We start from the raw sequence: 260,677 nt of genomic DNA, 5'->3' as shown, positions 1-260,677 counted from the left end.
AAAATGTTGACACCATCTGCAGGACAGGAACTGAAGATAAAATGACATAAAACTGTATAAAATCTTACATGCTTTATGCAACCTAGGGTGCAATCAAATTTGCACACGGTGTAGTGTTTTGGAATACAGTGTGCTGTACCTAAAAAAATGGTATTATGGAATTCAAAAGTTTCTTGGGCTTATAGTGCATCTTACAATGCATTTTGTGGTTTCATAGAATCATAGAATAGTAGAGTTGGAAGGGGCCTAAAAGGCCATCTAGTCCAACCCCCTGCTCAATGCAGGAATCCACCCTAAAGCATCCCTGACAGATGGTTGTCCAGCTGCCTCTTGAAGGCCTCTTGTGTGGGAGAGCCCACAACCTCCCTAGGTCACTGATTCCATTGTCATACTGCTCTAACAGTCAGGAAGTTTTCCTGATGTCCAGCCGGAATCTGGCTTCCTTTATCTTGAGCCTGTTATTCCGTGTCCTGCGCTCTGGGAGGATCAAGAAGAGATCCTGGCCCTCCTCTGTGTGACAACCTTTTAAGCATTTAAAGAGTGCTATCATGTCTCCCCTCAATCTTCTCTTCTCCAGGCTAAACATGCCCAGTTCTTTCAGTCTCTCTTCATAGGGCTTTGTTTCCAGACCCCTGATCATCCCTGCTTGCTCCCTGGATCCTCTGTGTGTCATGTTGTGGACACACAGGGACGATCTAGAGACGATCCCAGGGGAAAGGCATAGTGTAGACATCCCCTGAGTTTTGCAATGAATCCTATCCACTATAGAAGAGCTGCAGCACAGACACATTCTGCAACTTTGACCATCTCAACAGGCAGATTTCGGGGGCGGGGGAAGCCGTGACCTGGCGTTGGCTACATTGGCTACCAAGAAAGAACTGCCATCGGTGGGCTGCCTTTGTTCACAGGTCTTAAGATGCTTGTCATGGGCCTTAAAGGTACGGCAGAAAGACCTAATGTTCCTATCATACATTGTGTCACTTTTCAAAAGGAACCTGGCCATGTAATAGGCAGGCTGGATGGGGCCTCAGTCTAGATGTTGCTCCACACAAATCTTCACCCAAAGGAAACATACAACCAGCCGTTTGACAGGGCAGGTACCAGATAATGGAGAGAATCCCATGAAATTGACAGGTATTTCAAGCACCGTAGAGAGTGAAGTTACAGCAACTCAGTCACCACACAATCACTTGCCTCTCAAGCAGCGTTGTAAGGGGAGGCGTGTCGAAAATATCTGCCTCTGAAAAATGTGGATGGGTTGCAGAGGTGACCCCGCTAATGAGGACGTCTCCTGGCTTGTGGTAGCTCAGTGGGCCAAATCCGCGCCTTTCTGAAGTCATGGGGCATTTGGCCTTGAACATCCCACATGTGGTCTGAGCGAGCAGCAGCAGCAAGAGCAGAATTATAGGTGTCATGCCTGGTGCAGCCTCCTCCTTGCGCCTCTCAATGAAATAGAGGAATAATGAGAAGAAGCCAACGGCCCCTTGCAAGACCGAGGTTTCTGTAATACAGACGGAGCCCAGCCAGCCGAGGCTTCACAGCTGCAAGAGAACATAAAAGCAAACTTCACACACTCCAGCTGCCCGGAACCTCTCAGGGGCGGAGGAAGCATTTATAGGCCTGTCTTTTCATGCTCACCTGCAAGACATCACCTCATGTTGCTCCTGATTCAGATGTTTATGTCAAAGGCAGTCTTAGGAGCAATCCCTTGAGGTTTGGTGAGAAGAAGAAGTAGAAGAAATCACCATGATCTTGATAATTATAAAGAGAAGGGAAGTCACCTCTGCTACATCCTGAACTCTCAATGTGGCTTCGTGCACAGCTGGAGAAAACTTGTGGCAAGAATCCCAGGTGTATCTCCCTCCTCTAACATGAATTGTGGAGGGGCAGTTGAGGCTGACTAACCAGTCATGGAAAAGTGCATTCACCAGAGAGTCAGGATACCATTTGAGGATGTCCAGTGCCATGACTTGGAAGGGTCTGGACGCAAGAGGGCTAATGGGGCCAGAAGGAGTGCAAATTTATTTATTTATTTTATTGCATTTATATACTGCCGAAGCTCTCTGGGCTGTTTACAAAAGTTAAAAGCAGTGAATAGTAAAACGAATATACAAAATTTAAAACATAAAAAGCATAAAAACACAGTATTCCTACAAAAACAGCTATTCTGGGGTCAATTAAAAACAAACAAACTCAGCATATGTCGTTAAATGCTGTTAAATGCCTGGGAGAAGAAAAGGGTCTTAACCTGGCGCCGAAAAGATAACAATATTGGCGCCAGGCGAGCCTCGTCGGGGAGATCATTCTATAATTGAGGGGCCACCACCGAGAAGGCCCTCTCCCTGGTTGCCATCCTCCGCACTTCCTTCGGAGTAGGCACTCGGAGGAAGACCTTAGATGTAGAGCGCAGTGAATGGGTAGGTTCACATCAGGAGAGGCCTTCCGTCAAGTATGGTGGTCCCAAGCCGTGTCCCTTAATGTCCCTTAATACCTCAGAAAGGGAAGCCGTCCCCAACCTGGCCCTCGTCTATATGACTTCGATAATTCTGCACTCGGTGGCATGAGCCAGGGCGCAGCTGCGTTGACCCTCCTTCCCAGCGTTCACATGGGAAGGAGTGCAGTTGAGAGTTTCCAGGGGCTGCTGGCACCGCGCCCGCCCACCCAAGCGCTCCGTGCTGGTTAGTGGGGGGTTTATGGGGAAATGGGGAAATGGGGCTGACGTGGGTGGTTTTTTTTGGAGGGGTTAGCTGTAAATGTGAAGGATCACTTTTCCAGCTAACTGGTGGGGAACAACAGGGGAAGGAATGGGGTGCTCCCTTCCTGGTGGGATTTCGAACCCACCCTTTAAATTTTATTTATTTTTCCTTAACAAGGCTCCGCAGAGGTGTGGAGCCTTGCTCCAATCTAAAAAAGTTGGAGTAAATCCCTGACTTTGTTTTAGTGCAGAGCTTCGGGGCTTTGCCCCTGGATTGATTCGGAGTGGCGGTTGTGTCATATCCATGACGTGCCTCCACTCCGAATCAATCCATGGGCGAAGCGCCAGTGTGGACAAGTCCCTGATGTTTTCCAGACATGTTGGACTGCTATTCCCATAATGCTGCTCTATCGTGCTAGCTAGCTGGGGTTGATGGGAGTTGCAGTGGATGACACCATAGAATCATAGAATCATAGAATAGCAGAGTTGGAAGGGGCCTACAAGGCCATCGAGTCCAACTCCCTGCTCAATGCAGGAATCCACCCTACAGCATCCCTGACAGATGGTTGTCCAGCTGCATCTTGAAGGCCTCTAGTGTGGGAGAGCCCACAACCTCCCTAGGTCACTGATTCCATTGTCGTACTGCTGTAACAGTCAGGAAGTTTTTCCTGATGTCCAGCCGGAATCTGGCTTCCTTTAACTTGAGCCCCTTATTCCGTGTCCTGCACTCTGGGAGGATCGAGAAGAGATCCTGGCCCTCCTCTGTGTGACAACCTTTTAAGTATTTGAAGAGTGCTCTCATGTCTCCCTTCAATCTTCTCTTCTCCAGGCTAAACCTGCCCAGTTCTTTCAGTCTCTCTTCATAGGGCTTTGTTTCCAGACCCCTGATTATTCTGGTTGCCCTCCTCTGAACACACTCCAGCTTGTCTGCATCCTTCTTGAATTGTGGAGCCCAGAACTGGACGCAATACTCTAGATGAGGCCTAAGCAGGGCTGAATAACCAGTTCCTCACGTGATTTGGAAGCTATACTTCTATTAATGCAGCCCAAAATAGCATTTGTCTTTCTTGCAGCCATTTCGCACTGTTAGCTCATATTCAGCTTGCGATCTACAACAATTCCAAGATCCCTCTCCTTTGTAGTATTGCTGAGCCAAGTACCCCCCATCATGTAACTGCATTTGGTTTCTATTCCCTAAATGTAGAACTTGGCATTTATCCCTATTAAATTTCATTCTGTTGTTTTCAGCCCAGCACTCCAGCCTATCAAGATCCCTTTGAAGTTTGTTTCTGTCTTCCAGGGTATTAGCTATCCCACCCAATTTTGTGTCATCTGCAAATTTGATCAGCGTTCCCTGCACCTCCTCGTCCAAATCATTAATAAAAATGTTGAAGAGCCCTGGGCCCAGGACGGAGCCCTGCGGCACCCCACTCGTTGCCTCTCCCCAGTTTGAGAAGGTTCCATTGATAAGTACTCTTTGAGTCCGATTCTGGTTCAATGAATTACACCCTATAACTACCACATGGCATTGCCTACATGGGGAGAAAACCCAAGTTCCCACTTCTTTGCTCAAATATATATATATATATATATATATATATATATATATATATATATATTATTATTATTATTACAATTATTTCAGCCAAGTCACTAGCAGCCAAGTTTTTAGCAAAACTGCCAGTACTGCCCTTTTACAAATGTATTGTGCAACCACACTTAGAATACTATGTACAGTTCTGGTCACCACACCTACAAAAATATATTATGGAGCTGGAAAAAGTGCAGAAAAGAGCAACTAAAATGATGAAGGGGCTGGAGCATCTCCCCTTTGAGGGAAGATTACATCAACTGGGATTGTTTGGCTTGGAAAAAGGAGGCTCAGGGGAGACATGATAGAGGTGTACATAATCATGCCTGGTGTGGAGAATGTGGAGAGGGGGACATTTTTCTCCCTCTCTCAAAATACTAGAACCCAATGGGGTCATCCCAGGAAGCTGATTAGCAGGAGATTCAGGACAGTTAAAAGGAAGTGCTACTTCACACAGTGCAGACTTAAACTATGGAATTCACTACTGCAAGATGCAGTGATGGCCACCAGTAGGGGTTGGATAAATTCCTGGAAGAGAATGCTATCAATGGCTACTTGCCCTGATGGCTATATGCTACAGTTGTGTTTCTCAGAAACCTCCTGCCTTCTTGGAGACAATGACGAGGCCTGCTAAGTAATCCATAAAGCTTTATTTTAGCAATGAACATCTCTCCCCACCTGAAGAGAGTCTAATTTCTTGGAACTTTCCCCTAGAGAAAACTATGCAAACTAAGCGAGACAATTGTCCCTTCAAGGGGAACAGAAAGCCCTTTCCCAAAACACATTAGCTTCAGAGAGGCTAGTTCTGAGGCGGCTTCTGACGCGATGCGAGCCGGGCAGACTTTCACTGGCCTTTCTTTTGCTCCGCCTGTTTTAGCCTGCGGCGTACTCTAGGATTGGCTAACCTGTCCATGCTCTCTCCTTTGGAAGAATGTTGGCTTCCTACTGACTGTGTATGATTTGCCCTTGACGAGATAAACTCTGGAGAGGGTTTGCCACCAGCTGGTGAAGAGCCCATGAGAGGTATCTCCCCCACTGGTACAGGCTGGCCTATTTCTGGCACCGACTCCTCTACTTAAGAGTCTGATTCTGATTGGTTACAGATTGTAAGCCTATGCGGCAGAGTCTTGCTATTTACTGTTTTACTCTGTACAGCACCATGTACATTGATGGTGCTATATAAATAATAATAATAATAATAATAATAATAATAATAATAATAATAATAATAAACACCTTCTTCCAACCCAGAGGGAGCAGGGCTAGACATGACAGCTACTGAAAGTATCTGAGGCAGTAAGCTGGGGAACATGGGTGGGAGGGTACTGTTGCACCATGTCCTGCTTGTGGGTCCCTGGTCAACAGCTGGTTGGCCACTGTGTGAACAGAGTGCTGGACAAGATGGACCCTTGGTCTGATCCAGTATGGCTGTTCTTATGTTCCTAAACATGGTTTTGGCTAAATTCCTGCAGGGATAAATTCCTTTAATGAGGTTGGCAGTTGGGATGTCAGAGGAATCCATCCAGAGGGAGGGGCTCACAGAGCTTTCAGCAGCTCCTCCTGTCCCAACTTCAGCCCATTTCCCAACTACCTGCCCATCACAATCTGCTGCGAGTCGAATCAGCTTGCAGATTTCCTAGTTTTGTTTTATTTTTTTGTAAATAAAAAGTTGAACAGATTGCAGGTCCAATTTGCATAACAGTTCAAATATCAGTTGTAATTTATACAAGCTGCACACTCTTTCTGTTCATGCTTGGGACTAAGTAGCCAGAGATAACTTTGACTGAAGAAGAATCATATATGATCTGAAGAAAACCATTTAGGAGTGGGGGCAAACGGTTGCTAAAACAATGCCCCTGATAAACAGTTCCATACGAATCAGATGCCATCTTACGTTTTTGTCGTAAGATGCTCCTTAGTATTCAGATCGGGCCTCAATATAATGATGTAGCACTTGGGAAGGAAGATGCAGCCCAGCAGCCCAGCACTGGAGGCCAAGATGGAGAAGACCTGCACGGCCACCATGTATTTCCCCTTGGTGCTCAGGTAGGTGGGCACAAAGGAGACCCAGACACTGCAGAAGACCAGCATGCTAAAGGTGATCAGCTTGGCTTCGTTGAAGGACCCAGGCAGCTTCCTGGCTAGGAAGGCCACCGTGAAGCAGATGGCAGCCAGGAAGCCCATGAAGCCAAGGGCAGTATAGAACATTGAGACAGATCCTTCATTGCATTGCAGGATGATTTGTCCTGATTGGGAGTGCATGTCAGAGTCTGGGAATGGAGGATAGGTACCCAGCCAGATGATGGAGATAGCAACTTGGACACTGGAACAGGAAAGGACAATGGAGTTGGCCAACCTCTTCCCTAGCCATCTTCTCATCTGGTTCCCTGGCTTTGTGGCCAAAAAGGCCAGCACCACAGTGATCGTTTTGGCCAAGAGAGAAGAGACAGAAACCGAGAAGATGATGCTGAAAGATGTTTGTCGGAGGAGGCAGGTGGCTTTCCTTGGCCGGCCGATGAAGAGAAAGGAGGACAAAAAGGAAAACAGGAGGGAGATGAGGAGAATGTAGGAGAGGTCCCGGTTGTTGGCTTTGACTATTGGGGTTTCTAAGAATTTAATGAAGATTCCTAAGACCAAGCTTGTGGTTAAGGAGAAGAATAGGACAAAGGAAACCAGGATGATCCCTAAAGACTCTTCATAGGACAGGAACGTGATATCCTTGGGGATACATTGATCTCTGTCCTTGTTTGGATGTTGATCTTCTGGACACTTGCCGCAATGCTCTGCATCTGCAATAACGAGAGGAACTTCTACTTTATACATCCATTAACATTCTCTGTTGTTGTTTACATTCCTTTAAAGACATGTTTTCAGAGTGAGAGCTTGTACCCAAGAGCCAGAAGAGCCAAGTGGTGATTGGGTTAGGGAGAATCATAGAATCATAGAATCATAGAGGAGTAGAGTTGGAAGGGGCTTACAAGACCATCGAGTCCAACCCCCTGCTCAAATCAGGAATCCACCCTAAAGTATCCCTGACAGGTGGGAACAGGCCATTTGTAGTAGGTGTGTGTATGTGTGTGTGTGTGTGTGTGTGTGTGTGTGTGTGTGAGAGAGAGAGAGAGAGAGAGAGAGAGAGAGAGAGAGAGAGAGAGAGAGAGAGAGAGAGAGAGAGAGAGAGAGAGAGAGATGTTCATTGGTAGAGGACATAGAATCATAGAATCATAGAATAGCAGAGTTGGAGGGCTCCTCTTAAGGCCATTTAGTCCAACCCCCTGCTCAATGCAGGAATCCACCCTAAAGCATCCCTGACAGATGGCTGTCCAGCTACCTCTTGAAGGCCTCTAGTGTGGGACAGCCCACAGCCTCCCTAGGTAACTGGTTCCATTGTCGTACTGCTCTAACAGTCAGGAAGTTTTTCTTGATGTCCAGCCGGAATCTGGCTTCCTGCAACTTGAGCCCGTTATTCCGTGTCCTGCACTCTGGGAGGATCGAGAAGAGATCCTGGCCCTCCTCTGTGTGACAACCTTTTAAGTATTTGAAGAGTGCTCTCATGTCTCCCCTCCATCTTCTCTTCTCCAGGCTAAACATGCCCAGTTCTTTCAGTCTCTCTTCATAGGGCTTTGTTTCCAGACCCCAGATCATCCTGGTTGCCTTACTTGTAAGATTGATTATATGTATTATTCAAACCGATAAGTTAAACCTACATTGTTTAAAATATCAAAGTTCAGAAACAGTATTTTTGTTAAACTTAAATCCTCCACTTCCTCTGCAGGGCACCATCTTGTCCCCAATGTTATTTAATATCTACTGTATATGAAGCTGTTAGGAGTGGTAGTCAGGAGATTTGGAGCAAGATGTCACCACCAGTATCATTATGACACCCAGCTCTGTTTCTCTGTGTCATCAGGAGAGGCTGTGCACGTTCTGAACTGGTGCCTGGATGCAGTTATGGCTTGGATGAGAGCCCATAAATATAAACTAAATCCCAATAAGACAGAGACCCTATGAGGAGAGACTGAAAGAACTGGGCAGGTTTAGCCCAGAGAAGAGAACATTGAGGGGAGACATGATAGCACTCTTCAAGTACTTAAAAGGTTGTCACACAGAGGAGGGCCAGGATCTTTTCTCGATCCTCCCAGAGGACATTTGCCTTCTTGCAGCCATAACGCACTGTTGGCTCATATTCAGCTTGCGATCTACAACAATTCCAAGATCCTTCGCGTTTGTAGTATTACTGAGCAAAGTATCCCCCCATCTTGTAACTGTGCATTTGGTTTCTATTTCCTAGATGTAGAACTTGGCATTTATCCCTATTAAATTTCATTCTGTTGTTTTCAGCCCAGCACTCCAGAATGCAGAACGCAGCACCTAGTGTGCTCACGCTCACATAACCCCTGAGTTGAAAGAAATGCACTGCCTGCCTGTTAGGTACCAAAGCATATGCAGGAAAACTTTGCAGATCACCACTGCTGAATCACCTCTGTCCATTTTCTCTTCCTTGCGCATCCTCCCTCTAAGGCTATGGCTAGACCTGCCAATATCCCGGGGATCACCCTGGGATCATCCCTGTCTATTCACATGATGCACAGTGGATCCCGGGAGCAAGGAGGGATGATCCGTCCCTTGCCCCGGGATATCGGCATAGCCTATTAGCCCGCTTTTTCCACAGTCTAGGGATGATCCTGAGACAGCGGAATGTAACGCCGGACATTGCAGTTTGTCCTGGCTCCTTGTGAGTAACCCATTTGGGGGTTACACCCACCCATTGGGGGTGGGGTGGGGTGGAGGGAGTGGGGAATTTTTTTTTAATAAAAAAATGAAAAACTTACCCTTTTCTGCACAAGCGCTCGTGCGCTCCGTCCCCTTTAAAAAAAAAAAGGCAGACGTAACGTCCTGTTCCTCCTAGGATGTTGCGCGCCATGTGTAGACAGGGGGGAGATCTCGCAATAACCACATCGTGAGATCCTCAATCCTCTGTCACACTAGACTTGGTAGGTCTAGCCATGGTCTAAGTTATCAGTGCTCTTACCCTTCCTCCTTTTTATTTCCTTAGCTGTTCCTTTGGAGGGATCTTCTAAACAGACACTGTCCACATACCTTATATGGACATTTTCTAAGGACCTCCTCCCTGCCCTTTCCCCAGACTCGCCCACCTTCCTGGGTGGAGATGGTCCCTTCCGCACATGGAGTGCAGTCATAGCAGCAACTCGGCTTTCCTTCCTGAACCACCTTGAAGAATCCGGGGCGACAGCTGTCCACACACCTGGAACGAGGCAGGGGCTAGGCACAAAGTTAAGAAGCATCAAGAAAAATGGACAGGTCACCGGACTAATATATCTATGGAAAGGAGACACAGAATTGGAAAAGACAAGAGTCCTCCTGGCCATAGGTTTTACTTAAGACCTGTTTGCTCCTGGGGCCTCAATGGCCTCATCTACACCAAGCAGGATATTGCGCTATGAAAGTGGTATGAAAGCGGCCTATAAAAGGCAGGAGCCACACGACTGCTTGATGGCGGTATTGAAGTGCACTGACAACTGTTGGAGCCCATTGACACATACTGTCTACCACTTCGATACTGCTATATCCTGGTTGGTGTGACTCCTGCCTTTGACATACCGCAATATTCTGCTTGGTGCAGATGAGGCCAATGTCTTCTGTTTCCCCCCTTTTGTCTAATTTTAGCCCACCGTAGGGTAGGGCTCTGTCCTCTTGCTTTAAGTGAAGTTCCATGCTGGTATTGGATACTCAAGCATGCTCATCAAGACAGATCAAAGACAGAATGTTTGCATTCATTACATTATGAGCTGGTTAAAATTTCCAAGTGTTCTTCAAAGACAGTCCTATGTAGTACACATTCCCATTTTGATAGCTTTGAAGATGGCCAATACCATGAGATAAAACAAGGATTTCTCTGACCTTGTCCAGCCGTTGGGGCCACATGATGGCATCCTGGTCAATGGTGAATGTCAGGTCTGTGGACCCCCGTCTTCCTAGACTCCCAAATGTCTCTCTGAGGAAGGTTCGATTGGGAAAGACCACCCAGTTCACGATATCAAAGTCAGCGGCCAGGTCTCCATTTTCATCCCAATACATTCCATCCATGATTGTAATATTATAATACTGGGTGTTCCTCAGGAAAGGGTCAAGCTAGAATGGCAGAGGAATTGTTGTTGTTATTTGTATATCCCATCTTGAATATCCAGGACAGATTAGGGATTCTACTCGTGTACTGCCCATCACACTACAACTTCAAGCTCCCTGCCTAAGCTGATGGAGGTGGTCTCAGATAAAGTGTTGAGGACCCCTAGGATCTCAACTTCCATGAGGAGGAGGCTGTCTCCAGAGCAGTTTAGGGCTGTCTTAACTCTTCAAATACTTAAAAGGTTGTTACACAGAGGAGGGCCAGGATCTCTTCTTGATCCTCACAGAGAGCAGGACATGGAATAATGGGATCAAGTTAAAGGAAGCCAGATTCCAGCTGGACATCAGGAAAAACTTCCTGACGGTTAGAGCAGTACAACAACGGAATCAATTACCTAGGAAGGCTGTGGGCTTCCAACTCTGCTATTCTATGATTCTATGAGAGCCGACCACCTCCCTAGGTAACTGTTTCCATTGTCGTACTGCTCTAACCGTTTTTCCTGATGTACAGCCAGAATGGTTATCATTATTTTCCCAGGCTTATGGTTCTGTAGTTTCAAATCTGTTATTTCATTTTAAATCTCTGTATTGCTGTGAGGTTGTACTCTAGTTTTACTTTTATACTGTAGTTTGAAATGATTAAAGTTTTATCATGTATCTTATTTTCTATTTCCTGGCTTCTGAATTGCCCAAAGAGCTTCTGCTGTCACGTGGTATAGAAATGTAATAAATGAACCAATGAAGGCCAAACAAAAGGTACAAAGACAGACGTTTCACAACTCAGTCTTCCTAAAAAACACTCGACATTTTAGCTCATAGCTGCATTGGACATTTTCTTAGACTCTAATTCCCACACAACTATGCGGAATGGTACCCTTGATAATCGTTTACAAGAGGGATATTCTGGATGGGAAAAGGAATACCTGCCATGGCTGTAGTCTTCGGGCGTCCATCTGGCCTCCACCTTCCACCACCCTCCTCCTGGATCTAGATGAATAAGCGGCATGTAAGGCCCGGGCCACAGCCTGGACGGTGTTGTAAATAATGTAATCATCTTGAGACAGGTTTCTCTCCATGTCCTCTTGAGGCAGGGCCTCCAGGTTTTCATTCTGGGTGAATCTTGTCCAACCTTTCACAGACAAGGCATGCTTGGAATAAAATTCCTTAAACAATTTGATCAGAAAATGTTTGATATCAATGGAAAAATTTAGCAAATCCTCATAGTTGGGCCTTTTATTTGCCTGGACCAAGAAGGAAAAAATAGCATGGATGTGTTCAGAAACGTCAAAATTGCATTCCAGTTCCATGGTGATGTCAAACAACACTGTTATGATCCAGACTTTCCCTGGAATGGGTTCGAAATCAAAGTCAATGTAACGTTGTATGATGGATAATCCAGCTGAGAAGAACCTGGTCTCTGCAGAATAGACATAGACATTAACGAGTGTCCACTTGCGGTATGATGCAAGAAGGAAGTCCATGAGGTTCGTACTCAGTTGTGTGATGGTTTGTGCGAAAACAACACAAACACCATTCTTGTGGAGCAAAGGCATCAAGGTCCTTATGAACCTCTCTCCGTTGTCAGTGTCTGGAGCAAAGAGACCGGTCCACGTCCATCTAAAATACAGGAGCAGTTTGACAATTCCCTGGTACTGGGTTAGGTCTTTCGGGACCATTGGATAGAAAAGTGGAAACTGAACTTGATTGCCCAGAACACGAGAAATTAAAGAATAACTGACCTGTCAAGGAAAGGAACATAAGAACATCAGAAGAGCCCTGCTGGATCAAACTAAGGGTCCATCTAGTCCAGCACTCTGTTCACACCAGCCAGCCATCGGCCAGGGACCAACAAAGCAGGACATGGTGTAACAGCACCCTCCCAGCCATGTTCCCCAGCTATATATGCTTATTGGCTCAGATACTGGAAGTAACACATAGTCATCATGACTGTAGTAACCATTGACAGCCTTCTCCTCCAGGAATTTATCCAATGCTCTTTTAAAGCCATCCAAATTGGTGGCCGTCACCACATCTTGTGGTAGTGAATTCCATAGTTTACTTACACACTGTGTAAGGAAGTACTTCCTTTTATGTGTCCTGAAGAAAAATGCCTCGCTATCCACACTCTCCACATCATGCATATTTTTGTACACCTCTATCATGTCTCCCCCTAGCCTCTTTTTTTCCAAGCTGAGCAATCCCAGTCGATGTAACCTTCCCTCATAGGGGAGATGCTCCAGCCCCTTCATAATTTCAGTTGCCATTTTCTGCACTTTTTCCAGCTCCATAATTTCCTTTTTTAGGTGTGGTGACCAGAACTATACTCAGTGTTCTAAGTGTGATCGCACCATAGATTTGTATAAAGGCAGTATGATACTGGCCGTTTTATTCTCATTTCCTTTTCTTATAATGCCTAACGTGGAGTTTGCCTTCTTTACAGCGGCCGCCCACTGGGTGGACCTTTTCATGGAGCTGTCCACCACAACCCCAAGATTTCTTTCTTGTTCAATCACTGCCAGCTCAGATCCCTTCTGGTTATACTTGAAGTTGGGTTCCCCCCGCCCCAACATGCATCACCTTACACTTGCTTACATTAAACCACATCAGCCATTTGGACGTTCACTCTCCCAGCTTGGAGAGATCCTTTTGGAGCTCTTCACAATCCCTTTGTGTTTTAACAACCCTAAATAATTTTTTGCCTTAGGCAAACTTGGCCACTTCACTGCTTACTCCTAATTCCAGATCATTTATGAACAAGTTGAAAAGGATTGGTCCCAATACTGATCCCTGTGGGACCCCACTCAACCATTCTTTATCTGATGGTCTTTGCTTTATGATGAAAATCATTTTGAGAGCTCATTATGACAGAACACCGAAAAACTAAGATGTTCCTAATTATTCCTCTCTACTTTCTGTGCTATAAGCACATGGCTGCCATTCATTCCTTTTTTTAAAAAAAAAATTTTTTATTTTAAAACACAAAATAAACATCTTACAAAAAAGAAACAACAACACAACATACTACATACATTGAATAAATGTTGAGTACATATATATTGAGTAAATATTAACTATAAGCTATCCTATCATTACAAATATAATCTTTCTTAACATATAAGTGCACCCTCCACCTCGGGATCTATTCCTGCTTCCAAAATCTCATACTTTCTTCCCCTGGCAGTTTCCCACTTCCCTTAGAAAACACAAATATTAGGAACTGTTTCCAAATTCCTTCAAACTCATTTATTTTCGTTATACCTTTCCTCCACTTAATATCACAAGTCAATTTATCATTAATAGCTATATCCCAAACTTCTTTATACCATTCTTCAATATTCCCCCTGAATCTTCCAGTTCCTAGCTACCATCAATCGTGCTGCAGTCAGCAAACTCGATATCAATTCTTTAATTTCTTTTCCACATTTTAAATCTTCAAATAGTGACAGTAATGCAATTTTTGGTGTTTGTTCTATTTTCATTCCCACTATTTCTTCAATTTCAAAAAACACCTTCTTCCATAATCTTTGTACATATTTGCATTCCCACCACATATGTAAATACGTTCCTTTTTCCCCACAACCTCTCCAACAATTTGCTGAATGCTGATTATTTATCTTATTCAATCTAATCGGGGTTAGGTACCACCGCCACAAAATTTTAAAGTAATTCTCTTTTATTCTCACTGACATACTTCTCAACACTCTTTGTTTCCACAGTCCCTCCCAGCTCTGTCGCCCTATTTGTACCTTCAAATCTGTCTCCCATACCGTTTTTCCTGAGCTATCCATTAGCCCCTTTTCTAACAATATTTTATATATTTCGCTCATTAACCCTTTTAAGACTATGCTTCCTCCTTTACCTTTTTCCTTATTTACTATTAACTCCTCAAACTTCGTCATTTCTCTACAAACTCTATTTTCTTTAATCCACTTTTTATTCCATTGTTCTAATTGCCTAAACTCTAACCAAGATAATTTTTTCTCCTTTAACAGCTCTTCCATATCTTCTCTTGTATTTATATCTCTTAACCAATCCTTTAATTTCATTTTATTTTTCTCTTTTAATATTTTACTTAATCTACCCTTCAGTTCCTCTGGGAAATTCTTTAACATTATTACCGGTGACAAGGGAGAGTTGCTCGGAAGCAGCTTCCCTTTAAATTTACTCCAAATTTCCCATTGAAATCTTAGGAGTGGATTATCTATACTTTCAACCCACTTTCTCCCTCCTTCCTTAAAAAAAAACATTTTCCAAACTCATCTCTACATTACATGTAGTTTTATCCTCCATCCAATCTAAATCTCCTACTCCTATAATTGCTTCTACAATATGTCTTAACATATTTGCTGCATAGTATAATTTTATATTTGGGAGACCCAATCCTCCCTTTTTTTGGCTTAAATACCATTTATTCTTATTTACCCTCGCTTTCTTATCTCCGTTACAATATTTATTAATAATATTTTGCCAACTTTTTATCTCAGCTTCTGAAATTTTTATTGGTAACATCCTAAACACAAAATTTATCTTTGCTAAAATCTTCATTTTTATTAATGCTATTCTTCCAAACCAAGATAGATTTAATCTTTTATATTTTTCCAATTTTTCTAATACCTCTTTTTTTAACCTCATTAAATTCTCATTTTCTAAATTATCTAAGTTTTTTGTAATTTTAATTCCCAACTATCTAATCTGTTCCTTAACTGCCATTCATTCCTATGGCAGTGGAGTCAACTGGATGTGCTGCTCATGGACGCACAAATACTTCTTCACAACCCTTTTTTTACTTTTAAATAAAATGTAAGGAAGTTGTCTAACACTGAAATCCTAAACAAAGTAGTCAGTTCTATTGAAGTCAATATGAAAACCTACGTATTTATTTATTTATTACATTTATATACCACCCCATAGCCGAAGCTCTCTGGGCTGTTTACACTGTACAGGAATACACTGTACAGATTATCTAAGGATTGCGATGGGGGTCGGTGTTCAAGAGAGTTGTGGTTGTTTTAAACTGCAAGTGAAAACTCTGTTGAATCATTTGCAACTCTTTAAAGCTAGGGTGACCCTATGGAAAGGAGGACTGGGCTCCTGTATCTTTAACAGTTGTATTGAAAAGGGAATTTCAGCAGGTGTCACTTGTATATATGGGGAACCTGGTGAAATTCCCTCTTCATCACAACAGTTAAAGTTGCAGGTGCCCTGCCCTCTTTTAACTCTGGTCACTCTAGTATATCTCCTGCAGCTTTAACTGCTGTGATGAAGACTGTATTTCATTAGGTTCTCCATATATACAAATGACACCTGTTGAAATTTCCTTTTCTATGCAACTGTTAAAGATACAGGAGCCCGGTCCTCCTTTCCACAGGGTCACCCTATTAAAACAAACGATGGTCATGGCTAGACCAGGCCTATATCCCGGGATCATCCTGGGATCATCCCTGTGCATCCAAATGGTACAGGGATCCCGGGAGCAGGCAGGGAAGACCCCTCCATTTGCCTGGGGTAATCTTTAGGTCTAGCTAAGGCCTCGGTCTCCAGTCCCTCTTCCCACTTTTTCAGTCCTCTGAATAATTTGCAGACTGGAATTAGACTCAGCCTGCAATGGTCCACCCATATCCATTCTCACCTGTGGGACTTTGTAGATGCCCAACATGGTTGAGATCTGTGTGGAGAAGTCAGAAGCAGATTCTTCAAGAACAGCCAATGTGTGACCCTGTTTTCCACAGCTGTAGTTGGGAATGTTTGCCTGCCCAGGAGAGAGCAGGTCTAATAAGGCACCAGATGTCATTCTGGCATCAAAATAGCTGTCATAGATGTTGTAGCCCAGGGTGATATTGGGTAAGAGTCTGGGATTCTGGTTGATCTCTTGAACGGCCAGAGCAAAGGACAGGATAGTCCAATCCATTAGATCTGTTTTCCTGCAAATAATAATGGAAATAAGATATTACAGTCACACAGAAGAGGGCCAGGATCTCTTCTCGATCCTCCCAGAGTGCAGGACACGGAATAACGGGCTCATGTTAAAGGAAGCCAGATTCCAGCTGGCCATCAGGAAAAACTTCCTGACTGTTAGAGCAGTGCGACAATGGAACCAGTTACCTAGGGAGGTTGTGGGCTCTCCCACACTAAAGGCCTTCAAGAGGCAGCTGGACAACCATCTGTCGGGGATGCTTTAGGGTGGATTCCTGCATTAAGCAGGGGGTTCGACTCGATGGCCTTGTAAGCCCCTTCCAACTCTGCTATTCTATGATTCTATGATTCTTCATTGAACCCGCAAGCATTTCCAAAAACTAGGTTTAGAAAAGTTAGTTTGAACGGCTAAGATGTCATATATATGTGACCAGTGGCCTAACCACAAGCTAAAATTTGTGACTGTGCTGGGTTGATTGTGTGTGATTGGCTGGATGAATAGAACGTGTGAACTTCTGAATGGTCTATGGTATCTTTTAGGTGTGAGCAGGTGCTGAAGGTGTGTGGGGAGTTTTGGTGGGGTAAGGATGTGCTTGGTACCCACGTAGGTGGTACTCTATTCCAGGAACTTGGGTCAGAAGAGGATATGGCAGGAGAGGGTCAGGACATCAGAGTAGAATGTGGTGCAGTTGTTTCTACAGGGTCTGGACTGCAGCCAGGAAATCAGAAGATGTTGACTTTTTGGGTTGAGAGCAATGACAAAGCTTGATAAAATAGTTAAGAGCAGAGACACCACACTGACAACAAAGGTCCGCAGAGTTAAAGCAATGGTATTCCCCGTAGTAACCTATGGCTGCGAGAGCTGGACCATAAGGAAGGCTGAGCGAAGGAAGAGAGATGCTTTTGAACTGTGGTGTTGGAGGGAAATTCTGAGAGTGCCTTGGACTGCAAGAAGATCAAACCAGTCCCTACTCCAGGAAATAAAGCCAGACTGCTCACTTGAGGGAATGATAGTTAAGGCAAAACTGAAGTACTTTGGCCACATAATGAGAAGACAGGACACCCTGGAGAAGAGGCTGATGCTAGGGAGAATGAAAGGCAAAAGGAAGAGGGGCCGACCAAGGGCAAGATGGATGGAGGATATTCTGGAGGTGACAGACTTGACCTTGGGGGAGCTAGGGGTGGCGACGGCCGACAGAAAGCTCTGGCGTGGGGTGGTCCATGAAATGAAGAGTCAGAAGTGACTGAACAAATAAACAACAACATGGGATCAAAACAGCCTTGGTCACCCTGATGGGTGACTTTTATCATGAGAGAGACAAGAGGAGTACAACAATGTTAATTCTGCTCAATATTTCATCAGATTTTGATACCATGGACCATGGTATCCTCTTGAATTGACTCAATGGGCTTTGCATTAACAAAATCACTGCCTTCTTATTGACACCAACTTTGACATTTCTGACCAAGACCAGGTTTAGCCCCACATCCTAGAATTTCTGGGACAGTTAAAAAGAAAACTTAATTACATGGGCTCTCAGAGGTGGGAGGAGGGGTCAGATTGAATTTAACAGCAGCTCTGGTTATCGATATTATTATTATTATTATTATTATTATTATTATTATTATTATTATTTTCTGAGATTGTCCAACAGCTGAGGACGTGGGCTTGAGATAAAATGAAGCATAATGCCATTATCCAACCCCATGTTGCCTGGGGAAAAGTGATGGTTTAAAGCAGAAACAGAATCACTAATCAATCAATTAATATTTATTTACTTAGAACCAAAGGTCATTGCAAAACAGGAGAGAACAAGGGTTCAGTGAGATCAACTCATCCACTAATAAATATATATATTTCATGCCATTCTGGTTGTTTTTTAGAGCAGGCATTGCAAAAAATGAAACTTTACATGTAGCATCTTTGTTCTGTTCAACCAAAAGCAGGCACATTTCCTTCAAAATCTCACATCTCAGGACCAGAAAGAGCACTGGGTTCATTTCTTTTCTCTTGGGGCACAAGAGATGTTTCAATGCAAGCACAGTAGAGAGTGAAGTTACAGTAACTCAGTCACCACACAATCACTTGCCTCTCAAGCAGCGTTGTAAGGGGAGGAGTGTCGAAAACGTCTGCCTCTGAAAAACTCGGATGCGTTGCAGAGGTGACCCCGCTAATGAGGACGTCTCCTGGCTTGTGATAGCTCAGTGGGCCAAATCCGCGCCTTTCCAAAACCATGGGGCATTTGGCTTTGAACTTCCTGCAGGTTGCCTCAGGGAGCAGCAGGAGCAAAAGTAGAATCATCGGTGTCATGCCTGGTTCAGCCTCCTCCTTACACCTCTGAGCTAATTAAAAGAGGAATAATTAAAAGAAGCCAAAGCCCACTTGCAAGACTGTGGCTTCTGTAACACAGATGGAGCCCAGTCAGCCAAAGCTTCGAACTGGATGATAGCAAGCAAACGTCACACCTCTCACCTGCCCGGAACCTCACCTGAACCTCTCAGGGGCAGAGGAGGCATTTATAGGCCCGTCTTTTCAAGCTCACTTGCAAAACATCACCTCATGTTGCTCCTGATTCTGATGTTTATGTCAAAGGCAGTCTTAAGAGCAATCCCTTGAGGTTTGGTGAGAAGAAGAAGTAGAAGAAATCACCATGATCTTGATAATTATAAAGAGAAGGGAAGTCACCCCTGCTACATCCTGAACTCTCAATGTGGCTTCGTGCACAGCTGGAGAAAACATGTTTGCAAAGAATCCCCAAAAGTGGTTTCTTCCTCTTAGATGGATTATGGAGGAGGCAGATGAGTTGAGGGAACCAGTCATGCAACAAGTGCATTCACAAGAGGATTGAGCTATATTTTTAGGGTGTATAGTGGTATGAGTTGGAGGGGTTTGGACAGGACAGGGTTAATTAGGCCAGAGCCATTATAAAGGTGCTTTAATACACAAGATAAAGCAGCCTTGCCCAACCTGGTGCCCTCCAGTTGGCTGGGACTGTTGGGAGTTGCGGTGCACTACAACTGGGGTGAATCATAGAATCATAGAATAGTAGAGTTGGAAGGGGCCTATAAGGCCATCGAGTCCAACCCCCTGCTCAATGACAAAGTGCCCCAGGAGATTTGGCAAGACAGAGACAACTCTTCTCTTGATGTACCACCCAACCCACTGCCCAACCATCTACCTGGTGGAGCTGCTAGAGGATGACTTGGAGATGGGTTCCCCTAAACCCACTGTCTGGGCCTTGAATAACATCCATGATCTTGGATGGAGATTATAAAGTCTGGATATAAAAGACATCCATTTCATAAAAACATAGAATCGCAGAGTTGGAAGGGACCTATAAGGCCATCGAGTCCAACCCCCTGCTCAATGCAGGAATCCACCCTAAAGCAACCCTGACAGATGCTGTCCAGCTGCCTCTTGAAGGCCTCTAGTGTGGGAGAGCCCACCACCTCCCTAGGTCATGGGTTCCATTGTCATACTGCTCTAACACTCAGGAAGTTTTTCCTGATGTCCAGCTGGAATCTGGCTTCCTGCAACTTGAGCCCGTTATTCCGTGTCCTGCACTCTGGGAGGATCGAGAAGAGCCAACAGTGAGAAGAGAAGAGCCAACAGCATATTTGAAGCATGCCATCATGTCTCCCCTCAATCTTCTCTTCTCCAGGCTAAACAGGTCCGTTTCTTTCAGTCTCTCCCCATAGGGCTTTGTTTCCAGACCCCTGATCATCCTGGTTGCCCTCCTCTGAACCTCCTCCAGCGTGTGATGCTTTATCATAAGGAGAGCCAGGATGGTGTAGTTGTTAAAGTGTAGGAGACCAGGGTTCTCTTCCTCACTCAGCCATGAAGCTTACTGGGTGACATTGGGCCAGACACTGACCCTCAGCCTAACTTAACCTCACCGGGTTGTGAGAGCAGGATGTAACAAATAAATAAATAATTTTTGTTGTTGTTTTTAAAAAAGAGCCATCAAACATTAGCTCCACCTCAGCTTTAGGGAGTCAAGGTTTATTTTTAGCTGGGCTTGAAAGTTAAAATAGAGATTAATAGGAAGCCAAGGAGCTGTCAAAGGCTGCCCCCCACCCTGCCCTGCCAGATAACGTTGTTATCTTTTCGGCGCCAGGTCAACACTTTTCTCTTCTCCCAGGCATTTTAACAGCATTTAACAACGTTAAGTTTGTTTTTTAACAGACCCCAGAACTGTTGTTTTTAAGTGGATATTGTTGTTTTTATACTATTTTCTTATGCTTTTGATGGTTTTTAAATTTTGTATACTTTTAATGTTTACTATTTTAAATTGTTGTAAACCGCCCAGAGAGCTTCATCTGTGGGGCGGTATATAAATGTAATTAAATAAACAAACAAATAAATAAATAAATATCACAGCAAGGGGGAGGCTAACCTAGCCCTATACGTCAGCTAGAGAAGGAACACTTCCCAGCCAGAAAGAACATCTATATGAATGTTGAAACTAAGAACTGTGTGTGTGTTCTACTTTTGTGTTGTATCTTTTAAACTTTAAACTTGAATGAAGGGCCTATCACCTTATTAATCTTTATTAATTATTAGACTTTGTTTGGCTGAAGAACAGTGTAAAAATATGTAAATAAACAAACAGTCTCCAACACAATTACAATTGCTCTAGCCTGCTCCCAGAATTAAGAACATTATTAGTGCCCTGATGCTGGATCAGACCCAGGGACCATCTAGTCCAGGACTCTGATCACACAGGGGCCAACCAGCCATCGTCCAGGGATGAACAAGCAGGACATGGTGCAACAGCACCCTCCTACCCATGTTCCCCAGCAACTGGTGCGCACAGGCTTATTGCCTCGAATACTGGAGGTAGCACACAACCAAAACTTGGTTTCCTTGGGAAGGAGAAGAGCACAGATTTACTGGCACATTTTAATGTTTGCCATTTTGTAATATACATTACAAAATTGGAAAGGCCATGCTGGATCACACCAAAGGTCCAACAGCTCCAGCATCCTTTTCACACACCCACAAGTACAACATGGGTGCAATAGAACCCTCTCACCCATGTTCCCCAGCTACTGGTGCACACAGACTTACTGCCTCGAATACTGGAGTTAGCACACAACCATCAGGGCTAGTAGCCATGGATTGTCTTTTTCTCCTCCAGGAATGTATCCAACCCCCTTTTAAAGCCATCCAAATTGGTGGCCGTCACTACATCTTGTGGCAGTGAGTTCCATAATTTAACTATTTATAATTATAATCTGTTTATAATTATAATCTATAATTATAATTAAACTATTTCCTTAATTATAATCCCTTAGGGCTGGGGACAGTCCATACTAGGTTTTTTTAAAGAAAGAAAAGCCTTTCCTACGGAGTCTGCCCCAGACAGGCACTTTCTGGGCCCCCACAATGGGAGCATGCAAAAGCGGGTGAGGGGGTGCTTCTCCGGGACTCTGGAAAAGTGCCCCTGCCCACCTAGCATGCCCCCATCGCAAAGCCTCAGAAAGGGCCTGTTTGGGATGGATTCCATAGGAAGGCTATCTCCCTTCCCCTGACATGGTGGCTGTCATAAGGGTGGAAGGAATAAAGCCTTCCCTATGGAGTCGGCTATAAATGGGCCTTTTCTTTTCTTTTTCTTTTCTTTTAAATTTTATTTTATTTAATTATTTTGCATTGTACAACAAGCTTATAATCAACAAATATAGTCAACAAATACAATAATAGTCAACTGTCCAAAGCAAAATTATAAAAAGAAACTGTTCCCATTCTCATTTTAAATTCATAAACATTAGAATGTTCTTACAGCACCGCTCATTTAATTAGATCCCTCCAGAATGAAGTTCGTGAAGTTGGAAGTGATATAAATAATAGTTAACTAACAGTTAACTGTACTCTATCAGAGGACAAACAGTAAGGCAAACATGCAGCCTAAGCGAAGAGACCACGTATACAGTTGCGGTCAAGAGGTAAGCACGTTATCGGGAAAGACCCAGTTTGCTCTGTCAACAAACAATACACAATGGGTTTCTGCTAAGGGCAGCAGCTCCAATGCTGGTAGCTTCTTGTGGAAATTTAACCAAGTATGCCACTGTATAACCTAATATGTAACTTGTTTTGCGGACTGTATAAAATCTCCGAGTAGTCGAACACTCGGGACTGCTTCTGTATTTGAAACAGTCTTTTTGCTGTGGAAATAAAGCCAAGGCTTTGATCTTACCCCGTGTCTATTTGTTATTTGGTTCCGGCAGCTAGACACGATCCTAGAGAGAGCGCTCAATTTGAGGGCTCTTACCACAATTTGGCGAGCCAGCCAGGAGCCGTCTAGCCTATTGTTCACCGCGCCCCGCTCGGTTCCGAACTGACCCAGCCGGCACTAGGTGAGTTAACCTATTGGGTTCTTCTACTCCGGGCAGGACGGGTGAGCTTCAACCAAGGCCACTCCAATAAAGTAGGGTAAGATCATAAATTCAGTTAAGACACACCCTGGAATGAGCGATTGAGCAAAATGTTGAAAGGTACACATAAGCCACGCTCTCAGGTTATTAATAGTCCATCTTGGTGTGAGTGATTAGGCCATAAAAATGTTGAAAGGTATACATGGGCCACGCTCTCAGGTTCTAAGCGGGACGAAAGGGGGGGAGGTTAAAGCATCCCAACGGGGTCCCCTTGATGTAATGAGTAAAAAAATGGGATGTGGGGCACTTGCCTGGAACAGCAGAATTGAAGGAAAAAGTGCTTGGTTTTGTTATGTGTTGTTATGTGTTGAAAACTTGGCCACTTATTGGTTTATCTGATTAAAATGTTTTAAGAGATCTCAGATTGGTTTTAGGAGGAAAAAAAGAAAGGGAAAAATCCTTTGTTTAAATTTTTGCAACAGAATCCCATAGGAGTTGCTCCAAGCCCTGTTTTGAATGTTTATCCAGACCCTGCACCAGCATTTAACCCACAAGAGCCAGTTCGTTTAACTATCATTATAGATTATTAAAACAGGGTCTTACAAGTTCTAAAACGTATGGGTCAAAAGATTGTTAAATTGGTCCAGAGTCAAGAATGTGGTTCAAAAACAAACAAAAAACAGAATTATCAGCCAATTTTATGGCAAGGCTTTCCCTCAGTCTTACAATGTATGGTGGAATTGAACCAGAGGAAGACGCAATTAGAGTGTTGGTTGACCTAAGTTTTTCAGAAATTGTAAAACCATGGTTAGAGAAAAAAACTAAAGTATCTGCCCCAGAAGAAATTGTATGGACAAAACTTGATTCCCAAGTCTGGGAGCAAGTTAAAAACCTCCTGGCATCAGCCCCAGCATTGGGCCTTCCTGATTATACAAAACCATTTTTTTATTATTGTTTGTACATAAAAAGAAAAGTGTGACTTCTAGAGTCTTGTGCCAATATTTAGGTCCACAACGGTGACCAATTTGATACTATTCTGGACAGTTGGACAGTGTGGCACAAGGCTATGCCTCCTGCCTCCAGACCGTAGCCGCGGCAGTACTGATAATGGAGAAAGTACAGGACATTGTGTTGGGTTATCCTCTTCAATTATGAATACCCCATGCAGTTGCGGATTTACTCACTCAGAAGAACACTCAACATTTTATAAATGCCAGATGTATCAAGTATGAAATTATGTTAATGCAAAGACCAAAATTGACTATTTTGAGATGTGTTAAACCTTATTACCTTGTTATCAGAACAGGATGATGAACTGCCCCATGATTGTGAATCTCTTATCAGAAAAGTTCAAATACCTCGAGATGACTTGAGAGACATTCCTTCACCTGATTCCGGATTCACCTGGTTTGTGGATAAGTTCTCTAAGATGGTTGAGGGAACCCGGAAGCAGGGCCGGTGCTACTATAGAGGCCACTCAGGTGGCCGCCTAGAGCGCCAAGCTAAGAGGGGCGCCGGGCACAGTGCAGTACTCACGCGCATTGGCTGTGAGCCAGCCCAGCCCAAGGATTCAGCTGGGCCTGGGCGGGCGAGATGGCGCCCCACCCTGCGCCCACACAGCCAAAGCAAAGCCAGGGATGCTGGGGTGAGGGGGCGGCTCCACATTCAGACTTCCGCCTGGAAGCCACCCAGAAGCCGCCCTACCAGAGCAGCGCTTCAGCGGTTGCGGGGCGCCATCTCACCCACCGAAGCGAAGCCAGGGACGCTGGGGTGGGGGTAGGTGGCTTCACGTTTGGACTTTCGGAATGTGAATGGGGTGCATGGGGTCTTTGAGTGAATGCATGTATTCACGCGTGTGTGAGTTGGGGGGATGATTTGGAGGTGATATTCCTATTAAATAATGCATTTTAGACCCATAGACGTTCCTTTCCAATTTGTTTGCTATAATCGGCAGGACGTATTTCTTGCACTTTAAAATAAATTTAGCAGTTTCAAGTTTTGGGCGTCTTATTTTTTCCAGGAAACATCCGTTCTTAAAAATCAAAGTTGGCATTTTTTGGGGTGGGTGGGGGTGAAAGTAGCTCACCTTGCCTAGGGTGCAAAATAGTCCGGCACCGGCCCTGCCTGGAAGACTGGTTTTGCTGTTGTTTCATTAACTAGAGTTATTGTTTCAGAGTTATTAAGCTGGTTGCTCTCACTCAAGTTTATCTCCATGCCAAAGACAGGGCCCTCACAGCAGACATGCCTCTTGGAGGGTGTTACCATACAAGAGCACTTTGGATAGAGAATGGCTTAATCACAGCTGCTAGAAAACTGATTTTTGATGTTGCCTCTTAAATGGTCTATTGACTGCAATAAACTGTTTGTTGTTGTTGTTGTTGATGATGATGATGCCTCTGAGCCAACTAAACTCCAGTCGTGGTGGGACTTGGACCCTCCAGCGAAGAGAAAGATATGAAAGCAAGCTGGTATATTGACAAAAGTAGGCGATGCCGGATGAGAGATTGATGCTGCCTAAGAATCGTTGTGCAACAACATCCTTTACAGGTTATGTGGGGGCTATGGGGCGGGCATGAACAATTGCAAGGAAGTGGTTTTTCCCAAGTGTTCACCAGATCGTTCAACACATTGTACAGTTGTGTGAAGATTAATTAAGATTTGTAAGTCAACCAACCTGAGTTGGCCTACTGCCTGGCTTTTAGTCCTCCTATCTATTAGGACAACTCCCAGGCAGCCTTTAAGCCCATCTCCTTATGAAATTTTGTTTGGTAGCCCCCCTCCAGTAAGAAGAGAATATGCAAGGCCCTATGTGGCTCTGATGGGGGTGGGGGATGAAGATCTAACAGCTTATGTTATCAAGTTCCAGACGCAATACCAGAAAATCCAGAGGTACGTCGGAGACGCTCAAGCTTTACTCCTTGATGTTACTGCGCATACTTTTCAACCCAGAGATGACGTTTATGTAAAGAATTCCACTGCTGAGAAACCCCAAGACCAGTGGATCAGACCTCATCTGGTGCTGCTGACCACCCACACCGCCCTGAAAGTAGAAGGAAAATCAGCTTGGATACACTATACCCAGTGTTCCGGGGGGGGGGGGGGGAAGAAGGTCTTTCTGACCCTACAGCAGTAGGGGGGGATGAAACTGAGGACTTCTCGCCACCAAGGAACAGCACTGCTAGCCCTACCACGGACCCCACGGACGAAGCAGGGCCAGAAAAAGAAACAGAGGAGGAACAGGTTCTTCCCCGCAACTGTAACCAAGACTTAAGCGATTTCTCAAAATTGCATAATTTGTCTGAATGGTGGAATAAGGTCAACAATCCGAACTGTGCTGATGAAGCCTTTAATAGTTGGCCAGACTTCATGAAAGTGGTTTATTACAAACTAGCTCCAGAGTGGGAGGTGGGATATGTCCATCACATTGATCCACTAAAGTTGAAATTTAAGAAGAAAAGTAATTGTAGATGAAATACTTGCTAACTTGTCTTTGTATCTTTCAGACTATCCTGATAATGTGGGCACGTCCAATTCTAGGGAAATGGTGGGGAAATTCCCAAAAGGAACTTACTATTCCAGAAATCCTTGTACTGTGAATTAGCAACTTTTTGGAAGCCCCAGATTTTAAGAAGTCATGAAAAAGTTCCAGGGCATATTTGTGGCTGGCATTTACCTGCTAGCGATATGCCTGTGTCTAACTGCCCCTATTAGATGGCCTGCAGCTTTCAAAGCAATGAAAAATGAATGATTCATGGCGTGTTCCAGTGTTCCCTGTAAAGGGAGGTCTCTATGTTATGCAAAAAGAAAAGAAGGAAAGCAGTATAAATGTAAGATCTTCTGTTTGCCATGAAATCTGGAGCACACAAGTTATAGTAGGCATGTGCTCCGCTCCGATTAGGAGCGGAGAAGCAGTAGCGAATTGGCCTGCTCCGCCTTACCCAGAGGCGGAGTAGAAGCGGACCGCGGACCCCTAGAAGCAAGGCGAAGAGAAGCGGCCATTTTTCGGAGCTCCTAGTTCAGGCGGAGCGCTCCGATCGCCATCTTGAAAACATTTCGCCATAGGATTGCATTGCGGGAAATAATCGCGTATAACTGGGTTGTTTTTGAAGCTATTGTTCTGAAAATTCTTGTGCTCAGAGAGTCATGGATGGGGGTCATTTTGAGACTACTCTCATCTCTCTGCGTCGTGCGGGTCGCGTGCTAGAATTTTTTAAAAATCAGGTAAACAAATGGACAGCATGGGTCAAACGGCGGTTTTCGCCCATAGGATTGCATTGAGGAAAAGAATTGGGGATACTGGGTTGTTTTTTAAGCTATCGTTCTGAAAATTCTTGTGCTCAGAGAGTCATGGATGGGGGTCATTTTGAGACTACTCTCAACTTTCTGTGTCCTGTGGTTCACGTGCAATATTTTTTAAAAAAATCGGGTACATTTACATACAAATGATAGGGTAAACCGGCTGCGGCGCGGCGGGGATTATTGAAGCGATGACAGGCACATTCAACTCCCAGTCCTGATGAGAATTGATCACCTCATGAAGCATCATCCTCCAATCCCAGCGTTTGAGGCGGGGATTAAGCCAGAGTCACCCTCACAGTCAGAGAGCTCTCAGCCTATTGTGGGTTTAGCGTTTGTTGGGAGAGGGTCTACTTAGTGAGCTGCTGCTGTGTACTTTGGAGATAGATTAGGATTTTAGCTTGGCACGTGTGTTTGTTTGCTTCTTTCTGACTTTTAGCTTAGTTTGCTCTGTGTTTTTCCCTTACTTTGATTTAATATAAACTTTATTTTTAAATTTTGGAGTGTGTGTTTGGTGGGTTGGGTTGGTTGCCCCCCCCCCCCCGACTGTTCTGCTTTTGTGAAAGCTTTCTTTTGAAAGCATACACACACTTCTTGTCCCATTTCCCTACATTTATTAGTAATATTCTTAAACATATCATTATATTCTTTTACATATTCTTAGTAGTATATATATTAGTATATTCTCATACATATTATTAGTAGTATTAATATTTTATTCTTCTTATACATATTAGTAGTAGTGTTTGGTTGGTTCTTCCCCACCTCCCATCTCTTAAATCCTGATTGTGTTTCCTTCTATCTATATACAAAAAAATACCAAAAAAATATTATTCTCTTTTTCTTCTCTGTGTAACTTGGACGGTGAGTGTGCTGTGTGTGCACTGCTTTTGGGAAGTGCAACAGCCACAGATTGAGCATTTTGGGGAATGCATACACACACTTCTTGTCCCATTTCCCTACATTTAAACATATTATTATATTCCTATACATATTCTTAGTAGTATATAGTATATTCTTATACATATTATTAGTAGTATTAATATTTTATTCTTCTTATACATATTAGTAGTAGTATTAATATTTTATTAGTCATCATGAGAAGAGGCATGTTGGGATTTCCTTTGAACTGGCCCCATTGAGCTGTCTGCATTGCAACTTTAAATCCCTGACATACTGGAGTGTCCGAATTTCAAAACTTCCCCTAACATCAGGGGATGATGGGATTGTCTTGAAACTTGGTGTCCATGGGGACACATGGGTAAGCTGTCATGGGACCAAAGGATAGGTTTCTAACATGCAAATTGACGTAGTTGTAGAATGGGACTTGATTTGGGGTGAGTTAAAAAGTTTAAGCCGCGCCAAAAATCAGGGGATGATGGGATTGCCTTGAGTCTGGGCGTCCATGTGGACACATGGATAAGCTATCATGGTGCCGAGTTTGAGGTTTCTAACATGCAAATTGACAGAGCTATCCCAAGGGGTCTGAATGGGGTGCCCGATATTCATAAATTCTCCAAAAATCAGAGGATGATGGGATTGCCTTGAAACTTGGTGTCCATGTGGACACGTGGATAAGCTATCATGGTGCCAAGTTTGAGGTTTCTAACGTGCAAATTGACGTAGTTGTAGAATGGGACAATTAGGGGTGAGTTAAGCCACGCCAAAAATCAGGGGATGATGGGATTGCCTTGAGTCTGGGCATCCATGTGGACACATGGATAAGCTATCATGGTGGTGAGTTTGAGGTTTCTAACATGCAAACTGACGGAGCTATCCCAAGGGGTCTGAATGGGGTGCCCGATTTTCAAAAATTCCCCAAAAATCAGGGGATGATGGGATTGCCTTGAAACTTGGCATCCATGTGGACACGTGGATAAGCTATCATGGTGCCGAGTTTGAGGTTTCTAACGTGCAAATTGATGGAGCTATCGAAAGGGGTGTGACTTAGGGTTATGGGTGGTGCGTTAGAGGTTAGAGCCGCGCCAAAAATCAGGGGATGATGGGACTGCCTTGAGTCTGGGCATGCGTGTGTGTCCCTGGATAAGCTCTCATGGTGGCGAGTTTGAGATTTTTAGCGTGCAAATTGACGGAGCTATGGAAAGGGGTCTGAATGGGGTGCCCGATTTTCAAAAATTCCCCCAAAATCAGGGGATGATGGGATTCCCTTGAAACTTGGCGTGCATGTGTATACCCCCATGAGGTGTCATGGTGCCAAATGTGAGGTTTCTAACTTGAACCAAAAAAAAGTTGTTTACTTTTTTAGCTTTCAATGCAAGCCTATGGGGGAGGAAACGGAGCTCTGATCCGGATCCGGAGCTCCGAGCGGAGCGGAGAGGAAATGGGCAGAGCAGGGGGGGGCGAAGCAGCCCGATCCAAAAATCGCAGATCTGGAAGTGAAGCGGAGCGGGGGGTCCGTGCACACCCCTAAGTTATAGCACCCCAAGAAGGAACTTAGAATTGTGAGAATTACACTGCTGTACCTTAGGATGGACGCATTACCAGCAAAACCTTAGTACCTGGGGAAAAGAATAGAATAAATCTGAAAAGCAGTCTGAGCAGTATCATTTTAGTTACAATGATTGCTCAGCTTCATAGAACCCAGGATTTTTATGGTGGGTATGTAGGCAATATGCTTATAAAGTTTTGCCAGCGAATTGGACTGGTTGTTGTTATCTAAGTACTTTACTTCCACTGATGTAGGTGATGTCTTTGCCCTCCAAATGTGTCAAAAGAAGCATTGATACATCTTTAGAAGTTATTGCACAAGGTCAGGACAATCTTGGCTTCCCAATTTGACTGAACTAAAAAGAGCTTTTATGATGTTTGTGATTGTTATTATGCTTGTGCTTTGTTGCTTTGCACCATGTATAGTACCTATGGTTCAGAAACTAATTTCCAGTGCTGTTATATCTCATGCTTATATGATGGTCTCCACATCAGAAAATGACAAATAAGCAAAATTAAGAGAATGGCCTGAAAGAGGCCAAGCCTGTGTGGAAACCTCGCAATAAGTGACCCTATCAGTAAGGAATTACTGACGGATCAAAAGGGAGGATTGATATAAATAATAGTTAACTAACAGCTAACTGTTCTCTATCAGAGGGCAAGCAGTAAGGCAAACATGCAGCCTAAGCTAAGAGACCACGTATACAGTTGGGGCCAAGAGGTAAGCACGTTATCTGGAAAGACCCAGTTTGCTCAGTCAACAAACAATACACAGTGGGCTTCTGCTAAGGGCAGTGGCTGCAATGTTAGTCTATGGACTTCTTGTGGAAATATACCCAAGCATGCCACTGTATAACTAAATATGATGTAACTTGTTTGCCACACAGTATAAAAGTCCTGGATTTGAAGCATTCAGGACTGCTGTTCCTAAATTTGAGGAATGCAGTCTTTTCGCTGCGGAAATAAAGCCAAGGCTTTGATCTTACCCCGTGTCTTTGTTATTTGGTTCCGGCGGCTAGACACGTTCCTAGAGAGAGAGAGAGAGAGACCAATTTGGGGGCTCTTACCACAAATAGCAGAGTTGGAAGGGGCCTACAAGGCCATCGAGTCCAACCCCCTGATCAATGCAGGAATCCACCCTAAAGCATCCCTGAAAGATGTCTTGTCCAGCTGCCCTTGAAGGCCTCTAGTGTGGGAGAGCCCACAACCTCCCTAGGTCACTGGTTCCATTGTCGTTCTGCTCTAACAGTCAGGAAGTTTTTCCTGATGTCCAGCTGGAATCTGGCTTCCTTTAACTTCATTATTTTGTTTTTCATTCTTTTGGTTGATTTTGTGTTTGGAAAATAATAAAAGATTTTTTTAAAAAAAAAGAACTGGAAAATCTGTACTTCATTGCAGCAACGCAGAGCAAACAAGATAACAGATAACAGGTGTTGTTGGTTTTTAAGCTTCAAATGTCACATTTGTTCTCATTTACAGCAGCTCAGGACTCTTTGCAAGTCTCTTCCATCAGGAGTGAAAAAACAAGCAACGTTCTGCTTCTGATCTGAATATTAAATAGGAGGTAAGGTTATGGGAGTGGTTTTAAATACTGTATGTTGAGTCATTCATTTTCCCATCTCCTACTCTGTCAGGGATACTCGTAGCAGATTCTCAGAAATATTCTTTTGTTTTGTTCCTGATAGTTGCGTTGTGATTTTCTGTCCATATCATAAACAAACAAAACAAAAGAAAAAAGTTTGACAAGATGAATTATAAAAGCAATGTTAATTTCTAATAACAGTTGTGTACAAAATTATGCCAGGTGTGGAGTACGTGGACAGGTAGACATTTTTACTAGATGATACATAATACTAGAACACAACATCACCCCATAATACATCTATGGAATTGGCTACCACAAATTGGTGTGATGACCAGCAATCCCTTTTCAGCAACTGAGAAACATTAATCATTTCTTTAAAAACTAATAATAACAGCAAACAATTGACTGAAATTAAATTATATTCCATGAGAATTTTTTTTAAAAAAAAAAAGTGAAAAAATGACAGTTTAGAAACAAATCAGTTTATCAATGGATTCAGCACATAGAAAAAAGTATTATAAAATTGTGATATCACTGTCTTTTCCCCTTTCCCTTCATTTTTCTCAAAGAACAAACCCTGAACATTTTCCTGTTCATGCACTTATTGTAGACATGATTAATAAACTCTATTTGTTAAAAAAGTTTTGATCCTTGTGGTGTTCAGAAATATTCTAAGGCACACACTCACTTAATGCCAGGTCCCAACATTCTCCTGAGTGAACAAAGAACATCTCGTTATTCATGTGCTGAAACATAAGTCTACTAAATAGTTGTATTAAACGCAGAGGATAATGAGTGTTTCTAAGGTCAGGTGGTGTTGATCCTTGCTCCATTCATTATCTGTCGCCATCCTTCAAGGTTATTTATTGAAACTCATTTTGTGACATACATTACGATATTGCAAGAAAGGAACCAAGATCAATACTTTCAAATACTTAAAAGGTTGTTCAAATCCTTAAAAGGTTGTCACACAGAGGAGGGCCAGGATCTCATCTCGATCCTCCCAGAGTGCAGGACACGGAATAACGGGCTCAAGTTAAAGGAAGCCAGACTCCAGCTGGACATCAGGAAAAGCTTCCTGACTATTCTATGATTCTATGATCAGAAATGTCTTTTTAAAAACTTTCACTGAAAATCTCTCGCTGGGCCTCCTCCTCATGGGCTGCCCTTTCCCCAGACTCACCCACCTTCCTGGGTGGAGATGGTCCCTTCCTCACAGGGAGAACAGGCGTAGCAGCAAACGGGCCTTCCTTCCTGAGCCACCTTCCTGAATCCTGGGCGACAGCTTTCCACGCACCTGGATTGGGGCAGGGGCTTAGCAAGCATAGAGATAAGGAACATCAAGGAAGATGTGTAGGACTAATTGTGTTGGAATCTTCTGTCATAAATAATGGTTTCTCTAAGACATTGGCTCAACTACGTTTAACCTTGATGGAAGTCAGGAAAAGCTGGATCCATGAAATCAAAAATAGTGTTAAAACAGAAAAGGGCAGTTTAAAAGATCAAGGTACTGGAGCAAGACCCCCAGTGAGGAAATGTTGCATGTTCAGGGCTGTTTATCTTTGAAAAAAGGTCCGTAAAAGGAGACATCATAGAGGTGTTGAAAATAATTCATGGTTTCAGGAAAGTGGACAGGGGGACTTCCTCTGGGATCTCCAGACAAGGTAGGAACAGCATGTGACTGAAAATCCTGGACAGTCAATGTTTGTTTATTTATTTATTTATTTATTTATTTATTTATTTATTTATTACATTTATTACATTTCTATACGTCCCAATAGCCGGAGCTCTCTGGGCGGTTCACAAAAAATGTTGACAGAATTAGTCTAGTTGGATCCAAGGTCAGTATCTGGGAGCAGCCCAAGATGGAACAAGGGTCTGTAGGAGGCACCTTCCTGGGTTTCTATGAATGTACCAAGCTCACTTCAAAGCTGTTCCCATGCAGAGCACATGACAGCTAGCTGGGGGGGGGGGTCAATGTAATGAGACAAAATAAATGGTTTCCCCCACCTGGTTGAGCCATGTGGGCCACACAGTGGCAGCCTGGTCAATGGTGAACTTGATGTCAGCAGATGCCCGTCTTTGCATACTCCCAAATTTGAGTCTAAGCACTGACTTATTTGGAAGCACCATCCAGTTGACCATGTCAAAGTTGACCACCAGCTCTCCATTCTTGTCCAAATATATTCCATCTATGATGGAAGTATTGTAAAACTGGGGGTTTCTCAGGAAAGGGTGAACCTAGGATGACAGAGGAAACACCGGCATTTCGTGAATAGGAACACACATTAGACATCTCATTGCATCCCATTTCAGACTCGAATCTCCATTCATCCAGGACTCAAATGTCTATGTGTGCCTTACTGGCATTCACAAGGTACCTGCTTAACTTCCTGAATCATCTCTCTCTCTCTCTCTCTCTCTCTCTCTCTCTCTGATTTATGAATTGGAGAAGCTAAAACTCAGCCTCTATTTTTCCTCTTGTATTAAGCATAAACATTAGACACAAACTTCTCTTTGCATCCTAGGGAGAAATCTGATAGCTGGGGTGGGAAAAGTCACACAGCCCACTTCCTAGGGTACATTTGGGGCACCATTAGAAGGCAACATATAGGCAGTTATACACTACATGGGGCAATTCTATACATGGGGCAATTCTATACATGGCTTCTCAGAATTAAGCTCCATTAAAATCAATGAGAGTTCTTCCAAAGCAAGTGACTATGCACACTTAACCAGGAGTAAGTTCCATTGGATTTAATGGAGTGTCTGAAGGTTGTGATGAAAAAAACTCCCTGACTGTTAGAGCAGTATGACAATGGAACCAATTATCTAGGGAGGTCGTGGGTTCTTCCACACTAGAGGCCTTCAAGAGCTGGACAGCCATCTGCCAGGTACGCTTTAAGGTGGATTTCTGCATTGAGGTCTTGATGGCCTTATAGGCTTCTTCTAACTCTACAATTCTATACATGGGGCAATTCTATACATGGCTTCTCAGAATTAAGCTCCATTAAAATCAATGAGAGTTCTTCCAAAGCAAGTGACTATGCACACTTAACCAGGAGTAAGTTCCATTGGATTTAATGGAGTGTCTGAAGGTTGTGATGAAAAAAACTCCCTGACTGTTAGAGCAGTATGACAATGGAACCAATTATCTAGGGAGGTCGTGGGTTCTTCCACACTAGAGGCCTTCAAGAGCTGGACAGCCATCTGCCAGGTACGCTTTAAGGTGGATTCCTGCATTGAGGTCTTGATGGCCTTATAGGCTTCTTCTAACTCTACTATTCTATGATTCTTCTTAGAAGCTCACCCTCATGCCAGTGTATTTGTTGAATAGCCTTTTTAGCCCTGAGTTGGAAACCTGCTACTTGAAATCTGTCCTTTTTAAGGAGTTTAGACTAGAAGTCTAAGAAATATTATTTCTTTTGAAGCTATTAAAATCTAAGGATCTTTAACAATGCTCTTTTACAGAAATGTTTTATGTTATTCTATACACAATATAACTTGTTATGGTGTTATAAATATACTTGTAATAAAAATGATAAATGGATTTCCCCCCTGTACTAATTCTTGTTAATATAAAACTTTAGATTTGTGAACCGCCCAGGGAGCTTTGGCTATTGGACGGTATAAACATGCAATAAATAAATAAACCCACAGAACAATCCCAGGCATGCGCTTTTTTATATGTATTTAATCTCCTATAGGTGGTACTGATCTATAGACAGATAGCTTAAAAATAGTCCCTCATCAGTAAACGAATATAAGAAGAGCCGTGATGCTGGATCAGACCAAGGGTCCATCCAGTCCAGCACTCAGTTCACACTGTGGCTAACCAGCCATCATCCAGGGATGAACAAGCAGGCCATAGTGCAACAGCACCCTCCCACCCATGTTCCCCAGCAACTGGTGCACACAGGCTTTAGCCTCAAATACTGGAGATAGCACACAAGCATCAGGGCTCATAGCCATGGATAGCCTTTGCATCCAGGAACTTATCCAACCCCCTTTTAAAGCCATCCAGATTGGGGGCCGTCACCACATCCTGTGGTAATGAGTTCTATAATTTAAGTATGCACTATGTGAAGTACTTCCTTTCATTTATCCTGGATCTCCCATCAATAAGTTTCATGGGATGACTCCAGGTCCTAAGATTATGGGAAAGGGAAAAAAGTCTCTTTCTTCATCTAGAAACACCATGCATAATTTTGTACACCTCTATCATGTCTCCCCTCAGCCTCCTTTTTTCCAAGTTGAATAATCCCATTTGTTGCAACCTTCCCTCGTAGGGGAGATGCTCCAAGCACTTGAATATTTTAATTGCCCTTTTTTGCACTTTTTCCAGCTCTATAATTTCCTTTTTTAGGTGTGGTGACCAGAACTGTATACAGTATCCTAAGTGTGGTCACATCATCGATTTGTATAAGGGCAGTACGACACTGGCCGTTTTATTCTCAATTCCTTTTCTTAGAATGCCTAACATGGAGTTTGCCTTCTTTACAGCGGCCGCACACCGGGTGGACCTTTTCATGGAGCTGTCCACCACAACCCCAAGATCTCTTTCTTATTGGGTCACCGCCAGCTCAGATCTCATCAGGTTATACTTGAAGTTGTGTTTTTTTGCCCCAACTTGCATCACGTTACACTTGCTTACGTTGAACCAAATTTGACATTTGGACGCCCACTCTCCCAGCTTAGAGAGATGTTGATGGAATTCCTCACAATCCCCTTCTGTTTTAACATCCTTAAATAATTTGGTGTCATCAGCAAACTTCGCCACTTCACTGCTCACTCTTAATTCCAGATCCTTTATGAACAACTTGAAAAGAATTGGTCGCAATATTAATCCCTGTGGGACCCCACTATTTATTTCCAACTATCGGGAGAATTGACCATTTATTCCTACTCTCAGCTTTCTGTTCTTTAACCAGTTACTGATCCATAAGAGGACCTCTCCTCTTATACTACTACTACTACTATTACTACTACTACTACTACTACTACAAATAATAATAATAATAATAATAATAATAATAATAATAATAATAATTTTATTTGTTACCCTCCTCTCCATCCGGATCGAGGCGGGGTACAACACAAATGCAAATGCCATAAAATACATATAATTAAAACATTCAAAACTAATACATCATTAAAAGCAGCACATTATTAAAAGGCATCTTAACATTCAACTGGGTAGGCCAGCTGGTAGAAATCAGTCTTTATAGCTTTCTTAAATCCAGAAGACTGATAAGTTGACGAATCTCTCTCGGCAGGTCATTCCATAATCTGAGAGCGGCAGAGGAAAAGGTCTGCTAAGTTTGATCAAGAGGCAATAAGGCTCAAACAAAATAGAGGGCCAATGAAGACAGAGAGGAGCTGAGCCAGTGCTGGTGGCTATGAAATTATGGTCTGTGAACTACGAGTGTTCAGAGAAGGGCAACCAGGATGATCAGGGGTCTGGAAACAAAGCCCTATGAAGAGAGACTGAAAGAACTGGGCATGTTTAGCCTGGAGAAGAGAAGATTGAGGGGAGACATGACAGTACTCTTCAAATGCTTAAAAGGTTTTCACACAGAGGAGGGCCAGGATCTCTTCTCGATCCTCCCAGAGTGCAGGACACGGAATAATGGGCTCAAGTTAAAGGAAGTCAGATTCCAGCTGGACATCAGGAAAAACTTCCTGACTGTTAGAGCAGTATGACAATGGAACCAGTTACCTAGGGAGGTTGTGGGCTCTCCCACACTAGAGGCCTTCAAGAGGCAGCTGGACAACCACCTGTCAGGGATGCTTTAGGGTGGATTCCTGCATTAAGCAGGGGGTTGGACTCGATGGCCTTGTAGATCCCTTCCAACTCTATTATTCTATGATTCTATGATTCTGAGTCCAATATATGGGGGCAATGTAAGAGGCAAAACCAGGGATTAAGACACAAAGTTTCTCCACTGGGTTTGCTCCATTAATATTCAACATTTTACCTCACTACTACATTACACATTTTTTCACAGTCTAATTCTATGACAGCTGTTTTGGAACTGTACGATTGGATTGTCTTGTTCAGCAGGGATATCTGTGATGGGAAAGGGAATACCTGCCATGGCTGTAGCCTCTGAAGGTCCAGCCTGTCTCCATGCTCCACCACCCTCCTCTTGGACCTGGATGAAAGAGCGGCATCTAAGGCATGGGCCACAGCCTGGATGGAGTTGTAGATGTTATAGCTGTCTAGAGACAGGATTCCCTCCACGTCCTCCTGGGAGAGATCCTCCAACTTCTCTTTCTCTGTGCATCTTGTCCTACCTTTCACAGACCAGGCATCCTTTGAATAGGAACATTTAAATGCGTTCTCCCCAAAGTGCTGGGCAGAAGAAGAAGAGAGAAAAATATCACCATGTTTTGTCCACTTTTTTGGTGGTATAAGGAAAGAAAATATGCCATGAATGGGAGGGGAATGTATTCTGCCATGTGTGAACATTATGGTGATGTCCCACACAGCTGTTATGATCCAGACATTCCCTGCAATGTGTTTTATACGGAAATGAATGTATTGTTGTATCAACCTTATTCCCATGAAGTTGGAATTATACTCAACATCAGAAACAAAAACGTTGACAAGTCCCATCTTAAGAAACAAAGTTGGATGGATCTGTGTTCCAGGTGAAAAATGTTTGGGGACCATTTCCCTAAAAACAACACAAACACCATTCCTGATGAGCTCAAGGGTCAAGGTCCTCATGAATCTTTCTCCATTGTCGGTGTCTGAAGCAACAAGACCAACCAACGTCCATCTGAAATGCAGGAGCAGTCGGGCAATCCCTTGGTATTGGGTCTTTTCTTCGGGGAACATCGGATACAAAAAGGGGAACTGAGCTTTGTTGTTCAGATCGAGAGAAATAAACGCGTAACTGACCTGGGAAGGAATGGAAGAGATGAATGTTCTATTGTTTCAAATCAAAGATCAAATATTTGATAACCCAAAATTATTACTAATAATTGGAGAGATATTGGTCATGGTGATGGAGGAAGGTCTCCCATCTGTTGCAAGGAGGATTTTTTGCTTGGGACAATGCTTCCCTTCTCCTCCTACTCATGCATGGCACCTCCTCTGCTCCATTATGGCAGCCATTCAGTAGCCACTGATACAAAGGGGGTTCAGATTAGGGTAGTGCTCCATGGACACTCACCAATGCCTAATCATAGAATGATAGAATCATAGAATAGAGTTGGAAGGGGCCTAAAAGGCCATCGAGTCCAACCCCCTGCTCAATGCAGGAATCCACCCTAAAGCATCCCTGACAGAAGCTTGTCCAGCAGCCTCTTGAAGGCTTCTAGTGTGGGAGAGACCACAACCTCCCTAGGTCACTGGTTCCATTGTTGTACTGCTCTAACAGTCAGGAAGTTTTTCCTGATGTCCAGCTGGAATCTGGCTTCCTTTAACTTGAGACCGTTATTCCATGTCCTGCACTCTGGGAGGATCGAGAAGAGATCCTGGCCCTCCTCTGTGTGACAACCTTTGAAGTATTTGAAGAGTGCTATCATGTCTCCCCTCAATCTTCTCTTCTCCAGGCTAAACATGCCCAGTTCTTTCAGTCTCTCTTCATAGGGCTTTGTTTCCAGACCCCTGATCATCCTGGTTGCCCTCCTCTGAAGAGTGTCTTAAGATTTCGTTAAGACCTGTAGTCATCATTTATCCAATAGCAACTGCATGTTTAAGAAAGCAACTGTCTAAGATTTACTGTTGTTTGTTAAATATAGCAACTGCATGTTGTCCTCATCATACTTATTACAAATTAAAAATTAGCAACTGCTTGCTATCAATTGGAAATATATATTATTTAGCCATTATTATGTCTTAAGATTCTATTAAGGCCTGTAGAGTAAGCAACTGTCTATTAATGATCTACTATTGTTTATTAAATATAGCAACTGCATGTTAAACTTTATTTTATTATATTATAACTTTATTACATCATGAATGCAATAGCAGCCTCCAACTCGTATTCCCCAGGAACTGGTATTAAAAGTTATACTGCCTCTGATATTGGAGGTAAGATACTGCCATCATGACTAATCACCATTTATCCTACCTGAATGTCTAACCCCCTCTCAAAGCCGTCCAAGTTGATAAGCGTGTTTTCAGAACGAGTTTCAGAATTTACCAATAGTTGGATTACTGCAGTATGTTGTTCACGGGGCTGCCATTGAAAACAGCTCAGAAACTTCAGTTAGTTCAAAAAAGTGCTCCAAAGTTACTAAGTCGACCAGTCGATACATTCCTATGGCACCAGTCTGCCATCAGCTGCAATTCAAAGTACTGGTGTCGACCTTTAAAGCCTTAAATGGAGTGGGATCAGAGAATCTAAAAGAAGACCTCCTCCTATGTATACCTTGGGTTGATATACCAGCTGCGCCCCTTCCTAGAGTCGGAAGACCTAAAAATGGTCATGCACTTGCTGGTAACTTCAAGGCTCGACTTCTGCAATACGCTCTACATAGGGCTACCTTTGTGCCTAGTCCGGAAACTTCAACTACCCTATTTCTTCGATTCCAAAACACACTTTTCCCCCATATAAACATCTCTAAAAATGGGGTGCGTCTTAGAATCGCCCGTGTGTCTTAGGGTTTTTTTTTTCCTGTTGGTGGTACTGAAATTAGTGTACATCTTACAATCGATGGCGTCTTACAATCGAAGAAATATGGTAGTTCAAAATAGGGCAGCCAGGCTGGTCACTGGTACACCTAGGGGTGACTACATTATACCAGTTTTAAAATCTCTTCACTGGCTGCCAATTAGTTTCCGGGTGAAGTATAAAGTCTTGGTTATTACCTTTAAAGCCCTACATGGTTTGGGTCCATGTGGGGCTACCTGTGGGATCACCTTCTCCTGCACACTCAGGTCCTCCGGGAAGAAGCTACTTCAGTCAGTCAAAGTTAGGCTGATGGGTATTACCTAGAGGACCTTCTCTTCTGCTGCTCCCAGACTGTGGAACGGCCTGCCAGAGGAGACTCGTCAACGTGACAGTGTATTAGCATTCAAGAAAGCTATAAAGACTAATCTCTTCCGGCAGGCCTGTCCAGGGGAATTTTAGGATGTTTTTGGGATGCTTTTAGGATGTTTTAACCATGTATATTATGTTTTATTTCAGTTTTATGTACTTTATATTTTAAAGTTGTCCCCCGCCTCAATCAAAATGGAGAGTCGGGTCAGAATTATTATTATTATTATTATTATTATTATTATTATTATTATTATTATTATTATTCTCTCCTCAGCAGCCTCCCAGTGAAGGACCCTAGATGGGTGGCTAGGAGACGGTGTCTTCTTAGTTGTGGCATCCCGCTTATGGAACACCCTTCCCAAAGAGGTTCACCTGTTCCCTACACTGGTACACTTTTTGGGCCTGCAAAGACCTTCTTTTGTCCCAGGCATTTTGGAGTCCTACTTCTCTATTTGTATGGCTGTAGTATTATTCCTGGCCATTGTTTTTCTTTGCATTGCACAGTATTCTTTAAAATATTTGCATTGAATTTTATATTTCCATCTGTTTATACTGCATTTCAGTCTCTTATCTCTTCGTAATCCACCCAGAGAACAATGGTGATTGGGCAGGTTAAAAGTATGTTCATTAATTAAATACATAAGAACCTCCATGTCCTGCTTTGTGGGTCCCTGGCCGACGGCTGGTTGGCCCCTGTGTGAGCAGAGTGCTGGACTGGATGGACCCTGGGTCTGATCCAGCATCAGGGCTCTTCTTAGGTACCATGTCCTGCTTGTTCTTACGTACTCCACTGCTTATTTGCCCTGTAAACTTCCCTGTCCATCCCTGCAATCTGAAACAACTCACTAAGAAGTAACTCCTATTGAATGATAGAACTTGCTTCTGAGAAAACCTTCCCAGGATTACCCAGCACAGGTTATCTACGGTCACAACAGGGGATGACCCGTTAATCCTCAAATAGCACCTCACACAAATCACTTTGCAACACTCTGAAAACTAGGGTGACCCTATGAAAAGGAGGACAGGGCTCCTGTATCTTTAATAGTTGCATAGAAAAGGGAATTTCAGCAGGTGTCATCCTATACATGGAAAACCTGATGAAATTCCGTCTTCATCACAGCAGTTAAAGCTGTAGGAGCTATACTAGAGTGACCACATTTAAAAGAGGAAAGGGCACATGCAGCTTTAACTGTGTGATGAAGAGGAAATTTCCCCAGATTCCCCATATATACAAAGGAGACCTGCTGAAATTCCCTTTTCAATACAACTGTTAAAGATACAGGAGCCCTGTCCTCCTTTTCATATGGTCACCCTATGAAAACCCATGCCTCAACATCCATTGTCTATATTTACAGGTCTCTAGAAGCATTGCAAATGGGAAATGACCCACCCCACCTCTAGGTCTACCTGCGGGATTTTGTAGAGGCCCAACATGGTTGAAATTTGGATGGAGATGTCAGTGTCAGACCCTTCAAGTACAGCCAACGGGTGATTCTGTCTTCCGCAGTAGTAGTTGGGAACATTCGCCTGTCCAGTAGAGAGCAGGCTGAATAAGGCATCTAAAGTCATTGTCGCATCGAAATAGGTGTCATGGATGTTGTAGCCCAGGGAGATGTTGGGTAAGAGCCTGGGATTCTGGTTGATCTCCTGAATGGCGAACAGGAAGGACAGGATGTTCCAATACTTTTTGGTTATTTCACTGTAAAAATGCATATTATAGAAATTATACTAATTTCCCTGCAAAAATATGCATCAGTTTCAATCAAGTTTTATTTATGCTCGTAGCCCTCCTTGCATGCTGTTATTCTTGGTAGATAGGCAGGTAACAAGTCATATCATGTAGATAAATAAATATATAAACTGAGATGTTTGTTCTGTATATTACCGTATTTCTTCGATTGTAAGACGCCATCGAATCTAAGGCGCACACTAATATCAGTGCCACCAACAGGGAAAAAAAGCTTTGATTCGAAGAAAAAATAAATTTCTTAGAATATCTTAGAATTTCTTAGAAAGAGCTGGGTTTTGGGGCCACTAGGCTGGGAGAGGCTTAGGGGTAAGCCAAAAACAGGCGCTTACCCTCCCAGCTCCTCCTCCCGGCTCGCGGCTGCTGCAGGAACTTCCTCTTTTGGCTGCCTGGCTGCACGTGGAGGAGAGAGACGAATGGAGCTGGAGCTGCCGCGTGAGAGCAGCTTCGGTGAAGCAGAACAGGTTTTTCCGTGGGCGTGAGGGGTTCCAGGCGGGACGCGCGCTTCCCAGCGCGGCGGCTGGAGGGGGGACCCGGTGCTTGGGGGGGGTGAGCCTCCTGACTCTTGGAGCCTCTTGTGTCGTCCCGGCGCGGCTGACGAGGGCCGGAGCTGCACGGGGCGCTCTGTAGGCTCCAATCAGCCAGCAAAGCAATTTTACCGTATTTCTTTGATTCTAAGGCGCCATCGAATCTAAGGCACACCCAATTTTTAGAGCTGTTACTTTAGGGAAAAAAGTGTGTCTTAGAATCGAAGAAATACGGTAAAATCTAATTGTCTTATAATAAAATCTTATAATAAAATCGAATTGTCTTACAATAACTGAGTTGACTTAACTGCGGCACGTGAAATTTCAAGGATTTGTGATGGGTCTTATCACGTGGAGCCAATCCTACCACCACTGAAGGAGGCAGGGAGGGAAGGTGGAATTATGGATTCTCCCCTATCCCTATTCTTTCTCAGTATAGCAGCCCTCCAGCATCAGCAAGGAAGGGTCACTTAGAATCATAGAATCATAGAATAGCAGTGTTGGAACAGGCCTCTAAGGCCATCGAGTCCAACCCCCTGCTCAATGTAGGAATCCACACTAAAGCATCCCTGACAGATGGTTGTCCAGCGGACTCTTGAAGGCCTCTAGTGTGGGAGAGCCCACAACCTCCCTAGGTCACTGGTTCCATTGTCGTACTGCTCTAACAGTCAGGACGTTTTTCCTGATGTCCAGCTGGAATCTGGCTTCCTTTAACTTGAGCCCATTATTGTATCATATGCTACTCCACTCTCAAAAGGAACCTGGTCAACTGTGGAACATGAAATAGCAGGCTGTGCACAGGATGGGGCTTTACTCTCAATGCAACCCCAAAGTCTGCCCCCAACGACGTCACACAAAAATGCTATTTGCCTTAAACAGGTGCCAGATAATGGGAAATGTCCCTGGTCAATAAATGATAATCTGAAATAGAAAGAGAATGAATTAAAAGTGATGTCCTTCAAAACATAAGGACTTTACCTGAAAAGAAGGCTCATAGGTGGAGGACTCAAGAAAAGTGTTCGAGATGAAAAAAATGGAGTTGTTGCAGAGATGACTCCACTAATGAGGTGGTCTCCTGGCTTGTAAAAATTATATGGTTCAATTTTATGCCTTTTCAAATTCAAGGGGCATTTGGCCTTCAGCAGCATCCCACAGGTTGCCTGAGGGAGTAGCAGCAGCAAGAGCAGAACCACTTTGGCTACTCCTGGTCCAGCCTCCATCCTAGAGATGGCTGCTCATTCCAACTCCCTGTCCAACTAATCAGAAGACGCCAAAGCCCACTTACAATGCTGAGGCTTCCGTGGCTTTCCCGACACAGATGGAGCCCAGCCAGCCACAGCTTCACATCTGAAGAGGACGATAGCATGTAAACCTCACACTTGCACCGTCCTCCTCACCTGCCCTAACCCCCTCCCCAAACTCTCAGTGTCACAGGAGGCATTTATACACCAGTGTTTTTGCACCTGGGTGCAAGACATGACCTCGTGCTGCCCTTGAATCTGTTGTTTATCTCAAAAACAATGTTCACAGCGGAGGGAGATCTCTTGAGGTTCCACAAGAATAATAACAGTAAACTACATGATGGTGATAATGATAAGGGGGAGGAAAATCACCTCTGCAATATCCTGAATTCTCTTTGTGACTTCATGCATGGTTGGGGGAAATGAATGTGGAAATCCCCACGTGTGGCTCCTGACCCTGACATGGATTACTGATGAGGCCATTGAGCTTGGCTTGACTTTCATGAAAACCCATATTCACAAGGGCCATGATCAGGATGCAAGGGGGTTGGACTCGATGGCCTTGTAGGTCCCTTCCAACTCTGCTATTCTATGAGTCTATGATTCTATGATATCGTTTTAGGAGATAAATTTGTGGGCTTGAGGGGTCTGGATAGGGGAGCATTAACATGGCCAGAATGTCTGAAAATGTCTCTTAATCCACAAGTTGGGGGAATAGCAGAGTTGGAAGGGTCCTCTTAAGCCCATCGAGTCCAAACCCCTGCTCAATGCAGGAATCCACCCTAAAGCATCCCTGACAGATCGTTGTCCATCTGCCTCTTGAAGGCCTCTAGTGTCGGAGAGCCCACAACCTCCCTAGGTCACTGGTTCCATTGTCATACTGCTCTAACAGTCAGGAAGTTTTTCCTGATGTCCAGCTGGAATCTGGCTTCCTTTAACTTGAGCCCATTATTCCATGTCCTGCACTCTGGGAGGGTCGAGAAGAGATCCTGGCCCTCCTCTGTGGCACAAGCTTTTAAGTATTTGAAGAGTGCCATCATGTCTCCCCTCAGTCTTCTCTTCTCCAGGCTAAACATGCCCAGTTCTTTCAGTCTCTTTTCATAAGGCTTTGTTTCCAGACCCCTGATCATCCTGATTGCCCTCCTCTGAACACACTCCACCGTGTTCAGTTGGACTGCAACTTCCATAATCCTGAGGTAGTATGTGGCCAATGGCTGAAGTAGGGGATCGGTCTGTTTACCACCCACACTACTGCTCAACCAGCTTTCTGCTTGCGCTGGTGGCCTTAGAGGTGGTGTTGGCTTCCCCCAAATGGACTCTCTTGGGGGACTTCAACATTCACGCTGAGGACTCCTTCCTTGTGCAATTCAGGATTTCATGGCTTCCAGGGCCATCATGGGCCTGTCCCAGTTAATATCTAGTCCTACACATTTAGCGGGGCAAAGACCTGACTGGGTTTTTGCTGTGGTCAGCATGAGTTGAGTTCAGAAGAACATGGATTCTTAATAGGGTTGAGATTGGCATGTCGTATATCCTCTACTGGAGTGGGGAGATATTCAATTTGTCCACCCTCAGATCCTGAAAAATTCCAGAATGCTCTGAGGGATATTCTCTGAGGAACAGAGCTGATGGTCTTGTTGAAGCCCTGTTGATCTCTGGAATGGGCAAGTGACATGATCGCTCCTAATTATCCTCTGTAGGGATGCAAATATGGGCTCCTTGGTTTTCCAAGGAGTTTAAGGCAGTGAAGTGTCAGGGCATAAGACTAGGGGCTGTCTATAAGTTTTAAAGACTCCATGGCGGCACTGCATCAGTTAAATGACACAGCAGCTCACTTGCAGCCAGTGTGGGCTTTCCCACGAAGATATGTATTTAAAAAGTCAGGGACTTACCCCGCTGTTTTACTCTGGAGCGAGGACAACATGACCCTTCCGCCATCTGACCTCACTGTGGCATCGAAATGGTGGCCAGTTAAAATGAGGAAATAGTAACTCAGTGGACAGGAATTACAGAAAAGTGGAATCTAGGAAAATAAAAGAGCTAAACAGTTGCTATAACTTCTTTGCAAGGTTGTGTCATGTTGTGGTTAAGAATACTTACAATTGCAACCCCTGCTGGAATTTAGGTTTGGTCCAGCTGCTTTTACAGCCTCAGAGCCATTCTGAAGCTCTCTGGGCAGTTTACAAAAGTTTTAAACAGAAAACATTAAAACAAAATTCAAATGCATAAAAAACACACTATTTTTATAGAAACAGCCACTCTGGGGTCCATTAAAAACAAACTCAGCATATGTTGTTAAATGCTGTTAAATGCCTGGGAGAAGAGAAAGGTCTTGACCTGGCGCCGAAAAGATAACAATGTTGGCGCCAGGCAAGCCTCGTTGGGGAGAACATTCCGTAATTGAGGGGCCACCACTGAAAAGGCCCTCTCCCTTGTTGCCACCCTCCGAGCGTCTCTTGTTGTAGGTTTTCAGAGGAGGATCTTAGATGTTGAGCGCAGCATATGGGTAGGTTCATGTAGGGAGAGGCGTTCCATTTCTTTTTCATGATGTATTTTCTGTTCTGTTTTCATAGAATCATAGAATCATAGAATAGCAGAGTTGGAAGGGGCCTACAAGGCCATCGAGTCCAACCCCCGCTCAATGCAGGAATCCACCTTAAAGCAACCCCGACAGATGGTTCTCCAGCTGCCTCTTGAAGGCCTCTAGTGTGGGAGAGCCCACAACCTCCCGAGGTAACTGATTCCACCGTCGCACTGCTCTAGGGTGACCATATGAAAAGGAGGACAGGGCTCCTGTATCTTTAACAGTTGTATTGAAAAGGGAATTTCAGCAGGTGCAATTTCTATATATGGAGAACCTGGTGAAATTTCCTCTTCATCACAACAGTTAAAGCTGCAGGTGCCCTGTCCTCTTTTAAATCTGGTCACTCTAGTATAGCTCCTGCAGCTTTTACTGTTGTGATGAAGAGGGAATTTCACCAGGTTCTCCATATATACAACTGACACCTGCTGAAATTCCCTTTGCTACGCAACTGTTAAAGATAGAGGAGCCCTGTCCTCCTTTTCATATGGTCACCCTACACTGCTCTAACAGTCAGGAAGTTTTTCCTGATGTCCATCTGGAATCTGGCTTCCTTTAACTTGAGCCCGTTATTCCGTGTCCTGCACTCTGGGAGGATCGAGAAGAGATCCTGGCCCTCCTCTGTGTGACAGCCTTTGAAGTATTTGAAGAGTGCTATCATGTCTCCCCTCAATCTTCTCTTCTTCAGGCTAAACATGCCCAGTTCTTTCAGTCTCTCTTCATAGGGCTTTGTCTCCAAAACCCAGATCATCCTGGTTGCCCTCCTCTGAACACGCTCCAGCTTGTCTGCGTCCTTCTTGAATTGTGGAGCCCGGAATTGGACGCAATATTCTAGATGAGGCCTAACCAGGGCCGAATAAAGAGGAACCAGGACCTCACATGATTTGGAAGCTATACTACTATTAATGCAGCCCAAAATAGCATTTGCCTTTCTTGCAGCCATATTGCACTGTTGGCTCCTATTCAGTTTGCGATCTACAACAATTCCAAGATCCTTCTCGTTTGTAGTATTGCTGAGCCAAGTATCCCCCATCTTGTAACTGTGCCTTTGGTTTCTATTTCCTAAATGTAGAACTTGGCATGTATCCCTTATCCCATTTATGTGATAGTCACATTTTTTTTTTTAAAAAAAAAATGGAAAATGTAAATATAGGATGCAATTCCCATATTGTTGTTTTCCCAGGAAACACTGGCCACTAGAAGAAACCACTAATCCATTGACATGAAGGGGGAATATGGATAAAAATGAAGAGGTGGGATTAAAAGAGTATAATAACCAATCATGTTCAAGTGTCAAACCATCAAAGTAAATGGAAGCGACCTCGTGTTTTTGCTCCCAAATAGGGGACTGCCCAGAGAGCTTCGGCCATGGGGCAGCATATAAATGTAAATAATAATAATAATAATAATAATAATAATAATAATAATAATAATAATGGCAGCCTCTGATAGCATGCATGGGCTTGTTACATTCCCCCCCCCTTGTTTTAAACTTTGTCCACAAGTCCCACAGTGAAGGCTAAAGTTTTTATTAAACAGAAGTGAATTAACAGAGCAATTGAGGCAGATGAAGGCAGGACACAATGATCCAGAAATCTACATCAAAGCAAGGTCACAAGCTGTTGTGTTTCTCAGAAAACTCTTGCTTCCGTTGGGAGGCAAATGACGAGGCTTGCTAAGTAATCTACAAAGCTTTTATTAAGCAACAAATGTCTCTTCTCCCTGAATAGAGTCTAACCTCTTGGAAATGTCCCCCTAGGCAAAACTATGCAAACTAAGCAAGACGATTGTCCGCTCAAGAAGAATAGGAAGCCACTTCCCAAACGCCCGTAACCTCAGAGAGCCTGGTGCGGAGGCAGGTTCTGGCGTAACCGAACTGACTTTCTCACACCTTCCTTCCGCCCCATGCATTTGAGCTTCTGGTGGACCCTAGCATCAGCTAGCTTGTTGGGATGCTCTTCTCCGGAAGAAAGCTCACTTCCCACTGAGTGTGGAGGATTTGGCCTTGAGGAGATAAGCTCTGGAGAGGGCTGACTCCCAGCTGGGAAATCGCCTGTGAGAGCTTCCTCCCCCACTGGTCCAGGCTGGCTGGTGTCTGGCGCTGCGTCTTCTATTTCGGAATCTGATCCTGATTGATTACCTGAAACATCTCCTCCCCAAACAGGGGCAGTAGAGTTAGACATGACACCACTGGGAACCGCTTCGGAATCAGTGGCGGACATGACTCTGGTAACACAGCACTTTCCAGCTTGGCCTGCACTGAGGAGTTTCTCAGGGATTCACATATACTGTGATGCTCATAGTGCACCCTCCTTCCTTTTGAAGTTCTAATCCACTGACGTCAAAAACGTTTGGCAGTAACCCACCATCAATACCTCCCATCCCAGGTACTCTGGTAACAATAATCTTGGCATCTTTCCAGAGACTGAGCTACTATCCTCTCAGTTCTTCAGTCTCGAACAGAGAGTTGTCCCTAGAAACTAAAAAGAAGAAGAATCATAACAGGCCCAAATAGAAGTCTCGACACAAGTAGGAGCCATTTGTTGTGCACCACTGAACTCCTTGAAATGACCATTGTTTTCCACGTCTTCTATGTCTCCCCTATGCATGTGTCCCTGTACCCTACTTGGGTACAATGACAGAATAAAGCTAGTCCATTATGCCAGACATTCAGTGACCCAGGCAACTGTAATAAAGGAGATTCTAATCCCTGTATGCACAGAGTCACTGATCGCTCAGAAACGCCTGTCCGACACTAAGGAAAGTAGTTAGAGTATCATCCATGTGAACCCCACCCACCCCAGCACACACACAGGTAGGACATGAGTGCAATAGCTCCTACTTATCTTCCCCAGAATGAAGGCAGCTGAGAAGCAAAGTTGAACCATGGGTCCAAAAAGGCTGGAGTCCCCTGCATTCAGGGCTAGCAAATGATGGCATAAATGACATCAGAAGAGGAGTAGGTATATAAACCCCTGACGTTGTGGATGTTAGCAGAGAAGACATGGGGACAGAAGGCAGTTACCAATGCTGCCCATGTGTGGGTGGTCTGTGCCCACCAGCAACAGACATGCACATGGCCCCTACCATGGTTCCTTCCAGAAATGAGCATTTCCACTCATTTCGTCACTTGCCCCTGGAGGTGCTACATCATGGCTACCAGTGGTATAGGTAGCCACCAGCCAGTTTGACTATGGCCGTAGCTAGACCTAAGGTTTATCCCAGGATCATCCTGGGTTCGTCCCTGCCTGAGCGCTGGATGCCCTGTGTGGCACTTAGATGAACAGGTTTGACCCCAGGACAATCCTGGGATAAACCTCTGGTCTAGCTACAGCCCAAATCAGTGCCTTCAATGCAAGGTCACCACTGGATCCAATTCAGAGTTGGTATCTAGTTGTGCCACAGGAACTGGTTCCTGCATCAGTATTTCTGTTACATGGTCTCTCATTGCCTGCTGTTTGTAAGCAGGTACAGGCCCACTATCAAAGGTGATGAGAGGGAGGTATTTCCCAGGATGGGGTGTATCATGGACAGTGTTTCAGTGGTGTTCTGGACCACCCATTTGTAAGGTGGGGGGAGACAGATGCTTGATATACGAAACCTCTAAAAAATACATAGTTCTATAAAAATCACATGACAGCTTTTGTTTTTGATGTTAGATGCTCCTTTGTATTCAGGTCAGGCCTCAGAATAATGATGTAGCACTTGGGAAGGAAGATGCAGCCCAGCAGCCCAGCACTGGAGGCCAAGATGGAGAAGACCTGCACGGCCACCATGTATTTCCCCTTGGTGCTCAGGTAGGTGGGCACAAAGGAGACCCAGACGCTGCAGAAGACCAGCATGCTGAAGGTGATCAGCTTGGCTTCGTTGAAGGCCCCAGGAAGCTTCCTAGCCAGGAAGGCCACCGTGAAGCAGATGGCAGCCAGGAGGCCCATGTAGGCAAGGACAGCATAGAACATGGAGGCAGACCCTTCATTGCATTTCAGGATGATCTGTCCAGGCTGGGAGTGCATGTCGGAATCTGGGAATGGTGGGGAGATGCTCAGCCAGATGGTGCAGATGACAATTTGAACACTGGAACAGGAAATGACAATGGAGTTGGCCAAGCTCTTCCCCAGCCATCTCTTCACCCTGTTTCCTGGCTTTGTGGCCAAGAAGGCCAGCACCACAGTGACCGTCTTGGCCAAGAGAGAAGAAACCGCGACTGAGAAGATGATGCTGAAGGCCGTTTGTTGGAAGAGGCAGGTGGCTTTCCTTGGCTGGCCCATGAAGAGGAAGGAGGACAAGAAGGAAAGCAGGAGGGAGATGAGGAGGACGTAGGAGAGGTCCCGGTTGTTGGCTTTGACTATTGGGGTTTCTAGGAATTTAATGAAGGTTCCTAACACAAAGCCTGTGGTGAAGGACAAGAATAGGGCAAAGGAAGCCAAGATGTTGCCCAAATATTCTCCATAAGAGAGGAAGGTTATAACCTTTAGGATACATTGAATCTGACCCTTGTTTGGATGCTGATCATCTGGACACTTGGCGCAACGTTCTGCATCTGCAAGGAACAACAGTAGCATCAATCACATCCTTGGTTCTTTTACATGCCATCAAATACATTCCTCAGCTTTTCTCCGAGAGCCAGAACAGTCAAGGGGTGGTGGTGGTATGGGGGAAAGTCAGTAACTGAGAACATGTAGGAGGGTGAGGGTGGACATGTTTGGCTTGCAGGAAACCCCCAATTCACCTCTGGACACCTTCATACCCAAGACATGGACCTAATCTACATGAAGCAGGATATACCACTATGAAAGCAATATATAAAAGGCAGGAGCCACACTACTGCTTTATAGCGGTATTGAAGTGCACAGACAACTGTTGGGGCCCATTGACACATACCATATACCGCTTTCATACAGCTATATCCTGCTTGGTGTGGCTCCTGCCTTTTATATAATGCTTTCATAGTGCAATATCCTGTTTTGTGTAGCTTAGGCCATGGATGAGCCATGGCTAGACCAGGCCTATATCCCAGGATGGTCCCGGGATCATCCCTGTGCATCCAAATGACACACAGGGGATCCCGGGAGCAGGCAGGGACGACTCCTCTATTTGCCTGGGATAATCCTTAGGTCTAGCTAATTCCTTCGACATTGCTGGGCTGGCCCAACTATGGGTGTGATCCCAAATACTGCATCTTTTACTTGTTGTCCAACCTGAAATTGTTTAGGGGGACAAATGTCAGAAAGAATATTTTCTAAAATTAAATTTCACCTTTACAGTTCCTCCCAGATGCTCTGAGTGGATGGTAAACCTGTGGCAGTCCGATTTTATCTTGTGGGGTTGGTTAGAGCGAGAAATATGGACCACCCTAAAAGAGCATGGGGGGATCTACACTACTGCTTTTAAAGCGCTTTGAAAACGCTTTGAAACCTGTATATGCAGTGTTTCCTGGGCCCCAACAGTTGTCAAAACTGTTATAAAGCGCTTTAAAGCGCTTTAAAGCAGTAGTGTAGATCCCCCCCCCCATGTGTGGGATTTGAAATGCAGAAGGGCTGATCTCTGCCCCATCCACTTCCTGTCCCCATTACAGTCCACCCTCCAACGTTATTTCTTGCACCATCTCAGAAATCTCTTTTAAAATCTCTCCCAGAAAATGTCTATGTGGATATTTGCCCTCGTCCCATGGGGTGGCATTCCCCACCCCCACCCCCCACCCCGGAGTCACCCACCTTCCTGGGTGGAGATGGTTCCGTCCACACAGGGAACACAGTCAAAGCAGCAGCCTGGCTTTCCTTCCTGGGCCACTTTCATGAATCCAGGGCGACAGCTTTCCACACACCTGGATTTAGGCAGGGGCTAAGCATAAAAAATAGGGAATGTCATCAGAAATGTGTAGAATTAATTCATCTGTGGAAAGCGGACACGGAATTGGAAAGGACCCAAGGAGACCTCTAGCCCCAGGTTTAACGAGGTTTAACTTCAAGCCTGCATCACACCTGAGATCTTTCAGCTGAAACAACTGCATATTGGTCTGCTATTTAATCCTGGGTGTTCCATTTCCTCTCCATGTTTTCTTCACGTCCTGTTTTAGACTGTAATCTCCTTGCGGCTAGGGCTTCTCATGTTGTAGTAAGTCAAGGGCCACGCACAATTGTGGTGCTGTATAAAATAATAAACAATTGAACTATGGTTACCCTATGAAAAGGAGGACAGGGCTCAAGTATCTTTAAGCGTTGCAGAGAAAAAGGAATTTCAGCAGGTGTCATTTGTATATATGGAGAACCTGGTGAAATTCCCTCTTTGTTACAACAGTTGAAGGTGCAAGAGCTATACTAGAGTGAGCAGATTTAAAAGAGGGCAGGGCTCCTGCAGCTTTAACTGTTGTGATGAAGAGGGAATTTCACCAGGCTCCCCATATATACAAATGACACCTGCTGAAATCCCCTTTTCTGTGCCACTGTTAAAGTTGCAGGAGCCCTGTCCTCCTTTTCATAGGGTCACCCTAATTGAACTACCAAGTGTGTGACATGCAGCTGGTTAGCTGAGCTGGTGAGGGGATGTGTCCTGACCTTGAAGGAGGGCTCCTAGTTGGATGTGAGTGACAGCCCTGGCCTAGATGGAGCAAAGGCCTCATTCGGTTAGGATAAAGAAGCTTTTCGAAATGATTATCGCTCCCGAGTGCTGGAAGTGGAAAAAGACTCTCTTGCGTGTCCTGCTGGTTTTGTTCTTACAGCCCATAAAAATCATAGAATCATAGAATCTTAGAATAGCAGAGTTGGAAGGGGCCTACAAGGCCATCGAGTCCAACCCCCTGCTCAATGCAGGAATCCACCCTAAAGCATCCCTGACAGATGGTTGTCCAGCTGCCTCTTGAAGGCCTCTAGTGTGGGAGAGCCCACAACCTCCCTAGGTAACTGATTCCATTGTCGTACTGCTCTAACAGTCAGGAAGTTTTTCCTGATGTCCAGCTGGAATCTGGCTTCCTTTAACTTGAGCCCGTTATTCCGTGTCCTGCACTGTGGGAGGATCGAGAAGAGATCCTGGCCCTCCTCTGTGTGACAACCTTTGAAGTATTTGAAGAGTGCCATCATGTCTCCCTTCAATCTTCTCTTCTCCAGGCTAAACATGCCCAGTTCTTTCAGTCTCTCTTCATAGGGCTTTATATGTCATACTAAATCACATTATGCCAGAGTATGTCTGGTGCTTTCCTATATTTGGTGAGCAAACACACCCCGCAACTGAGGGGGGAAAAATCCCACCTGAAACACAGGCCAGTGCAAGGAAGAAGGTGGCCTTTTAAGAAACTTAGTCCAAAGTCCTTCAGAACTTGATATACATCATAACCAGGACTGTGATTAATTGTGCTTGGAAATAGACAGTGAAGCGAGGGTGACCATATTTGGGAAACCAATGAAGAGGACACACAATGTGGAGGCAGCAGCAGGAAACCGCCCAGAGAGCTTCGGCTATGGGGCGGTATATAAATGTAATAAATAAAGCACGCTTTCTGGGGCCTCCTCAAAGGGCATTAACTAAAATGATGAAGGGGCTGGAGCATCTCCCCTACGAGGGAAGGTTACATCAACTGGGATTGTTTAGCTTGGAAAAAGCAGACGAAGGAGAGACATGATAGAGGGGTACAAAATTATTTATTTATTTATTTATTATTGCATTTGTATACCGCCCCATAGTGGAAGCTCTCTGGGCGGTTCACAAATTATGCATGGTGTGTTGAATCTGGATAAGGAGACATTTTTCTCCCTCTCTCAAAGTACTAGAACCCTGTAAGGTCATATCCCATGGAGCTGATGGGTGGGAGATGCAGGACAAGTAAAAGGAAGTGCTTCTTCACACAGCGTATAGTTAAATGAGGGAACTCACTACCGCAAGATGTAGTGATGGCCACCCATTTGGATGGCTTCAAAAGGGGGTTGGATAAATTCCTGGAGGAGAAGGCTATCCATGGCTACTAGCCCTGATGGTTGTGTGCTATCTCCAGTATCAGAGGCAGTAAGCCTGTGTACACCAGTTGCTGGGGAGCAGGGGTGGGAGGGTGCTGTTGCACCATATCCTGTTCATGGGTCCCTGATTGACAGCTGGTTGGCCACTGTGTGAACAGAGTGCTGGGCTAGATGGAGCCCTAAACTGTTCAACGTGGCAGTCTCATTGCTGGCCTTGGGCAATAGTTTGGCTGCATAATTCATTTATAGAGCACCTGTTTTGTGGGCAGAAGGTCTCAGGTTCTGTTCCCGGAATCTCCAGGTTGGGCCTCATCCTTGAAACCTACTAATACTCCTCCTTGAAACCCTGGAAAGCTGCAGCCAATAATTGTTTATTTATTTAAAATATTTGCATCCTGCCCTATATCATTAAGATCCCAAGGCGGCGTTACAGATAAAAGCAGACAGTATAAAACAATAAATATACGCAGCTAAAAACAAATTAAACCATGAACCATGTAAATAATTTAAAAGCAATTAAAACCGTTAAAACAGTGTGCCATCTTAGTGAATTTTACCTACATTAAAGGCTTTGTTAAGTATTAACAAAACCAAGTTTTGATGGATCAAGTTTAGGGCAGTTTCTCATGTACCACCTGAAATTTCCAAGCACTCTTCAGTGTAGAGCATTTTAAAGTTACTCGAGTCTAGCAGATGAGATAAAACAAATGATTTCCCCCACCTTGTTGAGCTGTTTGGGCCACACAATGGCATCCTGGTCAATGGTGAACTTGAGGCCTGTGGATTCCTGCCTTTCAATGCTCCCAAATTTCTCTCTAACAACAGACAGATTGGGAAACACCACCCAGTTCATGATGTCAAAGTTGGCTGTCAGGTCTCCATTCACATCAAAATATACACCGTCCATGATGGAATTGTTGTACAACTGGGGGTTTCTCAGGAAAGGGTCGAGCTAGAATGGCAGAGGGAAGACCAACATTTAGTAAAGATGAAACAACATTTGATATATATCTCAGTTCTGCCCATTTCGTGCTTAAATCTGCAATTACTCAGGACTAGTTAGACTCAAGTAGATGTTTTATTCTCGATGCAGCCCTCTGTCTTTTTTTACCAGCTTGAGAAACTAAAGCTAAACTTCTACTTTCTATTCAATTAGAGATGAACATTAGAGGAAAACTAAGTAGATTTCTGGAAACCCAGGTGATGTGTTTTTTCGGCTGATACGTAAGCTGCACCCCTTCCTAGAGTTGGAAGACCTAAAGACGGTATTTCATGTGCTGATAACTTCGAGTCTCGAGTTCTGCAATGTGTTCTACATAGGGCTACCTTTGTGCCTAGTCCAGAAACCCTAACTAGCTCAAAATAGGGCAGCCAGGCTGGTCACTGGTACACCTAGGGGTGACTACATTACACCAGTTTTAAAATCTCTTCACTGGCTGCCAATGAGTTTCCGGGCGAAGTATAAAGTGTTGGTTATCACGTTTAAAGCCCTACATGGTTTGGGTCCAGGCTACCTGCGGTATCGCCTTCTCCCATACAACCTGCCAGGCACACTCAGGTCCTCTGGGAAGAATCTACTTCACTCAGTCAAAGTTAGGCTCCAGCCAACAAAAACAAGGTTAACAACTATTCCCCTGAGGACCTTTTCTTCTGCCACTCCCAGATTGTGGAATAGCTTGCCAGGAGAGATTCGTCAACTTACCAGTCTTCCCGAATTTAAGAGAGCCATAAAGACTGATCTCTTCCGGCAGGCCTGCCCAGTTGAATTTTAAGATGCCTTTTTAATAATGTTCTGCTTTTGATAATGTATTAGTTATATGTATTTTATGGTGTTTGCATTTGTGTCATACCCCGCCTCGATCCAGAGGGAGAGGCAGGTAACAAATTATCATTATTATTATTATTATTATTCCAGAAAATGTTCCATTTATTTATTTATTTATTTATTTATTAAATTTATATACAGCCTCACAGCCGAAACTCTCTGGGCGGTTCACAAAAGCTAAAAACAGTAAACATTAAAAGTATACAAAATTTAAAAACTATCAGAGACATCAAAACAACATTATAAACACAGCAGCATCCATTTAAAACCAACAGTTCTGGGGTCCATTAAAAAACAAACTTAGCGTTGTTCAATGCCGTTAAAGTCTTGACCTGGCACCTGAAAGGTACCGTATTTCTTCAATTCTAAGACGCACTTTCCCCCCCATATAAACATCTCTAAAAATGGGGTGCATCTTAGAATCGCGGGTGTGTCTTAGGTGTTTTTTTTCTGTTGGTGGTACTGAAATTAGTGTGTATCTTACAATCGATGGTGTCTTACAATCGAAGAAATACGGTAAGATTTTGGCGCCAGGGAAAGCTCATCGGGGAGATAATTCCGTAATTGGGGGGCCACCACCGAAAAGGCCTTCTCCCTTGTTGCCATCCTCCAAGCTTCCCTCGGAGTAGGCACTCGGAGGAGGACCTTAGATGTTGAGCGCAGTGTATGGGTAGGTTCATGTCAGGATTATATTAGGCTAATTTCCATAGGGCTGTTTGCACTGGAAAATTTTCAGTTTGAATGGGAAATTACTAAAAAGTGTCTTAATATAGCACTAAAAATAAATAAAATAAACTGCAAAGCAAAAAATAAAATAAAATAAAACTAAGTTAATGCTTTTGTCCAAAGAATCCATATCTATTTGACCTGAAATATTTGTCGGGGTGGTGGGTGGAATTATGTAGGCATTTTTATTGGAGCTGGTTTCCCTTTCCCCATGCCAATGAGGCTAATAAAGACCCAATTAACACAAGGGTAAAACTTTACCCTTGTGTTGAAGGAAGGAAAGGAACCTCTTGTGCAAGCACTGAGTCATTACTGGCTCTTGGAGGGACGCCAGCTTTCGTTGACGTTTTCTTGGCAGGCTTTATAGTGGGGTGGTTTGCTGTTGCCTTCCCTGACTGTTATTACTTCCCCCCCCCCGCTAAGTGGGTACTCATTTTACCGACCTCGGGAGGATGGAAGGCTGAGTCAACCTGAGCTGGCTGCCTGAAACCAGCTTCCGCTGGCATCGAACTCAGGCCGTGGGGAGAGTTTCAGCTACAGAAACTGCTGCTTTACCGCTCTGCGCCACACGAGGCTCTTTACCCTTGTGTTAACCGGACCTTTACAGTCCCCATTAGAGCCGGGGGAGCATAATTTTCACAGCCTCCGGAAACTACCTGTTTCACGTTTCCATACTAATGGTGGCAGGTTGCATCAGAAGACATATTGTTTCAAAAGTATGTAAAGATATTATATTATATTATATTATATTTATTTATTTATTTATATTGTGCCATTTCCCCAGTCCTGGGCCTCTACTCTGCTCTTGTCAGAAATCACCTCAAATGTTGTGTCCAGTTCTAGACACCACAATTGCGCAATTTTTGCAGTGGGGGGGGCACAATTTCTGGAGGCTCTGGACATTGCACACTTAGACCCTCTCCAACTGCATCAATGGTAGCCGTAAAGGCTCCATTAAGACAAGGATAATCGTGGCCACCGTTAACGCAGGTGGGACACTTAGGCTGATGTACCAACTGCCCCCTTATCTGGACGGAGATAGCCTAGCTACAGTGACCCATGCTCTGATAACCTCTCGTTTGGATTACTGCAATGCGTTATACGTGGGGCTGCCTTTGAAAACGGTCTGGAAGCTTCAGCTGGTACAAAACAGGGCAGGCCGTTTACTAACAGGGACTGGCCGAAGAGACCACGTCAAGCAAGTACTTTTCCAGCTTCATTGGCTGCCAGTCCAGGTCCGGGCCCGATTCAAAGTGCTGGTATTAACATTTAAAGCCCTAAACCGTTTGGGGCCAGGCTATCTGAAGGAACTCCTCCTCCCATATGTACCTGCCCGGACCCTAAGGTCATCCTCAGGGGTCCTTTTATTATTATTATTATTATTTATTTATATAGCACCATCAATGTCCCTGCCAAAGGAAGTGAGGCAGGGGGCTACCAGGAGGAGGGCCTTCTCTGCTGTGGCACCCCAGCTGTGGAATGAGCTCCCTAAGGAGGTTCGCTTGGCACCTACATTATATGCTTTTAGACGCCACGTGAAGACCTTTTTATTCTCCCAGCATTTTAACAGACTATAAATAAATTTTAACTTGGTGTTTTAAATTTGTAATTTTGCATTGCTGCTGTTTTTATGTGGTTGAGCTTTAATATTGTATCTTATATCTTGGTTTTATACTGTTGTTTTATGCTTTGAATGGTTTTAATTTTTCTGAACCGCCCGGAGAGCTCCGGCTATTGGGTGGTATAGAAATGCAATAAATAAACGCACAATTTCAGCAGACAGGGCTCGACTTGCCTGGTGAGCAGGGGCAGATGGTGGTAGGGATGGAGCCTGCATCTGCCGAGGCAGGCGAGGGGGAGTTCTCTCACCCCTAGCCCCAGTGACCCCCCCTCTTGCCTCTGCCTCTGGTTCCTCTTCCCTCCACTTCATCCGACTCAGTGGGCAGCAGCCACCACAATACTTTAGATACAGCCAGCAAGAGAGTGGTGAAGCATTGGGTGTAGACACAGGGCTTGTCGACACCATGCCTTATCCTGGGGATCACCCTGGGATTCATTCCTGTGTATCCACGTGATGCACAGTGGATCCTGGGAGCACGGAGGAATGATCCCTCCATTTCCTACAGATAACCGGGATGGCTTTTCGCCCGATTTTTCTGACAGTCTCAGAATCATCCTGAGACTGCGGGAGGTGTGGGCAGCCGTCCTGGTTTCGTCCTGGCTCCTCACAAGTCACACAGAGGAGGGCCAGGACCTCTTCTCGATCCTCCCAGAGTGCAGGACATGGAATAACGAGCTCAAGATACAGGAAGCCAGATTCCTGCTGGACATCAGGAAAACTTCCTGATTGTTAGAGCAGTACGACAATGGAATCAGTTACCTAGGGAGGTGGTGGGCTCTCCCACACTAGAGGCCTTCAAGAGGCAGCTGGAGAACCACCTGTCAGGGATGCTTTAGGGTGGATTCCTGCCTTGAGCAGGGGGTTGGACTTGATGACCTTGTAGGCCCCTTCCAACTCTGCTGTTCTATGATTCTATGAAACTCCCCCCTTCCCCCCCCCCCCAGTGTAGACATGCCCACAGAGGAGTTTCACCATGACCCATTGGTGGGCCCAGTGTAAAGAAGCATAAAGAGGGACCAGCACAGGGAGTGTCTCAATTGGATTTGCCCCATAAATAGACATTTTACCTGACTTCTGCAATGGGTGTTTTTTCCTAGACTATTTCCAAGACAAGTATTTTGTGACTGTACAATGGATTGTCATATTCAGCAAGGTTACAGACGATGGGAAAGAGAGTACCTGCCATGGTTGTACCCTTTGAACACTCAGCCTGTCTCCATCTTCATTAGATCTTGATGAATAAGCAGCTTCTAAGGCCCCAGCCACAACCTGGACAGTGTTGTGAACAATGTAGTTGTCTAAATAGAAAATTCTTTCCAAAATATTCTGGGGCAGGGTTTTCAGGTTCTCGTGTTGTGTACATGTTTCCCACCCTTTCACTGACAATGCGTGCTTTGAGTAAGAGCACTTGAATGCTTTCTCCCCAAAGTTGTCCATAAAAGAGGAGAAGTGATGAAATTCATCAAATATTATGCCTTGCTTTGGTTGGATTAGGAAGGAAAATATGCCATTAATGTGCGGGCAAGGTACGTAAGAAATCAACTCTAAGGTGAAGTCCCATACAGCTGTTACGATCCAAACTTTCCCTCCAACAGATTTTTTAAAGTAATCACTGTAGATTTGAGTTATGTACATTCCATCTAAGAAGAAGTTAGTTTCAGCATAATAAATAAAGACATTGACTTCTCCCAATTTGAGAAATAAAGCATGATTAAGGTACACGTCATTTGTATGTACGTCTGAGATGGTTTGTGTGAAATCAACACAAACACCATTCCTGATCAGCTCAGTCGTTAGGGTCCTCATGAACTTCTCCCCATTGTCAGTGTCCTGAGCAACAAGACCCACCAACGTCCATCTGAAATGCAGCAGCAATTTGATGATCCTTCCATACTGGGCTTTGTCATTGGGGAGCACAGGATAGAAAAAGGGGAACTGAGCTTTATCGCTGAGAAGATGAGTGATAAAATGATAACTGACCTGGCAAGGAAAGGAAGAGATGGATGTTTTATTTTGCTTCCGATCAAAGGTCAAATATTTGTCATCCCAAAAGAATTAACTATTTATTTATTTATTTATTTATTTATTTATTTATTAGATTTCTATACCGCCCAATAGCCGGAGCTCTCTGGGCGGTTCACAAAAATTAAAACCATTCAAAGTATAAAACAACAGTATAAAACCATAATATAAAATACAGTATAAAAGCTCAACCAGATAAAAACAGCAGCAATGCAAAATTACAAATTTAAAACCATGTTATTTAAAATTTATAGATTGTTAAAATGTTGGGAGAATAAAAAGGTCTTCACCTGGCGTCTAAAAGCATATAATGTAGGTGCCAAGCGAACCTCCTTAGGGAGCTCGTTCCACAGCTGGGGTGCCACAGCAGAGAAGGCCCTGCTCCTGGTAGCCACCTGCCTCACTTCCTTTGGCAGGGGCTCACGGAGAAGGACCCCTGAGGATGACCTTGGGGTCCGGGCAGGTACATATGGGAGGAGGCGTTCCTTCAGATAACCTGGCCCCAAACAGTTTAGGGCTTTAAATGTTAATACCAGCACTTTGAATCGGGCCCGGACCTGGACTGGCAGCCAATGAAGCTGGAAAAGGACTGGCGTAATGTGGTCTCATCGGCCAGTCCCTGTTAGTAAGCGTGCTGCCCTGTTTTGCACCAGTTGAAGTTTCCGGACCGTTTTCAAAGGCAGCCCCACGTATAACGCATTGCAGTAATCCAAACGAGAGGTTATCAGAGCATGGGTCACTGTAGCTAGGCTATCTCTGTCCAGATAAGGGCTCTGTCCAGAGAGCTTCGGCTATTGGGCGGTATAAAAATGTAATAAATAAATAAGTAAATAAATAAGGGCGCAGCTGGTATATCAGCCTGAGCTGATAAAAGGTGCTCTTTGCCACTGAGTTCACCTGTGCCTCAAGTGACAGTTCTGGATCCAAGAGCACCCCCAAACTACAGACCCAATCCTTTAGGGAATGATGGAAGGGATGCCATCCACCCTCTTTGTGAGCTGCTGCCATTTTGTGCAAAACGGCATGGTGACTAGGGCTGTGCTCCACCTCAGACCGAGGCCCTGAATCTGGCAGCTTCCGCTGCCACCAATGCATAAGCCCGGAAGGAGGCCGTGTGGCCTACTTCTGGTCTTATGCGCCGGTGGCAGTGGAAGCCACCGGACACAAGGATGGCGGCAGCAGTACGTGGTGGAGGCACCAGGTAAGTGGGGAAAGGGAGACTTTTCTGAGTCACTTCGGAGGACCCAAATTTCACCTCAGCTTCGGCGCTGAGGCGGGTCAGGCAACCCCCGAAACACCCTCGAGCCGAACCACGGCTGCTTCAGGGGCTCCAAACCAGCCTCCGAGGCGGATAGGGGGATGCGTGAACAGCCCTAATGGTGACGTCTTCCAGGAGGGGAATATTGTGTAAAGGAGCAAAGGATGAATGTTTGGTGCACAGCACTGAGGAATCACAGAATAATAGAATCATAGAGTAGCAGAGTTGGAAGGGGCCTACAAGGCCATCGAGTCCAACCCCCTGCTCAATGCAGGAATCCACCCTACAGCATCCCTGACAGGTGGTTGTCCAGCTGCCTCTTGAAGGCCTCTCGTGTGGGAGAGCCCACAACCTCCCTAGGTAACTGGTTCCATTGTCGTACTGCTCTAACAGTCAGGAATTTTTTCCTGATGTCCAGCCGGAATCTGGCTTCCTTTAACTTGAGCCCGTTATTCCGTGTCCTGCGCTCTGGGAGGATCGAGAAGAGATCCTGGCCCTCCTCTGTGTGACAACCTTTTAAGTGTTTGAAGAGTGCTCTCATGTCTCTCCTCCACCTTCTCTTCTCCAGGCTAAACAGGCCCAGTTCTTTCAGTCTCTCTTCATAGGGCGGAGTTCTCAAGAAATTGACGGCTGATGGGGGTGACAATGACGGCAAATTGTTCCCAGGCTAGGGGACTGGTCTGTCATTGTCCTCTGGGCTGCCAGATCCTATGGGTGCTCACAACATCCCTGAATGGAGGGATTTAACCCCCCTGTTTTATACTTATTGTTGATCTCCGCCTCGATACAAACAGAGAGGCAAGTAAGAAAATTATTATTATTATTATTATTATTATTATTATTATTATTATTATTATTATTAGGCCTCTTTGTAGAGCCACCTCTACAAAGAAGGTTCTAATCCCCTTATGGAGAGAGAGAGAGAGAGAGAGAGAGAGAGAGAGAGAGAGAGAGAGAGAGAGAGAGAGCATAGGTTCACCTTTTTGATATGAATGGAAGGATGGGCCGGTATTACGATATAGCACTTTGCAATCCAGGTGACTCCTTCCCACCCTACACACACACACACACACACACACACACACTTTTGCTAGAAACAGAAAAAGCTTCCTACTGGATAAGACCAAAGGCCCATGTAGTCTAGCATTCTGTCCCAACGGTGCCTAAAGAGGTACCCAGATAGAAGTCCAGAGGGCATATTGCCTCCGGTATGATCTGAGCTAAAAGAAAGCCACCATGTCTAGTTGTTATTCATAGCTTTGTCCTCCATGAATTTCTCTCATCCCCTTTGAAACTCGTCCATGGTAGTGGCCGTCACTACACCTTGTGTCAGTGAGTTCCACAGTTCAACTATGTTGTGTGAAGATGCTTCCTTGGAGACACAGCTCTGGTACTTATTGATCCAAACAGACCCATCACCCACCTTTTTTAAAAAACTAAAAGGAAAGGCTGCAATCCTAAAGCACACTTGGGCCAGACCTATACCCGGCAGGATATAGCACTATGAACGCGATATGAAAGCAGTAGATAAGAGGCAGGAGTCACACGACTGCTTTATAGCGGTATTGAAGTGCACTGACAGATGTTGGGGCCCACGACAGATAACATATACTGCTTTCATACTGCTTTCATAGTGCTATATCCTGCCATGTGTAGATCTTCAAATACTTGAAAGGTTGTCACACAGAGGAGGGCCAGGATCTCTTCTCGATCCTCCCAGAGTGCAGGACACGGAATAACGGGCTCAAGTTAAAGGAAGTCAGATTCCGGCTGGACATCAGGAAAAACTTCATGTCTGTTAGAGCAGTACGACAATGGAATCAGTTACCTAAGGAGGTTGTGTGCTCTCTCACACTAGAGGCCTTCAAGAGGTAGGTGGACAACCATCTGTCAGGGATGCTTTAGGGTGGATTCCTGCATTGAGCAGGGGGTTGGACTCGATGGCCTTGTAGGCCTCTTCCAACTCTACTATTCTATGATTCTATCATTCTATGATTAGGCATTGGTGAATGTCCATGGCTCACATTTTCACTTCGCCAGAGAGGTTTGGAGTTAGAGTCAGCCAAACACATGTCTCACCCTGCTACATCTTCACCTGTGGGATTTTGTAGATGCCCAACATGGTTGAAATCTGGATGGAAATGTGGGAATTGGATCCTTCCAGAACAGCCAATGGGTGACTCCGTCTTCCACAGTTGTAGTTGGGAATATTGGCCTGCCCAGGAGAGAGCAGGTCTAATAAAGCTTCAGAAGTCATTCTTGCATCAAAATAGTTCTCATAGATGCTGTAGCCCAGGGTGATGTTGGGTAAGAGACTGGGATTCTGGTTGATCTTCTGAATGGCAAACACGAAAGGCAGGATCTTCCAGTAATCTGTTTTCGGCTTCCTGCAAAATCAACAGAGATGCTTCTTCAATGCCACAAGCTTTCCCAGGCAATATAAAGCTCTGGATTCAGTTTGTGCAACTTCACTCATGCTAACAGTGACAGAAGATGCTCCTGTTGACACTTTGTACAAACTTGCACACATTATCAGAGACTTAGGCCACAGCTAGACCTAAGATTTATCCTGGGATCATCCAGGGTTCGCCCCTGCCTGAGCACTGGATCTGCTGTGTGTCACCTGGATGAACAGGTTTGACCCCTGGAAGATCCAGGGAGAAACCTTAGGTCTAGCTGTGGCCTTATCTTTAGAAAAAGCAGGATAGAGTAAAACACACACACACAAGCTTCTGAGCATTTCAGACCTTAAATTGGCTTGCTTGCTTATTTATTTATTTATTTATTTATTTATTTATTTATTTATTACATTTATATACCGCCCCATAGCCAAAGCTCTCTGGGCAGTTTACAAAAGTTAAAAACAGTGAACATTACAAACAAATATACAAATATTTAAAAGCATAGAAACAGCAATAACATTTTAAACAACTATTCTGGGGTCAGTTAAAAAAACTCAGCATATGTTCTTAACTGCCTGGGAGAAGAGAAAAGTCATAATCTGGCACTGAAAAGATAAGAATGTGTGCAAGTTTTTGTGAACCGCCCAGAGAGCTTCGGCTATTGGGCGGTATAAAAATGTAATAAATAAATAAATAAATAAATAAATAAGAATGTTGGCACCAGGTGAGCCTCATCGGGGAGATCACTCCACAGTCGGGGGGGCACCACCGAAAAGGCCCTCTCCCTTGTTGCCATCCTCCAAGCTTCCCTCGGAGTAGGCACTCGGAGGAGGACCTTAGCATCTCTGACAGATGGTTGTTCAGCTGCCTCTTGAAGGCCTCCAGTGTGGAAGAGCCCACCACCTCCCTAGGTCACTGGTCACTGGTTCCAAAGATAAAAGTTTTTAGCTGAGATTTTAGAACAGTAATTGAACTAGCAATCTGGAAGAGAATTCTGGGAATTGGGAGCAGCAAGAAAGAATGGATGGAATCAAAAAAAGGAAGTAGAAACCCTTGGATGGGTAAGAAGTATAACATTGAGGGAGCAAAGAACATGACCAGGGCGATATTGTTAAATAAAGCATGAAAGATAAGGAGGAGATAAACCATGGGTGACTTTAAAAGTCATAAGAAGAAGCTGATATTGAATCCTAGAATAAATCAGGTGCCAGAGAAGAGATTTCAGAAATGGAGTAACATGGGCTGTGAACCGCCCAGAGAGCTTCGGCTATTGGGTGGTATAAAAATGTAATACATAAATAAATAAATAAATAAATAAATAAATAAATAAATAAATGGGCTGAGCAATGGGCCAAGGAAATGACCAATCAACTTCATGGGAAGACCCCATTGGGTTCTAGTTAAAAAAAAACCTCAGCATATGTTGTTAACTGCCTGGGAGAAGAGAAAAGTCTTAATCTGGCACTGAAAGGATAACAATGTTGGCACCAGGCGAGCCTTGTCAGGGAGATCATTCCATAATTGGGGGGCCACCACTGAAAAGGCCCTCTCCCTTGTTGCCATCCTCTGAGCTTCCCTCGGCGTAGACACTCGGAGGAGGACCTTAGATGTTGAACATAGTGTACAGGTAGGTTCTTGTTGGGAGAGGCGTTCCATCAGTTATTACCGTCCCAGGCCAAGGAAATGACTAATCAACTTCATGGGATGATCCCACTGGGTTCTAGTATTTTGAGAGAGGGAGAAAAATGTCTCCCTATCCACATTCTCCACACCAGGTGTAATTTTGTACACCTCCATCATGTCTCCCCTTAGCCTCCATTTTTCCAAGCTAAACAATCCCAGATGTTGTAACCTTCCCTCGTAGGGGAGTTGCTCCAGCCCCTGGATCATTTGAGTCACCCTCTTCTGCATTTTTCCCAACTCTATGATTCCAATTTGCCTTTGACCCATTAGAAAGTTCTACTGATTATATCCCAGCTACACAAGATAATTCTTTCCAGGGATGGTGTCACACAGAACAGATGGGGCAATTTTCCAAAGAATTATCATCTTCATAAGTAGTTATTGTGGGACAGTAGTGGGGACAGTGGTTTGGCCTTTTAGAAAACTAAGAAAGGAGAACCATCTTTTCCGCAGGCCTTATGAGAAATGTAGATGTTTCTTAGGCCTTTTTTTGAAAAACAAGCAATGCACGGAAGTGGAAGAAGACAACCGAATAGGAAGGACAAGAGACCTCTTCCAGAAAATTAGAAACATCGGAGGTAGATTCAAGCAAAAATGGGTATGATCAAAAACAAAGATGGCAAGGACCTAACAGAAACAGAAGAGATCAAGAAAAGGTGGCAAGAATATACGGAAGATCTGTATAGGAAAGATAATAATATCGGGGATAGCTCAGACGGTGTGGTCAGTGAGTTAGAGCCAGACATCCTGAAGAGTGAGGTTGAATGGGCCTTAAGAAGCATTGCTAATAACAAGGCAGCAGGAGATGACGGTATCCCAGCCGAACTGTTTAAAATATTGCAAGATGAAGCTGTGAAGGTGATGCATGCCATATGCCAGCAAATTTGGAAAACACAAGAATGGCCATCAGACTGGAAAAGATCAACTTATATCCCCATACCAAAAAAGGGAAACACTAAAGAATGTTCAAACTATTGGATAGTGGCACTTATTTCACATGCCAGTAAGGTAATGCTCAAGATCCTGCAAGGTAGACTCCAGCAATTCATAGAGCGAGAATTTTCAGATGTACAAGCTGGGTTTAGAAAAGGCACAGGAACTAGAGACCAAATTGCCAATATCCGCTGGATAATGGAGAAAGCCAGGGAGTTCCAGAAAAACATCTATTTCTGTTTTATTGACTATTCTAAAGCCTTTGACTGTGTGGATCATAACAAACTGTGGCAAGTTCTTGGTGGTATGGGGATACCAAGTCATCTGGTCTGCCTCCTGAGGAATCTGTATAACGAACAAGTAGCAACAGTAAGAACAGACCACGGAACAACGGACTGGTTTAAGATTGGGAAAGGAGTATGGCAGGGTTGTATACTCTCACCTTACCTATTCAACTTGTATGCAGAACACATCATGCGACGTGCTGGCGAATCCAAGGCTGGAGTTAAAATCGCAGGAAGAAACATTAACAATCTCAGATATGCAGATGACACCACTTTGATGGCTGAAAGCGAGGAGGAGCTGAGGAGCCTTATGACAAAGGTGAAAGAAGAAAGTGCAAAAGCTGGGTTGCAGTTAAACCTCAAAAAAACGTGGAGACAGTGACAGACTTTGTATTTCTGGGCGCAAAGATTACTGCAGACGCTGACTGCAGCCAGGAAATCAGAAGACGTTGACTTCTTGGGAGGAGAGCAATGACAAATCTTGATAAAATAGTTAAGAGCAGAGACACCACACTGACAACAAAGGTCTGCATAGTTAAAGCAATGGTATTCCCCGTAGTAACCTATGGCTGCGAGAGCTGGACCATAAGGAAGGCTGAGCGAAGGAAGATAGACGCTTTTGAACTGTGGTGTTGGAGGAAAATTCTGAGAGTGCCTTGGACTGCAAGAAGATCAAACCAGTCCATACTCCAGGAAATAAAGCCAGACGGCTCACTTGAGGGAATGGTATTAAAGGCAAAACTGAAGTACTTTGGCCACATAATGAGAAGACAGGACACCCTGGAGAAGAGGCTGATGCTAGGGAAAGTGGAAGGCAAAAGGAAGAGGGGCCGACCAAGGGCAAGATGGATGGATGATATTCTGGAGGTGACAGACTTGACCTTGGGGAAGCTAGGGGTGGCGATGGCCGACAGAAAGCTCTGGCGTGGGCTGGTCCATGAAGTCATGAAGAGGCGGAAACGACTGAACGAATAAACAACAACAACAGCTAGACCTAAGGTTTATCCCGGGATCGTCCCGGAGTCATCCCTGTTCATGTAAATGACACACAGGGGATCCTTTGAGCAGGCAGGGACGACCCCGGGATGATCCTGGGATAAACCTTAGGTCTAGCCAAGGCCCAAATTACATGAAAATCAGTGCAGAACAATCTCATTGTCCCGTAATGCAATGCTGTTTCTTTGTTTAATTTCTACCCCTCTTTTCCACCAAAGAAAAAAAGTGGCTAACAAGTATAAGACTCATTTCTTAAAAAACAAAAACTTATTTAAAACGCTAACACACACACACACCAGAACAATAAAAGAAAGAAAAACAGCAAATGACTGACAAGAGACCACCTTGCTTGAAGAAAAATATATTTGATGGTGACGAAAGGTTATTATTATTATTAATAATAATATTAATACTTATTTATATAGAGCCATCATTGCCCATGGTGCTGTACGGAACAACAACAACAACAAAAAAAGAATACAAAACTCCCTGCCACATGGCTTACATTCTAAATGTAAGGTCCACAGAGAGGGAGGAAACCCAGCCTCTCCAACCTAGGAGCAACCACTGAGAAGGCCCTCTTCGGCATCTCCACCAAACATGCCTGAAATGGACTAAAAGAAGGGCCTCCCGCAAAGGATCTTAATATCTGGGAGGACAGAGATGGCAGAAGGTGAGCTGACTCCCCTTTTCAAAAATACCCCAGCCAGGTGCAGTGCATTTTATTTTTATTTTATTTATTATTGCATTTATATCCTGCCTTTTTTCCTCCAAGGAACCCAAGGCAGTGTACATAATCCACCTCCTCTCCATTTTTTCCTCACAACAACAACCTTGTGAGGTGGGTTGGGCTGAGAGTCTGGCCCAAAGTCACCCAGTGGGTTTCCATGGCTGAGAGGGGATTAGAACCCGGATGTCCCAACTTCCAGTCCAGTACTAGGGCTCTCAGTGCGTGGAATGGAAGACAGCACACTGGAAAGGACCTCACTGTTGCACCCCTGAAAACTTCCCACAAGGGGGACATTGGACAAGCTCTTCGCTTGGGGCAGGTGCCAGATAGTGGGGGGGAGTCCCTGGCCATTCAGAGAACATGGCAGCTGATGAAAGCAGCAGAGAGTGAACAGGACACAACCTCCATCACCACACCATTACTTGCCAGTGCAGAAGACTGCTGGCAGGAGGCTTGTCGAAAACGTCTGCTTTGGAAAAAAATGGTCTTGTTGCAGATATGAGTCCGCTGATGAGGTAGTCTCCTGGCCTGTAATGACTCAGTGGGTCTACTCTACCCCTCTTCAAAGTCAAGGGGCATTTGGCCGGGAGCATCCCACAGGCACCTTGAGGCAGCACAAGAAGCAACAGCAAAATCATTCTAGATGTTCCTGGAGCAACCTCCACTCTGCTCCTCTCAATGAATTAGAAGGAGAAGGAGAAGACGCCAAGGCCCGCTTGCAAGACAAAGTATTTAAGGTCTTTCTGGATACAGATCGAGGCCAGCCAGCGACAGCTTTACAGGAAGTAAACCTGAAACTCACAAAGCTCCATCTGACCCTGGACACTCATGGAGTTTGCTCAGGTCCCTCACATGACATCGTCTTCCTCCCAGGTGCCTTCCTTGTGCGACAAAAAAAACACCTCATTAAGTCCGATGTTTTTTTGAACTCAGAATCGCTGCTCTCTTCTCCTGTTGCGTGCCGAAGAAGCAGTGCCATTAGCACAGCAATGGGCCCGGTGCTCGATGGGTACGTCTTCTTCTTCTTGAAAAGAGGAAGTAACTGAGGAACGAAAACACGGGCGGAGAAGCGAAGGTAGGGAGCGTGTTAGTTAGGTCTCAGTGGCATGGGTGGCTTTTATGTGGTAGTCCTTACAGGCTGACACACATGATGTCACCTCATGTTGCTCTCGATTCAGATGTTTATGTGAGAAACAAAATTTGGAGAAATCCTCCGGAGCTTCGGCGAGAACAAGGAGAATGAAGTACCATAATTTCTGATAATTATAAGGAGAAGCAGCATCACCTCTGCTACATCCTGAACTCTCCATGCAGCTTCGTACACAGCTGGATAAAACATGTTTATGGAAATTCCAAAGCATGCCCCCACCCCGGTCCCAGCTTTGACAGGATTATTCTATGATTCTTACAAGTCAGAAAAACTCTACTGGACAGCATTGCGCTGACACAAGGGTGACAGCCAAGTATAATTTCACAACAATTGGGTAGGACTTCAAATAAGCTTTAGCCAGTGTTTAGCTGAATTTCCTCCATCTGAATAACAGCCATTGTCCAAACTATTTCATCACCTCAAGGTCCCTGGAAAGAGCCCCATCACACCACGTACCCCCCACCCGGTTGTCCCTGCACTATCTGCTTCTGTTTCAACAGTATATCAAGTAGGCATGTGCTCCGCTCCGCTTAGAACCGGAGAATCAGAAGTGAATTGGCCTGCTCCACCTTGCCCAGAGGCAGAGTAGAAGCAGACCGCGGACCCCTAGAAGCAAGGCGAAGAGAAGCGCCCATTTTCGGAGTGATCCTCTTTCCGCTGACCGATCTGATCGCCGTTTTGAAACATTTCGCCCATAGGATTGCATTGCGGAAAAGAAAAGGGGATAACTGTGTTGTTTTTGAAACTATCTTTCTGAAACTTCTTGTGCTTAGAGAGTCATGGCTGGGGATCATTTTGAGCCTACTCTCAGCTCTCTGCGTGGTGCGGTTCGCTTGATAGAATTTTTTTAAAAATAGGGTAAAAGCGGGGGGAAATTACCTTTTCGATTGCTGAGGGGCAGAGTCAACTCCTGGTCATGATCACATGATCCCAAAGTTGGAGGAGAGGATAGGCAAAATGGGTAACTTGGGATTCTGGGAAACTTCTCTTTCTACTCTGAACGGAGTTTTCCCAGTGTTTTTTTAAAACAGTAGCTCCACCAAATGCACAAACACAACCTGAAATCATATACTAACAGATAGGAAACACACAGCAGTGCTACCCACCCTAACTTTGGGGAACAACTGAATACATGTGGTGCAAGGGGATGAGCTCCCCTAGGGCATGTGGACGTGCCCTCACTCTCCTGTACTTGGAGGGCCATCAGAGCCCTCCAAAGAGTAACCCAGTGGAGCAATGCCTATCATGAGTTGAAGTGAGAGTTTGCTTCTTAAAAGACTGGTACCTAGACAGGACCAGTCAAATTGGCTGATGCTTCCCCCTTTGGGCACGTCCACTCCCCCCCCCCCATTACTGGTAAAAGACAGATATAGCCTTTTTAAAAAAGTTCTTCTTGTTGTTTATTCAGCAACACTGCTGCTTTTAATTCCACCCCTCCTTTATTTGTTTATTTATTTATTTATTTATTTATTCCATATGCATTACTGGCTTATCCTTGGCTCACTTCCTTATGCCCCCAGAAATGTCTGCTGCCTGCCTGCCTTCCCTCCCTCCTCCCCTGCCCGCCTCGCAGGGATGGTTTGTGTCTGGCTTTGACTCAGGGGAGAAGTCCTTCCTGCGCTCAATTAGACTTTTGGAATTTCCAAATCCATTTTTCAAGTGTGGAAGAAGATTCATATTTAGGTTGATCTCTACTCCCCAATTCATGGCATCTTGGGATTTCCTTTGAAATGGCCCCATTGAGCTGTCTGCAGGTTTAAGCTCCGCCAGAAATCAGGGGATGATGGGATTGCCTTGTACCTTGGCATGATTGTGGGTCTAGATGGCATCTGTGAGTGTGCCCATTTCCCTTTTTTTATCTGTACAAATGTCAGAGAACAGTCCACGTCTGCAAATGGGGTGCCCGATTTCATAAATTCCCCAAAAATCAGGGGATGATGGGACTGCCTTGAGTCTTGGTGTGCATGTGTATCCCTGGATAAGCTATCATGGTGGCGAGTTTGAGGTTTCTAACATGCAAATTCACGGAGCTATCGAAAGGGGTGTGAATGGGGTGCCCAATTTTCATAAATTCCCCAAAAATCAGGGGATGATGGGATTGCCTTGAGTCTTAGCGTGCGTGTGTATACATCCCTGAGGTGTCATGGTGCCAAACTTGAGGTTTCTAACTTTAACAGAAAAAAAGTTGTATACTTTTTTAGCTTAATGCAAGCGTATGGGGGTGGAAACGGAGCTCCGATCCGGATCTGAAGCTCCGCAGCGGAGTGGAGCGGACATAGGCGGAGCGGGGGCGGAGCAAAGCGGCCCGATCCACAAATCGCAGATCTGGAAGAGAAGCGGAGCGGGGGGTCCGTGCACACCCCTAGTATCAAGCACTATTTCAGCACTATTTCAGCTCATGCATCCTTCCACCTGTGAAGGCTCGCAGTGCTAACATACCGCCCTGTCCCTTCTCTTCCCCTTGCAGTTCATTGGTTGCTGTGGCTGGGAGGGACTTTGAGATAGATGTGGAACGTGGGTTCCTTCCCCTGCCCTAATTCTAATTTTCCATGGTTTTTTATTATTATTATTTATAATACCAGGATGATCAGAGGTCTGGAAACAAAGCCCTACGAAGAGAGACGGAAAGAACCGGGCATGTTTTTCCTGGAGAAGAGAAGATGGAGGGGAGACATGATAGCACTCTTCAAATACTTGAAAGGTTGTCCCACAGAGGAAGGCCAGGATCTCTTTTTGATCCTTCCAGAGTGCAGGACATGGAATAATGGGCTCAAGTTAAAGGAAGCCAGATTCCAGCTGGACATCTTGAAAAACTTCCTGACTGTTACAGCAGTACAACAATGGAATCAGTTACCTAGGGAGGTTGTGGGCTGTCCCACACTGGAGGCCTTCAAGAGGCAGCTGGACAACCATCAAGACCATCCCATCTGTCAGGGATGCTTTAGGGTGGATTCCTGTGTTGAGGGGGGCGGTTTGGACTCGATGGCCTTATAGGCCCCTTCCAACCCTACTGTTCTATGATTTTATAAGAAAGGTGTCAATGTGTTACTGTCCTTGGTTGGGCAATAAAAAGTTGAAATGGAGTTAGGAATGATGGAATTTTCTGCAAATTCCATCTTAAGGGTGTGGTGGAACCCGAAACCACGGGTTCCTGTGGTTCGCTGAGGGGTGGTCAGAGACTCTCAAGACACAATTTCTCTCTCCTTAGAAGGTTTATTACGAGCAGCGCTGCAAGGTGGCAGTCTGAGGAAACTGCCCAATAATTTCAGGAAATGTCAACATATTTATAGGGTCAGTTCCCCTTAGATACCATTGCAGAACTTTCCTACCAATCATAATACAGTTCTGAAAATGCAACAACCAATGAGAAGCTAAGCATTTAGGCATGTACAGAGTTTGAGTGCTTCTCTGACTAGAAGATACTACATTGCAGAAGTTACAGGAAAACAACATCTCTATCTGTTATTTTCTTGGTTATCTTGCTTTGCAGACATCTTCCACCCTCTGACTGCCGGCGTGGACAACGCCTGTTTTGTCACACAGTTTCGGCATCAACTTAATTCTAAAAGCAATTGCAACATTAAAAATATGTTTTTAAAGAACAGGAAGCCATGAACTTTATGAACTATAGCTAAGGATGATAGGCCATTTTCCTATACCTAGGGGCATAGTAAAAGAACCAGGTAAATTTCCTCGACAGTCTCCCTCCTGATGGTCATTGCTTTGCCCATTGCCATAAAACTATTCTCTATCAAAGCTCTAATCTTCACTCTCTTGTTCTGCAGCTTGTTCTAAAGATTTCTTATAACATAATGTCATAATGTTTAGTACACAGCAAAAACATAATGCAATTACAATTATTATTGTTAAAAAAATATGATTCTTTTCATAAATTCTCTTAACCATCCATTATTATTATTATTATTATTATTATTATTTATTTATTTATATATATAGCACCATCAATGTACATGGTGCTGTACAGAGTAAAACAGTAAATAGCAAGACCCTGCCGCATAGGCTTACATTCTAATCCTTTCACATCAGGGAGCTAATTCTATGAGTTTTCTCAAATGTGGATGTACAGGGTTACTGTATTCTAGGGCTTCACAGATTGTTGACGTGGTGACTTGTCATGCTGACCTAATTAAGTCATGGGATGCTTTTGAGACTCTTTTTTGGATTGCAATGCAAGGGCTTGTACAATAAAAAATAACACACACTCAAATTTCATTTTCATAATTCAGAGAACTATAGAGGTTAAAAACACACAAAGTAGTTGTAATGGCGTTGGGTTAATGTCTTCTCTTCACTGAATGTCGCTTGGCACATTCAGACTTCGTTGGAGGATTATTATGCCTCTTTAACTCAGAAACTCTTGACTTGAGATTATAAGGACAGCTGTTTTGGCTGACTAGATGTCGTTCCGTGAAGGGGAGCTCCTGCTCTTCCAGCTTCCACTCGCTCTCTCCACTGGACATCCATCTTTTAGCGCATGCAGGGGGCAGCTTGCTTCGTCCTCTAACGTCTCAATCAGGTCTGAGTAACTCTCACCCGTTAGTGCAATAGGATCTAATATAATCTCTGGGTCACTCTTCTGGCATCTTGGATTTAGCTTTTTCACATGTGCTGCATGTATCCAGCTGTGTGTGGTCAGCAACACAATATAAGGCCCGTCCTAAGTAGGAGCCAACGAATTGGGCATCTTATGGACTTTTATGAACACTGCATCTCTTACTGGAAATGATGACATGGAACTTCAGCTGGAAGCAGTTGCTTGTCTCTCACTTTTCTTTGGAGTTGAACTAATAGTCTGTGTAAGTGTAGAACATAACAGATTATTTCCTCACTGCTCTCAGAGAGGGGAAGATGGTATTGGCGGAGACAGTCCAACAGCTACAGGCCTCTCAAATACAATCTCATGTTGTGTGAGTCCATGTTTTCTGTTGGGGTTGTTTCTCAAGTTCATTAACACCAAAGGAATTTCACTTCAATTCTTAGTATAGTCTGAATCCACCCTTAAAGGGACGCTAAATTTGGGCACCACTTCTCTTAGTAAGTATTTAACTGTGTTTTCTGCTGTTGCATATTATACAGGAAAACATTCTACCTATCTATTGAAAATGCACACAACAGTCAAACAGTATTTAAATCCTCTTACAGCATTATTAAATTCAATAAAGTCAATCCGCAACATTGAAATGGACCATAAACTCAAGGGTGTGTGCAGATAGTTTAGGACTTTGAAAACTTCAGGCAAGTTACATAATTTTGGCACACTCTTTTAGCTTCTAGGTATATTCTTGGGGCACACCATTGTTTAAGTATGCTAGTGTCTTAACTAAATCTCAAGGTGCAATTGGTTTGTCATCATAAAATACCCATACGTTATTTTTCTCAATTTTTTTATTATTATTATTTTCTTCTTAAGATTCTTTTCCTTAAGTTGCAAGATTCCTTTTCCCAAGTTAGAGCAGTATCCTGGGAAAAGAGTGTTCCCTAGAGGAGGGAGGGGGATTTACTTTGCCCTGCTGCCGCCTGTGCGGCGACAGCGGCAGAGCCAGGTAAGGGGGCAAGGGGGAGGAGGGTCTTACCTGCATCCATTGTGGCCCATCCCAGCTTCACTAGAGCCCGCGGCTCAACCTGGAAGTGTAGGCTGCAATCGGGCCCTACAGTTCCTGGTTGAGCCACAGGCTCCGCTCTAGTGAAGCTGGGATGGGCCGCGACAGACACAGGTAAGGGGGAGGAGGGAGGGGGGACCTTACCTGGTGCCACTCCCCGCCACTGCGGACCTCCGATTCAGAGCCAGAGCTGTGGAGCGGAGCAGCCCCTAGGCTGATCGAGGTGGGGCGGAGTGGACCCGATCCACAATTTGTGGATCGGGCGCGAAGAGGATTGGGGTGTGTGGGTTGTGGCCTTCAAGAGGCAGCTGGACAACCATCTGTCAGGGATGCTTTAGGGTGGATTCCTGCATTGAGCAGGGGATTGGACTCGATGGCCTTGTAGGCACCTTCCAACTCTGCTATTCTATGATTCTATATCTTATTGACATAATTCAGAGAAACGATGTCTCAATGACTGATGGATTTAATATGTATTGTATTACTTTTCTTGTATGGTGGGGGGAAAGTTTCAGGATGGTTTTCCTAGTAGAACAACAGCCTAATTAAAAATGGGGGGGGTAACAAAAGGCACCTCTTTCTTTTTCTTTCACCCTTTCCCTTCCATTCCCTTGTGTGCCTTCTCATTTTAATTTGTCAGCTTCATGGCTGGAGCTGGCGCTCTCCTTTTTTTTAATGACGTCAGCCACTTTGTGAGACAATAATTGACTGAAAAGTGGGAATACAATGCAGTAAATTATGCAAGGAAGTTGCAATGGTTCCTACTAAGTGCACACCCACCCACCCACCCCCCCACACACACATATATTTGTTCTTAAAAGTTTGCCGAGCCTGATCAGAATCCGGAGCAATTTCAATCATGAGTTTTTGCACAAAGGTGAGACACGCCGAGTTCAGGACGTTGCAGAGATGCTGCAGCTTCTCCCTACAATTATCATAATTATAATGATTTGTTCCTATTCTTGCCAGACCTCAAGGGACACCCTCTACACAGGTTGCCAGGGAGACCATAAGGAAGAGCTTCAGACACAGAAGAAGCATAAGGCCACATCTTGGAGAGCCTTGAATAACTCCCTCCTTTTTACATTTTTTTACAAACAAATAACCCCTTTGTGACTGAGAGCCTTGACTTAAACTTAGGGAAGCTTAGAGCGTGTGTGTGTGTGTGTGTGTGTGTGTGTGTGTGTGTGTGTGTGTGTCAAGGTAGCTAAGTTTCTCTTGTTAGAGAGAAGACAGCTGGAAGGTTTTAGTGTGCGGAGAGACAGCCAAAGACAGCGAAGATAACAAGAAACCACAGAACACTTGAGTTCTTCAATAACGTTTACTGAGGCTTAACTTAGTTTGATAAAAATATATTTACAGCATACATGGCACATAACACAATACTCACAGCGTAACAGCATAAACACAGGAGAGAAGTAAAATACATTCATGCACTAGGCACATATATACAACACTTTATCTGTACAACCAATTAAGCCAATAATTGGCAATCAAGTCACCCCACTAGAAAATGCCCTGCCAAAGTCCAGGTGGCTGACCTTGACAATTAACAGCCTTCTGCAGAATCTTCTTCTGTGGGCAAACCTAAAACTGTGGATAATGGAAATCCTATACCGGACAGTGTGTGCAGAGAGAGACTCTACCAGAGTGTGGTTTACTATAATTCCCTGATCTTCAGGGCTTCAGTGACACGCAGCAATAACATTAAAGAGCAAGAGGACATAAAACAACATTCGATGTGTAATAGAACAAAAGTGCTACCTCCAGTGCTACCTCCTTCCAGTACCCAAGGCAGTAAGCCTGTGTGCACCAGTTGCAGGGGATCATGGGTGAGAGGGTGCTGTTGCACCATGTCCTGCTTGTTCATCCCTGGCCGATGGCTGGTTGGCCCCTGTGTGAACAGAGTGCTGGACTAGATGGACCCTTGGTCTGATCCAGCATCAGGGCACTAATAATGTTCTTATCTTTACTGGCTAACAAAATGATAAGTAGGGGTGTGCACGGACCCCCCCGCTCCGCTTCACTTGCAGATCCGCCATTTTCAGAGCGGGCCGCTTCGCCCCGCCCCTGCTCCGCCCACTTCCGCTCCGCTCCGCTCAGAGCTCCGGATCCGGGTCGGAGCCCCGTTTCCCCCCCCCATAGGGTTGCATTGAAAGCTAAAAAATTATACAACTTTTTTTCTGTTCAAGTTAGAAACCTCATGTTTGGCACCATGACACCTCATGGATGTATACACACGAACGCCAAGTTTCAAGGCAATCCCATCATCCCCTGATTTTGGGGGAATTTTTGAAAATCGGGCACCCCATTCAGACCCCTTGGGATAGCTCCGTCAATTTGCATGTTATAAACCTCAAACTCGGCACCATGAAAGCTTATCCATGTGTCCACATGGACGCCCAGACTCAAGGCAATCCCATCATCCCCTGATTTTTGGTGCGGCTCTAACCTCTAACGCATCACCCATAACCCCCCTTTCGATAGCTCCGTCAATTTGCATGTTAGAAACCTCAAACTCGGCACCATGAAAGTTTATCCATGTGTCCACATGGACGCCCAGACTCAAGAATAACTTTTTAAAAAAGGCTATATCTGTCTTTTACCAGTAATAGGGGGACGTGCCCGGGGGAGAGGGAAGCAGCTGCCAGTTCAGCTCAAGAAAGCCATTGCTTCACCAACAGCTCTGAGAAGTAAACACTCACTTCAACTCATAATAGGCATTGCTCCACCACTAAGAGAAGTAGAACGCTCACTTCGACTCATGATAGGCATTGCTCCACCGGGTTACTCTCTTTGGAAGGCTCTGATGGCCTTCCAGTACAGGAGAGAGTGGGGGCACGTCCACAATGAGATGCCCTAGGGGAGCTCATCCCCTTGCACCACATCTTTTCAGTTGTTCCCCAAAGTTAGGGTGGGTAGCAGTGCTGTGTTTCTATCTCTTATTATTGGCTTACTATATGATTTCAGGTTGTGTTTGTGCACTTGGTGGGGCTACTGTGTTAAAAAACACTGGGAAAAGTCCGTTCAGATTAAGAAAGAGAAGTTTCCCAGAATCCCAAGTTACCCATTTTGCCTATCCCCTCCTCCAACTTTGGGATCATGTGATCATGACCAGGAGCTGACTCTGCCCCTCAGCCCTTTGAAAAAGGTATTTTCCCCGCTGATTTTTTAAAAAATTCTAGCGCGCGACCCGCACCACGCAGAGAGGTGAGAGTAGTCTCAAAATGACCCCCACCCATGACTCTCTGTGCACAAGAATTTTCAGAATGATAGCTTAAAAAACAACCCAGTTATCCCCAATTCTTTTCCTCAATGCAATCCTATGGGCGAAAACCGCCGTTTGACCCGCACTGTCCGTTTGTTTACCCAATTTTTAAAAAATTCTAGTACGCAACCCGCATGACGCAGAGAGCTGAGAGTAGTCTCAAAATGACCCCCATCCACGACTCTCTGAGCACAAGAATTTTCAGAACGATAGCTTCAAAAACAACCCAGTTATCCGCGATTATTTCCCGCAATGCAATCCTATGGGCGAAATGTTTTCAAGATGGCGATCGGAGTGCTCCGCCTGAAATAGGAGCTCTGAAAAATGGCCGCTTCTCTTCGCCTTGCTTCTAGGGGTCCGCGGTCCGCTTCTACTCTGCCTCTGGGTAAGGCGGAGCAGGCCAATTCGCTACTGCTTCTCCGCTCCTAATCGGAGCGGAGCACATGCCTAATGATAAGCCAACCTCACCATCGACAATCAGGGTGCTGATACTGAAAAGGCTCTGTCCCAAGAATCATAGAATCATAGAATAGCAGAGTTGGAAGGGGCCTCTAAGGCCATCGAGTCCAACCCCCTGCTCAATGCAGGAATCCACCCTAAAGCATCCCTGACAGAGGGTTGTCCAGCTGCCTCTTGAAGGCCTCTAGTGTGGGAGAGTCCACAACCTCCCTAGGTTACTGATTCCATTGTCGTACTGCTCTAACAGTCAGGAAGTTTTTCCTGATGTCCAGCTGGAATTTGGCTCCCTTTAACTTGAGCCCGTTATTCCGTGTCCTGCCCTAGTTGTGGCACTGTGTGGGCTTCTTGGCAGCTCAGGGAGTGGCCGACGAGACCGCGGGGAACTGTTCGCCATCTCCCACATGAGAGGCCTTCAAGAGGCAGCTGGACAAGCATCTGTCAGGGATGCTTTAGGGTGGATTCCTGCATTGAGCAGGGGGTTGGACTCGATGGCCTTGTAGGCCCCTTCTAACTCTGCTATTCTATAATTCTATGATTCTGTGATCCTTGCAAGTCACTTGGGTGGCCACTTCTGGGAAGAGACAGTTGAGTAAAGGCGCCCTTTATGCAACATTGCCTTACTGGAAGAGGCCAAGCTGCCAATGGTGGGCCGGTCGAGTTCTCTCTGGTGCCAAATGCTCAAACTCTCCTTCTTGAAAGGTGGAAAGGGCAATCATTAGGCAAGTGGCAGGGACGACTCCTGGCCACACTAGCTGTGAAGGCCTCATGGTTTCCATCTGCATAAGGAAGGAGATTGCGAGGGCTTGACCAGTGGGGGAGGCAGTGGCGGTGGGCTCCTCCTGGGTGCTCACTGAGCTCAGGGGTTATGAGTTCAGGTCCATCAGCACCTTGCTTGCCAACTTGGTCTGGGGTGTGTGTGTGGGAAGGTAAGTCCGCCACACTCCCAGGCCCTATCGGGTGACCACCACTAGTGATGGTGCGAGTGTCTGCTTGGATCTACAAGGGCAGCGGACTCTCTGCATGAGCTCAAGTGACAAGAAGCACGGTTCCAGCTGGACATCAGGAAAACTTCCTGACTGTTAGAGCAGTACGGCAATGGAATCAGCTACCTAGGGAGGTTGTGGGCTCTCCCACACTAGAGGCCTTCAAGAGGCAGCTGGACCACCATCTGTCTAGGATGCTTTAGGGTGGATTCCTGCATGGAGCAGGGAGTTGGACTCGATGGCCTTGTAGGCCCCTTCCAACTCTGCTATTCTATGATTCTAGGTCCCTTCCAGTTGCATTGGACTGGAATTCCTATCACCCACAGCCATTATGGCCATTGATCACCCAGTTGGGAAATTCTGCCCTTTCTTATGTCTTCAGGGACTTTTGCAGTCATTCTGGCCCCATTAACCCTCTCCTTCCCAGACCTTTCAAACACACAGCAAACCCTCTCTCCTGCGGTTCGCAAGACAGAAAATGTCATTGTGAAGACCCACCGCCAAAATGGCTGAGCTAAGCGCTCCATCTCTCCCACAACAACACCCGGGATGTTATCAGCCTGGCCAAGGTGTTGACTCATTTCAGCTGTGGGAACAACGGCCTGGTGCAGGGGGGGGGCATCCACAAGGGAGAGGGCACCAGCAGCCTGAGTGGGGCTTGGGATTAGCTGAGATGTGTCACGACCCAACAGACCCAAAAAGGGATAAAAGAGTGGGTAGCCAGGGGCTGGCCATCTTCCCTGAGGCTACACACATGTGGAATGGAGGGTCATTGTCAGGCTGGGTGACAGCCCGCCTAGTCTTAGAGACGATTTTTATGTTTTAGAGTGTCTGGATGTTCCAGGGGAGACCAGCCACCTTTGTGGTGTGGTGGGTTCATTTTAAGCATGTTTGCTGTTCTTCCTTCCTAATCCTATATCCCCCCTCCCCCTTTTTCTCCTCTCTCCTCTCTACCCCTTTTGCTTGAGCAGTGACGTGTTAGTTTCAGTGTGTACGTAAATAAACTGTGTGTGTATAAATAAAGTGTGTCTGTGTGGTTATTCTCTGGAAGGCTGGCTAATACTGTCTTGGGACGGAGTTAGGGAGGTGGCTGCCTGGGAAATTGGACGTTTGGTCCAGGGCCTACCTTGCAGGAACGCTGGGTGGACCCCAGCCTTCCTTCACAGTAATACCTTTTAAAATAGGGGTGTGCTCCGCTCCACTACAGATCCCCGAATTCAAAGCAGAGTGGGCTGATCCAGACCAACTAAGCCCAGTTCTGGAGCAGATCAGGGGAGGTCTGTACCAACCTGAAGCGGTTCGGACCGTTCCGAAGCTTCGGAGCCAGGTAAGTGGGGGAGGGGGGCTTACCTGGCTCTATTGGCCACCATAGTCCGTGTGGTGGCTTGGAATTTGGATGGCAGTCGAAACCGCTGCACAGAACCCGGCGGCAGTGGATGACGGAACCAGGTAAGTGGTGGTGGGGGAAATGGCGTCCGAATAGTGATCCAGACTTCCGGATCTTGCTCCGGATTGATCCAAAGCCGTTCGGGGAGGACGTGCACAGCCCTACTTTTAAATGCCTCCTGAAAACATCTTTCTTTAGACAAGCTTTCCCTGGTCTGTAACTTATCCTGGTTTCATGTGTTTCTAAAGTTCTAAACTGGATTGTCATATCATGCTTTTAGTTGTAAACTGCCCAGAGATCCTAGGCTGTTGGGCAGGATAAATATGTAATAAAAAAATAAATGAAATTTCCTAAAATGAAACTTTGATTCTGGTGCTTGTGAGTGTGCTTTTTCATGAAAGCTTAGCCAAGCTCAACTGCACAGTGAATCATAGAATAGCAGAGCTGGAAGGGTCCTCTTAAGCCCATCGAGTCCAACCCCCTGCTCAATGCAGGAATCCACCCTAAAGCATCCCTGACAGATCGTTGTCCAGCTGCCTCTTGAAGGCCTCTAGTGTGGGACTGCCCACAACCTCCCGAGGTCACTGATTTCATTGTCGCACTGCTCTAACAGTCAAGAAGTTTTTCCTGATGACCAGCTGGAATCTGGCTTCCTTTAACTTGAGCCTGTTATTCCGTGTCCTGCACTCTGGGAGGATTGAGAAGAGATCCTGGCCCTCCTCTGTGTGACAACCTTTTAAGTATTTGAAGAGTGTTCTCATGTCTCCCCTCAATCTTCTCTTCTCCAGGCTAAACATGCCCAGTTCTTCCAGTCTCTCTTCATAGGGCTTTGTTTCCAGACCTCTGATCATCCTGGTATTATAAATAATAATAAAAACACCATGGAAAATTAGAATTAGGGCAGGGGAAGGAACCCACGTTCCACATCTATCTCAAAGTCCCTCCCAGCCACAGCAACCAATGAACTGCAAGGGGAAGAGAAGGGACAGGGCGGTATGTTAGCACTGCGAGCCTTCACAGGTGGAAGGATGAATGAGCTGAAATAGTGCTGAAATAGCGCTTGATACAATGTTGAAACAGAGGCGGATAGTGCAGGGACAACTGGGGGGGACGGACGTGGTGTGATGGAGCTCTTTCCAGGGAGCTTGACGTGATTAAATAGTTTGGACAAGGACTGTTATTCAGATGGAGGAAATTCAGCTAAACACTGGCTAAAGCCTGTTTGAAGTCCTACCCAATTGTTGCGAAATTATACTTGGCTATCACCATTGTGCCAGCGCAATGCTGTCCAGTAGAGTTTTTCTGACTTGTAAGAATCATAGAATAATCCTGTCAAAGCTGGGACCGGGGGGGGGGGGGCATGCTTGGGAATTTCCATAAACATGTTTTATCCAGCTGTGTACGAAGCTGCATGGAGAGTTCAGGATGTAGCAGAGGCGATGCTGCTTCTCCTTATAATTATCAGAAATTATGGTACTTCATTCTCCTTGTTCTTGCCGAAGCTCCGGAGGATTTCTCCAAATTTTGTTTCTCACATAAACATCTGAATCGAAAGCAACATGAGGTGACATCATGTGTGTCAGCCTGTAAGGACTACCACATAAAAGCCACCCATGCCACTGAGACCTTTGGATGAGGAGGACACGGTACGCTCCGTCACACCGGGGGTTAACACGCACGCTACCTTCACTTCTCCGCCCATGTTTTCGTTCCTCAGTTACTTCCTCTTTTCAAGAAGAAGAAGAAGACGTACCCAACGAGCACCGGGCCCATTGCTGTGCTAATGGCACTGCTGCTTCTGCACGCAACAGGAGAAGAGAGCAGCGATTCTGAGTTTAAAAAAATGTCGGAATTAATGAGGTGGTTTTTTTGTCACACAAGGAAGGCACCTAGGAGGAAGACGATGTCATGTGAGGGACTCCATGAGTGCCCAGGGACGAGCGTGCAATAAAACACTCATCGGATGTAGCTTTGTGAGTTTCAGGTTTACTTCCTGTAAAGCTGTCGCTGGCTGGCCTCGATGTGTATCCAGAAAGACCTTAAATACTTTGTCTTGCAAGCGGGCCTTGGCGTCTTCTCCTTCTCCTTCTAATTCATTGAGAGGAGCGGAGTGGAGGTTGCTCCAGGAACATCTAGAATGATTTTGCTGTTGCTTCTTGTGCTGCCTCAAGGTGCCTGTGGGATGCTCCCGGCCAAATGCCCCTTGACTTTGAAGAGGGGTAGAGTAGACCCACTGAGTCATTACAGGCCAGGAGACTACCTCATCAGCGGACTCATATCTGCAACAAGACCATTTTTTTCCAAAGCAGACGTTTTCGACAAGCCTCCTGCCAGCAGTCTTCTGCACTGGCAAGTAATGGTGTGGTGATGGAGGCGGTGTCCTGTTCACTCTCTGCGGCTTTCATCAGCTGCCATGTTCTCTGAATGGCCAGGGACTCCCCCCCACTATCTGGCACCTGCCCCAAGCGAAGAGCTTGTCCAATGTCCCCCTTGTGGGAAGTTTTCAGGGGTGCAACAGTGAGGTCCTTTCCAGTGTGCCGTCTTCCATTCCACGCACTGAGAGCCCAAGTACTGGACTGGAAGTTGGTCTATGATTCTATAAGAAAGTAACCAAAGTGGTCTGAGGAAATAGCCAACGGTGCCCTCCACACAACAGAACAGTGGTTCTAATAGCCAATTCTGCATAGCATTGGTCCTTTGTGTTGGTGATTTTGGCCAAATCATAGAATCACAGAATCACAGAATAGCAGAGTTGGAAGGGGCCTACGAGGCCATCCAGTCCAACCCCCTGCTCAATGCCGGAATCCACCCTAAAGCATCCCTGACAGATGGTTGTTCAGCTGCCCCTTGAAGGCCTCCAGTGTGGGAGAGCCCACCACCTCCTTAGGTCACTGGTTCCATTGTCGCACTGCTCTAACAGTCAGGAAGTTTTTCCTGATGTCCAGCTGGAATCTGGCTTCCTTTAACTTGAGCCCATTATTCTGTGTCCTGCACCATTGTTTAAAAAACTCCCTTCACACAACATGATAACCCAGGGTGGGTTATATCAACCATCCACTATTTAAACCACTGTTGGTTATTGTGTTATCTGAACCCAGTCACTGAATGTGTTTGTCTTTTGTTTTGCAACACCAGACCTTTATTTCCTTTCTGAAGAGCATTAAGGACATTGACTTCGTTATTCCACACCTCTTCAATCATTGCGCAAAATGCAGCGGCCAGATTGATAACCGGAACCAGAAAGTTTGCACATATAAGACCCACTCTGGCCCGCTTGCATTGGCTGCCTATACGTTTCCAAGCCCAATTCAAGGTGCTGGTTTAACCTATAAAGCCTTACATTAGCTTAATTTTAGAATTTCTGTAAACCGCCCAGAGAGCCCCGGCTATGGGAGTGGAATATATAAGTGCAATAAATAAATAAATGACAAAATAAATGGCTTGGGACCACAATTCCTGACGGAATGCCTCTTCCAACATGAACCTACCCGTACACTGCACTCAACATCTAAGGTCCTCCTCCGAGTGCCTACTCCGAGGAAAGCTTGGAGGATGGTAACAAGGGAGAGGGCCTTTTCAGTGGTGGCCCCCGACTGTGGAATGTTCTCCCCAACGAGGCTCGCCTGGCGCCAACATTGTTATCTTTTCGGCGCCAGGTCAAGACTTTTCTCTTCTCCCAGGCAGTTAACAACATATGCTGAGTTTTTTTAACTGACCCCAGAATAGTTGTTTAAAATGTTATTGCTGTTTCTATGCTTTTAAATATTTGTATATTTGTTTGTAATGTTCACTGTTTTTAACTTTTGTAAACCGCCCAGAGAGCTTCGGCTATGGGGCGGTACATAAATGTAATAAATAAATAAATAAATAAGCAAGCAAGCCAATTTAAGGTCTGGAATGCTCAGAAGCTTGTATGTGTGTGTGTGTGTGTTACTCTATCCTGCTTTTTCTAAAGATAAGGCCACAGCTAGACCTAAGGTTTATCCCTGGATCTTCCAGGGGTCAAACCTGTTCATCCAGGTGACACACAGCGGATCCAGTGCTCAGGCAGGGGCGAACCCTGGATGATCCCAGGATAAACCTTAGGTCTAGCTGTGGCCTAAGTCTCTGATAATGTGTGCAAGTTTGTACAAAGTGTCAACAGGTGCATCTTCTGTCACTGTTAGCATGAGTGAAGTTGCACAAACTGAATCCAGAGCTTTATATTGCCTGGGAAAGCTTGTGGCATTGAAGAAGCATCTCTGTTGATTTTGCAGGAAGCCGAAAACAGATTACTGGAAGATCCTGCCTTTCGTGTTTGCCATTCAGAAGATCAACCAGAATCCCAGTCTCTTACCCAACATCACCCTGGGCTACAGCATCTATGAGAACTATTTTGATGCAAGAATGACTTCTGAAGCTTTATTAGACCTGCTCTCTCCTGGGCAGGCCAATATTCCCAACTACAACTGTGGAAGACGGAGTCACCCATTGGCTGTTCTGGAAGGATCCAATTCCCACATTTCCATCCAGATTTCAACCATGTTGGGCATCTACAAAATCCCACAGGTGAAGATGTAGCAGGGTGGGACATGTGTTTGGCTGACTCTAACTCCAAACCTCTCTGGCGAAGTGAAAATGTGAGCCATGGACATTCACCAATGCCTAATCATAGAATGATAGAATCATAGAATAGTAGAGTTGGAAGGGGCCTAAAAGGCCATCGAGTCCAACCCCCTGCTCAATGCAGGAATCCACCCTAAAGCATCCCTGACAGATGGTTGTCCACCTACCTCTTGAAGGCCTCTAGTGTGAGAGAGCCCACAACCTCCCTAGGTCACTGGTTCCATTGTCGTACTGCTCTAACAGTCAGGAAGCTTTTCCTGATGTCCAGCCGGAATCTGGCTTCCTGTCACTTGAGCCCGTTATTCCGTGTCCTGCACTCTGGGAGGATCGAGAAGAGATCCTGGCCCTCCTCTGTGTGACAACCTTTCAAGTATTTGAAGATCTACACCCGGCAGGATATAGCACTATGAAAGCAGTATATGTTATCTGTCGTGGGCCCCAACATCTGTCAGTGCACTTCAATACCTCTATAAAGCAGTCGTGTGACTCCTGCCTCTTATCTACTGCTTTCATATCGCGTTCATAGTGCTATATCCTGCCGGGTATAGGTCTGGCCCAAGTGTGCTTTAGGATTGCAGCCTTTCCTTTTAGTTTTTTAAAAAAGGTGGGTGATGGGTCTGTTTGGATCAATAAGTACCAGAGCTGTGTCTCCAAGGAAGCATCTTCACACAACATAGTTGAACTGTGGAACTCACTGACACAAGGTGTAGTGACGGCCACTACCATGGACAAGTTTCAAAGGGGATGAGAGAAATTCATGGAGGACAAAGCTATGAATATCAACTAGACATGGTGGCTTTCTTTTAGCTCAGATCATACCGGAGGCAATATGCCCTCTGGACTTCTATCTGGGTACCTCTTTAGGCACCGTTGGGACAGAATGCTAGACTACATGGGCCTTTGGTCTTATCCAGTAGGAAGCTTTTTCCATTTCTAGCAAAAATGTGTGTGTGTGTGTGTTTGTGTGTGTGTGTGTAGGGTGGGAAGGAGTCACCTGGATTGCAAAGTGCTATATTGTAATACCGGCCCATCCTTCCATTCATATCAAAAAGGTGATTCTATTCTCTCTCTCTCTCTCTCTCTCTCTCTCTCTCTCTCTCTCTCTCTCTCTCTTTGTGTGTGTGTGTGTGTGTGTGTATGTGTGTGTGCATAAGGGGATTAGAACCTCCTTTGTAGAGGTGTCTCCACAAAGAAGCCTAATAGTAATAATAATAATAATAATAATAATAATAATAATAATAATAATTTTCTTACTTGCCTCTCTGTTTGTATCGAGGCAGAGAACAACAATAAGTATAAAACAGGGGGGTTAAATCCCTCCATTCAGGGATGTTGAGAGCACCCATAGGATCTGGCAGCCCAGAGGACAATGACGGACCAGTCCCCTAGCCTGGGAGCACTGTGCCCTCATTGTCGCCCCCATCAGCCGTCAATTTCTTACGAACTCCGCCCTATGAAGAGAGACTGAAAGAACTGGGCATGTTTAGCCTGGAGAAGAGAAGATGGAGGAGAGACATGAGAGCACTCTTCAAACACTTAAAAGGTTGTCACACAGAGGAGGGCCAGGATCTCTTCTCGATCCTCCCAGAGTGCAGGAAACGGAATAACGGGCTCAAGTTAAAGGAAGCCAGATTCCGGCTGGACATCAGGAAAAACGTCCTAACTGTTAGAGCAGTACGACAATGGAATCAGTTACCTAGGGAGGTTGTGGGCTCTCCCACACGAGAGGCCTTCAAGAGGCAGCAGGACAACCATCTGCCAGGGATGCTTTAGGGTGGATTCCTGCATTGAGCAGGGGGCTGGACTCGATGGCCTTGTAGGCCCCTTCCAACTCTGCTATTCTATGATTCTATGATTCGGTGATTCCTCAGCGCTGTGCACCAAACATTCATCCTTTGCTCCTTTACACAATATTCCCCTCCTGGAAGACGTCACCATTAGGGCTGTTCACGCATCTCCTATCCTCCTCAGAGGCTGGTTTGGAGCCCCTGAAGCAGCCGTGGTTCGGCTTGAGGGTGTTTCGGGGTTTCCCTGACCCGCCTTGGCACCGAAACTGAGGTGAAATATTGGTCCTCCGAAGTTAATCAGAAAAGTCTCCCTTTCCCCACTTGCCTCCATCACGTACTGCTGCCGCCATCCTTGTGTCCGGTGGCTTCCACTGCCACGACACATAAGACCAGAAGTAGGCCACACGGCCTCTTTCCGGGCTTATGCATTGGTGGCAGCGGAAGCCGCCAGATTCTGGGCCTTGGTCTGAGGTGGAACACAGCCCTAGTCACCATGCCATTTTGCACAAAATGGCAGCAGCTCACAAAGAGGGTGGATGTGTGTGGATGTGTGTAACAATCTTCCATCATTGTTAATACTTTTGGGATGACAAATGCCCTAAACTGTTTGGGGCCGGGTTATCTGAAGGAACGCCTCCTCCCATATGTACCTGCCCGGACCCTAAGGTCATCCTCAGGGGTCCTTCTCCGTGAGCCCCTGCCAAAGGACGTGAGGCAGGTGGCTACCAGGAGCAGGGCCTTCTCTGCTGTGGCACCCCAGCTGTGGAACGAGCTCCCTAAGGAGGTTCACTTGGCACCTACATTATATGCTTTTAGACGCCAGGTGAAGACCTTTTTATTCTCCCAACATTTTAACAATCTATAAATTTTAAATAACATGGTTTTAAATTTGTAATTTTGCATTGCTGCTGTTTTTATCTGGTTGAGCTTTTATATTGTATTTTATATTATGGTTTTATACTGTTGTTTTATACTTTGAATGGTTTTAATTTTTGTGAACCGCCCAGAGAGCTCCGGCTATTGGGCGGTATAGAAATCTAATAAATAAATAAATAAATAGTTAATTCTTTTGGGATGACAAATATTTGACCTTTGATCGGAAGCAAAATAAAACATCCATCTCTTCCTTTCCTTGCCAGGTCAGTTATCATTTTATCACTCATCTTCTCAGCGATAAAGCTCAGTTCCCCTTTTTCTATCCTGTGCTCCCCAATGACAAAGCCCAGTATGGAAGGATCATCAAATTGCTGCTGCATTTCAGATGGACGTTGGTGGGTCTTGTTGCTCAGGACACTGACAATGGGGAGAAGTTCATGAGGACCCTAACGACTGAGCTGATCAGGAATGGCGTTTGTGTTGCGTTCACACAAACCATCTCAGGAGTACATACAAATGGAGTGTACCTCAATCATGCTTTATTTCTCAAATTGGGAGAAGTTAATATCTTTATTTATTGTGCTGAAACTAACTTCTTCTTAGATGGAATGTACATAACTCAAATGGACAGCGATTACTTTGAAAAATCTGTTGGAGGGAAAGTTTGGATCGTAACAGCTGTATGGGACTTCACCTTAGAGTTGATTTCTTACGTACCTTGCCCGCACATTCATGGCATATTTTCCTTCCTAATCCAACCAAAGCAAGGCATAATATTTGATGAATTTCGTAACTTCTTCTCTTTTATGGACAACTTTGGGGAGAAAGCATTCAAGTGCTCTTACTCAAAGCACGCATTGTCAGTGAAAGGGTGGGAAACATGTACACAACATGAGAACCTGAAAACCCTGCCCCAGAATATTTTGGAAAGAATTTTCTATTTAGACAACTACATTGTTCACAACACTGTCCAGGTTGTGGCCCGGGCCTTAGAAGCTGCTTATTCATCAAGATCTAATGAAGATGGAAGCAGGCTGAGTGTTCAAAGGGTACAACCATGGCAGGTACTCTCTTTCCCATCGTCTGTAACCTTGCTGAATATGACAATCCATTGTACAGTCACAAAATACTTGTCTTGGAAATAGTCTAGGAGAAAACACCCATTGCAGAAGTCAGGTAAAATGTCTATTTATGGGGCAAATCCAATTGAGACACTCCCTGTGCTGGTCCCTCTTTATGCTTCTTTACACTGGGCCCACCAATGGGTCATGGTGAAACTCCTCTGTGGGCATGTCTACACTGGGGGGGGGAGGGGGGAGTTTCATAGAATCATAGAATAGCAGTGTTGGAAGGAGCCTACAAGGCCATCGAGTCCAACCTCAAGGCAGGAATCCACCCTAAAGCATCCCTGACAGATGGTCCAGCTGCCTCTTGAAGGCCTCTAGTGTGGGAGAGACCACAACCTCCCTAGTAGCTGATTCCATTGTCGTACTGCTCTAACAATCAGGAAGTTTTCCTGATGTCCAGCAGGAATCTGGCTTCCTGTATCTTGAGCTCGTTATTCCATGCCCTGCACTCTGGGAGGATCGAGAAGAGATCCTGGCCCTCCTCTGTGTGACTTGTGAGGAGCCAGGACGAAACCAGGATGGCTGCCCACACCTCCCGCAGTCTCAGGATGATTCTGAGACTGTCAGAAAAATCGGGCGAAAAGCCATCCCGGTTATCTGAAGGAAATGGAGGGATCATTCCTCCGTGCTCCCAGGATCCACTGTGCATCACGTGGATACACAGGAATGAATCCCAGGGTGATCCCCAGGATAAGGCATGGTGTCGACAAGCCCTGTGTCTACACCCAATGCTTCACCACTCTCTTGCTGGCTGTATCTAAAGTATTGTGGTGGCTGCTGCCCACTGAGTCGGATGAAGTGGAGGGAAGAGGAACCAGAGGCAGAGGCAAGAGGGGGGGGGTCACTGGGGCTAGGGGTGAGAGAACTCCCCCTCGCCTGCCTCGGCAGATGCAGGCTCCATCCCTACCACCATCTGCCCCTGCTCACCAGGCAAGTCGAGCCCTGGCTGCTGAAATTGTGCGTTTATTTATTGCATTTCTATACCACCCAATAGCCGGAGCTCTCCGGGCGCTTCAGAAAAATTAAAACCATTCAAAGTATAAAACAACAGTATAAAACCATGATATAAGATACAATATTAAAGCTCAACCACATAAAAACAGCAGCAATGCAAAATTACAAATTTAAAACCATGTTATTTAAAATTTATAGATTGTTAAAATGCTGGGAGAATAAAAAGGTCTTCACCTGGCGTCTAAAAGCATATAATGTAGGTGCCAAGCAAACCTCCTTAGGGAGCTCATTCCACAGCCGGGGTGCCACAGCAGAGAAGGCCCTCCTTCTGGTAGCCACCTGCCTCACTTCCTTTGGCAGGGGCTCGCGGAGAAGGACCCCTGAGGATGATCTTAGGGTCCGGGCAGGTACATACGGGAGGAGGCGTTTCTTCAGATAGCTTGGCCCCAAGTCGCTTAGGGCTTTAAATGTTAATACCAGCACTTTGAATCGGGCCCGGACCTGGACTGGCAGCCAATGAAGCTGGAAAAGTACTTGCATGACGTGGTCTCGTCAGCCAGTCCCTGTTAGTAAGCATGCTGCCCTGTTTTGAACCAGTTGATGCTTCCAGACCGTTTTCAAAGGCAGCCCCACGTATAACGCATTGCAGTAATCCAAACGAGAGGTTATCAGAGCATGGATCACTGTAGCTAGGCTATCTCCATCCATATAAGGGGGCAGTTGATACATCAGCCTAAGTGTCCCACCTGCGTTAACGGTGGCCACGATTATCCTTGTCTTAATGGAGCCTTTACGGCTACCATTGATGCAGTTGGAGAGGGTCTAAGTGTGCAATGTCCAGAGCCTCCAGAAATTGTGCCCCCCCACTGCAAAAATTGCACAATTGTGGTGTCTAGAACTGGACACAACATTTGAGGCGATTTTTGACAAGAGCAGAGTAGAGGCCCAGGACTGGGGAAATGGCGCAATATAAATAAATAAATAAATATAATATAATAACTTTACATACTTTTGAAACGATATGTCTTCTGATGCAACCTGCCACCATTAGTATGGAAACATGAAACAGGCAGTTTCCAGAGGCTGTGGAAATTATGCTCCCCTGGCTCTAATGGGGACTGTAAAGGTCCGGTTAACACAAGGGTAAAGAGCCTCGTGTGGCGCAGAGCGGTAAAGCAGCAGTTTCTGTAGCTGAAACTCTCCCCACGGCCTGAGTTCGATCCCAGCAGAAGCTGGTTTCAGGCAGCCGGCTCAGGTCGACTCAGCCTTCCATCCTCCCGAGGTCAGTAAAATGAGTACCCACTTAGCTGGGGGAAAGGTAATCACGGCCGGGGAAGGCAACGGCAAACCACCCCACTATAAAGCCTGCCAAGAAAACGTCAGCGAAAGCTGGCGTCCCTCCAAGAGTCAGTAATGACTCAGTGCTTGCACAAGAGATTCCTTTTCTTCCTTCAACACAAGGGTAAAGTTTTACTAGGCAGAAGGGTAGCCCTATGTAGAGCGCATTGCAGAACTCGAGCCTCGAAGTTATCAGCACATGAAATACCATCTTTAGGTCTTCCAACTCTAGGAAGAGGCGCAGCTTACGTATCAGCCGAAAAAACACATCACCTGGGTTTCCAGAAATCTACTTAGTTTTCCTCTAATGTTCATCTCTACTTGAATAGAAAGTAGAAGTTTAGCTTTAGTTTCTCAAGCTGGTAAAAAAGAGAGAGGGCTGCATCAAGAATGAAACATCTACTTGAGTCTGGAACTAGTCCTGAGTAATTGGAGATTTAAGCACGAAATGGGCAGAACTGAGATATATATCAAATGTTGTTTCATCTTTACTAAATGTTGGTCTTCCCTCTGCCATTGTAGCTCGACCCTTTCCTGAGAAACCCCCAGTTGTACAACAATTCCATCATGGACGGAGTATATTTTGATGTGAATGGAGACCTGACAGCCAACTTTGACATCATGAACTGGGTGGTGTTTCCCAATATGTCTGTTGTTAGAGAGAAATTTGGGAGCATTGAAAGGCAGGGATCCCCAGGCCTCAAGTTCACCATTGACCAGGATGCCATTGTGTGGCCCAAGCAGCTCAACAAGGTGGGGGAAATCATTTGTTTTATCTCATCTGCTAGACTCGAGTAACTTTAAAATGCTCTACACTGAAGAGTGCTTGGAAATTTCAGGTGGTACATGAGAAACTGCCCTAAACTTGATCCATCAAAACTTGGTTTTGTTAATACTTAACAAAGCCTTTAATGTAGGTTAAATTCACTAAGATGGCACACTGTTTTAACGGTTTTAATTGCTTTTAAATTATTTACTTGGTTCATGGTTCAATTTGTTTTGAGCTGTGTATATTTATTGTTTTATACTGTCTGCTTTTATCTGTAACGCCGCCTTGAGATCTTAATGATATAGGGCAGGATGCAAATATTTTAAATAAATAAACAATTATTGGCTGCAGCTTTCCAGGGTTTCAAGGAGGAGTATTAGTAGGTTTTAAGGACGAGGCCCTACCTGGAGATTCCGGGAACAGAACCTGAGACCTTCTTCACACAAAACAGGCGCTCTATAAATGAATTATGCAGCCAAACTATTGCCCAAGGCCAGCAATGAGACTGCCACGTTGAACAGCTTAGGGTGACCAACTATCAGGACTTCTCTGCATTTGTCCAGGTTTTTGTTCTATCCTGGGTGTCAGGGGGGATTTGCTGTCATTTTCTATAATGTCTGAGAATAATACACATTTCCCATTTAAGGCCACCGTTAGCATGGCAGAGTCAGGTGGGGTAACATAAGAACATGAGAAGAGCCCTGGTGCTGGATCAGGCCAAGGCTCCATCTAGTCCAGCACTCTGTTCACACAGGGGCCAACCAGCTGTCAATCAGAGACCCATGAACAGGACATGGTGCAACAGAACTCCCCACCCATGTTCCCCAGCAACTGGTGCACACAGGCTTAATGCCTCAAATACTGGAGGTAGCACACAACCATCAGGGCTAGTAGCCATGGATCGCCTTCTCCTCCAGTAATTTATCCAACCCCCTTTTGAAGCCATCCAAATGGGTGGCCATCACTACATCTTGCGGTAGTGAGTTCCCTCATTTAACTATACGCTGTGTGAAGAAGCCCTTCCTTTTACTTGTCCTGCATCTCCCACCCATCAGCTCCATGGGATATGACCCCACAGGGTTCTAGTATTTTGGGAGAGCTTCGGCTATTGGGCGGTATAAAAATATAATAAATAAATAAATAAATAAATAAATAAATAAAAATGTCTCCTTATCCACATTCTCCACACCATGCATAATTTGTGAACCGTCCAGAGAGCTTTGGCTATGGGGCGGTATACAAATGCAATAATAAATAAATAAATAATTTTGTACCCCTCTATCATGTCTCTCCTTAGTCTCCTTTTTCCAAGCTATACAATCCCAGTTGATGTAACCTTCCCTCGTAGGGGAGATGCTCCAGCCCCTTCATCATTTTAGTTAATGCCCTTTGAGGAGGCCCCAGAAAGCGTGCTTTATTTATTACATTTATATACCGCCCCATAGCCGAAGCTCTCTGGGCGGTTTCCTGCTGCTGCCTCCACATTGGTTGTCCTCTTCGTTGGTTTCCCAAATATGGTCACCCTCGCTTCACCGTCTATTTCCAAGCACAATTAATCACAGTCCTGGTTATGATGTATATCAAGCTCTGAAGGACTTTGGACTAAGTTTTTTAAAAGGCCACCTTCTTCCTTGCACTGGCCTGTGTTTCAGGCAGGATTCCCCCCCCCCCTCAGTTGCAGGGTGTGTTTGCTCACCAAATATAGGAAAGCACTGGACATACTCTGGCATAATGTGATTTAGTATGACATATAAAGCCCTATGGAGAGAGACTGAAAGAACTGGGCATGTTTAGCCTGGAGAAGAGAAGATTGAAGGGAGACATGATAGCACTCTTCAAATACTTCAAAGGTTGTCACACAGAGGAGGGCCAGGATCTCTTCTTGATCCACTTGATTTCCACTTGTTCCCGTGATCCGATTCCTTCTCGCGTCTTTATTAATCTTATTCCTGCTATCCTCCCTTCCTTGCTACATATTATTAATCTTTCTCTGTCCTCTGGTTCATTTCCTTCTGCTTTTAAACATGCTACAGTCTCTCCCATTCTCAAGAAACCTACTCTTGATAGGCTATCTCTGTCTAACTACCGACCTGTCTCTTTGTTGCCGTTTGTTTCAAAGATCCTGGAGCGTGCGGTCTACTCTCGCTGTCTTGACTTTCTTTCTAGTAACTCTGCTTTGGATCCATTTCAATCTGGATTCCGTCCTCTGCATTCCACCGAAACAGCCCTTACTAAGATCACCAATGATCTCCTTACTGCCAAGTCTAAAGGCCATTATTCCGTTCTTATTCTCCTTGATCTAACTGCAGCCTTTGACACAGTTGATCATGATCTTCTCTTAGATTCCCTTCATGACCTTGGATTTTGTGGCTCTGTCTATAACTGGTTTGCCTCCTATCTAGCGGGTCGCTCTTTCAGCGTGTTGACTAATGGCAGCTCGTCTTCCTCCTTTCCCCTTTCAGTAGGGGTTCCGCAAGGCTCGGTGCTTGGCCCGTTGTTGTTTTCCTTATACATGTTGCCCTTGGGCAAGCTTATTCAATCTCATCTGTACGCCGATGATACACAACTATATCTGTCATCTCCGGAACTTTCTCCTGATGTTCACGATCGTATCTCGCCATGTCTTTCAGATATCTCAGCTTGGCTGCTTCATCGTCGCTTGAAGCTTAACATGGCAAAGACTGAATTGCTTGTTTTTCCTCCTAAACCTTCTCCTCATCTCTCATTCTCTCTTACTGTCAATGATGTCACGCTTACTCCGGTCAAGGAAGCTCGTAGCCTTGGCTTTATCTTCGACACCTCGCTCTCCTTTATTCCTCATATTGAGGCAGTAGCTAAATCTTGTCGATTTTTCCTGTATAATATTGCCAGGATTCGATCATTTTTGTCTGTCTCTTCTGCCAAGACGCTTGTTCATGCACTGGTTATTTCACGGTTGGACTACTGCAACCTTCTTCTCTCTGGCCTTCCTTCTTCTCACATCAGTCCGTTGGTTTCTGTTCACCACTCTGCCGCAAAGAACATCTTCTTAGCTCGCCGCTCCGACCATGTTACTCCGCTTCTGAAATCTCTTCATTGGCTTCCAATTCACTTCAGAATCCAATATAAACTTCTCCTGTTAACCTTCAAAGCTTTTCACGGTCTAGCTCCTTCCTATCTCTCCTCTCTCATCTCACACTATTGCCCCGCTCGTGCTCTTCGCTCCTCTGATGCCATGTTTCTCGCCTGCCCAAGGGCCTCTACTTCCCTTGCTCGGCTTCGTCCATTTTCGTCTGCTGCCCCTTACGCCTGGAACGCTCTTCCAGAACATTTGAGAACTACAAGTTCAACCACAGCTTTTAAAGCTCAACTAAAAACTTTTCTTTTTCCTAAAGCTTTTAAAACTTGATGTTGTGCAGACTTCTACTGTTACTTTCTACTGTTAGTTTTTCCCTACCCTGTGCCTGCTTACCCTACCCTGTACCTGTTTGCATTCTCTTCCCCTCCTTATTGTTTTACTATGATTTTATTAGATTGTAAGCCTATGCGGCAGGGTCTTGCTATTTACTGTTTTACTCTGTACAGCACCATGTACATTGATGGTGCTATATAAATAATAATAATAATAATAATAATAATAATAATAATAATAATAATAATAATCCTCCCAGACTGCAGGACACGGAATAACGGGCTCAAGTTAAAGGAAGCCAGATTCCAGCTGGACATCAGGAAAAACTTCCTGACTGTTAGAGCAGTACGACAATGGAACCAGTGACCTAGGGAGGTTGTGGGCTCTTCTCCCACCATAGAGGCCTTCAAGAGGCAGCTGGACAACCATCTGTCACGGATGCTTTAGGGTGGATTCCTGCATTGAGCAGGGGGTTGGACTCGATGGCCTTGTAGGCCCCTTCCAACTCTGCTGTTCTATGATTCTATGATATTTATGGGCTGTAAGAACAAAACCAGCAGGACACGCAAGAGAGTCTTTTTCCACTTCCAGCACTCGGGAGCGATAATCATTTCGAAAAGCTTCTTTATCCTAGCCGAATGAGGCCTTTGCTCCATCTAGGCCAGGGCTGTCACTCACATCCAACTAGGAGCCCTCCTTCAAGGTCAGGACACATCCCCTCACCAGCTCAGCTAACCAGCTACACTTCTGAAATCTCTTCATTGGCTTCCAATTCACTTCAGAATCCAATATAATCTTCTCCTGTTGACCTTCAAAGCTTTTCACGGTCTAGCTCCTTCCTATCTCTCCTCTCTCATCTCACACTATTGCCCCGCTCGTGCTCTTCGCTCCTCTGATGCCATGTTTCTCGCCTGCCCAAGGGCCTCTACTTCCCTTGCTCGGCTTCATCCATTTTCGTCTGCTGCCCCTTACGCCTGGAACGCTCTTCCAGAACATCTGAGATCCACAAGTTCAATCGCAGCTTTTAAAGCTCAGCTAAAAACCTTTCTTTTTCCTAAAGCTTTTAAAACTTGATTTTGTTCTGACTTTATACTGTTAGTTTTACCCTACCCTGTGCCTGTTTGGTGCATTCTCTTCCCCTCCCTATTGTTTCAATATGATTTTATCAGAATGTAAGCCTATGCAGCAGGGTCTTCCTATTTACTGTTGTACTCCGTACAGCACCAATGTACATTGATGGTGCTATATAAATTAATAATAATAATAATAATAATAATAATAATAATAATAATGATGTCACACACTTGGTAATTCAATTAGGGTGACCCTATGAAAAGGAGGACAGTGCTCCTGCATCTTTAACAGTGGCATAGAAAAGTGGATTTCAGAAGATGTCATTTGTATATATGGGGAGCCTGGTGAAATTTCCAATTCATCACAACAGTTAAAGCTGCAGGTGCCCTGCCCTCTTCTAAATCTGGTCACTCTAGTATAGCTCTTGCACCTTTAACCATTGTAACAAAGAGGGAATTTCACCAGGTTCTCCATATATACAAATGACACCTGCTGAAATTCCTTTTTCTCTGCAACGCTTAAAGATACAGGAGCCCTGTCCTCCTTTTCATAGGGTAACCATAGTTCAATCGTTTATTATTTTATACAGCACCACAATTGTGCGCGGCCCTTGACTTAGTGCAACATGAGAAGCCCTAGCCGTAAGGAGATTACAGTCTAAAACAGGACGTGAAGAAAACATGGAGAGGAAATGGAACACCCAGGATTAAATAGCAGACCAATATGCAGTTGTTTCAGCTGAAAGGTCTCAGGTGTGATGCAGGCTTGAAGTTAAACCTCGTTAAACCTGGGGCTAGAGGTCTCCTTGGGTCCTTTCCAATTCCGTGTCCGCTTTCCACAGATGAATTAATTCTACACATTTCTGATGACATTCCCTATCTTATGCTTAGCCCCTGCCTGAATCCAGGTGTGTAGAAAGCTGTCGCCCTGGATTCATGAAAGTGGCCCAGGAAGGAAGGCCTGCTTGCTGCTATGACTGTGTTCCCTGTGTGGACGGAACCATCTCCACCCAGGAAGGTGGGTGACTCCGGAAGAGTGGGGTGGGTGGGGAATGCCACCCCATGGGACGAGGGCAAATATCCACATAGACATTTTCTGGGAGAGATTTTAAAAGAGATTTCTGAAGATGGTGCAAGAAATAATGTTGGAGGGTGGACTGTAACGGGGACAGGAAGTGGATGGGGCAGAGATCAGCCCTTCTGCATTTCAAATCACCCACATGCTCTCTTAGGGTAGTCCATATTTCTCACTCTAACCAACCCCACTGGGTAAAATCGGACTGCCACAGGTTTACCATCCACTCAGAGCATCTGGGAGGAACTGGAAGGGTGAAATTTAATTTTAGAAAATATTCTTTCTGACATTTGTCCCCCTAAACAATTTCAGGTTGGACGACAGGTAAAAAATGCAGTATTTGGGATCACACCCATAGTTGGGCCAGCCCAGCAATGTCGAAGGAATTAGCTAGACCTAAGGATGATCCCAGGCAAATAGAGGAGTCGTCCCTGCCTGCTCCCGGGATCCCCTGTGTGTCGTTTGGATGCACAGGGATGATCCCGGGACAATCCTGGGATATAGGCCTGGTCTAGCCATGGCTCATCATGGCCTAAGCTACACAAAACAGGATGTTGCACTATGAAAGCATTATATAAAAGGCAGGAGCCACACCAAGCAGGATATAGCTGTATGAAAGCAGTATATGGTATGTGTCAATGGGCCCCAACAGTTGTCTGTGCACTTCAATACCACTAGAAAGCAGTCGTGTGGCTCCTGCCTTTTATATACCACTTGCATAGTGCCATATCCTGCTTCATGTAGATTAGGCACATGTCTTAGGTATGAAGGTGTCCAGAGGTGAATTTCCCCCATACCACCACCACCCCTTGACTGTTCTGGCTCTCGGAGAAAAGCTGAGAAATGTCCTTGATGGCATGTAAATAAACAGAGGACATGATTGATGTTACTGTTGTTCCTTGCAGATGCAGAACACTGCACCAAGTGTCCAGATGATCAGCATCCAAACAAGGGTCAGATTCAATGTATCCCAAAGGTTATAACCTTCCTCTCTTATGGAGAATATTTGGGCAACATCTTGGCTTCCTTTGCCCTATTCTTGTCCTTCACCACAGGCTTCGTGTTAGGAACCTTCATTAAATTCCGAGAAACCCCAATAGTCAAAGCCAACAACCGGGACCTCTCCTACGTTCTCCTTGTCTCCCTCCTGCTTTCCTTCTTGTCCTCCTTCCTCTTCATGGGCCAGCCAAGGAAGGCCACCTGCCTCCTCCAACAAATGGCCTTCAGCAGCATCTTCTCAGTCGCGGTTTCTTCTCTCTTGGCCAAGACGGTCACTGTGGTGCTGGCCTTCTTGGCCACAAAGCCAGGAAACAGGGTGAAGAGATGGCTGGGGAAGAGCTTGGCCAACTCTGTGGTCATTTCCTGTTCCAGTGTTCAAATTGTCATCTGCACCATCTGGCTGAGCATCTCCCCACCATTCCCTGACTCAGACCTGCACTCCAATCCTGGACAGATCATCCTGCAATGCAACCAAGGTTCTGTCGCCATGTTCTATGCTGCCCTTGGCTACATGGGCTTCCTGGCTGCCATCTGCTTCACGGTGGCCTTCCTAGCCAGGAAGCTGCCTGGGGCCTTCAATGAAGCCAAGCTGATCACCTTCAGCATGCTGGTCTTCTGCAGTGTTTGGGTGTCCTTTGTGCCCACCTACCTGAGCACCAAGGGGAAATACATGGTGGCCGTGCAGGTCTTCTCCATTTTGGCCTCCAGTGCTGGGCTGCTGGGCTGCATCTTCCTTCCCAAGTGCTACATCATTATTCTGAGGCCTGACCTGAATACAAAGGAGCATCTAACATCAAAAACAAAAGCTGTCATGTGATTCTTATAGAACTACATATTTTTTAGAGGTTTCGTTTATCAAGCATCTGTCTCCCCCCACCTTACAAATGGGTGGTCCAGATCACCACTGAAACACTGTCCATTATCTACACCCAATCCTGGGCAATACCTCTCTCTCATCACCTTGGTTAAATTATTGGCAATTAGAACAGTGGACCAAAAAGTGGGTAAGAGAAAATGGAGATTGTAGAGAATTGACAAAGTTTGAGGAATTAATAGTTTAAAAGAGAAAATGATAAGGGGAAAAAAACAGCGTCAAAAGGGTTAATGAGTGAAATATATAGAATATTGTTGGAGAAAGGGTCGATGGATAGTTCAGGAAAAATGATTTGGGAGACAGATTTGAACGTACAAATAGGACAACAGAGCTGGGAGGGACTATGGAAACAAAGAGCGTTGAGAAATATGTCAGTGAGAATAAGAGAATTATTTTAAAATTATATGGAGGTGGTACCTAACCCTGGTTAGATTAAATAAGATCATAGAATCATAGAATCATAGAATAGCAGAGTTGGAAGGGGCCTACAAGGCCATCGAGTCCAACCCCCTGCTCAATGCAGGAATCCACCCTAAAGCATCCCTGACAGATGGTTGTCCAGCTGCCTCTTGAAGGCCTCTAGTGTGGGAGAGCCCACAACCTCCCTAGGTAGCTGATTCCACCGTCGCACTGCTCTAACAGTCAGGAAGTTTTTCCTGATGTCCAGCTGGAATCTGGCTTCCTTTAACTTGAGCCCGTTATTCCGTGTCCTGCACTCTGGGAGGATCGAGAAGAGATCCTGGCCCTCCTCTGTGTGACAACCTTTTAAGTATTTGAAGAGTGCTATCATGTCTCCCCTCAATCTTCTCTTCTCCAGGCTAAACATGCCCAGTTCTTTCAGTCTCTCTTCATAGGGCTTTGTTTCTAGACCTCTGATCATCCTGGTTGCCCTCTTCTGAACACGCTCCAGCTTGTCTGCGTCCTTCTTGAATTGTGGAGCCCAGAACTGGACGCAATACTCTAGATGAGGCCTAACCAGGGCCGAATAGAGAGGAGCCAGTACCTCATGTGATTTGGAAGCTACACTTCTATTAATGCAGCCCAAAATAGCATTTGCCTTTCTTGCAGCCATATCGGACTGTTGGCTCATATTCAGCTTGTGATCTACAACAATTCCAAGATCTTTCTCGTTTGTAGTATTGCTGAGCCAAGTGTCCCCCATCTTGTAACTGTGCATTTGGTTTCTATTCCCTAAATGTAGAACTTGGCATTTATCCCTATTAAATTTCATTCTGTTGTTTTCAGCCCAGCACTCCAGCCTATCAAGATCACTTTGAAGGTTGTTTCTGTCTTCCAGGGTAAATAAATAATCAGCATTCAGCAAATTGTTGGAGAGGATGTGGGGGGAAAGGAACATATTTACATATGTGGTGGGAATGCAAATATGTATAAAAATTGTGGAAGATGGTGTTTTTGGAGATTGAAGAAATTGTGGGAATGAAGATAGAATGAACACCAAAAGTTGCATTACTGTCACTATTTGAAGATTTAAAATGTAAAAAAGAAATTAAGGAATTGATAACGAATTTGCTGACTGCAGCAAGATTGATTGTAGCTAGGAACTGGAAGATTCACGGGGATTATTGTATTGAAGAATGGTATAAAGAAGTATGGGATATAGCTATTAATGATAAATTGACTTGTAATATTAAAGTGAGAAGAGGTATAGCTAAAACAAATGATTTTGAAGAAATTTGGAAACAGTTCCTTATATTTGTGTTTTCTAAGGGAAGTGGGAAACCGCCAGCAGAAGAAAGTATGAGATTTTGGAATCACGAATGAGATCCCGAGGTGGAGTGTGCACTTATATGTTAAGTTTGATTATGTTATATAGATATGATATTAATGTAATTCAAAATTTATGTAGTATGTTGTTTTCTTTAATTGTAATGGTGTATGTTTAAGTATTGTAGAAAATAAAAATATTTTTTTTTTAAAAAAAGATCATGGCCCTTGTGAATATGGGTTTTCATGAAAGTCAAGCCAAGCTCAATGGCCTCATCAGTAATCCATGTCTGGGTCAGGAGCCACACGTGGGGATTTCCACATTCATTTCCCCCAACCATGCATGAAGTCACAAAGAGAATTCAGGATATTGCAGAGGTGATTTTCCTCCCCCTTATCATTATCACCATCATGTAGTTTATTGTTATTATTCTTGTGGAACCTCAAGAGATCTCCCTCGGCTGTGAACATTGTCTTTGAGATAAACATCAGATTCAAGGGCAGCACGAGGTCATGTCTTGCACCCAGGTGCAAAAACACTGGTGTATAAATGCCTCCTGTGACACTGAGAGTTTGGGGAGGGGGTTAGGGCAGGTGAGGAGGACGGTGCAAATGTGAAGTTTACATGCTATCGTCCTCTTCAGATGTGAAGCTGTGGCTGGCTGGGCTCCATCTGTGTCGGGAAAGCCACGGAAGCCTCAGCGTTGTAAGTGGGCTTTGGCGTCTTCTGATTAGTTGGACAGGGAGTTGGAATGAGGAGCCATCTCTAGGATGGAGGCTGGACCAGGAGTAGCCAAAGTGGTTCTGCTCTTGCTGCTGCTACTCCCTCAGGCAACCTGTGGGATGCTGCTGAAGGCCAAATGCCCCTTGAATTTGAAAAGGCATAAAATTGAACCATATAATTATTACAAGCCAGGAGACCACCTCATTAGTGGAGTCATCTCTGCAACAACTCCATTTTTTTCATCTCGAACCCTTTTCTTGGGTCCTCCACCTACGAGCCTTCTTTTCGGGTAAAGTCCTTATTTTTTGACGGACATTATTTTTAATTCATTCTATTTCTATTTCAGGAGCTCCAGTTATCATTTATTAACCAGGGACATTTCCCATTATCTGGCACCTGTTTAAGGCAAATAGCATTTTTGTGTGACATCGTTGGGGGCAGACTTTGGGGTTGCATTGAGAGTAAAGCCCCATCCTGTGCACAGCCTGCTATTTCATGTTCCGCAGCTGACCACGTTCCTTTTGAGAGTGGAGTAGCATATGACACAATAATGGGCTCAAGTTAAAGGAAGCCAGATTCCAGCTGGACATCAGGAAAAACGTCCTGACTGTTAGAGCAGTACGACAATGGAATCAGTTACCTAGGGAGGTTGTGGGCACTCCCACAGTAGAGGCCTTCAAGAGGCAGCTGGACAGCCATCTGTCAGGGATGCTTTAGGGTGGATTCCTGCATTGAGCGGGGGGTTGGACTCGATGGCCTTAGAGGCCCCTTCCAACTCTACTATTTTATGGTTCTATGATTCTAAGTGACCCTTCCTTGCTGATGCTGGAGGGCTGCTATGCTGAGAAAGAATAGGGATAGGGGAGAAGCTATAATTCCACCTTCCATCCCTGCCTCCTTCAGTGGTGCTAGGATTGGCTCCACGTGATAACACCCATCACAAATCCTTGAAATTTCACGTGCCGTAGCTAAGTCAACTCAGTTATTGTAAGACAATTAGATTTTATTAAAGGATTTTATTACAAGATAATTAGATTTTAATATACAGAACAAACATCTCAGTTTATATATTTATTTATCTATATGATATGACTTGTTCCCTGCCTATCTACCAAGAATAACAGCATGCAAGGAGGGCTACGAGCATAAATAAAACTTGATTGAAACTGATGCATATTTTTGCAGGGAAATTAGTATAATTTCTATAATATGCGTTTTTACAGTGAAATAACCAAAAAGTATTGGAACATCCTGTCCTTCCTGTTCGCCATTCAGGAGATCAACCAGAATCCCAGGCTCTTACCCAACATCTCCCTGGGCTACAACATCCATGACACCTATTTCGATGCGACAATGACTTTAGATGCCTTATTCAGCCTGCTCTCTACTGGACAGGCGAATGTTCCCAACTACTACTGCGGAAGACAGAATCACCCGTTGGCTGTACTTGAAGGGTCTGACACTGACATCTCCATCCAAATTTCAACCATGTTGGGCCTCTACAAAATCCCGCAGGTAGACCTAGAGGTGGGGTGGGTCATTTCCCATTTGCAATGCTTCTAGAGACCTGTAAATATAGACAATGGATGTTGAGACATGGGTTTTCAGAGTGTTGCAAAGTGATTTGTGTGAGGTGCTATTTGAGGATTAACGGGTCATCCCCTGTTGTGACCGTAGATAACCTGTGCTGGGTAATCCTGGGAAGGTTTTCTCAGAAGCAAGTTCTATCATTCAATAAGAGTTACTTCTTAGTGAGTTGTTTCAGATTGCAGGGATGGACAGGGAAGTTTACAGGGCAAATAAGCAGCAGAATACATAAGAACAAGCAGGACATGGTACCTAAGTAGTGCCCTGAGGCTGGATCAGACCCAGGGTCCATCCAGTCCAGCACTCTGCTCACACAGGGGCCAACCAGTCGTCGGCCAGGGACCCACAAAGCAGGACATGGAGGTTCTTATGTATTTAATTAATGAACATACTTTTAACCTGCCCAATCACCATTGTTCTCTGGGTGGATTACGAAGAGGTAAGAGACTGAAATGCAATATAAACAGATGGAAATATAAAATTCAATGCAAATATTTTAAAGAATACTGTGCAATGCAAAGAAAAACAATGGCCAGGAATAATACTACAGCCGTACAAATAGAGAAGTAGGACTCCAAAATGCCTGGGACGAAAGCAGGTCTTTGGCAGGCCCAAAATGTGTAGGGAACAGGTGAACCTCTTTGGGAAGGGTGTTCCATAAGCGGGATGCCACAACTAAGAACACACCGTCTCCTAGCCACCCATCTAGGGTCCTTCACTGGGAGGCTGCTGAGGAGAGAATAATAATAATAATAATAATAATAATAATAATAATAATAATAATAATAATAATAATTCTGACCCGACTCTCCATTTTGATTGAGGCGGGGGACAACTTTAAAATATAAAGTACATAAAACTGAAATAAAACATAATATACATGGTTAAAACATCCTAAAAGCATCCCAAAAACATCCTAAAATTCCCCTGGACAGGCCTGCCGGAAGAGATTAGTCTTTATAGCTTTCTTGAATGCTAATAAACTGTCACGTTGACGAGTCTCCTCCGGCAGGCCGTTCCACAGTCTTTGACTGACTGAAGTAGCTTCTTCCTAGAGGACCTGAGTGTGCAGGAGAAGGCGATCCCACAGGTAGCCCCACATGGACCCAAACCATGTAGGGCTTTAAAGGGACTGACCAACACGTTATACTTTGCCCGGAAACTCATTGTCAGCCAGTGAAGAAATTTTTAAAACTGGTGAAATGTCGTCACCCCTAGGTGTACCAGTGACCAGCCTGGCTGCCCTATTTTGAACTACCGTATTTCTTCGATTGTAAGACGCCATCGATTGTAAGATGTACACTAATTTCAGCACCACCAACAGGAAAAAAAAACCTAAGACACACGGGCGATTCTAAGACGCACCCCATTTTTAGAGATGTTTATATGGGGGGGAAAGTGTGTTTTGGAATCGAAGAAATAGGGTAGTTGAAGTTTCCGGACTAAGCACAAAGGTAGCCCTATGTAGAGCGTATTGCAGAAGTCGAGCCTTGAAGTTACCAGCAAGTGCATGACCATTTTTAGGTCTTCCGACTCTAGGAAGGGGCACAGCTGGTGTATCAGCCGAAGGTATACATGGGAGGAGGTCTTCTTTTAGATTCTCTGATCCCACTCCATTTAAGGCTTTAAAGGTCGACACCAGTACTTTGAATTGCAGCTGATGGCAGACTGGTGCCATAGGAATGTATCGACTGGTCGACTTAGTAACTTTGGAGCACTTTTTTGAACTAACTGAAGTTTCTGAGCTGTTTTCAATGGCAGCCCTGTGAACAACATACTGCAGTAATCCAACTATTGGTAAATTCTGAAACTCGTTCTGAAAACACGCTTATCAACTTGGACGGCTTTGAGAGGGGGTTAGACATTCAGGTAGGATAAATGGTGATTAGTCATGATGGCAGTATCGTACCTCCAATATCAGAGGCAGTATAACTTTTAATACCAGTTCCTGGGGAATATGAGTTGGAGGCTGCTATTGCATTCATGATGTAATAAAGTTATAATAAAATAAAATAAAGTTTAACATGCAGTTGCTATATTTAATAAACAATAGTAGATCATTATAGACAGTTGCTTACTCTACAGGCCTTAATAGAATCTTAAGACATAATAATGGCTAAATTATATATATTTCCAGTTGATAGCAAGCAGTTGCTAATTTTTAATCTATATAAATAAAAATGTAAATGTTCGTTCGAAACAGACGTTATATCTCCGAAAGTTCTTCACCGATTGCTTTGAAATTTTGACACAATGTTGCATTCGAATACGCGAGCGTTGTTATGTAACTATGTTCTATATGGGGACAAAATTTTGTCTTAAAATCGAAGAAATAGGCCTCCTCAAAACCAGTCCTGCTGATCATTGTGACATCGCCAACCAGTAGGCCAATCCACTGCCTCTGCCTCCTCTCCTATTTGCATGTTCTCTCCTATTTGCTCTTATAGGTCATTGTGACATCGCCAACCAGTAGGCCAATCCACTGCCTCTGCCTCCTCTCCTATTTGCATGTTCTCTCCTATTTGCTCTTATAGGTCATTGTGACATCGCCAACCAGTAGGCCAATCCACTGCCTCTGCCTCCTCTCCTATTTGCATGTTCTCTCACAATTGGCTGAGTGAATATAGATGCTTTCTTTTCAATTTAACCAGACTGAGCCACAGCAACACATGGCAGGGTACAGCTAGTTTGTAATAAGTATGATGAGGTCAACATGCAGTTGCTATATTTAACAAACAATAGTAAATCTTAGACAGTTGCTTTTTTAAACATGCAGTTGCTATTGGATAAATGATGACTACAGGTCTTAACGAAATCTTAAGACAACGATAATAGACTATATTATGGCTAAATGGTAACTCTAGATTGTGTATTCCGTTTCTGTTTTATTTTATTATAACTTTATTACAAATGAAAAATTAGCAACTGCTTGTCAAAAACTGTAATGCTTTCTATCAATCCAATTGCTTGTTAAAAAATTTATACCCACAACTGCATCCTCTGAAAGTGATTATTTTGTATTCTTTAGCCACCCATTAGGTCCTTCTTTTGCTATCAGTTTTATTGTGAGAGGCTCTCTCTTCCTTTTTTGCTATTGCATTCATGTCTTGCTATTTTGGGCTGCATTAATAGAAGTATAGCTTCCAAACCACGTGAGGTACTGGTTCCTCGCTATTTGGCCCTGGTTAGGCCTCATCTAGAGTATTGTGTCCAGTTTTGGGCTCCACAATTCAAGAAGGATGCAGACAAGCTGGAGCGTGTTCAGAAGAGGGCAACCAGGATGATCAGCGGTCTAGAAACAAAGCCCTATGAAGAGAGACTGAAAGAACTGGGCCTGTTTAGCCTGGAGAAGAGAAGATTGAGGGGAGACATGAGAGCACTCTTCAAATACTTAAAAGGTTGTCACACAGAGGAGGGCCAGGATCTCTTCTCGATCCTCCCAGACTGCAGGACACAGAATAACGGGCTCAAGTTAAAGGAAGCCAGATTCCAGCTGGACATCAGGAAAAACTTCCTGACTATTAGAGTAGTACGATAATGGAATCAGTTACCTAGGGAGGTGGTGGGCTCTCCCACACTAGAGGCCTTCAAGAGGCAGCTGGACAACGATCTGTCAGGAATGCTTTAGGGTGGATTCCTGCATTGAGCAGGGGGTTGGACTCGATGGCCTTGTAGGCCCCTTCCAACTCTGCTATTCTATGATTCTATGATTCTTCCTTGTGTGTACCAGGGGAAAGGAGTCACATTCACTGCCAGATGCTCTATTATGATGACTATGCACTGTCCTTCTTTCCCTTTGTATCCAATGCATGATTCTAAACTGTTTAGTACCTCTATGGCCACAAACTATGGTGGCCGTAGAGGTACTAATCACTCAGAGGCCCCGCGATATCTTAAAATCACATGGCCTACGTCAGCAGCACCGGAATCCGCCCGAAGCAAGAAGGCAGCGGTGACGGTGGACAGCAGCAGGTAAGGGACCTGCCGAGAGCCGGCTCTGAAGCGCCAAGGCAGCCCAAAGCTTCAGAGCCAATTGGCTTCAGCTTCGGGCCACCTCGGGCTTTGCCAGAACCGCTTCGGAACCAAGCCGAGGTGGGCTGAATTAGGCCGCCTCGGCTTGGGTTCGGGACCTCATTTCGAGGCGGAGCACTACCCTAATCTGAACCCCCTTTGTATCAGTGGCTACTGAATGGCTGCCATAATGAAGCGGAGGAGGAGCAATGCATGAGTAGGATGAGAAGGGAAGCATTGTCCCAAGCAAAAAAACCTCCTTGCAACAGATGGGAGACCTTCCTCCATCACCATGACCAATATCTCTCCAATTATTAGCAATAATTTTGGGTTATCAAATATTTGATCTTTGATTTGAAACAATAGAACATTCATCTCTTCCATTCCTTCCCAGGTCAGTTACGCGTTTATTTCTCTCGATCTGAACGACAAAGCTCAGTTCCCCTTTTTCTATCCGATGTTCCCCGAAGAAAAGACCCAATACCAAGGGATTGTCCGACTGCTCCTGCATTTCAGATGGACGTTGGTTGGTCTCGTTGCTTCAGACACCGACAATGGAGAAAGATTCATGAGGACCTTGACCCTTGAGCTCATCAGGAATGGTGTTTGTGTTGTTTTTAGGGAAATGGTCCCCAAACATTTTTCACCTGGAACACAGATCCATCCAACTTTGTTTCTTAAGATGGGACTTGTCAATGTTTTTGTTTCTGATGTAGAGTATAATTCCAACTTCATGGGAATAAGGTTGATACAACAATACATTCATTTCCGTATAAAACACATTGCAGGGAATGTCTGGATCATAACAGCTGTGTGGGACATCACCATAATGTTCACACATGGCAGAATACATTCCCCACCCATTCATGGCATATTTTCTTTCCTTATACCACCAAAAAAGTGGACAAAACATGGTGATATTTTTCTCTCTTCTTCTTCTGCCCAGCACTTTGGGGAGAAAGCATTTAAATGTTCCTATTCAAAGGATGCCTGGTCTGTGAAAGGTAGGACAAGATGCACAGAGAAAGAGAAGTTGGAGGATCTCTCCCAGGAGGACGTGGAGGGAATCCTGTCTCTAGACAGCTATAACATCTACAACACCGTCTGGGCTGTGGCCCATGCCTTAGATGGTGCTCTTTCATCCAGGTCCAAGAGGAGGGTGGTGGAGCGTGGAGACAGGATGGACCTTCAGAGGCTACAGCCATGGCAGGTATTCCCTTTCCCATCACAGATATCCCTGCTGAACAAGACAATCCAATCGTACAGTTCCAAAACAGCTGTCATGGAATTAGACTGTGAAAAAATGTGTAATGTAGTAGTGAGGTAAAATGTTGAATATTAATGGAGCAAACCCAGTGGAGAAACTTTGGCCGTAGCTAGACCTAAGGTTTAACCCAGGATCATCCCAGGTTTGTCCCTGTCTGAGCACTTTGATGCCCTGTGTGGCACTTAGATGAACAGGTTTGACCCCAGGACAATCCTGGGATAAACCTTAGGTCTAGCTATGGCCTTAGTGTCCCAATCCCTGTTTTTGCCTCTTACATTGCTCCCATATATTGGACTCATAGAATCATAGAGTAGCAGGTTTCCTACTCGGCTGAAAAGGCTATTCAACTAATACACTGGCATGAGGGTGAGCTTCTAAGAAGAATCAAGGAATAGTAGAGTTAGAAGAAGCCTATAAGGCCATCAAGACCTCAATGCAGGAATCCACCTTAAAGCGTACCTGGCAGATGGCTGTCCAGCTCTTGAAGGCCTCTAGTGTGGAAGAACCAACGACCTCCTTAGATAATTGGTTCCGTTGTCATACTGCTCTAACAGTCAGGAAGTTTTTTTCATCACAACCTTCAGACACTCCATTAAATCCAATGGAACTTACTCCTGGTTAAGTGTGCATAGTCACTTGCTTTGGAAGAACTCTCATTGATTTTAATGGAGCTTAATTCTGAGAAGCCATGTATAGAATTGCCCCATGTATAGAATTGCCCCATGTAGTGTATAACTGGCTATATGCTGCCTTCTAATGGTGCCCCAAATGTACCCTAGGAAGTGGGCTGTGTGACCTTTCCCACCCCAGCTATCAGATTTCTCCCTAGGATGCAAAGAGAAGTTTGTGTCTAATGTTTATGTTTAATACAAGAGGAAAAATAGAAGCTTAGAGCGGATCTACACTGCGTACTGAAGGCGCTTGCGTGCGCCTGCAGTGCGCCCCCAAAGTGATTGTGTAGATCCTGGAAGGAAGAGGCGGAGGAGGAGGAGGCTGCGGAATCCAGCCATGTCCTTGCCGCCGCTGTCGCCCACCTCCCCGCCGGCCTCCTGCTGCCGGCGAGAGAGCCACTTGGCGGAAGAAGGCGGGGCGGAGAGCGGAAGAAGCTCTCCGACCCGGGTGGCTCTTTCGCCGGCAGCAGGAGGCCGGCGGGGAGGTGGGCGGCAGCGGCGGCAAGGACATGGCTGGATTCCGCAGCCGCCTCCTCCTCCGCCTCTTCCTTCCAGGATCTACAGAATCACTTTGGGGGCGCACTGCAGGCGCACACAAGCGCCTTCAGTACGCAGTGTAGATCCACTCCAAGTTTTAGCTTCTCCAATTCATAAATCAGAGAGAGAGAGAGAGATGATTCAGGAAGTTAAGCAGGTACCTTGTGAATGCCAATAAGACACACAAAGAGCAATGACAAATCTTGATAAAATAGTTAAGAGCAGAGACGCCACACTGACAACAAAGGTCCGCATAGTTAAAGCAATGGTACTCCCCGTAGTAACCTATGGCTGCGAGAGCTGGACCATAAGGAAAGCTGAGCGAAGGAAGATAGAGGCTTTTGAACTGTGATGCTGGAGGAAAATTCTGAGAGTGCCTTGGACTGCAAGAGGATCAAACCAGTCCATACTCCAGGAAATAAAGCCAAACTGCTCACTTGAGGGAATGGTATTAAAGGCAAAACTGAAGTACTTTGGCCACATCATGAGAGGACAGGATACCCTGGAGAAGAGGCTGATGCTAGGGAAAGTGGAAGGCAAAAGGAAGAGGGGCCGACCAAGGGCAAGATGGATGGATGATATTCTGGAGGTGACAGACTTGACCTTGGGGGAGCTAGGGGTGGCGACAGCCGACAGAAAGCTCTGGCGTGGGCGGTCCATGAAGTCACGAAGAGTCAGAAGCGACTGAACAAATAAACAACAAAGTCATTTGAGTCCTGGATGAATGGAGATTCGAGTCTGAAATGGGATGCAATGAGATGTCTAATGTGTGTTCCTATTCACGAAATGCCGGTGTTTCCTCTGTCATCCTAGGTTCACCCTTTCCTGAGAAACCCCCAGTTTTACAATACTTCCATCATAGATGGAATATATTGGGACAAGAATGGAGAGCTGGTGGTCAACTTTGACATGGTCAACTGGATGGTGCTTCCAAATAAGTCAGTGCTTAGACTCAAATTTGGGAGTATGCAAAGACGGGCATCTGCTGACATCAAGTTCACCATTGACCAGGCTGCCACTGTGTGGCCCACATGGCTCAACCAGGTGGGGGAAACCATTTATTTTGTCTCATTACATTGACCCCCCCCAGCTAGCTGTCATGTGCTCTGCATGGGAACAGCTTTGAAGTGAGCTTGGTACATTCATAGAAACCCAGGAAGGTGCCTCCTACAGACCCTTGTTCCATCTTGGGCTGCTCCCAGATACTGACCTTGGATCCAACTAGACTAGTTCTGTCAACACTGACTGTCCAGGATTTTCAGTCACGTGCTGTTCCTACCTTGTCTGGAGATGCCAGAGGAAGTCCCCCTGTCCACTTTCCTGAAACCATGAATGATTTTCAACACCTCTATGATGTCTCCTTTTATGGACCTTTTTTCAAAGATAAACAGCCCTGAACATGCAACATTTCCTCACTGGGGGTCTTGCTCCAGTACCTTGATCTTTTAAACTGCCCTTTTCTGTTTTAACACTATTTTTGATTTCATGGATCCAGCTTTTCCTGACTTCCATCAAGGTTAAACGTAGTTGAGCCAATGTCTTAGAGAAACCATTATTTATGACAGAAGATTCCAACACAATTAGTCCTACACATCTTCCTTGATGTTCCTTATCTCTATGCTTGCTAAGCCCCTGCCCCAATCCAGGTGCGTGGAAAGCTGTCGCCCAGGATTCAGGAAGGTGGCTCAGGAAGGAAGGCCCGTTTGCTGCTACGCCTGTTCTCCCTGTGAGGAAGGGACCATCTCTACCCAGGAAGGTGGGTGAGTCTGGGGAAAGGGCAGCCCATGAGGAGGAGGCCCAGCGAGAGATTTTCAGTGAAAGTTTTTAAAAAGACATTTCTGATCATAGAATCATAGAATAGCAGAGTTGGAAGGGGCCTACAAGGCCATCGAGTCCAACTCCCTGCTCAATGCAGGAATCCACCCTAAAGCATCCCTGACAGGTGGTTGTCCAGCTGCCTCTTGAAGGCCTCTAGAGTGGGAGAGCCCACAACCTCCTTAGGTAACTGATTCCATTGTCGTACTGTTCTAACAGTCAGGAAGTTTTTCCTGATGTCCAGCTGGAATCTGGCTCCCTCCAACTTGAGCCCCTTATTCCATGTCCTGCACTCTGGGATGATCGAGAAGAGATCCTGGCCCTCCTCTGTGTGGCAACCTTTTAAGTATTTGAACAACCTTTTAAGTATTTGAAAGTATTGATCTTGGTTCCTTTCTTGCAATATCATAATGTATGTCACAAAATAAGTTTCAATAAATAACCTTGAAGGATGGCGACAGATAATGAATGGAGCAAGGATCAACACCATCTGCCCTTAGAAACACTCATTATCCTCTGTGTTTAATACAACTATTTAGTAGACTTATGTTTCAGCACATGAATAACGAGATGTGATTTGTTCACTCAGGAGAATGTTGGGACCTGGCATTAAGTGAGTGTGTGCCTTAGAATATTTCTGAACACCACAAGGATCAAAACATTTTTTAAAAATAGAGTTTATTAATCATGTCTACAATAAGTGCATGAACAGGAAAATGGTCAGGGTTTGTTCTTTGAGAAAAATGAAGGGAAAGGGGAAAAGACACTGATATCACAATTTTATAATACTTTTTCTATGTGCTGAATCCATTGATAAACTGATTTGTTTCTAAACTGTCATTTTTTCCCTTTTTTTAAAAAAAATTCTCATGAAATATAATTTAATTTCAGTCAATTGTTTGCTGTTATTATCAGTTTTTAAAGAATTGATTAATGTTTCTCAGTTGCTGAAAAGAAATTGCTGGTCATCACAACAATTTGTGGTAGCCAATTCCATAGATTTATTATGGGGTGATGTTGTGTTCTAGTATTATGTATCATCTAGTAAAAATTAGGGGTGTGCACGGACCCCCCGCTCCGCTTCACTTGCAGATCCGCCATTTTCCGGATCGGGCCGCTCCGCCCCGCCCCCGCTCCGCCCACTTCCGCTCCGCTCCGCCCGGAGCTCCGGATCCGGATCCGGAGCTCCGTTTCCCCCCCCCCCATAGGCTTGCATTGAAAGCTAAAAAATTATACAACTTTTTTTCTGTTCAAGTTAGAAACTTCATGTTTGGCACCATGACACCTCATGGGGATATACACACGCACGCCAAGTTTCAAAGCAATCCCATCATCCCCTGATTTTTGGCGAATTTTTGAAAATCGGGCACCCCACACACAACATCCCTGCGAGGTGGGCAGGGAAGGAGGGAGGGAAGGCAGGCAGGCATGCAGCTGGCATTTCTGGGGGCATAAGGAAGTGAGCCAAGGATAACCCAGTAATGCATATAAAATGGAATAAATCAATAAATAAACAAAGGAGGGGTGGAATTAAAAGCAGCAGTGTTGCTCAATAAACAGCAAGAAGAATTTTTTTAAAAAGGCTATATCTGTCTTTTACCAGCAATAGGTGTTAAGTATATGAAAAGAAATACTTGCTTAGTCATTAAAATTGTGTGTGTATGGCTATCTCAGGGTTAAACAGAGAAAGTCTATCTGTGGGCAATTACCTTGAGATAGAGGCTGTTCTGGGAACCTTGCCAAGATTCTAAGTTAGCCTCATCATAGCTGTATGTAATGTAGATAAGAATTGTGTAAGATGTGTATATAGTTTCTCACTTTGTAAAATGGAACTGATCACTGCTTACTGATCACTGCTCTCTGATCACTGCTCTCTGTGCATGCCTCAGTGTGCTGATCTGAACTGATCTGAATTGAACTGCACAGAAGCCTGAAGGAAATAAACCAGCTCTGCTGTGTAAGACCTGTGTGATATGTGTTTGTTTCTGAGCACAAACAGAGTTCCAGAAGGAGAAAAGTTCTGGCACAATAACCCAACAATAGGGGGACGTGCCCGAGGGAGGGGGAAGTAGCTGCCAGTTCAAGACAGCCACCAACAGCTCTGAGAAGAAGTAAAACGCTCACTTCAACTCATAACAGGCATTGCTCCACCACTGAAAAGTGACCATTCACTTCAACTCATGATAGGCATTGCTCCACCGTTTTACTCTCTTTGGAAGGCTCTAATGGCCTTCCAGTGCAGGAGAGAGTGGGGGCACGTCCACGATGAGATGCCCTAGGGGAGCTCATCCCCTTGCACCACATCGATTCAGTTGTTCACCAAGGTTAGGGTGGGGAGCAGTGCTGTGTTTCTATCTCTTATTCTTGGCTTAGTATATGATTTCAGGTTGTGTTTGTGCATTTGGTGGGGCTACTGTGTTAAAAAACACGGGGAAAAGCCCGTTCAGATGAAGAAAGAGAAGTTTCCCAGAATCCCAAGTTACCCGTTTTGCCTATGCCCTCCTCCAACTTTGGGATCATCATGACCGGGAGCTGACTCTGCCCCTCAGCCCTTTGAAAAAGGTATTTTTCCCACCGATTTTTTAAAAACTTCTAGCGCGCGACCCGTACGATGCAGAAAGTTGAGAGTAGTCTCAAAATGACCCCCATCCACGACTCTCTGTGCACAAGAATTTTCAGAATGATAGCTTAAACCCCCCCCCAGTTATCCCCGATTCTTTCCCTCAATGCAATCCTATGGGCGAAAAGCCGAAAACGCCGTTTGAGCCGCGCGGTTGACCCGATTTTCACAAAAATATAGCACGCGACCCAGACAACGCAGAGAGGTGAGAGTGGTCTCAAAATGACCCCCATCCACGACTCTCTGAGCACAAGAATTTCTAGAACGATAGCTTCAAAAACAACCTAGTTATGCGCGATTATTTGCCGCAATGCAATCCTATGGCGAAATGTTTTCAAGATGGCGACCGGAGCGCTCCGCCTGAACTCGGAGCTCCGAAAAATGGGCGCTTCTCTTCGCCTTGCTTCTAGGGGGTCCGCGGTCCGCTCCTACTCCGCCTCTGGGTAAGGCGGAGCAGGCCAATCCGCTACTGCTTCTACTCTCCTAATTGGAGCGGATCACACCCCTAGTAAAAATGTCTACCTGTCCACGTACTCCACACCTGGCATAATTTTGTACACAACTGTTATTAGAAATTAACATTGCTTTTATAATTCATCTTGTCAAACTTTTTTCTTTTGTTTTGTTTGTTTATGATATGGACAGAAAATCACAATGCAACTATCAGGAACAAAACAAAAGAATATTTCTGAGAATCCGCCATGAGTTTCCCTGACAGAGTCGGAGATGGGAAAATGAATTACTCAACATACAGTATTTAAAATCACTCCCATAACCTTACCTCCTATTTAATATTCAGATCAGAAGCAGAACGTTGTTTGTTTTTTCACTCCTGATGGAAGAGACTTGCAAAGAGTCCTGAGCTGCTGTAAATGAGAACAAATGTGACATTTGAAGCTTAAAAACCAACAACACCTGTTATGTGTTATCTTGTTTGCTCTGCGTTGCTGCAATGAAGTACAGATTTTCCAGTTCTTTTTTTTAAAAAAAATCTTTTATTAATTTCCAAACACAAAATCAACCAAAAGAATGAAAAACAAAATAATGAAGTTAAAGGAAGCCAGATTCCAGCTGGACATCAGGAAAAACTTCCTGACTGTTCGAGCAGTATGACAATGGAACCAGTTACCTAGGGAGGTTGTGGGCTCTCCCACACTAGAGGCCTTCAAGAGGCAGCTGGACAAGCATCTGTCAGGGATGCTTTAGGGTGGATTCCTGCATTGAGCAGGGGGTTGGACTCGATGGCCTTGTAGGCCCCTTCCAACTCTGCTATTCTATGATTCTATGATTCTATGGAATAAATAAAGAAAAAGAAACACGTTGAATTTAAATCAAATTATTGACAGAGGGTGTTGCATTTAGAGAAATGTAACACCCTCTGTCAATTTGATTTAAATTCAACACGTTTCTTTTTATTTATTTACTTCATTATTTTGTTTTTCATTCTTTTGGTTGATTTTGTGTTTGTTAATTAATAAAAGATTTTTTTAAAAAAAAATCTGCTGCTTTGTATGCCTTTAATGGTTAAATTTACCTGGCTTGCACATTGTTTTAACTGTTTAAATTGTTTTTACCGCTTTTAAACTATATTCTGGTTTTAACTTAAGTAATGGTTTAATTTGTTTTTAGCTGTGTATATTTATTGTTTTATATTGTATGGTTTTATCTGTACACCACCCTCAGATCCCAGTGATATAAGGTGGGATACAAATGCTTTACATGAATGAATAAATAAATAAATAAATAAAGCCTCTGATCCATATAAAGAATAAAACCCTGCTGTGTTTCCCTGTAGCTAATTTTAGCTAGTATGTCAATTTTTCTGCCATGACTAATTGCCATAATTCTATATGTCATGTTGTCAAAGTTAGACACTCTGCAGTTTTCCAACTTTGGGCTGTGAGGCAGGAGCATGAACAAAATTAAGTCCTTGGATGTCAATTATACATTTCCAATTCTTCAGCCTTTGTCTTTGGGTAATCAAAGAAACCCATTTACTCCATAGGCCATTATATGACTTTTCATAACAGATTTACGCTTCATTTAAGGTCATAGCTAGACCTAAGGTTTATCCCTGGATCGTCCAGGGGTCAAACCTGTTCATCTAGGTGACACACAGGGGATCCAGCGCTCAGACAGGAGCGAACCCTGGATGATCCTAGAATAAACCTTAGGTCTAGCTGTGGCCTAAGATGTATTTTTTTTCTGACCACTGCCCTATTATACCAACTTGGCTTCAAACTACTTACCACCCCAAACAAATTGGAGTAGCCTCCCACTCTAGCTGCTAACTGTCACTCTACCTACTTGAGGGCTCTTCTCATGGCCGGTTGGTTGGACACTGTGTGAAAAGAACACTGGACAAGGTGGAGTCTTGGTGTCATCCAGCATAGCTTTTCTAATGTTCTTATGTTCTTTGCAGATGCAGAACATTGCACCAAATGTCCGGAAAATCTGTATCCAAACAAGCACCGAGATCTATGTATCCCAAAGGATATAACTTTCCTGTCCTATGAAGAACCTTTGGGGATAATCCTGGCTTCCTTTGCCCTATTCTTATCCTTAATCACAAGCTTGGTGTTAGGAACCTTCATTAAATATCTAGAAACTCCCATAGTCAAAGCCAACAACCGGGACCTCTCCTACGTTCTCCTCATCTCTCTTTTGCTTTCCTTCTTGTCCTCCTTCCTCTTCATTGGTCAGCCAACAGGAGTGACCTGCCTTCTCCGGCAAACAGGCTTCGGCATCATCTTCTCAGTTGCTGTCTCTTCTCTGTTGGCCAAGACAATCACTGTGGTGCTGGCCTTCCTGGCCACAAAGCCAGGGAACAAGATGAGGAACTGGTTGGGGAAAAGTTTGGCCAACTCCATAATAATTTCCTGTTCCACTGTCCAATTTGTCATCTGCACCATCTGGCTGGGAGTCTCTGCCCCATTCCCTGACTCTGACAGGCACTCTCAGATTGGACAAATCATCTTGCAATGCAACGAAGGGTCTGTCACCATGTTCTATACTGCCCTTGGCTACATGGGCTTCCTGGCTGCCATCTGCTTCACGGTGGCCTTCCTAGCCAGGAAGCTGCCTGGGTCCTTCAACGAAGCCAAGCTGATCACCTTCAGCATGCTGGTCTTCTGCAGTGTTTGGGTGTCCTTTGTGCCCACCTACCTGAGCACCAAGGGGAAATACATGGTCGTCGTGCAGGTCTTCTCTATCTTGGCCTCCAGTGCTGGTCTACTGGGCTGCATCTTCATTCCCAAGTGCTACATCATTGTACTAAGGCCTGATCTGAATACAAAGGAGCATCTAACAACAAAAATGAAGGATGGCATGTGATTCTAATGGTTTCCTTTTCTAGCATGTAATGTAGTACCCACCACATGTACTACCCACTACAGTGCTGGTTCTTGGTACCAAATTAATGTATTACATTTCTGAACTGAAAATGTACCCATTAGATTATACAACATGATATAAATTGGGCAATCACTGTAGCACATAAAATAATTGATTAATTTTTTTAAAAAAAAAACCATCATGGGGGGAACAGAAAAATGGCTGCCTGGGTCCTTCAATGAAGCCAAGCTGATCACCTTCAGCATGCTGGTCTTCTGCAGCGTTTGGGTGTCCTTTGTGCCCACCTACCTGAGCACCTAGGGTAAATACATGGTGGCCGTGGAGGTCTTCTCCATCTTGGCCTCCAGATGGGCTGCATCTTTATCCCCAAGTGCTACATCATTGTCTTGAGACCTGATCTGAATACAAAGGAGCATCTAATGATGAAAATGAAAAATGGAATCTGATAGTTTTTAGACTGTTTTTCACAGGGGTGTTATTTAGCAGTTACCTGGCTCCCCTCTAACCTACATTTGGGCGTTTTATAAAACATGTGGTTATTCTTGAGGCAAACCTATATGTCTGGTTTGTTGGTACTGAGTGGTAATTGTTTCCCCCCTTTGATCTAAAAATGCACCTGACCATTTGATATTGTGAACCAGACTACTATACTAGTCCGAATCATTATTCAGTGCTCCTGAAGCCCTAAAAACATAGCCAAAGGTTAAAAGAGAAAACAAACCTGACTCCTACAGTCTTACTTAACTTAGTAGTGGTTTGGATATTCTTTCCAAATTGATTTTAATAACACACCTCCACTGATTCCTGATTAGGGCTTGTGTAAAGCTCACAGCATGAAATATCCCCACCAAATAAGTAAGTCCGCCTTGGGAGTTAGTTAGTGCGTTAGCATTCTGAGAACTCTTTTGTACAACAGTTTTCTTAATTTTGGTTATGAAAAATGGCTGCTCTAAGCAGATAGGATTAATCATTTGGGTCAGAATGCTCAAAGTTTGTTTGAATGTGGGTTACTGCACGGGTTCTTTGAACTAATTTGTACATCATGTTTTAATTATATTGGTAGATGAACCTGAGAAATTGCCCCCAGAAAGAAACACTAGTTACATTTTTAGATGTGTTTCTTTTTTTAAAAAAAAAGAGGGAATTTTTAAACAGCTTCTAGTAATCACTGCATTGATTTCAAGGTGTTTACAGATTAACTTCTTTATAATCTGCTCCAAAGTTTTCCCAGGGATGGATGTCAGATTGACTGGTCTGTAGTTCCCAGGTTCCTCCTTTTTGCCCTTTTTGAAGATAGGGACAATGTCAGCCCTACTCTAGTCGTCCGGCACCTCACCCGTCTTCCATGATTTTGCAAAGATAATCGACAGCGGTTCTGAGAGTTCTTCCGCTAGCGCCTTCATTATTCTAGGATACAGTTCAGCGGGCCCTGGAGATTTGAACTCATTCAAAGAAATGAGGTGTTATTTGACCATTTGTTTATCAATCTCAAACTGCAATCCTGCCCCCTCAACTTCTGCTTCACTTTTTCCAGGGGGGTCATGTACCCACTTTTGGGAGAAGACTGAGCCAAAGTAGGAATTGAGCACTTCAGCCTTTTCTTTGTCGTCTGTTATCATTTTGCCATCCTCATTAAGCAGCTGAACCACCATTTTTTCCTCTGTCTTTTACTACTCACATATGTGAAGAAAGTCTTTTTATTGCTTTTAGCATCCCTCGCTAATCTCAGCTCATTCACAGCTTTAGCCTTCCTGACGCCATTTCGGCACTTCTGCGCCACTTGTCTGTACTCTTCTTTTGTAGCCTGGCCTTCCTTCCACTTCCTATATGTATCCCTTTTTGTTTTCAGGTCATCTCTAAGCTTTTTGTGGAGCCACATTGGTTTCCTCTGTTGTCTTCTATCTTTTCTCCTTGTTGGAATTGTTTGTAACTGTGCCTTTAAAATTTCCTTTTTTAAATACTCCTACCCATCCTGCACTCCTTTTCTCATTAGGCTCCCTTGCCACGGGACCTTACTTATTATAGTTCTGAGTTTATTAAAATCAGCTTTCCTAAAATCCAGAGTACGTGTATGGCTACGCTCGACTTTTGTCTCCTTCATAATCAAGAATTCAAGTATGACTGGTCACTTTCCCCCAGAGTTCCTGTAACTGCCACTTTATCCACTAAGTCATCCCTATTGGTCAGTATCAAGTCAAGGATTGCTGATCCTCTAGTCCCTTTCTCCACCATAAGATGGACAACAGTAAAAATAATATGCAAGACTGTGGTGTTGCAGTACCTTTGAACTGTCATTGCCTGTGCTTGAAATAAAAGAGAACTATTTGGGATGATTCTTATCAAAGCAGCAAATCAGGCAGAGTCAAGCTGGACATCAGCTGGACATCAAGAAAAACTTCCTGACTGTTAGAGCAGTGCGACAATGGAACCAGTGACCTATGGAGGTTGTGGGCTCTCCCACACTAGAGGCCTTCAAGAGGCAGCTGGACAACCCTCTGTCAGGGATGCTTTAGGGTGGATTCCTGCATTGAGCAGGGGGTTGAACTTGATGGCCTTGTAGGCCCATTCCAACTCTGCTATTCTATGATTCTAAGCTATGATTTTAAACTGTTTCAGTTCAAAACACATTCAAGTTCAACTCTAGAGAACTGAAACTCTACTCTTGCTGCACTCCAACTGGTTTGTAAGTCCATGTGGAACCACCAGGATCATGCCCTCTTAATCTAACAATTCCCCCAGTAGCAAATAGGCGGCCAGGGCAGTTTCCTCATTAAAAGAGTTACATGACAGCCGATTTGCTACATTCTGCCCTAGATGCAGGTTCTGGACCAGCCTGCCAAGTTCTATTTGGTTCAAAGAGCCCACAGGTGCTGAAACTACCATGGCACATACAAAAAATGAGAGTCAATGCAACTCTTACATCCCGTCAAGTATGGCCACATCCAATCAAGTCAAGTCAGGTTCGGTGCGCAGATAAGCAAGGCAAGCCTAGACCAGGCTGGATCTTTCAGGACCTTGGCCAGCTCCAAGTGAACTCACACTAGGGTTGTCCATTGCGGAAGTTCCTGAAACCCAGACATTTACTGCAGGATTGTTGTTGTTGTTTTGATGCAACATTGTGGTTGTAGCACCATCACCACTGCTGTACACAATCCCTTCTCACCCTCGTTACTCACACCAGACAGGAGAATGCCACGGGGTTGTGCACGGAGTTGTCAGCGGCAGTGGAAGGAGTCCACATTGGGTTGCAGAGCAAGAGTCTCTCCGCCTCCTGGACCCCAAGCATTGCATTGGTTGGCTGTCAGGACAAAGACACATTTTAAACTCTTTGTCTTGGCTGTTGAGGCCTTGCGCTCATCTCTTCCGAGGTATTTCATAGAATCATAGAATCATAGAATAGCAGAGTTGGAAGGGGCCTACAAGGCCATCGAGTCCAACCCCCTGCTCAATGCAGGAATCCACCCTAAAGCATCCCTGACAGATGGTTGTCCAGCTGCCTCTTGAAGGCCTCTAGTGCGGGAGAGCCCACAACCTCACCAGGCAACTGATTCCATTGTCGTACTGCTCTAACAGTCAGGAAGTTTTTCCTGATGTCCAGCTGGAATCTGGCTTCCTTTAACTTGAGCCCGTTATTCCGTGTCCTGCACTCTGGGAGGATCGAGAAGAGATCCTGGCCCTCCTCTGTGTCACAACCTTTTAAGTATTTGAAGAGTGCTCTCATGTCTCCCCTCCATCTTCTCTTCTCCAGGCTAAACATGCCCAGTTCTTTCAGTCTCTCCTCATAGGGCTTTGTTTCCAGACCCCATCCTGGTTGCCCTCCTCTGAACACGCTCCAGCTTGTCCTCGTCCTTCTTGAACTGTGGAGCCCAGAACTGGACGCAATACTCTAGGTGAGGCCTAACCAGGGCCGAATAGAGAGGAACCAGGACCTCACGTGATTTTCATATTCAACACCCCCTCCAAGACCATCTTTATCAGTTTAGATGGGGAGACAGTTCTGCAGTGGGGTGGACAGAAGACGAAGAGAATCCCTATGGCAGCCATTGGACGTATTGCATAGGAATTATGGGAGTTGTCATAGATCTTGATAGCACCAGACTAACGAAGGTTGCGCTATCTTGTATATTAAGGGACATCTGCAGCCATTAAGACACCATTAAACTTCTCCAGTCCAGATCTCTCAAACTATAAAAGTTGAACTTCATCCTGGCTCTTGTGAACGTGCTCTTTCGTGAAAGTTGAGTCAAGCTCAACTGCCTCCTTGGTAATCCATGTCACAGCAGGGAGCCACACTTGGGAATTTTCCCAAACTTGTTTCCTCCAGCTGTGTATTGCGCCGTATTGAGAGTTCTGGATATCGCTGAGGTGATTTCCTTCACTTTATAATTATCCACATCATGGTGATTTATTGGTCTTCTTCTCGACGTACCTTAAGGGAATTCTCCTGACATTGCCTTTGCTGTAAACATCAGAATCAAGAATAACATGAGGTGACATCTTGCATAAATGCCTCCTCTCCCATAAAGCGCTTAGGATGAGGTTTAGGGCAGGTGAGGCACTCTGTGCGGGCATGAGGTTTACACCCTAGCATCCCCTTCAGATGTGAAGCCGTGGCCGGTTGGCCTCCACTTGTTTCAGGAAAGCCACGGAAGCTTCAGCATTGTGAGTGGGCTTTGGCTTCTTCTGATTGGCTGGACAGCTGGTTGGCATGCGGAGCAATCTCTAGGATGGAGGATGGACCGAGTGAAGCCCAAATGGTTCTGCTCCTGCTGACGCTACTCCCCACGGCAACCTGTGGGGTGCTGCTGAAGGCTAAATGCCCCTTGACTTTAAACAGGGGTAAAACTGATCCGTATAGTTACTACAAGCCAGGAGACCATCTCATTAGTGGAGTCATCTCTGCAACAACTCCATATATTTTACCTATAGACATTTTTCGGAGACCTCCACCTACTACCTTTCTTTACCAGTAAGACATTATATGGTGATGTATATTAATTTTAATTCAGCCTTTCCTAATTTCATGATTATCGTTTAACTACAAGGGACTTTTCCTGTTATCCAGCACGCGTCCAAGGCAAATTGCAGCCTTTTTGTGCTGTCTTCGGGGGAAGACTTTGGGTTTGCACTGAGGGTAAAAACCCATCCTGTGCTCAGCCTGATATTTCCTGCTTGGAAATTGGCTAAGTTCTGTTCAAAAGTGGAGTAGCAGAGTGTACAGAGGAGGGCAACCAGGATGATCAGGGGTCTGGAAACAAAGCCCTGTGAAGAGAGACTGAAAGAACTGGGCATGTTTAGCCTGGAGAAGAGAAGACTGAGGAGATACATGAGAGCACTCTTCAAATACTTAAAAGGTTGTCACACAGAGGAGGGCCAGGATCTCTTCTCAATCCTCCCAGAGTGCAGGACACAGAATAACGGGCTCAAGTTAAAGGAAGCCAGATTCCAGCTGGACATCAGGAAAAACTTCCTGACTGTTAAAGCAGTATGACCATGGAATCAGTTACCTAGAGAGGTTGTGGGCTCTCCCACACTAGAGGCCTTCAAGAGGCAGCTGGACAACCACCTGTCAGGGATGCTTTAGGGTGGATTCCTGCATTGAGCAGAGGGTTGGACTCCGTGGCCTTGTAGACCCCTTCCAACTCTGCTATTCTATGATACTATGATTTTATACAACAATGAGGTCTTGCTCGCTGCTGCTGGAGGACTACTCAGTTGGGAAAGAACATTAATGGGGGAGAAGCCATAATTCCACCTTATCCCCCTGCCTCCTTCGGTGGTGCGAGGGTTGGGTCCTCCTGAGAACATCCACTCCAAACCCTTGGCAATTTAATGTGCCGCAGCTGGCCAGGTCCATTTTGAGAAGTTTACTAAGCTATTATAAGGCAATTAGGTATTTCTGCCAAAACTTTAATGTAAATAAATGCTATTTATGTATCTATTTGATATGATTTGTACCCTGCTGATCCACCAAGAATACTGGCACTCAAGGAGCACTATAATCGTAACTAAAACTTGCTTAAAACAATAATAAAACAAATGCCCTAAAACTCAATGAAAACACAATGAAAATGGCTTCTTTATTTTTCCTTTCCAAGTTGGGGGTAAGAGGAAGGAACTGAGGAATTCACTTCCCTGGGTTTCTCGTTTGGGCATAGAGGGAGAGGCCAATCTCGGGGAAATGGTGACTGAAGTGAGGTGGTAGGCCAGTTGGAGCATCTTGTGCTAAGATCATAGAATCCATGTGTTTCACCCAATCTTGTCTTCTACAGTTGGAGAAAAAAATAAGACTGAGCAATCATAGAATCATAGAATAGCAGAGTTGGAAGGGGCCTACAAGGCCATCGAGTCCAACCCCCTGCTCAATGTAGGAATCCACCCTAAAGCATCCCTGACAGGTGCTTGTCCAGCTGCCTCTTGAATGCCTCTAGTGTGGGAGAACCCACAACCTCCCTAGGTAACTGGTTCCATTCCAGGGATGTGGTACCATGATGCTCCCAAAAGTGTTCAAAGTAGGTGCATCTTGGTGGGCTCCTATCCTTTCCAGTGTGTGTGTGTGCGTGCGCATTGGGTTTGTTTCTCAAAGACTGGGGTTCTAGTAATACCAAGCCTGCAAATTAGCCTATTTTCTAACCTCCACATTTTATACCATGTATTACATAAATACATAAATAGGAGGATTGGGCAGTTGACTAGTTGATTCCTGGATCATTCCAGTTTTCAAAGTGTGGCTGCACCATGGGTTATTTTAAGTATACTATGATATACTTATATTTTAATTATACTTATATTTTAAGTATACTATGATAATGAGAAGAAAGGATACCCTGGAGAAGAGGCTGATGCTAGGGAAAGTGGAAGGCAAAAGGAAGAGGGGCCGACCAAGGGCAAGATGGATGGAGGATATTCTGGAGGTGACAGACTTGACCTTGGGGAAGCTAGGGGAGGCGACAGCCGACAGAAAGCTCTGGCGTGGGCTGGTCCATGAAGTCACGAAGAGTCGGAAACGACTGAACGAATAAACAACAATGATATTGGCAGGTTTATTTTTGATTCCTTTCCTAACTATGCCTAACATTGAGTTTGCTTTTTCACAGCTGTCACACAGTCAGACATCTCAGATTCTGCTGTCCTTCGAAAGGTTGTGCATGCCGGTTTCAGTACTGGCCCATACGTCTGCCCCGGTTTTGTTTTCAAACAGATTGTGACTATTGACCCTGCAACAAAGATCTTCAAGCTCACCACCCCATCACCCCAAGTTGCCCCAACACATACAAGTATTAAATGGGATTGGTGGTTGTGCATCTGTTTTGGGGTTTGGATCATTCTAAAGAAGAAGTAATGTTCTAGAAAATAAATCCAGATCACTTCACTAATAGGAAAGGCTTGTGGTGTCAAAAAAGTATGATATGGAATACATAATTTCTATAATATGTGTTTTTACAGTGAAGGACGCAAAGATTATTGGAAAATTCTGTCCTTCCTGTTTGCCATCCAGGAGATCAACCAGAATCCCAGTCTCTTACCCAACATCTCCCTGGGCTACAGCATCCATGACAACTATTTTGATGAAACGATGACTTCGGATGCCTTGCTGGACCTGCTCTCTCCTGGGTGGGCGGATGTTCCCAACTACAAGTGTGGAAGACAGAATCACCCCTTGGCTGTTATTGAAGGCTCTGACACAGACATCTCCATCCAAATAGCAAGCATGTTGGGCCTCTACAAAATCTCACAGGTAGAGATGGAGACGGGTGGGTCATTTGCAGGCTGAGTCCAAGAACACTTTGCAGTGTTGAAAGTGATTTGTGTTAAGAGTTATTTGAGGACTAACGGGCCTTAACCCCTTAGCAAAACCACTTGTGACCTTTGATAACCTGTGCAGGGCACTCTTGTGTAGGTTTTTTCAGAAGCAAGTTCTATCATAGAATCATAGAATAGCAGAGTTGGAAGGGGCCTACAAGGCCATCGAGTCCATCCCCCTGCTCAATGCAGGAATCCACCCTAAAGCATCCCTGACAGAGGGTTGTCCAGGGTGGATTCCCGCATTGAGCAGGGGGTTGGACTCGATGTTCTGTGGGACTTACTACTTAGGAAGCATGTTTAGGACTAAGGGGAGACATGATAGCACTCTTCAAATACTTAAAAGGTTGTCACACAGAGGAGGGCCAGATCCTCCCAGATCCTCTCCCACACTAGAGGCCTTCAAGAGGCAGCTGGACAACCATCTGTCAGGGATGCTTTAGCGTGGATTCCTGCATTGAGCAGGGGATTGGACTCGATGGCCTTGGAGGCCCCTTCCAACTCTACTATTCTATGATTCTATGATTCTATGACTGCAGCCTGAGGCATCCTCTTTTCATTTCATTTAAAGAATAAAAGGGACAAGGAAGTTTGCAGGGTAAGTAAGCAGCAGAGCTGCCCTTTCAGAGGAAAAGTACTTCTAATTTATTTAATTAACTTATTGTAGTTTCAATCTGACCAGTCACAAATGTTCTCTGGGTGGAATACAAAGAATTAAATGACTAAAATGCAATATAATCAATGGAAAATATAAAGTATAACGTGAATACTTAAAAGAATATGATTCAATACAAACAACAGACAGGAATAACATTGCAGCCATTAAAATAAAGAACTAGGTCATGAAAATGCCTGGGAGAAAAGAAGGTCTTTGCCTGGTCCCAAACATATAGAATCATAGAATCATAGAAAAGCAGAGTTGGAAGGGGTCTACAAGGCCATTGAGTCCAACCCCCTGCTCAGTGCAGTGTCGAGATCAGATGAACCACTTTGAGAAGGGCGTTCCATAAGTGGGATGCAACAGCTAAGAAGACCTTGTCTTCTGAGGCCACCCACCTCAATTCCTTCATCCTGAGGACAGCCTCCTAAGGGTCTAAGAAGGTATACATAGGGTAGTTGAAGTTTCCAGACAAGGCAAAAAGGTAGCCCTATGTAGCGCACATTGCAGAAGCCGAGCCTCAAAGTTACCAGCACATGCACGACCATTTTTAGGTCTTCCAACTCTAGGAAGGGGCGCAGCTGGCGTATCAGCCGAAAGTATACATGGGAGGAGGCCTTCTTTTAGATTCTCTGATCCCACTCCATTTACGGCTTTAAAGGTCGACACCAGAACTTTGAATTGCAGCTGATGACGGACTGGTGTCACGTGATCACATTTGCAAGTCCCATTTAGTAACCTTGGAGCCCTGTTTTGACCTAACTGCAGTTTCTGAGCTATCTTCAAAGACAGCCCTGTGCACAACATACTGCAGTCATCCAATCAGGAGGTTACGAGCTTCTCCTGGTGCACAGAGTTGTGAAACTCGCTCCCACAAGATGCAAAAATGCCTATCAGCTGAGATGGCTTTGAAAGGGGATGAGACATTTAGGTGGGATAAGCAGTTATTAGTCATGATGGCAGTATCTTACCTCCGATATCAGAGGCAGTATAACTTTCAATAGCAGATCCTGGGGAATATAAGCAGGAGGGTAATATTGCTTTCATGTCTTCGTTGTGCGTGTGTGGGGGGGTGAGGGGTCACATTGATTGCTCCATGGTGTAGTATAATGACTGCCCTTGTCCTTCCTTCTGTTTGTGTCCAATGGGTGAGTCTAAGCCATCTCTGTCACTGAGCATAAGGAGATTTGAACACCTTTTGTATTGGTGGCCGGGTTTCTCAATGGTTGGCAGAATCATAGAATCATAGAATAATAGAACAGCAGAGTTGGAAGGGTCCTACAAGGCCATCAAGTCCAACCCGCTGCTCAATGCAGGAATCCACCCTAAAGCATCCCTGACAGATGGTTGTCCAGCTGCCTCTTGAAGGCCTCTAGTGTGGGAGAGCCCACAACCTCCCTAGGTAACTGATTCCATTGTCGGACTGCTCTAACAGTCAGGAAGTTTTTCCTGATGTCCAGCTGGAATCTGGCTTCCTTTAACTTGAGCCCGTTATTCCATGTCCTGCACTCTGAGGACAGGGGGTCCACAGGAGGAGGTGCAATACATGAGCAGGGTGAGAAGGGAACCATTGTCCCAAGCAAGACATGGGAGACCTTCCTCCAGCACCATGACCAGCATCTCTCCAATTATTAGTAATAATTTTGGATAAACAAATATTTGATCCTTGATCTGAAACAAATAGAACATTCATTTCTTCCATTGCTTGCCAGGTCAATTACGAGTTTATTTCTCTCGATCTGAACGACAAAGCTCAGTTCCCCTTTTTCTATCCGATGTTCCCCAAAGAAAAGACTGAGTACCAGGGGATTGTCCAACTGCTCCTACATTTCAGATGGACGTTGGTTGGTCTCGTTGCTCCAGACACCGACAATGGAGAAAAATTCATGAGGGCCTTGACCCCTGAGCTCTTCAGGAAGGGTGTTTGTGTTGTTTTTACAGAAATTATCCCCATATTCAATGCACATGATATACAGATCCATCCGACTTCGTTTCTCAAGATGGGACTTGTCAATGTTTTTATTTCTGATGAAGAGTATAATTCCATCTTCATGGGACTAATCTTGATGCAGAGATACATCCGTGCCTTTATAAAACAGATTGCAGGGAACGTCTGGATTGCAACAGCAGTGTGGGACTTCACCATGATATTGGCGTATCGCGGCATACCTTCCCCACCCATCCACAGTATATTTTCTTTCTTTATACCGCCAAAACAAGAGACAAAATATTTTGATTTCCACCCCTTTTCTCCTTTTGCTGAGACGTTTAGAGAGAAAGCATTTCGGTGTTCCTATTCCAAGGATGCCTTGTCAGTGAAAGGCCGGACAAGATGCACAGAGAAAGAGACGTTGGGGGCTCTGACCCAGGAGGATGTGGAGAGAACCCTGTCTCTAGACAGCCACATCATTTACAACACCATCTGGGCTGTGGCCCATGCCTTACATGCCGCTCTTTCATCCAGGTCCAAGAGGAGGCTGGTGGAGGGTGGAGACAGGATGGACCTTCAGCGGCTTCAGCCATGGCAGGTATTCCTTTTCCCATCACAGGTAGCCCTGCTGAACAAGACAATCCAATTGTACAGTTGCAATATACCAGTCATGGAATTAGACTGTGGGGGGGGGAAGCCTAACGTAGTAGTGAGGCAAAGTAGTGAGGTTCCCGAGTCTGGGAGACAGGCTCATTGCCTGTTCTGGATGGGGCTGCACTGCCTCTGAAAAAACAGGTTCATAGTTTGGGGGTACTCTTAGACCCATTTTTGTCGTTGGAGGCTCAAGTAGCCGCCACGGCTCGGAGTGCCTTTTACCATCTTCGGTTGGTTTGCCAACTACGGCCTTTCCTGGACAGGGATAGCTTGACCACGGTGGTACAGGCATTGGTAACCTCAAGATTGGATTACTGCAACGCGCTCTATGTGGGGCTGCCCTTGAAGCTGCTCCGGAAGCTGGAGCTAGTGCGGAATGCTGCAGCTCAGCTGTTGTCTGGAGCTGCCCCTTTCCAGCATGTAACTCCTCTGCTGAGGGAACTGCACTGGCTGCCTATTCGCTACCGGGCCAGGTTGAAGGTTCTGGTACTTGTGTACAAAGCCCTAAACAACTTGGGTCCAGGATACCTGAGAGAGCGCCTTCTCCCTTACCAACCTGCCCGGTCACTGAGGTCATCCGAGGGCCTGCTCCTGGTGGTTCCACCTAGATCCATCCTCCGATTGGAACCCACCAGGGGAAGAGCCTTCAGCGTGGTGGCGCCCCTCCTGGGGAACTCCCTGCCTCTGGAGGTCAGGAAGGCTCTGACCTTGTACTCCTTTCGGCGCCTCCTGAAAACATCTTTATTCCAAGAAGCCTTTCTTTAACATGCAGCCTTGGATTTCTGATTTTTGCTTCTTTTTAAATTTTGTTTTAACTGTTTTATTCTGTTTTTATTTTCATTTTACCTTGTACACCGCTCCGAAATTTTTCAATGGGGAGTGGTATATAAATATTCTAAATAAATAAATAAATAAATAATAAAATGTTGAATGTTCATGGAGCAAACCCAGTGGAGAAACTCTTTGTATTAGTCCCTGTTTTTGCCCCCTACTTATTGGCCTTGGGGGACACAGACCAACATTTCATAGCCACCAGCACTGTCTCAGCTCCTCTCTGTCTACATTGGCCCTCTATTCTGTTTGAGCCTTCCTGTTGATCAAACTTAGCAGTTATGGAATAAGGGGAGAGGTCCTTTTATGGATCAGTAACTAGTTAATGAACAGAGCACAGGGATTTGGAATGAATGGTCAATTCTCCCAGTGGAGGGAAGTAAATAGTGGGGTCCTACAGGGATCGGTATTGGGACCAATTCTTCTCAACGTCTCCATAAAGGAGCTGGGATTAGGGGTGAGCAGTGAAGTGGCCAAGTTTGTGGATGACGCCAAATTATTTTGGGTGATTATAACAGAGAGAGATTGTGAAGAGATCTAAAGAGATCTCTCCGACCTGGGAGAGTGGGCATTCAAACAGCCGATGTGCTTCAATGTAAGGGCTCATCTACACCAAGCAGATGTTCCACTATGAAAGTGGTGTATAAACGGCAGGAGCCACACTACTGCTTTACACTGGTACTGAAGTGCACTGACAACTGTTGGGGCCCATTGACACATGCCATACACTGCTTTCAAGCACTTTCTAAAGTGCCTTAGATTTTAATAGCTGAAAAGGAAGTACCGTTTCTTAGACTTTATTATTATTATTATTATTATTATTATTATTATTATTATTATTATATTTTTATTAGGTTTCATATATATATATATATATATATATATAAACAAACATACAAAATACAGTAAACTTTTTACAGCAAAAAGTTATAGTGAAATTACTTCCCTTTCAAGTTTCAGGTTTTTCCCCCTTCCCCAATTCCCTTCCCCAGCCCTGTCTGCCTCAGAAAAATCGCCCCATTTCTGGTTCTAGGATAGTATATCATTTTTCTTTATCTCTTATAAGCACTACTTCTTTTCTTAGGCCTTAGCTAGACCTACTGTAAAGTCCAGGGAAGAGGAGGGGAGACCTCACGTTGCGAATAACGTGAGATCTCACTCGCATTTACACGTAAGGTGCAACGACCTCTAGAAGAGAGGTGTCGCGCCCGCCATTTTTAAATTTTTAAAGGGCCAGCAGCGCACAAGCACTTGAGTGACTGAAGGTAGGGTGGGGTTTTTTTAATAAAAAAAAATATTTCCCTGCTCCCCCCACCCTAGCCCCGATAGGTGCGGTTCCCAGCCGGCTCAAGCCACGGCAACGGGCCACATCTTCCGTGGTCCTTGGCTCAACCCGGGACTGGGGAAAAAAGACGGCCCAAAATGTAGGGCTGTATCCCAGGGCCAGGAAGGGATGATCCCTCCCTGATCCTGGGATCCCCTCTGTGTCATCTGGCTGCACAGGGATGCTCCCTGGGATAAAGGCTGGTCTAGCTAAGGCCTTAGACTTCTAATCTTAACACCTGCAGAAGGAGAGATCTCATTCTAAGTATGAAGTTTCCTATTCAACTCAGTACACTGGAATGATGGTGAGCTTCTAAGAATGGATGTCAGTGAGACACACCATAGCCATTTGAGTCCTGAATGAATGGAGAGTCTAGTTCACACTGAGATGTCGAATGTGTGTTCCTATTCACTAAATGCTGATATTCCCTCTGTCGTCCTAGCTTCACCCTTTCCTGAGAAGCCCCCAGTTTTACAATTATTCCATCATGGATGGAGTGTATTTGGACAAGAATGGAGAGATGGTGGTCAACTTTGACATGGTCAACTGGATGCTCTTTCCCAATAAGTCTGTGCTCAGACTCAAATTTGGGAGTTTGGAAAGACGGGGGTCTGCTGACATCAAGTTCACCATCGACTGGAATACCACTGTGTGGCCCACATGGCTCAACCAGGTGGGGAAAACCATTCATTTTGTCTCATTAGACCCCCAGCTAGTTGTCATTTGCTCTGCATGGGAACAGCTTTGAAGTGAGCTTGGTACATTCATAGAAACCCAGGAAGGTGCCTCCTACAGACCATTGTTCCATCTTTGGCAGTTACCAGATACTGACCTTGGATCCAACTAGACTAGTTCTGTCAACACTGACTGTCCAGGATTTTCAGTCACGTGCTGTTGTCTGGAAATGCCAGAGTAAGGCCTTAGCTAGACCTCAGGTTTATCCCGGGATCATCCCTGTTCATGTAAATGACACACAGGGGATCCCGGGAGCAGGCAGGGATGACCCCGGGATGATCCTGGGATAAACCTAAGGCTGAAGTCTACCTGTCCACTTTCTCCATGCCATGAATTATTTTCAACACCTCTATCGTGTTTCCACACATGGACCTCTTTTTCAAAGATAAACAGCCCTGAACGTGCAACATTTCCTCACTGGGGGTCTTGCTCCAGTTCCTTGATCATTTCAACTGCCCTTTTCTGTGTTTGCAAATTTTTAAATGCTGCTGCTACTGAGTGATTGGGAAATGCTTTTTTTCCTAGAAAATTGGCCTAATAAATAGATTTTATTAAAGGTCGTTACGCACAAGGGGTTTTATTAACTATTAGTCACGAGTAATATATTATATAAGAATTGTACATTGTTTTATAATTTAAAATTATAAATTTTAATTAATGCTTGTCTGTTTTTAATGATGATGCGATTTTTTATTTTTGAAATGGTGGGAAGACTTGTTCAATAAAGCTTCGTTTATTCTTTGAAAATCACACAAATTCATGAAGAACCGTTTTTGATTTCATGGACCCAGGTTTTTCTTTCTTCCCTCAAGGTTAATCGTAGATGATCCAATGATGAGAGAGACCATTCTTTATGACACAAGATTCCAACACAATTAATCCCAGACATTTTCCTTGATGTTCGTTGTCTTTATGCTCAGACCCTGCCTCAATCCAGGTGTGTGGAAAGCTGTCGCCCAGGATTCAAGAAGGTGGTCCAGGAAGGAAGGCCCGTTTGCTGCTATGGCTGTGATCCCTGTGCAGAAGGGACCATCTCCACCCGGGAAGGTGGGTGAGTTTGGGGAAAAGGCAACGAGAGCTTTTCTGTGAAGGTTTTTAAAAAGATGTTTCTGACCTTGGTTCTGTTTTGCAATATCCATATGTCACTTCACAAAATAACTTGCAAAATATAATCTTGGAGGAGGGACTGTGGTGGTGACAGGCAGAGGATGGGGAAAAGACCAACACCACCAGGCTCAACACCTCATCAACCCTGTACAAAAACACCAATATATCCTCTGAGCGCTTTTTGGAGAGGGCAAGGTCACGTAATCTCAAGGGAGTTCAGAAAGAGCCTTTCTATAAAATGTCCTGGGCTGCTGAAAGTGCAGGGGGGGGGGGGATTTTTAAAATTAAAAAAAATTGAAAGAAGACCCCTCAGGGGACGCCTCCACTTAAAAAGGTCTGCAGAAATCTTGCCTCCTCCCGAAGGAGAAAATTACTCACAATCCTCACCTACCCCAGCCTCTTTCTCCAGAATTTTCATTACGCCCTCGCCCCCATACGAAATGCCCCCAAAATGAAGAATTAAAGTATTTGGTTTAATATCCAATATATATTCCTTCAACAAAATAATTTTTAAACCCATTAAGCTGGATCAGTTGGGTTGACTTCATGCAGAATGGTAGATTCTGTCCAGGAAGTGGTGCTTCATGAGCAATGAGGTCCCTTTTGATATAATTACAACGGAGCCATGGTCTTTTTTGGACAAGAGTGATAAGAGGTCTGATCCCTTTTCAAAAAGGAGCTTAGAATTTCGTGACCTTTGGTCCGTCCCTCTTTCCTGAAGTGGCAGAAGGGTTGGGACAAAATGACATTCAAGGTGGCATTCAGCTCTAGGACCATATTCACTCTGATCCGTCCTCACAGAGGAGCCTTAGATTGAGGGACTTTAGGCCGTCACTATTGCTCTCCCTGAGCAATCTCACAGGGTTTATTGTGATGGCAAAACGCCACATACACCATAAGTCCACTCTTATTCACTATTTAATCATGGATGAGAAAGCTGACCTGGCATGAATTACTGAGACTTGGGTGGGAGAGTTGGCTGAGGTCCATCTGACATAGCTCTGCCCACCTGGGTACTTACTGGAGCACCAACATAGATTGGAATCATGGAATCATAGAATAGCAGAGTTGGAAGGGGCCTAAAAAGCCATCGAGTCCAACCCCCTGCTCAATGCAGGAATCCACCCGAAAGCATCCCTGAAAGATGGCTGTCCAGCTGCCTCTTGAAGGCCTCTAGTGTGGGAGAGCCCACAACCTCCCTAGGTCACTGGTTCCATTGACGTACTGCTCTAACAGTCAGGAAGTTTTTCCTGATGTCCAGCTGGAATCTGGCTTCCTCGAACTTGAGCCCGTTATTCCGTTTCCTGCACTCTGGGAGGATCGAGAAGATATCCTGCCCTCTGTGTGACAACCTTTTAAGTATTTGAAGAGTGCTGTCATGTCTCCCCTCCATCTTCTCTTCTCCAGGCTAAACATGCCCAGTTCTTTCAGTCTCTCCTCACAGGGCTTTGTTTCCAGACCCCTGATCATCCTGGTTGCCCTCCTCTGAACACACTTCAGCTTGTCTGCGACCTTCTTGAATTGAGATCCCAGAACTGGACGCAATACTCTAGATGAGGCCTAACCAGGGCCGAATAGAGAGGAACCAGTACCTCACGTGATTTGGAAGCTATCCGTTTATCAATGCAGCCCAAGATAGCATTTGCCTGTCTTGCAGCCATATCACACTGTTTTTTTTCCCTTTGCTGAAATAAATTCTTCACCTAATTGTTTGTTGAATAAATGTTTGACGTCTTTTTTTCTGATGTGGGTGTCTTGTAAACAAATAATATCTTGCTTTAATTTTTTAAAATACTGAAATATTTTCTTCCTCTTTGGGGGAGTGTTTGCTCCAATATTTCTCCACGTTAAAAATATATAATCCATCATCAGATTAATATTAAATACAAAAGGAAAAGAGAAACAGTCTCATTGTCTACTTGTAGAACCAAAGGTGCTTCGGACCTCTTCTTGATTTGATTGTGACTCATCCCACTCTTTTTTGTGGATTTCTAAAAGTGCCTTGCTTTTTGCATGGTATTTAACTTGTATCTCTGGTCCACAAAGGTAAAACAACCCCTTGCAGGAGCTCTCAATGAAAAGTAATCTTTTTCTTTTTTAGTATTGTTGTCAGAAATGTATAGTCCTTGCTCTTATATAATATTCTTGCAGGTAACTCTTTCAAAACAATTATTTCTTTGCCCGCCATTTTCATTTTGCTCAGATAGCGTTTCTGAAGGATCTGATCCCTTATTATCTTTCTTACAAAGTGAACAATGGAACCCCTCTTGTTTGTGCAAATGAAGAATTTATTCTGTAGACACAATCTACTTCCGTTTCCTTAATATCCTCCTCACTGTCCAAAACTGTTGACAAGCTTTTGATCACTTCATTTCTAAGGTCATATTCAGGGTTCGGGATAGATTCTGGGACAGATCTTAAGCATAAGCAGTATTCTTTATCTTTTAACTCCATTAGTCCCAAGAGACCTTGTTCTTTCTTCAGTTCTGCATTCAGAACTTCTGATTTGTTTTCTAAGACCTCTTGGATTTCCCCAGTCACTTGTTTCAGGACATTGTCCATCTTCTAAATTAAGTCACTGGGGGCCTTGCTAGACGTGCCAGATAATCCGGCAGGGAGGAGAGGCGACAGCGTGCTACAGGTAGTGCGTGCCGTCGCCGTCTTCTAGACATAAGACGTGAAGGGGCAAGGGGAAGCCCCATCGCGTCCGCCATTTTGATTTGAAGTTAAATGGCCAGGAGCACGCCGCTGGACAAGGTAAGAGTTTTTTTCAAAAAAAAATAAAGGTCCCCCGGTCCCCCTGCACCTGATTCCCCCCAATGCCTGATGTCCCCCTTCCCGCTCGCACGCCTGTCCTCCCCCCATGCCCGCTGCCCGTTGCCCATCCTTCTTCCCCCAATGCCCGTTGCCCATCCTTCTTCCCCCAATGCCCGTTGCCCATCCTTCTTCCCCCAATGCCCGTTGCCCATCCTTCTTTCCCCAATGCCCGCTGCCCGTCCTTCTTCCCCCAATGCCCGCTGCCCATCCTTTTTCCCCCAATGCCCGCTGCCCATCCTTCTTCCCCCAATGCCCGCTGCCCATCCTTCTTCCCCAATGCCCACTGCCCATCCTTCTCCCCCAATGCCCACTGCCCGTCCTTCTTTCCCCCAATGCCCGCTGCCTGTCCTTCTTTCCCCCAATGCCCACTGCCCGTCCTTCTTCCCCCAATGCCCACTGCCCGTCCTTCCCCCAATGCCCACTGCCCATCCTTCTCCCCCCAATGCCCACTGCCCGTCCTTCTTCCCCCCCAATGCCCGCTGCCCGTCCTTCTTCCTCCCAATGCATGCTGCCTGTCCTTCTTCCCCCCAATGCCTGCTGCCCGTCCTTCTTCCCCCCAATGCCCGCTGCCCGTCCTTCTTCCCCCTAATGCCCGCTGCCAGTCCATCTTCCTCTCTCTCTCCTGCCGGGTCCAGCCTTACCCCACAGCCCCTATTTCCCCCCCGGATCCCACTCCAGCCTGATGGGCACAGCGCTCGTATGAGCGCTGTGCCCAGTCCGTGGCTTCTTCTGGCTACTCGTGAGTAAGTGGGCAGCTGCAAAAAGCCACGGACCCTGCTAGACATTCCGCAGCCCTGGCCTCAGGCCAGGGCTGCAGAAAAACCAGGCCATAAGTGAATCCGCTTATGCCGGGTTAAGGCAGGTTTTAGCGAGGCCTGACCCCGGATTCCCCTGTGCGTCATCTGGATGCACAGGAGGGAAACCGGGCCTCACACCGCGCTAACGCCTGGTCTAGCAATGGCCGGGGAGTAGTCATTAGAGGATTTGGAGCTAAATGCCATAAATATGCTGATGATACGCAGCTCTATCTCCCTGTGACAACTGAATCAGGTGAGGCTGTGCAGGTCCTGGACTGGTGCCTAGCCTCAGTAATGGGCTGGATGAGGGCCAATAAACTGAAGGTGAATCCTGGCAAGACGGAAGCCCTGTTGGTGAGTGGTTCCTGCATCCAGGAGATAGGCTCATTGCCTGATCTGGATGGGGTTGCAGTGCCTCTGGAAGATCAGGTTTGTAATTGGGGTAGTCTTCAATCCAACTCTGTCATGAAGGTGGTTCAGGAAAAAAAGGTGTTTTGCTGTTACTACTGTGTTCCCTCTGCAGAAGGGACCATCCCATTCAGGAAGGTGGGTGACGCCACAAAAGAAGGCAGCCACTGTGCAGGTGGGAAAAGATCCACCCAGACATGTTCAGTGAAGGTTTATTAAAAGCAATTCTAAACTTGGATCCTTTCTTGGAATAATTTATCACTTGTAGTTTGCCTATGTATACCACTCTGTTTGAACAACTACGGGACTAGATAGGCACATGATGCCTTAGAGCATGGCTTTTCTCATGTACTTATGATCTTTACAGATGCAGCCCTTTGCACCAAGTGTCCAGAAGACCAGCATCCAAACAAGGACCGACATCACTGTATCCCAAAGGAAATGACCTTCCTGTCCTATGAAGAATATCTGGGGATCATCCTAGCATCCCTTGCCCTCTTCCTGTCCTTCAGCACAGGTTTGGTGTTAGGAATCTTCATTCAATTCCTAGAAACTCCAATAGTCAAAGCTAACAACCGGGACCTCTCCTTCATCCTCCTCATCTCCCTCCTGTTTTCCTTCCTGTCCTCCTTCCTGTTCATCGGCCGGCCAAGGAAATTGACCTGCCTCCTCCGACAAATGGCCTTCAGCGTCATCTTCTCAGTGGCCGTCTCTTCTCTGTTGTCAAAAACAATCACTGTAGTCTTGGCCTTCTTGGCCACAAAGCCAGGAAACAAGGTGAGGAAATGCCTGGGAAAGACTTTAGCCAACACTGTGGTCATTTCTTGCTCCAGTGTCCAAATGTTTATCTGCACCATCTGGCTGAGCATCTCTCCCCCATTCCCTGACTCTGACATGCACTCCCAGCCTGGACAGATTGTCCTCCAGTGCAACGAAGGGTCTGTCACCATGTTCTATATTGCCCTTGGCTACATGGGCTTCCTGGCTGCCATCTGCTTCACAGTGGCTTTCCTGGCTAGGAAGCTGCCTGGGTCCTTCAACGAAGCCAAGCTGATCACCTTCAGCATGCTGGTCTTCTGCAGCGTTTGGGTGTCCTTTGTGCCCACCTACCTGAGCACCAAGGGGAAATACATGGTGGCCGTGCAGGTCTTCTCCATCTTGGCCTCCAGTGCTGGGCTCCTGGGCTGCATCTTTCTTCCCAAATGCTACATCATTATACTGAGGCCTGATCTAAATACGAAGGAGCAGCTAACAACAAAAACTAAAGATGGCCTCTGATACTTAGGTGACCATTTTTAAAGGTGATTTAGCAATCATCTGCCTCCCCCCACCCCTTAAATTGGTGTTTTAGGTAATGTATAATTCTTCTTCAGGCCAATCTATCCCTCTAGGTTCTTTGCTGGCTTTTGGTAATGGATGGTTGCTGTACACTTCTGATGTAAAAACACAACTGGAAGACTGTTCTGCATACAAGGCATGACTTAAATTTGCCATGCAGTTTTTAATAGGGATGTGCTCCGCTCCGATTAGGAGCGTAGAAGCAGTAGCGGATTGGCCTGCTCCGCCTTACCCAGAGGCGGAGTAGGAGCGGACCGCGGACCCCCTAGAAGCAAGGCGAAGAGAAGCGGCCATTTTTCGGAGCTCCGAGTTCAGGCGGAGCGCTCCGGTCGCCATCTTGAAAACATTTCGCCATAGGATTGCATTGCGGCAAATAATCGCGCATAACTACGTTGTTTTTGAAGCTATCATTCTGAAAATTCTTGTGCACAGAGAGTCGTGGATGGGGGTCATTTTGAGACCACTCTCACCTCTCTGCATCGTACAGGTCACGGGCTATATTTTTGTGAAAATCGGGTCAACCGCGCGGCTCAAACTGCGTTTTCGGCTTTTCGCCCATAGGATTGCATTGAGGGAAAGAATCGGGGATAACTGGGGGGGGTTTAAGCTATCATTCTGAAAATTCTTGTGCACAGAGAGTCGTGGATGGGGGTCATTTTGAGACCACTCTCAACTTTCTGCATCGTACGGGTCGCGGGCTATATTTTTGTGAAAATCGGGTCAACCGCGCGGCTCAAACTGCGTTTTCGGCTTTTCGCCCATAGGATTGCATTGAGGGAAAGAATCGGGGATAACTGGGGGGGGGTTTAAGCTATCATTCTGAAAATTCTTGTGCACAGAGAGTCGTGGATGGGGGTCATTTTGAGACCACTCTCAACTTTCTGCATCGTACGGGTCGCGGGCTAGAAGTTTTTAAAAAATCGGCGGGAAAAATACCTTTTTCAAAGGGCTGAGGGGCAGAGTCAGCTCCCGGTCATGATGATCCCAAAGTTGGAGGAGGGCATAGGCAAAACAGGTAACTTGGGATTCTGGGAAACTTCTCTTTCTTCATCTGAACGGGCTTTTCCCCGTGTTTTTTAACACACCTCGCAGGGATGTTGTGTGTGGGGTGCCCGATTTTCAAAAATTCGCCAAAAATCAGGGGATGATGGGATTGCTTTGAAACTTGGCGTGCGTGTGTATATCCCCATGAGGTGTCATGGTGCCAAACATGAGGTTTCTAACTTGAACAGAAAAAAAGTTGTATAATTTTTTAGCTTTCAATGCAAGCCTATGGGGGGGGAAACGGAGCTCCGGATCCGGATCCGGAGCTCCGGGCGGAGCGGAGTGGAAGTGGGTGGAGCGGGGGCGGGGCGGAGCGGCCCAATCCGAAAAATGGCGGATCTGCAAGTGAAGCGGAGCGGGGGGTCCGTGCACACCCCTAGTTTTTAATACTGTTATGAGCTGTAGTTCAAATAAAACAATAGTTTCATTAAAAGGAATAATGTTGTTGTGAGCCACTTCGATATTGTTGTAAGCTGTCTTGTGAAGATGTCTGCCAAGAAATATTTAAAATAAAATAAATAAATGATTAATTGAAAGGAAAAAGTCCAATCAAGGGAGAATAATTTGCAGCAACAAATGATTCCTATTTATATACCGCCCCATAGCCGAAGCTCTCTGGGCGGTTTACAAACACCTAGGCGAATCGTGTGAGTTTTATTGTTGCACTTTATTGTTAATCTTATTGTTAATCTTTATTGTTAATCTTTAATTAATAATTAATTAATTAATCTTTATTAATTAATAATTAATCTTTATTGTTGCACTTCTTTTGTATTTTTTGAGAAGCTTAATTCTTGTCAAAGCAGCCAATCAGGTAGAGTCAAGATATAATTTTTATAATCTGTTTTAGGTTAAAACACATTTAAACTCTACTCTTGCTGGACTCCAACTGGGTCAGAAGTCCATACTGTACCACCAGGATCATGCCCTCTGAATCTTAAAATTGCCCCAGTAACAAATAGGCAGCTAGGGCAGTTACCTCAGTAAATGAGCTACATGCTGAAAAGGGGCCGCTCCTGACAGTAGCCAAGTTGCTACATTCCTCACTAGGTCCAGGTTTTGGACCGGCCTGCCCAGTCCCATTTGGTTCAAAGAGACCACAGGTGCTGAAACGACCACAGCATGTTAAAAAAAAATGAGAGTCAATGCAACTCTTACAGCTAGTCATGTATGGTCACATCTAGTCAGGTCAGGTGAAACCAAAGGCACAGTTACAAGATGGGGGATATTTGGCTCAGCAATACTACAAACAAGAAGGATCTTGGAATTCTTGTAGATCGCAAGCTGAATAGGAGCCAACAGTGTGATATGGCTGCAAGAAAGGCCAATGCTATTTTGGGCTGCATTAATAGAAGTATAGCTTCCAAATCACGTGAGGTACTGGTTCCTCTCTATTCGGCCCTGGTTAGGCCTCATCTAGAGTATTGCGTCCAGTTCTGGGCTCCACAATTCAAGAAGGACGCAGACAAGCTGGAGCGTGTTCAGAGGAGGGCAACTGGGATGATCAGGGGTCTGGAAACAAAGCCCTATGAAGAGAGACTGAAAGAACTGGGCATGTTTAGCCTGGAGAAGAGAAGATTGAGGGGAGACATGAGAGCACTCTTCAAATACTTAAAAGGTTGTCACACAGAGGAGGGCCAGGATCTCTTCTCGATCCTCCCAGAGTGCAGGACACGGAATAATGGGCTCAAGTGAAAGGAAGCCAGAATCCGGCTGGACATCAGGAAAAACTTCCTAACTGTTAGAGCAGTACAACAATGGAATCAGTTACCTAGGGAGGTTGTGGGCTCTCCCACACTAGAGGCCTTCAAGAGGCAGCTGGACAGCCGTCTGTCAGGGATGCTTTAGGGTGGATTCCTGCATTGAGCAGGGGGTTGAACTCGAGGGCCTTGTAGGCCCCTTCCAACTCTACTAATCTATGATTCTAAGCTATGATTTTAAACTGTTTCAGTTCAAAACACATTCAAGTTCAACTCTAGAGAACTGAAACTCTACTCTTGCTGCACTCCAACTGGTTTGTAAGTCCATGTGGAACCACCAGGATCATGCCCTCTTAATCTAACAATTCCCCCAGTAGCAAATAGGCGGCCAGGGCAGTTTCCTCATTAAAAGAGTTACATGACAGCCGATTTGCTACATTCTGCCCTAGATGCAGGTTCTGGACTAGCCTGCCAAGTTCTATTTGGTTCAAAGAGCCCACAGGTGCTGAAACTACCATGGCACATGCAAAAAATGAGAGTCAATGCAACTCTTACATCCCGTCAAGTATGGCCACATCCAATCAAGTCAAGTCAGGTTCAGTGCGCAGATAAGCAAGGCAAGCCTAGACCAGGCTGGATCTTTCAGTGCCTTGGCCAGCTCCAAGTGAACTCACACTAGGGTTGTCCATTGCGGAAGTTCCTGGGACCCAGACTTTTTCTGAGGGGTTTGTGTGTGTGTGTGTATCCGGGGGGTGGGGGGTGTTGCAAATTTTGGTGGCAGAAATGGCACCAGGAGTCCTCCATGGGCCCAGCGGAAGCTCCTGGTGAATTTTCGCCTCAATGCTGCAGTTCCACCCTCTCTGTCCTTTCTCCCCACTGTGTTAATGGCAGTGGTTGAAAATCGCAGGGTGGAGGGGAAAATACGCTATTTCCCCAGGCTTGGGGAAACTGTGTCTCTCTCTTTCCCCCTCCTTTGGGGAAAGGCCTTTGAATGAAAAGTTCAGGCTGTTACAGAGCTGAGTGGTTTCGTAGGAGTGCTCTTGTGAAATCCCAAGGGATTTCTTCCCTGAAATTGCCTTTGAGATAAACAACAGATTCAAGGGGAACATGAAGTGATGTCTTGAACCCAGGTGCAAAAACAGTGCTGCATAAATGCCTCCTGCGCCACTGAGAATTCGTGAGAGGGTTTAGGACAGGTGATGAGGACTTTGTGGCAGTGAAGATGACGACCTAGAATTCCCATCAGATGTGAAGCCATGACCAGCTGGGCTCCATCTGTGTCAGGAAAGCCACATATGTCTTCCAGACATGGATAGAGTTGAATAAAAAGTTCAAGGTGTTGCCGAGCTGATGTTCCTCCCCCTTATCATGATCAAAATCATAGGGGTTTAGTAGGAGTGCTCTTGTGAAATCCCAAAGGGTTTCTTCCCTGAAATTGCCTTTGAGATAAACAACCGATTCAAGGGGAACATGAAGTGATGTCTTGAACCCAGGTGCAAAAACAGTGCTGCATAAATGCCTCCTGCGCCATGGAGAGCTTAGGAGGGGGTTTAAGGCAGGTGAGCAGGACTGCGTGTGGTGAAGATGACGTCCTAGCACTCCCATCAGATGTGAAGCCACATCTGATGGTACGACAATGAGCAGTACAACAGTGGAACCAGTGACCTTGGGAGGTTGTGGGCTCTCCCACACTAGAGGCCTTCAAGAGGCAGCTGGACAAGCATCTGTCAGGGATGTTTTAGGGTGGATTCCTGCATTGAGCAGGGGGTTGGACTCGATGGCCTTGTAGGCCTCTTCCAACTCTGCTATTCTATGATTCTATGATTCTATGATCCAGCAGGGGTCCATCTGTGTCAGGAAAGCCATAGAAGTCTCAGCATTGTGAATGGGCTTTGGCATCTTCTGATTGGTTGGACAGGGAGTTTGGAATGAGGAGACGTTTGTAGGATGGAGGATGGACCAGGTGCAGCCCAAATGGTTCTGCTCCTGCTGACGCTACTTCCCAAGGCAACCTGTGAGGTGCTGCTGAAAGCTAAATGCCCCTTGACTTTGAGAAGGAGTATCACTGACCCATCTACATATTACAAGCCAGGAGACCACCTCATTAGTGGAGTCATCTCTGCAACAAATGCAAATTTTTTATCTGGAATCCGTTTTCGGAAATCTCCCTCTACCAGCCTTCTTTACAGGCAAGTTGTTATAATTCATTTTCTCCTGATTCCATGATTATCATTTAACTACTAGTGAGATATATATATATATATATATATATATATATATATATATATATGAACTGTATATTGTTTTATAATTTTAAAACATAAATTTTAATTAATATCTGTTTGTACTTAATGATTATGTGATCTTTTGAAATGGTCGGAAGACTTATTCAATAAAGGTATTCATTACTAGTGATGTGTGCAGAAGGGAATTTCATTCTGTGGAATATGTCTATGGCCTTAGCTAGACCTAAGGTTTGTCCCGGGGTCATCCCGGGGTCATCCCTGTACATGTAAATGACATCCAGGATATCCCAGAAGCAGTCAGGGATGACCCTGGGACGATCCCAGGATAAACTTTAGGTCTAGCTAAGGCCTATGTTCCAGGTTAAAGTTTAAGAACCGCCCACCCCAACGTTCTTTTATGGTGGATTCCATGTGCATCTTAGACAAAGGAAAAACTTTCAACCAATTAGCATAGAATGTAAAGTGTGACATAAGAATTGTATTCACCTTACCTTGTATTGGCAATGTAACGTAGTTTGATTAACCCAGCACGGACCGTTAGAGTCCCTTAGAGGTAATCACACTGACCAATGATATTACTAACAAAGTGATGTAATCAGAGTCTACATATTCAAGAGGATCCCTTTGTTTGGGGAACTCTTAATTTGCATTTCTCTGGGGTTCCATGTTGCAACGTCTATTCACTAATAAACTTTTAACTTGCATTCTCCAACCTCGTGTGTTCATTGGCAAAGTACACACCAAGGAAAGCGAGCCTACACATAGGGACATTTCCTATAATCCTGCACTTGTCTTTGGAGCCAGACTTTGGCATTGCATTGACGGTAAAACCCCATCCTGTGCTCAGCCTGCTATTTCACGCTCAGAAGTTGGCCAAGTTCTATTTGAAAGTGCAGTAGCACACAATGATGAGGTCTTCCTCGCTGCTGCTGGAGGGCTGCTCAGCTGGGAAAGAACAGGAATGGGGGAGAAGCCATAATTCCACCTTATTCCCCCTGCCTCCTTTGGTGGTGTGAGGACTGGCTCTTCCTGAGAACATCCACCCCAAACCCTTGGCAATTTCATGTGCTGCAGCTAGATGGACCCATTTCATAGATTCATAGAATAGCAGAGTTGGAAGGGTCCTAAAAAGCCATCGAGTCCAACCCCCTGCTCAATGCAGGAATCCACCCTAAAGCATCCCTGACAGATGGCTGTCCAGCTGCCTCTTGAAGGCCTCTAGTGTGGGAGAGCCCACAACCTCCCTAGGTAACTGCTTCCATTGCCATACTGCTCTAACAGTCAGGAAGTTTTTCCTGATGGCTTCCTTTAACTTGAGCCTGTTATTCCGTGTCCTTCACTCTGGGAGGATCGAGAAGAGATCCTGGTTCCTCTCGCTCCTGTAGCACACACATACTTGGGCAAAACGACTTCTCTTTTCCTTCTTTTTTACAATTATGGCAAATCTTTCCCCATGCCAGACATTTCTCCATATTGCTATGCTTCTTTCCATACCTTTTACAGATTCCACCCCCCTCCACCTTGCCAGAAGAAGTTTTCTGGGAAGTTCTAGTACTCTGCTTTTGTGCCTGTATATGGTTTGCTACTTGTCAATGAATCCCGTACGCTTCTTGGGATTTGTTCTGCAATATTTTCATTTGTTCTCGGGACACCACGAGAAAACCATTGATTAATGGTTTAATATGTTTTTAGCAGTGCACTTGATTTATTGTTTGATATTGTTGAATTGGATTTATCTGTATTCTTCCCTGAGATCCCAATGATATAGGGAATGCAAAAAATAGTTCCATGAGCTCCCTCCATAGGACCCAATGTTCAACAATGTTCTCATGATCAAGATCCTGGTGGTTCCACATAGACCCATCCTCCAATTGGAGTCCACCAGGGGAAGAGCCTTCACCATGGTGGCCCCGCTCCTATGGAATTCCCTGCCTCTGGAAGACAGGCAGGCACCAATTTGTATTCCTTTCAAAGCCTTCTGAAAACGCCATTATTACAGGAAGACTTTCCTTAATGACCAGCCACGGTTCACTGTACATTTTGCTTCTTTCAAAATCTATTTTTAAAGTGTTTTATTCTGTTTTTATTTGATCTTGTACACCGCACTGACATTTTCAATGGGAAGCGGTATATAAATATTGTAAATAAATAATAAATAAATAATCAAGATCCATCGTAGGTACTGCTGTAGACCATTTATATTCTCTAGTGTGCCATTTTCAGCTTTTAGCTCTATTTTACTTCTGACACCGTGTACTATCTTTGGTCTCTCATAAACAGTCTGAAACCATCTTTTCTTTGTAACAACAACATCTTTATTCAGCCTCCCAGTATTTTCTTTACCACAGTCTTCAGTGTGTTTTCTTACTCCCTCTCTTAGCCTGACAGAATGCATCCTTGACTATTTCTATATTTTACAGGGTCCATCTAGTCCATTCTATCCATGTTGTATTTTGTCCTAATAGGGGTGGGGTCCAGCCCCATATATATATAGAGAGAGAGAGAGAGAGAGAGAGAGAGAGAGAGAGAGAGAGAGAGAGAGAGAGTTATAGTGTACAGAATTATAGACAGTATTCCAAGTGTGGCTGCACCATGGATTATTGTTAAGGACACTATGATATTGGCGGGTTTATTTTTGATTCCTTTCCTAATCATGCCTAACACTGAATTTGCTTTTTTCACAGTAGTCATACACTGAGACTTCACATTCTGTCGTCCTTTGAAAGGTTGTGTATCTCGGGCTGTTGCTAGACCAGGGTTTAGACCGGTGATATCCCAGGGCGAGCCCCTATGAGTCCAGATGATAGACAGAAGATCCCGGGGTCAGGCAGGGGTCAACCCTCCCTTGGCCCGGGGTAACCGGAACTGCTTGTGGCCCGGTATTTCCCATGGTCTCGGGCGTGTAGACCAGTCTGCTGCTTTTCCCAGCTACCACAATTACTCACGAGTAGCTGGGGAAAGCAGCGGATGGGGAGCAGCACTCCACAGGAGTGCTGGGCCCATTGCGGCAGGGGGAGAGATCAGGGCAGGCAGAGAGATCACGGCGGGGAGAGATTGCGGGGGAAGCAGAGATCATGGGGGAAAGCGGAGATCGCAGAGGGAAGCAGAGATCATGGGGGAAGCAGAGATCATGGGGAGGAAGCAGAGATTGCGGGGCGAAAACTGATATCGTGGTGGGGGAGAGCGGAGATCATGGGGGAAGACTGGAGATCAGGGGGGAATTATGGCCAGGGTGGGGAAATCGGAAGCAGGGGGGAGCAGGGAACCCTTTTTTAAAACAACAACAGCAACACTTACCTTTGTTGCTGGTGCGCTCCTGCGCACCCGGCCCTTTAAGTAAAAAAAAAATGGCGGTTGCGACAGGACTTTCCTGTAGCCCATCTAATATTTCCTGTAGCCCTTCTAATAATTGCATCTAATATGTAGACTGGGGTGACAGCTGGAGCTACTTGTAGCGTGGGTTCGCCCTTCCTCCCACACGGATTACCAGGTAGGTCTAGCAACGGACTCGGTTTCAGTACTGGCCCCAAAACATACAAGTATTAAATGGTATTGGCTGTTGTGCTTCTGGTTTGGGTTTTGGATCATTCTAAAGAAGGAATAATGTTCGAGAAAATAAATCCAGATCACTACACTAACAGCAAAGGTTTCTGGAGTCAAAGAAGTATGATATTGAATACATAATTTCAATAATATGTGTTTTTACAGTGAAGTAAGCAGAGATTATTGGAACATCCTGTCCGTCCTGTTTGCTATCAAGGAGATAAACCGGAATCCCAGGCTTTTACCCAACATCACCCTGGGCTACAACATCCATGACACCTACTTCGATCGAAAGATGACATCTGATGCCTTGATGGACCTGCTCTCTCCTGGGCGGGCGAATGTTCCCAACTACAAGTGTGGAAGACAGAATCACCCATTGGCTGTTCTTGAAGGATCTGACACTGAAATCTCCACCCAAATATCAACCATGTTGGGCATCTACAAAATCTCACAGGTAGACATGGAGAGGGGTGGGCCCTGGAAGACAGAAACAAACTTCAAAGGGATCTTGATAGGCTGGAATGCTGGGCTGAAAACAACAGAATGAAATTTACTAGGGATAAATGCCAAGTTCTACATTTAGGAAATAGAAACCAAAGGCACAGTTACAAGATGGGGGATACTTGGCTCAGCAATACACTACAAACGAGAAGGATCTTGGAATGGTTGTAGATCGCAAGCTGAATAGGAGCCAACAGTGCGATATGGCTGCAAGAAAGGCAAATGCTATTTGGGGCTGCATTAACAGCAGTATAGCTTCCAAATCACGTGAGGTACTGATTCCTCTCTATTCAGCCCTGGTTAGGCTTCATCTATAGTATTGCTTCCAGTTCTGGGCTCCACAATTCAAGAAGGATGCAGACAAGCTGGAGCGTGTTCAGAAGAGGGCAACCAGGATGATCAGGGGTCTGGAAACAAAGCCCTATGAAAAGAGACTGAAAGAACTGGGCATGTTTAGCCTGGAGAAGAGAAGATTGAGGGGAGACATGAGAGCACTCTTCAAATACTTAAAAGGTTGTCACCCAGAGGAGGCCAGGATCTCTTCTCGATTCTCCCAGAGTGCAGGACATAGAATAACGGGCTCAAGTTAAATTAAGCCAGATTCCAGCTGGACATCAGGAAAAACTTCCTGACTGTTAGAGCAGTACGACAATGGAACCAGTGACCTAGGGAGTTTGTGGGCTCTCCCACGCTAGAGGCCTTCAAGAGGCAGCTGGACAACCATCTGTCAGGGATGATTTAGGGCGGATTCCTGCATTGAGCAGGGGTTGGACTCGATGGCCTTAAGAGGCCCCTTCCAACTCTGCTATTCTGTGATTCTATGATTTGCAGGCTGAGTCCAACAACACGTTGCCAGTCCCATTTAGTAACCTTGTAGCTCTGTTTTATCGGCGTGTGAACTCTGTTCCAAAAAGATCTGGTAACTGTGATCATCTGCAGAGCAGAGATTGGCTGCTTCTAAACACATCGAATAATTTCAGAGCGGAGGCGCCCAATCGGAGATTCTAACACCTCCAAAATTATCCTACCTTTTTTGTGTGTGGTGTGTCTAATTGAAAAAAAACCCAATAAGGAGCATGGGGTGATGGAGTGGGGCAGTTTTGATAATTGATATTATTGGCATCTGTGGCTAACCAATTAGGAATTGCCACCGCACTCTGCCTCCCTGTTCTCTTCTCCTCCGATCGCAATTTTTGAGGGGGGAGACACACACTAATCATTTTTTTGTCTTTGGCTTCCATGCTCATTGTGGTTGTCAGTCTTGAAGCGTACATTTTGGTCAGAAAGAGAGAGAGAGAGAGAGAGAGAGAGAGAGAGAGAGAGAGAGAGAGAGAGAGAGATCTTTGCACACACAGGCCATAGCTACATGGGTCAATATCCCAGGGCGATCACCAGAATCATCCCTATGCAATCACATGACGGACAGGGGATCCCAGGAGCAGGGAGGGATGGCCCCTCCCTTGCCCTGGGATCTCGCCTTCCACTTCTAGCCCACGTTTTCAGCAGTGCCAGGCTGATTCCGAGACCATGGAACATGTGGGCAGGCATTGGGTTCGTCCCGGCTCTGCGAGGAGCCGGGAGCCAGGTGTGGGCCACAGAGCCCCTCAGGATGACGCATATCAACTGGGATGGCTTTGAAAGGTGATTAGATCATAGAATCATAGAATCATAGAATCATAGAATAGCAGAGCTGGAAGGGGCCTACAAGGCCATCAAGTCCAACCCCCTGCTCATTGCAGGAATCCACCCTAAAGCATCCCTCACAGATTGTTGTCCAGCTGCCTCTTGAAGACCTCTAGTGTGGGAGAGCCCACAACCTCCCTAGGTCACTGGTTCCATTGTCGTACTGCTCTAACAGTCAGGAAGTTTTTCCTGATGTCCGACTGGAATCTGGCTTCCTTTAACTTGAGCCTGTTATTGTGTCCTGCACTCGGGGAGGATCGAGAAGAGATCCTGGCCTTCCTCTGTGTGACAACCTTTCAAGTCTTTGAAGAGTGCTCTCATGTCTCCCCTCAATCTTCTCTTCTCCAGGCTCAACATGCCCAATTCTTTCAGTCTCTCTTCATAGGGCTTTGTTTCCAGACCCCTGATCATCCTGGTTGTCCGGCCTTGCTATTTACTGTTTTACTCTGTACAGCACCATGTACATTGATGGTGCTATAGAAATTAATAATAATAATAATAATAATAATAATAATAATAATAATAGTAAGGAGGAGTGGTGATTAGTCATGACGACAATATCTTACCTCCAATATCAGTTCCTGGGGAATATAAGCAGGAGGTTGCCACATTGATTGGTACATGATGTAGTAAAATGAATGCCCTTTGTCCTTCCTTCCATTTGTATCCAATGGGTGATTCTAAGCCATATCTGTCACTGGGCATAAGGGGATTGGAACACCCTTTGTATCGGTGGCCGGGCTACTGAATGGGTGGCATAATAGTCAGGGGGTCCACAGGAGGAGGAGCAATGAATGAGCAGGGTGAGAAGGAAAGCATTGTCCCAGGCAAGAGATGGGGGACCTTCGTCCATCGCCATGACCAGCAACTCTCCAGTTATTCGTAATAATTTTGGATTAACAAATATTTGATCACTGATTTGAAACAAACAGAACATTTATCTCTTCCATTCCTTGCCAGGTCAGTTATGCATTTATTTCTCTCGATCTGAACGACAAAGCTCAGTTCCCCTTTTTGTATCCGATGTTCCCCGAAGAAAAGACCCAGTACCAGGGGATTGTCCGACTGCTCCTGCATTTCAGATGGACGTTGGTTGGTCTCGTTGCTCCAGACACCGACAATGGAGAAAGATTCATGAGGACCTTGACCCTTGAGCTCATCAGGAATGGTGTTTGTGTTGTTTTTAAGGAAATGGTCCCCATATACAATGCAGCTGAAATGCAGATCCATCCGACTTTGTTTCTCACGATGGGACTTGTCAATGTTTTTGTTTCTGATGAAGAGTATAATTCCATCTTCATGGGAATAATCTTTATACAAAGATACATTCATCGCTTTATAAAACACATTGCAGGGAATGTCTGGATCGTAACAGCTGTGTGGGACTTCACCTTTACATTGGCATATGGCAGAATACCTTCCCCACCCATCCATGGTATATTTTCTTTCTTTATACCACCAAAAAAGGGGTCAAAAGATGATGATTTTTATCTCTCTTCCTCTTTTGCCCAGCAGTTTGGGGAGAAAGCATTTAAGTGTTCTTATTCAAAGGATGTATTTTCAGTGAAAGGCTGGACAAGATGCAAAGAAAAAGAGAAGTTGGAGGCTCTGTCCCAAGAGGACATGGATAGAATCCTGTCTCTAGACAGCTATAACATTTACAACTCCGTCCAGGCTGTGGCCCATGCCTTAGATGGTGCTCTTTCATCCAGGTCAAAGAGGAGGGTGGTGGAGCGTGGAGACAGGCTGGACCTTCAGAGGACCTTTACCACTGCTCTATTATACCATCTTGGCTTCAACATACTTACCACCCCACTGCAATTGGAGAAGCCTACCACTCTAGCTGCTAAGTGTTGTTCTACCTACTTGTGGGCTTCTCTCATGGACAGTTGGTTGGACACTGTGAGAAAACAACGTTGGACTACATGGAGCCTTGGTCGTGACCAACGTAACTTTTCTTATGTACTTACATTCCTCATAGATGCAGAACATTGCACCAAGTGTCCAGAAGACCAGCATCCAAACAAGGACCGAGATCACTGTATCCCAAAGGAAATGACCTTCCTGTCCTATGAAGAATATCTGGGGATCATCCTGGCATCCCTTGCCCTCTTCCTGTCCTTCAGCACAGGCTTTGTGTTAGGAATCTTCATTCGATTCCGAGAAACTCCCATAGTCAAAGCCAACAACCGGGACCTCTCCTTCATCCTCCTCATCTCCCTCCTGCTTTCCTTCTTGTCCTCCTTCCTCTTCATCGGCTGGCCAAGAAAAGCAACCTGCCTCCTCCGACAAACAGCCTTCAGCATCATCTTCTCAGTGGCCGTCTCTTCTCTGTTGTCAAAAACAATCACTGTAATCTTGGCCTTCTTGGCCACCAAACCAGGGAACAGGGTAAGAAGATGGCTGGGGAAGAGTCTGGCCAACTCTATTGTCGTTTTCTGTTCCAGTGTTCAAGTTGTCATCTGTACCATTTGGCTGGGAATCTGTCCCCCATTCCCTGACTCTGACATGCACTCACAGTCTGGAGAAATCATCCTGCAATGCAACGAAGGGTCTGTCACCATGTTCTATGCTGCCCTTGGCTACATGGGCTTCCTGGCTACCATCTGCTTCATGGTGGCCTTCCTGGCCAGGAAGCTGCCGGGGGCCTTCAATGAAGCCAAGCTGATCACCTTCAGCATGCTGGTCTTCTGCAGTGTCTGGGTGTCCTTTGTGCCCACCTACCTGAGCACCAAGGGCAAATACATGGTAGCCGTGCAGGTCTTCTCCATCTTGGCCTCCAGTGCTGGGCTACTGGGCTGCATCTTCCTTCCTAAGTGCTACATTATTGTCCTGAGGCCTGATCTGAATACAAAGGAGCATCTTACGACAAAAACCTAAGATGCCGTCTGATACTTAGGTGACCATATCTTTCGCTGTTTTGCTGGCATTTGTTGTATACTTCTGATGTGAAAATGCAACCAGAAAATTGTTTCCCATGTAAATAGGGCATTTTGTCTTATATACTGTATTGTGATGCAGGGGAAATAAAACAATGAATCAGTTAGAAGGAATAATAGAATATTTTTTAAAAGAGAACAATGAGGGGAGAGAAAGTTTCAGCAACTTGGCTTCTCTGGTCAACTGCATTAATTATCTTCTATTTGTGCCCTTATTTTCTGGATTTGAGGGTGCTGTTGGCAAAGAGAACACCCACAAAGCCTGGAGCTGAAACCTTGGTTCAGAAATGCCATGGTGGTTCTATTCTCCTTTGCTTGAATAAGGGGAGACTGAGAATGTCTGGCAAATGGCACTGTATCCTTGAGGATGGTATGCAAAGAATCCCATAAGATGGACAACTCTGATCTGATAATATCCCTCTGAATTGTCATTGCCTGTGTATTGAATAAGATGGTTCTTATCAAAGTAGCAAATCAGGCAGAGTCTAGACGTTATTTTTAAATTGTTTTAGTTTAAAACACATTCAACTCTGGTAGCCTCCAAGTTAGATTACTGCAATGCACTCTACGTAGGGCTGCCTTTGAAGACGTTTCAGAAGCTGTAGCTCATGCAAAATGCAGCGGCCAGATTGATTTCAGGAACCAGAAAGTTCGACCATATAATACCTGCTCTGGTCCGCTTCCACTGGCTGCCTGTATGTTTCCGAGCCCAATTCAAGGTGCTGGTTTAGACCTATAAAGCCTTACATGGCTTGGGACCACAATACCTGATGGAACGCCTCTCCCGACGTGAATATACCTGGTCACTACGTTCAACATCTAAGGTCCTCCTCTGGGTGCCTACTCCGAGAGAGGCTCGGAGTGTGGCAATGAGGGACACGGCCTTTTCGGTGGTGGCCCCCAGACTGTGGATTGATCTCCCTGATGAGGCTCGTCTGTCACCAATGCTGCTATCTTTCCGGCGCCGGGTTAAGACTTTCCTCTTTGCCCAGGCATATGGCGGCACATCTTAATCACCCACATGTTTAGTTTTAAATGGCTTTTAATGCTTTATGTGTGTATTATTTATTTATTTATTTATTTATTACATTTCTATACCGCCCTATAGCCAAAGCTCTCTGGGCGGTTCACAAAAATTAAAACCATCATAAAACAACCAAGAGGTTAAAAACACAAATACAAAATACAGTATAAAAAGCACAAACAGGATAAAACCACGCAGCAAAATTGATATAAGGTTAAAATACAGAGTTAAAACAGTATAATTTAAATTTAAGTTAAAATTAAGTGTTAAAATACTGAGTGAATAAAAAGGTCTTCAGCTGGCGATGAAAGGAGTACAATGTAGGCGCCAGGCGGACCTCTCTGGGGAGCTCATTCCACAACCGGGGTGCCACAGTGGAGAAAGCCCTCCTCCTAGTAGCCACCTGCCTCACTTCCTTTGGCAGGGTATGTTCTGTGTTCTAGAATTTTAAATTCTGTATACTCGTTTTTATCTTAATTTTAGAATTTCTGTAAACCGCCCAGAGAGCCCTGGCTATGGGAGCGGTATATAAGTGCAATAAATAAATAAATAAGTCCAACTCTAGGTGGACTCCAACAGAATTGTAGGTCCATGTGGATTCATCAGGATCATGCCTTCTGGTGACTTCAGTGATTGAGCAGGTTGAAAACAGAGAAGGCGCTCGCTCAAGAATCCTGGGCCCAAGTTTAGGCCTGTGTACATGTGTAATGGAACCTTGAATCTGGCCCAGTAGCGCATAGGGAGCCAGTGCAAAGTTCCCTCAGTAAAGGAGTTACATGTTGAGAAAAGGCCAGCTGCTGACATCAGCCAAATTGCTACATTCTGCACTATTGTGGAACAGCCTGTCCCGCGCAACTTGATTCAAAGTGCCCAGAGGAAAGGAGAATCAAGGCAACTCTAACAATGGCAGTGCAAGCCCAGGCCCTTGTCTGTACGACAGCGGGATGGCTCCTCATTAAATATAAACCCAATTTTTCATTGATTCGAATGTAGGTAAAGAGCGTCACACTGCAGCAGCAACAGCAATTTATCTCCCGGTTGTTGTTGTTTTGTAGTGCAGTTATACATGCGCGCGTGCACATTGTCGCATTATGGGATATACGATGCTATGGAGGCGAGTGAAGTGATATAGTTTATATGCGGAGCTCCGCAGACTGATATAACAGCAAAACCAGAGCAGGGGGCGAGAAGGAACAAGGCTATAGAGGAGGATTGCAGCATGTTTCTGCCTCTTTGGTTATGCAGAGCTCCAAAGGATCAGGTCGTTCAACCGAAAAATGGCGCAAAAAACCTGAGCCATCCGATAGGTGGGAAAATGGGAAACTGGCCAATCACATTCTCCTACCCTCAAAGCTCTGCCTACCTGTCAAAATGTGATTTAACTCCCCCAATGACACGTAACCATCACGCGGAGCAAACTTGGACATGATCAAAAAGTCACGGTAAATCACTGATGCAAATATGTGAATAATAATAATAATAATAATAATAATAATAATAATAATAATATCCTGTGTTCTGTCTTGTTGAGTCTCTCACTGTCTTCTACTGTGTGTGTGTGTGCGCACGCGCTGTGCAGTGTGTTGTGCACAAACAGTACACAATAATGAATGAATGAATACCTTTATTGAATAAGTCTTCTGACCATTTCAAAAAATCACATATCATTAAAAACAAACAGACATTACTTAAAATTTATGATTTAAAATTTAAAAACAATATACAGTTACATGACTAACAGTTAATATTACACGTATATTACAACATTTGATAAAAAATTATTAATTAATACATTTTTTCTAATTCTTTTTTCCTTATACTGGCTGCTTTAAGAGCGAAGAGAGCAACCCTCTGGGTCACAAAAGAGTTAGAACCACGTAGGAGAAAGGACAAGTCTATCTTTACATAGTCTATCTTTCGATGGAATACCTTGGAATCTACCCTGTAACATCATTGTGTCCATCAGCTCGAATCGAAGCCGGGTAAAGGCTACTCCATGGACCCGTTTCATATCAAAGAACAAATATTTTTCTTCTTTAAAGTGGAATTTTGTTCTGGCTAGCCATTTCATGGCCCTTGATTTTGACACTGCCGCTATATCAGACTGACTTCTAATGTCTGAAATCCTAAGTTTAACGGCATTTCTTATGTTGGTATTCGAAATGCTAATTGCCTGCAAACTGAAGCCATACCTTGGTAACATCTTTGTAAATTTATAAAGCCAGGAAGTTTTTAAAGGTTTGGCCATCTGCTCAAGAAGACACATCTTTGGAAGCCTGGCCTCGTTCATCGAAACTAGCTTAAACCAATAATTAAATAGCCTGCAATGTATTTGATGAGGTTTGAGTTTGAACTTTAAAAATCCCCCCCCCACAAAAAAACACAAGGGATGAACTGATATGCTTCAACCTTGGCATGCCTAAATCCCTATTTAGGAGCTATCCTGGTGCTAAGTTTCCTCTCTTTATCTTTAAAAGTGACAGTGTATTTTTTAAAAAATGTTTTTAAAACTTCAAACTTTAAAAAATTCCTAAAAATCAAGGGATGAACCGATATGCTTCAACCTTGGCAGAGTTGAAGCCCTACTGAAGACTGATCACGGTGTCAATTTTCATGCCTATCTGTGCTTGGGAAAGGGTCCAAATCAATCTGAATTGATTCGGTTCATGCCGATTCGCTTCGGACTGATTCAGACCTTTTTTGATTTGCTTCAGATCTGTTTCAAGGCCCTCCTAATCACCCTGATTCACCTCAGATTGGAGATTCAGATCCGAAGTGATGCCCAGCCAAGAACAACGTTGCTCAAAACCTTGATCCTTCAGCTACTGGGCTACAGTTTGCACATGCCAAAGATCAAAAAGCCACATTCTGAAAATTGGCAGCGTATATCCGGCCTGTTCAGACAACATGCTAAGGCATGCTTTGGCTGCTAACCCTTTTGCAACAAGTAGTTATATAGCCACCATGGTTAGGAATGATTCATACAACACACTAATAGTAGCATATCAATAGGAAAAGGAGGACAGGGCTCCTGTATCCTTAACATTTGGATTGAAAAGGGATTTTCAGTAGGTGTCATTTCTATGCATGCAGCACCTGGTGAAATCCCCTCTTCATCACAGCAGTTAAAGCTGCAGGAGCCCTGCCCTCTTGACCAGATACAAAAGAGGCCAGGGCTCCTGCAGCTTTAACTGTGTTGATGAACAGGGAAATTCACCAGTTTCTGCATATATACAAATGAAGCCTGCTGAAATTCCCTTTCCTATGCAACTTTTAAAGATACAGGAGCCCTGTCTTCCCTTTCAGAACTAAACCTTCCTCAGGAGTTATGACCGTTCCATGCTGTGAAGCAGGCAGCAATCCTGCGAACTTCTGTCAGGATCCATAAGTCTCTGAGGGCGGACGAGTTAAATGCATTCCCCACCCCTGCAGAGGATACGGGTTCTAACCAATGTGTCCATCATTATTTGTCATCATCATCAACAAAACATCAACATCATCATCATCGTCCTGTCATACAGAACAGTGTTACATGTGTTGTATTAGATTTGCCCCATTATTCCCACATCTCCCACTATCGCAGGGCATTGCATTGGTTGCTTGTCAGGGCAAGGGGCATATCTTGACCTACCAGGTCTAGAGGGACAGAGGAGGGAGGATCTCGTGATATGGTGATCATGAGATCTCCTCCTCTGTCTACACACAACACGCGAAGTCCAGGAAGAACGAGGACATTGTGCCCGCCATATTTTTTTTAAATCGAAGAAGAGTGCAGGAGCACTCCTACGAAATAGTAAGGTTTTTTTAAAAACTACAACAACAACCTCCCACTCCATCCCACCCCAACCCTGATGTGTGCAGAGCTCCTGAGGACCTCAGAGACCTCAGAAAAATCAAATATAATCTGTAGGGCGATATCCCTGGCCAACGGAGGGATTTTCTCTCCCTGCTCCCAGGATGCCCTGTGCGTCATGTGGATGCACAGGGATGATCCCAGAACAATCACTAGGATATATCGCCCCATCTAGACACACCCAGAGAAACATTGTCAAGTCCTTGTCTTGACTTTTTATTGTATTCTGTTTTCTTTTTGTGTTTGGAGATGATCCCTAGAAACTGCTGTGTTGGAGTCATAGGAGTTGTTCCCCCAAACCACTCTGTTAATTAGTGTCTTGATTCTGGAAATAAAAATTGATTCTGTGTTATTTTTATCCCCTTTAATTTATTTATTTATTTATTTTATTACATTTATATACCGCCCCACAGCCGAAGCTCTCTGGGCGGTTTACAACAATTAAAAATGGTAAACATTAAAAGTATACAAAATTTAAAAACCATTAAAAACATAAACGGCTGTGGAATGAGCTCCCTAAGGAGGTTCGCTTGGCACCTACATTATATGCTTTTAGACGCCAGGTGAAGACCTTTTTATTCTCCCAACATTTTAACAATCTATAAATTTTAAATAACATGGTTTTAAATTTGTAATTTTGCATTGCTGCTGTTTTTATCTGGTTGAGCTTTTACATTGTATTTTATATTATGGTTTTATACTGTTGTTTTATATTTTGAATGGTTTTAATTTTTGTGAACCGCCCAGAGAGCTCCGGCTATTGGGCGGTATAGAAATGTAATAAATAAATAAATAAATAAATAAAAAACAGTATAAAAACAACAGTATTTTGATTTGTAGATGATCCTTCAATGATTTCCTATGGCCAATTCAGAATGAACCAATGCATTTCAAAGGCCATTCGGTGTCCTTCTTTATAATACATCCCATGAAATCCTGAGCAGCACAAGAAAGGGGCCCTGAACATGAATGTTGAAGTCCCCCAATACAGTCAGTTTAGGGGAAAGGAACACCACCTCTAAGGCCACCTCTAGCAGCTCAATAATCCAGTTGATAAGGATTCAGGCCATGTTGACCTTCTCCTATCCAGATAACCCCAACTCATGACTAATAGGATATCTTGATCCCAGCTCTTGTGAGTATGGATTTTTTAATGAAAGGTGACTCAAGGTCAATGGCTTCCTCATAATCCATGTCAAGTAGGACGCCACACTTGGGAATTTCCATAAGTCTCCTAGTCATGCGTGGAGTTGAATAAAAAGTTCAGGGTGTTGCAGAGCTGATGTTCCTCACCCTTATCATTAAAAAAAATCATAGTGTTTAGTAGGACTGTTCTTGTGAAATCCCAAGGGATTTCTTCCCTGAAATTGCCTTTGAGATAAACAACACATTCAAGGACAACATGACGTGATGTCTTGAACCCAGGTGCAAAAACAGCGCTGCATAAACGCCTCCTGCCCCATGGAGAGCTTAGGAGGGGGTTTAGGGCAGGTGAGCAGGACTGTGTGTGGTGAAGGTGACATCCTAGCATCCCTGTCAAATGTGAAGCCACATCCAGCAGGGCTCCATCAGTGCCAGGAAAGCCACGGCATTGTGAGTGGGCTTTGGCTTCTTCTGTTTGGTTGGGCAGGGGGGTTGGAATGAGGATCAGTTTGTAGGATGGAGGCTGGACCAGGTGCAGCCCAAATGGTTCTGCTTTTGCTGACACTACTTCCAAAGGCAACCTGTGGGGTGCTGCTGAAAGCTAAATGCCCCTTGACTTTTAAAAGGGGTATCACTGACCCACCTAGTTATTACAAGCCAGGAGACCACCTCATTAGTGGAGTCATCTCAGCAACAGCTGCACTTTTTTTATCTGAAGACCTTTTCCAGAAACCTCTTCCCACCAGCATTCTTTACAGGTAAGTCATTATGACATGATGGGGTTTACTTTGAATTCTTTTAGCTAACAGCGACTTTTCCTATTAACTGGCCCCAGTCCAAGGGCACAACTGCACCAAGCAGGATATTCCACATACCATGTACTTGCTCCAGGTCTTCTCCCTCTTTGGCATTCTTTCCTGGTAGGAATGGTCTGGCTAGTGTTTTTGCTGCAGGAATTTCTTTGGCTGGTTTATACCTGATTCTCAGATCATATTTCTGTAGTCAAAAGTTCATTCTTTGAAATTTGGTGGCTGCTTCAGCTCCTTCATTATATGTTCAAGAGGTCTCTCATTTGTCTCCACTACTACTGGTCTGCCATAGATGTAGTTTCTCACATCCTGCCATGATTGCACAATTTCTTTTTCAGTTTGTGCATAATTGTACAGCATTGGAGTCAGTGAGTGAACACATATGCAACAGGTCTCCCTCCTTAGAATCACAGAATCATAGAATAGTACAGTTGGAAGTGACCCCTAAGGCCATCGAGTCCAACCCCCTGCTCAATGCAGGAATCCACCCTAAAGCATCCCTGACAGATGGTTGTCCAGCTGCCTCTTGAAAGCCTCTAGTGTGGGAGAGCCCACAACCTCCCTAGGTAACTGGTTCCATTGTCGTACTGCTCTAACAGTCAGGAAGTTTTTCCTTCGGTTTTAATCTTTTTATTATTTCCAAACACCAGTAAATAAAAAAAACCACTAAAAAACAAAATATAATACATATAAAGACTAGGGGTGTGATCCGCTTCTCTTCGGATTGGAGAAGCAGAAGCAGATCAGGGTGATCCGCCTCTGCTACAGGCGTAGGAGAAGCGGATCGGGGGGCTAGAGAAGCATGGTGAAGAGAAGCAACCATAAGCGGATCGCTTCTCTTTTCGCAGAGCGCTCCGCCCACCATTTTGGATTTTTTTCACCCATAGGATTGCATTGCGGAAAAGATTAGTGGATAACTTTTTTGTTTTTCAAGATATCTATTTGAAACTCGCTGTGCTTAGAGAGCCGTGGGTGGGGGTCATTTTGAGCCTATTTTCAGCACTTTGCATGCTGCGGTTTGCTTGCTAATTTTTTTTAAAAAATAGGGTAAAAAAAGCGGGAGAGGTACCTTTTTTAAGTGCTTAGAGGCAGATTCAACTCCCAATCATGGTCACCAGATGAAGCATCCTCCAATCCCAAAGTTGGAGGGAGGATAAGCAAAACCGGATACTTAGTAACTTGGGATACTGGGAAACTTTTCTTTCTTAGTCTCTGAACGGACTTTTCCCATTGTTTTTTAAAACAGTAGCCCCACCAAACGCAAACACAACCTGAAATCATATACTAAGCAAATAAATAACAGATAGGAAACACAGCACTGCTACCCACCTTAACCTTGGTGAACAACTGAATAGATGTGGTGCAAGGGGATGAGGTCCCCTAGGGCATGTGGACGTACCCAGTGCACACACTCCTGCCCTTGGAGGGTCATCCAAACACTCCAAAGATAAACCAGTGGAAAAGCTATGCCTGTCATGAGTTGAAGTGTCAGGTAGCTTCTTAAAGACTGGTACTTACTTAGGGCCAGTCAAATTGGCATATCCCCCTCCCCCTGGGCACGTCCACTTTCCTCTTACTGGTAAAAGACAGACATAGCCTTTTTTTAAAAAATCCTTCTTGTTGTTTATTCAGCAACACTGCTGCTTTTAATTCCACCCCTCCTTTGTTTATTTATTATTTATTACATTTTATATTTATACACCCCATAGCCCAAGCTCTCCTGGTTTTTCCTCTTCAGTGAAGTCAGGCAGGCTTTCATTGTGGTTCAATTCCTTATTGTTGTTGTTGTTGTTGTTGTTGTTGTTATTATTATTATTATTATTATTATTATTGCTATTAATATTATTTAGTACTGCTATTATTAACGTCATTATTTTGTTGTTGTTTAATAATGGCTGTGATCACAATGCAGTCAATCAACTCTGAAGTAAAGATCACAAAGCTTTACTCTTATCCTCCTAGCCTCCTAGTTAAGGGATGCAAAAGAAAAGGCATCTCTCTGTGCTGCTCCCACCTCACAGGGTTGGTTTGCATTACTTGGTTTGAAACAATCCTTGGCTCACTTCCTTGTGCCCCCAGAAATGTCTGCTGCCTGCCTGCCTTCCCTCCTCTGCCTGGGTGCTGTTGTGGTGGGGCATCTGCTGGGACTGACTTTCCCATAGATCTTTGGCATAGTCGTACATCTCTGCCTGCCTCTCTGCCCGCCTGGTGCCTGGGAGCTGTATTACATGATGGGCTTTGTGGTTCAACCCCACAAGCCTCCACTATGCTTGCTCCCAATGCTGCCTGTCCTCCTTTGTTCCCACCTCGCAGGGATGGTTTGTTTATTTATTTATTTATTTATTTTATTTAAAGAATTTTTATAGCACTGCCTCACCATTTCTGGCATCGAGGTGCTTTATAATAACATATAAAGCAATTTCATTAAAACCCTCAACCCACATTAAAACAATTCCATTAAAACCCTCACCCTCAAACCATTAAAAGTTCCAAATAATTTTTTCAAGTATGGAAGAAGATTGATATTTAAGTTTATCTACTCCACAATTCATGGCATGTTGGGATTTCCTTTGAAATGGCCAAGAATAAAGCCCATTGAGCTGTCTGCAGCTTCCCTGAGATACTGGGGTGTCAGATTTTAAAAAATTCCCCAAAAATCAGGGGAGACTTGGATTTGCTTGAGGCTTGGCATGCATGTGTATACATGCATCAGGTGTCATGGTGCCTAATTTGAGGTTTCTAACATAAAAATTGACACAGTTCTAGCATGGGACTTGAATTGGGGTGAGTTAAAAGGGAAAAACCCCACCAAAAATCAGGGGATGATGGGATTTGCTTGAAACTTTCCATGAATGTGGATCTAGATGGCACCTGTGAGGGTGCCCACTTCAAAGTTTTTATCTGTCAAAATGTTGGAGTAAATCACATTTCTGAAAATGGGGTGTCTGATTTTCAAAAATCCCCCCAAAATCAGAGGATGCTTGGATTTGCTTGAGGCTTGGCATGCATGTGTATACATGGATCAGGTATCATGGTGCCTAATTTGACATTTCTAACATGAAAATTGACAGAGTTATCGAAAGGGGTGTGAATTGGGGTTAGGGGTGCTGCATTAGAGGTTAAAGCCCTGCCAAAAATCAGGGGATGATGGGATTTGCTTGAAACTGGCCATGAATGTGGATCTAAATGGCATCTGTGAGGGTGTCTGCTTCAAAGTTTTTATCTGTAAAAATGTCAGAGTAAATCCCATTTCTGTAAATGGGGTGTCCAATTTTCAAAAATCCCCCCAAAATCAGGGGATGCTTGGATTTGCTTGAGGCTTGGCATGCTTGTGTATACATAGATAAGATATCATGGTGCCAAGTTTGAGGTTTCTAATGTTAACAGAAAAAAAGTTATAGGAGTTTTTGGATTTCAATGCAAGTCTATGGGGGGAAGTGGAGCTCCGATCCGGATCTGGAGCTCTGAAGCGAAGCGGAGCGGACCATAGACGGAGCAGAGTGGAGCGGAGCAGGCCCAATCCAGAAGTTGCGAATCTGGAAGAGAAGCGGATCGGGGGGTCCGTGCACACCCCTAATAAAGACACACACCCCAAAATGAGACAAAACAGAATCAAACAAACAAACAAAAAACCAAAAATGTTCTTCCAATATTCTCCCCAGCAAAAAAATAACAATGTTGTCGTTATTACTATTATTATTATTATTATTATTATTATTATTATTATTATTGTCAAATCATAAAATCTCTAATTTCTCTCTCAACATTTTCTACACTATTGGTTGAATCTGCAGATATACAAGTGATTTTTTTTCTCATCCACTCATAAAGTTAACAAGAGGTTCCCATTCAGTTATAAATCTTACAGTTGATTTTTCTCTCATTATTGCCGTGAGTTTCGCCATCTCTGCTAACTCAAACATCTTCATTAGCCATTCCTCTATTGTGGGCACTATTTTGCTTTTCCATCTTTGCGCATATATCAGTCTTGCAGCTGTCGTCATATATAAGAATATAATCCCATGGTTCTTTTTCATCTGCTCATCCATAAATCCCAGAAGAAAGTATTCCGGTTTCAATCGGATATTAATTTTTAGGATTTTTTGGATTCCAGAAAAGATTTGTATCCGGAAAGTCTTCACTTTTTTGCAGGTCCACCATGCATGGTAGAATGTTCCTTCCTGCTCTTCGCATTTCCAGCACAGCTCAAAATAGCATTTGCATTTTTTACAGCCACATCACACTGTTGGCTCATATTCAGCTTGTGACCGAAAACAATTCCAAGATCCTTATTATTTGTAGGATTGCTGAGCCAAGTATCCCCCATCTTGTAACTGTGCATTTGGTTTCTATTTCCTAAATAGAAAACAAAACAAACAGAATGAAATTTAATAGGGATAAATGCCAAGTTCTACATTTAGGAAATAGAAACCAAAGGCACAGTTACAAGATGGGGGATACTTGGCTCAGCAATACTAAAAATGAGAAGGATCTTGGAATTGTTGTAGATCGCAAGCTGAATATGAGCCAACAGTGCGATATGGCTGCAAGAAAGGCAAATGCTATTTTGGGCTGCATTAACAGCAGTATAGCTTCCAAATCACATGAGGTAATGGTTCCCCACTATTCAGCCCTGGTTGGGCCTCACCTTGAGTATTGCATCCAGTTCTGGGCACCATACTACAAGAAGGACACAGACAAGCTGGAGCGTGTTCAGAGGAGGGCAACCAGGATGATCAGGGGTCGGGAAACAAAGCCCTATGAAGAGAGACTGAAAGAACTGGGCATGTTTAGCCTAGAGAAGAGAAGACTGAGGGGAGATATGATAGCACTCTTCAAATACTTAAAAGGTTGTCACACAGAGGAGGGCCAGGATCTCTTCTCGATCCTCCCAGAGTGCAGGACACGGAATGACGGCTCAAGTTAAAGGAAGCCAGATTCCAGTTGGACATCAGGAAAAGCTTCCTGCCTGTTAGAGCAGTACGACAATGGAATCAGTTGCCTGGTGAGGTTGCGGGCTCTCCCACACGAGAGGCATTCAAGAGGCAGCTGGACAACCATCTGTCAGGGATGCTTTAGGGTGGATTCCTGCATTGAGCAGGGGGTTGGACTCGATGGCCTTGTAGGCCTCTTCCAGCTCTGCTATTCTATGATTCTATGATTCTGAGCCAAGTATCTCCCATCTTGTAACTGTGCATTTGGTTTCTATTTCCTAAATGTAGAACTTGGCATTTATCCCTATTAAATTTCATTCTGTTGTTTTCAGCCCAGCACTCCAGCCTATCAAGTTCACTTTGAAGTTTGTTTCTGTCTTCCAGGGTATTATCTATCCCACCCAATTTTGTGTCATTTGAAAATTTGATAAGCATTCCCTGCACCTCCTCATCCAAATCATTAATAAAAATGTTGAAGAGCACTGGGCCCAGGACTGAGCCCTGTGGTACCCCACTCGTTGCCTCTCCCCAGTTTATTATTATTATTATTATTATTATTATTATTATTATTATTTATTTATTTATTTATATAGCACCATCAATGTACATGGTGCTGTACAGAGTAAAACAGTAAATAGCAAGACCCTGCCGCATAGGCTTACATTCTAGTAAAATCATAATAAAACAATAAGGAGGGGAAGAGAATGCAGTTTGAGAAGGTTCCATTGAGAAGTACTCTTTGAGTCCGAATCTGTAGCCAACTGTGGATCCACCTAATAGTTGTTCCATCTAGCCCACTTTTCGCTAGTTTGTTAATCAGAATATCATGGGGCACTTTGTCAAAAGCTTTGCTGAAGTCAAGATATATGACATCCACAGCATTCCCACAATCCACAAGGGAGGTTATCCTATCAAAAAATGAGATCAAATTAGTCTGACAGGACTTGTTCCTGACAAATCCATGTTGGCTTCTAATAATCACCGCATTGATTTCAGGGTGTTTACAGATTGACTTCTTTATAATCTGCTCCAGAATTTTCCCAGGGATGGATGTCAGACTGACCGGTCTGTAGTTCCCAGGTTCCTCCTTTTTGCCCTTTTTGAAGATAGGGACAACGTTAGCCCTCCTCCAGTCGTCCGGCACCTCACCCGTCTTCCATGATTTCACAAAGATAACCAAGCAGATGCTGATGGCAAGCCCACACACAGAGCATGAGTATAATAACATCCTCCCATGTCTAGGAAACTGTATTGCTTCCAGTACAGTAAATCTTACTGTTTTGCTAGAGGAATACTGCTGTGAGGTGATCCATGCCACTTTGTTGCTTACATATATCTGTTCAATAAGTTCAAACACGTACTAGACCTAGAGCTTCATCCCACGTACCCGTTTCCCTCGAATTATCCCCATAGCGTAAAGCTGTCGTTGTTGTTAGCTAAGATCCTTTGCATACCAGGAAAAGGGTTTAAGGGGAGAAATGTAAAAAAAATCATAACATTTTTGACCCAATCTGATTCAAATTTGGTATGCTTAAAGCCCTCCTTAATATCTATTACTGTGCCAATTTTGATGTCTTTATCTTTAAAACTTACGCAGATGTGAGCATTTGTTTAATTTGTACTTTAAGCATATCAAATTGTTCTCCGGCACCCCCAGTGGCCGCTCGGAGAACAACAAAAGATTCGCTCCTAAAAAGGTAGTAAATTATGTCAGTTCTTTTGGCTAAGAAGCACAATAAAAGCAGATTACAAGCTGGAAAACTTTGGAGTAATTTACATGCAACTCACAGCGATTGCACAGTATAATGCTGGTGTGATGAAGCTAATAATATAGTATTGTATTAGTGGGATATTAAAAAGCTGAGGTTGTAGTTTAGCACCCACTTTCAGCTTACATTAACATAGAATGACTCATAACAACCCTCAAGTGAAGTCCACTGTTGTTACCTGTTGTTACACTGTTGTTGTAACATCTTGTTGTTACAAGATGGGGGACACTTGGCTCAGCAATACTACAAACGAGAAAGATCTTGGAATTGTTGTAGATCACAAGCTGAATATGAGCCAACAGTGCGATATGGCTGCAAGAAAGGCAAATGCTATTTTGGGCTGCATTAATAGAAGTATAGCTTCCAAATCACGTGAGGTACTGGTTCCTCTCTATTCGGCCCTGGTTAGGCCTCATCTAGAGTATTGCGTCCAGTTCTGGGCTCCACAATTCAAGAAGGATGCAGACAAGCTGGAGCGTGTTCAGAAGAGGGCAACCAGGATGATCAGAGGTCTAGAAACAAAGCCCTATGAAGAGAGACTGAAAGAACTGGGCATGTTTAGCCTGGAGAAGAGAAGATTGAGGGGAGACATGAGAGCACTCTTCAAATACTTAAAAGGTTGTCACACAGAGGAGGGCCAGGATCTCTTCTCGATCCTCCCAGAGTGCAGGACACGGAATAACGGGAAGTTAAAGGAAGCCAGATTCCGGCTGGACATCAGGAAAAACTTCCTGACTGTTAGAGCAGTGCGACAATGGAATCAGCTACCTAGGGAGGTTGTGGGCTCTCCCACACTAGAGGCATTCAAGAGGCAGCTGGACAACCATCTGTCAGGGATGCTTTAGGGTGGATTCCTGCATTGAGCAGGGGGTTGGACTCGATGGCCTTGTAGGCCCCTTCCAACTCTGCTATTCTATGATTCTACCTCAAAGTGCAAATCAAGTGAAGCCTTAGCAGCTCTCCCTCCACCCCTTTCAGAAATACAGAAAGCATCAGCATCACATCAGCTGCCATCATTTACAAAAAATGAAATCACATATTCCCCCTCCCATTTCTAAAAGCTGAAAATTGTTACATATGCCTATCCTAACATAAATATGTAACATCCTGAAGACAGCCACTGAGAGTTCCCAAAACATGCGACTGGGAAGTGATCCGATAATCAAAACTCCCATTCACCAAGATCCTTCACTGAAGACTTTCCAAAAATAGCAATGAGGAAGTAAGGTTAGCAGTCATGGAAGATGCAGTGACAACCTCTTATGGATCAATAAAGAATAGAAAGCCGAAGGTGGGAATAAACGGTAAATTCTCCCAACAGAGGGAAGTAAACAGTGGGGTCAGTATTGGGACCAGTTCTTTTTAAATTTATTCACAAATGATCCTGAATTAGTTGTGAGCATGAGGTGGCCAAGTTTGCTGGTGCCACCAATATATTTAGGATGGTGGAAACAAAAAGAAGAAGACTTGCAATAGCCCCAAACAGGTAAGAATATAAGAAGTCCCATGCTGGATCAGACAGAGGCCGTTGCTAGATGAGGAGTTAGCACGGTGTGAGGCCCGGTCTCCCTCCTGTGCATCCAGATGATGCACAGGGGATTCCGGGGTCAGGCCGGGCTAAGTCCTCGCTTGAACTGGGATAAGCGGATTCGCTTATGGCCTGGCTTTTCCGCAGCCCCGAGCTGAGGCTGGGGCTGCGGAAGATCTAGCAGGGCCCGTGGCTTCTTCCGGCTGTTCGCTTACTCGCGAGTAACCGGGAGAAGCCACGGACTGGGCACAGCACTCCATAGGAGTGCTGTGCCCATCAGGCCGGGGGGGAATCACAGATGGGGGGGGCACAGAGGGGCATCGGACATGACGAGCAGGCAGGGGACGGGCATGACGATTGGGCAGGGGACGGGCATGATGAGCAGGCAGGGGACGGGCATGACGAGCAGGGACGGGGGAAAAGAACGGGGACAGGGACAAGGCATGGCGGACAGGGGGAGGATGGGCGAGCGAGCGGGCAGGGGGGCATCACGCATTGTGGGGGAAATTAGGGGCAGGGGGAGCGGGAACCCTTTAATTTTTTTTAAAAAAAAGTACTTATCTTTTTGGCGGTGCGCTCCTGCGCACATGGCCCTTTAAGGGGGAAAGAAAGTGGGGGATGTGACGGGGCTTCCCTCGGCCCTGTCGCTTCTTACGTGTGCTAAAAGTCTTACGTACTATTAGCACGGCCTGGCCCCTCCTCCCACACGGATTATCTGGTAGGTCTAGCAAGGCCCTGAGAGTTTATCTAGAACACCAATTTGTTCCTGCAGTGGCCAACCACTTCTTTAATTCTTAAGAAGGATTGAAGTTCTAGAAAATAAATCCAGAGCAGTAGACTGACAAGAAAGGTTTGTGGAGTCAAAGAAGTATGATATTGAAGACACTATTTGTATAATATGTATTTTTACAGGGAAGGAAGCAGAGATTATTGGAAAATCTTGTCCATCCTGTTTGCCATCCAGGAGATCAACCAGAATCCCAGGCTTTTACCCAACATCACCCTGGGCTACAGCATCTATGACACCTATTTTGTTCAAAAGATGACTTTGGATGCCCTGCTGGACCTGCTATCTCCTGGGCAGGCAAATGTTCCCAACTACAAGTGTGGAAGACAGAATCAACCATTGGCTGTTCTTGAAGGCTCTGACAAAGAAATCTCCATCCTAATAGCAACCATGTTGAGCACATACAAAATCTCACAGGTAGACATGGAGAGGGGTCATTTGTAGGCTGAACATGCTCCAGCTTGTCTGCATGGAAATATGTTTAGAATTTCAGCCTGAGGCATCATTCTTTCATATCTTTTACAAAATAAAAAGGGAGGGACAGACAAGGAAGTGTGCAGGGTAAATAAGCAGCAGAGTTGACCTCTCAGAGGAAAACTACTTCTACTTTATTTAATTTTCTTTTTATAGTTTTCAACTGGCCAATCACAAATGTTCTCTAGGTTGAATACAAACAAATAACAGCCTAAAATGCAATATAAACAATTGAAAATATAAACTACAGTGCAAATACTTAAAAGCATACTATTCAATACAAACCCTGGGGTACCACAGGGCTCAGTCCTGGGCCCAGTGCTCTTCAACATTTTTATTAATGATTTGGACGAGGAGGTGCAGGGAACGCTGATCAAATTTGCAGATGACACAAAATTGGGTGGGATAGCTAATACCCTGGAAGACAGAAACAAACTTCAAAGGGATCTTGATAGGCTGGAGTGCTGGGCTGAAAACAACAGGATGAAATTTAAAAGGGATGAATGCCAAGTTCTACATTTAGGAAATCAAATGCACAGTTACAAGATGGGGGATACTTGGCTCAGCAATACTACAAACGAGAAGGATCTTGAAATTGTTCTAGATCCTCCCAGAGTGCAGGACATGGAATCACGGTCTCAAGTTAAAGGAAGCCAGACTCCAGCTGGACATCAGGAAAAACTTCCTGACTGTTAGAGCAGTATTATTATTATCCCACACGAGAGGCCTTCAAGAGGCAGCTGGACAACCATCTGTCAGGGATGCTTTAGGGTGGATTCCTGCATTGAGCAGGAGGTTGGACTCGATGGCCTTGTAGGCCCCTTCCAACTCTGCTATTCTATGATTCTATGATTCTATGACACAGCAAATAGGACACAAATAGCACCTAGGTCATGAAAAGGCCTGGGATAAAAGAATATGTCCCAAACATATAGCATTCCAGCAACTCTCAAGTTATTCGTAATAATATTGATTTAAGAATTTATCTTTGATCTGAAACAAATAGAACATTCATCTGTTCCATTCCTTACCAGGTCAGTTATGCGTTCATTTCTCTTGATCAGAATGACAAAGCTCAGTTCCCCTTTTTCTATTCGACGTTCCCCAAAGAAAAGACCCAGTACCAGGGGACTGTCAAACTACTGTTGCATTTCAAGTGGACGTTGGTTGGTCTTGTTGCTGAAGACTCTGAGAACGGAGAAAGATTCATGCAGACCTTGACGACTGAACTCATCAGGAATGGTGTTTGTGTCGTTTTTAGGCAAATGATCCCAATACAACTTCTTGACGAGGTACAGATCCATTCGACTTTGTTTCTCAAGATGGGACTTGTCAATGTTTTTGTTTCTGATGAAGAGTATAATTCCAACTTCATGGGAATAATCATGATACAAAGATACATTCATCACTTTATAAAAGACATTGCAGGGAACGTCTGGATTGTAACAGCTGTGTGGGACTTCACCATGATATTGAGACGATACGGCATGCCTTCGTCACCCATCAATGGTATATTTTCTTTCTTTATACCGCCCAAAAAAGGGACAAAATATGAAGATTTTATTTTCTATTTTATCCGGAAGTTTGGGGAGAAAGCATTTAAGTGTTCCTACTCAAAGCATGCCTTGTCTGTGAAAGGTAGGACAAGATGCACAGAGAAAGAGAAGTTGGAGGATCTCTCCCAGGAGGACGTGGAGGGAATCCTGTCTCTAGACAGCTATAACATCTACAATACCGTCTGGGCTGTGGCCCATGCCTTAGATGCCGCTCTTTCATCCAGGTCCAAGCGGAGGGTGGTGGAGCGTGGAGGCAGGATGGACCTTCAGAGGTTTCAGCCATGGCAGGTATTCCTTTTCCCATCACAAGTAGCCCTGCTGAACAAGACCATCCGACTGTACAGTTCTAAAATAGGTTTCAAGGAATTAGGCTGTGAGAAAACGCCTAATGTAGCAGTGAGGTACAATGTTGACCATTAATTAGGGTGACCCTATGAAAAGGAGGACAGGGCTCCTGTATCTTTAAACTTGTATATTAAAGGGAATTTCAGCAAGTGTCGTTTGAATGCATGTAGCATCTGGTGAAATTTTGTCTTCATTATAACCGTTAAAGCTGCAGGAGCCCTGCTCTCTTGACCAGATACAAAAGAGAGGAGGGCACCTGCAGCTTTAACTATTGCAATGAAGAAGGAATTTCAACAGATGTTGTATGCATACAAATGATACCTGCTGAAAATCCCATTTCTCCACAACTGTTAAAGATACAGCAGCCCTGTCCTCCTTTTCATATGGTCATCCTACCATTAATAGAGCAAACATAGTGGGGGAAATTGTGTAGTAGTACATTTTTTGCTCCCTTATATTGGACTTGTAGGACACAGACCATAATTTCATAGCCACCAGCACTGGCTCAGCATCTCTCTGTCTACATTGGCCTTCTAATCTATTTCAGCCTTCCTGCCTCTTCATCAAACTTAGCAATCATGGAATAAGAGGAGAGGTCCTCTTATGGATCAGTAACTGGTTAAAGAACAGAACACAGATTTCGCCCAAGGATGCAAAGAGAAGTTTGTGTCTATTGTTCATACTTAATACAAGAGAAATTACAGGCTGAGTTTTAGCTTCTCCTATTCATAAATCAGAGAGAGAGAGATGATTCAGGAAGTTAAGCAGGTACCTTGTGAATGCCAGTAAGACACACCATAGTCATTTGAGTCCTGGATGAATGGAGATTCGGGTCTGAAATGGGATGCAATGAGATGTCTAATGTGTGTTCCTATTCACGAAATGCCGGTGTTTCCTCTGTCATCCTAGGTTCACCCTTTCTTGAGAAACCCCCAGTTTTACAATACTTCCATCATAGATGGAATATATTTGGACAAGAATGGAGAGCTGGTGGTCAACTTTGACATGGTCAACTGGATGGTGCTTCCAAATAAGTCTGTGCATAGACTCAAATTTGGGAGTATGCAAAGATGGGGACTTGCTGACATCGAGTTATCCATTGACCGGAATGCCACTGTGTGGCCCACATGGCTCAACCAGGTGGGGGAAACCATTTATTTTATCCCATTATATTGACCACTTGCTAGCTGTAATGTGCTCTACATGGGAACAGCTTTGAAGTGAGCTTGGTAAATTCATAAAAACACAGAAAGGTGCCTCCTACAGACTATTGTTCCATCATGGGCAGCTCCCAGGTACTGACCTGGGATTCAGCTAGACAAGTTCTGTCAACACTGACTGTCCAGGGTTTTCAGCCAGGTGCTGTTCCTATCTTGTCTGGAGATGCCATGAGGCCTAAACATGAGGCCCTGGTTAGGCCTCATCTAGAGTATTGCGTCCAGTTCTGGGCTCCACAATTCAAGAAGGACGCAGACAAGCTGGAGCGTGTTCAGAGGAGGGCAACCAGGATGATCAGGGGTCTAGAAACATAGCCCTATGAGGAGAGACTGAAAGAACTGGGCATGCCTAGTCTGGAGAAGAGAAGATTGAGGGGAGACATGAGAGCACTCTTCAAATACTTAAAAGGTTGTCGCAGAGGAGGGCCAGGATCTCTTCTCGATCCTCCCAGAGTGCAGGACACGGAATAACGGGCTCAAGTTAAAGGAAGCCAGATTCCAGCTGGACATCAGGAAAATCTTCCTGACTGTTAGAGCAGTACAACAATGGAATCAGTTGCCTGGTGAGGTGGTGGGCTCTCCCACACTAGAAGCCTTCAAGAGTCAGCTGGACAACCATCTGTCAGGGATGCTTTAGGGCGGATTCCTGCACTGAGCAGGGGGTTGGACTTGATGGCCTTGTAGGCCCCTTCCAACTCTGCTATTCTATGATTCTATGATTCTAAGTCTCCCTGCCCACTTTCCCAAAACCATGAATTATTTTCAATGCCTCTATCATGTCTCCCTTCCACGGACCACCCAACGTGCAACATTTCATCACAGGGGTTGTTGCTCCAGTTCCTTGATCATTTCAACTTCCTTTTCTGTGTTTACATGTTTTTAGACGGTGCAGCAGCTCAGTGAATAAGGAAATGTCCCCCCCCCCTTTAAAAAAATCATCTGAAATCATGAAGAACCATTTTTTATTTCATGGATCCAGCTTTTACTTTCTTCCCTCAAGGTTAAACATAGTTGATCCAATAAACAGATATTCCATTATTTATGACAAAAGATTCCAACACAATTAATCCTACACGTTTTCCTTGATGTTCCTTGTCTTCACACTCAGCCCCTGCCTCAATCCAGGTGCGTGGAAAGCTGTTGCCCAGGATTCAGGAAGTTGGTTCAGGAAGGAAGACCCATTTGCTGCTACGCCTGTTCTCCCTGTGCAGAAGGGACCATCTCCACTCAGAAAGGTGGGTGAGTCTGGAGAAAGGGCAGCCCATGAGATGGAGATGGGCCAAGATTCAATGAGATATTCCCTGCGAACGTTTTTCAAAAGTCATTTCTGATCTTGGTTCCTTAAAAAGTAGTTTCTGATCTTGGTTCCTTAAAAAGTAGTTTCTGATCTTGGTTCCTTAAAAAGTCATTTCTGATCTTGGTTCCTTAAAAAGTCGTTTCTGATCTTGGTTCCTTAAAAAGTCGTTTCTGATCTTGGTTCCTTAAAAAGTCGTTTCTGATCTTGGTTCCTGCACCCCGTTTAAATTAAATATGTTTTAAAAGATTCTGCCATCAACCCGCTTTTGCCTTTTTGTGAATTGAATCTGGTTGGTAGAATATTTCTGTGCTGATTGCAAAAAGCTTTTTGAGGTTTTTAATATTCAGCACATTGTCTACACACACACACACACACACACACATACGTTGCTTTTGGTATCAGCCTCTTTTGCCCAGTGTGTTAGGAACACGATTTGAAATGAAAATTCAAGGACAAATGATGAAAGCACTCTGTTTTTATTTAGCAAACTTGCAAGTCTGGGTGTCTAGGCAGGTAGGCACACCTACCAGCTAGAGCAAAACCATTTTGTCCTTTAGCCTGGCTGAAGCGGTCCCTCCCCTATCACTCCATTGGTCAGAGACTCAAGGGGTTACAGCCTATCCTGACACGCCTTGTAACTCCGCCTCTGTTTACCTCTCTGCCTACCTCATTTGATATTCCACCCACTCTTATTTACTCACTTCCATATTAAGACTTAATTTCCCATAAGCCCACCTCTTGATTACTCTGATTATGCCCTCCTCCCATCTAGCCTTAACCTCAACAGATGTGTTTCCCTTCTCCTAACCACAAGGCCATAAATTCTGTAAGTTAACAAAGGTGTGTAACCACAAAGTCATAAATTCTGACAGTTAACAAAATGTGTTTCAGGCTGTGCCTAGTTTATCTAACTCTTCTGACCACAAGTCTGACCACAAAATTCCGTTACTCTCATTATCTCAGCTGAAAAAGACTCTCCACACCTGCTATGCCTTCCTGTTTTTCTTATAATGCTTCAGTTATAACATTGCTTTTAGCTGACCCCTTTCAGAAGCCCTAATAATAATAACGTTTTAATAATGCATTTAGCTATTATATTTCTCTTTATGCCAAGCATTGCAATATATGAAAAAGTAACATATTCATCCATTTCTCACAAGTGTATAATAGTTCTGCTAAAGTTTTACTGTTGGCTGTTTACCCTTTGCCTATCTGGCCAGCTCAGTCTGAGCAGGGGGGGGGGGGCAGGCAGCTTCAAGAATATCACTATCATCATCCTCATCCTGGTATGATCTCACTGCTTTTTTATTTTTTAAAAAAAGTCTCTTGCATTTTTAAAATGATTCTTGCTGCTGTTGTTGATGATCTCCTTTGTTCATTTCTGGGTGGGTAGGGGATCTTTTCCCTCAGCACAAATACTTTTGTTTTTAACAAAACCCACCTTAGATTCAGCTGCCTCTTGAAGGCCTCTAGGATGGGAGAGCCCACCACCTCCCTAGGTCACTGATTTCATCGTCGTACTGCTCTAACAGTCAGGACGTTTTTCCTGATGTCCAGCCGGAATCTGGCTTCCTTTAACTTGAGCCCGTGATTCCGTGTCCTGCACTCTGGGAGGATCGAGAAGAAATCCTGGCGCTCCTCTGTGTGATGATCCCTAGGAGTAGGGGTGTGCACGGACCCCCCACTCTACTTCATTTTAAGATCCGCCATTTTCGGATCGGCCCGCTCCGCCCCGCCCCCACTCCACCTGTGCCCACTCCGCTCCACTCGGAGCTCCGGATCTGGATCGGAGCTCCGGTCCCCCCCCATAAGGGGGTTACCAGGCCCTGCCGCCGTCGCCGCCCATGCGGTGATGGCGGCAGAGCCCGGTAAGGGACCAAGGGGGAGGGGGGGCCTTACCTGCCTCCGTCCGTGGTCCGTCGCCGTCTTCAATTGAGCCCGCAGTTCCACCAGGAAGTCTGGGCCGCAAGTGCGGCCCAGACTTCCTGCTGGAACCACGGGCTCAATTGGAGACGCTGACGGACCGCGGACGGAGACAGGTAAGGGAGAGGAGGGCGGGGGGCGTTACCGGGCCCTGCTGCTGTCGCCGCATGGGCGACAGCGACAGCGGCAGGGCCCAGTAAACCCCACTTACCCTTCCGGCGGAGCTCCGGATCGAGGCGAAGGATCCGCCTTCACCTCGATCCTCTTCGCCACGCTCCGCCGGCCCCCCAATCCTCTTCGCCTCCGCCTTAAGGGCAGGCGAAGCCCCCCGCTCCGCTACTGCTTCTCCGGTCCGATTAGAAGCGGAGCACATCCCTACCTAGGAGTCAACCTTCCTGGTTCTGCCTGCACTGGTTCAAAAGTAACTGTTTTCTCAAGAAAGTGCTCTTGTCTGTTTAATCTGTACATCAAGGAAATGCTTGTGTAGTGACCCTATCTTGTTTGAAAGCAGTTTACCTTACCCTAATTTGAAACTAATAAATATATTATTTATTTTAAAATATATGGTTAGGATGGCAGTTTTAATGTGAGATATACCGTTATTTTTCATCCAGAGATCTTAACATGTGGGATGCAGCCCGCCCACCTAGAAATATGCTTTGCCCCTTCTGTGCCCTCCCCCTTGAATTTTTTTTTCTGGCTGGATGAGGTTGATCTGACCTAGCTCTGCCTACCTGGGTACTCAGTGCAGGACCAACATAGATAGGAGGGCCAGGGTGGGGGAATCTCTGTGATTCACAGATCATCCATCTCTATCACCAGGAATCCACTCCACCTTGGAGCAGGCCTTGAGGGTTTGCAGCTGGGGTTGGGCCAGAGGATTGGGGGTGCTGCTGGCGTACCACCCACCCTGCTGCCCGGCATCCTCCCTGAACAAGCTGGCAAGGTGGTTGTGAGTGTGGTGTTGGGGAAAACCAGGACGGTGGTTCAGGGTGACTTCATCTTCCATGGGGACTTCATGGCCTCCGTGACAACCATGGGGCTGTCTCAATTTGTCACCGGCCCAACACATGGGCCAGTGTTATGATCTACAACAACATGGAATTGTTGTAGATCACAAGCTGAATATGAGCCAACAGTGCGATAGGGCTGCAAGAAAGCCAAATGCTATTTTGGGCTGCATTCATAGAAGTATAGCTTCCAAAACATGTGAGGTACTGGTTCCTCTCTATTCGGCCCTGGTTAGGCCTCATCTAGAGTATTGCGTCCAGTTCTGGGCTCCACAATTCAAGAAGGACGCAGACAAGCTGGAGCTTGCTCAGAGGAGGGCAACCCGGATGATCAGGAGTCTGGAAACAAAGCCCTATGAAGAGAGACTGAAAGAACTGGGCATGTTTAGCCTGGAGAAGAGAAGATTGAAGGGAGACATGATAGCACTCGTCAAATACTTCAAAGGCTGTCACACAGAGGAGGGCCAGGATCTCTTCTCGATCCTCCCAGAGTGCAGGACACAGAATAACAGGCTCAAGTTAAAGGAAGCCAGATTCCAGCTGGACATCAGAAAAAACTTCCTGACTGTTAGAGCAGTACGACAATCAGTTGCCTGGGGAGGTTGTGGGCTCTCCCACACTAGAGGGCTTCAAGAGGCAGCTGGACAACCATCTGTCAGGGATGCTTTAGGGTGGATTCCTGCATTGAGCAGGGGGTTGGACTCGATGGCCTTGCAGGCCCCTTCCAGCTCTGCTGTTCTATGATTCTATGATCTTCCAGTATCACCTCTGCAATTCCACAGTCAGCATTGCAAATATGTGCAACTGCTTTTCATGATCCTCCCAGAGAATTCTTGTGAAACGCCCAGAGAGCTGGGATAGAAATGAAATCAATAATTTTTCCAATTCTATTTTTATTAATTTATTAATGTTCAAACACAAAATCAACTCAAAGAATGAATAATAAAATAAAAGAAGTAAATAAATGAAAAGAAATATGTTGAATTTAAATCAAATTATTGACAGAGGGTGTTACATTTTACCTCTACTTATAATTTCTGCTTTGCTTTATGGACCAAAAATTATGAGGACTCTGTGTACTGCTTATATCTCTATATCAAACTGATATTTTATCTTTTCCATAATCTTAAGAAAGGCATTGGCATAGACTGCTGTGTATATCTCTGCTCAGTATAAAGAATAAAATCCTGCCCTGTTTCTAAAACGTCAGAGCTTTTGACTTTGCCTGTAGCTAATTTTAGCTGGTATGACAATTTTTCTGCCATAGCTATTTGCCATAATTCTATATGCCATGTTTTTGAAGTTGGACGCTCTGCAGTTTTCCAAATTTTGGTTATGAGTCTTCTGGTAACAAAGAACATGAACTAAATTAAGTCCTTAGATGTCAATTACAGTTTTCCGATTCTTTAGCATTTGTCTTGGGATAATCCAAGAAACCCATTAACTCCATAGGCCATATGATTTTTCATAACAGATTCATATTTCATTTAAGATGCATTTTTTTTACCACTGCTCTATTATACCATCTTGGCTTCAACATACTTACCACCCCACTGCAATTGGAGAAGCCTACCACTCTAGCTGCTAAGTGTTGTTCTACCTACTTGTGGGCTTCTCTCATGGACAGTTGGTTGGACACTGTGAGAAAACAACGTTGGACTACATGGAGCCTTGGTCGTGACCAACGTAACTTTTCTTATGTACTTACATTCCTCATAGATGCAGAACATTGCACCAAGTGTCCAGAAGACCAGCATCCAAACAAGGACCGAGATCACTGTATCCCAAAGGAAATGACCTTCCTGTCCTATGAAGAATATCTGGGGATCATCCTGGCATCCCTTGCCCTCTTCCTGTCCTTCAGCACAGGCTTTGTGTTAGGAATCTTCATTCGATTCCCAGAAACTCCAATAGTCAAAGCCAACAACCGGGACCTCTCTTACATTCTCCTCGTATCTCTTTTGCTTTCCTTCCTGTCCCCCTTCCTGTTCATTGGCCAGCCAAGGAAAGCAACCTGCCTCCTCCGACAAACAGCCTTCAGCATCATCTTCTCAGTTGCCGTCTCTTCTCTGTTGGCCAAAACGATCACTGTGGTGCTGGCCTTCCTGGCCACAAAGCCAGGGAACAGCGTGAGGAGATGGTTGGGAAAGAGTTTGGCCAACTCCATTGTCATTTCCTGTTCCGGTGTCCAAGTTGTCATCTGCACCACCTGGTTGGGCATCTCTCCGCCATTCCCTGACTCTGACATGCACTCCCAGCCTGGACAGATCATCCTGCAATGTAATGAAGGGTCTTTCGCCATGTTCTATACTGCCCTTGGCTACATGGGCTTCCTGGCTGCCATCTGCTTCATGGTGGCTTTCCTAGCCAGGAAGCTGCCTGGGTCCTTCAACGAAGCCAAGCTGATCACCTTCAGCATGCTGGTCTTCTGCAGCGTTTGGGTCTCCTTTGTGCCCACCTACCTGAGCACCAAGGGGAAATACATGGTGGCTGTGCAGGTCTTCTCCATCTTGGCCTCCAGTGCTGGGCTCCTGGGCTGCATCTTCATTCCCAAGTGCTACATCATTGTATTGAGACCTGACCTGAATAGAAAGGAACATCTCATGATGGAAATGAAAAAGGGGATCTGATTGTGTTTTAGTGGTCTTGTTTAGCAGTCACCTGCCTTCCCGCTAACACACAATTGGTTGATTTATATATTATCATTATTCTTTAGGCAAACCTATATCTCTGGCAACTTTACCGGTAATTGGTTCTGAGCAATAATTGTTTCCCCCCCTTTGATCTAAAAATGCACCTGACCATTTGATATTGTGAACCAGACTACTATACCTCTATATACTCATCTGAATGAACCTCTCCCACACTAGAAGCCTTCAAGAGGCAGCTGGACAACCATCTGTCAGGGATGCTTTAGGGTGGATTCCTGCATTGAGCAGGGGGTTGGACTCCATGGCCTTGTAGGCCCCTTCCAACTCTGCTATTCTATGATTCTATGATTCCATGAATCAGGATTTAGTGCTCCTGAAGCCCCAAAAACACAGCCATGACTTTGAAGAGAGCTCTATCAGACTACTACGGTCTTACTTACGGCTACTAGTAGTTCGGACATTCTTACCCAATTGATTTGATAACATGCCTCCATTGATTCCTGGTTAGGGCCTGTGTGAAGCAGCCTCACTCACAGCATCAGATGGTCGCACATTGCATGCAACCCCTCCTTGAGAGTTGGTCAGTGTGTTGTACAATAGTTTTCTTTATTTTGGTTATGATCCACGGCTGCTCTAGGCAGACAGGATTAGTCATTGGGTCAAAATGGTCAAAGATTGTTTGAATGTGGGTTACCCCCCCTGAGTTCTTTGTGCTAATTTGTAAATCATGGTTTAATTATATTGGTAGAAGAACCTGAGAGATCGCCCCCAAAACGTAATATTAGTTACATTTTTAGATGTGTTTCTTTTAACTTAGGAGACAATGATTTCCCCCTTTCTTTTATGCAGGAGCCTGATTGAACGGTGTCTATCTAAGCTTCTGTATATATAACAATGCAGGAATTCAACTATGACACTTTTGGCAGAGGCGAGGGATAAGGGCTCTAATGATTGCTCATTCTTATTTTTTTCTCCCACTGTAGAAGACAAGAATGGGTGAAACACATCAGGAATCTTTTCATGGTGTACAGGTATAACCAACATTTATGGGAAATTAGATTTGCACAGCCTACTTATGTGAAGGACTGAAGAGCCTTTGTGCCCAGGGATGCCAGAGAACTCTGCCATGGAACCAAATGAGTTTGGATTTTCATAGAATCATAGAATAGCAGAGTTGGAAGGGGCCTACAAGGCAATCGAGTCCAACCCCCTGCTCAATGCAGGAATCCACCCTAAAGCATCCCTGACAGATGATTGTCCAGCTGCCTCTTGAAGGCCTCTAGTGTGGGAGAGGCCACAACCTCACCAGGCAACTGATTCCATTGTTGTACTGCTCTAACAGTCAGGAAGTTTTTCCTGATGTCCAGCTGGAATCTGGCTTCCTTTAACTTGAGCCCGTTATTCCGTGTCCTGCACTCTAGGAGGATTGAGAAGAGATCCTGGCCCTCCTCTGTGTGACAACCTTTTAAGTATTTGAAGAGTGCTATCATGTCTCCCCTCAATCTTCTCTTCTCCAGGCTAAACATGCCCAGTTTTTTCAGTCTCTCTTCATAGGGCTTGGTTTCCAGACCCATGATCATCCTGGTTGCCCTCCTCTGAACATGCTCCAGCTTGTCTGCATCCTTCTTGAATTGTGGAGCCCAGAACTGGATGCAATACTCTAGATGAGGCCTAACCAGGGCCGAATAGAGAGGAACCAGTACCTCACGTGATTTGGATGCTATACTTCTATTAATGCAGCCCAAAATAGCATTTGCCTTTCTTGCAGCCATATCGCACTGATGAATCCAACCCACGGATTCTGCAGACGGCCAACTTTTCCCCTGCTGGGAGGGTTCTGCAGACTTAGATGTTCCCCCTAGGAAAAGTGTGAAAATGTGCAAACTTTATTCCTGTTCTATTTCTGTATTAAGGTTGGATGATGTGTGTGAATATTGCTTTCTTATTAATAAAGGCATTCTTTAGTATTCTAATTTGTTGTCTGTTTGAATCAGTACTTCCTAAGCCACCAAGGCAGACTCCATCTCTGAACCTAAGGGTGTAAGTAAGGGTCTGTCACTAGGAAATGTTATTATTATTATTATTATTATTATTATTATTATTATTAATTTATATAGCACCATCAGTGTACATGGTGCTGTACAGAGTAAAACAGTAAATAGCAAGATCCTGCCGCATAGGCTTACAATCTAATAAAATCATAGTAAAACAATAAGGAGGGGAAGAGAATGCAAACAGGTACAGGGTAGGGTAAGCAGGCACAGGGTAGGGTAAAACTAACAGTAGAAAGTAACAGTAGAAGTCTGCACAACATCAAGTTTTAAAAGCTTTAGGAAAAAGAAAAGTTTTTAGTTGAGCTTTAAAAGCTGCGGTTGAACTTGTAGTTCTCAAATGTTCTGGAAGAGCGTTCCAGGCATAAGGGGCAGCAGAAGAGAATGGACGAAGCCGAGCAAGGGAAGTAGAGGCCCTTGGGCAGGCGAGAAACATGGCATCAGAGGAGCGAAGAGCACGAGCGGGGCAATAGTGTGAGATGAGAGAGGAGAGATAGGAAGGAGCTAGACCGTGAAAAGCTTTGAAGGTTAACAGGAGAAGTTTATATTGGATTCTGTAGTGAATTGGAAGCCAATGAAGAGATTTCAGAAGCGGAGTAACATGGTCGGAGCGGCGAGCCAAGAAGATGATCTTTGCGGCAGAGTGGTGAACAGAAACCAACGGACTGATGTGAGAAGAAGGAAGGCCAGAGAGAAGAAGGTTGCAGTAGTCTAACCGAGAAATAACCAATGCATGAACAAGAGTCTTGGCAGAAGAGACAGACAAAAATGATCGAATCCTGGCAATATTATACAGGAAAAATCGACAAGATTTAGCTACTGCCTCAATATGAGGAATAAAGGAGAGCGAGGAGTCGAATATAAAGCTAGGCTACGAGCTTCCTTGACCGGAGTAAGCGTAACATCATTGACAGTAAGAGAGAATGAGAGATGAGGAGAAGGTTTAGGAGGAAAAACAAGCAATTCAGTCTTTGCCATATTAAGTTTCAAACGACGATGAAGCAGCCAAGCTGAGATATCTGAAAGACATGCCGAGATACGATCGTGAACATCAGGAGAAAGTTCCGGAGATGACAGATATAGTTGTGTATCATCGGCATACAGATGATATTGGAGGCCATGAGATTGAATAAGCTTGCCCAAGGGCAACATGTATAAGGAAAACAACAACGGGCCAAGCACCGAGCCTTGCGGAACCCCTACTGAAAGGGGAAAGGAGGAAGACGAGCTGCCATTAGTCAACACGCTGAAAGAGCGACCCGCTAGATAGGAGGCAAACCAGTTATAGACAGAGCCACAAAATCCAAGGTCATGAAGGGAATCTAAGAGAAGATCATGATCAACCGTGTCAAAGGCTGCAGTTAGATCAAGGAGAATAAGAATGGAATAATGGCCTTTAGACTTGGCAGTAAGGAGATCATTGGTGATCTTAGTAAGGGCTGTTTCGGTGGAATGCAGAGGACGGAATCCAGATTGAAATGGATCCAAAGCAGAGTTACTAGAAAGAAAGTCAAGACAGCGAGAGTAGACCGCACGCTCCAGGATCTCTGAAACAAACGGCAACAAAGAGACAGGTCGGTAGTTAGACAGAGATAGCCTATCAAGAGTAGGTTTCTTGAGAATGGGAGGGACTGTAGCATGTTTAAAAGCAGAAGGAAATGAACCAGAGGACAGAGAGAGATTAATAATATGTAGCAAGGAAGGGAGGATAGCAGGAGTAAGATTAATAAAGACGCGAGAAGGAATCGGATCACGAGAACAAGTGGAAGGCTTCGAAGAGCGCAGTATTGTAGACAGTTCATCCGCAGAGACCGAAGGAAACGCAGAGAAATTTGCAGGAGGAGCTGACAAATGAGGAACAGGAACTGGAAGAGGAGCAGAGCTGGCCAGATCAGAGCGGATAGTTTGGATTTTAGCATTGAAAAAAGAGGCAAAGTTATTAGCAGACAGAGAGGCGGGGAGAGATGGCGGATTAGGCTTCAGAAGAGAATTGAAGGACGCAAAGAGCCGCTGAGGATGCCTAGCATTTGACTGGATCCCATGATGGCGCTGGAAGCCATTAAAAGTGCTGGTATTAACATTTAAAGCCCTAAACGGCTTGGGGCCAGGCTGGCCGACGAGACCACATCACGCCAGTCCTTTTCCAGCTTCATTGGCTGCCAGTCCAGGTCCGGGCCCGATTCAAAGTGCTGGTATTAACATTTAAAGCCCTAAATGGCTTGGGGCCAGGTTATCTGAAGGAACGCCTCCTTTCGTATGTACCTGCCCGGACCCTGAGGTCATCCTCACAGGTCCTTCTCCGTCAGCCCCTGCCAAAGGAAGTGAGGCAGGTGGCTACCAGGAGGAGCAGGGCCTTCTCTGCTGTGGCACCCCGGCTGTGGAATGAGCTCCCTAAGGAGATTCGCTTGGCACCTACATTATATGCTTTTAGACGCCAGGTGAAGACCTTTTTATTCTCCCAGCATTTTAACAATCTATAAATTTTAAATAACATGGTTTTAAATTTGTAATTTTGCATTGCTGCTGTTTTTATCTGGTTGAGCTTTTATATTGTATTTTATATTATGGTTTTATACTGTTGTTTTATACTTTGAATGGTTTTAATTTTTGTGAACCGCCCAGAGAGCTCCGGCTATTGGGCGGTATAGAAATGTAATAAATAAATAAATAAATAAATAAGCTTTCCTAAAATCCAGAGTATGTGTACAGCTGCACTCAGCTTTTGTCTCCTTTATAACCAAGAATTCAAGTACGAGGTGGTCGCTTTCCCCCAGAGTTCCCGTAACTGCTACTTTATCCACTAAGTCATCCCTACTGATCAATATCAAGTCAAGGATTGCTGATCCTCTAGTTCCTTCCTCCACTTTCTGTAGGAGGAAGTGATCACCCACACTTTTGGCAGTATTTGTCTCCCAAAAGATATCAGGGTAACTGAAGTCCCCCATCACTACTACATCACACTTCCTTGAAACACTGGCAATTTGTTTCTCAAAAGTTTAGTCCTTGTCTTCTCCTTGATTGGGTGATCAGTAGTAGACTCCAATTATAATTTTCTTTTTAGTCCTCAACACATTTTAACCCTGATGCTCTCGATGGGGCTCCCAGTCTGATCCGCCTGTATTTCAGTGCAGGGATAGGTATTTTTAACATATAGTGCAACTCCGCTTCCCTTTCGATTTCTTCTGCTCTTTTTGAACGAGTTACATTCTTCAATTGCTATATTCCAGTCATGGGAGTCATCCCACCAAATTTCAGTTATACCTATCATGTCGTATTTGCCTGCATGTAATAAAAGTTCAAGTTCATTCTGTTTGTTTCCCACACTAGCATATAGGCATCGAAGACTATGTGCTTTATAGTCTGTCTTTGTTCCTATATTGTTTTGGACAATATTTTGGGGCACTATTGGAGCTGTTCTCTGCATTAGGATGCATGGGCCTTCTTCTACTGTTGCCTTCAAGTTTACATGTCCCAGCCCCATAAGATTCAGTTTAAAGACCTCCTGATCAAGTTCTTTATGCTGTGGCCAAGCTTATTTGGGAACTATTCTTGACAAACATGAATTTTATGTTATTTCATAATAATTATGTTAAGGTTTGGAATGAAGTTAAAGGTTTTGCAAGAAGGAAAACGGTTCAACTGTCACTTTTGGGGAGAATTGCAACAGTTAAAATAATGCTTTGCCTAGAATGTTATTTTTGTTTCAAACAATACCCATTGTAACATTTTATTTAGCATTTGAGCAGTGACAGAGAGAGATCTAAGTTTAAACGGCAATCAAAAAACCCAAGAGTTAAAATTAAAATATTGCAGGATGCGAAAGAAAGAGGAGGGCTGGGCCTACCAGACATCAAAGTGTATTTCTTGGACTGCTGTTTAATGATGATGAAAGATTGGGTGTTGTTGAAAAATAGGAGACTGTTGGAACTGGAAGGATACAAATTGAGATTTGGATGGCATGGCTACTTGTGGTATGATAAAGCCAAGGTTCATGTAGAATTTAATAATAATATGTACCTACCTAATATGTACCTCCCATATGTACCTACCCGGACCTTAAGATCATCTACAGGAGCCCTTCTCCGTGAGCCCCTGCCAAAGGAAGTGAGGCAGGTGGCTACTAGGAGGAGGGCCTTCTCCGCTGTGGCACCCCGGTTGTGGAATGAGCTCCCCAGAGAGGTCCGCCTGGCGCCTACACTGTATTCCTTTCATCGCCAGGTGAAGACCTTTTTATTCACTGAGTATTTTAACACTTAATTTTAACTTAAATTTAAATTTTACTGTTTTAACTTTGTATTTTAATCTTATAAACAACTTTGCTGTGTGGTTTTATCCTGGTTGCGCTTTTTATACTGTATTTCGTAATTGTGTTTTTAACCTGTTGGATATTTTTTGTGGTTTTAATTTTTGTGAACCGCCCAGAGAGCTTCGGCTATTGGGCGGTATAAAAATGTAATAAATAAATAAATAATAAATAAATAATGTAAACCAAGGTTCTGTCATAAAATACCACTTTGGGTATCGGCCCAGGGGGCTATTCATAGAAGGGTATTGATAAATATGCCTAAATGGTTGACATATAATGATGTATTACAAATGTCACAAGATGAATATCAGTTAAAATCAAGGGAGGAACTCCTGAAAGATGGTCATAACTGTTTTGGTATGTACAAATTAGGCTTCCTTGTGCACAAGTCATGAAAAGGTTTAAAATAGACAAAAGAATGGTGGGTTTGAGCAATCAAAATCTGAATTTGAAATAACGTTATGTCCAAATGATGAACATGTTATCTCAAAGATATATAAACTTTTATTAAAGAATGAGAGGGAGGATGAGCAGGTAAAAGACTATGATAAAATGGGATCAAAACTTTGGATACAACGTTTCAATGGAACAGTGGGAGAATATGGGGGGAAGGTTTGAAATTTACATTATGTTCAAGACTTAAAGAGAATTTTTATAAGATGATGTGCAGATGGTATATGTCTCCGGTAAAGTTGGCTAAAATGTATAAGAGTCCCTCGGGAAACTGTTGGAAATAGGAAGAGGAGAAACCTTTTATCATCTTTGGTGGATTTGTAAAACAGCCAAAGCATTCTGGATACAAATACACTCTTGAATTTAAAAAAAATTCTCAAGACTAACATACAAATGAAACGGGAGCCATCCTACTGGGACTAATGGATAAACTGCTAAAAGAGAAGGGGGGAACTTTATTTCTATATATGACGATGGCAGCGAGACCGTTGTATGCACACAAATGGGAGAATGAAACACCAACAACGAATGAATGGATGTTGGAGTTGGCGGAGATGGCAAAACTCACATCGATAACGAGAGAAAAGTCCACATCCACGTTTATATCTGAATGGAAACCTCTGATAGCATTTTTGCAAGAAACTGAGAGAAACGATGTATTTGTCTGTGGAGACATAGTTAAGATAGAAGAAAGAGATGAATTTGTTTACTGTGTTAAATGTAATGGAGGAACGAGAAAGGATAGTTCGCGTTTCTGATATGAAGAAAGCCGAAAGTACACCTTAACCTTTGATGATTTTTTAATTGTATTTTTGTTTGTACTTTTGTTCATACTCTATGGAATATTCTTGTGGCAATTTCTGCTACATTCTTGGTTGCCACTTTTCCCTTGCAAAATGCTTAAAGGTATCTCTCTTAAGGTATAGTCCGCTGACTACAACGTAAATAAATACTACTACTACAATGCCAAACAAGGCAACACAAGAAGATAATTAATCACAATAAATAAAATTAAAAGTCAAATATAAAATCAAATTACACTAAATAAAACCTAAGTGCAGCTGACTGAAAGACAAGGACTGTGCTATGTTTTCTCTGCGGGCAAGTATGGATTTGCTCTGGGCAAATGCTTTCATTGGCTTTAATATGTCCTGCTTTTAGGGATGAAGGGAGCCCTGCTGTTCACATCCTAAGAGCGGGTGGAAATCAGTTCGCTTCCGCCCCTTTTTGGGGTTCAAGTGCAGGGAACAGAGATGGCTTAGAGTGGAGCCATGGGATGCATTGGGAGAGAAACTCTGGTTCATCAGCAGACCTCTTATTTCCAGAAGGGCCGAAGGTTTTCCTGCCTTGAGCCTGAGATGGATTCAGACCTGCTCTCAAAGAAGGGGTCCAGGTGTGGAAGAAGAGGCCACCATGAGAAGAAGTTGCCGTGTGCGTTTTAGTCCTCACGACTAGCGGCTCCATGGATCCAGAATCTTCCTGTACCCTGATAAAACTTCACCTAACATTAGGGTGACCCTATGGAAAGGAGGACAGGGCTCCTGTATCTTTAACAGTTGTGTTGAAAAGGGAGTTTCGGCAGGTGTCATTTGTATACATGCAGAAGCTGGTGAAATTCCCTCTTCATCGCAACAGTTAAAGCTGCAGGAGCTATACTAGAGTGACCAGATTTAAAAGAGGGCAGCTTTAACTGTGGTGATGAAGAGGGAATTTCACCAGGTTCCCCATATTATAAAAATGACACCTGCTGAAATTATTGTTTCTATGCAACTGCTAAAGATACGGGAGCCCTGTCCTCCTTTTCATAGGCTCACCTTACTTGACCTCTCTCTTTTTAGAGCATCTATTCGTGTTTAGAGTTCTGAAGGGCACCAGGTTGGGGAATGCTGTTCTGCAGCAAGGGCAGGCAGCAGGACGGAGGGCTCCCATGCCGGAGGCTGCGTTACGCACTCAAAGGGGAAACGGCTGTGGATCCCACAAAGACCCCAGGAGCAGATGGGGCGGCGATGCTGCTGGGGGGATAAAAGACACACACCCCCATTGTGGAAAAGCCCCCTTCCCAAGTCCGCGTCTTTGCCAGGAGCCTCTGCGGCTCTCTAGTGCTGCCTCCACCGAAGGGTTAAAGAGGCGGAGAGGGGGGGCTGGGTCCTAGAGCCCAGGCTGGATGAGGCCCCTCCCTTCCGGCCCCACACTTCCTCCCCCCCCCCCATTGCAAAGGAGCCTGGGATTCTCCCCTTGCTCCTGCGAGCCTCGCCTGTCCGCTGTCTGCAGCCTCTTTTCCCCTGCGAAGGAGCCGGTGAGTGCAGATTGCAAGGGGGTCCCAGGGGGGAGGGGGCGGAAAGAGAGCCCCCCCAGGACAGGGGGTGCAGGTTTGGGGCAGGGGATGGGTGGGAAGAGAGAGGGAGCCCTCCCCGGGAGACCCCCGCCTTGCACCTTCTTCCCTCCCCATAACTAGGGGATCGCGGAAGGGAAGGCTGCAGAAAGGAGGGGGGTCTGGGAGGGACACAAAAGGAAAGGTCCCGGGTGGGGAGGAGGAATGTCCCCCCTGCGGGCAAAAGGCTGCCCTGGTGTCCTGTGTGCATTGCATTTTGATTTTGTTGCCTCTCCCTGATTCAAACCTAGTGAATAAGTAAAATTAACAAGTCACTTTGGCCACGAGGCCTTCGAAATAAATCCTGGGGCGCTTTTGTTGATTAAGAAGGGAGCCTGCTGCTGGATTCAGTACGTCCCTCTTTGATGCATTAAGTGAGCCCGATGTTCACATCCTGAGAGTGGGGAGAAACCGCTGTTACTCAGGTCCCTGTTTGGGGTTCAAGTGCTGGGAACAGAGAAGGCATAGAAAGGGAGCGGTGGGTTGCACTGGGAGAGAAACTCTGGTTCATCCGCAGAGCTCTTATTTCCTGGACGGCCGAAGGTTTTCCTTTCTGGAGCCTGAGATGGACTCAGTCCTACTCTCAATGCAAGATTGTGAACAAAAGGCCTCCATGAGAAGAAGTTTCAATGTGTGTTTTACTCCTCATGGCTAGTGGCTTGCTGAGTCCATAATGTTCCTTATATTCAATAAACAAAAAACCTATGTTTCACAAAACAACATTAAAGGCTCTACAGTTTTCAACCAAACTCCATAAAGCAGGGAAATTGGGAATTAAGGCTCGCAAGCCTTTAACGCCACATCCTCCCTAAGGAGGCAGAAAGTGCCAGTGAAATTCTCATTCTCCCAAAGCAGATATAAACCATGAGGACAGGATGGAGAATAGGATATGCAGAGGTGACTGTGGGGTTGTGGAAAACTGATGACGAACAACTTAGGGCCACCTACTTCTCTTTTTTTGTTTAGAGCAGCCCTTCCTCAACCTGGTGCCCTCCAAAGGTGTTGGACTACAACTCCCATCATTGCAAGTCAGTATGTCCCATGGTCAGGAAAGCTGGGACAGCAGGATAGGGAACGCTGTTCTATATCCTTACTAAATACAGGGGCTGCACAATATTTTTTTCTCGCATGCATCTCGCATAGAGCAGCACGATTGATAACAGAAGGGACACTATTTGTTGGAGATGTAGAACCAGAGCAAGGGCTGGCACTTTCAGCTTTTGGTCAATACTCTCCTCTTTCTCTTCTGCCACTTCATTGGCCAAACAGCAGTATTACTCAACGTTGATCCAGTTAAATGCTAGGCATCCTCAGTGGCTCTTTGCGTCCTTCAACTCTCTTCTGAAGCCTAATCCACCATCTCTCCCCGCCTCTCTGTCTGCTAATAACTTTACCTCTTTTTTCAATGCTAAAATCCAAACTATCCGCTCTGATCTGGCCAGCTCTGCTCCTCTTCCAGTTCCTGTTCCTCATCTGTCAGTTCCTCCTGCAAATTTCTCTGCCTTTCCTTCGGTCTCAGCTGATGAACTGCCTACAATACTGCGCTCTTCGAAGCCTTCCACTTGTTCTCATGATCCGATTCCTTCTCGCGTCTTTATTAATCTTATCCCTGCTATCCTCCCTTCCTTGCTTCATATTATTAATCTTTCTCTGTCCTCTGGTTCATTTCCTTCTGCTTTTAAACATGCTACAGTCTCTCCTATTCTCAAGAAACCTAATCTTGATATGCTATCTCTGTCTAACTACTGACCTGTCTCTTTGTTGCCTTTTGTTTCAAAGATCCTGGAGCGTGTGGTCTACTCTCGTTGTCTTGATTTTCTTTCTAGTAACTCTGCTCTGGATCCTTTTCAATCCGGATTCCGTCCTTTGCATTCCACTGAAACAGCCCTTACTAAGATTACCAATGATCTTCTTATTGCCAAGTCTAAAGGCCTTTATTCCGTTCTTATTCTCCTTGATCTAACTGCAGCCTTTGACACGGTTGATCACGATCTTCTTTTAGATTCCCTTCATGACCTTGGATTTTGTGGCTCTGTCTATAACTGGTTTGCCTCCTATCTAGCGGGTCGCTCTTTCAGCGTGTTGGCTAATGGCACCTCGTCTTCCTCCTTTCCCCTTTCAGTAGGGGTTCCGCAAGGCTCGGTGCTTGGCCCGTTGTTGTTTTCCTTATACATGTTGCCCTTGGGTAATCTTATTCAATCCCATGGCCTCCAATATCATCTGTATGCCGATGATACACAATTATATATGTCATCTCCGGAACTTTCTCCTGATGTTCACGATCGTATCTCGGCATGTCTTTCAGATATCTCAGCTTGGCTGCTTCATCGTCGTTTGAAACTTAATATGGCAAAGACTGAATTGCTTGTTTTTCCTCCTAAACCTTCTCCTCATCTCTCATTCTCTCTTACTGTCAATGATGTTACACTTACTCCGGTCAAGGAAGCTCGTAGTCTTGGCTTTATATTTGATTCCTCGCTCTCCTTTATTCCTCATATTGAGGCAGTAGCTAAATCCTGTCGTTTTTTCCTGTATAATATTGCCAGGATTCGATCATTTTTGTCTGTCTCTTCTGCCAAGACTCTTGTTCATGCATTGGTTATTTCTCGGTTGGACTACTGCAACCTTCTCCTCACTGGCCTTCCTTCTTCTCACATCAGTCCGTTGGTTTCTGTCCACCACTCTGCTGCTAAGATCATCTTCTTGGCTCGCCGCTCTGACCATGTTACTCCGCTTCTGAAATCTCTTCATTGGCTTCCAATTCACTTCAGAATCCAATATAAACTTCTCCTGTTGACCTTCAAAGCTTTTCACGGTCTAGCTCCTTCCTATCTCTCCTCTCTCATCTCACACTATTGTCCCGCTCGTGCTCTTCGCTCCTCTGATGCCATGTTTCTCGCCTGCCCAAGGGTCTCTACTTCCCTTGCTCGGCTTCGTCCATTTTCTTCTGCTGCCCCTTATGCCTGGAACGCTCTTCCAGAACATCTGAGATCTACAAGTTCAATCGTAGCTTTTAAAGCTCAGCTAAAAACTTTTCTTTTTCCTAAAGCTTTTAAAACCTGATGTTGTTTGGACTTAATACTGTTAGTTTTACCCTACCCTGTGCCTGTTTACCCTACCCAGCGCTTGTATGCATTCTCTTCCCCTCCTTATTGCTTTACTATGATTTTATTAGAATGTAAGCCTATGCGGCAGGGTCTTGCTATTTACTGTTTTACGCTGTACAGCACCATGTATATTGATGGTGCTATATAAATAAATAATAAATAATAATAATAATAATAATAACAACAACCATGAGACCAACTCTTGTGAAGAGTATTGGAACAATAGTTTCACAAGATTGTGTGCCTCCTAGGACTGTTAGAAACAGCTTTGAAGTTTGTTTCTGTCTTCCAGGGTATTAGCTATCCCACCCAATTTGGTGTCATCTGCCAATTTGATAAGCGTTCCCTGCACCTCCTCGTCCAAATCATTAATAAAAATGTTGAAGAACACTGGGCCCAGGACTGAACCCTGCGGTACAAGTTTCTCAGTAATCATTGGCACAAGTTTCTCAGTAATCATTGATGTATTGTTTTTCTGTCCTTGAAAAGATTGCACTCTGCACATGTGTAAAATCCTTGCTTATAACTGGCTGAGAAGCTTACCTGTTACTGTTTTGTGATTGGTGTATTCTATGGAGAGGTTCTCCCTTGTTTCTAAAGGGACTGACCCTATAAGTATGTTAGCATTTCCTGAAAATAGTGGGCAGTTCCTTGGGTCCTCTGAGGGCTTCCACCTGGCAGTGCGAAGCGCTGCTCGTAATAAACCTTCTAAAAAAAGAGAATCTAGCTGGTGTTTACAAGATCAAATTATTAGGGAAGGCACTTGGGCCTTGCAGCTGGCCGGGGTGGGTGGGGGGTGGGGGGCGTTGTTCAGCCGTCCTTCGGCAGAATGATCAGTCAAGCAGCCATCTGGCTCCATTACCAGGTTTTACCAAGGCAGCCGGTAGCCCAAGGCCGTTCCAAAGGGTTGGTGATCTGTGCAGCTGAAGGTGGGAACCTTCTCGCCTCACCAGGAGCCCTGGGGAGCTTGCTGTTTGTGGATTGGTGCAGCCAGGCCACCCCACCGGCTTAGCTCTGGGGATCAGTTAGATAGTTTCTAGTTTTTGGTCCCTGTTCATTAGGGGAAGGATCATTCTGCTCGGGGTTCAGAAGGGTGGCAAAGGGACCCCCGTGCCATCAGGTATCAGGTAGCCAGGACTGGGTGTCTTTCTTTGGGTGGCTCTGAATCAACAGCTTGCCATGATGTGGCTTTTATTGCTCTTTTAAAGTTGTTTAATTTCTGCTGTGGCCTCTTAGTTTCATTGTAACTTTTAGACTGTTTTCCCCCACATACCCTCCCCTGTCTCCTGTTAATTGTTCATACGCTCAGGGCCTTACTCTGATTTAATAAATTGCCTGAAGCCTTGGTGAAGTGTGATTATTCTCAGGTGAACTGGCTCCAGTTCCAGTGTTTCACTGGGAACCGGTGGGAGGGGGGTGGCTGGGTTGGGAACTTTAACCAGGTCTACCTTGTGTGCCTCCTTCACAATCTCCATTTTAATTCCTACAGCGCAGTCCCTGCCTCAAAGGAGAAATTGGAAGCCAAGGCAGGAGACTGTTTCAAGTCCTGGTGGGAGCAGCGATGGAGAAGAGCATGAAGATGGAAGAGCAAAGCTTTGCAGGCCCTGAACCAGAAAACATCTCCTGCAACATCCAGGAAGGGAGCCGTGCAGAGCCCTGGGAAAGAGGAGTGCAGCAGGACCAGCCTGGGAGCAACACCTGCTCAAACATGGAGCTTCAGCCCTTTAGGGACTACCAGGAGGCCATGGGGCCCCGAGGGGTTTGCAGCCGTCTCCACCACCTTTGCTGCCACTGGCTGAAGCCAGAAAAGCACACGAAAGCTCAGATGCTGGACCTGGTGGTCCTGGAGAAGTTCCTGGCTGTCTTGCCCCGGGAGATGGTGAGCTGGGTCAGAGAATGTGGAGCGGAGACCAGTTCCCAGGCGGTGGCCCTGGCAGAAGGCTTCCTCCTGAGTCAGGCAGAGGACAAAGACCAGGTGAGAGCATTTCATCTTGATAACTAACAGGGACTGTGTTCTGAATACTTATCTCAACGTTATTTTACATGTCCTTTAACGAAGGGATGCCCCAATTTCCAAAGGTCCAACTCCCAAGTATAGTTGCTCTTCATGTGTAGAGCAGGCCCTCATTGGAGGATAGTTAAGCTAACACTGGATGGTTAAAATATGCAGTTCCCTACCAGAGGATGTAGTGATGGCCACCAGTTTAGATGGTTTAAAATGGGGGTTAGACGAAATCCTGGAGGAGAAGGCTGTGAATGGCTACTAGTCCTGATGGCTATATCCTACCTCCAGGTGATGGACCACTGTGGGGAGAAAATGCCGGACTAGATAGACCCTTGTTCTGATCCAGAATGGCTCTTTGTAGTTTCTCATTTGTTGTCCATCTGCCTCTTGAAGGCCTCTAGTGTGGGAGAGCCCACAACCTCACCAGGCAACTGATTCCATTGTCGTACTGCTCTAACAGTCAGGACATTTTCCTGATGTCCAGCTGGAATCTGGCTTCCTTTAACTTGAGCCCGTTATTCCGTACCTGGCACTGTGGGAGGATAGAGAAGAGATCCTGGCCTTCCTCTGTGTGACAACCTTTTAAGTATTTGAAGAGTGCTGTCATGTCTCCCCTCAATCTTCTCTTCTCCAGGCTAAACATGCCCAGTTCTTTCCATCTCCCTTCATAGGGCTTTGTTTCCAGATCCCTGATCATCCTGGTTGCCCTCCTCTGAACACGCTCCAGCTTGTCTGTGTCCTTCTTGACTTGTGGAGCCCAGAACTGGATGCAATACTCTAGATGAGGCCTAACCAGGACCTCACGTGATTTTGAAGCTATACTTCTATTCATGCAGCACAAAATAGCATTGGCCTTTCTTGCAGCCACATCACACTGTTGGCTTCTATTCAGCTTGCGATCTACAACAATTCCAAGATCCTTCCCGTTTGTAGTATTGCTGAGCCAAGTATCCCCCACCTTGTAACTGTGCCTTTGGTTTCTATTTGCTAAATGTAGAACTTGGCATTTATCCCTATTAAATTTCATTCTGTTGTGTTCAGCCCAGCACTCCAGCCTATCAAGATCACTTTGAAGTTTGATTCTGTCTTCCAGAGTATTAGCTATCCCACCCAATTTTGTGTCATCTGCAAATTTGATCAGCGTTCCCTGCACCTCCTCGTCCAAATCATTAATAAAAATGTTTAAGAGCACTGGGCCCAGGACTGAGCCCTGCGGTACCCCATGTAAGGAAGGGGTAAATTCATACTGGGAATAGCTGGTTTTAATATGTTAAATTATTTTATTGTTATGGTTTTAGGAGCAGCACAGATAAGCGGCCAGCTGCATGGGGGGGTTCTGGTACATCCTGGAACCGCTTGGGGCAAGGCTGACCGGCCTTGAGCGAAATTAACATCTCTGGGGAAGGTGTGAAAGATCTTCGCAGGGAGAGCCGAAGGGAGGGGGGAATGAGTGAGGAAAGTATCTATAAAGGGTATTCTTTGAGAAGGGGTTTTGTTCTGAGCTGGCTGACATCATGGCTGGGTGATGTATGATATTGCAACTTAGTTTCTAGTTTGCTTGGTCTGGGTTCTTATATGTATCTGCATGTTTTAGTAGTTTTAGAATGCTAATCCTATGTATCCTACCCTTATCCTGAATAAATTTGGGCTTAACCCTCCAACTGCGAGCTGTGTGCGTTTGTTCTGGGGATCTGTGCAAAATGCAGTGGAAAAGCCAGCTTGGCTGGGGCGTGCTTCCTTTACATGGTGGGCAGCGCTGGGATTCGACACAGATCCGGAGGAACAGAACGCTGGTAGGAAAGGGAGAGCAGGGAAGCAGAGGTTTGAACCCAGGCTAAGCAAAGTCGAGCAGGCGAGCCGAAGATGTCTCAGAATCATGGAGCTCCAGCTCCAGGAGTAGAGTTTTTGTCTCAGAGTCAAGGAGCAGAAGCTCCAGGAGTAGAGTTTTTTGGGGCAAACCCTCAGGAGGGAGCGGAAGGGGAGTCCAGTCTGTCCACTTTAGGGTGGGGGATGCAAGAGACGCCTGGCTCCGAAGGAGGGGCCCGGAGACAGTCTTTCCTGGCGGTGATGCTGGAAGGAGACACTCCGGGAATGCCGGCCCCGCAGCTGCAGGCGACCCCAGCGCTGGCGGTGACGCTGGAGGGGGTCACACAGAAAGTGCAGGTCTCGCAGCCACGGGGAATGCCGTGACCGCTACCCTCTCGGCCGCCTAGAGAGGCAGACGAAAACGGCCCAGGTGCGAGGGCCAGAGAGGAAAGCCACGAGAGGAAAGTTCAGCGGATGTATACGGAATGCCTGGAGCTGATGTCCCGCCACCTGCGGATCATGGAGAGAGAGGGGGGGACCCCAGGGCCGCGTTTCGACTGGCGGGCTTTCCCCATGTACCAGGAGGGAGATGATGTGGGAGCGTTCCTGGCCCTCTTCGAAGACACGTGTGATGAGTTGGGGGTTTTGCCAGCCCAAAGGATGAGTCTGCCGCTGTGTTCGAGCGGAAAGGAGCCAGAGGGACCTCGAAGACCCCAGAGAGGCGTCCTGGGGGAGTGGCAGGAGAAAGGAAAGCGGCATGACTGGGGAAGGAGTGTCGGGAGAAAGGTGGAGTGACGGCGACTGGACCCCAAGCGAGTGGGGGGTGCTTCTACTGCAAAGAGCCGGGACACCTGAAGAGAGAATGTCCAAAGCTGGCGGCTAAGCAGATGAGTGGAGGTGGAGGCCCAGCCCCACGACCGATGGTCTGGGCGGCGGCAGCACCAACAACGCCGGCCTCTCCAGCCTCCAACTGGAGCGATGAGAGCAAAGGAGAAGTGGCTGACCTGGAGTGGGAGTACATGCGCGCCGAGTCCGCAGGGGTGGCCCAGGCATCAACAAATCCCGGGAATCCCAGTCCAGCGAATGCGGTCTCCATGCGGTTAGTGACCCCGGCCCAGCTCCAGTGGAGTCGCCGGAAATTCTGTGAGTGCATGGTGGTCGAAGGGAGGACTGTTCGGGCTCAGAGTGACACCGGAGCGGACCTTAGCAGCACCCATGTGGGTCTGCTCAAACCCGGACAGAGACTAGTGGGTCGAACCGTAACGGTGACCTCATACGGAGCGCCTCCATTTGAGGCCCCGCTGGCCCGAGTGAACATTGAATATCGAGGCTGGAAAGGGGAGCTAGTTATCCTCACGCATACGGAAGGGCCCGCCTTCCTCCTGGGCAATGACTTATGCTTTAAAGTTGCCCAGTTGGCAGTGACAACCCAGGGAAAGGCAGCCCGGCAGAGGGAAGCCCAGAGGGAGGAAGAATCAGGGAGCTCAGTTGGAGAGCCCTCCCGGGAGGGGAGAGATGAGGGGAACCCGAACCTGGAGGGTTGGGACACCCCCGGAGTTTCAAAAAGAGTTGCAACAGGACCCCTCGTTACAGGGATGCCGGGAGGCGGCAGGAGGCCTGGCGGAAGGGCGAGGGAAGGTGGGGGTGGGGGTGTTCACTTGGGAACGGGGAAGGCTATACAGTCAGTTCTCCCTCAAGGGAGGAGGAGGGGTGGAAAGAAAGCAACTGGTGGTGCCCGCAACCTTAAGGGGGAAGGTGCTGGAAACCGCCCATGAGCAGCTGTGGAAAGGATATTTGGGAATACGCCGAACGCTGGAGCGGGTGAGTCGAGATTTTTATTGGCCCGGGGTCGCCCAAGAGGTGCGAGATTTCAGTAACTCATGTGAGACGTGCCAATGAGTCGGGTCCTCCCGGGACCACCCCAAAGCCCCACTATGCCTTTCGCCTATCACGGAGGTGCCGTTTGAAAAGATGGGGGTGGATATTTTGGGCCCCTTTAGTCCGGCTACCCGATCGGGGAAAAAGTACATTTTAACCCTGGTGGATTACGCCACCCGCTACGCGGAGGCAGTGCCGCTTTCGGTTATCTCTGAACCCCAGGTGGCCAAGGCCATGATGACGATTTTCACCCGGGTGGGGGTCCCCAAGGTGCTGGTGCACGACCAAGGGGGAAATTTTATGTCTCTGTTGTTAAAGGAATTATGGCAGTTGGCAGGGGTACAACAATGTATAGCGGCGGCGTATCATCATGAAGGGAATGGTCTGGTGGAGCGGTTCAACCAGACGCTGGGGAAAATGTTGAAAGCCTATGCTGAAAAGCATACAGCGGATTGGGATCAAGCCCTGCCCTACCTTCTCTTTGTGGCCCGGGATGCTAAAAGTGATAGTTTGGGGTTTTCGGCTAACGAGTTGGTTTTTGGGAGAGAATTACGAGGTCCGCTGAAGTTGCTGCGGGAGGGGTGGGACGGATGAACCACCCCCACCCCGGTGTCGGTTGTAGAATATATGCAGAACTTGCAGAATCTCTTACGGGAAGTTGGGGAGGCCGCGCAGGAGAATTTGGTTCAAGCGCAGCAGACTCAGAAGAGCTGGTACGACCGGCAGGCTAGGCAACAGGTGTTTCAAGCAGTTGATAGAGTGTTAGTGCTGAAGCCGTTGAAGCAGGAGAAGCTGGCGGTTAAGTGGGAAGGGCCCCTCGTTGTAGAAAAGAGGCTAAACGAGGTGAATTATTTGTTGAAGGATCCCGAGAGTCAATGCCGTACCAAAGTGTATCATGTGAATATGATGAAGCCATTCCGGGAGCAGGGGGTGCGGGTTAAACAAGTAGGAGGGGGGAGTCGCTAGGTGAAGGAGCGGGGCTGGACGTCTTAGCTAGCTACCGGGGAAAGGAGGGGCTAGCAGACATTCAAGTCCCAGAGGAATTGAGTGCTTTGCAAAAGAAACAATTGAAGCAGTGTTTGCAGGAGTTTCAGGAGCTGTTTTCGGGTTTGTCAGGGCGGACGTCGCTGACCACGCATTCTATTGACACGGGGAAGCATCCCCCTATTCAGTCTCCTCCTCACCGGTAAAACGGAAAACAGCTGGAGATTGTCAATAAGGAAATCGAGGAGATACTAGCCATGGGCATGATTAAAAAGAGCCAGAGCCCATGGTCTTCCCCCCTGGTGCTCGTGGCCAAAAAAGACGGATCAGTCCGTTTCTGCGTGGACTTCAGAAAATTAAACAGTGTTTCCACTGTGGCGGCATACCCCCATGCCTCATACGGATGACCTGATAGAGACGTTAGGGAAAGCCAAGTTCATTTCCACCTTAGATCTGACCAAGGGCTACTGGCAGGTGCCGTTAGATGAGGATGCTGCTTTGAAATCTGCTTTTTCTACCGCCCGGGGCCACTACCTGTTCACGGTTCTCCCGTTCGGGCTCTCAAATGCACCGGGGGGCTTCCCAAAACTTATGGACCGGGTTCTGGACGGTCTGGGGGCTTTTTCGTGCGTTTACTTGGATGATGTGGCGGTGTTTAGTGACACGTGGGAACAGCACTTGTCGCACTTGTCACAAGTGTTAAGCCGGCTACGGGAGGCCGGCTTAACCGTGAAGGCCTCCAAGTGCCAGTTCGGGAGGGGGGAAGTGACCTATCTGGGCCACAGAGTGGGATGGGGAGCGCTGAAGCCTATGGAGGCCAAGGTAGAGGCAATCCAACAGTGGCCCGTCCCCAAGACCAAGAAGCAGGTCCAGTCCTTTTTAGGGCTGGCGGGATATTACCGGAGGTTTGTCCCGAATTTTAGCCAGTTGGTGGCCCCTCTAACCGAGTTGTGTCGGAAAAGACAGCCAGTAAGGGTGCCATGGACCGCGGCGTGTCAGCAAGCGTTTGATGGGCTGAAGGAAAAGCTCAAGCGAGCTCCTGTACTTCGGGCACCTGATTTTGACCGCCCCTTTGTGGTGCAGACGGATGCCTCGGAGGCGGGTTTAGGCGCGGTGCTGCTGCAGGAAGGCGAAGAAGGGCTGCTGCGGCCCGTGGCTTTCGTTAATAAAAAACATTTGCCGCGAGAGAGGGCGTTGGCGACGGTTGAAAATGAGTGTTTGGCAATAGTGTGGGCCGTGAACAAGCTGCGGCCATATTTGTGGGGGCGGCCCTTCCAAATTCAAACGGATCACTCCCCGCTCTGCTGGCTGGCGAGAGTAAAAAACACTAACCAGAAGTTGCTGCGCTGGAGCGTAGCTCTCCAAGACTTTGATTTCACCATCTCCCACATCAAAGGCAAAGAGAACGTAGCGGCAGATGGGCTATCCCGAAGCTTCAGTCGGGAGGAGGAGGGAGTACCAGGGGGGGGACGAACCCCTGCCCCTGCGTGGGCACAAAAGAAGGACTACCCGAAGGGGTCAATGTGTAAACGAATAAAAGAGTACAATTGAGGTGGTCTTTTCTAGAAAGGCCATCTTAAAGGGGAAGGTGTAAGGAAGGGGTAAATTCATACTAGGAATGGCTGGTTTTAATATGTTAAATTATTTTATTGTTATGGTTTTAGGAGCGGCACAGATAAGCGGCCAGCTGCATGGGGGCGTTCTGGTACATCCTGGAACCGCTTGGGGCAAGGCTGACCGGCCTTGAGCGAAATTAACATCTCTGGGGAAGGTGTGAAAGATCTTCGCAGGGAGAGCCGAAGGGAGGGGGGAATGAGTGAGGAAAGTATCTATAAAGGGTATTCTTTGAGAAGGGGTTTTGTTCTGAGCTGGCTGACCTCATGGCTGGGTGATGTATGATATTGCAACTTAGTTTCTAGTTTGCTTGGTCTGGGTTCTTATATGTATCTGCATGTGTTAGAAGTTTTAGAATGCTTATTTATTTATTTATTTATTACATTTTTATACCGCCAATAGCCGAAGCTCTCTGGGCGGTTCACAAAAAATCCTGGGTATCCTACCCTTATCCTGAATAATTTTTGGGCTTAACCCTCCAACTGTGAGCTGTGTGCGTTTGTTCTGGGGATCTGTGCAAAATCCAGTGGAAAAGCCAGCTTGGCTGGGGCGTGCTTCCTTTACACCCCACTCATTGCCTCTCCCCAGTTTGAGAAGGTTCCATTCATAAGTACTCTTTGAGTCCGATTCTGTAGCCAACTGTGGATCCACCTAATAGTTGTTCCATCTAGCAAACTTTTCACTAGTTTGTTAATCAGAATATCATGGGGCACTTCGTGAAAAGCTTTGCTGAAGTCAAGATATATGACGTCCACAGCATTCCCACAGTCCAGAAGGGAGATTACCCGATCAAAAAATGAGATCAAATTAGTCTGACAGGACTTGTTCCTGACAAATCCACGTTGGCTTCTAGCGATCACCGCATTGATTTCAAGGTGTTTACAGATTGACTTCTTTATAATCTGCTCCAGAATTTTCCCAGGGATGGATGTCAGACTGACTGGTCTGTAGTTCCCAGGTTCCTCCTTTTTGCCCTTTTTGAAGATAGGGACAATGTCAGCCCTACTCTAGTCATCTGACACCTCACCCGTCTTCCATGATTTTGCAAAGACAATATAGAAAGGTTCTGAGAGTTCTTCCGCTAGCTCCTTCATTACTCTTGGATGCAGTTCATCGGGCCCTGGGGATTTGAACTCATTCAAGGAAATTAGGTGTTCTTTGACCATTTGTTTATCAATCTCAAACTGCAATCCTGCCCCCTCAACTTCTGCTTCACTTTCTCCAGGGGGGTCATAGACCCGCTTTTGGGAGAAGACCGAGGCAAAGTAGGAATTGAGCACTTCAGCCTTTTCTTTGTCGTCTGTTATCAATTTGCCCTCCTCACTAAGCAGTTGAACCACCATTTCTTTCCTCTGTCTTTTACTTCCAAATTGTGTGAAGAACTGGTTCTCCTCTATTCAGCACTGGTTACGCCACATCTAGAGTATTGCTTCCAGTTCTGGACACCATACTTCAAGAAGGATGCAGACAAGCTGGAGCGTGTTCAAAGGTGGGCCATGAGGATGATCACGGGTCTGGAGACAAAGCTCTATGAGGAGAGATTGAAAGAACTGGGCATGTTTAGCCTGGAGAAGAGAAGATTGGGAGGAGACAAGATAGCACTCTTAAAATATTAAAAAGGTTGTCACACAGTGAAGGGCCGGGATCTCTTCTCAATCCTCCCAGAGTGCAGGACACGGAATAACGGGCTCAAGTTAAAGGAAGCCAGATTCCAGCAGGACATCAGGAAAAACCTCCTGACTGTTAGAGCAGTATGACAATGGAATCAGTGACCTAGGGAGGTGGTGGGCTCTCCCACACTAGAGGCCTTCAAGAGGCAGCTGTTCAACCACCTTTCAGGTATACTTTAGGGTGGATTCCTGCATTGAGCAGGGGGTTGGACTCTGGCCTTGTAGGTTCCTTCCAACTCTATGATTATATGTACACCGGTTTCTGGGGAACGTGGGCAGGAGGTTGCTGTTGCACTCATGTCCTGCTTGTGCTCTTCTTACGTTCTTATGATCACAGGAGAAATGAATGGGTTTGTGAAGTTCTGGGGAAGGAGGGGATCAGAGTGTCAGTGTGAGAGTCCTCCCAACAGAACAGGAATAGCATTTGTAGACGCCAAACTGCTGTGTTTACAGTGGAAAATGCTGGATATCAGGGTTGAACTCTCAGCCCCCTGACAAAGACACAAGTTCCTGTGCTGTGTGGCTTGGATGGTAGATCAACTTTAGAATGAGACCTGAAGGGCAAAGCGATTGGGAAACGCTGCCCTTGACCTTGACCTGAGCCGTTTCTTTCCTTCTCTAATCGCTCTTCTCTGCCTGGAATCCTCCCTCCTGCTTCAGGTCGAGGGGATGTTGGCCAGAGCACCCACAGATATCCCTGAGGCAGAGAAGGCTCCACCGGGCATCACACAGAGGCCGCTGGACAGGTGGATCTTGCAGGAGGGGGACGGAGGACGTATTTCCCCATGGTCTCCCTCCCTCAATTATGCCTGAAGTGCATGAGCTGTCTTAATGTTCTCCTTGAGCCTGATTTTGCTGGGGGAGATACTCAAAAAGGAAATGTTGTTTAGTAATGTGGTTCGAGGGTATCAGACCCACTCTGGCCCGGTCTTACACACTCACCAACTAAGGTCCTCCTCCAGGCACCTACTCAGAGGGAAGATCAGAGGACGACAACAAAGGAGAGGCCTTCTCTGTGGTGGCCCCCCAACTGTAGAACAATCTCCCCAATTTGGTTCACATGGCACCGACATTGTTATCTTTTCAGTGCCAGGTCAAGCAATATGTAATTAGCAATATGTAATTAGTAATATGTAATTAATTAGCCTGGGTCTGTTTTTATAGGGTCATAGTTTTAAAATTTGTTATAGTAGTTTTATATGTATGTGTATATTGTATGTTTTCGCAGTTTTAAATATTTGGATATTGTTTTTAAGTGCTTCGGCTATGGTATGGTAAACAAATGCAATAAATAAAAAAACAATGAAAATAAACAATGAAAATGGGAATAGTTAAGAATGTGAACTTACCTTCTCACCTTCTTTACCTTCCTCACAGGGAGCAAAACAACCTGCAGGGGGAGTGACCTGATCCTGGGGGGTCCTTCTGGGCCTCGTTGGCTTGGTGGTGGAGCGGAAGTGGTTTCTGCACAGCCTGGGCAGGTAGGGGAGTCCTGGGGGCCTCCGTCTCCTGTGCATCTCTTTGGTCTTGGAAGAACCTGCCCCTTTAGCCTTTGCTCTTATTATTATTATTATATTTATTTGTATCCCGCCTTTTGCCAATGTTGGGCCTCAAGGCGGCCTTACAAAGTTTAAAATATACATGGGGGGGGAGGGAAACAAAACCATAAACAATTAAAAATACACAACAAAATTATAAGACATTAACAAAGATGGAGGGCTGGATTATTCTCCAAAGGCCTGCTTGAACAAAAAATTTTTAGCCTGCTTCCGAAAGCCCATCAAGGAAGATGGCTGCTAGGAAGGCCTTGAATGTCACTCGCAGTGCTTTGGCATTCAGAAAGAGGACCTCACCATCCTTGTCTTCATGGATTGCTACATAATGCTTAAAGAGAACATCATTTCTTCTTCTTCTTTCAGGGTCTGGTGACCTTTGAGGAGGTGGCCGTGCATTTCTCGGAGGAGGAGTGGGCTCTGCTGGATCCAGGCCAGAGGACTCTGCACAAAGAAGTCATGGCGGAGAATCGTTGGATCCTGGCCTCTCTGGGTAAGGAATGGGATTCCTCTGGGTAAGGCTCCCTCTCTGCCTTTTTGCCAGATCCTGGAAGGTGGAATTTCAGCTCTTCTTTCTTTGTGTCAGTGCAGAATACAAACGTCATTGACTCCGAAGACCTGACAAAATGTTGAGAAAAGCCCATTGATGGACTTGCTCTGTGGCAGAGATGGCTGCCAATCCATCTGACTTTGCTGCTATAATTGCATCTGCATCATATTGAAGATGTTACAGATATTATCTTAATGGTCTCCATGGAGGAGAGGAGAGTTAAGCCTTTTCAGAAGACAGCTCTGGAAAGCTTGCTTTTCATTTTAAGATTTAACTAGCCATTGAAAATAACCATTAGGGTTGAATTCCCACTTTCCTGTTCCCAGTTAAATGATCAGCTAGGAGACAATGGCAGATTTTAAGTGTATTTTATTTTTACAGTATTTTATGTTGTTCATTTATTCTCCCAACTACTTTATTTGAGTTACTCCATATAGATGAAAGCATTGTATGGCAGTCTAGTTCTCAGTTCTATTGATTGTCGGGATATTTAATGTGTTTGGAAGGATCTGCCTCACCAACGATTTTTTTTTTATCCTGTGAATCAAATCAGCAACCATTTGTTTTGTTCCAAGATTTCAAGATGATTTCTGTGTTTATACTTGCAGGTGATCACAGGGAGAGCAAGAAAAATGGCCTACACCAGAGAAGGAAAACTGAAACTGAAGAGAAGAGGGAAAATGAATCTATTTCTTTGGAAGGATCATACGTCTGTGAAACTCCAATACTAGAAGCACCAAATAAAAAGAACATTCGTAAAAGGAAGAAACAGAGTAAAACTCAGAAGATTCATTCTAACGTTCAATGCCTAGTGTGTGAAAAACCATTCACTTTCCACTCACAACTTAACTTGCATGAAAGAATTCACACTGGGGAGAAGCCCTATAAATGCTTTGAGTGTGGGAAGAGCTTTGCTCGCAGAGAAACACTTATGCTGCATCAAAGAATTCACACTGGGGAGAAGCCCAATAAATGCTTAGAGTGCGGGAAGAGCTTTGCTCACAGCATCAGCCTTAAGCTGCATCAAACAATTCACACTGGGGAGATTTGAGTGTGGGAAGAGCTTTGCTCAGAGGACACAGCTTAAGCTGCATCAAAGAATTCACACTGGGGAGAAGCCCTATAAATGCTTAGAATGCGGGAAGAGCTTTGCTCGCAGCATCAGCCTTAAGCGGCATCAAACAATTCACACTGGGGAGAAGCCCTATAAATGCTTAGAGTGCGGAAAGAGCTTTACTCAATGCTCAAGCCTTAAGGAGCATCATAGAATTCACACTGGGGAGAAGCCCTATAAATGCTTAGAATGTGGGAAGACCTTTGCTCAGAGGACACAGCTTAAGCAGCATCAAGTAATTCACATTGGGGAGAAGCCCTATAAATGCTTAGAATGTGGGAAGACCTTTGCTCAGAGGACACAGCTTAAGCAGCATCAAGTAATTCACACTGGGGAGAAGCCCTATAAATGCTTAGAGTGTGGGAAGACCTTTGCTCACAGGACACAACTTAAGCAGCATCAAAGAAATCACACTGGGGAGAAGCCCTATAAATGCTTTGAGTGCGGGAAGAGCTTTGCTCAGAGCATCAGCCTTAAGCGGCATCAAACAATTCACACTGGGGAGAAGCCCTATAAATGCTTAGAGTGCGGGAAGAGCTTTGCTCAGAGCAGCAGCCTTAAGCGGCATCAAATAATTCACACTGGGGAGAAGCCCTATAAATGCTTTGAGTGCGGGAAGAGCTTTGCTCAGAGCATCAGCCTTAAGCGGCATCAAACAATTCACACTGGGGAGAAGCCGTATAAATGCTTAGAGTGCGGGAAGAGCTTTGCTCAGAGCATCAGCCTTAAGCGGCATCAAACAATTCACACTGGGGAGAAGCCCTATAAATGCTTAGAATGCGGGAAGAGCTTTTCTAAAAGCAGCAACCTTAAAAAGCATCAAGCAATTCACACTGGGGAGAAGCCCTATAAATGCTTAGAATGTGGGAAGACCTTTGCTCAGAGGACACATCTTAAGCAGCATCAAGTAATTCACACTGGGGAGAAGCCCTATAAATGCTTTGAGTGCGGGATGAGCTTTTCTAGAAGCAGAAGCCTTAAGCAGCATCAAAGAATTCACACTGGGGAGGAGCCCTATAAATGCTTTGAGTGCGGGAAGAGCTTAGCTGACAGCAGCAAACTTAAGCAGCATAAAAGAACTCACACTGGGGAGGATCCCTATAAATGCTTTGAGTGCGGGAAGAGCTTTTCTGAAAGCAGCAAACTTAAGCAGCATAAAAGAACTCACACTGGGGAGAAGCCCCATGAATGCTTTGAGTGCAGGAAGAGCTTTTCTGAAAGCAGCAACCTTAAGCGGCATCAAAGAATTCACACTGGGGAGAAGCCCTATAAATGCTTTGAGTGCGGGAAGAGCTTTTCTGAAAGCAGCAAACTTAAGCGGCATCAAACAATTCACACTGGGGAGAAGCCCTATAAATGCTTTGAGTGCGAGAAGAGCTTTGTTCAGAGCAGCAGCCTTAAGCTGCATCAAAGAATTTTGTGTCATCTGCAAACTTGATAAGCGTTCCCTGCACCTTCTTCAACATTTAATAAAAATGTTGAAGAGCACTGGGCCCAGGACTGATCCCTGCGGTACCCCACTCCTTACCTCCCCTCAGATTGAGAAGGTACTGTTGATAAGCATTCTTTGAGTCTGAGTCTGTGGCCAACTATGTATCCATCTAATAGTTGTTCCATCTAGCCCACTTTTAGCTCTTTTGTTTATCGGAATATCCTGGGGCACTTTGTCAAAAGCTTTGCTGAAGTCAAGATATATGACATCCACAGCATTCCCACAGTTCACAAGGGAGGTTATCCAATTGTTCTTGACAAATCCCTGTTGGCTTCTAGTAATTTTTGCATTGTTTTCAGGGTGCTTACAGATTAACTTCTTTAGAATCTGCTCCAGAATTTTCCCAGGGATGGATGTCAGACTGACTGGCCTGTCTTTTCCCAGGTTCCTCCTTTTTGCCCTGTTTGAAGAAGGGACAACGTTACCCTCCTCCAGACATACGGCCCCTCACCTGTCTTCCATGATTTCGCAAAGATAATAGACAGCGGTTCTGAGAGTTCTTCCGCTAGCTCCTTCATTACTCTAGGATGCAGTTCATCAGGCCCTGGAGCTTTGATCTCATTCAAGGAAATTAGGTGTTCTTTGACCATTTGTTTATCAATCTCAGATTGCAATCCTGCCCCCTGAACTTGTGCTTCACTTTCTCCAGGGGGGTCATAGACCCGCTTTTGGGAAAAGACTGAGCCAAAGTAGGAATTCAGCACTTCAGGCTTTTCTTTGTCATCTGTTATCAATTACCCATCCTCGTCAAGCAGTTGAACCACCATTTCTTTCCTGTGTGTTTTACTTTTCATGTATCCGAAGAAAGCCTTTTTATTGCTTTTAGCATCCCTCGCTAATCTCAGCTCATTGTCAGCTTTAGCCTTCCTGACGCCATTTCGGCACTTCTGTGCCACCTGTCTGTACTCTTCTTTTGTAGCCTGGCCTTCTTTCCACATCCTGTATGTATCCCTTTTTTGTTTTCAGATCATCTCTAAGCTTTTTGTGGAGCCACATTGGTTTCTTCTGTTGTCTTCTAACTTTTTTTCCTTGTTGGAATGGTTTGTAATTGTGCTGTTAAAATTTCTTTTTAAAAATACTCCCACCCATCTTGGACTCCTTTTCTCATTAGGGTCACTTGCCATGGGACCTTGCTTATCATAGTTCTGAGCTTATTAAAATCAGCTTTCCTAAAATCCAGAGTATGTGTACAGCTACACTCAGCTTTTGTCTCCTTTATAACCAAGAATTCAAGTACGAGGTGGTCGCTTTCCCCCAGAGTTCCCGTAACTGCTACTTTATCCACTAAGTCATCCCTACTGATCAATATCAAGTCAAGGATTGCTGATCCTCTAGTTCCTTCCTCCACTTTCTGTAGGAGGAAGTGATCACCCACACTTTTGGCAGTATTTGTTTCCCAAAAGATATCAGGGTAACTGAAGTCCCCCATCACTACTACATCACACTTCCTTGAAACACTGGCAATTTGTTTCTCAAAAGTTTAGTCCTCGTCTTCTCCTTGATTGGGTGATCAGTAGTAGACTCCAATTATAATTTTCTTTTTAGTCCTCACCACATTTCTTTTAACCCTGATGCTCTCGATGGGGCTCCCAGTCTGATCCGCCTGTATTTCTGTGCAGGGATAGGTATTTTTAACATATAGTGCAACTCCGCTTCCCTTTCGATTTCTTCTGCTCTTTTTGAACGAGTTACATTCTTCAATTGCTATATTCCAGTCATGGGAGTCATCCCACCAAGTTTCAGTTATACCTATCATGTCGTATTTGCCTTCATGTAATAAAAGTTCAAGTTCATTCTGTTTGTTTCCCACACTCTGGGCATTAGCATATAGGCATTAAAGACTATGTGCTTTATAGTCTGTCTTTGTTCCTATATTGTTTTGGACAATATTTTGGGGCACTATTGGAGCTGTTCTCTGCGTTAGGATGCATGGGCCTTCTTCTACTGTTGCCTTCAAGTTTACATGTCCCAGCCCCATAAGATTCAGTTTAAAGCCCTCCTGATCAAGTTCTTTATGCTGTGGCCAAGCTTATTTGGGAACTATTCTTGACAAACATGAATTTTATGTTATTTCATAATAATTATGTTAAGGTTTGGAATGAAGTTAAAGGTTTTGCAAGAAGGAAAACGGTTCAACTGTCACTTTTGGGGAGAATTGCAACAGTTAAAATAAATGCTTTGCCTAGAATGTTATTTTTGTTTCAAACAATACCCATTGTAACATTGGATTTAGCATTTGAGCAGTGACACACAGAGAGAGAGAGAGATCTATGTTTATACAGCAATCAAAAAACCCAAGAGTTAAAATTAAAATATTGCAGGATGCGAAAGAAAGAGGAGGGCTGGGCCTACCGGACCTCAAAGTGTATTTCTCGGACTGCTGTTTAATGATGATGAAAGATTGGGTGTTGTTGAAAAATAGGAGACTGTTGGAACTGGAAGGACACGAATTGAGATTTGGATGGCATGGCTACTTGTGGTACGATAAAGCCAAGGTTCATGTAGAATTTAATAATAATATGTACCTACCTAATATGTACCTCCCTTATGTTCCTACCCGGACCTTAAGATCATCTACAGGAGCCCTTCTCCGTGAGCCCCTGCCAAAGGAAGTGAGGCAGGTGGCTACTAGGAGGAGGGCTTTCTCTGCTGTGGCACCCCGGTTGTGGAACGAGCTCCCCAGAGAGGTCCGCCTGGCGCCTACACTGTACTGCTTTCGTCGCCAGCTGAAGACCTTTTTATTCACTGAGTATTTTAACACTTAATTTTAACTTAAATTTAAATTTTACTGTTTTAACTCTGAATTTTAATCTTATAAACAACTTTGCTGTGTGGTTTTATCCTGGTTGCGCTTTTTATACTGTATTTCGTAATTGTGTTTTTAACCTGTTGGATGTTTTTTGTGGTTTTAATTTTTGTGAACCGCCCAGAGAGCTTCGGCTATTGGGCGGTATAAAAATGTAATAAATAAATAAATAATAAATAAATAATGTAAACCAAGGTTCTGTCATAAAATACCACTTTGGGTATCGGCCCAGGGGGCTATTCATAGAAGGGAATTGACAAATCTGCCTAAATGGTTGACATATAATGATGTATTACAAATGTCACAAGATGAATATCAGTTAAAATCAAGGGAGGAACTGCTGAAAGATGGTCATACGTGTTTTGGTATGTACAAATTAGGCTTCCTTGTGCACAAGTCATGGAAAGGTTTAAAATAGACAAAAGAATGGTGGGTTTGAGCAATCAAAATCTGAATTTGAAATGACGTTATGTCCAAATGATGAACATGTTATCTCAAAGATACATAAACTTTTATTAAAGAATGAGAGGGAGGATGAGCAGGTAAAAGACTATGATAAAATGGGCTCAAAACTTTGGATACAACGTTTCAATGGAACAGTTGGAGAATATGGGGGGAAGGTTTGAAATTTACATTATGTTCAAGACTTAAAGAGAATTTTTTTAATATGATGTACAAATGGTATATGTCTCCTGTAAAGTTGGCTGAAATGTATAAGAGTCCCTCGGGAAACTGTTGGAAATTAGGAGAAGGAGGAAACTTTTATCATCTTTGGTAGACTTGTAAAAAAGCCAAAGCATTCTGGATACAAATACACTCTTGAATTCAAAAAAAATTCTCAAGACTAACATACAAATGAAACGGGAGCCTTCCTACCAGGACTAATTCTGGTTCCTGACTTGGAGCTGAGCAGAAGCAGGGAAAAGCAGCTGGCCCAGCTCGAGTAGGAGCTAGAAAAGTAAGCCAGATTCCCAGGGAGCGAGCTAACAGGGAGCGAGCTAACAGGAAGAGCAAACAGTAGTTTGACAGGGGGAGTGTAGGGGAAGAGGAGACCAAGGAAAGGGGAACAAGAGAAGCCTCAAGGAAACCCAGGAGGCTGCCAATTCAAAGAGGCCGTGTGCTTGCCATGTGCTCCTGAGTGCTGAGTGAGAGGTTGGTGTTTATAGTTGCTGCAGGAGCTGAAGGGGGAGTGGCCTGATTGTCAGTTGGTCTCAGCAATCAGTGCCTAATTGCTGTTGATTGTTGTTGGCCTTTCAGTGACCTCATTCTGGTTCCTGACTTGGAGCTGAGCAGAAGCAGGGAAAAGCAGCTGGCCCAGCTCGAGTAGGAGCTAGAAAAGTAAGCCAGATTCCCAGGGAGCGAGCGAACAGGGAGCGAGCTAACAGGAAGAGCAAACAGTAGTTTGACAGGGGGAGTGTAGGGGAAGAGGAGACCAAGGAAAGGGGAACAAGAGAAGCCTCAAGGAAACCCAGGAGGCTGCCAATTCAAAGAGGCCGTGTGCTTGCCATGTGCTCCTGAGTGCTGAGTGAGAGGTTGGTGTTTATAGTTGCTGCAGGAGCTGAAGGGGGAGTGGCCTGATTGTCAGTTGGTCTCAGCAATCAGTGCCTAATTGCTGTTGATTGTTGTTGGCCTTTCAGTGACCTCATTCTGGTTCCTGACTTGGAGCTGAGCAGAAGCAGGGAAAAGCAGCTGGCCCAGCTCGAGTAGGAGCTAGAAAAGTAAGCCAGATTCCCAGGGAGCGAGCGAACAGGGAGCGAGCTAACAGGAAGAGCAAACGAGTTTGGCAGGGGGAGTGTAGGGGAAGAGGAGACCAAGGAAAGGGGAACAAGAGAAGCCTCAAGGAAACCCAGGAGGCTGCCAATTCAAAGAGGCCGTGTGCTTGCCATGTGCTCCTGAGTGCTGAGTGAGAGGTTGGGGTTTATAGTTGCTGCAGGAGCTGAAGGGGGAGTGGCCTGATTGTCAGTTGGTCTCAGCAATCAGTGCCTAATTGCTGTTGATTGTTGTTGGCCTTTCAGTGACCTCATTCTGGTTCCTGACTTGGAGCTGAGCAGAAGCAGGGAAAAGCAGCTGGCCCAGCTCGAGTAGGAGCTAGAAAAGTAAGCCAGATTCCCAGGGAGCGAGCGAACAGGGAGCGAGCTAACAGGAAGAGCAAACGAGTTTGGCAGGGGGAGTGTAGGGGAAGAGGAGACCAAGGAAAGGGGAACAAGAGAAGCCTCAAGGAAACCCAGGAGGCTGCCAATTCAAAGAGGCCGTGTGCTTGCCATGTGCTCCTGAGTGCTGAGTGAGAGGTTGGTGTTTATAGTTGCTGCAGGAGCTGAAGGGGGAGTGGCCTGATTGTCAGTTGGTCTCAGCAATCAGTGTCTAATTGCTGTTGATTGTTGTTGGCCTTTCAGTGACCTCATTCGAGTTCCTGACTTGGAGCTGAGCAGAAGCAGGGAAAAGCAGCTGGCCCAGCTCGAGTAGGAGCTAGAAAAGTAAGCCAGATTCCCAGGGAGCGAGCTAACAGGAAGAGCAAACAGGAGTTCGGCAGGGGAGGCCAAAGGGGAGGCTTCTAAAAAAATAATAATAATAAAATAAAATAAAATAGAATAAAAAATAAATAAAAAAGAGGTGGGGGAAAAAAGAAAAACATAAAGAGAAAAAAACCCCACAAAACCACCACCAAAAAACCCCCAAAACCAAACCTCCACCCCAAAAAGATCTTACTTTCCCTTAAGACATCCTCATATAGTTGTGTACCTTCAGAGAGGACACAACAAAGCAAAGGCAATTCTACTATAATCAAAAAGGGAAAAAACCAAAGCAGAAATCGACAATATGGATGGAAAGGAGTCCCTAGAGGTGGTGACCTGCAAAGGGTGTGCAATGTTCGTGTTTCTGCTTGAGCTCAACATGGCGTATACCTGCAACAAGTGCAAGCTGGTGGCACTTTTGGAAGAAAAAGTGAGAGGACTTGAGCAGCGAGTGTCCACCCTCCAAGGAATAAGAGAAGTCGAGGAGTTCTTCGACCGAACAGTGGAACTGCAACAGCAACAAGAAGCACATGAGATTGAAGAACAACAGCCAGCTGAAGCAGAAGTGGAGTATGCTGAGGGGAGGAAAGCCAATGAAGAGGAAACTCCCTGGAAAAGAGTGACAGTTAGGAGAGGAGGAATTAGAGGGCGTTCTGCACCGGTGGAGCCATTGCAGTTAAGCAACCGCTTTCAGCTTCTGGAGAATGAGACTGAAGGACAGTTTGCAGAGGAAGAAGTACAGGAGGCACCATGCAACAGTGACCAAGAGACAGAAGGTAGGTCAACCAAGAAGAAGAGAAGAGTAGTCGTTGTGGGAGACTCCCTGCTGCGTGGGATTGAAACCCAAGTATGTCGTGAAGACCCATGGACTCGCCAGGTGTGCTGTCTCCCTGGAGCACAGATTAGAGATGTGACTGAAGGGTTACCGAAGCTCATAAAGCCCACGGACACATACCCCTTTCTTCTCATCCATGTGGGAACAAATGATGTCGCCAAGCAGAGCTACGAAGAAATCATTTCAGACTTTGAAGTTCTGGGAAGGAAACTGAAGAACTTTGGGGCCCAGGTAGTTTTCTCATCCATCCTCCCGGTTCTTGGAAGAGGATTAGAAAGGGAAAGAAAAATACTCCGGATGAACGACTGGCTTCGAAAGTGGTGCCGTCGTGAGAGTTTTGGATTCTGGGACCACGGGCTATGCTACTTGGAACATGGACTGCTGGCAAGGGATGGGTTGCACCTCACAAGGGCTGGAAAGAATGAGTTCGGCCACAGCATGAAGAACTTCATCAGGAGGGCTTTAAACTGAATCTTGCGGGGGTGGGAGACGTAAATTTTGAGGCAACAATGGATGAAGGCCAATGCACCACAGTACAGAGAACAGCTCCAACAGAGTCCCAAAATAGTGTCTGCAACAAGGTAGGAACAAAGCCAGACTATAAAACACATGGTCTTCGATGTCTATATACTAATGCCCAGAGCATGGGAAACAAACAGAATGAACTTGAACTCTTATTACATGAAGGCAAATACGACTTGATAGGTATAACTGAAACTTGGTGGGATGACTCCCATGACTGGAATATAGCAATTGAAGGATATAACTTGTTCAAAAAGAACAGAAGAAATAGAAAGGGAGGTGGAGTTGCACTATATGTTGAAAATACCTATCCCTGCACAGAAATACAGGCAGATGAGATTGGGAGCCCCGTTGAGAGTGTCCGGATTAAAATAAATGGGGCTAGGAATAAAAAGAATGTGATAATCGGAGTCTACTACCGACCACCCAATCAAGGAGAAGACGAGGACGAAACTTTTGAGAAACAAATTGCCAGTGTTTCAAGGAAGTGTGATGTAGTAGTGATGGGGGACTTCAATTACCCTGATATCTGTTGGGAGACCATTACTGCCAAAAGCGGCCCTTCCAAGAAATTCCTGACATGTATGGGTGATAACTTTCTCCTACAGAAAGTGGTGGAAGGAACTAGAGGATCGGCAATCCTTGACTTGTTATTGACCAATAGGGATGACTTAGTGGATAAAGTGGCAGTTACGGGAACTCTGGGGGGAAGTGACCACGTCATACTTGAATTCTTGATTATGAAGGAGACAAAAGTTGAGCGTAGCCATACACGTACTCTGGATTTTAGGAAAGCTGATTTTAATAAACTCAGACCGATAATAAGTAAGGTCCCGTGGCAAGGGAGCCTAAAAAGAAAAGGAGTGCAGGATGGGTGGGAGTATCTAAAAAATGAAATTTTAAAGGCACAGTTACAAACAATTCCAACAAGGAGAAAAGATAGAAGACAACAGAGGAAACCAATGTGGCTCCACAAAAAGCTTATTGATGAACTGAAAACAAAAAGGGATACATATAGGAAGTGGAAGGAAGGCCAGGCTACAAAAGAAGAGTACAGACAAGTGGCGCAGAAGTGCCGAAATGGCGTCAGGAAGGCTAAAGCTGTGAATGAGCTGAGATTAGCGAGGGATGCTAAAAGCAATAAAAAGGCTTTCTTCAGATACGTGAGTAGTAAAAGACAGAGGAAAGAAATGGTGGTTCAACTGCTTAGTGAGGAGGGCAAATTGATAACAGACGACAAAGAAAAGGCTGAAGTGCTCAATTCCTACTTTGCCTCGGTCTTCTCCCAAAAGCGGGTCTATGACCCCCCTGGAGAAAGTGAAGCAGAAGTTGAGGGGGCAGGATTGCAGTTTGAGATTGATAAACAAATGGTCAAAGAACACCTAATTTCCTTGAATGAGTTCAAATCCCCAGGGCCCGATGAACTGCATCCAAGAGTAATGAAGGAGCTAGCGGAAGAACTCTCAGAACCTTTGTCTATTATCTTTGCAAAATCATGGAAGACGGGTGAGGTGCCGGACGACTGGAGGAGGGCTAACGTTGTCCCTATCTTCAAAAAGGGCAAAAAGGAGGAACCTGGGAACTACAGACCAGTAAGTCTGACATCCATCCCTGGGAAAATTCTGGAGCAGATTATAAAGAAGTCAATCTGTAAACACCTTAAAATCAATGCAGTGATTACTAGAAGCCAACATGGATTTGTCAGGAACAAATCCTGTCAGACTAATTTGATCTCATTTTTTGATAGGATAACCTCCCTTGTGGACCGTGGGAATGCTGTGGATGTCATATATCTTGACTTCAGCAAAGCTTTTGACAAAGTACCACATGACATTCTGATTAACAAACTAGCTAAAAGTGGGCTAGATGGAACAACTATTAGGTGGATCCACAGTTGGCGACAGAATCGGACTCAAAGAGTACTTATCAATGGAACCTTCTCAAACTGGGGAGAGGCAACGAGTGGGGTGCCGCAGGGCTCAGTCCTGGGCCCAGTGCTCTTCAACATTTTTATTAATGATTTGGACGAGGAGGTGCAGGGAACGCTGATCAAATTTGCAGATGACACAAAATTGGGTGGGATAGCTAATACCCTGGAAGACAGAAACAAACTTCAAAGTGATCTTGATAGGCTGGAGTGCTGGGCTGAAAACAACAGAATGAAATTTAATAGGGATAAATGCCAAGTTCTACATTTAGGGAATAGAAACCAAATGCACAGTTACAAGATGGGGGACACTTGGCTCAGCAATACTACAAACGAGAAAGATCTTGGAATTGTTGTAGATCACAAGCTGAATATGAGCCAACAGTGCGATAGGGCTGCAAGAAAGGCAAATGCTATTTTGGGCTGCATTAATAGAAGTATAGCTTCCAAATCACGTGAGGTACTGGTTCCTCTCTATTCGGCCCTGGTTAGGCCTCATCTAGAGTATTGCGTCCAGTTCTGGGCTCCACAATTCAAGAAGGATGCAGACAAGCTGGAGCGTGTTCAGAAGAGGGCAACCAGGATGATCAGAGGTCTAGAAACAAAGCCCTATGAAGAGAGACTGAAAGAACTGGGCATGTTTAGCCTGGAGAAGAGAAGATTGAGGGGAGACATGATAGCACTCTTCAAATACTTAAAAGGTTGTCACACAGAGGAGGGCCAGGATCTCTTCTCAATCCTCCCAGAGTGCAGGACACGGAATAACGGGCTCAAGTTAAAGGAAGCCAGATTCCGGCTGGACATCAGGAAAAACTTCCTGACTGTTAGAGCAGTGCGACGGTGGAATCAGCTACCTAGGGAGGTTGTGGGCTCTCCCACACTAGAGGCATTCAAGAGACAGCTGGACAACCATCTGTCAGGGATGCTTTAGGGTGGATTCCTGCATTGAGCAGGGGGTTGGACTCGATGGCCTTGTAGGCCCCTTCCAACTCTGCTATTCTATGATTCTATGATTCTAATGGATAAACTGCTAAAAGAGAAGGGGGGAACTTTATTTCTATATATGACAATGGCAGCGAGACCGTTGTATGCACACAAATGGGAGAATGAAACACCAACAACGAATGAATGGATGTTGGAGTTGGCGGAGATGGCAAAACTCACATCGATAACGAGAGAAAAGTCCACATCCACGTTTATATCTGAATGGAAACCTCTGATAGCATTTTTGCAAGAAACCGAGAGAAACGATGTATTTGTCTGGGGAGATATAGTTAAGATAGAAGAAAGAGATGAATTTGTTTACTGTGTTAAATGTAATGGAGGAACGAGAAAGGATAGTTCGCGTTTCTGATATGAAGAAAGCCGAAAGTACACCTTAACCTTTGATGATTTTTTAATTGTATTTTTGTTTGTACTTTTGTTCATACTCTATGGAATATTCTTGTGGCAATTTCTGCTACATTCTTGGTTGCCACTTTTCCCTTGCAAAATGCTTAAAGGTATCTCTCTTAAGGTATAGTCCGCTGACTACAACGTAAATAAATACTACTACTACAATGCCAAACAAGGCAACACAAGAAGATAATTAATCACAATAAATAAAATTAAAAGTCAAATATAAAATCAAATTACACTAAATAAAACCTAAGTGCAGCTGACTGAAAGACAAGGACTGTGCTATGTTTTCTCTGTGGGCAAGTATGGATTTGCTATGGGCAAATGCTTTCATGGGCTTTAATATATCCTGCTTTTAGGGATGAAGGGAGCCCTGCTGTTCACATCCTAAGAGCGGGTGGAAATCAGTTCGCTTCCGCCCCTTTTTGGGGTTCAAGTGCAGGGAACAGAGAGGGCTTAGAGTGGAGCCATGGGATGCATTGGGAGAGAAACTCTGGTTCATCAGCAGACCTCTTATTTCCAGAAGGGCCGAAGGTTTTCCTGCCTTGAGCCTGAGATGGAGTCAGACCTGCTCTCAAAGAAGGGGTCCAGGTGTGGAAGAAGAGGCCACCATGAGAAGAAGTTGCCGTGTGCGTTTTAGTCCTCACGACTAGCGGCTCCATGGATACAGAATCTTCCTGTACCCTGATAAAACTTCACCTAACATTAGGGTGACCCTATGGAAAGGAGGACAGGGCTCCTGTATCTTTAACAGTTGTGTTGAAAAGGGAGTTTCGGCAGGTGTCATTTGTATACATGCAGAAGCCGGTGAAATTCCCTCTTCATCGCAACAGTTAAAGCTGCAGGAGCTATACTAGAGTGACCAGATTTAAAAGAGGGCAGCTTTAACTGTGGTGATGAAGAGGGAATTTCACCAGGTTCCCCATATTATAAAAATGACACCTGCTGAAATTATTGTTTCTATGCAACTGCTAAAGATACGGGAGCCCTGTCCTCCTTTTCATAGGCTCACCTTACTTGACCTCTCTCTTTTTAGAGCATCTATTCGTGTTTAGAGTTCTGAAGGGCACCAGGTTGGGGAACACTATTCTGCAGCAAGGGCAGGCAGCAGGACGGAGGGCTCCCATGCCGGAGGCTGCGTTACGCACTCAAAGGGGAAACGGCTGTGGATCCCACAAAGCCCCCAGGAGCAGATGGGGCGGCGATGCTGCTGGGGGGATAAAAGACACACACCCCCATTGTGGAAAAGCCCCCTTCCCAAGTCCGCGTCTTTGCCAGGAGCCTCTGCGGCTCTCTAGTGCTGCCTCCACCGAAGGGTTAAAGAGGCGGAGAGGGGGGGCTGGGTCCTAGAGCCCAGGCTGGATGAGGCCCCTCCCTTCCGGCCCCACACTTCCTCCCCCCCCCCCCCATTGCAAAGGCGCCTGGGATTTCCCCCCTGCTCCTGCGAGCTTCGTCTGTCCGCTGTCTGCAGCCTCTTTTCCCCTGCGAAGGAGCCGGTGAGTGCAGATTGCAAGGGGGTCCCAGGGGGGAGGGGGCGGAAAGAGAGCCCCCCCCAGGACAGGGGGTGCAGGTTTGGGGCAGGGGGTGGGTGGGAAGAGAGAGGGAGCCCTCCCCGGGAGACCCCCACCTTGCACCTTCTTCCCTCCCCATAACTAGGGGATTGCGGAAGGGAAGGCTGCAGAAAGGAGGGGGGTCTGGGAGGGACACAAAAGGAAAGGTCCCGGGTGGGGAGGAGGAATGTCCCCCCTGCGGGCAAAAGGCTGCCCTGGTGTCCTGTGTGCATTGCATTTTGATTTTGTTGCCTCTCCCTGATACAAACCTAGTGAATAAGTAAAATTAACAAGTCACTTTGGCCACGAGGCCTTCGAAATAAATCCTGGGGCGCTTTTGTTGATTAAGAAGGGAGCCTGCTGCTGGTTTTAGGACGTCCCTCTTTGATGCATTAAGTGAGCCCGATGTTCACATCCTGAGAGTGGGGAGAAACCGCTGTTACTCAGGTCCCTGTTTGGGGTTCAAGTGCATAGAAAGGGAGCGGTGGGTTGCACTGGGAGAGAAACTCTGGTTCATTAGCAGAGCTCTTATTTCCTGGAGGACCGAAGGTTTTCCTTTCTGGAGCCTGTGATGGACTCAGACCTGCTCTCAATGCAGGATTGTGAACAAAAGGCCTCCATGAGAAGACGTTTCAATGTGTGTTTTACTCCTCATGGCTAGTGGCTTGCTGAGTCCATAATTTTCCTTATATTCAATAAACAAAAAACCTATGTTTCACAAAACAACATTAAAGGCTCTACAGTTTTCAACCAAACTCCAAAAAGCAGGGAAATTGGGAGTTAAGGCTCACAAGCCTTTAACGCCACATCTTCCCTAAGGAGGCAGAAAGTGCCAGTGAAATTCTCATTCTCCCAAAGCAGATATAAACCATGAGGACAGGATGGAGAATAGGATATGCAGAGGTGACTGTGGGGTTGTGGAAAACTGATGACGAACAACTTAGGGCCCCCTACTTCTCTTTTTTTGTTTAGAGCAGCCCTTCCTCAACCTGGTGCCCTCCAAAGGTGTTGGACTACAACTCCCATCATTGCAAGTCAGTATGTCCCATGGTCAGGAAAGCTGGGACAGCAGGATAGGGAACGCTGTTCTATATCCTTACTAAATACAGGCGCTGCACAATATTTTTTTCTCGCATGCATCTCGCATAGAGCAGCACGATTGATAACAGAAGGGACACTGTTTGTTGGAGATGTAGAACCAGAGCAAGGGCTGGCACTTTCAGCTTTTGGTCAATACTCTCCTCTTTCTCTTCTGCCATTTCACTGGCCAAACAGCAGTATTACTCAACGCTGATCCAGTCAAATGCTAGGCATCCTCAGTGGCTCTTTGCGTCCTTCAACTCTCTTCTGAAGCCTAATCCACCATCTCTCCCCGCCTCTCTGTCTGCTAATAACTTTACCTCTTTTTTCAATGCTAAAATCCAAACTATTCGCTCTGATCTGGCAAGCTCTGCTCCTCTTCCAGTTCCTGTTCCTCATCTGTCAGTTCCTCCTGCAAATTTCTCTGCGTTTCCTTCGGTCTCAGCTGATGAACTGTCTACAATACTGCGCTCTTCGAAGCCTTCCACTTGTTCTCATGATCCGATTCCTTCTCGCGTCTTTCTTAATCTTATCCCTGCTATCCTCCCTTCCTTGCTTCATATTATTAATTTTTCTCTGTCCTCTGCTTCATTTCCTTCTGCTTTTAAACATGCTGCAGTCTCTCCTATTCTCAAGAAACCTACTCTTGATAGGCTATCTCTGTCTAACTACTGACCTGTCTCTTTGTTGCCTTTTGTTTCAAAGATCCTGGAGCGTGTGGTCTATTCTCGTTGTCTTGATTTTCTTTCTAGTAACTCTGCTCTGGATCCTTTTCAATCTGGATTCCGTCCTTTGCATTCCACTGAAACAGCCCTTACCAAGATCACCAATGATCTTCTTACTGCCAAGTCTAAAGGCCTTTATTCCGTTCTTATTCTCCTTGATCTAACTGCAGCCTTTGACACGGTTGATCACGATCTTCTTTTAGATTCCCTTCATGACCTTGGATTTTGTGGCTCTGTCTATAACTGGTTTGCCTCCTATCTAGCGGGTCGCTCTTTCAGCGTGTTGGCTAATGGCACCTCGTCTTCCTCCTTTCCCCTTTCAGTAGGGGTTCCGCAAGGCTCGGTGCTTGGCCCGTTGTTGTTTTCCTTATACATGTTGCCCTTGGGCAAGCTTATTCAATCTCATGGCCTCCAATATCATCTGTACGCCGATGATACACAACTATATCTGTCATCTCCGGAACTTTCTCCTGATGTTCACGATCGTATCTCGGCATGTCTTTCAGATATCTCAGCTTGGCTGCTTCATCGTCGTTTGAAACTCAATATGGCAAAGACTGAATTGCTTGTTTTTCCTCCTAAACCTTCTCCTCATCTCTCATTCTCTCTTACTGTCAATGATGTTACACTTACTCCAGTCAAGGAAGCTCGTAGTCTTGGCTTAATATTTGATTCCTCGCTCTCCTTTATTCCTCATATTGAGGCAGTAGATAAATCCTGTCGTTTTTTCCTGTATAATATTGCCAGGATTCGATCATTTTTGTCTGTCTCTTCTGCCAAGACTCTTGTTCATGCATTGGTTATTTCTCGGTTGGACTACTGCAACCTTCTCCTCACTGGCCTTCCTTCTTCTCACATCAGTCCGTTGGTTTCTGTCCACCACTCTGCTGCTAAGATCATCTTCTTGGCTCGTCGCTCTGACCATGTTACTCCGCTTCTGAAATCTCTTCATTGGCTTCCAATTCACTTCAGAATCCAATATAAACTTCTCCTGTTAACCTTCAAAGCTTTTCACGGTCTAGCTCCTTCCAATCTCTCCTCTCTCATCTCACACTATTGCCCCGCTCGTGCTCTTCGCTCCTCTGATACCATGTTTCTCGCCTGCCCAAGGGTCTCTACTTCCCTTGCTCGGCTTTGTCCATTTTCTTCTGCTGCCCCTTACGCCTGGAACGCTCTTCCAGAACATCTGAGATCTACAAGTTCAATCGCAGCTTTTAAAGCTCAGCTAAAAACTTTTCTTTTTCCTAAAGCTTTTAAAACCTGATGTTGTTTGGACTTAATACTGTTAGTTTTACCCTACCCTGTGCCTGTTTACCCTACCCAGCGCTTGTATGCATTCTCTTCCCCTCCTTATTGCTTTACTATGATTTTATTAGAATGTAAGCCTATGCGGCAGGGTCTTGCTATTTACTGTTTTACGCTGTACAGCACCATGTATATTGATGGTGCTATATAAATAAATAATAAATAATAATAATAATAACAACAACAACAACAACCATGAGACCAACTCTTGTGAAGAGTATTGAAACAATAGTTTCACAAGATTGTGTGCCTCCTAGGACTGTTAGAAACAGCTTTGAAGTTTGTTTCTGTCTTCCAGGGTATTAGCTATCCCACCCAATTTGGTGTCATCTGCAAATTTGATAAGCATTCCCTGCACCTCCTCGTCCAAATCATTAATAAAAATGTTGAAGAACACTGGGCCCAGGACTGAACCCTGTTGTACAATTTTCTCAGTAATCATTGGCACAATCAATGGCACAAGTTTCTCAGTAATCATTGATGTATTGTTTTTCTGTCCTTGAAAAGATTGCACTCTGCACATGTGTAAAATCCTTGCTTATAACTGGCTGAGAAGCTTACCTGTTACTGTTTTGTGATTGGTGTGTTCTATGGAGAGGTTCTCCCTTGTTTCTAAGGGGACTGACCCTATAAGTATGTTAGCATTTCCTGAAAATAGTGGGCAGTTCCTTGGGTCCTCTGAGGGCTTCCAACTGGCAGTGCGAAGCGCTGCTCGTAATAAACCTTCTAAAAAAAGAGAATCTGGCTGGTGTTTACAAGATCAAATTATTAGGGAAGGCACTTGGGCCTTGCAGCTGGCCGGGGTGGGTGGGGGGTGGGGGGCGTTGTTCAGCCGTCCTTCGGCAGAATGATCAGTCAAGCAGCCATCTGGCTCCATTACCAGGTTTTACCAAGGCAGCCGGTAGCCCAAGGCCGTTCCAAAGGGTTGGTGATCTGTGCAGCTGAAGGTGGGAACCTTCTCGCCTCACCGGGAGCCCTGGGGAGCTTGCTGTTTGTGGATTGGTGCAGCCAGGCCACCCCACCGGCTTAGCTCTGGGGATCAGTTAGATAGTTTCTAGTTTTTGGTCCCTGTTCATTAGGGGAAGGATCATTCTGCTCGGGGTTCAGAAGGGTGGCAAAGGGACCCCCGTGCCATCAGGTATCAGGTAGCCAGGACTGAGTGTCTTTCTTTGGGTGGCTCTGAATCAACAGCTTGCCATGATGTGGCTTTTATTGCTCTTTTAAAGTTGTTTAATTTCTGCTGTGGCCTCTTAGTTGCATTGTAACTTTCAGACTGTTTCCCCCCACATACCCTCCCCTGTCTCCTGTTAATTGTTCATACGCTCAGGGCCTTACTCTGATTTAATAAATTGCCTGAAGCCTTGGTGAAGTGTGATTATTCTCAGGTGAACTGGCTCCAGTTCCAGTGTTTCACTGGGAACCGGTGGGAGGGGGGTGGCTGGGTTGGGAACTTTAACCAGGTCTACCTTGTGTGCCTCCTTCACAATCTCCATTTTAATTCCTACAGCGCAGTCCCTGCCTCAAAGGAGAAATTGGAAGCCAAGGCAGGAGACTGTTTCAAGTCCTGGTGGGAGCAGCGATGGAGAAGAGCATGAAGATGGAAGAGCAAAGCTTTGCAGGCCCTGAACCAGAAAACGTCTCCTGCAACATCCAGGAAGGGAGCCGTGCAGAGCCCTGGGAAAGAGGAGTGCAGCAGGACCAGCCTGGGAGCAACACCTGCTCAAACGTGGAGCTTCAGCCCTTTAGGGACTACCAGGAGGCCATGGGGCCCCGAGGGGTTTGCAGCTATCTCCACCACCTTTGCTGCCAGTGGCTGAAGCCAGAAAAGCACACGAAAGCTCAGATGCTGGACCTGGTGGTCCTGGAGAAGTTCCTGGCTGTCCTGCCCCGGGAGATGGTGAGCTGGGTCAGAGAATGTGGAGCGGAGACCAGTTCCCAGGCGGTGGCCCTGGCAGAAGGCTTCCTCCTGAGCCAGGCAGAGGACCAAGAGCAGGTGAGAGCATTTCATCCTGGTGATTAACAGGGACTGTGTTCTGAATACTTATCTCAACGTTATTTTACATGTCCTTTAACTAAGGGATGCCCCAATTTCCAAAGGTCCAACTCCCAAGTATAGTTGCTCTTCATGTGTAGAGCAGGCCCTCATTGGAGGATAGTTAAGCTAACACTGGATGGTTAAAATATGCAGTTCCCTACCAGAGGATGTAGTGATGGCCACCAGTTTAGATGGTTTAAAATGGGGGTTAGACGAAATCCTGGAGGAGAAGGCTGTGAATGGCTACTAGTCCTGATGGCTATATCCTACCTCCAGGTGATGGACCACTGTGGGGAGAAAATGCCGGACTAGATAGACCCTTGTTCTGATCTACAACAATTCCAAGATCCTTCCCGTTTGTAGTATTGCTGAGCCAAGTATCCCCCACCTTGTAACTGTGCCTTTGGTTTCTATTTGCTAAATGTAGAACTTGGCATTTATCCCTATTAAATTTCATTCTGTTGTGTTCAGCCCAGCACTCCAGCCTATCAAGATCACTTTGAAGTTTGATTCTGTCTTCCAGAGTATTAGCTATCCCACCCAATTTTGTGTCATCTGCAAATTTGATCAGCGTTCCCTGCACCTCCTCGTCCAAATCATTAATAAAAATGTTTAAGAGCACTGGGCCCAGGACTGAGCCCTGCGGTACCCCATGTAAGGAAGGGGTAAATTCATACTGGGAATAGCTGGTTTTAATATGTTAAATTATTTTATTGTTATGGTTTTAGGAGCAGCACAGATAAGCGGCCAGCTGCATGGGGGGGTTCTGGTACATCCTGGAACCGCTTGGGGCAAGGCTGACCGGCCTTGAGCAAAATTAACATCTCGGGGGAAGGTGTGAAAGATCTTAGCAGGGTGAGCCGAAGGGAGGGGGGAATGAGTGACGAAAGTATCTATAAAGGGTATTCTTTGAGAAGGGGTTTTGTTCTGAGCTGGCTGACATCATGGCTGGGTGATGTATGATATTGCAACTTAGTTTCTAGTTTGCTTGGTCTGGGTTCTTATATGTATCTGCATGTTTTAGTAGTTTTAGAATGCTAATCCTATGTATCCTACCCTTATCCTGAATAAATTTGGGCTTAACCCTCCAACTGCGAGCTGTGTGCGTTTGTTCTGGGGATCTGTGCAAAATGCAGTGGAAAAGCCAGCTTGGCTGGGGCGTGCTTCCTTTACATGGTGGGCAGCGCTGGGATTCGACACAGATCCGGAGGAACAGAACGCTGGTAGGAAAGGGAGAGCAGGGAAGCAGAGGTTTGAACCCAGGCTAAGCAAAGTCGAGCAGGCGAGCCGAAGATGCCTCAGAATCATGGAGCTCCAGCTCCAGGAGTAGAGTTTTTGTCTCAGAGTCAAGGAGCAGAAGCTCCAGGAGTAGAGTTTTTTGGGGCAAACCCTCAGGAGGGAGCGGAAGGGGAGTCCAGTCTGTCCACTTTAGGGTGGGGGATGCAAGAGACGCCTGGCTCCGAAGGAGGGGCCCGGAGACAGTCTTTCCTGGCGGTGATGCTGGAAGGAGACACTCCGGGAATGCCGGCCCCGCAGCTGCAGGCGACCCCAGCGCTGGCGGTGACGCTGGAGGGGGTCACACAGAAAGTGCAGGTCTCGCAGCCACGGGGAATGCCGCGACCGCTACCCTCTCGGCCGCCTAGAGAGGCAGACGAAAACGGCCCAGGTGCGAGGGCCAGAGAGGAAAGCCACGAGAGGAAAGTTCAGCGGATGTATACGGAATGCCTGGAGCTGATGTCCCGCCACCTGCGGATCATGGAGAGAGAGGGGGGGACCCCAGGGCCGCGTTTCGACTGGCGGGCTTTCCCCATGTACCAGGAGGGAGATGATGTGGGAGCGTTCCTGGCCCTCTTCGAAGACACGTGTGATGAGTTGGGGGTTTTGCCAGCCCAAAGGATGAGTCTGCCGCTGTGTTCGAGCGGAAAGGAGCCAGAGGGACCTCGAAGACCCCAGAGAGGCGTCCTAGGGGAGTGGCAGGAGAAAGGAAAGCGGCATGACTGGGGAAGGAGTGTCGGGAGAAAGGTGGAGTGACGGCAACTGGACCCCAAGCGAGTGGGGGGTGCTTCTACTGCAAAGAGCCGGGACACCTGAAGAGAGAATGTCCAAAGCTGGCGGCTAAGCAGATGAGTGGAGGTGGAGGCCCAGCCCCACGACCGATGGTCTGGGCGGCGGCAGCACCAACAACGCCGGCCTCTCCAGCCTCCAACTGGAGCGATGAGAGCAAAGGAGAAGTGGCTGACCTGGAGTGGGAGTACATGCGCGCCGAGTCCGCAGGGGTGGCCCAGGCATCAACAAATCCCGGGAATCCCAGTCCAGCGAATGCGGTCTCCATGCGGTTAGTGACCCCGGCCCAGCTCCAGTGGAGTCGCCGGAAATTCTGTGAGTGCATGGTGGTCGAAGGGAGGACTGTTCGGGCTCAGAGTGACACCGGAGCGGACCTTAGCAGCACCCATGTGGGTCTGCTCAAACCCGGACAGAGACTAGTGGGTCGAACCGTAACGGTGACCTCATACGGAGCGCCTCCATTTGAGGCCCCGCTGGCCCGAGTGAACATTGAATATCGAGGCTGGAAAGGGGAGCTAGTTATCCTCACGCATACGGAAGGGCCCGCCTTCCTCCTGGGCAATGACTTATGCTTTAAAGTTGCCCAGTTGGCAGTGACAACCCAGGGAAAGGCAGCCCGGCAGAGGGAAGCCCAGAGGGAGGAAGAATCAGGGAGCTCAGTTGGAGAGCCCTCCCGGGAGGGGAGAGATGAGGGGAACCCGAACCTGGAGGGTTGGGACACCCCCGGAGTTTCAAAAAGAGTTGCAACAGGACCCCTCGTTACAGGGATGCCGGGAGGCGGCAGGAGGCCTGGCGGAAGGGCGAGGGAAGGTGGGGGTGGGGGTGTTCACTTGGGAACGGGGAAGGCTATACAGTCAGTTCTCCCTCAAGGGAGGAGGAGGGGTGGAAAGAAAGCAACTGGTGGTGCCCGCAACCTTAAGGGGGAAGGTGCTGGAAACCGCCCATGAGCAGCTGTGGAAAGGATATTTGGGAATACGCCGAACGCTGGAGCGGGTGAGTCGAGATTTTTATTGGCCCGGGGTCGCCCAAGAGGTGCGAGATTTCAGTAACTCATGTGAGACGTGCCAATGAGTCGGGTCCTCCCGGGACCACCCCAAAGCCCCACTATGCCTTTCGCCTATCACGGAGGTGCCGTTTGAAAAGATGGGGGTGGATATTTTGGGCCCCTTTAGTCCGGCTACCCGATCGGGGAAAAAGTACATTTTAACCCTGGTGGATTACGCCACCCGCTACGCGGAGGCAGTGCCGCTTTCGGTTATCTCTGAACCCCAGGTGGCCAAGGCCATGATGACGATTTTCACCCGGGTGGGGGTCCCCAAGGTGCTGGTGCACGACCAAGGGGGAAATTTTATGTCTCTGTTGTTAAAGGAATTATGGCAGTTGGCAGGGGTACAACAATGTATAGCGGCGGCGTATCATCATGAAGGGAATGGTCTGGTGGAGCGGTTCAACCAGACGCTGGGGAAAATGTTGAAAGCCTATGCTGAAAAGCATACAGCGGATTGGGATCAAGCCCTGCCCTACCTTCTCTTTGTGGCCCGGGATGCTAAAAGTGATAGTTTGGGGTTTTCGGCTAACGAGTTGGTTTTTGGGAGAGAATTACGAGGTCCGCTGAAGTTGCTGCGGGAGGGGTGGGACGGATGAACCACCCCCACCCCGGTGTCGGTTGTAGAATATATGCAGAACTTGCAGAATCTCTTACGGGAAGTTGGGGAGGCCGCGCAGGAGAATTTGGTTCAAGCGCAGCAGACTCAGAAGAGCTGGTACGACCGGCAGGCTAGGCAACAGGTGTTTCAAGCAGTTGATAGAGTGTTAGTGCTGAAGCCGTTGAAGCAGGAGAAGCTGGCGGTTAAGTGGGAAGGGCCCCTCGTTGTAGAAAAGAGGCTAAACGAGGTGAATTATTTGTTGAAGGATCCCGAGAGTCAATGCCGTACCAAAGTGTATCATGTGAATATGATGAAGCCATTCCGGGAGCAGGGGGTGCGGGTTAAACAAGTAGGAGGGGGGAGTCGCTAGGTGAAGGAGGGGGGCTGGACGTCTTAGCTAGCTACCGGGGAAAGGAGGGGCTAGCAGACATTCAAGTCCCAGAGGAATTGAGTGCTTTGCAAAAGAAACAATTGAAGCAGTGTTTGCAGGAGTTTCAGGAGCTGTTTTCGGGTTTGTCAGGGCGGACGTCGCTGACCACGCATTCTATTGACACGGGGAAGCATCCCCCTATTCAGTCTCCTCCTCACCGGTAAAACGGAAAACAGCTGGAGATTGTCAATAAGGAAATCGAGGAGATACTAGCCATGGGCATGATTAAAAAGAGCCAGAGCCCATGGTCTTCCCCCCTGGTGCTCGTGGCCAAAAAAGACGGATCAGTCCGTTTCTGCGTGGACTTCAGAAAATTAAACAGTGTTTCCACTGTGGCGGCATACCCCCATGCCTCATACGGATGACCTGATAGAGACGTTACGGAAAGCCAAGTTCATTTCCACCTTAGATCTGACCAAGGGCTACTGGCAGGTGCCGTTAGATGAGGATGCTGCTTTGAAATCTGCTTTTTCTACCGCCCGGGGCCACTACCTGTTCACGGTTCTCCCGTTCGGGCTCTCGAATGCACCGGGGGGCTTCCAAAAACTTATGGACCGGGTTCTGGACGGTCTGGGGGCTTTTTCGTGCGTTTACTTGGATGATGTGGCGGTGTTTAGTGACACGTGGGAACAGCACTTGTCGCACTTGTCACAAGTGTTAAGCCGGCTACGGGAGGCCGAGTTAACCGTGAAGGCCTCCAAGTGCCAGTTCGGGAGGGGGGAAGTGACCTATCTGGGCCACAGAGTGGGATGGGGAGCGCTGAAGCCTATGGAGGCCAAGGTAGAGGCAATCCAACAGTGGCCCGTCCCCAAGACCAAGAAGCAGGTCCAGTCCTTTTTAGGGCTGGCGGGATATTACCGGAGGTTTGTCCCGAATTTTAGCCAGTTGGTGGCCCCTCTAACCGAGTTGTGTCGGAAAAGACAGCCAGTAAGGGTGCCATGGACCGCGGCGTGTCAGCAAGCGTTTGATGGGCTGAAGGAAAAGCCCAAGCGAGCTCCTGTACTTCGGGCACCTGATTTTGACCGCCCCTTTGTGGGTGCAGACGGATGCCTCGGAGGCGGGTTTAGGCGCGGTGCTGCTGCAGGAAGGCGAAGAAGGGCTGCTGCGGCCCGTGGCTTTCGTTAATAAAAAACATTTGCCGCGAGAGAGGGCATTGGCGACGGTTGAAAATGAGTGTTTGGCAATAGTGTGGGCCGTGAACAAGCTGCGGCCATATTTGTGGGGGCGGCCCTTCCAAATTCAAACGGATCACTCCCCGCTCTGCTGGCTGGCGAGAGTAAAAAACACTAACCAGAAGTTGCTGCGCTGGAGCGTAGCTCTCCAAGACTTTGATTTCACCATCTCCCACATCAAAGGCAAAGAGAACGTAGCGGCAGATGGGCTATCCCGAAGCTTCAGTCGGGAGGAGGAGGGAGTACCAGGGGGGGGACGAACCCCTGCCCCTGCGTGGGCACAAAAGAAGGACTACCCGAAGGGGTCAATGTGTAAACGAATAAAAGAGTACAATTGAGGTGGTCTTTTCTAGAAAGGCCATCTTAAAGGGGAAGGTGTAAGGAAGGGGTAAATTCATACTAGGAATGGCTGGTTTTAATATGTTAAATTATTTTATTGTTATGGTTTTAGGAGCGGCACAGATAAGCGGCCAGCTGCATGGGGGCGTTCTGGTACATCCTGGAACCGCTTGGGGCAAGGCTGACCGGCCTTGAGCGAAATTAACATCTCTGGGGAAGGTGTGAAAGATCTTCGCAGGGAGAGCCGAAGGGAGGGGGGAATGAGTGAGGAAAGTATCTATAAAGGGTATTCTTTGAGAAGGGGTTTTGTTCTGAGCTGGCTGACCTCATGGCTGGGTGATGTATGATATTGCAACTTAGTTTCTAGTTTGCTTGGTCTGGGTTCTTATATGTATCTGCATGTGTTAGAAGTTTTAGAATGCTTATTTATTTATTTATTTATTTATTTATTACATTTTTATACCGCCAATAGCCGAAGCTCTCTGGGCGGTTCACAAAAAATCCTGGGTATCCTACCCTTATCCTGAATAAATTTGGGCTTAACCCTCCAACTGTGAGCTGTGTGCGTTTGTTCTGGGGATCTGTGCAAAATCCAGTGGAAAAGCCAGCTTGGCTGGGGCATGCTTCCTTTACACCCCACTCATTGCCTCTCCCCAGTTTGAGAAGGTTCCATTCATAAGTACTCTTTGAGTCCGATTCTGTAGCCAACTGTGGATCCACCTAATAGTTGTTCCATCTAGCAAACTTTTCACTAGTTTGTTAATCAGAATATCATGGGGCACTTCGTGAAAAGCTTTGCTGAAGTCAAGATATATGACGTCCACAGCATTCCCACAGTCCAGAAGGGAGATTACCCGATCAAAAAATGAGATCAAATTAATCTGACAGGACTTGTTCCTGACAAATCCACGTTGGCTTCTAGCGATCACCGCATTGATTTCAAGGTGTTTACAGATTGACTTCTTTATAATCTGCTCCAGAATTTTCCCAGGGATGGATGTCAGAATGACTGGTCTGTAGTTCCCAGGTTCCTCCTTTTTGCCCTTTTTGAAGATAGGGACAATGTCAGCCCTACTCTAGTCATCTGACACCTCACCCGTCTTCCATGATTTTGCAAAGACAATATAGAAAGGTTCTGAGAGTACTTATGCCAGGGCTGAACTCTCAGCCCCCTTACAAAGACACAAGTTCCTGTGCTGTGTGGCTTGGATGGTAGATCAACTTTAGAATGAGACCTGAAAGCCAAACCGATTGGGAAATGATGCCCTCGGCCTTGACCTGACCCATTTCTTTCCTTCCCACCTCCCCCTTCTCTGTCTGGGATCCTCCCTCCTGTAAACAAAGTAAGTTTAAGAAAACTTCAACTTTTGGAGCGAATGCAGCTTTTGTGCTCACAGATGCGGGTTCTGATGGTTCTTGTGGCCATACCAATGTACAAGCATTTTCTTGATATGGAACATGATGACAAAGACCTGAGATTCTGGATTATTGAAAGGATTGGAGGATATGGGACAAGAGTAGAACATCAACTATGAAGGAGGGAAATATTCTGGATTTTCACCTTAAGGACATTACAACCACAAGGACTCAACGAAGAGTGTAATTGGATGCCTTGGTTGTAATCCTGTTCTTCTATTTTAAAGTACAGCTCTATTGTATTCCTTTTCTGTCATTTCTTGACATTATTTTGATATATATTTTCATTCTTATGCAGCAAGTATTATTAGGTTTGTCTTAACTATGTTTTAAGCATCATATCAGTCCACTCAGTCCCCTTTAAGGGAGCATACAGTCCGTGAGTATGGTTGCTACACGTTTTAGGATTTGAAAAGCAGCCTAATCAGGAGCAAATTTCAGAGATTACTTACTCCTCAATTAGTTGAGGAGGTCAGGGAACGCTTATCGAATTTACAGATGACACCAAATTGGGTGGGATAGCTAATACCCTGGAAGACAGAAACAAACTTCAAAGTGATCTTGATAGGCTGGAGCACTGGGCTCAAAACAACAGGATGAAATTGAATAGGGATAAATGCCAAGTTCTACATTTAGGAAATAGAAACCAAATGCAGTTACAAGATGGGGGATACTTGGCTCAGCAATACTACAAAGGAGAAGGATCTTGGAATTGTTGTAGATCGCAAGCTGAATATGAGCCAACAGTGTGATGTGGCTGCAAAAAAAGCAAATAGTATTCTGGGATGCATTAATAGAGGTATAGCTTCCAAATTGTGTGAAAAACTGGTTCTCCTCTATTCAGCACTGGTTACGCCACATCTAGAGTATTGCTTCCAGTTCTGGACACCATACTTCAAGAAGGATGCAGACAAGCTGGAGCGTGTTCAAAGGTGGGCCATGAGGATGATCACGGGTCTGGAGACAAAGCTCTATGAGGAGAGATTGAAAGAATTGGGCATGTTTAGCCTGGAGAAGAGAAGATTGGGAGGAGACAAGATAGCACTCTTAAAATATTAAAAAGGTTGTCACACAGTGAAGGGCCGGGATCTCTTCTCAATCCTCCCAGAGTGCAGGACATGGAATAACGGGCTCAAGTTAAAGGAAGCCAGATTCCAGCAGGACATCAGGAAAAACCTCCTGACTGTTAGAGCAGTATGACAAAGGAATCAGTGACCTAGGGAGGTTGTGGGCTCTCCCACACTAGAGGCCTTCAAGAGGCAGCTGGACAACCACCTTTCAGGTATACTTTAGGGTGGATTCCTGCATTGAGCAGGGGGTTGGACTCTGGCCTTGTAGGTTCCTTCCAACTCTATGATTATATGTACACCGCTTTCTGGGGAACGTGGGCAGGAGGTTGCTGTTGCACTCATGTCCTGCTTGTGCTCTTCTTACGTTCTTATGATCACAGGAGAAATGAATGGGTTTGTGAAGTTCTGGGGAAGGAGGGGATCAGAGTGTCAGTGTGAGAGTCCTCCCAACAGAACAGGAATAGCATTTGTAGACGCCAAACGGCTGTGTTTACAGTGGAAAATGCTGGATATCAGGGTTGAACTCTCAGCCCCCTGACAAAGACACAAGTTCCTGTGCTGTGTGGCTTGGATGGTAGATCAACTTTAGAATGAGACCTGAAAGGTAAAGCGATTGGGAAACGCTGCCCTTGGCTTGACCTGAGCCGTTTCTTTCCGTCTCTAATCGCTCTTCTCTGCCTGGAATCCTCCCTCCTGCTTCAGGTCGTGGGGATTTTGGCCAGAGCACCCACAGATTTCCCTGAGGCAGAGAAGACTCCACCGGGAACCACACAGAGGCCGCTGGACAGGTGGATCTTGCAGGAGGGGGACGGAGGACCCTCCTCACTGGGTAAGGATTAGTGGGATGTTTTTCCCCATGGTCTCCCTCCCTCAATTACGCCTGAAGTGCATGAGCTGTCTTAATGTTCTCCTTGAGCCTGATTTTGCTGGGGGAGATACTCAAAAAGGAAATGTTGTTTAGTAACGTGGTTCGAGGGTATCAGACCCACTCTGGCCCGGTCTTACACACTCACCAACTAAGGTCCTCCTCCAGGCACCTACTCAGAGGGAAGATCAGAGAACGACAACAAAGGAGAGGCCTTCTCTGTGGTGGCCCTCCCAACTGTGGAACAATCTCCCCAATTTGGTTCACATGGCACCGACATTGTTATCTTTTCAGTGCCAGGTCAAGCAATATGTAATTTTTTTTTTTTTGTTATTTATTTATATAGCACCATCGATGTACATGGTGCTGTACAGATAACACAGTAAATAGCAAGACCCTGCCGCATAGGCTTACAATCTAATAAGTTGTAGTAAACAATAAAGAGGGAAGGAGAATGCAAACAGGCACAGGGAAGTGTAAACAGGCACCGGGTAGGGTGAAGCTAACAGTATAGAGTCAGAACAAATTCAATATTTGAAGGCTATAGGGAAAAGAAAAGTTTTTAGCTGAGTTTTAAAAGCAGTGATTGAGTTTGTAGTTCTCAAGTGTTCTGGAAGAGCGTTCCAGGCGTAAGGGGCAGCAGAAGAAAAAGGACGAAGCCGAGTAAGGGAAGTGGAGGTCCTTGGGCAGGCGAGAAGCATGGCATCAGAGGAGCGGAGAGCACGAGTGGGGCAATAGTGTGAGATGAGAGAGGAGAGATAGGCAGGAGCTAGACCGTGAAGAGCTTTGAAGGTCAGCAGGAGAAGTTTATATTGGATTCTGGAGTGAAATGGAAGCCAATGAAGAGATTTCGTAATAAGTAATATGTAATTAATTAGCCTGGGTCTGTTTTTATAGGGTCATAGTTTTAAAACTTGTTATAGTAGTTTTATATGTATGTGTATATTGTATGTTTTCGCAGTTTTAAATATTTGGATATTGTTTTTAAGTGCTTCGGCTATGGTATGGTAAACAAATGCAATAAATAAAAAAACAATGAAAATAAACAATGAAAATGGGAATAGTTAAGAATGTGAACTTACCTTCTCACCTTCTTTACCTTCCTCACAGGGAGCAAAACAACCTGCAGGGGAAGTGAACTGATCCTGGGGGCTCCTTCTGGACCTCGTTGGCTTGGTCGTGGAGCGGAAGCGGTTTCTGCACAGCCTGGGCAGGTAGGGGAGTCCTGGGGGCCTCCGTCTCCTGCGCATCTCTTTGGTCCTGGAAGAACCTGCCCCTTTAGCCTTTGCTCTTATTATTATTATTATATTTATTTGTATCCCGCCTTTTGCCAATGCTGGGCCTCAAGGCGGCCTTACAAAGTTTAAAATATACATGGGGGGGGGGAGGGAAACAAAACCATAAACAATTAAAAATACACAACAAAATTATAAGACATTAACAAAGATGGAGGTCTGGATTATTCTCCAAAGGCCTGCTTGAACAAAAATTTTTAGCCTGCTTCCGAAAGCCCATCAAGGAAGATGGCTGCTAGGAAGGCCTTGAATGTCACTCGCAGTGCTTTGGCATTCAGAAAGAGGACCTCACCATCCTTGTCTTCATGGATTGCTACATAATGCTTAAAGAGAACATCATTTCTTCTTCTTCTTTCAGGGTCTGGTGACCTTTGAGGAGGTGGCCGTGCATTTCTCGGAGGAGGAGTGGGCTCTGCTGGATCCAGGCCAGAGGACTCTGCACAAAGAAGTCATGGCGGAGAATCGTGGGATCCTGGCCTCTCTGGGTAAGGAATGGGATTCCTCTGGGTAAGGCTCCCTCTCTGCCTCTTTGCCAGATCCTGGAAGGTGGAATTTCAGCTCTTCTTTCTTTGTGTCAGTGCAGAATACAAACGTCATTGACTCCGAAGACCTGACAAAACGTTGAGAAAAGCCCATTGATGGACTTGCTCTGTGGCAGAGATGGCTGCCAATCCATCTGACTTTGCTGCTATAATTGCATCTGCATCATATTGAAGATGTTACAGATATTATCTTAATGGTCTCCATGGAGGAGAGGAGAGTTAAGCCTTTTCAGAAGACAGCTCTGGAAAGCTTGCTTTTCATTTTAAGATTTAACTAGCCATTGAAAATAACCATTAGGGTTGAATTCCCACTTTCCTGTTCCCAGTTAAATGATCAGCTAGGAGACAATGGCAGATTTTAAGTGTATTTTATTTTTACAGTATTTTATGTTGTTCATTTATTCTCCCAACTACTTTATTTGAGTTACTCCATATAGATGAAAGCATTGTATGGCAGTCTAGTTCTCAGTTCTATTGATCGTCGGGATATTTAATGTGTTTGGAAGGATCTGCCTCACCAACGATTTTTTTTTTATCCTGTGAATCAAATCAGCAACCATTTGTTTTGTTCCAAGATTTCAAGATGATTTCTGTGTTTATACTTGCAGGTGATCACAGGGAGAGCAAGAAAAATGGCCTACAACAGAGAAGGAAAACTGAAACTGAAGAGAAGAGGGAAAATGAATCTATTTCTTTGGAAGGATCATACGTCTGTGAAACTCCAATACTAGAAGCACCAAATAAAAAGAACATTCGTAAAAGGAAGAAACAGAGTAAAACTCAGAAGATTCATTCTAACGTTCAATGCCTAGTGTGTGAAAAACCATTCACTTTCCACTCACAACTTAACTTGCATCAAAGAATTCACACTGGGGAGAAGCCCTATAAATGCTTTGAGTGTGGGAAGAGCTTTGCTCGCAGAGAAACACTTATGCTGCATCAAAGAATTCACACTGGGGAGAAGCCCTATAAATGCTTAGAATGCGGGAAGAGCTTTGCTCGCAGAGAAACACTTATGCTGCATCAAAGAATTCACACTGGGGAGAAGCCCTATAAATGCTTAGAGTGCGGGAAGAGCTTTGCTCGCAGCATCAGCCTTAAGCTGCATCAAATAATTCACACTGGGGAGAAGCCCAATAAATGCTTAGAGTGCGGGAAGAGCTTTGCTCACAGCATCAGCCTTAAGCAGCATCAAAGAATTCACACTGGGGAGAAGCCCTATAAATGCTTAGAGTGCGGAAAGAGCTTTACTCAATGCTCAAGCCTTAAGGAGCATCATAGAATTCACACTGGGGAGAAGTCCTATAAATGCTTAGAATGTGGGAAGACCTTTGCTCAGAGGACACAGCTTAAGCAGCATCAAGTAATTCACACTGGGGAGAAGCCCTATAAATGCTTTGAGTGCGGGAAGAGCTTTGCTCGCAGAGACACACTAATACTGCATCAAAGAATTCACACTGGGGAGAAGCCCTATAAATGCTTAGAGTGTGGGAAGACCTTTGCTCAGAGGACACAACTTAAGCAGCATCAAAGAAATCACACTGGGGAGAAGCCCTATAAATGCTTTGAGTGCGGGAAGAGCTTTGCTCGCAGAGACACACTAATACTGCATCAAAGAATTCACACTGGGGAGAAGCCCTATAAATGCTTAGAGTGTGGGAAGACCTTTGCTCAGAGGACACAACTTAAGCAGCATCAAAGAAATCACACTGGGGAGAAGCCCTATAAATGCTTTGAGTGCGGGAAGAGCTTTGCTCAGAGCATCAGCCTTAAGCGGCATCAAACAATTCACACTGGGGAGAAGCCCTATAAATGCTTTGAGTGCGGGAAGAGCTTTGCTCAGAGCATCAGCCTTAAGCGGCATCAAATAATTCACACTGGGGAGAAGCCCTATAAATGCTTAGAGTGCGGGAAGAGCTTTTCTCAAAGCAGCAGCCTTAAGCAGCATCAAAGAATTCACACTGGGGAGGAGCCCTATAAATGCTTTGAGTGCGGGAAGAGCTTTGCTGACAGCAGCAAACTTAAGCAGCATAAAAGAACTCACACTGGGGAGAAGCCCTATAAATGCTTTGAGTGCGGGAAGAGCTTTGCTGACAGCATCAGCCTTAAGCGGCATCAAACAATTCACACTGGGGAGAAGCCCTATAAATGCTTTGAGTGCGGGAAGACCTTTTCTGAAAGCAGCAAACTTAAGCAGCATAAAAGAACTCACACTGGGGAGAAGCCCCATGAATGCTTTGAGTGCAGGAAGAGCTTTTCTGAAAGCAGCAGCCTTAAGCGGCATCAAACAATTCACACTGGGGAGAAGCCCTATAAATGCTTTGAGTGCGAGAAGAGCTTTGCTCAGAGCAGCAGCCTTAAGCTGCATCAAAGAATTTTGTGTCATCTGCAAACTTGATAAGCGTTCCCTGCACCTTCTTCAACATTTAATAAAAATGTTGAAGAGCACTGGGCCCAGGACTGATCCCTGCGGTACCCCACTCCTTACCTCCCCTCAGATTGTGAGGGTACTGTTGATAAGCATTCTTTGAGTCTGAGTCTGTGGCCAACTATGTATCCATCTAATAGTTGTTCCATCTAGCCCACTTTTAGCTCTTTTGTTTATCGGAATATCCTGGGGCACTTTGTCAAAAGCTTTGCTGAAGTCAAGATATATGAAGTCCACAGCATTCCCACAGTTCACAAGGGAGGTTATCCAATTGTTCTTGACAAATCCCTGTTGGCTTCTAGTAATTATTGCATTGTTTTCAGGGTGCTTACAGATTAACTTCTTTAGAATCTGCTCCAGAATTTTCCCAGGGATGGATGTCAGACTGACTGGCCTGTCTTTTCCCAGGTTCCTCCTTTTTGCCCTGTTTGAAGAAGGGACAACATTACCCTCCTCCAGAGAGAGATCTATGTTTATACAGCAATCAAAAAACCCAAGAGTTAAAATTAAAATATTGCAGGATGCAAAAGAAAGAGGAGGGCTGGGCCTACCGGACCTCAAAGTGTATTTCTTGGACTGCTGTTTAATGTGGATGAAAGATTGGGTGTTGATGAAAAATAGGAGACTGTTGGAACTGGAAGGACACGAATTGAGATTTGGATGGCATGGCTATTTGTGGTACGATAAAGCCAAGGTTAACGGAAACCAAGGTTCAGTCATAAAATACCACTTTGGGTATCGGCCCAGGGGGGTATTCATAGAAGGGAATTGATAAATATGCCTAAATGGTTGACATATAAAGATGTATTACAAATGTCACAAGATGAATCTCAGTTAAAATCAAGGGAGGAACTGCTGAAAGATGGTCATAACTGTTTTGGCATGTACAAATTAGGTTTCCTTGTGCACAAGTCATGGAAAGGTTTAAAATAGACAAAAGAATGGTGGGTTTGAGCAATCAAAATCTGAATTTGAAATGACGTTATGTCCAAATGATGAACATGTTATCTCAAAGATACATAAACTTTTATTAAAGTACGAGACGGAGGATGAGCAGGTAAAAGACTATGATAAAATGGGCTCAAAACTTTGGATACAACATTTCAATGGAACAGTGGGAGAATATGGGGTGGAAAGGTTTGAAATTTACATTATGTTCAAGACTTAAAGAGAATTTTTTAATATGATGTACAGATGGTATATGTCTCCTGTAAAGTTGGCTGAAATGTATGAGTCCCTCGGGAAACTGTTGGAAATTAGGAGAAGGAGGAAACTTTTATCATCTTTGGTGGACTTGTAAAAAAGCCAAAGCATTCTGGATACAAACACACTCTTGAATTCAAAAAAATGAATGGATATTGAAGATGTTGGAGTTGGCGGAGATGGCAAAACTCACATCGATAACGAGAGAAAAGTCCACATCCACGTTTATATCTGAACAGAAAGCTCTGAGAGCATTTTTGCAAGAAACCGAGAGAAACGATGTATTTGTCTGTGGAGATATAGTTAAGATAGAAGAAAGAAATGAATTTGTTTACTGTGTTAAATGTAATGGAGGAATGAGAAAAGATACTTCGCATTTCTGATATGAAGAAAGCCGAAAGTACACCTTAACCTTAAATGATTTTTTTATTGTACTTTTGTTTGTACTCTTTGTAATGTTCTTGTGGTATGGATGTCTGTGGTGTTTGTAATAATAATAAAAAATTATGCTAGGAAGACATGTTGTCTGTGACTTTGGGGGAAAATAAATAGGAGGCAGTAGTTTTTAAATGACTAATATATATAAGGTGCCTGAAATCACACAACTACCCAAATCACTAGTGAAGAGAGATGATTAACAAGAAACCCATTTATGGTTTGGGTAGTTGTGTGCTTTCCGGCACCTTACATATATTAGTCTGTGCCTTTGGGGACAGTACTGTACGGATGCAACGGGTAAGAATTTATTAAATAGCGCCCGCCTTGCCTTGCCTCGCCTCACTGGTCACCACCACTACCGCCACCTCGCCCCATGCTGCTGCTGCCACTACTGCTGCCGCAGCAGCCTCTCCCACAGGGATTGTCCATCCGGGCGCAAATATTCCCCAGCCAGGCTAATGGCGAATGCGATCTGTGCACTTTCCTGGAGTTCAGAAAACGTGCAGCCTGCTCCCCCACGCCCCCCACGCTTTCCCCAGAGGTTTTAAAATAAATTGAAAATTCCCCCCGGAGCCCCCCAGAGGGTATGATAACCCGGAGATTCTGGGGGAAACTGGCCAGGTGGTTACCAGAGCTGCACTCCTGGAACAATCCTCATGGCCTTGGGGACTCACAGCGTCAGGCAAAGTGTATTCCTCCCAGATCAGCAGGCCAGTGCTTAAGCCAGGACTACTCAGACAGCTTGGGAAGGTGCTGGCTCCAGGGAAAGTTTCTTTCCCCACAATTGGACATACTGTGAGGACTTTTCTTCCACATTTTCAGCACTCCATGCTTGTGTGAATTTTCTATGGGTCATCAAAGTTGATTGATGAAATATTCTACTCCAATTGTATTCGTTCTCCTGTAACAGAGTCTTCTAAAACCAAGGGCTCTGCTCTACGGAAAGGTTTTTCCACATTCCAGTTACTATTAGAATTTACTGGACTCTTCCTTATGTGCGACCTTCAAAGCAATTTCAAGCCTTTGCTATGATGGACGCTCACTGCACAGTTTGAGCACTGATGGAGCTTCTGCCTGCATGAATTGTGTGATGTGATTTAAGACGTATTGCATGACTACAACGTAAATAAATACTACTTCTACAATGCCAAACAATGCAACACAAGAAGATAATCAATCACAATAAATAAGATTAAAAGTCAGAAATATAAAATCAAATTACACTAAATAAAACCTAAGTGCAGCTGACTGAAAGACAAGGACTGTGCTATGTTTTCTCTGTGGGCAGATATGAATTTGCTCTGGGCAAATGCTTTCATGGGCTTTAATATATCCTGCTTTTAGGGATGAAGGGAGCCCTGCTGTTCACATCCTAAGAGCGGGTGGAAATCAGTTCGCTTCCGCCCCTTTTTGGGGTTCAAGTGCAGGGAACAGAGAGGGCTTAGAGTGGAGCCATGGGATGCATTGGGAGAGAAACTCTGGTTCATCAGCAGACCTCTTATTTCCAGAAGGGCCGAAGGTTTTCCTGCCTTGAGCCTGAGATGGAGTCAGACCTGCTCTCAAAGAAGGGGTCCAGGTGTGGAACAAGAGGCCACCATGAGAAGAAGTTGCCATGTGTGTTTTAGTCCTTACGACTAGAGGCTCCATGGATCCAGAATCTTCCTGTACCCTGATAAAACTTCACCTAACATTAGGGTGACCCTATGGAAAGGAGGACAGGGCTCCTGTATCTTTAACAGTTGTGCTGAAAAGGGAATTTCGGCAGGTGTCATTTGTATACATGCAGAAGCTGGTGAAATTCCCTCTTCATCGCAACAGTTAAAGCTGCAGGAGCTATACTAGAGTGACCAGATTTAAAAGAGGGCAGCTTTAACTGTGGTGATGAAGAGGGAATTTCACCAGGTTCCCCATATTATAAAAATGACAGCTGCTGAAATTATTGTTTCTATGCCACTGTTAAAGATACAGGAGCCCGGTCCTTCTTTTAATTGGGTCACCCTACTTAAACTCCCTCTTTTTAGAGCATCTATTCTTGTTTAGCGTTCTGAAGGGCACCAGGTTGGGGAACGGTGTTCTGCAGCAAGGGCAGGCACAAGGATGGCGATTTCTCATGCCGGAGGCTGCGTTACGCACTCCAAGGGGAAACGGCTGTGGATCCCACAAAGCCCCCAGGAGCAGATGGGGCGGCGATGCTGCTGGGGGGATAAAAGACACACACCCCCATTGTGGAAAAGCCCCCTTCCCAAGTCCGCGTCTTTGCCAGGAGCCTCTGCGGCTCTCTAGTGCTGCCTCCACCGAAGGGTTAAAGAGGCGGAGAGGGGGCTGGGTCCTAGAGCCCAGGCTGGATGAGGCCCCTCCCTTCCGGCCCCACACTTCCTCCCCCCCATTGCAAAGGCGCCTGGGATTCCCCCCCTGCTCCTGCGAGCCTCGCCTGTCCGCTGTCTGCAGCCTCTTTTCCCCTGCGAAGGAGCCGGTGAGTGCAGATTGCAAGGGGGTCCCAGGGGGGAGGGGGCGGAAAGAGAGCCCCCCCAGGACAGGGGGTGCAGGTTTGGGGCAGGGGGTGGGTGGGAAGAGAGAGGGTGCCCCGAGCCCCCTCCCCAGGGGACTGACCCACTTACGGCCTCTCCAGGACACCCCCGCCTTGCACCTCCTTCCCTCCCTATAACTTGGGGATCGCGGAAGGGAAAGCTGCAGAAAGGAGGGGGGTCTGCGAGGGACCCAAGAGGAAAGGTCCCGGGTGGGGAGGAGGAATGTCCCACCTGCGGGCAAAAGGCTGCCCTGGTGTCCTGTTTGCATTGCAATTTTTGTTTTGTTTCCTCTCCCTGATGCAAACCTAGTGAATAAGCAAAATTCACAAGCCACTTTGGTCACGAGGCCTTCGAAATACAACCTGGGGCGCTTTTGTTGATTAAGAAGGGAGCCTGCTGCTGGTTTTAGGACGTCCCTCTTTGATGTATCAGGTGAGCCCGATCTTCACATCCTGAGAGTGGGGAGAAACCGCTGTTACTCAGGTCCCTGTTTGGGGTTCAAGTGTTGGGAGCAGAGAGGGCTTAGAAAGGGAGCGGTGGGACGGATTGGGAGAGAAACTCTGGTTCATTGGAGATGTAGAACCAGAGCAAGGGCTGGCACTTTCAGCTTTTGGTAAATACCCTGCCCTTTAAAGAACCAATGTTTTTCCTTAAAATGTGTTCATACAAAATATCGGAGCCAGCAAACTTTTGCTCTTCCATCTTTCCTCTCTTCTCCATTTCTGCTCCCACCAGGCATCAAAAAAGTCTCCTTCCTTTACTCCCAATTTCCCTTTTGAGGCAAGGACTTTCCTTTAGGAATTCAAACAGAGAGCTGCATGAATTAGATCCAGCTGTGGCCAACTTAATACCCAGGACCTGTCTCAGATTGGTCTCCGCAACCCTGGCCACACAGGAATCAGGCTCCTGGTTGAAAAAGAGGTTCTGACTCTGACCCAATGGGAGAGAGAGAGACACTAAGGGAGCCTTAAGATATGCATGGTTCATAAAGGAAGTAAATGCAAAAGAACGTCTCATACAGAAGCAAAAGGTGAAACATGTAATGACTACAATGAAATACATGGCTACGCTGTGCAAAATACTCTACAGTTTAACTTTTGCTTGGGCTGTAAGAAAACAATATGAAAACACTACGTGGCCCAACTAGCGGCAGTTGAAGTGTTATTTAGCTCTACTTCAACTTCCACCAGTCCAAACTAGTTGGATGCAATGCTAAAAGTGTTCAATTACGTAACATTAGAGTTGAAACTTTTGCAGAAAAGGAAGGAAAGAGAGCAGGGATGGCGTGAGGTTCAGAGGAAGGTGTAGCTCTCTATCCCCAGGCAGAGATCTGAAGAACAGGATGTTGCAGACCCAGAGCAAAGGTGGAAGAGACTCCTCTTGTGAACTCAGTGTAACAGGGTGTTGAAGGACCACATTTCTCAGACAAAAGGTGTTCTGGTGTCATGTACGCATTGCGTTTTGTTTCCTCTCCCTGTTTTAAACTGTACCAGGATACCTATTCTTTACATTAGAATCATAGAATAGTAGAGTTGGAAGGGGCCTACAAGGCCATCCAGTCCAACCCCCGTTCAATGCAGGAATCCACCTTAAAGCATCCCTGACAGATGGCTTCCCAACATTTCTAGCCAGCAGATGATAACCTCCTTGTTCCAGCATCAACACCATGAGATGAACGCAATGGAGGAATGGCAGGAAACACTCCAGGGGTGGGGGAAGGCACAGAACACAGCAGGTGACCAACCTGCCCTCCTTTGAATTAACCCCAAATGGCACATAACACAAAGAACTTCCTGATACGTAATTAGTCATTAGTATCGCTGTAAATCATATATTCCTGAGTATGTGCATAGAATGCAAGCCATGTTTTGTCCTATTTTTTTTAATTATTTGTATCTGCGGAGATACCCAGATACAGATTATATTAAAAAGTGGGGGAGGAATGGCCCTGTTCCTCTCCCCTCCCCCATTCTGTTTGTTTGTTTGTTTTGCTTTTCCAGAGGCGCGGGGCTGGAAAATTCACACTTGCCTTCCTTCCCGTGCAGATGTTGGGAAGGAACGCAAGTGCGGGTGCCTGGATTTCTCGCTTAACCACCATGGTTAAAGCCATGGTTTAAGGTGTCTTGTGAAAGAGCCCAATTTGTATTTCATTTTTAAAATGAGCATAATAGCAGTAATAAGGTTGCATTGTTCTTTCCTTTTCTATCAAAGGAAGTGATTTTCCGTGGGATTACTTCTGGTGGAAACATTTCCCTTCTCCACTGCAAGAGAGATTTAGCCCTTTTTATTCCAGGGCTCCACCTTGTTGGATTGATCTAGATCTAACTGCAATCCCTGGGAAAGGAAAAAGCCATTAATTCATATCCACAGGGGATCAAGATCAAATCAAATACCAGCTGCGCCCTTATCTGGACAGAGATAGCCTAGCTACAGTTATCCATGCTCTGATAACCTCTCGTTGGATTACTGCAATGCGTTATACGTGGGGCTGCCTTTGAAAACGGTCCGGAAACTTCATCTGGTACAAAACAGGGCAGCACGGTTACTAACAGGGACTGGCCGGTGAGACCACATCTCTCCGGTCCTTTTCCACCTTCACTGGCTGCCAGTCCAGGTCCAGGCCCGATTCAAAGTGCTGGTATTGACATTTAAACCCCTAAACGGCTTGGGGCCAGGCTATCTGAAGGAACACCTCCTCCCATATGTACCTTGCATAATAGCTATAAATTAAAAGTATCTGCTACCTGTCCTTCCCCGGGGAGAATTAGGTGAAACAAGCATAGCTATACATCACACCTGATAAGAGCTGGTCGAATTGGAATCACACCAGGTTGGGGGATGCTGTTTTATGGCTCTGGATCCCACAAAGCCCCCAGGAGCAGATGGGGCAGCGATGCTGCAGAGGGGGAGAAAAGTCCCCACCCCCCAATGGAAAAGCCCCCTTCCCAGGTCCGTGTCTTTGCCAGGAGCCTCTGCGGCTCTCTAGTGCTGCCTCCATCGGAGGGTTAAAGAGGCGGAGAGGGGGCTGGGTCCTAGAACCAAGGCTGGATGAGCACCCTCCCTTCCCGCCCCACACTTCCTCCCCCTCCCCATTGCAAAGGAGCCTGGGATTCTCCCCCTGCGCCTACGAGCTTCGTCTGTCCGCCGCCTGCAGCCTCTTTTCCCCAGCAAAGGAGCCGGCGAGTGCAGATTGCAAGGGGGTCCCAGGGGGGAGGGGGCGGAAAGAGCCCCCCCCCCCAGGACAGGTGGGTTTGGGGCAGGGCGTGGCTGGGAAGAACGAGGGAGCCGTCTCCAGGGGACTGACCCACTTGGGGCCCCTCCAAGAGACCCCCCCACACCTTGCACCTCCTTCCCTCCCCATAACTAGGGGATCGCGGAAGGGAAGGCTGGAGAAAGGGGGGGTGTCTGGGAGGGACCCAAGAGGAAAGGTGACAGGTGGGGAGGAGGAATGTCCCCCCTGCAGGCAAAAGGCTGCCCTGGTGTCCTGTTTGCATTGCATTTTTGGTTTTGTTTCCCCGCCCTGTTTCAAACCTAGTGAATAAGTAAAATTAATAATTATTATTTTTTTAATTATTATTATTTATTTATATAGCACCATCGATGTACATGGTGCTGTACAGATTATACACAGTAAATAGCAAGACCCTGCCGCATAGGCTTACAATCTAATAAAGTTGTAGTAAACAATAAGGAGGGAAAGAGAATGCAAACAGGCACAGGGAAGTGTAAACAGGCACCGGGTAGGGTGAAGCTAACAGTATGGAGTTAGAACAAACTCAAAGTTTAAAAGCTATAGGGAAAAGAAAAGTTTTTAGCTGAGTTTTAAAAGCTGTGATTGAGTTGGTAGTTCTCAAGTGTTCTGGAAGAGCGTTCCAGGCATGAGGGGCAGCAGAGGAAAAAGGACGGAGCCGAGTAAGGGAAGTGGAGGTCCTTGGGCAAGTCACTTTGGTCACGAGGCCTTCGAAATAAAACCTGGGGCACTTTTGTTGATTAAGAAGGGAGCCTGCTGTTGGTTTTCGTACGTCCCTCTTTGATGTATCAAGTGAGCCCGATATTGACATCCTGAGAATGGGGAGAAATCGATGTTACTCTGTTGCAATTTTGGGGTTCAAGTGCTGGGAGCAGAGAGGGCATAGAAAAGGGAAATTCACCAGGTGATCCATGTATGCAAATGGTAGCCACTGAAAATGCCTTTTCAACACAACTGTTAAAGATAGAGTTGGAAGGGGCCTACAAGGCCATCGAGTCCAACCCCCTGCTCAATGCAGGAATCCACCCTAAAGCATCCCTGACTGGTGGTTGTCCATCTGCCTCTTGAAGGCCTCTAGGGGGGGAGAGCCCACAACCTCCCTTGGTCACTGGTTCCATTGCCGTACTGCAGTACTGTTAGCATAGGTGCCTCCATTTTCTAAAGGAAGCTGTAAAGTAGCCATTATACAGCAGGCAAAATGTCATGTATGCGAGAATATCTCCTTGAGTGCATCCTCGCATCTGTCTTATCTAACATAAACAAGCGCTTTGGCTCCAGTGCTCCTGGGTCAAAGTTAACTTTCTGTAACTTACTGTAAGGCCAAAGGTATTGTTTACAGAACAGAGAGAACTGTTTAGCAAAATTAGCTATGCTCCAGTGTTATGTTCTGATTGGTTTATGCTGCAACAGGGCCCTGCCCCTTGCAGGCTTCAAATGCTGTGCTGAATTCCCAATGTCTTTGTCTGATTGCTCCCTTTGAAGAGACCAGACCTTGATTACTAATCAATAAAGCGCTTTTGAACCCTCTGTCGCAGAACGTGTGGAGTTGTGCTTAGGGGCTGTTTGGATTTCGTCCCTGGGTGAAAGAACATTGATCTAACGGTACAACTGTTAAAGATACAGGAGCCCTGTCCTCGTTTTCATAGGGTCACCCTAAACCATTCATCTCTTAAGGCTTCCTTAGTGGCATATTTCATGTGTTTAAAAAGCTGAAAAAGTATTCAGTGTTTTCTAGCTTAACTTTTAAAATAAACGTTCACACATTATTAACTTTTAATGGCATTAATTCAGCTCTGGTTACACTCTCTCTCTCTCTCCCGTTGGGGCAGAGTCAGAACTTCATTTTCAACCACAAATCTGGTTCCTTTGGGACGGGGGTCGCGGAGCCCCCTTGGAGACAGGTGCTGGCTCTTACGAACAAGGAGGGGGGCCTGTTCTTCTCAGCTGCACCCTGTCGAAGAATTCAAGCAAATAGCTATGTGGGCTTCCCCTGAGCCCACCCTGTGCGAATATAATTGCTTTGGGCCTCTTCTCTAGAAATCAAAGTATCTACGCTTCCGCAGTAACTGGAAAATGTATTAAGGTTGCAACCGTGAGACGAAGTCTTGTGAAGGGTATTGAAACACTAGTTTCACAAGATTGTGTGCCTCCTAGGACCGTTAGAGGGTGTCGTGGCTTGCTTTAGAAACAGCTAACCATGAAATGAACAGACGGGCACAAGTTTCTCAGTAATCATTGACGTCTTGTTTTTCTGTCCTTGAAAAGATTGCACTCTGCACATGCGTAAAATCCTTACTTACAACTGGCTGAGAGGCTTACCTGTTACTGTTTTATGATTGACGTATTCCATGGAGCGGTTCTGCCTTGTTTCGAAGGGGACTGACCCTATAAGGAGGTTAAGGCTTTCCTGAAAATAGCGGGCAGTTCTTTGGGTCCTCTGAGGGCTTCCGCCTTGCAGTGCTAAGCGCTGCTTGTAATAAACTTTCTCGAAAGAGAGAAACGTGTCTTCGAGTCTTTGAGCACCACTCAGTGATCCCACTTAGAGGAGACGCGCCTTTCCAGGGTTCCTCGACACCCCCTTGAAATATCAGCACTGAAGTTTGGGCCTGTGGCCTACCTTGCCAGGCTGGTGTTTACAGGAAGCAAATTATTGGGGAAGGCACATGGGCCTTGTTGCTGGAGGGGGGGGGCGGTTGTTCAGCCATCCTTCAGCAGAATGATCAGCCAAGCAGCCATCTGGCTCCGTTACGAGGTTTTGCCAAGGTGGGAAGGTGGGAACCTTCTCACGGAGAACCCTGGTGTGCCTCCTTCACACTCTCCGTTTTAATTCCTACAGCGCAGCACAGTCCCTGCCTCAAAGGAAAAATTGGCAGCCAAGGAAGGAGACTGTTTCGAGTCCTGGTGGGAGCAGAAGAGAATGAAGATGAAAGAGCAAAGCTTTGCTGGCCCTGAGGCAGGAAACATACAGGGAGGGAGCAGTGCAGAGCCCTGGGAAGGAAGAGTGCAGGAGGACCAGCCTGGGAGCAACACCTGCTCAGAGACGGAGCGCCAGGGCTTCAGGGACTTCTGCTACCAGGAGGCCGAAGGGCCCAGAGAGGTTTGCAGCCGACTCCACCACCTTTGCCGCCAGTGGCTGAAGCCAGAAAGGAACACGAAAGCTGAGATGCTGGACCTGGTGGTCCTGGAGCCGTTCCTGGCTGTCCTGTCCCCGGAGGTGGAGCGCTGGGTCAGAGAGTGTGGAGCGGAGACCACTTCCCAGGCGGTGGCCCTGGCAGAAGGCTTCCTCCTGAGCCAGGCAGAGGACCAAGAGCAGGTGAGAGCATTTCATCCTGATGACTAGCAGGGACTGTGTTCTTAATACTTCCCTCATCTTTATTTTACATGTCCTCTAAGGAAGAGATGCCCCAATTTCCAATGACACCTGCAAGTATAGTCATGTGTAGAGCAGGCCGTTGTTAAAATATGCAATTCCCTACCAGAGGATGCAGGGATGGCCATGAATTTTGACTGTTTAAACGGGTTAGACAATTTTTTGGAGGAGAAGGCTATGAATGGCTATATCCTACCTCCAGTATCCTAAGCAGTGTGTCTATGTACACCAGTTGCTGGGGAACATGGGCTGGAGGGTGCTGTGACACTCATGTCCTGCTTGTGAGTTCATGGACAACAGCTGATGGACCACTGTGGGGAGAGAATCCTGGAGGAGATGGACCCTTGTTCTGATCCAGAATGGCTTTTTTCATGTTCTTATGATCACAGGAAAAATGAATGGGTTTATGAAGTTCTGGGGAAGGAGGGGATCCTTCTTCAGCCAGTGGCAGAGTCTCCTCCCAACAGGACAGGAAGAGCATTCGTAGACGCCAAACTGCTGTTTTTACAGCGGAAGATGCTGGATATCAGGGAATGTCTGGGAGGTTCTGTCTTTCCTCCTGGCTGGTTTTTGGAGGGTGTTCAAGCGCTTTGCTTATGCCAGGGTTGATATCTCAGCCCCCTGACAAAGACACATGGCTTTTTGTCTTGGATGGTAGATCCACTTTAGAATGAGACCTGAAAGGTAAAGCGAATGGGAAATGCTGCCCTTGCCTTGACCTGACCCATTTCTTTCCTTCCCACCTCCCCCTTCTCTGTCTGGGATCCTCCCTCCTGTAAACAAAGTAAGTTTAAGAAAACTTACACTTTTGGAGCGAATGCAGCTTTTGTGCTCACAGATGCGGGTTCTGATGGTTCTTGTGGCCATACCAATGTACAATAAATTACATGGACGCTTGATGGCACGAATCGCAAAAGCTGCATTCACTGCAAAAGACTTCAGCCACGTCTGGACAAGCATTTTCTTGATATGGGCCATGATGACAAAGACCTGAGATTCTGGATTATTGAAAGGTTTCAAGGATGTGGGACAAGAGTAGACCATCAACTACGAAGGAGGGAAATATTCTGGATTTTCACCTTAAGGACATTACAACCACAAGGACTCAACGAAGAGTGTAAATGGATGCCTTGGTTGTAATCCTGTTCTTCTATTTTAAAGTACAGCTCTGTTGTATTCCTTTTCTGTCATTTCTTGACATTATTTTGATACATATTTTCATTCGTATATGTAGTAAGTATTATTAGGTTTGTCTTAACTATGTTTTAAGCATCATATCAGTCCACTCAGTCCCCTTTAAGGGAGCATACAGGCCGTGAGTACGGTTGTTTCACGTTTTAGGATTTGAAAAGCAGCCTAATCAGGAGCAAATTTCAGAGATTACTTACTCCTCAATTAGTTGAGGAGGTCAGGGAACGCTTATCGAATTTACAGATGACACCAAATTGGGTGGGATAGCTAATACCCTGGAAGACAGAAACAAACTTCAAAGTGATCTTGATAGGCTGGAGCACTGGGCTCAAAACAACAGGATGAAATTGAATAGGGATAAATGCCAAGTTCTACACCCAGGAAAAAGAAACCAAATGCACAGTTACAAGATGGGGGATACTTGGCTCAGCAATACTACAAAGGAGAAGGATCTTGGAATTGTTGTAGATCGCAAGCTGAATATGAGCCAACAGTGTGATGTGGCTGCAAAAAAAGCAAATACCATTCTGGGATGCATTAATAGAGCTTCCAAATTGTGTGAAGAACTGGTTCTCCTCTATTCAGCACTGGTTACACCACATCTTGAGTATTGGGTCCAGTTCTGGACACCACACTTCAAGAAGGATGCAGACAAGCTGGAGCGTGTTCAAAGGAGGGCCATGAGGATGATCACGGGTCTGGAGACAAAGCTCTATGAGGAGAGATTGAAAGAACTGGGCATGTTTAGCCTGGAGAAGAGAAGATTGGGAGGAGACAAGATAGCACTCTTAAAATATTAAAAAGGTTGTCACACAGTGAAGGGCCTGGATCTCTTCTCAATCCTCCCAGAGTGCAGGACACGGAATAACGGGCTCAAGTTAAAGGAAGCCAGATTCCAGCAGGACATCAGGAAAAACCTCCTGACTGTTAGAGCAGTATGACAAAGGAATCAGTGACCTAGGGAGGTGGTGGGCTCTCCCACACTAGAGGCCTTCAAGAGGCAGCTGTTCAACCACCTTTCAGGTATACTTTAGGGTGGATTCCTGCATTGAGCAGGGGGTTGGACTCTGGCCTTGTAGGTTCCTTCCAACTCTATGATTATATGTACACCGGTTTCTGGGGAACGCGTGCAGGAGGTTGCTGTTGCACTCATGTCCTGCTTGTGCTCTTCTTACGTTCTTATGATCACAGGAGAAATGAATGGGTTTGTGAAGTTCTGGGGAAGGAGGGGATCAGAGTGTCAGTGTGAGAGTCCTCCCAACAGAACAGGAATAGCATTTGTAGACGCCAAACTGCTGTGTTTACAGTGGAAAATGCTGGATATCAGGGTTGAACTCTCAGCCCCCTGACAAAGACACAAGTTCCTGTGCTGTGTGGCTTGGATGGTAGATCAACTTTAGAATGAGACCTGAAGGGCAAAGCGATTGGGAAACGCTGCCCTTGGCCTTGACCTGAGCCGTTTCTTTCCTTCTCTAATCGCTCTTCTCTGCCTGGAATCCTCCCTCCTGCTTCAGGTCGAGGGGATGTTGGCCAGAGCACCCACAGATATCCCTGAGGCAGAGAAGGCTCCACCGGGCATCACACAGAGGCCGCTGGACAGGTGGATCTTGCAGGAGGGGGACGGAGGACCCTCCTCACTGGGTAAGGATTAGTGCACGTATTTCCCCATGGTCTCCCTCCCTCAATTATGCCTGAAGTGCATGAGCTGTCTTAATGTTCTCCTTGAGCCTGATTTTGCTGGGGGAGATACTCAAAAAGGAAATGTTGTTTAGTAATGTGGTTCGAGGGTATCAGACCCACTCTGGCCCGGTCTTACACACTCACCAACTAAGGTCCTCCTCCAGGCACCTACTCAGAGGGAAGATCAGAGGACGACAACAAAGGAGAGGCCTTCTCTGTGGTGGCCCTCCCAACTGTGGAACAATCTCCCCAATTTGGTTCACATGGCACCGACATTGTTATCTTTTCAGTGCCAGGTCAAGCAATATGTAATTAGCAATATGTAATTAGCAATATGTAATTAGTAATATGTAATTAATTAGCCTGGGTCTGTTTTTATAGGGTCATAGTTTTAAAATTTGTTATAGTAGTTTTATATGTATGTGTATATTGTATGTTTTCGCAGTTTTAAATATTTGGATATTGTTTTTAAGTGCTTCGGCTATGGTATGGTAAACAAATGCAATAAATAAAAAAACAATGAAAATAAACAATGAAAATGGGAATAGTTAAGAATGTGAACTTACCTTCTCACCTTCTTTACCTTCCTCACAGGGAGCAAAACAACCTGCAGGGGAAGTGAACTGATCCTGGGGGCTCCTTCTGGACCTCGTTGGCTTGGTGGTGGAGCGGAAGCGGTTTCTGCACAGCCTGGGCAGGTAGGGGAGTCCTGGGGGCCTCCGTCCCTTGCACATCTCTTTGGTCCTGGAAGAACCTGCCCCTTCAGCCTTTGCTCTTATTATTATTATTATTATATTTATTTGTATCCCGCCTTTTGCCAATGCTGGGCCTCAAGGCGGCCTTACAAAGTTTAAAATATACATGGGGGGGGAGGGAAACAAAACCATAAACAATTAAAAATACACAACAAAATTATAAGACATTAACAAAGATGGAGGGCTGGATTATTCTCCAAAGGCCTGCTTGAACAAAAATTTTTAGCCTGCTTCCGAAAGCCCATCAAGGAAGATGGCTGCTAGGAAGGCCTTGAATGTCACTCGCAGTGCTTTGGCATTCAGAAAGAGGACCTCACCATCCTTGTCTTCATGGATTGCTACATAATGCTTAAAGAGAACATCATTTCTTCTTCTTCTTTCAGGGTCTGGTGACCTTTGAGGAGGTGGCCGTGCATTTCTCGGAGGAGGAGTGGGCTCTGCTGGATCCAGGCCAGAGGACTCTGCACAAAGAAGTCATGGCGGAGAATCGTGGGATCCTGGCCTCTCTGGGTAAGGAATGGGATTCCTCTGGGTAAGGCTCCCTCTCTGCCTTTTTGCCAGATCCTGGAAGGTGGAATTTCAGCTCTTCTTTCTTTGTGTCAGTGCAGAATACAAACGTCATTGACTCCGAAGACCTGACAAAACGTTGAGCAAAGCCCATTGATGGACTTGCTCTGTGGCAGAGATGGCTGCCAATCCATCTGACTTTGCTGCTATAATTGCATCTGCATCATATTGAAGATGTTACAGATATTATCTTAATGGTCTCCATGGAGGAGAGGAGAGTTAAGCCTTTTCAGAAGACAGCTCTGGAAAGCTTGCTTTTCATTTTAAGATTTAACTAGCCATTGAAAATAACCATTAGGGTTGAATTCCCACTTTCCTGTTCCCAGTTAAATGATCAGCTAGGAAACAATGGCAGATTTTAAGTGTATTTTATTTTTACAGTATTTTATGTTGTTCATTTATTCTCCCAACTACTTTATTTGAGTTACTCCATATAAATGAAAGCATTGTATGGCAGTCTAGTTCTCAGTTCTATTGATCGTCAGGATATTTAATGTGTTTGGAAGGATCTGCCTCACCAACGATTTTTTTTTTATCCTGTGAATCAAATCAGCAACCATTTGTTTTGTTCCAAGATTTCAAGATGATTTCTGTGTTTATACTTGCAGGTGATCACAAGGAGAGCAAGAAAAATGGCCTACACCAGAGAAGGAAAACTGAAACTGAAGAGAAGAGGGAAAATGAATCTATTTCTTTGGAAGTATCAGACATCTGTGAAACTCCAATACTAGAAGCACCAAATAAAAAGGACATTCGTAAAAGGAAGAAACAGAGTAAAACTCAGAAGATTCATTCTAACGTTCAATGCTTAGTGTGTGAAAAACAATTCACTTTCAACTCAGAACTTAAGCGGCATAAAAGAATTCACACTGGGGAGAAGCCCTATAAATGCTTAGAATGCGGGAAGAGCTTTGCTCACAGCATCAGCCTTAAGCAGCATCAAACAATTCACACTGGGGAGAAGCCCTATAAATGCTTTGAGTGCGGGAAGAGCTTTGCTCGCAGAGAAGCACTTATGCTGCATCAAAGAATTCACACTGGGGAGAAGCCCTATAAATGCTTAGAATGCGGGAAGAGCTTTACTCGCAGAGAAACACTTATGCTGCATCAAAGAATTCACACTGGGGAGAAGCCCTATAAATGCTTAGAATGCGGGAAGAGCTTTGCTCACAGAATCAGCCTTAAGCGGCATCAAAGAATTCACACTGGGGAGAAGCCCTATAAATGCTTTGAGTGTGGGAAGACCTTTGCTCAGAGGACACACCTTAAGCAGCATCAAAAAATTCACACTGCAGAGAAGCCCTATAAATGCTTTGAGTGCGGGAAGAGTTTTGCTCACAGCATCAGCCTTAAGCGGCATCAAACAATTCACACTGGGGAGAAGCCCAATAAATGCTTTGAGTGTGGGAAGACCTTTGCTCAGAGGACACAGCTTAAGCTGCATCAAAGAATTCACACTGGGGAGAAGCCCAATAAATGCTTAGAGTGCGGGAAGAGCTTTGCTCACATAATCAGCCTTAAGCGGCATCAAAGAATTCACACTGGAAAGAAGCCTTATAAATGCTTAGAGTGCGGGAAGAGCTTTGCTGACAGCATCAGCCTTAAGCAGCATCAAAGAATTCACACTGGGGAGAAGCCCTATAAATGCTTAGAGTGCGGAAAGAGCTTTACTCAATGCTCAAGCCTTAAGGAGCATCAAAGAATTCACACTTGGGAGAAGCCCTATAAATGCTTAGAATGTGGGAAGACCTTTGCTCAGAGGACACAGCTTAAGCAGCATCAAGTAATTCACACAGGGGAGAAGCCCTATAAATGCTTTGAGTGCGGGAAGAGCTTTGCTCGCAGAGAAGCACTTATACTGCATCAAAGAATTCACACTGGGGAGAAGCCCTATAAATGCTTTGAGTGCGGGAAGAGCTTTGCTCAGAGCATCAGCCTTAAGCGGCATCAAAGAATTCACACTGGGGAGAAGCCCTATAAATGCTTTGAGTGCGGGAAGAGCTTTTCTGAAAGCAGCAAACTTAAGCGGCATCAAACAATTCACACTGGGGAGAAGCCCTATAAATGCTTTGAGTGCGGGAAGAGCTTTTCTGAAAGCAGCAAACTTAAGCGGCATCAAAGAATTCACACTGGGGAGAAGCCCCATGAATGCTTTGAGTGCAGGAAGAGCTATGCTCGCAGAGAAACACTTATGCTGCATCAAAGAATTCACACTGGGGAGAAGCCCTAGAAATGCTTTGAGTGCGAGAAGAGCTTTGCTCAGAGCAGCAGCCTTAAGCTGCATCAAAGAATTTTGTGTCATCTGCAAACTTGATAAGCGTTCCCTGCACCTTCTTCAACATTTAATAAAAATGTTGAAGAGCACTGGGCCCAGGACTGATCCCTGCGGTACCCCACTCCTTACTTCCCCTCAGATTGAGAAGGTACTGTTGATAAGCATTCTTTGAGTCTGAGTCTGTGGCCAACTATGTATCCATCTAATAGTTGTTCCATCTAGCCCACTTTTAGCTCTTTTGTTTATCGGAATATCATGATGAGGTCAAATTAGTCTGACAGGATTTGTTCTTGACAAATCCCTGTTGGCTTCTAGTAATTATTGCATTGTTTTCAAGGTGCTTACAGATTAACTTCTTTAGAATCTGCTCCAGAATTTTCCCAGGGATGGATGCCAAACTGACTGGCCTGTCTTTTCCCAGGTTCCTCCTTTTTGCCCTGTTTGAAGAAGGGACAACGTTACCCTCCTCCAGACATACAGCCCCTCACCTGTCTTCCATGATTTCGCAAAGATAATAGACGGTGGTTCTGAGAGTTCTTCCGCTAGCTCCTTCATTACTCTAGGATGCAGTTCATCAGGCCCTGGAGATTTGATCTCATTCAAGGAAATTAGGTGTTCCTTGACCATTTGTTTATCAATCTCAGACTGCAATCCTGCCCCCTCATACTTGTGCTTCACTTTCTCCAGAGGGGTCATAGACCCACTTTTGGGAAAAGACTGAGCCAAAGTAGGAATTCAGCACTTCAGGCTTTTCTTTGTCATCTGTTATCAATTACCCATCCTCGTGAAGCAGTTGATCCACCATTTCTTTCCTGTGTGTTTTACTATTCACGTGTCTGAAGAAAGCCTTTTTATTGCTTTTAGCATCCCTCGCTAATCATAGAACCATAGAATCATAGAATAGCAGAGTTGGAAGGGGCCTACAAGGCCATCGAGTCCAACCCCCTGCTCAATGCAGGAATCCACCCTAAAGCATCCCTGACAGATGGTTGTCCAGCTGCCTCTTGAATGCCTCTAGTGTGGGAGAGCCCACATCCTCCCTAGGTAGCTGATTCCACCGTCGCACTGCTCTAACAGTCAGGAAGTTTTTCCTGATGTCCAGCCGGAATCTGGCTTCCTTTAACTTGAGCCCGTTATTCCGTGTCCTGCACTCTGGGAGGATCGAGAAGAGATCCTGGCCCTCCTCTGTGTGACAACCTTTTAAGTATTTGACGAGTGCTCTCATGTCTCCCCTCCATCTTCTCTTCTCCAGGCTAAACATGCCCAGTTCTTTCAGTCTCACTTCATAATCTCAGCTCATTCACAGCTTTAGCCTTCCTGACGCCATTTCGGCACTTCTGCGCCACTTGTCTGTACTCTTCTTTTGTAGCCTGGCCTTCTTTCCACTTCCTGTATGTATCCCTTTTTTGTTTTCAGATCATCCCTAAGATTTTTGTGGAGCCACATTGGTTTCTTCTGTTGTCTTCTATCTTTCTTTCCTTGTTGGAATGGTTTGTAATTGTGCTGTTAAAATTTCTTTTTTTAAATATTCCCACCCATCTTGGACTTGTTTTCTCATTAGGGTCACTTGCCATGGGACCTTGCTTATCATAGTTCTGAGTTTATAAAATCAGCTTTTGGTATAAGGGCCAGGCTGCCAGGGGCAGTGAAGGGGAGTGTGTTTGGGGTTGGGGAAAAGCCCTTCTGCAGCTTGTTTCTGCCATCTCCCCCCACCCCACCTGACGGACATCAACATCAGCTGACTGCCCTCTCCATTCCACAGGTATAAGGGCCAGGCTGCCAGGGGCAGCGCCTCTGCGCGCGCCTCTGCGTGCAATGAGCAGAGGAAAGAGGAAAGAAGACACTAGTCCTGCTACCTTCGGTTAACAACCAGATTAACGGCAGCAAGTTGTGGCGTTTTATCTCTTTTCATTCTATTTTACTATTTGTATTTTTAAATATGTGCCTGGGGAGTTCAGGGGGGCGAGGGGGTGCTCACATAGCTGTGGTCACGGATAAGGGGAGTTATGGCGATGGGGGAATAACAGTTCAGATGAGGAGAAGAGGGGACAGATTCCTTACAGCTATCCCCTCTTCTGGTTTTCCCCCCAACCAAATGGTTCCTGGCGGCCTTACCAGCTTGCCCTCGGGTTTGGTTGTGCTTCTGCTGAATGCCAGGTCAGTCCAAAACAAAATCTCTCTCATCCATGATCTGATTGTGGATGAGGGGGCTGACCTGGTATGCATCACTGAGACTTGGGTGGGTGAACTGGGAGGGGTTGCTCTCACCCAGCTCTGCCCTCCTGGGTACTCGGTGCAGCACCAGCACAGACTCGAGGGCCGGGGAGGGGGGGTTGCCGTGGTCTATAGGAATACAATCTCCCTCTCTAGGCTTCCTGTTCAGTCGAGTGCTGGTCTGGAGTGTCTGTACTGTGTGTTGGGTACTCGAGACAGATTAGGGATTCTGCTGGTGTACCGTCCACCCCGCTGCCCCACAGTCTCCCTGCCTGAGCTGACGGAGGTTGTCTTGGATCTGGTGTTGAGGACCCCCAGGATGGTGGTTCTGGGGGATCTCAACTTCCATGCTGAGGCTCCTGTATCCGGGGCAGCTCAGGACTTCATGGCTTCCATGACAACCATGGGGCTGTCTCAACATGTCATCGGCCCAACACATGCAAAGGGACACACGCTTGACTTGGTTTTCTCAACTGGGCAGGAGGATGGTGATCTGAAAGTGGGGGAATTAACATCTACCCCCTTGTCATGGTCAGATCACTTCCTATTGAGGTTTAGACTTTCGGCAGCCTTTCCCCTCTGCAAGGGTGGGGGGCCTATTAAAATGGTCCGCCCCAGAGGCTAATGGACTCCAATGGATTCCAGAGGGCTCTGGGGGATTTTCCTGCTGGTATGGCCGGTGCTCCTGTCGAAGCCCAGGTCGCTCTGTGGAATGCAGAGATGACTCGGGCAGTTGACACGATTGCGCCCAAGCGCCCTCTCCCTCTGAGCAGAGCCCGGTCAGCTCCTTGGTATACACCTGAGCTGAGGGCAATGAAGCAAGAGGGCAGACGGCTAGAACGCAGGTGGAGGAAAACTCTTGCTGAGTCTGATCGAACACGGGCTAGAGCTCACTATCAAGCCTATTCTGTGGCAGTGAGGGTGGCAAAGAGACAGTTCTTTTCCACCAGCACTGCATCTTCTCAGTGTCGTCCGGCGGAGCTTTTCCGTGTGGTTCGTGGCCTGTTACACTCTGGGCCAGGGCGAGAGATGGTGGAACCCTCGGTAGCACGCTGCGACGAGTTTGCACGGCACTTTGAAGATAAAGTCGCTCAGATTCGTCATGAATTGGACACCACACTTAATGCAGCTCCACTAGTAGAGGTGTTCGGAGCGCCGTCCGGTTCAGTTTTATTGGATGAGTTTCAGTTATTGAGGCCCGAGGATGTGGACAAGGTGCTTGGCCAAGTCCGGTCGACCACCTGTGTGCTTGACCCTTGCCCCTCTTGGCTCATTACATCAAATAAGGAGGGGATCGCCGGCTGGGTCCAGGAGGTTGTAAATGTCTCCTTGAGAGAGGGAGTGGTGCCGGCCTCTTTAAAAGAGGCGGCAATTAGACCACTCCTGAAGAAGCCTAACCTGGACCCAGAGGATGTTAACAACTACAGGCCGGTGGCAAATACCCCTTTCCTGGGCAAGGTGCTTGAGCGGGTGGTTGCAGGACAACTCCAGGCACTCTTGAATGAAACGGATTATCTAGATCCATTTCAATCGGGTTTCAGGCCTGGTTTTGGAACGGAAACTGCCTTGGTCGCCCTGTGGGATGACCTCTGTCGGGAGAGAGACAGGGGGAGTGCGACCCTGTTGGTTCTCCTAGACCTCTCAGCGGCCTTCGATACCATCGACCATGGTATCCTTCTGGATAGGTTGTCTGAGCTGGGAGTTGGAGGTACTGCGTTGCAGTGGTTCCGCTCCTACTTGGATGGCCGATTCCAGAAGGTGGTGCTGGGGGATTATTGCTCTGTGCCGTGGCACCTAAGCCATGGGGTTCCACAGGGCTCTATCTTATCCCCTATGCTGTTTAACATATACATGAAGCCGCTGGGGGAGGTTATCCGGAGATGTGGACTGAGGTGTCATCAATATGCAGATGATACCCAGCTCTACCTTTCCTTTTCATCAAACCCAGGTGAGGCAGTGGCTGTTCTGAACCAGAGCCTGGGCACGGTAATGGACTGGATGAGGGCTAATAAACTGAAAGTCAATCCAGACAAGACGGAGGTACTGTTAGCGGGTGGTTCTTCTGTCCGGCGAGGTGATGTTTGCCCTGTCCTGGACGGGGTTGCACTCCCCCTAAAGGATCGGGTCCGTAGTTTGGGGATGCTCGTGGATCCAGAACTGTCACTTGAGGCACAGGTGAACTCAGTGGCAAAGAGCACCTTTTATCAGCTCAGGCTGATATACCAGCTGCGCCCTTATCTGGACAGAGATAGCCTAGCTACAGTTATCCATGCTCTGATAACCTCTCGTTTGGATTACTGCAATGCGTTATACGTGGGGCTGCCTTTGAAAACGGTCCGGAAGCTTCAACTGGTACAAAATAGGGCAGCCCGTATACTAACAGGGACTGTCCGGCGAGATCACATTACGCCAGTCCTTTTCCAGCTTCATTGGCTGCCAGTCCAGGTCCGGGCCCGATTCAAAGTGCTGGTATTAACATTTAAAGCCCTAAACGGCTTGGGGCCAGGTTATCTGAAGGAACGCCTCCTGCCATATGTACCTGCCCGGACCCTAAGGTCATCTTCAGGGGTCCTTCTCCGTGAGCCCCTGCCAAAGGAAGTGAGGCAGGTGGCTACCAGGAGGAGGGCCTTCTCTGCTGTGGCACCCCGGGTGTGGAATGAGCTCCCTAAGGAGGTTCGCTTGGCACCTACATTATATGCTTTTAGACGCCAGGTAAAGACCTTTTTATTCTCCCAACATTTTAACAATCTATAAATTTTAAATAACATGGTTTTAAATTTGTAATTTTGCATTGCTGCTGTTTTTATCTGGTTGAGCTTTTATATTGTATTTTATATTATGGTTTTATACTGTTGTTTTATACTTTGAATGGTTTTAATTTTTGTGAACCGCCCAGAGAGCTCCGGCTATTGGGCGGTATAGAAATGTAATAAATAAATAAATAAATAAATAAGCTTTCCTAAAATCCAGAGTATGTGTACAGCTACACTCAGCTTTTGTCTCCTTTATAACCAAGAATTCAAGTACGAGGTGGTCGCTTTCCCCCAGAGTTCCCGTAACTGCTACTTTATCCACTAAGTCATCCCTACTGATCAATATCAAGTCAAGGATTGCTGATCCTCTCGTTCCTTCCTCCACTTTCTGTAGGAGGAAGTGATCACCCACACTTTTGGCAGTATTTGTCTCCCAAAAGATATCAGGGTAACTGAAGTCCCCCATCACTACTACATCACACTTCCTTGAAACACTGGCAATTTGTTTCTCAAAAGTTTAGTCCTTGTCTTCTCCTTAATTGGGTGATCAGTAGTAGACTCCAATTATAATTTTCTTTTTAGTCCTCACCACATTTCTTTTAACCCTGATGCTCTCGATGGGGCTCCCAGTCTGATCCGCCTGTATTTCAGTGCAGGGATAGGTATTTTTAACATATAGTGCAACTCCGCTTCCCTTTCGATTTCTTCTGCTCTTTTTGAACGAGTTACATTCTTCAATTGCTATATTCCAGTAATGGGAGTCATCCCACCAAATTTCAGTTATACCTATCATGTCGTATTTGCCTGCATGTAATAAAAGTTCAAGTTCATTCTGTTTGTTTCCCACACTAGCATATAGGCATCGAAGACTATGTGCTTTATAGTCTGGCTTTGTTCCTATATTGTTTTGGACAATATTTTGGGGCACTATTGGAGCTGTTCTCTGCATTAGGATGCATGGGCCTTCTTCTACTGTTGCCTTCAAGTTTACATCTCCCAGCCCCATAAGATTCAGTTTAAAGCCCTCCTGATCAAGTTCTTTATGCTGTGGCCAAGCTTATTTGGGAACTATTCTTGACAAACATGAATTGTATGTTATTTCATAACAATTATGTTAAGGTTTGGAATGAAGTTAAAGGTTTTGCAAGAAGGAAAACGGTTCAACTGTCACTTTTGGGGAGAATTGCAACAGTTAAAATAAATGCTTTGCCTAGAATGTTTTTTGTTTCAAACAAGATCTAAGTTTAAACGGCAATCAAAAAACCCAAGAGTTAAAATTAAAATATTGCAGGATGCAAAAGAAAGAGGAGGGCTGGGCCTGCCGGACCTAAAAGTGTATTTCTCGGACTGCTGTTTAATGTTGATGAAAGATTGGGTGTTGTTGAAAAATAGGAGACTGTTAGAACTGGAAGGATACAAATTGAGATTTGGATGGCATGGCTACTTGTGGTACGATAAAGCCAAGGTTCATGTAGAATTTAATAATAATATGTACCTACCTAATATGTACCTCCCATATGTACCTACCCGGACCTTAAGATCATCTACAGGAGCCCTTCTCCGTGAGCCCCTGCCAAAGGAAGTGAGGCAGGTGGCTACTAGGAGGAGGGCCTTCTCCGCTGTGGCACCCCGGTTGTGGAATGAGCTCCCCAGAGAGGTCCGCCTGGCGCCTACACTGTATTCCTTTCATCGCCAGCTGAAGACCTTTTTATTCACTGAGTATTTTAACACTTAATTTTAACTTAAATTTAAATTTTACTGTTTTAACTTTGTATTTTAATCTTATAAACAACTTTGCTGTGTGGTTTTATCCTGGTTGCGCTTTTTATACTGTATTTCGTAATTGTGTTTTTAACCTGTTGGATGTTTTTTGTGGTTTTAATTTTTGTGAACCGCCCAGAGAGCTTCGGCTATTGGGCGGTATAAAAATGTAATAAATAAATAAATAATAAATAAATAATGTAAACCAAGGTTCTGTCATAAAATACCACTTTGGGTATCGGCCCAGGGGGCTATTCATAGAAGGGAATTGATAAATCTGCCTAAATGGTTGACATATAATGATGTATTACAAATGTCACAAGATGAATATCAGTTAAAATCAAGGGAGGAACTCCTGAAAGATGGTCATACGTGTTTTGGTATGTACAAATTAGGCTTCCTTGTGCACAAGTCATGAAAAGGTTTAAAATAGACAAAAGAATGGTGGGTTTGAGCAATCAAAATCTGAATTTGAAATGACATGTCCAAATGATGAACATGTTACCTCAAAGATATATAAACTTTTATTAAAGAATGAGAGGGAGGATGAGCAGGTAAAAGACTATGATAAAATGGGATCAAAACTTTGGATACAACGTTTCAATGGAACAGTGGGAGAATATGGGGGGAAGGTTTGAAATTTACATTATGTTCAAGACTTAAAGAGAATTTTTATAAGATGATGTGCAGATGGTATATGTCTCCGGTAAAGTTGGCTAAAATGTATAAGAGTCCCTCGGGAAACTGTTGGAAATAGGAAGAGGAGAAACCTTTTATCATCT

At 45.4% G+C, this 260,677-nt stretch overlaps 5 protein-coding genes and 1 pseudogene across 5 annotated transcripts; 4 read left to right on the top strand and 2 right to left on the bottom strand.

Annotated features, from left to right (window-relative positions):
- Positions 1-6,176: 6,176 nt before the first annotated feature.
- LOC134395823 (vomeronasal type-2 receptor 26-like) lies at positions 6,177-43,969 on the bottom strand. Its single transcript, XM_063121981.1, has 6 exons — positions 43,931-43,969; positions 41,451-41,690; positions 37,139-37,402; positions 33,164-33,288; positions 32,235-32,344; positions 6,177-7,075 (listed from the first exon to the last, which is right to left on the bottom strand). The coding sequence occupies exons 1-6, from the start codon at positions 43,967-43,969 to the stop codon at positions 6,177-6,179; spliced, it is 1,677 nt and encodes a 558-aa protein (XP_062978051.1).
- Positions 43,970-49,768: 5,799 nt separating this feature from the next.
- Positions 49,769-81,416, bottom strand: LOC134395822 (vomeronasal type-2 receptor 26-like). The gene is made up of 5 exons (XM_063121980.1): positions 81,397-81,416; positions 63,633-63,924; positions 54,807-55,037; positions 51,854-51,980; positions 49,769-50,679 (listed from the first exon to the last, which is right to left on the bottom strand). The coding sequence occupies exons 1-5, from the start codon at positions 81,414-81,416 to the stop codon at positions 49,769-49,771; spliced, it is 1,581 nt and encodes a 526-aa protein (XP_062978050.1).
- A 26-nt stretch (positions 81,417-81,442) lies between these two features.
- Positions 81,443-118,591, top strand: LOC134395821 (vomeronasal type-2 receptor 26-like). Its single transcript, XM_063121979.1, has 8 exons — positions 81,443-81,495; positions 85,690-85,981; positions 92,643-92,873; positions 104,026-104,265; positions 109,295-109,558; positions 111,637-111,867; positions 112,453-112,579; positions 117,681-118,591. Exons 1-8 carry the CDS (start codon positions 81,443-81,445, stop codon positions 118,589-118,591), a joined length of 2,349 nt encoding a protein of 782 aa, XP_062978049.1.
- A 6,509-nt stretch (positions 118,592-125,100) lies between these two features.
- On the top strand, positions 125,101-138,954 carry LOC134395819 (vomeronasal type-2 receptor 26-like). Its single transcript, XM_063121978.1, has 6 exons — positions 125,101-125,124; positions 126,111-126,350; positions 129,377-129,601; positions 132,255-132,485; positions 133,468-133,594; positions 138,044-138,954. Exons 1-6 carry the CDS (start codon positions 125,101-125,103, stop codon positions 138,952-138,954), a joined length of 1,758 nt encoding a protein of 585 aa, XP_062978048.1.
- An 8,744-nt stretch (positions 138,955-147,698) lies between these two features.
- Positions 147,699-178,972, top strand: LOC134395818 (vomeronasal type-2 receptor 26-like). Its single transcript, XM_063121977.1, has 6 exons — positions 147,699-148,004; positions 168,698-168,937; positions 170,059-170,286; positions 171,805-171,929; positions 173,238-173,347; positions 178,062-178,972. The coding sequence occupies exons 1-6, from the start codon at positions 147,699-147,701 to the stop codon at positions 178,970-178,972; spliced, it is 1,920 nt and encodes a 639-aa protein (XP_062978047.1).
- A 24,278-nt stretch (positions 178,973-203,250) lies between these two features.
- LOC134395817 (zinc finger protein 850-like) lies at positions 203,251-254,935 on the top strand (annotated as a pseudogene).
- The last annotated feature ends 5,742 nt before the right edge of the window (positions 254,936-260,677 follow it).

Source organism: Elgaria multicarinata, chromosome 3 (assembly GCF_023053635.1).
Source record: "Elgaria multicarinata webbii isolate HBS135686 ecotype San Diego chromosome 3, rElgMul1.1.pri, whole genome shotgun sequence".
NCBI classification, from domain to species: Eukaryota; Metazoa; Chordata; class Lepidosauria; order Squamata; family Anguidae; genus Elgaria; species Elgaria multicarinata.
This window is presented reverse-complemented; position numbering and strand designations above follow the sequence as displayed.

Coding starts and splice junctions, on each gene's coding strand:
- LOC134395823 (XM_063121981.1), bottom strand. CDS start 43,969: ATGCATGAAGTCACAAAGAGAATTCAGGATATTGCAGAG. Junction 41,691..43,930: donor GAATTCAGGATATTGCAGAG/GTGATTTTCCTC, acceptor TTCGCCATTCAG/GAGATCAACCAGAATCCCAG. Junction 32,345..33,163: donor TGGATGGTGCTTCCAAATAA/GTCAGTGCTTAG, acceptor GCCCCAATCCAG/GTGCGTGGAAAGCTGTCGCC.
- LOC134395822 (XM_063121980.1), bottom strand. CDS start 81,416: ATGGTGGCCAATAGAGCCAG. Junction 55,038..63,632: donor GCATCTACAAAATCCCACAG/GTGAAGATGTAG, acceptor CTGCCATTCTAG/CTCGACCCTTTCCTGAGAAA. Junction 51,981..54,806: donor GGCCCAAACAGCTCAACAAG/GTGGGGGAAATC, acceptor TTTTATGCTTAG/CCCCTGCCTAAATCCAGGTG.
- LOC134395821 (XM_063121979.1), top strand. CDS start 81,443: ATGGCAGTCGAAACCGCTGCACAGAACCCGGCGGCAGTGGATGACGGA. Junction 109,559..111,636: donor AGAGGCTACAGCCATGGCAG/GTATTCCCTTTC, acceptor CTGTCATCCTAG/GTTCACCCTTTCCTGAGAAA. Junction 111,868..112,452: donor GGCCCACATGGCTCAACCAG/GTGGGGGAAACC, acceptor ATGCTTGCTAAG/CCCCTGCCCCAATCCAGGTG.
- LOC134395819 (XM_063121978.1), top strand. CDS start 125,101: ATGATGCTCCCAAAAGTGTTCAAA. Junction 125,125..126,110: donor TGCTCCCAAAAGTGTTCAAA/GTAGGTGCATCT, acceptor TTTGCCATCCAG/GAGATCAACCAGAATCCCAG. Junction 132,486..133,467: donor GGCCCACATGGCTCAACCAG/GTGGGGAAAACC, acceptor CTTTATGCTCAG/ACCCTGCCTCAATCCAGGTG.
- LOC134395818 (XM_063121977.1), top strand. CDS start 147,699: ATGTGTTTTTACAGTGAAGTAAGCAGAGATTATTGGAACATCCTGTCC. Junction 170,287..171,804: donor CAATACAACTTCTTGACGAG/GTACAGATCCAT, acceptor CTGTCATCCTAG/GTTCACCCTTTCTTGAGAAA. Junction 171,930..173,237: donor TGGATGGTGCTTCCAAATAA/GTCTGTGCATAG, acceptor GCCTCAATCCAG/GTGCGTGGAAAGCTGTTGCC.